Source organism: Trichosurus vulpecula, chromosome 5, assembly GCF_011100635.1.
Source record: "Trichosurus vulpecula isolate mTriVul1 chromosome 5, mTriVul1.pri, whole genome shotgun sequence".
NCBI lineage: Eukaryota > Metazoa > Chordata > Mammalia > Diprotodontia > Phalangeridae > Trichosurus > Trichosurus vulpecula.
In genome coordinates this window covers 38,071,611-38,281,942 of record NC_050577.1, presented here as the reverse complement: position 1 = coordinate 38,281,942, position 210,332 = coordinate 38,071,611, and the positions used below count along the sequence as shown (strand labels likewise).

At 45.1% G+C, this 210,332-nt stretch overlaps 1 protein-coding gene across 1 annotated transcript; it reads right to left on the bottom strand.

Annotated features, from left to right (window-relative positions):
* Positions 1-3,522: 3,522 nt before the first annotated feature.
* RFTN1 (raftlin, lipid raft linker 1) lies at positions 3,523-202,472 on the bottom strand. The gene is made up of 10 exons (XM_036761805.1): positions 201,908-202,472; positions 183,122-183,278; positions 122,016-122,202; positions 95,952-96,060; positions 66,086-66,479; positions 56,359-56,565; positions 46,029-46,144; positions 23,264-23,367; positions 17,716-17,797; positions 3,523-4,847 (listed from the first exon to the last, which is right to left on the bottom strand). The coding sequence occupies exons 2-10, from the start codon at positions 183,264-183,266 to the stop codon at positions 4,452-4,454; spliced, it is 1,740 nt and encodes a 579-aa protein (XP_036617700.1). The 5' UTR covers positions 183,267-183,278; positions 201,908-202,472; the 3' UTR covers positions 3,523-4,451.
* Positions 202,473-210,332: the final 7,860 nt, after the last annotated feature.

Genomic DNA, 210,332 nt, shown 5'->3' with positions numbered 1-210,332 from the left:
TGTTTCATCTTCCTGGGTTCAAATGTGGCCTCAGACAACTGACTAGCTGTGTGACCCTGGGCAAGTCACTTCACCTGTTTGCCTTAATCCACCGGGGAAATGGCAGACCACTCAGGTATCTATTTTGGGGGGCAGCTAGGTGACAGTGGATAGAGCACTGGACCTGGGAGACCTAAGTTCAAATCCGACCTCAGACACTTACTAGCTGTATAACCTTGGATGAGTCACTTTATCCTGTCTGCCTCAGTTTCCTCATCTGTAAAGTGAACTGGAGAAGGAAATGGCCAAGAAAACCCCAAATGGGGTCACAGAGAGTTGGGCACGATTGAAAAATGACCGAAGCACAGATGGCGTTTGCAAAGCGCTTTACGATGTACCTTCTTTGAGAAGCAGTGTGAGGTAATGGGCAGGACACTGGCCTCAGAGCAAGAAAGTTCTCAATTCAATTCTTACCCCAGATACAAGCTGGCTGTGGGACAAGTCACTGAAACTCTCAGCACCTCAGTTTCCTGAATTGCAAAATGACTCTACTCTCCCAACTGGGATCCTAATTTAATTATGAATTTAATATTATGATCTTATGATAGTAAGAGCTAGCATATATATGATATATACATATATATAAATAATTATATATATGTCTGTGTATTTTTCATTAAAGTTCCATGCTCCCCCTTTCCCTTCTTTACCCCCCCCCCAACTTCTGAGGCTTATTAGGCTGGTTCTAGCTACTCCACGGCCTTGAAAATGATAAAATTGCCTATCTCCAAGATATGATAAAGACATCTTATAATCCAGCTAATTAGTTGGATTCCATTTTTTTTTTTTGCCTGAAGGAATAATGCTCGATCAGGGAGTATGCGCACTAAACTCCAGAAGGTGGGTAATTTTCCATGATTTTCTGGAGAAAGGGTTAATGGTGCTGAAACCTGCTTCAATCACAGCTTCATAAAGGGAACAGAGATGCCAGGCCTTCTCTTTGTTCCTGGAAATGTCCTCTTCTGCCCCTACAACTCCCAACCCCGCCCCGCCCCCCAAAAAAACAACAAACCCTCCTTCTATTCACAGAAAGCAAATGCTGCTCTTTGCAACCAGGGCCAGTCAGTCCTATTTGTGCCTGCACTGCCCAGGCCCAGCCTCCTCTTATCTCTCTCAGGCAGGCTCCTGGAACACCCAGCTCAGCCTACAACAATCCCAGGAGCCCCAGGGCACCTAATGGAGTCACTTAGGTCCTGGCTGTCATCATCTGGTCAGCCACAGGCTTGCACTTCTGATTTCCAGGCCCTTTGTGGCTGCCAGCCCCAGCTCCAGAGCATCATTACCCACCTGGTCACAAAAGAGTGGGCACATCGTCTGCCCTGTAACACAGAGACAAGACACCTCAAATGTTGCAAATAGCCCTTTAGCTCTATTCTAGAAGCTTCGATTTTTCTCCTGGGTAGGGAGCACCTTGGAGAGGCGGCCTCAGTCAGGAAGAGCTGACATATACTGGATGTATGACCCTGGACAAGTCACTTGCATACCTCTCATGGCCCCAGGTCACTCTCTAAGACTCTTCTTGGGCAGGAGCTCACCTGTACCGGTGAAGGAGCCCCCAATGCAGATGAAATCACATCTGTCCAAGCATGAACCTATTTCACTTAGGATAAGAGACTCACAGGGTCATTTAACAAGTCATCAGGCTTCATAAGAACATTGACCTAGAGTTGGAAGAGACCAGCTAGTCCAACTCCATTTTACAGATGAAGAAACTGAGGCACAAGAAGGTTGTGCTTACCTTCAGACACACAAAGTCATCTAAACCAATCTGTTCTTTATTTAGCATTTACTATGTACCAGGCATTGTGGAAACAGTGGAAGTAAAAAAGTGAGGCCCCTACTGACTCAAGGAGCATGTTAATAGACGAGGAAACCGAGATTCTCAGAAAGTGTTTTGCTCCCTTCAAGTGGACTACAGGCTCCTTGAGGTGGCTTCGTCTATTTATTACAGTGCCTGGTATGCAGCAAGTGCTTAAATGCTCACTGCATTCATCCTATATCCTATCTACCCATCTCTCCATCCACCCATTCATTGATCCACCCATCCATCATCCATCCACCCACCCATCATCCATCCATCCATCCACTCATCCATCCTCCCATCCACCTATCCATGCATCGACCTATTCACCCATCTCTCATCTATCTATCTAAATTTTCCCCTCAATATCAATCATGTATCTATTTATCTCTAGGGCTAACCACAGTGCCTGGCATGTAGTAGGCATTTTAATATGTGTTTGTTGGGTCAATTGGGTTGTCCAAAGTCACAGAGACAGTGAGTGATCAGTGAGGGTTTGAATCCAATTCCTTCTGACTCAAAACTGGGGTTCTTTCTCCACTATGCTTGGCATACTGCCTGGCACGTAGTAGGTGCTGAACAAATGTTTGTTGACTGATGACCAGGCCACACTGCGCTGAGTTGGTGGCGACTGGCCTGAGGATGGGGACAAAGTGAGTGTGGGGGGAAGCCTCATTCAGGAATGATTTGGCAACTGAGATAAATTCCCAAGCCCTCTACCTAATTTAAATTAGTTACTGTTCTGGTGTGTCGTTGTTTTCTAAATGGCAGGTGGAACACCAAAGTAAATGTTATTTAATTACTGAAAAACGTTAGGCTCATTATTGTGCATGAAACGGAAAGATTTAAGGCAACTGACCCAGGGTACCATTATTCAGAATAGGCCGAGAACAGAAACGTCAGCCTTTTCTGAGCCCCCGTCCAGAGTAGCTGTGGTTTGGGAACCGTGACTGTTTATAAAGAGAGCCAGGACATAGAAGGTGTGCACCAAGAGTTAATGTTTTATTGAGCCAAGATACTGTACAGATACTAGACACAACAACATCCTTCTGGGAAAATGTCATGGAGTCCAAACAGCTTTCCCAAACCTTCTCTTTTTCATGAGAGGCCCGAAACCTCTTCCTGAGCTCCCCTGAATGAAAGGAGGCAGAGCTCACAATTCAAATGGAAAAAAAACAATCCACTAGCAACATGCAACATATTTAAGGGAGCTGAGCCTGCTCTATAAAACATATATTACAAATATGTACATTTTAATAAACTTGCAAACAGGAAAAAGCCTGACCTCAATAATGCACAGAGTGGCTGCCCTTTAAGAATTGGTAGCTCTCCCAGACTGGTTGCCCGCCACCTCTGCCTCTTACCTGGTATCTCCTTTGTCTTCCCTTTTTGGTCTTTGCTCCACGAATGCCTCCGAAGCCAACCGACGAGTGATGCAAGTCAGCAGTGCCTAGGCTTGTGTGAGATGGGGCAAACATTCCAGTCACTTCTCTGCTAGTCAGACCGGCCAAGGGCTGCTTTCCCCATGGGCCCATTTTCTTTTCTCACCTCCTCTCATAGCTGGGGGTATTAAGAGCCTTGTGGAAGGACCTATAGCCCATGGAAAGGGAGACCTGTGAGGTGGGGAGAGGGAGGGAGGCTTCCTTTGTGGCATGATAAATAACCAATACTCAACAGCACGCTAAACTCAAGGTGATTTATTGCTTTAAGTAACAAGCAGGAAAGAGAAAGGGCCGGTCATTGTTTTGGTAAATACAGTTTGAGTGTTCTTCCTAATGTTTACCAGTCTGAACAAAGCTTTCTAGACAACACGCATACTTCATAGACACAGCATCACAGAGCGCACCAACTCCGTCAATGATACACTGATTACAACTGTATGAAGCAAGGGTGCCCAACCAAATGTGGTTGCCCCAGAATGATGGCAAAGCAAATGTGTGCACTGGACATACTGGGTACAAAAACTCTTTTATTTGGGGGGGGGGGAACTGACACAAACAGAGAGCACTTAAATGAACTTCTCCAACAACAGGTGAGCAAACAGAATTAGCTTTTCATCCCCAGATGATTGTCTATGGGAATACTCTCAGGATCTCCATAGGGAAGTTGGTACCAATCCTTGCCTAGTAGTGAGTATCTAGGGACTTCAAAGGGTGGGGAAACATGGACCCCTGGGTATTGCTGACCCTGGGAAAGCACTAGGCAGTAGTGGCAGAGAGCCATGGGGGTTTGGAATTCTTTACGGGCTGGCTGAAACTTGGTTCTGGCCCAGGAAGGTCCACCTGAACTTTCCCCAAGCTCCCCAAAAGAGGAAATTTGCATTAGTTTGTTTAAACCCCAGGGAAAGAAAGCAAGTGAGGGGCTTTTGGGCTAGGGGCCTGGGTTCTGAGACACCAGGAGAAACTGCCCTTACACTTTAAGACCTTTCAAACATATGTGCAGAAATGAAATGTGGTAGAGTGAGGGAGTGTGGAGTTCGCTTTTGAAGAAGAGACCATGTCGGTGTGGACAGGGAACACATACTGCCAAGTCAAATGGCGGTCTGAGCCTAAGTCCTCCCGAGGATGGCTGTCAGCCAAACTCTTCTCAATTCGCAGAAAATGGTTTTGAGTCAGATTTCTTCTGCCACGGGAGGCTCTGCTCCAGCGGCCGCTGCGGACCCTTCCTCCTGGTCATCCTCTCCATTGCAGGTGACCACTGCCTCACAGGGGACGCTGTGGTCAGTAGTCCCGTTCAACTCCAAGCTAGGATTCGCCTCTTCTTCACCTTTTGCCCCCTGAAGAGCCCCATCAAGCTCCTCAGGAGCCCCCTCCCCCTCCTCACTTGTGAGCCCATCCACCTGATTTAAAGCAGGCAGGCAATTCCCCACATCTCCAGCTTTGGAAAACAGGTCTTCCTGATTTTTCTCGTTTTCTTCCGTTTTCTGTTTTTCTCGGGCACTTAGTTTAGACTTCGATTTTCTCATCTGCCGGGTGTGCATGTCCTCACGGGAGAAGCGCCATTGAAACTAGAAATGAAGGGGAAGAGAAGCGAGTTAAGAAGCCTCCATATAGATTCCCCCAACATTGCACAGGCCAGCACACTCAAACCGAGGTCTGTTTCTGGTTACCGTATTGGCGTAACTCAAACTAATTTTATTAAAGGAGAATCTATTTGCCGGAGGCCTGAACACCACTAACTCATGTTTACTGGGAGTTTTAAAGATCTCATAAAATCACAGATAGAGACTAAAGGAAGTCTCAGAGGCCTCTCTAGTCCAATTCTCTCATTTTACAGATCAGGGTACTGAGGCAGAAGTTAAATGACCGGCCCAAAGTCACAAAGGTGCTGAGTGGCCCAGTCGAGTTGAGAACCCAGGTCCTCTGACACTAGAAGAAATGGCTGTTTTCATTGTACCATCCTATAAATTGAGGCCTCCTGGCTCTGACCATTATACCACAAAAATCCCCATCCTAAGTCTTTGCTAAATGTCTTGCGTTGATCTTTTTTAATAGGGATGTGGCTTTCTGGATTTTATTTCTGAAATGGGCACCCCACAAAGCCACGAGGGGAGGGTGGTGGGGTGCATTCCTCCTCTGGTGCTTTGGGGGCTATACTTTCTTCACGGGGCATATTTCAGAATTGAGGTAATAACCCACAAAATCCTGGCAGACATTCCACCCTGGCTGAGAGCAAGAAAACTGAGCCCTCTATCAGCTCAGGCCAGCGTGAGGTGGGCCCCAGGGACTGTTTAACTTATCCAGCAAGTCAACAGCCTTCCCCACCGCGGCCGACCCATGCAGGTCTGTCTGGGGAGAAGCAAAGTTCAAGGCTGGGTCTGGTAAGACACAGTAACATGCTGAGAGGTGACGAGGACTCGGAGGGGACGCCTGCCTCTGAGATGGGAGACCCCATGCTGAGCTGACCCTGCACCAGGAGTGGGAGGAGGCTCTTGTTCACAGCCAGCAGCACCTAACCAAAGCCATTCCAGGGGAGGATGAAAAACAGACTGCCTCTGTCCACTGCCCCCCAAGGAGGAGGCTGAAGCTCTGAGCTCAGCCTGGTCATTTACACCACCAATGCGGGGAAGAAAAACAAGGAATCGATCCACAAACATTTATTAAGGACCTACTAAGTAACAAGTGCCTGCTGGGGACACAAAGAGAGGCAGAAGGCAGCTCCTCCCCTCCAGCAGCTTATAGCCATGTGCAAAGCTAGCTGTTTATAGGATAGAGAGGAGAAAGTTAACCAAGGGAAGCCACCAGAATGGAGAGGGGTTGGGAAAGTCTTCCTGGAAAAGATGGAATTTTAATTGGGACCTTAAAGGAAGCCAGTAACTGGTGGAGATGAGGACAAAGGGCATTCCAGTCACATATATGCATGTGCGTATACGTATACCTAAAAACGCACATCCATGTATTCATTCATTCCTGATCCTGTTTGGGAACAAATAATAAAATTAATAAACTCCATCTCCAGGCATTTTCTCTGGCTGTCCCCCATGACTGGAGTCCCCTGCCTCCTCATACATGTGTATATACACACGTGTGTACATACACACACACCCCTGATCTTGCTTATATCTATCTCCTGTATGTTATACACACGTATGTATACACATGTGCACACATATTCCTGAACACACACCTATAATCTTTTTATAACATGTATGTGTGTATACATACGTATCTACCTCCCCCTGCACCAATACATCAGAACACATCAATTCCTCCAATGTAATGATAATTAAAGGGGCCTGGGGTACAACGATCCCCAATGGTTCCAGAGAAGTGGTGATGATAGAGAAATGCAACACGCAGAATGGGACACACATTTTTGGACACAGCTAACGTGGGAATTTGTTTTGCTCAACGATGCGTATTTGTTACAAGGGTTTTGTTTTTCTTTGCTTTTTTTTTTCCCCTGGTGAGGGAGAGGGAGGAGAGAGAAAAAATAAATATTTTAACTGAAAAAAAATGTAATTAAAAAAACCAAAAAGGGGCTGAGCCTGCATGCTCTGGTGAGTCTACAAAAAAATGAAAAGAAAAACGCGGCTCTGTGGGAATAGCGGGGAAAGGAAATACTCTGAAAGACACTGAAGGATATAACTTGGGTCTGCTGGTTTATAAACAGGGAGAGATCCTGGGTCAGGGGCCAACTGCTATAGGCTGTGATGGAGCCTGATCCTTCTCTACTGGAAGAAATAAGAACTCCCCCCCCCGCCCAAGCAGCACCCCCATCACCCCCACTTATCCCCCTCTTAGAAAAGGCCCAGTGGAGTGCATATACTGGTGGCCTCCACAGATGGCGCTTCCGCCTCATCATCTTAGCCAGCGGACGTCATAGCGACATGGAGGGCTGGCCCCTAGGTCCCAAACCACAGCCCAGCTCCACTACTACAAGTCACCAAGCCTTTGTGAGCCTCATCTGGCAAAGGAGGGCTTTTCTCACCAGGAGATACCTGCACCAATGGAATCCCACGTCTGATTAAAAAAAAATTTTTTTCAAAAGAGGGGATTGGCTCAGATGATCTCAATGGCCCCTTCCGGCCTGGCTCTACTGTGTGTGACTCATGCAGTAATCCACAGATTAGGGCAGAGACTGCGGATACCCCGTGTAAAATAAGCCAGCGTCAGCCGATTCAACAAAGACATGTTAAAAATAGTTGTAGGCAGAGCCCTGTCCTGGGGACTGTGAAGTCAGGGACCAGGGCTGAGATTTGGAGAACCCCAAACCTCAGCACCTCGGTAACGTAAGGGCAGGCTGGCCATGAAATCACTGGGGTTATCCCCGTGTCAGGGCCAACAGGCTGACAGACCCCATCAAAGGGAAGCTCAGTTTCACCCCTTTCACGGGTGAGGGGCAGGTAGGGGCACCATAGTGCACAGAGCACCCGGCCTGGAGTTAAGACCCACGTTCAAATCTGACCTCAGACACGCACTAGCTGTGTGACCCTGGGCATGTCACTTAACCCGTCTGCCTCAGTTTCATCTGTAAAATGGGGGTGATAATGGCACCTACCCCACTGCCAGGTTGTCACAAGAATCAAATGAAGTTTTATAAAGTACGTGGGATACAGTAGGTGCTACATAAATGTTTTTATTATCATTATCACAAGCTGCTCCTTCCAAGGGAAAAGGAGGGGAAGCGGGGAGAAAAGAGCTCTTCTATTGACTAGCTGGGTGACTTTGGACAGGTCGTTTCTCTCAGCATTCAATAAAAACGAGGGTTGGAAGAGATTTAACCGACTCTTGAGCACAGAGACCCCTTTGAAACAACAAAAATGTCTGCAATGTGTCCACGACTGGGTGTCGCAAGATCGTAGATTCAGAGCCAGAAAACACTCCGAGGCCATGCAGGCTAATCTCTCATTTTCCCGGTGAGGAAGCAGGCCCCGGGAGTCGATGGACTCTCTGCAGCAATTCTGTGGGCTCCTGGGGCCCCACTGCCTACAGGCCCGGCAACCTCTCCATCCCCTTCTGCCTCCAAACAGCCTGTGCTAGCATTCCCCAATAAAATGCAAAGCCCTGGCAGGGGAGGGGGAGGGGGGAACTGTTGTTTGTTTGTCTCTGTATCCCCAGGATGACTGCAGCCTCCCTGGACGGTGCTATGGAACACAAGCCAGACTCGGAGTTGGATCACCGGGCTTCACGTCCCAGCCGTCCAAGGTCCTGGCCCAGAGTGGAGGCTTCATCAGTGCTGATTGATTCAGAGGTGACTTACCCAACGTCACACAACTAAGACTCAACAAATCAATCGATAAGCATTGACTGAATTTCTACCTACCAGAGGTACTTCCTAGCTGTGTGACCCTGGGCAAGTCACTTAACCCTGTTTGCCTCAGTTTCCTCATTTGTAGAATGAGCTGGAGAAGGAAATGGCAAACCACTCCAGAAAACCCCTAAAGGGGTCACAGAGAGTCAGACAAGACAAACAGCCAAACAATGAAAACCTAAAGAGAAAAATGGGTTGGATTTAGTGTCTGAGGGTCTTGGGTCTGAACACTGTCTCTGTCCCTTCCCAGCTGTGCAGCCCTGAGCCTTCATTTCCTTATATGTAAAATTGGGGGGGGGGGGGTTGGGACTAGAATAGATGGTCTCTGAAGTTCCTCCTAGCTCTAGACCTACATATGTGCCTGTGATCCTCCCTGGATGGGGCTTCTTAACTCTTTTTGTGCTGAGAACCCCTCGGGTGGTCTGGTAAAGCCGCTGGACCCTTTTCTCAGCATGATGTTTTTAAATGCATAAAACACACACGATTATAAAGGAAACCAATTATACTGAAATTGTTATCAAAATATTTTTTAGAAAACAAGTTCATGGACCCCGGGTGAGGATAGGCTGCTCTAAATGAAAACCCTCAATGCCTTGACTCAGAATCCCCAGACTGCTCCAGGTAGGGAAAGGGGACTTGCCCTTAGGAACTGGCCTTGGTGGTGACTCCTTCCAAAGGTCAGCTGGCCCTAATTGGGCTCCCCAGGAAAGGATCTAGAAGGCAGGATGGCTCCAGAGGCAAGAGGGAGGGCCCAGGGTGAATTAAGCCAGGACAGCAAACAGACAGGCACAAAGAGGGTTAAGAGTCAGGGCACATCTGCCCTCTCTCTGGCCGGGGCTTGGTCTGTCCAGGAAGCGGGCTCACACAACCGGGAATTCCTTTCCACGTGGCCACCTTGATGGTATAGCCCCAGCGACCACGATGTACACAGAGGGGTTTTAAATTTCCACCGTGGTCATTTCCTCTGAGTGTGGCCACAAAACGTTTGCTTCCTCCTATGCTTATTTAACTGAAAAGCTCAAAGGCACAGTGATTAAGAGGAAAATCGGAGCAGTCCCCACTTCCTGCATTGCCGGGCTGTGGCAGAGTCCAGGTGGGTCAAAGGAGACACGCTTAGCGGGAAGGAATTTATCTGAGGGACTTATCAGAGGCTTAGTGAGTCTGCAGAGTCTGGCCCCTCTCTCATTTTCTGTTCTGGGCCTGGCCTTCAAGGACTCCTGTGAACACAGCAATAAACACTTTGGGTAAACAAAGGCAGCCTGGGTTCTCACACAACTCGGCAAGGTGGGTACAAGATGCTACCTCTTTCTCGAAGGACTCAAGGAAGAAGATGTGAACACACTCCAGAGGACGCCAACAAGCAAAAACTGACCTCCCCGGGCCAGACCTTCTTTTTTAGAGGACTTCCCACAGGCTTGACCTAGGAAATGCCATTGTAGAGGCTTGGGGTTTTTTGGGTTTGTTTTAAATCCAGACTAGATTTTGGACCAAAGAGAGACAGCCCAGCCTGAAGTACGAAGGGCTTGAATCATCTACCTGGTGGAGAACCATCCCCTCTTCCCTCTCTAACCCTAGATCACTGGCTCTAGAATCCCATGGCCTGAGTTCAAAACCTGCCCCCATAACTTATTATTTGACCTTAAGTCACTTTACTTCTAAGTCTAGTTTTCCTATCTGTAAGATAAGGGGTCTCTGAGGTCCTCCAGCTCTGCCACTAGGATCCTGTGGCCTCTCTGGGCCTCAGCCTCCTCCTCTGTAAAACCAGAGGCCGGACTCCGTGGCCTCTGAGGTCATAGATGTATCTGTATAATTCAAATCTGCTCTATGACGGAAGAACGCTTTGCCACGTCTGAGGCAATCACAAAGGCAAATTCTCCCTGACATCTGGAAAAGAAATACATAAAGGTCCGACCTGTCTTCTGTGTCTGGGGAGTCTTGGAGATGACCCCTGCTCCTATCTCGCTAGCTTGTAGATTTTTTTTTTAAATTTTGGACTAGATGTGTCATTTCACCAGCCTCGGAAACCCTGATGACAACAGTCCCTCTGGCAACGTAGACTGTCTCCTCTCACAATCTGAGAGTTGCCTTGGGCAGGGAGAGGGTAAATGACTTGTCTAGGGACACACAGCCAGTTATATCAGAGACAGATCTCGAACCCGGCCATTCTGACTCCAAGTTGGCTTAGCCATCTCCTTCTCTGGCTGTCAATATTCATGACACATCCCTGAAAGGAAAGGCTCCATTCTAGCTAAGAAGCTTTGCCAAGGCCAGACAGAGCTGGGCTATACGCCAACGGGTCATGCCGTACATGAGCAAGGTCGGCACCATTCACAAGGTAAGCAGACAACCTGGAACGGGACAGGGAGCACTTTATCTCCTTTACGATTAAAACACCAGAGTCCAGAGAGGAGACCGAGAAGGAAGAGTCAGAAAGAGCATCCCAGAAGAGGGTACAGCGTAACTCAGGCAGAGAATGGAAGCCAACAAGTGACCGGCGCTGTTTGTTCCATGTTTACGTGTGCATGGACCCTGGGGAAGTGGACGGCACCTATCAGAGCACCACAGACTTCGATGGGACCCTCACCAGGCCCTCACGGACCACGTCAGTCTGGGAGCAGTGTGTTTTCTGAGCTTGGGAGGGGCATGTCACCCAGCCCCAGACACCCCAAAGCTATCCTTTTTCCAATGACAACCCTGCAGGGTGGAGGCCATCTCCCACGTCCCAGGGAGTTGGGGCTTCAGGGAAAATACTCAGGTCCTGTTTCTCCTGAGGATTGTGCTACCCAAGAATCCGGCATGTTTCAGGGCAATGCACTTCTCTCCCAACTGGATTCAATTCCACTTGAGCGAGAGGCAGAGTGGAGCACCGGACCTGGGTTTGAGTGCATTCTCCCCAGCGCTGACAAGCTGTGTGGTCACAGGCCTGTCGTTAACCTCCTCACGCCTCAGTCTTGTCACCTGTAAAATGAGGGTGATGCTCATACTACCCACACCTCACGGGGCTTGTTGCTGACAAGAGCAAGCTTTGGAAACCGTAAAGTGTGACAGAAACGTAAGCCATTTAAACTTTCACTTCAGACCCAAGGTAGTAAATACAGTATACTGCCGTGACACTTTCAGCCCAGATTATTAGACAGTCAGAGATCTGATTAGATAAGAGATTATTTAGTTATAACTAAAGTTCATCATGTTTTTTGTGTCTTGGACCCTGCTGGCACTGTGGACACCTATGGGCGCTCCCCCCACCCCCAAATAATGATCGTTAATGCACATGATAAAAGGTAGGATGGGACACTGGACTGAAGAGTCTGGAAAACCTGAGTTTGAACACCATCTCGGTCACTGTGTGATGCTGGGCAAGCTGCTTAATTCTTAATGGAGGTTATGAGACCTGTAGTACAGAGTACAAGCTACAGGGATGCTATAGGTTCAAATGAGATAATACACCTAAAACACTGTAAATTTTAAAGTACCACATGATAATAATAGTATTATTACTGCAGCTGTGGAGGCTGTCGGCTCTCACTGAAGCAAAGGACCATGTCCTTTGGACATGAAAAGCCAAGTTAAGCCTTAAGGAAGCCTTGGGCCAAGGCTAACCGATGCAGGAAGGAGTCGTCTGAAATACCTATTCAATGGTCTCTTACAGCAAAGACAAAACCAAAGCCACCCGTACAGCCCCCTCCAAACCCATCCTTCCTCGGCCTTCCTGACAGTGAACGGACACGCTTAGATCGGCCTCTTGCCAAGAGGAGGCAGCTCTCTCAGGCTGGGCCTGCCCACCTGCTCCCGGGGAAGAGATGGGAACAAAGGCCATTCTAAGACTACCCAGACCAAGAAACAGTGCACGGGCCTTTGGCGGACAGATCCAGCTATCTCCTCAGGGCCACATCTGGCTAAGTAAACAACGTGTCCTTCCCCCTTCCTCTTGACTCAAGAACATCTCAAATTGACTTTTCTGTTATATGGGTGTGGTGGTAGGAATGTTATCTGATTATGGAACCTTCACCCCAAGCACTGAGAACCACTTGGGATTCTTCACAATCACTGGGGCCGCTAACATGCCACTGAGCAAGGTACGAGCCTCACTGGCTAGAGAGTCAGCCTCTGCTGCGTCGACAAGACACAGTTTCAAATCCTGCCCTTGACACATACTGACTTGCGACAGCCTCTTGGGGCCCTAGGCTAATCTCCAAGCCTATTAAGACCAAAATTATCCAAGTTCAATTCCACCTAAGCCCTTCTGGCTCTTCCAAACAGTCTGGTGACAGGATTAAATGGCAATTTTTGTTCTTAATGAGGGTTGGAGATCCCCAAACACTTGTTTTAGTCAACAATAGGATGCTTTCCTGAGAAATCTTGCACCGAAGGGGCTGTCGTCTTCCAAAATGAATGCATAAACTCCCGGGCCTAGAACTGCCAACCCTCTGGAACAGTCAGGAAGACCTGGGTTCAAGTCCTGCTTCTGACCCTACTGTGTGACCCTGGACAAGTGAGATCACTCGATTGTCCCAGGCATGCTCCAAGCCCGTCGGTCACAGAGCAGTGACTACTGTATGCTTTTCCCTTCCAACAAAGAGATTGCGGAGGTTTGCAAGCTTGAGCCCAAACAAGACTTAGGAGAATAAACCTCCCTCCTTCCCACAGGGACACTGCGTACACTACTGACCTTAGCTGACGCGTAGGTCAGATTCTGCCAGGCTGATTTTCTACCTTTGTCTTTTCTTATTCAGTTACTTTTCAGTAGGATCCAACTCTTCGTGACCCCACTTGGGGTTTTCTTGGCAGAGATACTGGGGTGATTTGCCATTTTCTTCTCCAGCTCATCTTACAGATCAGGAAACTGACTTGCCCAGGGGCACACGACTAGTCTGGGACTGGATTTGAACTCAGGTCCTCCTGACTCCAGGGTCTGTGCCCTCGTGCTTGGCAGTCTTCAAACAGAGATTAGATGACCACTTGTCAGTTGTGTTACTGCTCATTTAAAGGTGGGGACTAGCTGGCCACAGGGTTTCCATCCAGTTCTCAAATTCTGTGATTCCCCAATTCCCCGTAAGACAAAACACCCGTGCCAGAAGTCTGGCTATTCCCTCGGAGTAGCCAAGTACTCTCTGATGGGACATTTCTTGTGCAGATTTGACGGTGCCTATGTTCTCAAGGCTTTTAAGTCAGAGTGATGGTCAGGCCTACGCCTTATTAGGTGGAGTGGTCAGTAAATTTAGGTCCAGAAAAGAGACACAAAAGCCTTTTGGTTCAGGTTCTTAAAAACATGGCTCTCAACTAAAGGCTTGTTGAAAAGCACCTTTTAAAAAAATTAATCACCATGAAATTTGAATGGCATGTACCCAGGTGAGCTTGGAAAGGGGCCATGAACCAATCAATGAGAAAGGTTGGCCCAGTGTTCGGCAACACCAAAAATGGCCCTTTCGCCAGCCCCAATTCTCAGCGTTGATGTCTTTATCTTCTTGCTTCCTTCTCTTTGACTTCCAATGGTCCACTTCACCAGGCAACCGATGCCTTCTTCATCCTTTAAACTCAAGAGTAATACCCCAGTACTTTGATGGAGCCATATCTCATCAATGAGGGAGTCTATCCACTGTGCCAGTGGCAACCTATCTGTGTGTTCCTCATCCTGCCCAGTCCTTGTCCACATCCTTCCATCAATCTCCAGAGAAGATTCCCACCACTGCCCCGCCCCCCCCCAACAAAGTGCTAAAAACTTTCCTCTGGTTCTTTTCATACCTGAAGATGTTGGTGTTTATGGAGGATACTGGGGCAACTGGCTCAAGTCCTCGTGTGGGGCGGGGGCGGGGGTGGTCTTGTCAATTGTATTTATGGTCTAATGATCAATACGGAAGAAGTAAAGTGAAGGATGAGTCTGGAGATGGCACGGTACAATGGAGTCAAAGGATTTAGGCTCAAATTCTCTCTTTTAATGCTCAGCAATCCAGCGACTTTAGCAAATTGTTAAATCCCCCTGGGCGTCACTCCCTCATCCATAAAATCAGGGGGTCACTGTACTAGATGGATTCTGCACTTCTCAATGATCTTAAGAAGGCACACTCTGACGTGAAGCTAGATGAACGATCCATTCAGTGAGTCCATCGGTATATGAAGATAAGGCAGTGCTAAAGGGAGGAATAAGCTAGATTTGGGGCCAGAAGACCTTGGTTTTGTACAGGCTCTTCCACGAACCACCTAGATGACTTTAGGCAAGTCAAGTAAGACTCCCTGAACTTCAGTTTCCTCTGTTTACAATTCTGCAAAATGAGGAAGCCAGACCAGACTCCTTCCAGCGCTAGATCCAAGATCTTAACACCCTATCTGTGCAACCTTGGACAAACCACAGCTTCTCAGTTCCCACACCTGAAAAAGGAGATGATCTCCAAGGCCCTCTCCAGCCTGAAATCAAAGATCCTACATATCCCAGACAGGCGCTGCAGGAAGACCAACCTAGCCATTCACTAAACATTCCTCCTATGTGTCCGGCACTGTGCTAAATGCTTCTTTAAAATCCTAATTGATCCTGAAATGGAAATTTACTGCTTTATATCAAATCCTCTCTTATGTTCTGTTGTGGACAAGGCAATGTTTTTTTGTTTTCTTATTTTGGACTCAAGCTTAAAATAAATTTAAAAACTTAAAAAAAGATTAATACCAAAAAACAAAATAAAATAAAACGCTACTTGACTCTTCTGAAAAGAAGGTTTCCCCAGAAGGGGGAAGAGGACCCAGCATTTTTTTTTTTACAGGTATAGGGCTTTGTAGTTTGCTACTGCTGATGCTGTTTTTCAAATCTAACTTAAAAGCAGATACTCCAAACCCAGAGGTTTTACTCTCTATCTTAAACAACACTAAAGGCTCTCTCAGAACTCCAGCAATTCACAGGTACCAGAGATTGCTGAGATCCAAGTAAGAACTTTTACTTGAGCCCCAAGGCACTCCGACTCATCTGTCGATATTGAAGGATCTGAGCTCTTTAATTCAAAAAGTAGGTAGGTTTTTTTTTCCTCTTTTTCTTCTTCTTTTACCTTTACTTGACAACACCGCCATGTGCTAGGAGTCTTCTATCAGGTAGGGGTTAATGGATTTTATTCACAGGTTTTCAAAACTGTCTAGGAATCTGTCTCCATGGAGAACAGTTTTGCCAGAGCAAGGACTTCTCAAGTGTCATGGAAGGCCCTGATTAATAGCAGAGGTGACTGAGTGTTTGCTTAAAAAACAGCCACCCTCCTTATCCCACCCCACACAAGGACCCCATATTTCTCTCCCCAATGAAAAGTCTTTATTCAGCCAAGAATTGAGACTTGACGGGCAGTAAAAGCGCAGCCCATTTTTGGCATTCCTCTTCACTTTAGGTGGTGGTGTAGAAATACCCCAAAGGCTGACCTCCAGGTCCAGCCACGCAGCTCAGGTCAGTGCTCCGTCAGCCTAGAGAGTGTGCTCACAGCAGAACTTCACTCCTTCTCTGTGCTGGTCACATTCCAACTGGCCTCATCCCTCCCCACGGTCTGGGAGCTCTTAGGAGAGTGGGTCAAGGGATAGAGGGTCAGGAAGAACCTCCTCAGGAGTCTTCCTGACTCCTCAGAGTCAGGAAGAACCAAGTTCTAATCCTGCTTCAGACACTTATTAGCTGTGGGAAGTTAACCAATCAACAAGTATTTATTAAGTGCCTACTGTATACGAGGCTCTGGGACTACAGGTACCCAGGACACAACATTTCCTACTAGTAATGAGCTCATATTCTAATGGGGGTGACAAGCATATATAAAACTATGTTCAGCAATAAATATATACACACCACGTAGGTGAATTTAAGTTTGAGAAGGAGGGCGCTAGCCATTGGGGGCAAGGAATCAAGAAAGACTTCATGCAGAAAATGGTGCTTGAGCTGCATCTTAAAGGAAGAGAACTCTGCGTTCTGGGAATAATAGATAGCTAAGTGGTGAAGTGCACAGACCACTGGACCTAGAGTCAGGAAGACTGAGTTCAAATCCGGCCTCAGACACTTACTTAGCTGTGTGACCCTGGGCAAGTCACTTAACCCTGTTTGCCTCAGTTTCCTCACCTGTAAAATGAGCTGGAGAAGGAAACGGCAAACCACCCACCCCAGTATCTTTTCAAGAAATCCCCAAGAAGGGGTGACAAAGAATCAAATATAACTGAAATGACTTGGCAACAATGTTCTTTAACCAAGAAAGTCAGTGGAATTTTGAGATAGTTCTTTTTCCGTTACATCCAGCATTTAGTACAGTGTCTTGCACAAAGCGGGTACTTAATAAATGCTAGTTGACTGACATCTGAGACCCTTGTTAAGAGAGGCTATCTGGAAAAGCAGAAGAAAAGCTGGATCTGGATTCTGTTGACCTGAGTTCACATCTTGGCTCTGCTACTGCTTGTGAGACTTTGGAATTAACTTCTCTGGGCCTCAGTTTCCTCAACTGTACAATGAGAGAGATGGAGATGACCTCGGACCTTGCCACAGGAGGCAGGGGGATGGCCCAGATGACCTCCTTCTTCCTGCCTTGGGATTCCAACCCCCATGGAGCTAACACTGTGGAAGACTGGCTAGGAAACTTTGCCCTGGAGCCCCTCAGAGGGACTTGGGTGGCAGGAAGGGCCCCCACAGAGGCCCCCCTAGTCCGAGGTCACCCCACATTCTTGAAACCTTACAATGTGCTGAAAATTCCCAACTGCACAGGCTACAACTCTAAGGAGGGGAGGAAGAAAAATCTGCAGGGAGAGAGAGCTGAGGGGAAACAGCCCCTCTCATAATGAGATTAAAATACACAGAGCCCTGGCACGGGTTCAAGCGTCCCCTCCCCTCATCTGACTCCAGCCGGATTTATTTCCTTATTTATAGCCGGGAAGAATATTTTGCGTGTTTGTCTAATTTCCAGCAGGGCTCTCCTCCAGCTCCTTAGGGCTGGCCAATGAGGACGGCTGGACCAGGCCCCCAGACGTCGTCGGGCCTCCCCTGGGCTGGGGCGGGGGAGACACAGGTCATCTCTTGGGCACTGGGCGCTTTAGGAATGCGGTTCAGGCGTCCCTCTCCACTGTGGGGAGGGGGAGGGGGAGTCACCTGGGAAGGGCCCCAGGAAGGAAGTCAAGGTCACACTCACCTTGGATTCTTTCTTCTTGGCTTTCTGAGGTAGAGAGGGTCTCTGAAGAAAGACGATCTGCTTGGTGGCCACATTTCCCTCCCTGTAACACATCCAAGCCTGGGTGAGTGCCGTGCATGGACACGGGAGGAGATCCCAAACCTCAGTTATGTTTTGCAATCAGCTACTTAATTAAGCTGGACCGTGCCACAAAGAAGGGCCTCATATTAAGGTCTCCAGGGAGCTTTCTGTTTTTTTGACAAACCCTCAGTCATGGCTCCCTGATTTCCGGTAGCAGCCCCCCAAGTCAGATGTAGTATTTTGGGCATCTTGGTGAAGTCAGTCCTAGAAATAAAAGCCTGCCACCCTGGTGTGACCTGGTACTGCCAAGGAGACCATTCAGAACCCCTGCAAGGGGGCACCAGCCAGCTCTAGGCTTAGTTATGCAGAAATACAAAAATCATCTAGGATTTCTTTAGGGTAGGGGACTCACAGTGTGGGAACTCCTTCCGCTGAGGCCCAGAGCATCCTGCTAAGGCCCTACTAGGATCATCGACTTAGAACCAGAAGGGACTTCTTTAGGTCGTCTGATCCAAGCCCTTCATTTTACAGATGGGGAAACAGAGACCCAGAGAAGGGAAATGACTTGGCCAAGGTCACAAAGCTAATGAATAAGCAGATTTGTAGCTAGGTCTAAGGAACTGCCTTCAACACATAAGTCATAGCATGGAGCAGCGGGAAGACTGCATCGGAAGTTCTGAGGACCTGGGTTCAAATCCTGCCTCTGTGTGACTACCAGCATGACCCAAGTCATGTCACTTCCCTGGGTCTCAGTTTCTGTATCTCTTAAAAGAGGAAGTTAGACAAGAAGTCGGTTAATCAATAAACATTTTTAAGTGCCAACTATGCACCATGCAAAACGAAGGCAAAAGATAGTCCCTGCCCTCAAGGAACTCAATCATCTCAGCTGTATGGTAGTAACAATCAATCACCTGTCATGAGCACCTACTATGCGCCAGGCACAGTGCTAAGCACTGAGGATACAAAAAGAGACCAAAGACAGTCCCCTGCCCTCAAGGAGCTTGATCACCTCAGCTGTTTGGCAGTAGCAATCATTCAATATTTATTGAGCACCTACTATGTGCCAGGCACTGTGCTAAGTGCACAATCATCTCGGCTGTTTGGCAGTAGCAATCATTCAATATTTATTGAGCACCTACTATGTGCCAAGCACTGTGCTAAGAGCACAATCATCTCAGCTGTTTGGCAGTAGCAATCAATCAGTGTTTATTGAGCACTTACTACTATGTGCCAGGCACTGCGCTAAGTGTTGGGAATACACAGAGGCAAAAAGCAGTTCCTGCCCTTGAGAAGCTTACAACCTAATGGGGGAGACAACATGCAAATAAATATAATAAATAAGAAATAATGAACAGAGGAAGGCCCTGGAATTCCGGTGGCTGGGGAAGGCTTCCTCTGGAGGGTGGGATTTTTGTTGGGATTTGAAGAAGCCAGGAAGGTCAGCAGGCAAAGTGATGGCCCCTAAGGTGCCTTCCAGCCCTGCATTTCTGATCCCCTGATCAATGACTTACCCAGGGTCACACAGGAATAAATACCAGAGCTAGGATTCAAATCCAGATCGTCACGAACCTAAACCCAGCTTTCTCTTCTTTAGCCTCTACGTAATACACAGAAGAGCCTAAGGGCCTGAATGATGAGCCTGTGTCAGGAACACGGGTTCCAATCCCACCTCTGACATTCAGTGACTGCGTGACCCTGGGAAGGTCATTTTATCTCAGTTAAAATGCTTAGGTTTTATGAGTTTTGCCAGAAACATGATGGTGCAGGAAGGAACTGCGTCTTGGGCTCATCTCCTGGGCTCTTTAAGAAGAGGCCAAAGGGTTTCTAAAGATTGGAATCAGTCTCCCAGATGAGGCCCCCTCTCCTCTCCATCACCCAACATGGCTTTCCACTTTTGCCGTAGCTCATCCTGCAGCAGCGCTGATTAATGCTCAGACGTCAAGGGTGTAGCAAGGCAGCAACCAGCCCGGGTCCCTCCAGGGCTTCCATTAATCAAGCCCACCCCATGGTCCAATGGTTCTGACTCTCATTCAAATGGGGAAAAAAAGGAGGGTCTGGGGGTGGTTTAGCATCCCTAGCCCTCCCCCCTAAAAAATAAAAAGGCATCCTCCATATTCCTCCTTCATGTAAATCAGACTCTGCCCACAATGAGTCGCCTTGAAAGATGATAAAGAAGTGTTCCAGGGCTGGCTGCTTTGTTCTGCCCCCGGGAGGACTTTCTCCACATCCCTGCTCTGTAAACTTCTCTCATAAAGCACTTGGCCACTCCAGCTGTCTCCAAACGTGAGGGGGACAGAAGGACAGCTGAGTGGGGGGCACGCCCCAAGCCCCAGCTCAGAGAGGATGACAGCACGGCAGCCCAGCCAGGAGGCGCAGCCTGCAGTGGGGAGCTGATGGGAGCAGCCTGGAGGCCACATCCCACCCTGGGAAGGAGGACAAGGGCAGGACGGTCAGTGAGTCAATCAATCAGCAGGCTCTGTGTGGGAGAAGGGAATGTCCTGCTTCTAAGCAGCCATTTAGCCAGCGTTAGAGAGAGGACCTGGGTCCAAATCCTTGCTCCATCACCTGCCACTTCCTGAGGGAACCTGGGCAAGCTGCCGCCTCTGCGGGCCTCGGAGGTGCCCTGAGGTTCTGAATCCCCAGCCCAGGGTCCCTCCGACAAAAGGAAACATTCCCTTCCTGCCTCTAAGAAGCTCTGACTCTATCAGGACAGCCATGTGTATGTTATAAAAATAAAGTGTAATTTCGGGGGGGCGGGGGGGACCAGGGCCACCACAGTGGACAAACAATTCCTTAAATTTCAATTTTCCAAGTGTTCTCACGTCATCTTCATTTTACAAGAGATGAAACCAAGGCTGGGGGAAGTGAGTGTCAGCCCCCAAGCCTGAAGGCCAGGAAGCGCCTTCCCTCTGTCGATGAGCTCCAATTTATCCTGTGTGTGTGTGTGTGTGTGTGTGTGTGTGTATCGTGTTATTGTATGTATATGAATGTGTGCATACATGTGTTTATGTATGTGTTGTGTTATTGTGCATATGCATGTGTGTATGTGTTATGTATGTGTGTATATATACATATTTTATGCACACACACACACACACGTATATTTTGTTCGTATACAATCGCCTTCATGTGTTTCCTCATTAATCTGTGATCTCCTTGACATTGGGGACTGGCTTTTTCTCTCTTTTTTTCCCTTGTTTTATGTTCCCAACACTTAGCCCTGGACCCAGCAGACAGCAGAGTCCGTGTTTGCTGATTTCCTGGCCTAGAACCCAGGCGTTCTGATGCTGCTATTAAAGAGGGCACTGGGTTTGAAGCCTGAAGATCTGAGTTCAAATCTTGCCTCAGCCACCTGTGGCCTTGGGCTACTTTTTCTCTCCAGACCTCAGTTTCTCTATCTGATGGACCTGATGACCTCAAGTTCTTCTAGATCATCATAACGATTATAACAATAATAACCATAACAAACAGCTGGCCTTTACATGGCGCTTTGAAGTACAAAAAGCACTCTACAAACAACATTTCACTGCATCCTAACAGCACTATCATTACCTCCATTTTAAGGGGGGGCGGGGAGAGAATAAGCATTTATTAAGCATCTGCTATGTATGTCCAGCACAGGGCAGCTAGGTGGTGCAGTGGAGAGAGAACCGGGCCTGGGAGTCAAGAGGACCTGAGTTCAAATCCAGCCTCAGACACTTACTAGCCATGTGCAAGGGCAAGCAAAGTGGGACTTTTTAATTGTTTTTTCTTTTGGAGTGCTTCTCAGCACTAGGGCTATCAAGTGTCTTTGATGGAATCTTGCCTTTGTTTGTAGGAAGGCCCACACCCTTTTGCTAATTAGGTCACGAGAGGTGTGAAACTCCCAGCCCTGAAAAAGGGTGTATATACCCAGAGAATAGCCACTGAACTCAGACTCGAGAATCGAGAATCAAGAACTCTCAGAACTGCAGGAGGAGAGGTTTGGCTTTGGGCGCTCACTCGCTGAAAGAACAGTCCTGTGATTTGGCCAGATGAGACTCTGGGTAGCCATTAAGGAGCCCCCCAGCTTTGAAAACCCAGATGTTGGTGCTTCTCTCTCTCCCTCTCTCTCTCTGTCTGGTAACTACGTATGTATCGTTATGGTCAGAGAAGCCTGTCTGTTGATTTGTGTTATTTTCTCTGTTTGGGATTTCTCTGAAGTTCAGGGTGCTGTTTTTTTTTCCTCTGAACGAAGTGAATGATATATGTACATTTAATTACAGTGATATTGTAAACTCCTTAAAGTTGCTTTCCTCAGAAAAGTAGATCAAAGACCTGTGCTAGCAGCCCTCCTCTGTGCTGGTGTTGTTGGCCTTACGCCTCCACAGCAACTGCCAGTAACACTGTTCTTATGCTGTGTGACCGTGGACAAGTCACTTAACCCTGTTTGCCTCAGTTTCCTCATTTTTGAAATGAGCTAAAGAAGGAAATGGAAAACCATTCCAATAACTTGTCCAAAAAAAATCCAAACCCCAAATGAGATCACGAAGAATCAGATACGACTGAATGACCATAAAATGCCAGGCATTGTGCTTAAACACCTGACAAATATTATCTCCTTTGGTCCTCATAACACCCCTGGGAGCCAGGACTGTTATTATCCTCATTTTATAGATAATAAAACTGAGGCAAACAGAAGTTACATGACTTGCCCAGGGTCACACAGATAGTAAATGTCTGAGGCAGGATCTGAACTCAGATCTTCCTGACTCCAGGCCTGGTGCTCTGTCATCTGCACCACCTAGCTACATCATTGTACATTTGAGGAAACTGAGGCTAAGATGCATTTCTACTATACTCTCCTGCCCCTCAACCTAACACAGGGGATATCAAGATTCCTGGTCTTTCTTTAAACCTTCTTCCCAGGCTCTAAGAGCCAGAAGGGACCTCAGAGGCTGAAGCTGCTTCCAAAGTCCTCAGGGCAGTCTCGCGAGGGAGGTGGTTCCAGCATTGTGTGTTCCCTCTCTAAAGAGGGGCAACTAAGTGGCCCCCTTGGAGAGATTCCTTGCCCAGTCGTTTGGCTTACAATGGTAGAATTTGAACTCAGGACTCCTGACTCCAAGTTCAGCCATACTGCTTCTGCCCATCTGAACTAACCTGAATCTGCCCATAGCTGTCCAACTTCCACAAGGAAGTCCCAAATGGAGTCATGGACAGAAGGCAGGTCTTGCAGTAGCAGGGCTGAGGTTCAAATCCTGCCTCAGGCAGGGCCTGTAGCCAAGTCGTGCGATTCTTTAGAGCCTCAGTTCTTTACCTGCACGGTGGAGACACCTATAGCATGTACCTCATGGGTGCCTGAGAGGATCAGATGAGTTAATATTTGTAAAATGCTCAGCCCAGAGCCCAGCGCATAGTAGGTGCTTCATAAATGCTTGCTTCTCTTTGCTCATCACACTTTCAGAAGCCTCAAGACCATCTGCTGGGGCAAAGTCACACACTGAGAAAGAAAGAAATGCGCGCCCATTACCTGTTGGTCTTCACGATGGGCGTAGGGAGCACACAGGTGAGCTGCCAGCCGTAAGCGGCCAGCGAGTTCAGTAGTGGGATGTAATCGGTCTGCACTTCGACACCCTGGGGAAGAAAAAGGCCAGTCATTAGGGTCTTCCCCTCTGGGGCATCCTCTGACAGATGAGGGAGAGGATGGGGGTGGGGGCGGGGAAAGGTGGCTGGCTACGCGGCCAAATCATAGCCTGAGTGCCCGCAACGGTCCGTGAAGCCAGCCAGGGATTCGAGCCAAAGGCCCAACCCCGAGTCCTGTTTTCTTGGAGCTCGGACCAAGAGCCTCCTGGGAGTCCCATTAACAAAGTACAATTACCTCGCTTCACACAAAAAAGTATTCAAGCCGCACAGCCGCATGCTGGGGGGCTGCAAAGGGTTTCACGGGGAGTTAAATGACATTATGCCCATAATGAGTCTGAGTAATTTGCATCCAGCCAGAGCATGTGCGCGCACGCGCGCACACACACACACACACAGGATCTGTGGTTCATTCGTCTTATCACACAGGAGGGAATGAATGCTGGGTCCATCACCTCATGCCTGAAAAGACCAGCCTTGGCTCCCGTGTGCCTGGAGCCCTGGAGCGCTGCCGCATCATTCATTGTCACAGCACAGCCCTTCTCACTTGAAGGGACCCAATTTGTACCCTATGCCGGGTTTTGGAAAAAGACCATCGATATCCCCACGCCTGATCCTTGGCCGGGAAATGTGCCCTGCATCCCAGGGAGCCCGGCTGATGATGGTTCTTTCACACACACACCCCCGCCTTCACTTCATTTTCTTCCTCTGTAAAGTGAGGGAGATGGACACGACCCTTCCAGCTCTAACACAGAGCGAGGGATTCGGACGCTCTATGACCCGAGCAAAACCCTGTGCCTCAGTTTCCTCATTCTTCAAAATGAGGACAATGATGACCCCCACCTCACAGGGCGGGTGGGAGGGTCGAAGGAGATGACGTCCGCATGAAGCTCACAAACCTGGAAGGGCTGTATGTTCACGGAGCGATTATCCTCGTCACCATCATATCATCATTACTGTGACGGGCAGTTATTATGCCACCGGCGACTCGTCTGGACTTAGGATCGTGGAGGGTGGCCCGGGATGACTGAAGGGGCTCGTGTGTGGTCACGCTGGGGGATCACTGACCGCAAGGCCACCCTGGGGGTCCCTGCCTCCTCTCCCTGGGACAATCACACGCGTATTTGGACACACCCCGCTGAGCCCGTGCATGCCTGCCCATTCCGAGTAACTCTCGTCTATACCTTCTGTAAGTTCGCCACAAGGGGCCCACCCAACAGGCTCCTGGCAGAGTACGGATACCTGTGGAGCATAATCCTTACACACACACACATACACACACACACACACACACACACACACAAACACACACTCTCACGTACTAACAGGCACCAGTTTCTAGACAACAACACTGCATTTTCCCTTTCATTCTGAACACAAGCATCAGCCACCAAATCCAGAGAGAAATCGGACGACCCCATTCTGTCTTGGGAGCCCTGGCCACTCCGTAACACCCACAGCCGGGCACCACACGAGCCATATTTTCCCACCAGAACAAAAATCTCACACGCAGGTGCCTTCCTGCCCACAAGATGACCCTTTGCAGCTGGAAGCTGGGCCGGTCCAGCCAATGCCCCCTCCCCTTCCTAGGTCTACAGCCACCATCTCAAGAAAGAAAGAGTTTTTCATCCATTGTTAGTAATTTTTCCCTCCTCCCTTCCAGTACCACCTCCCCCTGCCCCTGGCATTTCTAATTTTTTTTCTTTAAATCACACACTCTCTCCCACTTCTTGAGGTTATGATTACTTGGGTCTATCAAGGATAACCTTCCCACTTTATCAAGAAATGTGACAAACCAGCCACAATCAGATAGTAGTCATGGCAACGAGGCCAAGCATCCCAGCGGCACAAAGCCCGCTGAGTGGCTGCTGGAGAGAGGGGCGAGGGAACCATTTGAGAAGGGCCGGGCTCGTCTGCCGCCTTGGCCGGATCTCTCAGCGGGCACTCGGGGCGCTCAGACAATGAATGAAACCCCCTGCGGAAGCCAGACCCGTCTGTTCAGCCAGGCTTAAGCCCTGCCCGCCCTCATGGGTGATTTGGCTGCAGGCAGCAGGTTCTTGGCAGATGTTTGTGCCAGGACACGGGACTGTGGCCAGAGGGGCCTGGGATCGTGAAGGCAAAAAAGATTGGTGAAGACGGTTGAGAAGGCAAACTCCAAAGGTTTGCATTTAGGGAGGTCCTGTGGGCACATTTAAAAGTAACACAGAAATGTCAGTGGGGGTCTTCCCAGCGCCAGACTCTCCCACCCTAATTATCTGAGCTGGCACTGAAGGAAAAGTCTTGATTTAACGCTCAATGTGTTTTTCTTTAAAGATCCATTAGAGGGCTGTTTTTCTGCACCAGGGACACAGGGACAAGAGGATGGAGGGGAGAGAAGATGAACCCCACGGCCGCCTGAAGGGGTCTTGAAACCCATTAGCTAAGAGCGTCTGTGGCACAAGAGTCAGTCTCGCACGTCCCCAGTTGGAAAAGCTTCTTTGATCTTCTCTCCGTGACACTTTGCTAAGGAAGAGAGAGCGCGCGAATAGCACTCAAAATGCCGGGGCGCTTATCAAACTCTGAGACACCTCTTTCCAGGAGAAGGAGCAAAAATTTTAATTAACTCTCCACTCTCCTGTGGGCTGATAGGTAATCTCTGATCACACCTTGAGTGTCAGGAAAAAAAAAAAACCCAACCCAGGAACCTGTCGATGGAGGTGGGATTTCAAATTATAGGAGATGATTTTTCTTTTGTTTTCTTTCTTACTTTCCTTCTTTTGATCTTCCTTCCTTTTTTCTTTTTAATTTACTTTCTTCTTATTCTTTCCTTCCTCCCTCCTTCCTCTCTTCTTTCTCTCTCCCTCCCTTTATTCTTTTCTTTGTCTTTCTTTTTTTCTTTTGTTCTTCCTTCCTTTCCTTTCTTTTCCTTACTTTTTCTTTTCTTTTTGTTCTTTCCTTCTTTCTTCCTTTCTTATTTTCTTTCTTCTTTATTTCTCTTTCCTCCCTCCCTTCTTCCTTTCTCTCCCTCCTTTTATTCTTCCTTTTTCTCTTTCCTTTTGTTCTTTCTTCCTTCTTTTCCTTACTTTTTCTTTTTTCTTTATTTCTCCCTTTCCTCCCTCCCTCCTTTTCTTTCTTCCTTCTTTTTCTCCCTCCCTTTATTCTGCCTTTTTCTTTTCTCTTTCCTTCTTTTGTTCTTTCTTTCTTGCTTTCCTTCCTTCTTTTCCTTACTTTTTTCTTCCTTTCCTCCCTCCCTCCTTCCTATCTTTTCCTCTCTGCCTTCCTTTATTCCTTTCTTTCTCTCTCCCCTCCTTCCTTCCTTCCCTTCTTATTTCTGGTCTTCTCTTCAATGCCCCAATACATTCTTCTGTAGGTTTAAACAAACCAACAATTGACAAGCATTTATCCATCAACTACTGTGTGCTAGGCACTGAGAATACAAACACAGAGAATGAAACAACCCTTCCATGTGAGGAGCTAACATTCTAAATGAGAAGCCCAAAAGTATATATAAGCATATACAGAATGAATATAAAGAGATTAAATACGAAGACATACAAGGAAGCTGGGAGGAAGGGGCCCAGCAATGGTGTGATGGAGAAGGTGGGGCTTGGGCGACATCTTGAAGGGAGAGAGGAAGTCAACCAGAGAGAAGAAGGTAGAGGTTATCAGAGAGGGTGCATTCCAAGCACCATCAATACCAACGCTGGTTTGGCTGGATTGCCGAGTGTAGGGGGGGGGGTCATATCCAAAGATGCTGGGGAAAAGCGGGGTAGAACAAGGTTGGGAAAGCATTTCAAAGCTACACCGAGGTGTTCATGCTTGATCCTGGAGGCAATGGGAAGCCTCTGCAGCTGACTGAGGAGAGAAGAAGCATGGTCAGGGAATCACCTGAATCCAAAGAACGGCAGCCCCCAAGAGGAAGCCTTGCTGTCCCCAAAAGCATGACTGGGAAACACACGCCGAGTCATGAAATACAACCCTTCTCTTGGACTGGTGGAAAAATGATCTTCCATAGAGGGTATTGATCAGTCAGGCAACATTCTGTTCCCTCAAAACACTCAGGAGGAAAAACAAAATCAGGGCAATTCATCTTCTGGAGTTGCATGAATATGTGTTTGCGGCTTGAATGTCTTCCGGAGGTATGACAATCAAACCAGTCAAAGGCAAAGGATGAGAGGCAGATTGGCGCATTTAGGGAGTTCTAATAAAGCATCTCTGGTGATGAATCGACTGTCTCCCGCACACGTTTCAAGCCTTGAAAACCCCATGACAGAAAAGTAGTTTGTAAGAAAATACCAGGTTCTTTAGACGCCATTACAATTAAGGAGATCTTGATTCTCCCATCCTCAAAAGATGGAAAAATCCAAGCCTAGAGATATATGGGTAAGGGGCTACAGGGAAGGGAGGGAGGTACAATCTCGGCCCCCAAACCCAAGGGCTGTTTGCAAGGGTGACCAGAGTGGGAGATGGGGAGATTCATCCTTGTATTCATGTAAGACTATTCTGTTATACAAGGTTGTGGTGGTGGCATCCTATCTTTGACATATGTTGGCTGTCTGACATCTCAGTGCCCCAGGCAACTCTATAAGACTATAAATGGTACAGTATGTACTGATCTGTACTGGGAAATGCAATTTCTTCACTAGGAATTCCTGCAAAATCACAGATCTGATGCCCCCTCGCCAAAAAACATTACTGTTACATATGAAGAGAATATGATTATCATAGGCCATAGGATTAGGGGGTGGTCATGGTTATCTAGATGAAGAAGCTAGTTTTGAATATACTTTGATAAAGAAGGCAAGGTTGGGTTTGGAGTATAATCACTTTTAGGAAGATTTCCATCTAAACTCCCAATCATTTGGTCAACAATCATTTATTAAACACCTATTATGTGCCAAGCACTGTGCTAATAACAGAAAAAATGAAAAACAGAAACAGTCTCTGCCCTCGAGGAGCTTCTATTCTAATGGGAGGGACAACATAGAACTAAAGCACGTGGGATATATACAGAGGCGCTGGCAGCCTCCTGCACATGGTGGGGATAGTGGAGGCAAGAAGAAAGCATTCTGGGCATCAGGGAAAGCCAGCACCAAGATAACAGGGCGTCACTTGTGAAGAAAGGCAAGAAGGCTGGAGGCCCTGGATCGCGGAGGACGAGGAAGGGAACAAAATATAGGACAAGAGAGATCGGAAGGGGCCAGACACAAAGCTTCATAATTGGTTCTGGAGGTAACGGGGAGCCACTGGGGTCTGTTGGGGGATGGAGGGGGACGTGACATGGTCAGTTTGGCAGGTGAGTGGAGAAGAGATGGCAGTGAGGCAAGGAGACCAAGGCCGTCTAAGTGGCCCAGAGGACAGGTGATGAAGGCCAAAGTGGCAGGTCGGGGAGATTTACGTGAGAGACACCACAAAGGTACAAAAGCCAAGAAGTGTCTTCTTGTTGTTCGGTTATTTGGGTCATATCTGCTTCTTGGTGACCCCATTTGGGCAGAGATACTGGAGTGGTTTGCCATTTCCTTTTCCAGCTCATCTAACAGATGAGGAAACGGAGGCAAACAGGGCTAAGTGACTTGCCCAAGGTCACGCAGCTAGGAAGTGTCTGAGGCTGGATTTAACTCAGGAAGAGGAGGGTTCTTGACTCCAGGCCCAGCGCTCTATGCTCTCTAGTAACCACCTAGCAGCCCCAAGAAATGGAGATGGATTGAAGATGAGGGAGCTGGAGGTGATACTGAGGATGCAAGCCTCAGTGACTTGGACGATGAAGGTCACATCAACAGTGATAAGGAAGTTCAGAAGAAGAGAGGGCTTAGGGAAGTATGAGCTCTGTTTTAGACACCCCTGAGACATGTAGCTCCAGATGTCCAGCAGGACGGAGGACAGAAACCAAGGCTGGACGGACAGATGTGAGAATCACAGATACAGAGGGATGAAAACTGAACCCACGGGAGCCGATGAGATCACCAAGTGATGTAGCAGAGAAGGGAGAAGAGAAGAGGGACAGGGGAGAACTTTGAAGGCACTCACAGTGGGTGTAACAGGGATGAAGATCTGGCAAAGGAGATGGAGAAGGGGCAGTCAGAGAGGTAGGAGGAGGCCCAAGAGAAGACACCTGCTCAGCAACTAGAGAGGAGGGAGTGTCGACAGTGTTAATGGCTTCGAAGAGGGCAAGGAGGAGGAGGATTAAGAAGAGCCCACTGTGGGGCAGCTAAGTGGTGCAGTGGGGAGAGTACCGGCCCTTGAATTCAAATATGACCTCAGAAACTTACTAGCTGTGTCACTTAACCCCACTGTCTAGGAAAAGAAAGAAAGAATGAAGGAAAAAAGGGAGGAAGACAGACAGGAAGGAAGGAATAGAAAGAGAAAGAAAGGAAGGAAGGAAAAAGACAGAAAGGAAGGAAGAAAGGAAAGAAGAAAGGAAGGAAGAAAGAAAGAGAGGAAGGAAGGAAGAAAGAAAGCGAGGAAGGAAAGAAAGAAGTAAGGAAGACAGACAGACAAGAAGGAAGAGAGGAAGGAAGGAAGAAATGAGGAAAGAGAGGAAGGAAGGAAGGAAAGAAAGAAAAGGCCACTGGTTTCAACAACTGAGAAATGACTAGTAACTCTGGAGAGGGCCAGTTTCATTGAAGGAGGGATGAGGTTGGAAGCCAGATTATTGAGGGTTTAGAAGAGAGTAGGAGGAGAGGAGGTGGAGATGCCTTTCTCAAGGACTTTAGCTGCGAATGGGAACAAAGACTTATCCACTGAAATTTAACTACAGAATTTCATCATGGCATGGAGGCAGTCCTGGGTCCTTGAGGCTCTGCCCGAGCAGCAAGGCTCTGGCATACCCTACAAAGCTGGTAGCAGCTCAGTGGTCGTCTGTGGGCCTGTCCTGCCAGGGCCGGCCTAGCTGAGTCCAGGCATCCTGCCACCAGACTGGCTGCGGTGCCACGCCTGGGGATGCAATCTGATGACCTAAGAACCTCTCAAAGACCATTTATAGTGGCAGAGATGTTCAGAGACCACAGATTTTGAGCTGGAAGGGGCTGTAGAGATCCCCCAGGAATTCTTAACCTGGGGTCAACTTGGGGTGCTTGTTTTTTAAAATATATTTGGATAACTGTATCTCAGCTTAATTAGTTTCTCTTTGTAATGTTACTTATTTCATTCTATGTATTTAAAAATATTCTTTTGAGAAGGGGTCCCTAGGCTTCCCCAGACTGCCAAAAGGGTCCATGACACACAAAAAGGTAAGGATCCACGATCTAATCCAACCCCTGCTCATCTTACAGACAAGGAAACTGAGTCCCAGAAAGTGTAAGAGACGTTTCCAAGGCTGGGGCAGGTACCTACACTGACAAAATCTTAAGAGTCTTTAAGTTTTGGCAGATACATTCCAAATTAATTCCCTGGCTAATTAGGGTGGCCTCTTGCTAGACACACACTGCACATATTAATTAGTCACACAAGACCTGTTAATAAATTAAGGGCCCCAGGAGGCACAAGGCCTTTAAGTAGTAAGTTTGCCACGCCTCCCCCCCCCCCAGGGCCTCTGGTTCCTTCATCTGATCCCCAAAGCAGCAAAGATACTGTGTCCTTGTTCCTGGGGAGAAAGGAGGAATAGGTGGGTGCATGACAACCCCGTCCTGACCACAGATTGCATGTGTGCCTTCCCAAATCACACTTCTGAGTATTCTGATGACTTCTGCTATTTGTCACAGGCCAGTGTTTGTCCCATGGCGCTGATAAGGAAGGAAGGCCAAGTGGAAAAAACAAGGGGTGCAGTGGAAAGGATGTGGAAATTAGAGCCAGAGGTCTTGGGTTCAAATCCTGCTTCTGCCACTTACTAACGGATGAGTTTGAGGAAGTCCCTCTCTGGGACTCAACTGTAAGATGGGTGGTTGACCTAGATGAACTTCCAGTTCTAAATCTATGACCCTAAAGAGGGACATTTCACCCCGAAGTACTTCTTATAGAACTTCTTTGGCTGCCTTTCATATTCTTCCCACATACTTTCTCTAGGTTGAAAAAGTTTCTATCAGGAGAGATGGGGAAGGCAGCCCCGTGCAGGTGGAACCTTGGTTCTGGAGTCAGAGGACAAGGCCAATCCCACCTCTAAAGACTTTATGCCCACGTGCCCATGGGAAGTCACCTACGCCCGGCCTCAAGTACAGAATGAGGGGGTTGGACCAGACGGTCTCTGAGGTCCTTTCCAGCTTTGGGTCTATGATTGGATACGTTTATCTCATGATATGGCGCATGCCGGAGGGCGGTGCTTCTTAAACTGTGGGGCGCAACCCCATGCGGGATCCTGAAAGATTTGGCGACAGTAAAGGGTTTTTGAACGCATAAAGACTAAAAATTAATTAAAAATCAAACGCATAATGAATCTGATGTGTTTCTGGAAGGGTTTGTGCATGTTGTATCATGCAACTTCACTGCAGCCCAATGGCAAAAGGGATCGGGAGCGGAAAAAATTTAAGACATCCTGCATGGACTAAGGACGGGCCCATGAGTTCAGAAGACCCAACTGCAAATTCAGCTTCTGACACATACCAACCATATAACCACAGGCAAGAATTTCTTCACTTTTCAAGGTGCTCAGGAAACTTTCTAAGATTCTAAGTTATAGATGAGCTACTAATCTGTGGAGGTAGAGAGCTTTCCCATACCCCAAGTTCCCTATATTAATGAAATCAAACATATGAATCCAAAAAAAGAAAAACAAAACCCAAACCCATTACACAAGTGTATTTAGAATTAATTGTTTTTAACCTTTGTCCATCAGTCCGCAAAATGGACATAACATCTGAAGCAGCCTTGCAGATAATCTCTGACTCTAATTCAGTTGTTGAACGGACAAGTGCACGCCTGGGTGCCAGCCGCCATCTATGCTTTCAGTTGGAGAAGCAGAGACGTCTGAGGGCTGGGTCAGCAAAATACTCCTATTTCTACCCTGTCCTTCCCACCCCAAGCTTTCTCCCTACCATCCCCTTCAAGCTCATATGAGACTGCACGGAAGAAGAGCATCCAATGTTGTGGCCATTGGGTGAGGGTTTTATTCCTCTTTGTTTTTTAATCACAATGCCCCTGGAAAAAAACCCCAGAGGATATGTAATTATGCCAACATAACAGATACTCAGGAAACAAAGAATCTGCCTTGTTTTTCAGCCCTGTTTTGCTTTAATTTAATGGTGATGTGGGATAGTGGAGGAAGAAGGCTCAGTTCTTGAAATCAACAAGAGTTTATTAAGTGCCTACTATGTGCTCCAGAAAACAGATGAACAGATTTGAGAATCTATTTGAGTATCAAACTCCGCAGGTGTTGTTTCTTTACTCAGTTCTGCCTGTAAATTATCTCTATCATTTATTACCTACAACGCTTATTAACTATTTTGAGCATCTTAAGCCTCGCTGAACAGACACCGTGCCCAGAGAGTGAGAATAAACTGTAGAACTTTCCTTATCATTACTATCATGATAACACTTCTGAGCAAGGCCAAGCGTCCACGCAGATCGCTAGCATGAAAACGTAAGTGAAAATTAAGTCACTGGACCACCCAGCCTCATCGGGACGAGGTAGAATAATCCAACAGCTATTTATTTACGGCAGTGGGTTTCATGCTATTAATTTTTACTGCGCTCAGGGCTGATGTGACCACCTCCTGTCTCAATTGTGCCAGACAAGTTGTGACCTCACCGTAGACCTGGGGCCCAGGAGTCTAATTTATGGCGGCATGCTGGGCGGTGGGCCACTGCTACTGGCACACACCAAAACCGAGAGATTAAAAAAAGAAATAAAATCCACACTGGGGTAAATGCCCCATCTTAGAAAAGTGTCCTGGGTCAAGTACATAGATAGCTTATCCCTCTCACTTTACAGATGAGGAACCTGAGGTTTAAAGGTGAGAAAGACCCTGCCCAATACCATGCAGATAAACAAGCTGCAGATCTGGGATTCAAACTCTATTCCTCTGACTGTATTCCTTCCCACTTACTATTAAATGTAATATGTAAAAAAACAATGAAACAAATTTTTAAATTTTGTTTTGTTTCTTTTTAGAATCGATTATGTTAGCATAATTATCTGCATTTATCTTACAGAGACACAACTCCTGGATTGTGCAGAAGGAAAGACAAAGGGGAAATACAGAAGAGGGCTCATTTGCCTCTTAATTTTCCTCCTTCCCCAAATCCTTTGGATGCTTTTTATAGTCTTCTCAAACACTTGCTACCTACTGAAAAACTGCAAATCTAAAGGTTCTTCCTACTGATGCTGCTGGGGTTTTTTTTTCCTTCCTATTCATTCATTCGTTTGCTCTCGTTCATTCATTCAGGACCATGCCAAGGGTTGGCGCTACATACAATCCCTGCCCTCAGGTAGTTTAACATTCTTGTATGTGAATGGCAGTCTCTGTCCATCACAGAACAACCTACTGACCTCTAAGAAAGGCCAATTATCTGAGGCGGGGGATGGGGAGGTGGTGGGTGCTGAGGGGGTGGATGGTAGAGAGGGAGCTGCCCAACGCCTTCCAGTTATCAGAGGTGCCCGCCCACAACCTCTCACCCAGGCAGAACGGGGGCCCTCCAGTGAAGTCTGCATGCCCAAACCCCCAGATTAAAGAGGAAATAATGTGACCTGACATCTTGAGTGTTGAGAAGGCAGGGAGAGGCATTTTTGGGTAGGAGAGGGAGAGATTTTGCTGTCCGTTTGCAAGGAGGATGCTGCTCCTGCTCTCCCCTGCATTAAAACCGTTAACCAACCTCCAGTGATTACATCCTGTCTGTTGTTTGGCAGGACCACATACCGTGATAGCTGCAAGGCTGACACCCTCTGCAAACTGACATTTTAGACACACACACACACACACACACACACACACACACACACACACCCCAAGCCCAGCAGCCGAGTCTGCTCACTCTGTCACTCTGTTAGGCTTTGGAAGCTGCTTTGTTTGATAACAATTAAACAAGCAACATTTTCTCTATCAAGTGCCAAGCCAAGTCCCTCTCATCTGCCTTGATAAGTAAGAGGAAAAAATACTTTGTGCAGATAGTTCTATTTTTTTCCAGTTACAAAACAATCTCTTGGCCTAGAATTAAAATGAGAGGAGGCACGTTTTCACTGGGCAATTATTTGTTCATTTTTAACCTTGCCTCCTCCTACTTGGAAAGAGAAAGAGCTGTTAAAGTATGCTTCCCACAGTAGGAACACTATGGCCTGGTGGCAACAGGGCTCAGATTGGGGTCAGGAAGACCTCAATTCAAATCCTGACTCTGACACTTAAAAGCTGAGCGACCATGAGCAAAGGCTTTCATCTCGATGGGCCTCCCTAGGAATTATCTATTAATCTATCTTATTTACCTACCCATCTATCCGTCTAGATTCTATCCATTTATCCAACCATTCATCTACCTATCTCTCCATCTATCTATCCATCCATTTATCTACCCATTCATCTATCCATCCATCCATTTATCTATCTATCCATCTATCTACCTATCCGTCTGTCTATCCATCTATCCATCTATCTATGTATTTTTTTATCCATCTGTCCATCTTTCTATCCATCCATCTATCCACCTCTCTCTCTCTCTCTAATCACAGATCGAGATTGTGTCGATGGTGCTCCCTCCACAAGGGAAGATCTCCCTGCCCGTGACGTCCCAGCGTCTTCACCGCCTGCGTATTCTCATAGTTAGAAGGAGGAAAAGGCAAGTCACGTGGAAATCAATAATGTAGAATAAGGTCACTGCTTAAGGTCATTTAGGACTTAAAAATCTGCCTCTAATTGCTTACTGGGCAGCTAGGAGGCCCAGTGGATAGAGTACTAGAAGAAAGAAATAAGCATTTATACAACACCTACTGTATGCCAGGCACTGTGCTAAGCACTCCACGAACAGAATCTCCTCACAACAGACCTGGCAGGTGAGTGCTGCCGCTGTTCCCATCTTACAGGTGAAGAAACCAGGGCAGACGGAGGTGAAGCGACTTACGCAGCTCGTGTCTCGGGCTCTATCCACTGGGCCGCCCTGCTGCCTCTGGTGCTAGACCTGGAGTAAGGAACACCTGAGTTCGAATCTCGCCTCATGCACTTAATAATTAAGCTGTGTGACCCCAGCCAACCTAACCTTCATATTCCTCAGTTTCCTCGTCTATAAAATGGGGATAAATAAGAGGGACTACTGCCCAGGATGGTTAGGATTAAATGACATAACATTTGTTAAGGACTTTGTGAATCTTCACTCCCTACAGAAACACTAGTTACCACCACTACTACCACCACCATCACCACTACCACCACTACTACTACCACTACTACTACCACCACCACAACCTATATGATTTCAATCATTCAGCCTTTTTGACTCAGTTTCTCACCCTTAAACTGAGGACACTGGGTTAGACGTACGTCTGCGCTCCACATTCTAGGCACTGGTCCGAACCGTGGCCGGCCCTGAATGCTGACCACACTCCTAAAATGAGATCCCATTGAAGGGTGGGGGTTGGTATACGCTAAAAAGTGGCACTTCTCACAGGCCAAATTAAAATGTAAACAGACGGAGTGGGGGGGGGGGGCGGGGAGCGGGGGACCGCCGGATGAAGACGTTTCTAGAGTTCTGGGCAGACCTCAAGGGAAGATGCTGTTTGACAATATACCAGACACGGCTGGACGCCGGGGATCCAAAAACAAAACCTGAACTATCCCCGGCCCTCAGGGAGATCATATTCTATAGGGGGAGGAGGAAGGGGGGAATCTACGTGGATAAGTAAAAGCCAGACCCTTTGAGCAGGGGGAGGATGCTAAGAACTAGGTCAGCGGAGAGCGTCAGCTGGAAGAGGAAGCAGATGTAAGAACTAACATTTCCTCGTTGCCAAGGAAGTCAGCGGCAGGAGCCCCTTTCAGGGCACACAGGGCCGGGGAGCGGGGGGTGGTCCTGCCCTCTATTTCTCTTCCTGGCAGGGAGGTGGGTAAGGCTCGTGGTCTAGTGTTAAGGTTTTTCCGTCTCTGAACTTCCACCACGTCAGACACCATCCCCTCCTTGGGTGCTTTGGGATCCACATTGGGGAAATACTCTCTTAGCCCTAATGACATTTGAAATATTCGGGTGCCAGAGTTACGCCCACGATTTTGTTCTCAACCACAGCCCTCCCCTCCCAAATCCCCCAACCAACTCTGCTGCTCTCGGTCCGGCCCATCCTATCGAACAAGTGCACGGAACTCTCGGGTGAGCCAATTCCTTCCACAAATGCAGGTTGGCATCTCCTTTCTGACTTGTTCTCCGAGAGTCAGGACCGGAGTGGAGCCCATCCTCTGGCACAAGAGCAGGGCTTCCCTCGCCATCCAACACCCCCAGGACAACATTATTAGGAAAGGGCACGACAAACACTTGGCACAGTGCTTGGCACATAGTAGGTGCTTCAAAAATGCTGACTGATTGACAACAGGTTAGCTGCTGCCCAGAGAGCTCCAGAGGGGGTGGCTAGAAGCCAGGAGGAACAAAGAAACGGCCTGAGGGCTCATGGAAGGACCCATCTGAAAGAAGCTGTGGGAGACTGGGAAATGACACAGCCAGCAGACTGTGGGTGGCGACCATGGGGTCACACTGAAGATGCTAAAATACCCAGTTACAATGCAGCAAAGAGCCCTAGCACAGAATTCTGTCCACAGACCCTTTCTATTGATTTGGCTCTTCTCTTTTGTGCGTGGTCTTCCCTGTTAGAACGTGAGCTCCTTGAGGGCAGAGATTGACTACCTCTGCTTTTTGTATCTGTATCTTCAGCATTTAGCACAGCGGTTGGCATGGAGTAAATCCCTAGTAAACGATTTTTCCTTCATTCATTATGAAAGTTTTACCCAATATGCTCAATTTATGAAATCCTCAAATGTTGGCTGTGGATAAATACTTAACTAAAAAGGCATCTTCAACCCTTCTGAATATATTTCCTTTACTCTCCTCTCCACTTCACAGAATTACTCTCCACTTTCTATACATTCAAAAACATTCTGCCACATCATTTTCAGTGACTTTTTTTTTAAGTTAAGGAAGTCTGGGAACAGAGTTCAGAATGTTCACTGTAGAGAATATCCTCCCTCTGAAATATAATGGAAAACCAGCCACACTCCTTGGAATGGATGCCACCAGGATCACGGACCCAGGAAAGTTCATCACGCGTGAGATGGCATCAGCTTTGATACTTCAGCCTCATCAATACCCTGATAACCTCTCTATGGAGGGCGGTGCTGGGGAGACCTCCCAAAGCTACCAATTAAACAGGGCTCCCGGGCAGCCAACTCTTCATTTGCCACCATCTGTACCACTTAGACTAGACTCCATCGTGTGCCACCTCTCCCCCAGCACCTTCTTCTGCAATATTTCCCCCTACCACCACCACCACCACACCACATCCAGCTTCCTTTTCTGTGCTCTCTTTATTAGATGGTGAGCTCCATGAGGGCAGGGACTCTTTCTTTTTCTTGTTTGTGCACTTGGCATAATTCCTGGAACACAGCAGGTGCTTAATAAATGTTTACTAACTAAAATGTAAAATTAAAGCTCTATGATAGTCATTAGGCTTTTAAGAAAATCTCTTACCTATCGTATATATTCTCAATTTCACTGGACATATTTATATGTATTACTTTTATTAAAAGGAAGGAAAGGAAACTTTCTGGAGGTCCAGAGGACTAAATTCCTAGCCCCATCTCTCCTCAGGCAAGGTTATTTTCACACTCCTCTTGGTAGAGCAGAAGCAGCACCAGCTCTTGAGTCAGAGGACCTGAGTTCAAATCTTGCCTCTGAAGTTACTTAACTACCCTGGGTTTCAGGTGCCTTACGGATAAAATGAGGGGATTGGATTAGACAGTCTGTATCTGTGAAGACACGCTCGACTTCGATATAGACTGGGCCATACAACAGTAACAGGGCGCCTTTAATGGCCTCATTCTACTCATCCCCCTTAAAATCTCTCTCTTGATTTGTAGCCTTTCATCACCCCTCGGGAAGCCTGAAAACAAAATAAAATCATTGATGGGTGCCAGAAGGATCTGGGGAGGGCATTCATTTTTAATGCCTACGCTCTTTCCCTCGAGTCAAAAGAGAATTAATGCCTCCTGTCCGACTTTGTTTTATTAATCAGGTTTGTCCAGGGTCTCCGACGTAGCGGGGACTCTATAAATATTTCCCTAACCGGTGACTTTTCAGAAGTTGCCCCAATTTGTGGCTGTAACTCATCCAGGGCACGTGCGGGTATAAAGGGGTCCACTGTGGCCATGCTGACAGCGGCAGAGTGAAGCCAATGCTAATGGGTTTATTCTGGTAATCCCCCCTCCCCGAATCTGTCATCCCCTCTAGCTAATCTGTTTAAACATCCCTCTGGTTTTCCCCTTCCTTTCCATTCCTGCCTTCTCTGCCCCCAGGGAGGCCCTCATCACTTCACACCAGGATTACTATACCAGCCTCTCAGCTGGTCTCCTCGACTCCACTCTCTGCCTGGGTCCTATGTACATGCCACGATCAGACATATTTTCCCCAAACACTATAATCTCCAACTTATTCCCCTCCTTAAAAACCTACTGGACTCTCCAATGCCTACTGAACCCATATCCAAATTCTCCTGCCTGGCTTTCGAGGTCCGCCATTAACTAGCTTTGTAAACTTTGGCACAACATCTTATTATTTTGTGCCTCATCTATATAATGGGGGGGGGGATATATACCCTACCTCACAAAGCAGTTAAGATGAAATGAGAGAATGGATGTGGAAAAACACTTGGGAAAAGTTAGAGGCATAAGATGTCTGGGAAGGTGAGAAATCTGCAAAGTACCCTGTCTCTTCATGAATCCTCTCCAAAAAAAAAAATCATCAAAGAAATGCTGAAAAGACAGAAAACTGTCCAGAATTCTTGTGAGAGACGGAAAAGTTACCAGAAAGCAATGGGAAACCCAAAGAAAAACCACGATATTACGAAAAGATGTTAGGGACTAAAGAGACAGACAGAAACAGAACCAACAAAAAAAATCAGAAGGGAGCCAAAATGAAAAAACAGCAACAGCTGTACTGAAAACAATTCCTTAAGAAGTAACTAATGGATAAGATACACACTCGAATAATGAAAGAAAAAAAAGAAGTCAGGAAAAAAAAAACAAAAGGAGTTATGAGACCTGGGTTCAGCTAGGACAGTCTCTGCCTCAGTCCAGAAAATATAAATGTATCAGTGGAAAGCAAGATTTATACAGTGGGTGAAGGCACTCCCTGACGCACTGACGAATGTTACCCCAACAATAAACATTTTCAGGACAATCATGGGACCCTTGTTGCTTTTATTTAACTAATTAGAGACTCCAAATAAGTCACGAATTCACATCTCGCATAAACAAGAAAAGAAAAACAATCTCTGGATACATTTTTCCGTTCCCAATGGTTTATCCTTAATGTTCTCCCTCTGGTCTATAAACTCAAGGAAAACATATAAAAAAAAGAAAAATCCTGTGACCCTGCCAGGGTTTAAATGACATCACGAATGACCTATTGATAAACACTTCATTCCATTTACCAATCCCAAACAGCCCCTTCTAAACCTTCTATCATTTGCTTTCCTGCCTGGCCACTGAGAAAAACCCGATGCTGTCCTCACCCCATCCCAATAATAATTAATAATAATATTAATAATAAATAATACAGGGCTGGATTTGGAGTTGGGAAAAGCTAGTTTCACATCCTACCTGATCCTTACTCTCTTCTCTATGGTATGTGAGGCAAGTCATAAACTTGGCTAGAGTTTCCTGATGAATACAATGAAGGGGTCAGACCAAAGAGTTCTCAGGACCCTGGACCTCTACAGCGATGACTTTGGGGTCCTGCAACAAGTCACTTAAATCTCCCCAGGGTCTGACCAGAGGCCCCAGATCTAGGAGTCCACAAGCTTATGTCTTGGGATGATACTGTGAAGACCACAGAATGGTGTGTGCCTCAGGAAGGAAGAGATGCCGGCAGAGAAAAGATGGCGTTTGGGGGGGGGGGGAGGTTAGTGGCACTGCAGTCAGAGGACAAAGAGACCATGCAGGGAGCCAGGATGGGTACTTCCAAAGGGTAAGGGTTGCCAGGAAAGCAGGAGGGATGAGGCAGAGAGGAAACAGGAAGGGCATTCTCGGGAGAAAGGTGAGTCAGGCACTTCCTATGGGCAGGGAGACAGGCTGAGTCAGGGAGGTCCGTGGTTGCTGGGAAAGCAGTTTCATCCAGAATGTAAAGGGGATGGACTTGGTGACCTCCCCGCTGACCCCCAGAGCACATGTATGCTGGGCTGCAGTAGGCAGAAGGCAAAGGGATGCTGCCAGAGAAGTCCCACCTTTTTTGTTGGGACAACAGAAAGTTAATCCAAGAGCGGGGGCCATCTGGTGAACCCAGCCAGCGGAGGCCTGTGTTCAGGGGATGTTCTCTCCTGGGTGGGGTCTCTGTTTTTACTCCTATTTTGATTCTGCAAGATTTGAGAACGTTCCAGTCTACTTAAGGGAAAGGGATAGGCTGAAGGTCTGTTCACTGACATCTTTATTGTCATCCCCCTGAAAATTAGAGAAATGCCACTGCCCCCTCCCCTGCTACAGATCACTGCTGGGCCACCCAACAGGCCGGATGATCTCTTGAGTTCCTTCCAACTCTGACACTCTATGAATCTAAGCAACAGCAAATACCACACCCAGCAGAGAATGAAATGTTAAATACCAAATATCAAGTATCAAATAAAACGCTAAAAGCAAGTGTTTCATAAAAGCAAATCCTATTAGAAGGTGTTTAACGCCTATTTTATTTCCAAGGTTTCCTGTGAAAAGTCAGACAAAGTAATAGTTTCCTGTGAGGTCACCCAAGACAAAAGGAATGTGTAAAAACTGAAAAGAGAAAGACAAGCATATTATGTAGTGACTATTAAGAGCGTATGGGGGCAGCTAGGTGGCGCAGTGAGTAGCGCGCCGGCCCTGGAGTCAGGAGGACCTGAGTTCAAATGTGGACTCAGACATTTGACACACTGACTAGCTGCGTGACCTTGGGCAAGTCACTTAACCCCAGTTGCCCTGCCTTCCCCCCTCCAAAACACAAAGACACAAAAAGAGTGTATGGGCAGCTAGGTAGCGCCATAGTGCACAGAGCACTGGGCGTGGAATCTGGAAAGACCCGAGTTCAAGTGTGACCTCAGATACTTACTAGGTGTGTGACCCTGGGCGAGCCCCTTAACCCTGTTTGCTTTAGTTTCCTCACGTGTAAAACAATCTGGGGAAGGAAGTGACAAACCACTTCAATATATTTGCCAAGGAAATCCCAAACGGGGTCATGATGAGTCAGACACAACTGAAACACTGAATAACAGGAATAAAGTTAGGAATGTGGGGAGAGAATTAAGACTGGAAGTGCTGGGTTCGAGTCCAATCTGGAACACTGCTTCTATCTGCACTACCCTTGACAAGCCACTCCCTCTCTCTGGGATTCGGTTTCCTCATCTGTTCAGTGACAGGGCTTGAAATCTTTGGGCTGGAGAAGAGAAGGCCTTCCGCGGGGCACGGAGCTGCCTTCAAGTATTTAAGGGGTTTGTCCAGGGTCCCCACAGAGAAGAGCCAAGGACAATGGGAGGAAACCGCAAAGACCCAGAATTAGGCTTGGGGTCAGGGTGAACTTCCCAAAAACCCAAGCCTTCCCAAAGTGCAGTGGCCCTCCTAGAGAGCCGGTGAGGTCCCTCCCTCCTAGGACGTCTTCAGGCAGAGTGTCCCTGCAAGGATGGCGAATGTCCCCCCCGCCCCGCCGCCTACCCCGGCTCTTTTCTAGCTCTGAACCTTCACAGGACAACAGTTTAAAACATGGGGAGGCCGCGCGGGTGTCTCTGCCAAAACCAGACTGCTTCATACAATCCCAAAGTTTCTGGGTTTTCAAAAGTTAAGTTTCCCTCCCCTTCCAGGCCAACGCCTTAACCACAAAACCTAGTGCCCAGCTACCACGTTCCTGCAACAACCAGATGCACATTTTAAATCCCTGACATATTTCCTCGCCCAATAAAAATCTAACTAGTGGACAGAATGAGAGTCTGATGAGATGCACAGGTGTCGGCAGTGTGCATCCTGCCTCAATCCTGAAGGAGGACCAAAGATCCCCAGCGGATACAGAGAATCCTCATCCCCATCAGGAGACCACAGCTGAGAGTCAGAGGCAGCTAGAGGCAGCCAGAGGAGGTGGAGGGCCAGGACTTTATTTAAAGACAAGAGGCCAAGGGAAGGACCAGAGCGGCCTGGAGAGAACAGTCCTGCACTCTACTTTTATGGGATTGCTGGCTGAGGTCATCAAGCCATCTTCCTTCGGCAAACTGCTGAACGTTCCCCCAATGGCTGCTAAGCAAAGCATTAGGTTTTACCCCCAGGCATCTCGGATTGTGCGTCCACAGGCCTGGCTGGGCCAAACGCTCTTGCACGTGGGCTCCCCACCTCGACCCCATGCACTCGGGCATCACTACGCTTACCTTAAGATGGCCCAGAGACAATGGGATAGGCCAGGCCAAGAAGAAGGCGAATGACTCACCGGCATCCTGAGAAATATCACAAGGGCAAGATGGCCTCCAGGTAGGGAGATTCTTGAGAGAATGAGAAGTGCACAGGAGGAGGAGGAGGAAGAAGAAGAAGAAGAGGAGGAGGAAGAGGAGGAAAAGGAGGAGGAGGAAGGAGGAGGAGAAGGAAGGAAGAAACAGCTGCCATGGGGAATAAAGGAAGGAATGGCCTCCTCTAGTGGGATCCCAGGACAACTGACAAGGCTCAAGAGTAGGTTTGGCTTTGCTTTAATAGATGACATCAGTTGGCACAAATGATTTTAATGGGGTCCTCAAAGCCAAGAACCCTTCACCCACCCTTTCCTTCACCTCCCCGATTTCTCAGCTTGCCATTGGGCCCAGGCATCTCCCTTGCGTGACACTGAACAAGGCTTTGGAGCAGACAAAAGGGTCACTGGGCATCCACATTCAACATGTTGGCCGAGCCTCAAAAGCTAAGACCCGCTGATTCTAGGATTCATTGGATCATACATTTATTAAGTACCTACAGTATGCTGTCTTAGATTCTAGGGAAGAGAAAGTTTCAGTAAGACACGACCCCGTCTTCACGAAGCAGGCAATCTAGTAAGAGAACTCATTCAGTAATAACTAACATTTCCGTAGGCTTACTGCGTGCCAGGCACATGCTGAGTGCTTTATAATTATCATCTCATCAGATCCTCACCACAGCCCTGGAGGGAGGGGCTGCTCACCCCCATTTTACAGATAATAACAAAAGCCAACGTTTGTGCGTCACTCGCTGTGTGCCGGGCGCAGCACTTTTCAGTCACTGCCCCTTCGACCTTCACAGCAGCTACGGGAGGCAGGTGCTAGTGCTGTGGTTCAGCAGTTTCTATCATGTCAGGTTCTCCATGACCACACCTGGAGTTTTCTTGGCAAAGATGCTGGAGAGCTTTGCCATTTCCTTCTCCAGCTCATTTTACAGATGAGGAAACTGAGGCAAACGGGGTGAAGTGACCTGCCCAGGGTCCCACAATAAGCCAGTGTCTGAGGCTGGATTCAAACTCAGGCCTTCCTGCTCCATCCGTTGCGCCATCTAGTTCCCATTTTAAAGAAGAGGAACCTGAAGCAAACAGGGTTAAGTGGTTTGCCCAGGATTACACTGCTAGTAAATGTCTGAGGCTGGATTTGAACTCAGGCCTTCCCGGCTCCAGGCCCAGCGCTCCACCCAGCTGCCCTCATTTTTATAGCGCCTTAAGGTTTACATAGCATTTTCCCCAAAACAGCCCAGTAAGGCTAGGATTGCCCAGAGCTATAGCTTTTGGAAAAATGCCATTAATTATAAAGTGAATATTAAACATCAATCAATTAAACCTGCTTTGCAGCTATTTATAATTACACAAATTCCAATTACCAACGCACAAAGCTCTGGGCCCGGAGTCGGGAAGGCACGAATTTAAAACTGGTCTCGGACACTGTGCGACTTGGGGCACATCGCTGCCACCTGCCTCAGTTTCCACAACTATAAAATGGAGATCATTATAGCACTGACCTCCTAGCATTGTTTTGAGGCTCAAATGAGAAAATATCTGTAAAGTACTTTGCCACCTTAAATTGCTGTATCAGTAAATGTGAGCTATTGGTGTGACCACCATCATTTTCTCCCTTGTGCTCATTTTGCAGACAAGGAAGCTCAAGTGCGGGTTAAGTGACCGACAGGACAGCCCAAGCCATTGGCACTGGTCCAAGCCTCTAGGTACCACTGCCTGTATCTGCCCCTCATTTCAAGGGGACAGGCAAGAAACCTGAGCTCTCACTGTTCTGAATTGTTATGACGGATGCCTGGGCCTTCCTCATTGGGTGGTGCCCGCTCGGCTCCTTCGGTGGACTCGCCGGCGCACTCTGGTACAGTGGTCCCCGGCCGCTGGCCGGGTGCCTGCTTTTATGCCTTTCCTAGGACAGGCGTCTCTGTCTAGATGACTTCTCCTTTCACATGGAAACATACCAGATGCTGGGTTTTTCACTATTTTATCACTTTTTTGGTCTTAAAAACGTTCGTGTGTTTCTAAAATTAGAGAGGCTTCCTTACGGTGCAGCAGGGATGTTTATACGTACATCCTCCACTTTCAAACTCACAGGGAACGGGGCTTTGTGTGATTTCTCTGCCGGCTGCCACCAAAACGGGAAAAAACTTCTAACGCCCATCTTCCACATGTCTACATGTCTGGCGTGTCTACCACCATGAAATCATTCATCCGGTGGATGCTAAGACTCTGGACCAGGTACATTACGGGGCACGAGAAGAATCTGACATCATCCTCACCCTCTTCTGACCCTTACTAGGTGTATGACCCTGCTATCTACTTTGCCTTTCCAAGCATCAGTTTCTTCATCTGTAAAATGGACATGAATTGCTTGGGAGTCCTGACTGATGATCACAGACCCTGGATGTGTCGCAGAAAGAACTTCATGACTCTGGCTGGCTCTCTGTCCACTCGTCCTCCTGCCTTTCATGGGATAAATTTATCTATCAATTAAAACTTCTTAAATGTTTAGGAAGTGTAAAGGAAGAAATTGAAAAGCAGACTCATAGCCCCTTGAGGGCAGGGGTTTATTTTTGTCTTTGTCACTTCAGAGCCCAGTACAGTGCCTGGCACAGAAAGCCTGGGATTTCACTGGTATAGGTAACTCCTGGGTGAGGAAATTCTCTCTACCTACGCAGATCAACTACTTTTCTGCAATCTATCGTCTTGCAGAGTTGTCTGGAGCCCTAAAAAGTTGTCCAGGGTCACACAACCCGTACATATTGAAGGTCAAGACTCAAACCCAGGCCTTCTTGGTTTCTAGGCTGTCTCTTTCTACTGTGCTACTCTCCCCAGCACATAACTGGAGCTTAACAGATGCTTTCTGATTGACTGATGTAATCATATACAGCTTTCTTATACAGAAAGGGTAAATTCAGGACCATCAACATCAAAGGGGTAGGTGGGAAGGAAGAGAGTAGATGGGTGGAAGAGGTGGTCTGGCGGTCCACCAACACCCAAGCTTTTTCACATGAATAAAACAGCTGAAAAACAGCTAGAGAACTAGCTTCTAAAAGAGCTTTAGGAAAATTCAGAATCCAGGGACAAACAAACAAAGGAAGAGACATCATAAATGACACACTCACTTCCAGGACGGTCCATTGTTCAACAACAATGGCGTCGTAGCCCTGTACGGTTTTGTTCTCCTCTGTGGAAACATCTTCAAAGATGAATACTCCATCTGTCAAGCCATGTAAGGAATCTGCGCAGAGGAAAAAAAAAAAGAAAAGTATTTCTGTAAACTGCGTGGCAGAAGCCGTGTAAGCAGCAGAAATTTCACTGCATCCATTAATAATCTCAATCAGACCATCTTTTCAGCGTGTTAATTAAGGAAAGCACACACTGCCATAGAGTCTAGCCCCATCAGAATGAATGAGCCTAATTTATCTTGCAGTTTTGAATAATATCCTTGATTTTATGAGCCAAAATTTCATTGTTAGCAATCACCACTTGATTTCATGCGCTTACCTCCCTACTCAGAGTACAACCTCAGGATGTGGGGGGGTGGGGTTGGGAATCTCAACCAGGGAAAAACTCAAGTTGCTTAAAGACAACATTTTTAAAAAATGTGGTTTGGGTAAGAGGGATTCCACCCACTCTCCTGTACGGAGGTACATGTAATAAAATAGGCCTACACTTTTCAGAAACAGGCCCCCCACCCATGTGCCAATACTCGGGAAAGGAAGTACAGGGAGGGGACAGGCTAATGTAGCCATGGAAGCAAACAGACAAAGCTTCCCTATGCCAAGATCTTAAGTTGGTTGTATTCCATGAATGTTATTACTACATGGTCATACAACAATGAAGCCCAAAAGCCCCCTGTGCAAATGCTTTCTGCAGTCCGAAGCATCTGTTAATGGAGTTTTCAATTTAACCCCTACTTCCAAATGAGCCTGCTTGGGTAATCCCATGGATCCCCGAGCACTCTGTAGGATGAAGGGAAGAATTAAGATATTTTCAACCTCTGACCACATCATTCCCCCGCCCCAAAATCTTCAACAGCACCCCACTATCTTAAGAAGAGGAGCCGAACCAAAGATGAGACAAAATGATAAATGTTGGTGGGGCTATGGGCCAGCAGGCATATTAATTCTCTATTTGTGGGTGGAGCTATGAATTAGTACAGTCATTCTGGGAAGCAATTTGGGAGTAGATTCCCCAAAGTAACTACACTGTGCAGACCCTTTAATCCAATGATACCACTAACATCAAAGATCAAAGAAGGCGGGACAGGACTTATTGGTACCCATAGGGTATTTATAGTACTACAGACATCTATGGTATCACAGACACCTATATGTATTGATAGTACCACATGTACTTAGAGTACTATTGGTATTTCTAGGACTACAGATATCCATAGTATTACACGTACCTACAGGTACTGACAGTGCCACGGGTACCTACAGTGCTACAGGGATCTGTAGGTATTTCTAGGACTACAAATACCTATGGTATCACAGGTACCCACAGGTACAAAAATATTTATAGTAGTTCTTGTTTCAAAGTACTGGAGAACATAACGTTCTTCTCTGCCTCCTGGCTTTCTTTGAGACAATTCAAATCCCATGTCCTTCAGAAGCCTTTCTGGGAGTTGTTCCCCTCCCCCTCCAATTCTTCCCTCTGAAATGACCTTCTATTTCCATGGTCTATATCCTCTATATACCTCTAAAACACACACACACACATATCCTATATATCCTCTAATTTATCTTGTAGTTTTGAATAATATCCTTGATTTTATGAGCCAAAATTTTCACACACCATCTGTCTTCCCCATTAAAATGCTCGCTTGCTGTGAGCAGGCTCATCCCCAGTCCCTCACACAGTGGTCAGCGTACAGTGTGTAAGACATGCTTGCTGATCCGGGTGTTCTCAGCTGTATTTCGCACTGTCCCCCAGCAGACACTACGTACGCTCCTCTAAGCAGGCGGTTCGTCATTCCCCACACATTCCTCATGCTTTCTCGCCTCTGTTCACGCTATTCTTTCTTCCTAGAGCATCCTTGCTTCATTTCCATCAATCAAATTTCAGACATCCTCTGAGGCCCAAATAAAAGGTGTTTCCTTCCATTTTTCACCCTCTCAATGCTCTTTCTCTCTTGTTCCTTCCATAAATACTTCTCACTCTTATCGGACTCAGCACCTTCTGCCATGGCTTGGTTATCTGAGTACAAATTTTATAGAACCACATATAGTGTGCTGAAAGGGGCCAGCTTTTTCAGCCTCTCCTTTCTATAGCTAAGGACCCGTAATTTCACCGATGTAAGGAGTCCCAGAGAGAAAACTCCCTCTGCCAATGCAGATCCATACCTACTCTGCAGATGAGTCTTAGAAATTGCCCGAGGCACTGACTGGTTCGAAATGATTCATCCAGGGTCAAACCACTTCTCTATGCCACAGGCAGGGCTTGCAATTAGGTTTTCCTGACTCTGAGGCCAGCCCTCTTTCTGTCTGCTCCTCTACACTGCCTCTCATTTTATCTCTAGAAACAAAAATCCGGTTTGTTTTCTCACCATAATTTCTTTTTCCACTGAAGCCCCACTCTGCTGCTTCATATCCAGAAAACTTCCTAATAGTTAGAGTTATAAACAAGTAGAATGAGTGGCCTCCAATGGGGATGGGTTTCCCAGCCTAGGGGACCTTCTGGGAGAGTCTGGACAACCACTTCTTGGATACGTCAGAGGGAGGATTCCTTTGGTGGGTGGGTCAGGCTGGATGGTCTCCGGGGTCCTTTCTAGTTCTCAAAGTCTGTGCCTCTGGGAGGGTCGTCTCAGGATACTCTCTCGAAATGCTGTCAGGTACTCGGCAGATATTTAATAAACATTTAATTGGGATAATGAGCTAAACTCAGGAGAAAACGGGCCTATCCTGGATTTAGGAATTTGGTACTAAATCAGTCATGCACCACTCTCCGCAATAGACCAAAATGGTGGAGAGAGAGGGCTGATTAGCGGTCTCAGAATCTGGGGATCTGAAAGAAAGCAAGGTAAATCTTGGGGAATATTTATCTTAGTCTGACACTGCCTTAAATATAAGGTCTCCAGAGATGAATCTATGCCATATTCCATTCTGATTAACACACCCATCAGAGACATAGGGGCCAGGGAGGGTAAGGTTCTTCGTCAGCCTCACCACATCACAAAGGTTTTCTGACCTGGGAAAACCAGGTCCCTCTTCTGGGTAGCAGAAGTGTAACTATGAGGTGTGCTAATATGAGTACAATGCCAAGGATCTTTCTAAAGAAATGGGGGAAGCAGCCTTCACGTGCCACAATGGCTGTGGTGATAAATAGCACAGGAGGCCACTTCGCATGATTCCCTTGGAAAAGACACTGACAGTAAGTACGAACTCCTTCAGCGCTTTTGATGGAACATACCGGTTTTATAACACATACTGGTTAGATAGGTGTGAGTGAATGTGTTTGCAAGAGACTCCATTAGAAGGAAACTATTAATTGTTTGAAAAATCACAGAAACACTGAAGGTTGGGGTGGTTCAATCTGCTTCAATTTCTGATGCCAACCTGAAATTTCAAATGATGTCCCGTAGAGGCATTTCAAAGTCAACCCATCGTAGACTGCTCCCCTGCAGACACACTCAGCTGTGCTTTCCCATTTTTGTCAAGGGTACCACCATTCTTCTACAAACCTTGTCTCCTAGGTTTCAATCCTGACTGTCTTGGCCTCTTTGTTCTCCTTCACCTCATATACCCTCCACAACGTCACTGGCATTGGACCCGGTCTCCATGCACACAGCCCCCACTGTAATTCAGACCTTGGTCACTTTTCACTTAGACTACTATCATAGCCTCCTAACTGAATTCTCTACCTCAGTCTCTCCCCTCCAGTGCATCTTTTACACAGTTGCCAAAATGATTTCCCTTAAGTGGAGGTCCAACCATATCACTCTTCTACTCATTAAATTTGGGTGGCTCCCTACTGCTTCTAGGATCAAAGAGGAATTCCTCTTTCAGGCTTTTAGATCCAAGAACAACCTGGTTCCAACCTAGCTTTTCAGCTTCCCTATACATGGACCTCTTTTCCACTCTCCATTCTGGCCAAACTGGCCTTCACTCACATGGCCTTCCATCCCCTATTTCCATCTTTTTGGGATGATCATTCCCCCATTCCTAGAAGGGACTCCCTCCTCAAGATAAAACGGTTTTCAGGGTTGAAGGGGCACGGTCAGGGGTCAGAATAAAGCCATCTAGTTCCTCCCATCACTGAATCCCCCCTCCCCAAAAAAAGCCAGTCCTAAGGGATTGGAAGGCTGCTAGGTGGAACAGCAGATAAAGCACTAGGCCTGGAGTCAGGAAGACTCATCTTGGTGAGTTCCAATCTGGCCTCAGGCATTTATTAGATGTATGACCCGAGGCAAGTCACTTCACCCAGTTTGCCTCAGTTTCCTCATTTGTCAAACAAGCTGGAGAAAGAAAATGACAAACCAGTCCAGTGTCTGTGCCAAGAAAACCCCAAATGGGGTCACGAAGAGTCGGACACGCACAACCGTACAAGAGACTGGAAGGAAAGGAAGGGTGGGGTGTGTTTTCCTTCTACTCCCTTCAGAACATACATTCCAATTCTGAATCCAGAGTGCTGATTCACCTATTCAATTCCTGACTACTGAGGAAGTTCAGAACAGCTCTCAAAACCTGCCAAGGAACCACAGAGAGAGGCTGGCTGGGCTTTAGAGGAGGCCTTTGCGGTGACTGTCCTCCATCTTGTTTCCTCCTTACCTTCACAACTGAGACAACCTCATCATAATGAACCTCCATTTATAGTTCTACACAAACGGGCATATCTTTAAGAGGGAAAGCTCAAAGCAGAGAAGGTTCAATCATCCTCCATCTACAGAAAACGTTCCATTATCACTGCATTTTTTATTAAGGTAAAGATGCTTCCCTACTGGGTACCAAAAGCCATTTGCCCCGTTACTGTATAAATATTTGATAGCCTTCTTTTTGGCAAAATGCCACCTGGCCTTTCTGAGCTAAGGATTTACAAGAAGGGTGTTGGGAAAGGAGATTTCCCTTTTTATCCTGAGAGACGCGGTCTTCAAGGGAAAGGCTCTCCCCTTTCCATCTACAACGCTAATCTTGGGGCAAATCTCTGTGCTGTTGTTCTATGGTATGTGGTCGATGCATTGAGGCTTTTGTAGATATAAATGTGTTCTGGTTTTTTATGTTGTTTTTTAACTATTACTCCCTCTTTAACAAATTCATTTCACCAGAAATGCTTACAACAGGGGCTCAAGATGGAATGAATTTCCCTCAATTCTCTGGAAGCCTCCATATCGCCCTGCTCCTCCATCCTTCGTGATTGAGCTGATGGCAAGGAGGAGCTGTAATCCGGCTGCACCCTTGATTACAGGGATGACACAGACCCAACCAACTGCAAAATAGTCCTTGCGTTTGTTGTCATATCAACTCGTAATTTCCTTGCAAATGTAATCACCGTTCAACTGATTCCTGAGAATGGGACCAGGTTGCCTGCCAATTTACTCTGCTAACAGCTAACAGCTCAGGCATTACCAAATGAGTTGAAAACAAAAAAAAAATCCTATGTACTTCTCTCTCTCTCTATTTCTTGGTACCTGTTCTTCTTTACCTTACTTTCTAATTCCAGAATCTTTAGTCTCCAACATTAAGATCCTTGAGGGCAGGGGAAGTGTTTTTTTTTTTCTTCCTTTTCTTCCTTCTTTCTTTCTTTTCTTTTTTCTCTTTCCTTCCTTCCTTCTCTCTCCCTCCTATTTTCTTTCCCTCCCTTTTCCCCTTTTTCTTTCATCTTTCTTTCCTATCTCCCTCCCCTCTCTTCTTTCTCTTCCTTTTCTTTTTTTCTTTCTCTTTCCCTTCCTTCCTTCCTACCCCAGTTCCATCTATTCCAATCAAGACAACAAGAATTTATTAAGGACCTACTATGTGCCAACACTGTGTTACTGCAGGGGGTACAAAGAAAGGCAAAAAATCACCCCTCCTCTCAAGGAGCTCATTGCCCTAATGGAGGAGACAACATGAATACAATTATGTATAAACAAGATACGAATAGGGTAAATTGGAGATGATCACAGAGGGAAACCACCAGCACTATGGGGGATTGGGAAAGGCTTCATATTTATGTAAGTTACAGTTCTGGCTAAAACTCAAAGGAAGTCAAATGAAAACACTGAGGCTGAGGAAGGTCTAAAGAATTGTTGACTCCAGCACCAGAAGAGACCTTAGAAGGGAGGAAATTGAGGGAACTGAGGGGACAAGTGGTGAATTGTGGGAACTGAATGAACCATACTGACTCCATCTTGTGACTTAATTCTGGAGCTAGTTCAGCTACCTTTCTATTCAATCATGGGTCCAGCACCATTTCTGTTTTTTGAGAAAAATCTATTCAATTGTGGGAACTGGGAGAAAACTTTGTTGCATTGTTTGAATCTGGCCTTACAGGGACTGGGAAGCTGGGCTACTTCTACCAGTTGCTTAGAGACCCTTAACCAAGGACCTTGGTTATGCTGACCACCAGAGACCCAGTCAGATCCTAAGAGCGATCGATGCAAAGAGTTTTCTCACAATTTACATCTCAGGCAACTCATGTGTTTTATCTGAAAACTGGCCTCATGCTGGTTAGTCAGCCACTGTCGCCATGTTCCTTTGATTGTTCGCAGACACCTGGGGGGAGTGGGACGCCTCTTTTTCTGAATTCAGGAAATTGCCCGTTTGCTCTCCCCCTCCCAATTTGGAAAGCCCCTAATATTTCCTCAAGTAGAAATCAGATTACCTAATGCATTGTTTTCTTTTAATCAGTCAGTCTTATTTGGTTGATTGTTTTAATGTATAAAAATCTGTCTATAAAAAACCGCCTTTGGGTTCAAGTCTAAGCTAAGGAGGCCTGGTCCCGGTTAGTTGGGCAATCATCACTCATTGCTCAATAATCGATAGGCTTGAAAGCTCAAACCTTCACTTCCTCAAGTCATTTCATCTTTCAACTGCCTCAGAGTCCAACCTCCTCATTTATAAATGAGGAAACTGGACCACACAGTTTCCCATCCCAACATACTGAGGGAGAGAAACGCAATAAACCTGGGAGTGTCAGAACAACTCCAGCATTCAGTAGTACTGATACAAATGTAAATTCATGACCCGAGAACTGTATAATCCTTTCTGAATTATTGAGAAACTCCAGGATTTGGTCTGGGTCTACATCCCTACCAACTTAAGGAGAACTCTGAAGTCACTATCTGGGGAATTCAGACTCTTAAAAACCTGTCCCATTCTCACCTGCTGTGCCCCTCCCATGCCTGCAATCCTCTCCCTTCCCATCTCTGTCTCCTACTTATCTTGGCTCCCTTTAAATCTCAGCTAAAATTCCACGTCTTCTTGAAAGAAGCCTTTCCCAGTCCCTCCCCCACTGCTGGTGTTTTCCTACTGATTACGATCTAATATCCTCTATCACCCATCCATTTTCTACTTATTATCATCCATCCATCCATCTATTCATCTATCTACCCTATTACGATCAGCTATTACCTACTTATCTATTATCATCCGTCCATCTATATATTTATCTACCCTGTTATCATCCGTCCATCCATCTACCTATCTGTTCTATATCCTCTACCATCCATCCATCCATCCATCCATCCATTTACTCTATCTGTTCTATATCCTGTCACCCATCCATCCACCCATCTATCTAGTCCATCTCTTCCATCCTGTATCCATCCACGTATCTACATATGTATGTAAATCTACGTCTACATGTTGCATGCGCATTGTTTTCATGTTACGTCCCCCATTGGAATACGAGCCCCTTGAAGGCAGGGACGATGTTGTTGGCCTTTCTTTGCATCCCCAGCACTTGCATGGTACCTGGTACACAGTGAGCCCTTATCCAAAGCTTGTTGACTGACTGACTGCTCTTTGGGGCATACAATGATTCTCACAGGTTTTATTTTGGGGAGGATGAATGTGAAATAAAGACAGTGTTTCTCTGGACTGCCAAGAGCTTTCAGATACATTTTTAGCTGTACCAGGTTGATTCACGAGGACACTAATTATCTCATTAGGAATCATCTCACAACTGGAGTGTGAGTTACATGAACATTTTATAATTAACTTATTTCTTCTTTTTTTTTTTTCAAATTCCGGGAAAGGACATTCTGTACATGATTGTTCTTGCCCTGGTCAGCTGAAGTCTCTAGGTGGCTGCTCCAGCAGGTCTGGGAAAGTGAGAATGAGGAAATCTGGGTCAGAATCCAGATTCCATCATTTACGAGTCTTGTGACATTGGTGGGTCTGTTTCCTCTTCTGTAAAATGAGGGGGTTCGTAAGCTGCAATTATGAAGGTTCCTTCTTGCTCTGACATACCTAAAACCTTTGGGGCTTGGGGTGTGTGTGTCTGTGTGTAAGAAAAAGAGACAGGCAGGCAGGGAGGATCCCTGAATGTGTGTGTGTGTGTGTGTGTAAGAAAAAGAGACAGGCAGGCAGGGAGGATCCCTGAGTGAGTGTGTGTGTGTGTAAGAAAAAGAGACAGGCAGGCAGGGAGGATCCCTGAATGTGTGTGTGTGTGTGTAAGAAAAAGAGACAGGCTGGCAGGGAGGATCCGTGTGTGTGTGTGTGTGTGTGTGTGTGTAAGAAAAAGAGACAGCCAGGCAGGGAGGATCCCTGTTCCAAATACAGCAATGGTAGGAATGACAACAAATATTTATATAGCACTTTGGGGTCTGCAAAATGCTTTATAAGTGTCATATAATTGTGGGTGTTATTATTATCCCCATTTTACAGCCAGGGAAACTGAGGCAGAAAGAGGTTAAATGACTTGCTCAGAGTCACATAGATGAGTAAGTGCTGGAGGCTGGATCTGAACTCAGGTCTCTCTGACTCCAGGTCTATCACTGTAGCCACAGTCATATATTTATTTTAAAATCAAAATACTTAAGTTGGGTATATGATGCCATCCATTCAGGAATTCCCTCCAACGATACAGACTGAGATCCCCGTATACCTGCCTATCCTGTACGACTCTGGTAAATGTTCCGCCCAAAACTAGAACCTGACTCCACAGGTACCAGCCCAAACAGCAGGAGTGGCAGCAGCTGGCATGTGTATATGGTGCTTTCCTCCCTTCTAAGATGGGGATGACAGCACATCGCAGGACTGCCATGATGACTCCATGAGACGATGTCTGTAAAGTCTCTGCAGATCTTCAGAGCACTGACTGACTACCAGTTATGGATGCTGCCTTACTGATCAGAACTGTTTTGATTAGACACGGACCATCGGTAGCGCTTCAGACTGGGCTCCTCCACATAGTCAGCACCAACGTGGTACCATGGACTTTCTACGAGTGGTCCCTCTGAGCTCAGGCTTTGTGTGAACCAAGGGAAACATTGAAAGTAAGAGGACCATAAAAAGTTAGAGTTATCAGGGACGTCACAGGGACACCTACGGCGCCTGCCTAAGAGACAGAGGCCCATAGTGATAAAGCTAAGAGACACCTGAGAGGTCATTTAGTCCATCTTTCTTTCTACAGATGAGTAAACTAAGACAAAAATGATTACCTTAAGGTCACAGAAATGGGAGTGTGGGGTGTGAACACCCAGACCCCAAAGTGCTATATAAATACTTGTTGTCATTCCTACCATTGCTGTATTTGGAACAGGGATCCTCCCTGCCTGGCTGTCTCTTTTTCTTACACACACACACACACACACACACCCTGCGCTGGTGTTCACACCCACCTGGAATGGTGCCCGCTGGGTTCACACCCCACCATGAACTGATAGAACAATTCAGCTGCAACTGGGCACCTCATCAGTGAGTGACCTTGGGCCATTTTCCTGGCCTTGCCCATTTCCCTACCAGCCCTGTTCCTGTTTCCTTTGCCTCCTGAACACTCAAGCCACCACACTTTACAAAAAGCAGGTAGAAAAGGGCACTCTGTGGTAGATTTAAAAAGCACTGGGTTCAATCAGATCCAGGCTCCGGGGTGTACACACATGCCAGTCGAACCCCAAGAACCTGGGCCGTTCAATTTCTTTCTCTGCTTTTCATTCCAGGGTGCTGCCATCGCTACCACAAGCTGTAATAGTGTCTACAAACAATTTGCGCTTCCAGAACTGCATGATCCCAGGGGGTAATTAACAAGCACAGGGAATAATCTTCCTTAAAAGCCTTTCAAAGCAACCCGGGGCCCACGCTGCCATCAACGCAATCTAGTCGCTCATGCGTCGCTGTCATTTTGGAGACACCTGTGCAGCTCTGGGAGGAGTTCACACTGAGCGGGGTCTTGGGCTTCAAGGGAAGTTGCCTGGAACGTGTTAATTAGAAATAAAACTCGGGCGCATTTGCTGACTGCAAAGGTATTTGTTCAGCAAGCACGCTGAGAACTAAAAGAAAGGCTGTGTCGCCAAATGGGGAGATTCCATACCATTGACCATTCCGAGATAAAAGATGGCATTCACCAGCACGCCCCCCTTCCGGAAGTGGTCGCTCATGTGCTCCAGCCAGTTCGCGTCCAGGCTGTTGACCGTACGTCCATTTTTGGAGACCCTGAGCGGGATGGTGACCGTGTAGTACTGTCGGCATCGCTGCTGCTGGCTCTTCGGCTTGTTGAAAATGGTGAAGATCTCCATTTCTGTTCACGTTTAGAAAATAAGGGAGGAGAGAGGGGAAGAGTGGAGAAGATTAAAATGGAAAAGGAAAAGACTTCTGAAGTCTTTAGAGATGCGTGCATCATGCTTCTGAATTATATTAATAGTTCATACTCCATTTTTTTCATCTGTAAATTAGGGATAATAGCACAGATGAGTAAACTGAGGCAGACAGTCCCGTTTTCTATTCACTGAGCCACCTAGCCGCCTCCATCGTACATCTATCTCCAGTGCCTCATCCGTAGAGTGGGGAGGATGGTCTCGGAGATCCCTTTTGGCGCTAGATCTGTGGTCTTATGACCTGGCTCAGAAGCTCAGATCTGCTCCTCAGCACTTGGGTGACCTGGATCAAGCTGCCTCCCTGCTCCTCAGCTTCATCATTTGTAAGATGAAGGAGTCAGATACTCTCTAAAGGTCCCTTTCCAACTATAAAAGTCTTATAATCTTTAATAAACAAACAAATAAATAAATAAAGGTCAATATTCAGAGCTGGGGTGGGGGTGGGGAGAATGCTGTTCCAATTCCAGGAAGTCTCAACACTTTTGAACTTTGTATTTATAAACTGTACCAGCGTTTCCTGGGGCCCAACCATCACTGATACATCATCGATAAGTAAAAATAAGTACGTTCCCGTAAATGAATGTGCTGGATCAGGGGGCAGGTCAATTCAGATGATCAAGACGGGGGGTGGGGAAGAGCTGAGCTGTTTTAATTATAATTTAATTTATAACTCCGTTTTTCCTTCTTTCCCCTCCCAAGAATCAATAATCATAACGGACGGCCGACATTCTCTCCAGTTTGAAATACGTGCTGCAGGACATGGGTTAGCAATAACAGTCTCTCGTGAAAAATACCTGGAATTATAATCGAAGTCCCAGGCTCTATTTTTATAATGGGTACTGAGCCAAGCTCTGGAAGTTAACCCAGTCCTAGAAGCCTTCATTGTACAAGCAAGTCTGGAATGCACTTTGGATTCCAAAAATATCTCGTGGAATAATGACAAAATCCCCACCCTTCTTTTTCAAATAAACTTTTCTTTTTTAAAGTCCTAAGCAGGATCTGAGAGTAGTAAAGGGAGGCAGAACACACCCTCACGCAGAGTCCCCAGGTACTACACATCTGGAAATGGGCTTCAGGTGTGTGCTAAATGGAAGAGGTCAGAAAAAAAAAAAGCTGACCCACTGCGGCACTACCAGCTAATCGAATAAATGCTTGTTGGATGTGCGATACATTGCCCTCCTGTATTGGGGCAGCTCCCGTTTTTTTCTTTGTTGGGACTCCTCCAACATCTATCACAAGGCTTTGTCCACAGTAGATGTTTTACAGAATGCTTGCTGCATTGGTTTAGGTCAGATAGGAAGAAGTGCAGATAACAAAGGAATACCCTCAAGTGATTCAAGTCCTATAATCAATGGGGCAAGGTGTTATGCCTTAGAAAGGGACCATTAAGAGTCTTTAAAAAAAACAGCCCCTAAACTTCATGATTTGAGAGCTGGTGCTTTCCTTGGTAATACAGCTTCAATCAGTGTGAATCTGTAAAGGGTTAACATTAATAAAGGCAGCAGGGCCTCCAGGTGGAGCTTAGGTGGCACCATAGTGCACAGACTGCAGGGCCTGGAGTCAGGAAGACTCATCTTCCTGAGTTCAAATCTGGCCTCGGACATTTACTAGCTGTGGGACCCTGGGCAAGTCACTTAACCCTGTCTGCCTCAGTTTCCTCATCTGTCAAATGAGCTGGAGAAGGAAATGGTAAACCACTCTGGTATCTTTGCTAACAAAACCCAGAGTGGGGTCAGGAAGCACTGGACATGACTGAAAAACAGCTGAACAGCAGAGGGCCAGCTTGGAGTTGGAAGGACCCAAGTTCAAATCCCACTTCAGATAGAGGAGTGGTCCAAGCAAATCAGTTAATGCCTCTGTTTCCTCATCTATAAAATGAGGGGATTGGATTTGAAGCCTCTCAGACCCTTTGCAGCTTTATGTCTAAGACCTTACGAATGTGTGTGTGTGTGTGTGTGTGTGTGTGTACACACACACACACACACACACACACACACACACACGTATATCTATTTTAAATCAGGCATCAGGCTAAAGACCTAACAAGTTATTGTTACCCTAAGAAACCACCTAGATAAACAGAGCCAAGAGTAATTTTTTTTTAAAGGCATCACAAAGAAAGGTTAAAAGCAATCATCTCTTAACAACGGTGGGAAGGCCATCAGTGACGACCGTATGAAAACAGAGACCATCGAAGCCCACTAAAGAAACAACTGTCCACATGACAATACAAACACCACCCACTGGAAAGGAAGGCAGCCCCCAAAGAGCAGCGAGGACAATGCTGGGTGGCGAGAGTCACAAGAGAAGACATAAATCCAGCACAGCACACTCAAATGGTTTCTCTGCCTGATTCCTCACCAGGGAGGATGGATGATTGAAGCCAGAGACAAAAATAAATTTTTCAGGAAGGAAAAGGAAATACTGAAGGACTTTCATGTCTCACAAGCACGAGGGGGAATGAAATGTCTGGAGAAACCCAGTTTCAGGTGCATGATTCTTTTACAAATCCCTCCACTCTGTGGCCTCCTCGGTCCCTCCTTCCTCTGAAAATGGAAATTTGCCAGGAGGAATTTATCCTGAAGGAGGCCTTCCTTCCACATCTGTCAGTGGACTCTTTGAGCTGCTGGGAATTTTCCAGGATAGTCCTGGGTTTTACTTTCCTGACCCAAGTGCCCCTTGGGTGTGTAAAAGACCTGCCCATCGGCCAACTTCAATTCGATCCAGCATGTAAGGGGGTTGAACAGGGAGGGCTCACTTTTCATTTTTGAAGAGCTTACAGGGAAAGGAGCAACTGTTTGGAGACTGACCATCCCATCTCTGTCCCTAATGAATATGGGCTCTGCCTATTGGCACTTTGTTAAGAGAGGAAAAGATGACTCCTGATTTGGGGATGCCCGAAGATAACCTGGTTGCTCTGGAATCGTCCCTAGGTAAGAACTCCTCAGGGAAAGTGTTTCAATAACTGAGGGTTCCCCCATCCCTTTTTTTTTTTTTTGGCAGGGCAATTGGGGTTAAGTGACTTGCCCAAGGTCACACAGCTAGTAAGTGTGTCAAGTGTCTGAGGCTGGATTTGAACTCAGGTCCTCCTGACTCCAGGGCCAACGCTCTACTCACTGCGCCACCTAGCTGCCCCCCCCATCCCTTTTTAGTTATCTCAGACACTTGGAAGACCTTACCCGCATTTTGCTAGACTATAGAAGTGAGCCAAGAGATCCACTTGGTCCCTTTTTTTTTTTTAGGAGTGGGGCTCCTTCCTCTTTTTCCCTTGAATCATTTTTTTCTAGAGTGCAGGTGTTAATGGTTCAAAACCGGTTAATGGCCACCCAGGGGATGAAGCTACATGTGTTTATATACATGGCCAAAGGATCTATGCAGTATCAGGGTATCACCCCATTGGCAAGCCCAAGTTCAGCTCCCATCTTAGAAGAGCCCAAACCATGGAGCAGTATTGAATCAGAAAGGCTCAGAGACCTTGATGGAAAAGCGAGACCCATCAGGTGGGAAAGAGAAGTGTGTTAATTACGCACTACTGGGAAGGTTTGATTCAGCTGGGTTTTGGGGCATCTATTTATGGATTTCTAGGAATCTTTTGTGCTTTTTGCAATTTTGTGGGGTAAAATACAGTATTTTCTACGTACATTTGTTACTCGGAGTAGTTTACAGGAGCTGGCACCCACGTTTATGGCAATCTAGACATGAGTATACTTGGAGATTCCCAAATCGATCTCCGGAGGGGATCATAAGAGATGCCCAAAGGCAAAATTAACAGGTATTGACCACTAGCTAGTTGAGTGGGGAGGAGGAGACAAAAGCATTAAGAACGACCCAAAGGTTTCAAGTCTGAGAGACTGAGATAACTAATTAAATCATCAGAAAGAATTTTGAAAGAACAACAGATTTTTTTTTTTGGTGGTGGTGAGGGGGACTATAGAGATTATAAATTCAACGTTGTGTCTGAAAGAGCCTAAGGGACCTTAGAAGTCATTTCATCCAACCTCCTGCTTTGACAGGTAAGGAAAATGAGGCCAGGAATGATGCCTTAGAAGGAGCCAGCCTGAGAGTAAAAGATTTAGCAGTGGGCAGAAAAGAATGAATGAATGAATGAATGAATGAAGCAGAACTAGGATTTTAACTGTAGCAGATCCACTGACTCCATATCCATTGGGTGTTGTTTCTCTCTCTTGGATTTCAGAGTTCACACACAGGATCGGGGTCTCAGTCATGGATTAGGAATGCTTTATGGAAATTATCTTACAAAAAGCAGGATATGTAAGGATTTTTTATCTGCTCATCAATGTTTTGGCTTAAAAAAAAAAGCCTTGTGCCCATGAAAAACCTGTCTCATTTCCCTATTCCTCAAATTAATATTATAATAACAAAGCATCTGCCCACATGACAGGGAGCCTGAAGGTGGTTGTAGCTGGCAGGGGGAGACTGCAGAGGAAGATGATGGGCTGCTGTCTCCCAGTAGATTCCCCTGGGAATGACACCTTCCTCCCTCTCCCCACCTCCTACTGTATGACCCCATGAGGACCTTTCCAAAGCCCCTCACTTCACAATAAATCAAGAAGGCATCATATGGGACTTGCTGAAACATCCCCAGCCAATGAAGTGAAAGCAGAGCTAGGTTTGGAGAATCTGGAAAAGGGGAACCAAGAGGGAGGAAGCAGCCACTCAGGGCCATCTGAAAGCAATGAGACAGCTGTGTGTTCCAAACAAGCCCCAGCGAAAGGCCTGGGGGAAGGGAGCGCAGGGCTCAGAGGGGGCGACACCTCCCCACCCCCCCAAACATTCTAGGGAACTCTTCCATTAAGCGAAATGAGGAAACTCCCCCCAGTGAGGAAATGAAAATTAATGAGCAGGACCAGAAGTACTTTTGTGAGATGGGGTGAAATTCTGGAGAAAACCCAAGCAAGGCACGAGCGCTCAACCAAAGCCTCAGTCAGTGAGGCAGCCCCCAGAGGCGGGCGGGAGGGAGAAGCAGGTGCTGTTTGGGGATGGGACCTCTGGATCTTAAACAGCTCTGCTCCTGAGCACTGTCTCCTCCATCCCGAGCCAGAATGATGTTTGCCTTATGCTCCTCCATCCACCCCATAAAGCGCATAGATTAGATGAGGAGGGGAAGGAGGCAGGGGCATTCCCCATGGAGGTTTGGGTTTTTTTGGAGAGGCCTGATGTGATTTCTGATTTAGCCTCCATAAGGCACACCTGGCAGAAACGGATGATAACACTTAAAACCTCCTTGGGGGAAGACCTTAACGGAAAACCTGAATGCTCCGCAAACAGAGCAGGCAGAAGAGGAGAAAAATCTGGGTAGGGGTGGAAGGGAGGCAGAAAACTTTCCCAGGAAGAGCCTTCCCAGGAATAAGTTTAGGTGAGAAAGCCAGCTGAGGGGGTAGATTTGTGGAGCCAGAGGCCAGAAACTCTAAGATCATGGGCTCAGCACTGGGCAGAAATGAATGAATGAGCATTTACTATGGGCTTACTGTGTTCCAAGCACCATGCTAAGTGCTGGGTATATAAACAGAAAAGAAGGCAGACTCTGATCTCAAGAAGGTCACTTCTAATTAGGGGAGACAACACATAGAGGGGGCAGGTAGGTGGTGCAGTGGATAGAGAGGCCTGAAGTTAGGAAGATTCATCTTTGTGAGTTCAAATCTGACCTCTGACTCTTATTAGCTGTGTGACCGTGAGCAAGTCACTTAACCATTTTTGCCTCCGTTTCCTCATCTGTAAAATGAGCCAGAGAAGGAAACGGCCAGCCACGCCAGTATATTTGCCAAGATAACGCCAAATGGGGTCATGAAGAGTTGAACATGACTGAACAACCACCATAAAAGCCCAGGAGGGGTGACATTTTATCTCAAGTAGCTAACTATACAATGCAGAGCAGAAAATGGTGCTATGCCTCTCGGTCTCCACTCCCCACCCCCACCCCCCCAAATCTAAGCAATGCCTAGCCCATAAAGGGTCCTTGGTAAATGTCTAATAAAAGGATACCTTAAAAAACAAAAACTGAAGTGTTAATATGGCTTCCCTACAACTGGGAAAATGGACTCAGTGGTCTCTAAATCTATGATTCTAGGACAAGGGGCAGGTAACTTGCCCCTCCCCCCATTAGAGTGTAAGCTCCCTGATGACAAGGACTGTCTCTTTGCACTCTTTATATCCTCAGCGCTTAGTGTAGCGCCTAGCACACAGTAGGTGCTCAAAAAAAGTTTAATGAATTGAATACAGGTGGCATGTCCAGAAAGGCCCAGCTTATGAAAGCCAGCCTCAGGTGTGGGCACCTGGAGGAGGTGTGTAAGCAGTGCACAAGGCTCTCTACTTCCCAATCTTCTCTTAGAGCCGCCTGTCTCTAAGTGTAGTCTGAAAGGAGTCCAGAACCCAGAGAAGCAAATGTCAGCCCAGAGGGAGAAGGTCTCCAGGGCTCGCCTAAGCAAGAATCTGGACTAGGGAGAAGAGCCCAGGAGAAAGAGTTAATTTCAATCAAGTTAATTCAATAAGCTCTTTTTGAGCCTCTAGGCAAGGCTCTAGAGATAGGAAAGCCAAGACAAAGAGTCGGCCCTTTCCCTAAGGAGGACCCAATGTAGACACAGAGCACATGAAGGGAATGATGTGGAGTCACTCCCGATGGTTCAGCTGCAGGCAGTCTGTGTAGGTCTTTGTTGGCCAAACTGAGGACTGGGCAGTTTTTTTTCTAATGGCCAGGGTGAGCCATCCAGGATTCTTGAGCAAGGGAGTGACCATCCCATAGTTTAGAAAGATCAAATTGGTGGTTTCATGGAGCCAATTAGAATTCTACCTCAGATACTTCCTAGCTGCGCCACTCTGGGCAGGTTGCTACCCCTCTGCCTCCGTTTCCTCATCTGTGACATGCAGATGGAAATAACGGGGACCACCTCCCACAGCTGTTGTGGGGATCGAATCAGATTTTTGTAACGTGCTTTGCCAACCTCATGATGCCCTCTAGATGCTGACTATTTACTGTCATTATCACTGAACGCAGCAGTTCAAAGGGACCTTTGAGACTATTCTAGCCTGACCCTCTCATTTTATGGATGAAGAAATTAAGGGCCTCAGAAATAAAGCGATTTTCCCCAAGGATGCTCAGCCAGGAAGCGGCTAGTCCAGGGTTTCAAGTCCAGACTCCTCTACCTCCATTCCTAACAAATCTCTGCCTATACCGTACTGACCTTTCTAACAAGGCAGTCCCTTCTAGCTCAAAATCTGTGTTCTTTCCAGATCTAAATCTGTTTTAAATCTAGGATGAACCATTATAAACAGCTACGAACAAATGAATAAATAAATGAATAAACCATTGGTGAGAAGATATTTGCCAGGTCTATTCTCAAGCAGGAGTTCTTAACCTGGAGCCTAGGAACTTATTTTAAAAATATTCTGATCATCAGATGGCATGCCATCTTGGTGTGTGTGTGGGGTGGGTAGAGATGGGGAGAAAATTTGTAACTCAAAATCTTGTGGAAATGAATGTTGAAAACTAAAAATAAATAAATTAATCTTTTAAAAAAAGAAGGAAATATTCTGATACCTGTTTTTCAATACAATTGGTCACCTTGGTAACTCTATAGATCTTATTTTATACATTTAGAAACATTCTTTTGGGAAGGGAGTATGGTTCAGCAGGCTTCCAAAGGGATCCATGACACAAATGTGGATAAGAACCCCGGTTCTAAATAAATGAATAACAGTAATTTCTTCTGGGCCACCCCACATAGCACAGCCAAGAACTAAAGGAAACAGGCTCCCCAGGCTTGGGTCTCGGCCCCCTTCTCTCACACTTGCTTACTCACAGTAATGCTGAAACACCCTGGCACACTACAGATGCAGCCAATATGTGTAAGGGTGCCAGTCAAAGCACTCGTTCCTACTGTGAAGTCAGGCAAAGCTACGTTAGGGAGTGGGAGTCGAGAGAGATTTAAGAGATTTAGAGCTGGAAAGAGCACAGATTTTGAGCTAGAAGGGACTGCTAGGCTGACCTTCCAATTTTACAGATGAAGAAATTTGGTGACTTACCCAAGGTCATATGAAAGATCTAACATTTGAACCCAGGTTCTCTGTCTATTAGATTATGAACTCCTGGAGAGCTGGGTCTGTTTTTGGCCTCTTTTTGTATCCCCAGCACTTGGCACAGGGCCTGGCACACAGCAGACACTTAATAAATGTTTACAGACTGACTCTGTCTCCAAATCCATCTTTCTTTCTACTGCATTACCCTGCTGCCCTACAAATAAGCACTGTATATAGGAAGAAGAAGGACCCAGGTTCAAATCTCACCCCTGGTACTTACTTCCTAGCTGAGTGAAACTGAGTTCTTTTGTAAAATCAGGATAATAAAAGCACCTCTCTCAAAGGGCTGTTGTAAGGATCAAATGAGACAGTATATGGATGGGGTTTTGCAGATCCTAAGGGACTATATGAACATTTGTTATTATTAGTAATAAACAGGACACGGCGAAACCTGGCATAAACAATAGCTGTGTGGCCCTGGGCAAGTTGCTTAACCCTGATTGCCTCAGTTTCCTCATCTGTAAAATGCGCTGGAGAAGGAAATGGCAAACTAGTCCAGTATCTTTGCCAAGAAAACCCCAAATGGGGTCACAAAGAATGGAATACTACTGAAATGACTGAACAACAGCATCACAAAAACGCAGAGATAACTATTCTGCAACTTAGATAGTCTTACAGAGTTGCCTGGAGCACAGAAAAGGTAAGTGACTAGCCCAGGGTCATATAATCAGCAATATATCAGAGCATATCCTGATAACAGACAGGATGCTCCCTGCCTTTAAATTCTTAGTGAAAAGGATGGAGTTTTGTAAACTAAACAACGCTGGTAAAACGACTCCTAAGTTTGGCTCACAGCATACACGCACAAGGCAGATTCTCCGCAGGGCAAACGAGCAGAAGATACAAACTTACAGAAATGGGGCTGCGTACTTGGAAGCAGTCACATCACCTCTTTTCCTGCAACAAATTGTCCTTCTGGGGCTTTCTTTATGTCTGGCTTTGAGCAAACATCCCCGATCCACCCACCAACGGCAAGCGCCAGGCACATTCTGTCAGGATGCCCAACACATTAGCACTTCCTGTGCTGTGCGCAGAGTAAGCCGATATTGATGCAACAGCTAGAGTGATAAAAGAATTCACTTTCTTAACTCCCCTTCAAAGGCAGTCAGGCAGGGGCGGGGGTGGGGGTAGGGGGACCACCTGATTTTCTTCTTAATGCGGAGGCTCCAAAGTGTTTCAAGTTGGGCAACTGAGTCAAACATGTCAGTTTCCCATATAAGGATGATGCAGCTTTCCCCCACTCTCGTATATATTTTTTCTTTTACTTTAGGTTGCTGTGGAAGTTACCAAAAAAGAAAAACCCAAACACTAGTTATATCTTAAACCCAGTCCCAGCAGTGACCGACTTACTTCCAGCCAGTGGGTCTGAACCTCCCAGTTTGTCTGCTGTGATTGTCTGTCCTGGTGAGGATCCATCTACATTCTCTGGTGAATCTGCTCCATTTCCCCCTATGGAGGATAAGTTCGGTTGTTCAGCCACCTGCCTATCGCCTGCCCCGTGTTCCTGGGGCTCTGGGTTGCCCTGAGACCCCACTGGTGTGCTGCACATATCCGCCGACCCTGGGGTCTCCCTATCCAAGGATGAGAGGTCTTCGGATTGGTCTGACGTGTTTTTCCCATCTCTCGACTCCCCTGATCCGTTGGCAGTGGGGGTCAGCGGGCTGCTCCCTGCAGAGTTCCCGGGGCAATGGTACTGAGGGACGACGCCCACAAATTCTAGGCCTCGACTTGCGGCATCTTGGATCTGGGAAGTGAACAAAGAGAATGAAAATAAATCATTACGTAGGAGAGAAGAAACTTTGGGGGTGGAGCCAGGGCATCATGTTGGACAATTACCAATTATTCTGATAACTGAGTCCAATCTTTCATTTTAAGATTTTCTTTCTTTTTTTTTTTTGGAGGGGGGGAAGGTAGGGCAATTGTGGTTAAGTGACTTGCCCAAGGTCACACAGCTAGTAAGTGTGTCAAGTGTCTGAGGGCAGATTTGAACTCAGGTCCTCCTGACTCCAGGGCCAATGTTCTACTCACTGTTCCACCTAGCTGCCCCACTGGAAGATTTTCAAGTTGGCAAATTGGCCTTTTCAATGAGCGGCCCCCAAGTCCATGCCCTCCCTCACCCCAAACTCTCCACAATACCCCCCTTCATTATATCAAGAGGGGGCTGTGGGCCTTCATTTTCAATCACTCTGTCTTACAGGAAGCAGCCTCGAAGGCTCTTCTTTGTTGGGGGGCAGAAATGCACAGAGTAGGGTTACAAAGAATGGGAACAACGTCTTCTTGAAGCAGGGCCCAAATCTCTATCATCTGCTGGAGGGTGGTCAAGGACTCCCAATGCGCGAATCGGTATAAGCACAACACGACACTATTTTGAGAGAGGAAGTTAATTTCTGGAGAAGTTTTACCTTTGTCCCCCCCGCTCTTTTTAAACAAATCATCTACTTCCTGCCAATCAAGTCACTGTATAAACACAGTATGTCTATATAAACATATACCAACTACCAGGTGGTATTTTATAACCTCAAAGAATTTCCTCTTAATTGTTTTTGCAGTGGGAGGTGGGGGTGGGGAAAGGAATCTGGGGAAGAAAAGGACTAGCCATAAGAAGTAATGAAACACAATAGGTATGAAAGACCCCCTGCGTCTGAGAGTTCTGTGACGAGCCCAAGGCCCGTCCCTGTCGCCATCCGACGGACCCTGCACTTACAGGCTCGTCAGAGCAAGTGCTGACCTCAGGATGCCCACCCTAAGCTCGGCCAGTGCACTCGGCTTGGGATGCCCTTCCCTGACTTTTCCCCAGGATGAGAGATGACACCCAAGCATAGGCATGGATTTGCAATTGTGCACCTTTTTCCTTCCAAAAAAAGCATATGATTGTCTCTCTCAGCAAGAAGATGATAGGAGAGACGGGAACAGACAAAAGCAATATCCTACTCAGACTCAGCAAGAAGCCGAACGCCAAAGGTGGAGACAACGTACATTCTAGGAAATGCAACTATTGTCAATTCCTAGAACAAACAAGGAAGGCACCAGTTTGGTCCCAATCAACAGCTCCTACATGACAATGCTGAAAAAAGATTTTTGCACTGAGACAGAATCCCGGTGGAGAATTTACCAATTATGGATAAGAATCACAGGGCCATGGAACAAGAGTTGGAACGGACCTCCAAGGCCACCCAATCCAAATTCCTCATTTTACAGAAGACGAAAGTGAGACATTACGACTGCCCCTCGGTCACTAAGGAATTAAGGGACAGGCCTGGGATGGGAGCCCAGGTCCTCGGATGACAAATCCATTTGCGTCACACTCTGGGGGAAGGTTGGGGGGTAAGATGAGGAGGCACAGATGGGCTGCAATCTGCAGCCAGGGAGAGAATAAACATGGGGACAAGATCACAGAAAAATGGGAGCATTCATGTAGGAATGCAACACGGTGCCTACAGTGGAATGACGGCTGCTTTTGGACCGGGAGGACATGAGTTTGAATCCTGACTTCACCTCTTCGTTATCTACGTAACCTTAAAAGTTACAACTCTGGGTCATATCTCTGGGTCTCAGTTTCTTCCACCTATAAAGTGAGGAAGGTCCACTAGATGTCCTCTGAGGTCTCTTCCAACTTCAAACCTAAGACTGTTAGAGATATTCCCCTACATTTCACAAATCCCACTAATTACTGAGCAAGGTGTGAGTTGGCCTTGAATACTTGTGTGTATAATTCTTTATGCCCACATCTGCTTGGATTATCTTGTAAAACACCAAAAACCTGTACTCCCACTCTAAAAAAATAGAAACACACTTCTTTCTGATGGAGAGTTTCAAAGGCTGAAGTTTCTCTCTGAAGTCTGAAGCTCCATACCTCCATTGCTCAGCATTTTTAATGGGTCACCTATCCTGTTACTTCTTGGGCCCTAAGACAAGCTGGTCTCCCTACACCTATCATGAGATTGAAGAGCGACCTAAAGGCCCTCTGTCTGACCCTGCTCATCCACTTTGGCAGGCCACCAGAGGAAGGGCATCGGCCAGAGCAAGGGTTCCTCACACGGTGCCAGCACACAGTAGGTGAGGACTGACTGACCTCTGTACACCTTGGGACCTTCATGTCATCAGAATAATAGTAATGATGATTACAACAACTAGCCTTTATTTGATGCTTTAAATTCTGCAGAGGGCTTTCCACAGATTTTCTCACTTGGTCCTCACAGCAGCCCTGTAAGGTGGGGGCTGTTATTATTAATTACTCCCATTTTACAGGTGAAAGGTTAAGTACAGGACTAGTCACACAGCTAAGGCAGTGTCTGAGGCAGGATTCAAACTCAGGCCTTCCTGACCCCAAGTCCAGTCTTCTGACCCCCGGGCCACCCAGCTGCCTCGGGAACTCTAGTGGATCAAGCATTGAAGGAAGCGAGAAACAAAGTACCTCATCTGTAAAATCAAGGGCCTGGACCAGATGGTCCCTTCCAGGTCTCTCACCTTCCGGAGGGCCAGACCTCTCAGCTCTAGTCTAAGAATTAGGGGGAATTAGTTACACCGAAGGCAATTTTCTGCAGCTAGAAAAGTCACTGAGTTGCGAATACCCTTTGATCCATCAATCCTGCTCTCTAATGATATATACTCCAAGACAGTCAAAGACAGGAAGAAAGTCCTCATGTACACCAGAATATTTATAGCAGCTCTTTGGTGGCAGCAAAAGAAAAAAAAAACGACCAAGAAGCGGGTGCTCATTGCCTGGGGAATGACTAACCGAACCATGGTGTATGAATGTCATCAGTTATTACGAAACGAGAAACAACAGATACAAAGAATTCAGAGAAGTTTGGGAAGACTTGTTTGACATGATGCGGAATGAAGTAAAACCAAGACGACAATACAGACAACGGCCTTGACGACATAAAGAAAACAACACTTAACGGACAACGGAATTCAGCTCGATGAAAGAATAATTCACTCTAACATCCAAAACATGCATCCCTTCTGCCCAGAGAAAAAAAGGCAGACAACTATGTGTATTTATTCCAAAGCTTTGGTTTGGTTTTCCAAAGGAGGTGGGGGAGATGTGGGAGAGAGAGAGGAGACATTTATGTTCATTGGAAAGAAACAGTAGAACGCAGGTACCGAATGATGTTCACATACATACATATGCTTATATGTTCAACCAGGCCAATGTTTCAGTTGACTTAACTGGATATACATGCACATACATATAGAGAGATAGATAGATAGATATATGTGTGTGTGTGTGTGTGTGTGCGAGCATACATATATATACATATATAAAGATCTATCTATGTATCTACAGATCTGTGTATCTCTAGATATAGACATTTATAGATATCTCTCAAGAGATCTATCAATATCTATCTAGATACACAAACCTACATAGAGAGAGGGATCTAGATAGATATCTAGAGATCTGTGTATCTCTAGATATACACAGCTACAGACATCTCTAAAGAGATCTATCAATATCTATATAGATATACAAACCTACATACATACATACGTATAAAGATCCAGCTATATATCCACAGATCAGTGTATCTCTAGATAAAGACATCTATAGATATCTCTTAAGAGATCTATCAATATCTATGTAGATATACAAACCTGCATATATATATATGTATATATATATATATATATAAAAAGATCTAGCTAGATATCTAAAGATATGTGTATCTCTAGATATAGACATCTATAGATATCTCTACAGATATATAAACATAATACATATACATATATACTTAATACAAACATGTATGTGTGTGCATATTTACAAGGGAGGGGTCTATATTTCACTGGTTAATGGAAAGCGAGAGCATTATTCAAACCACAAAAAGCATCGAGAAAACAGCACGAAAAAGAAAGTGGGAGCTACAAACTGGATTGTGCAGTATGAGAGGGGAAGCACACTAAAACCAGGGAAGCTTATTCTAAATCATCCAGCAATTGGTCAGTCAACAAATACCTACTGAATGAACCTAGGCCACACGGCAACGTCCGAGGGATAAAGGGAGAGCGTGGGTGGAAACAAAAACCAGGCCCCAGAAGACGCCAGTGCAGCCAGCTAGCCAAGCTGATGGAAGAGCAGAATGGGAAGTCTGGAGAGAGGACAGACAGACAGACTGACTGATGGGAAAGTCACATGCGCATTTGTACACACACAGGCCAAGGACACAGCCTACAGTTACCTTCCTCTAGCTCTCTCTTGTGACTCATGCACCCGAGTTCTCAGAAAGCTGACATTTAGGATGCCTTTCTCAAATGTCTTTAAGGGTGCCGAAGGGAGTGAGCGGGCAGACATAAACAGGAAGACACAAAATCACGAGTCAGATTTCAAGTTCAAAATGGCACCAAGATGCTGGCATGGAGGACAAGAGAACTCAGTCTGTGACCAGAGGACCTACTAATGGTATGGCCGTGGGCCTTGTCATCAGTTTCCTCTTCTGCACGATGGGAGAGTTGGCCCGGAGGGACTCTAAAATCCCTTATGATCCCATGAACGATGGTTGGCCTTGGACAAATCACATAATTACTCAGTTATGTCATCTGTGATGAGAAGGCTGGACAAAATGACCTCTAATGACCTTCCCAGCTTAGAGGCCTACAGTTCATCTGATGAAGGGAAGGGGAAGGAAATAAATATTTGTCAAATCCAGCCTCAGACACTTGACACACTTACTCGCTGTGTGACCTTGGGCAAGTTACTCAACCCCAACTGCCCTGCCTTCCCCCTTGAAAAAAGAAAAAGGAACTAAGTATTCGTTAAGTAGCTTCTATGGACGCAAGCTTCACAAAGATGACCTCATTTGACCTGATGATGATACAAGTGAAGGGTGGAGACAACCTCATCTTGGGAAAGTCAGCGATGGGACGTGAGTGACAAATAGAGATCATTATGTCTTCCACCGGAAAGGTCTTGAAATGAGGTCAGCGGCTGGGGGCGGGGTCTGACAGAGGGGCCGCTGCTGCCTAAATGTCACCAGCAGATGAAGAGATGAGGTAACCATCTCGATGGGAAAGAGGGATGTAAACAAATATTGTTTAACAGTAGCCGGCAACCGCGTTTCTACCACTCATACACATCCCCTTGGGCTTGTGATAATTTCACTCTTTGGCACTTTTAACTGGGATAGCAGGCAATATGAAGTGAGGAGGAACTTGTTAACCTAACCGATTAATTCTTATCAGAACTAAGAAAATAAGAAACCATCTTATACAATGTCTTGGAAATAGCCCTTTCCAATATGGACTTTAAGAAAGCTCAAAAGGCAGCTGTAACATAATGGACAGAGACGGGATTTGAAAGTTAAGAAGATCTGAGTTCAAATCCCACTTCAAGAAATAAGTATTTATTAAGTGCCTTCTATGTGCCGGGCAGGAATAGCTAGGTGATGCTGTGTTAGGCTTGGAGTCAGGGAGATTCATCTTCCTGAGTTCCAATCCAGCCTCAGACACTTATTAGCTGTGTGACCCTGGGCGAGACACTAAACCCTGATCGCCTCAGTTTCCTCATCTGTCACATGAGCTGGAGAAGGAAATGGCAAACAACTCTTTGCCAAGAAAACCCCAAATGGGGTCTACAAAGAGTCAGATATGACTGAAGCAGCAACAGATCTCAATATAAATTCAAATTAGGCAAAGGGCCAAACTTTTACCTATATTTTAGGAATTTTCCTAACTGGGGGCTTTGAGTTATTATTATTGTGCTACCAACTTTTTGTCTGATAAAAAAACCATGAAACAGTCCATTATGCTGCCCCTAGGCTAAAAAAGAAAGCTGATTGTTAAATCTCTAGGAAGCAAGGTGTTAAGGAGGAAGAAATATCACCCCCTAAGCCAACCCCAAAGGAGGAGACAGGAAAGGCTCTGCCCCTCTCCAGCAGAGATGAGGGAGCAGGAAGCATCGGGCACTGTCAGGCTCACTGTACTCCCCAGAGGAATTCCCAAAGCCACTGGTGCGAGATATAAAATAAAAGGACTACACTTCCTGGCCTCCAAAGCCCTTCCAATTCAACATCAATGGGCCCATGGTCCTCTCTCAGCTACCTCAGCAGAGAGCTGAAGCCCGAACAGCCTGGCTACGAGCTCACTTCTGATAACATACCAGCAAAGCAAGTCACTTTAACCTCTAAGTTAGTCCAAATAGAAATGGGGTCGCTAAACTGTACATAAAGACTGTACAGGCCACATACTGACTTAGAAAACCACGTATCCACATTATCTATGTTTTATTGCAGTCTTATTAATTTTGTCAAATATTTCCCCATCATAGTTTGATCTGGTTCAGGATGCACTTGGCAGAGTTTGTGGGTGGCACAGGGCCCATGACCATGTGTTTAACCACTTAGTTCCAGACATCTATGGCTATTAATTGCAGAAAAGGTTCATTCCCGCATTGGTTCCATAAACCAGTGACACCCCAAGCCCAGCTTTACCCCCGCCCACTTGTAGAAACAACCTCCCAGGATTGTGATGACACACAAAGAATTTTTAAAGCATCATTGGTGTGCCAGGCCCTGGGAGGGTCCTGCTCTCAGAGTGCTTAACATTCTAGAGAGGGAGGCAGATGAGACTGTGAGTGAGGCATTTGACAAAGCTTTAAAGAAATATATAAATGTCGTTATTATCATGTGTTTGTGCTCATGCAGACGCCTCTGTGCCCTTGGGACACAGAACAAGTGCCCCCTCCCCAGCTCTCCAGCAACTCCATGCCCCTGTGACCCAGGGGAAAGACAGCAAGCGGACCCCAAACGTGCTTTTAAAGGTCTGAGGGCTGGCATGAGGATGAAGACAGAAGTGTGTACTTGTACGTGGGAAACTGCTGCAAAAAACGCTGCCCTGGGTCGCACCCCAACACAGGAGTCTTTAGCTGTGAATATTTTATCAGATACATCACCCTGCCGCCATCTTGTTGTCACCTAAGCTCTCGGGCTCCTCCTTCCAGAAAAGGGAGGTTCAGAAAGCACTGGAGCCTTGAGTTCATGTTTGAAGTCGCCTCCAACTCCCGGCACCCGAACCCTCCACTTCAGGAAATCAAACATTTGCCAGACGTTTGACAACAGCTCTTTGGAGGGGCCTCAAGGAAGGAGCTGACTTCATGCTTCCATGAATCTCGAAAGCCCATGTTTTATGGTTCTCTCTCTCTCCCTCCCCCCTTCCCTCTCCTTTTTCCCCTTCTTTCTTTCCTTCTTTATTTCTCTTTCCATCCTTTTCTGTCTTCCTTTCTTCCTCCTCCATTCTTTCTTTCCTTCTTTCTTTTTCCCTTCCCTTCTCCTTTCCTCTCTCTCCTTCCTTTCCTTCTTTCTCTTTTCTTCTTCTTTGTTTCTCTCTCTCACTTTCCTTCTCTCTCCTTCCCTTTTGCAACTGAACAGGAGATTTCTGATGGGGATGAAGAACTCCACAAACAATTGGTAGATCAGGTCAATATAGACAGAAAATTGAGAATATATGGGAAGGGAGAAAGAGAGGGAGAGAGAGAACGAATGAATTCATCACCTCCAGTAAGTTAATTCTTCTGAATTATTTCAGCAAATTGTTTTTGTTTCTTGACTTTCCTCACGGAGATAGACTATAATAACTCACAATATACTGACACTGGAACCACTGTGTCCTATTAACTGGCTAAACCCAATTCAATTCAATAAAATCTTTATTAAATGCCTCTATAGGGACTAGGTAAAGTGTGCTAAACAGTGGGGATTACAAAGACAAATGCAGGAAATAGTTCCTGCCCTCAAGGAGCTTATATTTTACTGGGATAAATATCATGCACGCAGATTACACAGAGCAATTTCAAGACATAGAAAGTGAAGCTTTCCAACAACTACTGTTCTCCATCAATAGAAGGGGCTACTTCACAAAGCAGTGAGTCCCTAGGACTGGCTATAAAGAGGTGCAAACTCTGGGGAAACTTCCTAACATGGCAGTCCAAAAGCTGAAGGAGCTGCCTCCAGAGGGGAAAGATTTCCCCTCCTTGGAGGTCTTCAGGCTAGAGGAGCCTCTGGTGGGTGTGTAACACGAAGTCCTTTCATTCACGGGTAGGACCCTGTGGCCGCTCAGGATGGTCCTTTCCGACTGTAATTCTGGGATATTTAAGCAGAGGCTGTAAGACCAGCTGTTGAGGGTGGTCTCCCACTACATGGCAGTATTGAAGGTAATGCACCTCAGGCCACTGCTCCTTCAGCACTATAACGATGTCCAGAGAAGATCCCTGCTTTGGGTGGGAGGTCAGACTTCCAAAGTCCCTTCCAACTCAAAATTGTCTAATTTCAAGAGGAATCTGTCCGCGGTCTTACATCTAATTTCAGCTAGCTCGAGAACCCCTGAGTGACTTTGCTCAGGCCAGGAGGGGTGAGGCAATTGGCCCTGCGTTGTGCAACCGACATAGCAGAAACACTGTCAGACTCAATCGATCGTTCTATTTTTAGAAGTATTTATAAAGCGCCTAATGTGTGCCAGGCACTGGGCTAGATGCTGGGAACACAAGGACAAAGAATGAAACGATCCCAACTTGCAAAGAGCATTCGCTCCAATGGGGGAGAAAACATGTATGTACATGTATGTGTGTGCATGTATGTATGTGCACAAATGTGCACTGTGTCTTTGTATGTGTACACACATAAATAAATATACAATATACATGTATATGTGTGTGCCTATATATTTATTTATATTTATATACACACACACATATATTTCTCCACAAATAGATTATTTATACAAATAGCTATATAATTATGTATTATTTATACATAATATCTATGTAATATACAATGGCTATACAATTATATATTATTTATATATATATTACATATATATATATACACATACACACATATACATATCTATATATAGTTGTTATTGTTCAGTCATTCAGTCATGTCTAACTCTTTGTGACTCCCTGGACCACACTGTCCATGGGGTTTTCCTGGAAAAGATACTGAAGTGGATCGCCATTTCTTCGTCCAGTAGATGAAGGCAAACAGAGGGTAAGTGATTTGCCCAGGGTCACAAAACTAATAAGTGTCTGAGTTCATATTTGAATTCAGGTTTTCTTGATTCCAGGCCCGGAGTGTGTGTGTGTGTGTGTGTGTGTGTGTGTGTGTGTGTAGAGCAAGGTTGACAGACACACACACACCTATTAAAGCTTAAATCCCTTTTAGGACACCCTGTATATACAGCTGAAATATAAGGCAAATAAATGCAAATATCGAAAACAAAACCATCCCCCTCTCCCATGCCTCCTCTGGAGCCCCACTAACTCTGGTTGCAGAAGGTGGGACATGTCAAGAGCTTCTCCCCAGTTCCTTCCCACCACCCCCACCACCACCACCATTTAAGGATGGCGCCAGAGATTTAACTCGTCACCTCCCACCCAGGCCATGTTCTTGGACTTCATCCTCTTCAGAAACCCATCATCCTGCAGGATAAAATCAGCTTGGCAACACGAACCTCTTCAGCCCATTTCCCAGCCTGGCTGCATGATTCATCATGCCCCCCCCCAAAGGGTAATCTTTCCCCTGCTCCCTCATCCCTTCTCCCATTAGACTGTGAGCTCCCTGAGGCCAGGCACTGTCTTATGCCTCACTTTGTATCCCCAGCGCTCAGCGAGGTGCCTGGCACATACAGCTGAAGCTTAATAAATGTTTGTTAACTTAATGACAAACACATACGAAACAGCTTTGGAGGGAGGGCACTAGCATTTGGGGAGATCAGGTAAGGGTTCATACAGAAAGTGGGCCATGAGATTCATCTGTGTCTTAAAGGAAAAGCGGGGGGGGGGGGAGGTCTATGAAGCAGAGATAAGGAAAGAGTGCATCACTGGCAGCACATGGAATGGCTAGTTCAAAAGCATGGAGGCCAGAGATGGAATATCATGTGGGAGGCCAAAAAAAAAACCCAGAAAAGGCCAAAGGTTAAAACTTGGACCCCTTGAGTTTCTAGGTGGGGTCTTAATCTCCTGCTTCTCAACAAGAAGGAAAGAGATCAAAGAACAATGAACAAAACTCGACTGGTACCAATCTCAGAAACACCCAGTAGTGACAGCATCATCAGGGTTGAACCTTCTACTCCAAGACATTCCAGATGTCAGGCAGATGTCATCTCACCAGACTTCTTTCTCTCCTCTGACAACGGGTTTGAATCCTCTCCATATAGTTCTTAGATACTGGCCCTGAGCCTGAAGCACACAACTCACCCAAGGTCCCTAGGGGTGTTACAAAAAATAGCTTTGCCATATTCATGGGACTTAGACCTACACACCTTAGCGAGTAACAGCTGAGTCAAGGAGGCAGATTGAATGAACTTTAACTAGGAAGAGATGTTTTTATTCACACCCATGGCTACTAAACGTACAGACTATGATTTTCTCCGCATTCCTCAATTAACATATGCTTCTAAAACATTAATAAAATACATCGGAACAAAATAGCACTCAACCAGGAGACTGGGACATTACTCTCCCTTCCAGTCCTCCATTCCCAAATTATCTAGGCTACCGCTACCCACTAAAGCAACCACACTGTAACAGCCAAGATTGTAAATCACAATAGAAACAAATCAGCCCAACAGAATGCCTGGAGATGGTTTTCATTACAACGTGTGAAAGAAATAAATGTTGTATTGTTCTTTTTTCTAAGGACCCTGGAGAGAATTCAGGGGAGTGTTTCTGAAAGATGGAAATAATTAGAAAAAGTTGCACATCTCCTCCCGTAGGTATGCAGAAGCAGGGAGCGGATTATTCAAATTTCTACCAAATTCTGAGCTATTCACCTGGAAAAAAAAATTCCTCTGTAGCCAATGCCTAAAGTCTCAATTTCTTTTGTCTTTGTTTTTTATCTTTGCCTTAGAGTCAGCTTCTGAGATTCTGAACCAAGATGGGAACATTCCAATTGGTATAGCCCGGTTGCTGTTCTCCTGTGAAGATTTCACTAATTCACACTAACAGGGGGAAGACTGGGTTGTGATATTAAGAAATCTAGATTAGGCATTTTAAAAAAGATGTAGTTTTGATTACTTTCAAGTATATAAATCATGATAAATTTAGATTAAATGAGATAATCTATGTAAAGTACTTTGTAAATTAGATAATCTATGTAAAATGTGCTCTTTGCAAATCTTAAAGGACTATATAAATGCTACATATATAGATGATATAAATAATGATGGTGATTATTATAAAGAGACTAACACTAGGGTAACAAAAAGCAGAGCTCTTTAAGGTCCTCTTTTAATAAAGAGATAGGAGTGATTTATAATTAGCATAGCAACAAGGCTCAGGATGTGCTAAGAAATGGTCTCTTCTCCCAAGAAAGATAACTATTCTCCTTCTAATACGGTCTCTGCAGTATTAATCTCCCTCACAAACCCAAAGGTATAGACTTTAGCTCAGCCCCTGTCCACATTCCAAATGGCGAGTGTGAGTGAATGAGACCTAACTGTACAAACGTCACATTCCCAGGCTGCAGGGAGATTGGCAGGATAGGTCACAGAACGGCAAGCTCTAAAACAGAAGGAAAACCGTCGGCATTGTTCTCAGGGCACCTGTCCCCACGATACAGCTTGAGAAGCATGCCACACTCTTTCCCAAGTGCCTAGCACACAGCGGGTGCCTAATAAATGCTTGCAGACTGCTCCTGCCAATCATCATTTCAAAACTGTCTATGCTGGCTGGAAGATTAAACTGCCTGGAAGCACCTTTATTTCCTTGGGGTTATTTATTTACAGTCTCCTTGTTTTTCATTCTCTCTGTTGCCTCCAAATGTCCATATAGTTTCCTCAGTTTCTCTCTGTCCACCCTTCCCTTTCTCTCTCTCCCCCCTCTATTCTTTCTCCTCTCCCCCTCTCTCCTCTATCTCTCTTTCCTCTCCCCCCCACCATCCTCTGCACCCATATTCTTTTGTTACCTAATCATTTGAGAGCTGGAGGGGATCATGTCTGCTTTAGAATGATCTGTGTTGTAACGGATAGAGTTGGTATCAAGGTCAGAAAGTCCTGGGTTCAAGTCTTGCCTCTCAAATATACTTGCACGAGTCACTTAATTGCTCAGTGCCTCAGGCAGCTAAGACTACACATTGTTGCATATGTACATATGTAGACATATATTATGTGTATTTACATGTATTACATGCATAATCCAACATGGATGTGTATAGAGTCATAATACACAATAAACAATGGTTGTTTACATGTTTACACGTGTCTGCACAGATAACACATACGTATGTAATACATTAATATAAGTTAACGTGGGTGCATGGATAATACACACACATATATGAATGCACTCTATATGTACATATGTTTATATATAGTACGTATATATAAAAATATAATATGTATTTATACACGCACACACTTACTTTTACGGCATCCCACAGGACTCAGCTATCTCCCCTCCTCTCTAAAGACTCAGCACGTGAGGAAGGGCCCAGCCCAGGAAGGTTTTCAAGCACAGCCACGCCTCATAATGAATTTCTTTCATGTTGTGTCACTAAATACTTTTGATCTTTTGAAAAACTTTCTGTAAAAACACGAATCCTCCTCCTGAGCAAGGCCTTATTCCTTCAGCCTTTGATGGATTCGCGATCCCGTCAACGCGGGCATTATCTCTCTCTTTTTAAAAGTAATGCCTTCTGAATGCACCGCCGCCCCCCTCCCTCGCCCTCCCAGCTCTTCAACGCTTCCTTGGAACAAGGAAAATCAATCCATCAAGATCAAGCCACAAGCATTTATCATGCACCTACTATGCACTAAGTGGGATGGGGACAAGTCTAACTCACACGGAGTTCAAACCCCAGTGACCGTCCTATGGGGATGGGTATGCGACATTCTGATCTGTAGTGCACCACCTAACTACCAACAGCGAGGAAGAGTGTGTCTTGACTGTAGATCGTAGACCGAGAGCTGAAAGGTAGACCGAGAGCTGAAAGGGAGCTCAGATGCCATTTCAGGATCCTTGTCCCATCACTGTACAGCTGAGCAAAGACAGGCCCAGAGAGGGAAGTGACTTGTCCAGGGTCATACAACGAGTAAGTGTCTGAGGCTGGATTTGAACTCACAAAGATGAGTCTTCCTGACTCCAGGCCCAGCGCTCTGTCCAGTGCATCACCTACTAGGCGAACAGAGGTTAACGGGCTGCCCAGGGTGACCCAGCTAACAAGTATCTGAGGCTGGATGTGAATTCAGGCCTTCCTTACTCCAGGCCCAGCACTCTGTGTACTATGGCACCCCAAAGCTGTAAGCATCAAATGCAGAATTGGAACCCGGGCCCTGTGACTCTCGAGCTAGACTTCTTCCTATGGTTCCATGCTGCCTCTGGACCCAAGGGGCATCATCATATTTAATCTCATTTCTGATGTCTTCTAGGATTATTTCTACTTGTGTTACTGTCATCACTGTGTCTGTGAATTACTCTGGAGATTCTGCTTTCTTCGGTCTACACCGATTCATGCAAGCCCAGTCAAGAAGTATGCATAAAGCCCCTACTATGTGCCAGGCGTGTGTGTGTGTGTGTGTACACACACACACACACACAGAGGGAGGGGGCGGTGCTTGCATTTTAGAATGGACCTGTGATATCCTCTAGGTGGGCTCCTGCTGTAGGCTGGTACAGGCTCGGAGGCGCTGGTGAGAAGGTGCCAGCCAGCCAGTATCACCAGAGGCAAGGCCTGAAGCCAGATCTCCACCCACAAAGCCAAGCTGTGTCTTTGCCACAACTCACACAAATTAATCAAAGTGCTCCACAGCTGCCCTCATGGAGTACCTGGCGATAAGGCACCCCTGGGAAAGCCTCCAAAGTCCTTACAATGCAGTTAATTCCCATGAGACATAAGATGGAAGACATTAGCCCCTAGGTTCTGCCATTTTGAAACTCAATTAAACTTGCCTCTGACTCTGTGAGAAGTCATGGTTTAGGCTTTCAAAAGACCTAATTAAATCCACACCTTTTGCAGAGTGGGAGAAGATCAGGCCTGTGATTTCAGGGTTCTAGGGAAATCTCAACATGGGAAACTCCCTTTCCCAATACAATTAGCAACTCCTCTGTAACTTCTGTACATAAAAGAGTTGTCTGGGACACTGAGCGATCAAGTTACTCACCCAGGTTCACACAGCCAGCATGCATCCAAGGTAGAATTTGAACCCAAGTCCTTCTGATTCCCAGACCAGCTAACTACTGTGCAACACTGACTAGCAAATTCCTACTCTAGGAGACCAAGCAAAGTCAGCAATCTGAAAGCTCTACACAGCAGTCTTCTCTCTGAGGCATTATTAGTAAAGGAGGTTCAGTCCTGAGGGGGCTCTGGTTTTTTAATGGAAAAATCTTCTAAAACAAAAATGGCGGGGGGAAATCCCACACAGGACACATAGTCCAATAGGCATAATTAAGGGCCTAATATGGGGAAGGTATCGTGCTAGGAGGGAAAAAAGGGAAAAAAAATTCCTCTATAAGCTTTTATTGTTACTAAATGGGATATAATATGTAAATAGAAAAGTAATTATGAGATAATTTGAGACAGGAGAGTAAGGAAATAACAACTAACATTTACGCATGTGAAGCAGTTTATATAGACTATCTTATTTGATAAGATTTCCCAAAGAAGGGACAACCAGAGCTGAGCCTTAAAGGAAACTAAGCATTCCAAGAGTGGATGCAATCTGGCACAGGAAGAAAGCCTGGTCCAAGGCACACAGGCCAGAGATGGGATCCTGAGTATGGGTAACAGCAACCCACAGCTGCACAGCCCATCTGGCAGCAATGGGGCGCTCGCAATTGGCAGTGGCATGAAATAAAGGTGGCTAAGTGGGACAGAACCCAGCTCATTAGGGTATTCAGAAAGGATGAGGTGTTTCTACTGCATCCTCATGGTAATGAGGAGCCAATGAAGAGTCTTGAGCAAGAGCACGGCCATGTGTGCTTTAGGAAGAAAGTCTTGCCCATTGTGTAGAGGGCGCAGTAGAGAAGAGAGTGTCTGGAAGCAGAGGGACCAATCAGGAAGCTTCTGAACAATTCCAGTTGATAGGTGAAGAGGGCCTGAACTGGAGAGGGTTAGCATACAAGTATCAAGACAGGACTGAGGCAAGAGAAATCATGCAAATAAGGTGGAGAAGATCTGACAAATGACAGCAGATGGAGGAATATGGGGGATAAGAGGGAGTGGAGAGTTGAAAGAGGGTCTACCTTCACAGAATTGTTGTTCAGCCTTCATTTTTGAAGTGGACCAATGACATCACAGGTGATAGCTTGACTTGTATGTGAATTGGATTTAAGTAAGGCAGTGTTACGTCACACAGAAATTTAATGACTAAGCATTGATAGTGTCCCTCCTCCCCAGCTAAAAAAAAAAAAAAAGACCACAATTATTTTGTAGATATCCTACATTTATTTATCTACAAATATGTACATCCCAATGACGGTGTAAGTTTCCTGAAGGCAAGGACTCTCACCTTCGTCTCTGTATCCCCAGAGCCCAGTACAGTGCCTGGCACATAGTAGGTGCTTAATAAATGCTTGTTGCTTAACTGGCCAATGAATCATAGCACATCCTGTCTCACCTCAGCCAATAAAAGAGTAATCTTTCAATATTTAAGGAAGAAAATGTAGAGATTGTTGATGTACTAACAAGATTAGACTCTATCTCTGTCTTTCCCCATCTCTCTGCCTCCCTCAGCCCCTTCACACACACAAACACACACACACCCCTTACACTACTAGGGGAGCCCAAGTTCATACATTCATTATCTCTGCTGGATCGAGGACAAATCAAGCAGAGTGATCATTGCTGAGAGGTGAATATCCGCACCTTTCAAAGACACAGATGGGACAGTTCAACCTGTGTTGTAAAGTCATCAGTGCCAACATGTATTAATTTGCAATGCATAATTAACACTCCAAGACATGTTCCATCTCATGCAAAAACTTCGAAATCAATATGGCACTTGGGAAACTTTTCTGGTGATAAGTTAATTCCATATTTGTAAAAATGTCTCCTGGGAAGTATTAAGGAGGAATGAGGGACATCTGACCCCCACGAGCCATTTACAGGATGGGTTTACATGGTGTCTGTCATTGGACATGTTTCAACAAGCTCAAATGCGGAAGGGCCTTTTTTTACCAGTATCAGAAAAAAGAAAGTACATGAAAGTGAGATATAACCAAGAGTATCCTTCATAGGACAAAGCTACTATGGATGAAGGTTCATAGCATCACAGGCTCAGAGTCTAGAAGGGCCCTTGGAGACAAAATTGAGACCCTACAGAAGGCTAAGAGACTTGCCCAAGGTCACACGTAATAAGGGTCGGAGCTTCCAAATCCATCTCTCTTACATGGAGTCACATCGCTACCCAACGTGAAGGGAATACACTCTGTTTTTTGTTGTTGAGTCGTTTCAGTCATGTCTGACTCTCCATGACCCTATTTGGGGTTTTCTTGGCAAAGATTCAGGAGTGGTTTGCCATTTCCTTCTCCAGCTCCTCTTGCAGATGAAGAAACTAAGGCAAACAGGGTTAAGTGACTTGCCCAGGGTCACACAGATAGTGTTTCTATTTCTACCCTAAGTCTTAGGATTTGGATGACTGCCCCACCTCCATCAGGTCCCATCAGTTCAGGGATGAGTGAGGTACTGACAGCTGAGACCATCATGGCCCTATTGATAGAGTGCTCAAAGAGCGGCATGCAGAAATCCCAATGATGATGACCACAGATCACAGTTGTAGTGTGCCTTCAAGGTCCACAAAGTGTGTTCTTCCTAATGGGGAGGGGAGGGGAGGGGAGGAGCTCTATTCAGAGCAGCTCTTTTTGGGGCTGAAAAAAACTGGAAACTAAGGGGCTGTCCATCAACTGGCTGAACTTCAAAAGCATAAGATGGGGAGGCAGGGTAGGGGTAGCCAATAGCTGCTCTGAAAAAGATCTGGAGGTCTTAGGAGGGAATGGGCATTATACAGCACCTACTATGTGCCAGGCATTTTAAAGAGAAAAGTCGCATAAAACTGTTCTTCAGTTTCTCCAGCTCATCCCATGGGGCTGGTTAGACAGAACTGCCTTTGAAGCACGCTGCTATTAGGAGAATGTAAGTTCCACAAGGCCAGGGCTATGTCTTTGTGTTCCCCAAACCTAGCACAGAGTCTAGAGCATAGTAGGCCTTTATGCATGCTTGGTGACTCAGAATGAAACGTCAGGGAATAATAATAAAATATGCTGAGACAGCATTCTCTAAAGAGAACACTCCCTCAGAGGCTGTGTGCCTTCAGCCCCCTCTGTCGTGTCCCATTGGGCTATGTCAGGTTCTGTCACCACTTCAATTTTCCTGGCTTCAGGGCTGAGTTGTTCTCAGAGAGGACCATGACATCAGGGAGGTGATGCCATCACTTGCAAGTGGACTGGATTTAAGTGAGGAAGGGCTGTGCAAAGTCACCAGCCTCACTTTCTCCTCCTGAGCCATCTGGGCCCAGTGGCCTGATACAGATTAGGATAACTGGAGATGGCCCTGGATACAGTAGGGACCCTGGCCTTTTTAAGCTAAGATCTTTAACGGGTCTCAGTTTGTCTGTGGCAACACCCTTTCACTATTTAAGGCTAGGTAAGAAATGAGGTGAAAAATGGCCTCTTTACTTAGTCAAAAAAAAAAGTGGGAGGGAAAAACCCTCAGGTTTTCTGGCCAAAACAGAAACAACTGCTGTTTACACTCCCTCTGAGCCATCAAGCCATGAACAATGACCCAGTGAGGCTTAGGCTGGGACCTGTTGTTGGCCAATCAATGAGCGCCAGAGTGAAACTGTTCAATGAAGGCCCCATTGGAAACCACCCATGATAACCCAAAGACTTCCCAAGGACCCAAATAATGGGGGCTCTTCTGTTGTTCTGCAGGCATCTACATGGCATTTTAAGGGCCTCAAGAGTTTGTGTGTTGTTAGTGGGTGGGTTTTTTCCTATTGCGCCCCTAAACTATTTTTATTATTATTTCGTGGGATATGTGCACTGCAGGCCAGGCACCCAAAAGAAAATAAAAACCCACCCAGAATCTTATGAAGCCATAAAATCCTAATACTTTACATGGTCAAGTTCCATTTCCCTGGAAGGGAATTAAAATGCAGTCACATCATTAACAAGTACATCAAGGAAGGCCAAGGAAGGTGGTGAGACAAGCTGAGCTGATCTACAGAAAGGTCTCTGTCTCAAAAACGAAAATGTCCAGAGGGGTCTCAGTGATCTAGTGGGGAAGCACAGAGGGTCTACAAGATCGGGGCATGATTTTTAAGTGAAAGCCAGCCTATGTTGTTCTGTTCCTCCATGACCAATCTTAGGGTCTGGATCCAAGTTGGAAAGGTGGAGAGAAATGTATGCCAATGAAGCTAACAGAGGGGGGACTAAAAAAGCTTTTATTTAGACCTTGCAGCGTGCCAAGCCTTGTGCTGAGCACTGGAGACGTAATGGGTTAAAACATTCTCACTCTGGAATCAAAGGACCTCAGTTCAATGTCAGCTCATCCCCTTGTGACCTTGTACAAGTCATTTAACTTTTTTAAGCCTCTGTTTTTTCATCTGTAAATGAAGGATTTGGATGACATGACCTCTGAGTCCCCTAACAATTCTAAATCCAAGATCCAGAGGCTACAACTACAAAAGAAACACAAGATGCATTTTAACATAGATTTGAGAGGTTTAGAGGGAGAATCAGACGTACTAGGAAAACCACCCAACAGAAAAGCTGCTGATTTGATTTTGGACTCTATCAGCAGCCACTGCAGACACCAGAGGTGATCCGAAGAGACTGTACAGAAGTCAGCTGTTAAAGCTTAAAACCAGATGAGAAAGGAAGGGGGGATGGAGGGATGGGGAGAGACAGACAGAGAGAGATACACAGAGAAAGAGACAGGGAGAGAGAGAAGGAGGGAGGGAGGGAAGGGAGAGAGGGGGAGAGAGAGAGAGGGAGGGAGGGAGAGGGAGGAAGGGAAAGAAAAAGAAATAGAGTATGGTTGAATTCATCTATTATAATAATCCAATGACCTTTTCCTCCATCCTCATTCTCTATGCCCTCCTCCCAAAGCAAGGAAAATTAGTGACCATCTCTCTCTTCTCCTAGTTTCAATTCACCCATCCATCAAGAATTTACTAAGCTCCTAGTATGTGCCAGGCGCTGCACTTGTTGGTGAGAATGCAACGGAAAGTGAAATCAGTCCCTGTCCTCCAGGAGCTCCCATTCTAGAGGGGCAAACGACACGTACATGGGCAGGCATACGCAAAACACATGCTGCTCCCCTCCTGGGTTCTCCTCTCTCCCCTGATTACTTCTCCTCTGGCTCTGAATGGTCTCTTCTTCTTCCCTTTCTCTACACTGCCCCCCATAACCTCTAGAGATGTAGTCCATAATCCCCTTCCCCCTCCCCAGCCCCTGCCCCTTCTCTCTACCACCTGGTACTATTTCAATGACTCCCACTTCTACGTGTTCAATCTTGACTTCTCTCAGGGTGTCCAGACCCATGTGACCGGCTGTTTACTTCTCCATGGCTCTGCCTTGAATGTCCAAAAGCTTATCCTTGCCTTTACCAAAAAGTGCTGCTCGTAATGATTCCTAACTTCTCTCATTCTGTTCATGGTGCCATCATTCTCCTGGAATGGAGATTTAAAAGCCATGTTGGTCTCTTCCCTCTCCCTCCCCCTGCAAGAGCCAAGGGCTGATTGTTGAGGATTTTTATCACCAGAGAGCCCCATGTACTCTGTATTCCCTCCTCTCCCTTACCTATCTCCTGTTACGTCTTCTTCTCACTACTGCACCACACAAGGTTTGCCAAACACTATATGAATGTCATCTCATTTGGTCCTCACAATAACCCTGGAAGGCAGGTGCTTTTGTTACCCTCATTTTACAGATAGGGAAACTGAGGCAGACAGAGGTTAAATGACTTAGCCAGGGTCACACAGCCAGTAAGTGTCTGAGGCAGGATCTGAACTCAGGTCTTCCTCATTCCAGGCCCACCACTCTGTGCTATCTACTTGTTCATGAACCTCTGATTTAGGGGAAAAAAAGCTGCTGTCCCGATGCCAGCCCCAAACCTACAGGGCCCACACTTCAAGAAACTTCAAGCGTCAAAGACATAACAAGGAAACCTCCCGGCGAAAGGAGAGAACGTAACTCAATGAACTCCCTTTTCAGCTTGAGGATTCTATTCCTCAATGTCTCCTGCGGTTCCTCCCTACTCTAATGACCCAGGTTAGGCTAGAGAGGCCTCTGGGTTCTCATTGTGCAGATGAGAACTCTGAATCCTGGAGAGATAGAGTGATCTGGCCAAGGTCGCCCAGCTTACCGTCAGAACAAGACCAAACTTGCTCTTTCCCCCCAAGATTCTCCTTTTCTAAATACTGTTTATCACTGAGCAGTTTATAGAAGGGGTGGGAGAAAGGGAAGGAGGAAAATGAGGAGGAGGAGAAGGGAGGGTTACAAGTCATCTTTCTTTGATCCTGAATTAACGCCTTGCCTTAATTAAAATTAGGCATCTGTGGTGAATCTGTAGAAATTAGGTTCCAAATCACCAACTATCGGGCAGAAAGCTAATGATTCAAGTACAATGTGCAAAGTGTGACAATCCTGGGAATTTCAAGTGTTGCTTCTCAATGCCAGTAGGTGTTTAGAGGATAAATCCTCTGGGCTTCCTCTCTTGGGTGAAGACCTCCCTCAGCATCATCATTGGGCTTTCTGAGGGTCATGCTTCCTCAACCGTGAGACAAATGGCTTCCTTTGTTATCTGGGTAACTCGGTTAATGGGATAACTAATTCTCTCCCACAAGACATTACCTGATTCTTCCCACTGCTTCCCAGGGAATACTTTCATTTTAAAGGGTTGAATTTTTTATGTTCTTAGACAGTGTAGGGACTATCCCCCCTCCCAGGCCAACTAAGGGCAAACTCCCTCCCAAAAAAATGAGGTGGGGGATTATATCTAACAGAGACCAGCCATGAGACTGATGAGGTCCTGACCCAAAGTCTCCACTCTGACAACAACTGTGAACTTTAGCTTCCCCCTCCAAGTCTTCAGTAAAGCATATGCTAGTGCCCACTCCAGCTCGGGTAATAAGAGCATTGCCCCCAGGAAAACCAGAAGAAATCTTGGGAATTATGTAGTCTAATCTTCTCGCGTCTGCATTCAGAGTCCAATCAAGACACCAAGGACTGGTTTTAGGAAACAAAGCGGTTAATTAGAAATTAGAAGCCCTGAGTTGCACTCATTATTTCTGACAAGCTGTGTGATTTATGGTCGGTCAATAAGCATCAACTGAGTCCCTACTATGTGCCTGGCACTTTCTTAAGTGCAGGGGATACAAAGAAAGACCCTCTACCCCCTGCTCCAAAGGAGCCCACCATTTAATGGTGGAAACAAAGTAAATCTAACTACGTACAAACAAGATACGTATGGGGGAAATTGGAGATAATCACAGAGGGAAAGGGTGAAGGTTAAGGAGAGCTGGAGAAGGTTTCTTGTAGGAGGCTGGGATTTCTGTTGAGACTTGAAGGAAGCCACAGAAGCCAGGAGCAGAGAGGAGAAGAGAGAGAGGGCATGGGGGTCAGCCAGTAAAAATGCAGAAAGTCAAGAGACAGAGAGTCGAATGTGAGGAATCACAGGGAGGTCAGTGTCACTGGATCACAGAGTATGGGGGGAGGGTATCAGCAGAGGGGAAGAATAAGGTGTTAGAAGACTGGCAAGGTAGGGAGGGGTCAGCCAAAAAGAGGGCTTTATACTTGATCCTGGGGGGAACAGAAAGCTAGTAACATCAGCTGAACTGGGGGGTGAGGGTGGGTAATGTGGTCAGACTTGTACTTTAGGAAGATCAATTTGACAGATGAGTGGAGGATAGACTGGAAGGGGTAGAGATTTGAAGGCAGGCAGATCCACCTGTTGTTGCACTAGTCCAGGTGGGAGGTAATGAGGGCCTGCAACAAGGTGGGAGCAACGTCAGAGGAGAGAAGGGGGTATACGTGAGAGATGCCACAAAGGTAGAAACTAGAGAACTTGACAGGTGATTGGATATGGGGGTGGGTGGGGTGGGAAGGAAGGAATGGAGGGAGAAGAAAGGGAGGGAGGAAGAATAAGGAAATAATTCAGGACCAAAAAGGGGTAGAGAACATCACTATATGTAAAATAGATAATTTTGATTACATTAAACTAAAAAGGTTTTGCACAAACAAAACCAATGCAACCAAAATTAGGAGGGAAGCAGAAAGCTAGAAAGCAATTTTTACAGCCAGTGTCTCTAGTAAAGGGCTAAAGTATATAGAGAACTGAGTCAAATGTATAAGAATAGAAGTCATTCCCCAATTGAGAAGTGGTTAAAGGATATGAACAGGCAGTTTTCAGATGAAGAAATTAAAGCTATCTATAAAGAAATACAAATTAAAACAACTCTTAGGTTACCACATCACACCTATCCGATTGGCTAACATGACAAAACAGGAAAATGATGAAATGTTGGAGATGTGGGAAAACTGGAACACTAATGCATTGTTGGTGGAGTTGTGAACTGATCCAACCATGTTGGAGAGCAATTTGGAACTATGACCAAAGGGCTAGAAAATTGTGCATACTCTTTGACCCAGCAATACCACTGCTAGGTCTGAATCCCAAAGAGATCTTTTTAAAAAGGAAAAGAACCTTTATATACAAAAATATTTATGGCAGCTCTTTTTGTGGTGTCAAAGAATTGGAAATTGAGAGAAAGCCCATGAATGTGGGAATGGTTGAACAAGTTGTGGTACATGATTGTAATGGAATACTATTGTGCTATAAGAAATGAAAAAAGGATGACTTCAGAAAAACCTGGAAAGACTCACATGAACTGATGCAAAGTGAAATAAGCAGAACCAGGAGAACACTGTACCCAGTAACTACATTATTGCATGGTGATCAACCGTGAATGACTTAGCTCTTCTCAGCAATACAGAGATCCAAGACAACTCCAAAGGACTCATGATGAAACACGTAATCCACCTCCAGAGAGAGAACTGATGGAGTCCATGCAGATCAAAGCATACTTATTTTTACTTTCTTCATTTTTCTTGGGGGGTTTTTTGATCTGTTTTTTCTTTCACAACGTGGCTAATATGGAAATGTTTTGTATGACTGCACATGTATAACATATATCAAATTGCCTGCCTTCTCGAGGAGGGGGGAAGGAAGGGAGGGAGAGAATTTGGAACTCAAAATTCCAAAAAACAAATATTAAAAATTCGGTTTTTTACAGGCAATTGGAAAATAAAATGTTTTAGAACAGCAAAAAAGGAAATGACAAATATGATGAATGCACAGAAGCATGAAAGGACTTGAATTAGGGCATACTGGGTTAAGCATTTCCAAAAAACAATATACAAATGAGCACAAAACAAGGTAACTGGAAACAACCACAACAAACCTACCACAGGTGGGTGCTGCAAAATTACAATGAATAAGTATGCCCCCGAAAGAGCAGATGCTGGAAGATACCTCTACCCCCCACCCCCCACCACACACACACACACACACACACACACACACACACACACACACACGACACACTCCTCTGCAGAGATGGTGTCGGGGGAGGGGGTCTGCTCCATGGTGAGGGAACATGGCTTATAATTTTAGGTATTTTGATTTGATTGATTTTGTTGACTTTTTTCTTTACAAAAATCTGTTTCACAAGATTGCTCGCTCAGAGGGAATAAGGGAGGAGATAGAGGGCAAAACGTGGGTGAAATAAGCAACAAAATATATCAATAAAATCTATTTTAAAAATTAAAGAAGAAGCTGCAGTAGTTCCCTGTTGGTACCAGAATAAAATGCAAAATCTCTTTGGCCTTTAAAGCCCCTCTATGATGTGGTCCAATCAGCCTTTCCTGGATGATTTCACATTGTTCCCCCCTGAAGTACTCATACTCCAGCCTAACTGGCCTACTGTCTGTTTTCATTATTTGCCATTTTCCCCCCTCCACCTCCACCTCCCCATCCCTACCCCCTTGACGGCCTCCCTCCTCACCTCCACTTCTGGAAATCCCCAGCTCCCTTCCTTCAAGGCTCAGCTCCAAAGCCACCTCCTACAAGGAGATCCTTTCTGATTCCCATGCTCCCCAACACCTCCACTACCCTCACTCAAATTTACTGTGTCTTTTTGGGTGTGTCTTTTGCATTTAGTTGTCTGTGGACATAACTGCTTCTTCCTGGCAGCATGGAAGCTTCTTGAGGGCAGGGACTGGTTCATTTGTTTCTTTGTAGCCCTCAGTAGCTAGAGCAGGGCCTGGTACAATTACAAGTGGCAAGTACATGCTACTTACATAGCTAAATTGAACTGAATGAAATCCAGATTAAATTCTGTTCCCAAGCCTTCATTAAGCAGGAATTCATTCTGCAGTTTCTGCCTCCAAAACCTTCCCAGCTTCATCCCAGGAGGATTCTTCTCCAGGACTTGGAAGGATCCCTACACATCTGTGCCCAGCCCTGGGACTGAAACATTTGGTGGCCCCCTGAAGACATGGGCATAAAGAGCCATTAGAATGGAACACAACGGGGTGGGAAAGATAAAAACCCTGAGGCAGCTACCCAGATTTAATTTGACCCGCTTCCTCTGGAGTGAAATATTGTGTTGTCCCTAACAGCTAAACACAATGGCTGGACCACATTTAAAGGAATACCATCATCTTTCCATAATCCCCTTCATCAATCTGTGAAAACCCATTCTAGGGGGCAGGGGGGTGGTATTAGAATAAGGGTAAGGAGGGGCTAGGAAATTATCAAGCATTGTGCTAATTTTATATGACACAGAAATTAGTTTTTCTCATTGTGGGAAACACTGACCCCACCCCCACCCTCCACTACCACCACCACCACCCCCTTTCTTCCTCTCCCTCCCTCTGCTATCCAAGTGCTCAGCTAATTTAAACCATTTGCTTAGAAAAATAATACTATGGCATTGTTCTCTCAAGGAAGAAAAAAATAAAGCCCAATGGTTTCTAGCTTCTATCTGATGTGCAGAGAACAGGAGATGCATAGACGAACCGTACAGTGACAAAATGAGTTAATTACCATCTCATCCAGAGAGGCCTCTTTGTCAGAGCTACAAGTCATAATTTCACACAAAATAATGACCCAGATAAAGAGTAATGACTTCCAGCTACAGCAGCCGCTAACTTGGGATCATTTTCTCATAACGGAATGGCAATTAACCAGTGTCACCGCTATATAGAAATAGGGACCGAGCTATTCATTAAGCAATTAAAATGAAAATATGAATCCTTTTGGGTACATTTAATTTCTGTAAATGTGCCCATCACTGGGGGCTACAAGCTCAGATGTCTGCCTAGGTCTATTCACAAGTGCACAGAATTCTCTACAATGGAGGAGAGTTGCTGACTTTGGAGAGGGAGAGAGCGCGGTGGGCTCCCCTCTCCTCCCAGTTGCTGCACCCTCTTTAAGTCCCTTCGGACAACAGAGAAAAGGAGAAAGGAGATGAGGGTCCAATTAGAACCCCCTTTTCCCCTTTGAGCCCTGAAATGGGCGTCCAAATGTCCTGAAATGGACAAATGCACAAGCTGGAAGATCTCGGTCCATTAACCTCAACCCCATGTCCATCAAGCAGAGAAAGGGAGGGAAGGAACTCTACCATAGCCCAGGGGATAGAGGCAGCACATTCTCTCTACTTTTGACCATCCACCATGAAATGAACTCTTTACAGGCACCGGCCACCATCTCTACTTAACTCCTACTGAAAACAGCAGAGAATCTCAAATTCGAGGGTCCCAGCCAACTTCCCTCTCAACGTCTAGGGCAAATTGATTAGCAGGTCTGCACCTTAGTATCGGCCATATTTTCTAGTGGAAACTATCTACCTAACACCTATCTTCCTATCACCTATCTCCCAAGAGTGTGGAAGGGCTTTAATGAGCCAATTAGTTAAATCAAATTCATGAAGGAGAAAACCAAGGTGATGACAAAGGCAGTATTAAGTCAAAACATTTTGTAAATAAATGTAATATGAGCTCCTTATGAAAACAACTTAGGAGTTGTTTTATAATGATTTGTTCACAGGTCCATCTGCATTGTGTTCAAATAATGCCCCCCAGATTCTCAGTGAAGCATGGGCCATCTCCCATTCTATAACATGATATACCCACAGCACAGGGGGTTTCCTCACATCTGCATGATGCTGTTTAATAAAGTTCTAAAAAGCAATCTCTTACTCAAAAGACTCCTGGCTAAACCCAGATGCAGAAGGGTGAGCCATCATAAAAACATCCTGAAATTTTCTGATGACAGGTGGAAGGTGGCTTTGGCTGGGAAGGGAGGCTTGTCCACGTGGGATGTGTACCGAAGCCCAGACAGATTGAAATCTGGACCACATGCCATGGAAAAAGGTCACAGCTGCAGGCAGAAAGAAGTCGACCATGGTACACCTTGCCCCAACTTGCCTGTCCACCTCCTACATAGCAGGTAAATCCTCTTTAAGGGGAGAGTTCCAATAAATCCAAAGGGACTACAATTTCCTCTGCCCTGATTACTAATCCAATGTAACGCAGCAACAAATAAGGCAGGTGGCAGAGATTCCCAGAATTGAGGGGTGCTCAGAGGCTACCGTTTTTGTCCAGTCGTGTCCAACTCTTTGGGACTTTCTTGGCTAAAATACCGGAGGGGTTTGCCATTTCCTTCTCCAGTTTGTTTTACAAATGAGGAAACTGAGGCAAACAGGGTAAAGTGACTTGCCCAGGGTCACGCAGCTAGTGTCTCAGGCTAGATTTGAACTCAGGAAGATGAGTCTTTCTGATTCTAAGCTAAGTGCTCTCTCCTCTGTGCCGCCTGGCTAGCTGCCCTTAGAGGCTTCTTAGACTGACCCACACTTGACTTGGAATTCTTTCTCCGACACGTCCATTGAGTGGCCATCCAGCCTTTGCCCAAAGATGTCCAGTAAAAAGAACCCTGCTACCTCCTCAGGAAGCCTGTGCCACTTGTTAATTTTTCTAATTATTAGAGAGTTTTTCCTTACATCAAACCCAAGCTTATCCACTGTTCAAATTATGAAATGGGACAGGCGGGCTGAAGCAAAGGCCTAAGTGTGGAGCAGGCAGGGTTTGTCTTCCTTTAAGTCCACACAGTGGAATGGTTAGTGCCCCTCCAATCCTATCTAACAAGCATTTATTAAGGGCCTAACAGGCATAAGGTGTCATGCTAGGCTAACCACAAATGGGGAAAAAAAACCAGCTGCAGGCATAAAGATCACCCCACTGGAGTGTAACCTCCTTGAGGGTACAAACTGTCTTTTTCCTCTTTTTGTATCCCCAGCACTTAGCACAGTGCCTAGCACACAGCTGACACTTATAAATGCTTGTTGGATAGGACTGGAAGGTCACTAAGCATTTTTCTGTGTAGATTTAAGAGAAGACTTAGATCTGACATTTAAGTCAGAGTAAATGGCTGATCGACATTTGTATGGGCTCGGGGACTCATACTGTCGAATGCCTTGAGCATCTCATTGAAAAAGACCTCACCATCTTTTTCAACAAACCACCGTGGAACCATGACTTCCCCAGTCAGCACTTCTGAAATGGACTGTTTGAACCCAAGTAGAAGACTTTACATTTAATCCCACTGAATTTCTTGTCAGACTCGGCTTAATGCTCCAGCCTGCCAAGATCCTTTTGGATCTTCATTCTGTCCTCTTGTGTGTTTGCCAGCCCCTCTCCTACCCCAACCCTAGCTTTGACTCCAGTGAATCAAGGAGGATGAGGCAGGAAACTGAGTTTAACATACTGGACTCAGACCCTGCAAAAATATAAAACTTTCCCATGGAGTGAACTGCTTTTGTCTATCTTATCAATTAACATCCATCCTATTAGATAGGGGGCCAGCCAGGCAATGTTCCAATCTGGCTAAGACAAAAATTAACAACAACAAAACCCAAAACATTTTTCAAGTAGCGTATTTACTAATTTAGGCATAGCCTTAATCGCTCGATTCTATCCACTGCTTCTCCACAAAAACACAGGAGGCCTATGACCTTTTCAGATGATCATTTTCTAGAATATTCCCCTATTACTCAGGTCATAGACCAAACTCCATTCTCAGGATGAGTAAACACTGGAAAATTAAAGTACCTGATTTCCAAAAATTCCAGAGAGCAGCGTGCTCGACAAACAGAAAAATGATTTGTAGAAACAGTAGATGAGCGCTCAGCTTTCTGGCTGGTGGCATCTATATATGAAAGCAGGATCATAATCTTCCCTTTTACAAATAATAGTCTTGGTCCTCGGCTCTCCTGGTGTACCTGCCAACGACTCCTATGTGAGTGATTACCAACTCCTATAGCACACTGCTGAAGTGTGAAATTAGATAGTGCAGAGGGTAAAATCCAGCGTCAGCATCCTCCAGAGGGAGTGGAGCCCTTATGGGAGGGAAAGTTCATAAAGAGGGAGCTAAGAAAACACTATGAGAATCTACCGAAAACAAAAGAAATGGCCACCAACATCTTAGCACTCATAGCCCCATCTAAATTATACCACGGAGCCTTTATGGCCTTAGGAAAGTCTACGTTTAGGAGAATTTAAGCCTTTTGAGGGCAAAGACCTTCTGACTTGTATATCTGTATTCCTCAGGATCAAGCATGGTGCCTGAAACATAGGTGCTTAATAAATGCTTATTGATATAGCGAGGTCCTGACTAATGTGAAAAATGAATCCCATGAAGCAAACGAATTTGCACTATTTGACGTTATAATTAAGTGAAATATAGTTATCTGTTCCAGCCCAATGGAAATATTTGGTGCAAATTCAAATTGAACTCAGGTGTTCCTAACTTCAGGTCCAGTATTCAGTGTACTGCACTGCCTAGATGGCCCCAGCAATCTGCTGGACTGCTTGATTCAACGTTTATTAAGTGCCTACTGCATGTCAGGTACCGAGCTAAGTACTGGGTATATAAGACATAAACTAAATAATCCCTGACCTCAGAGACTTCACATTCCACTAATCTTGAGACACTGACAGCCTTGGCCTCCAAGGAGGGGGCAGGATCAGCTGTCATTCTACAAATAGAGCTGTTTCCACGGATCTATCTTGAACCCAACATCCTCAGATTTATCTAGGGCAGATGTGGCCTCTAGAGAGGAGAGGGGGAAAATTCCAGGACCTTCTCCTAAGGCCATCCGGCATTAGGTCAATCCCAATTTACTCAGTCACAGGTAACAATTGTTCACTGGTCGCGGTACTTACTTTCTTAATGAAATTTGGGATGATTTTTTGGTCTGTCAGGTGGTCCAAGGAGGAACAGCAATCTAATTCCAAGATGTAACCTTCATTATGAAAATCATTTTTCTGGGATCTGATGAGAGAAGGAAAACAGACAAAAATTGAGATCATATGCGAAGGGGGGAGGAAGGGGGAGAGAGAGAGGGAGCAGGAGAGGGAAAAGGAGAGAGAGGGAAAGAGGGGGAGAGGAGAAGGAGAGGAAAAGGGGGAGGGGGAGAGGGAGAGAGAAGGATAATCTGAATCGTAGGGTCACTGAAGCTATTACCTTCTTAAAAGTCATTGTCCACAAATGCCCCGTTCAAGAAAACAACGACTGACGGGCAGAAACGTGAAACCCATTGATAAGTGATATTTATACCAGGTGTCCCCAAAGTCTTAGTGCAGATGTTAAAACAATTAAAACTTTAAGTTTTAAGAGATTAAAAGCTAAGTGTGTCAAGCTATTAAAACTTAAACTGGTACTAAGACTTTGGGGATACCCCGTATCTCTTTATATCCATCATCTGGTTTGAATCTCCTAGCAACCCTACGAAGCATGCATGATAGGTGTTATCCCCTGTCTATAGGTGAAGAAACCAAGTCTCAGAGGTGAAGGGACTTACCTGCTGTCATCCAGCCAGTAAATATCCAAGGCAGGATTTGAACCTGGATCTTCCTGGCTCCAAGCCTAGCACCCTATCTATCATACCACACTGTCTGCCGTGAATAAATATCTCTATGTACACAGTCTTGGATAAATGAAATTGAGAGTGAGGAAAAACAAGTGGGAGAATACCGTTCAAGCCTTCAAGGCCAATTTTTGAGAGAGAGAGAGAGAGAGAGAAAGAGAGAGTGTGTGTGTGTAAATCAGTGTAAGGTTCTCCCTGGAATGTAATAAATGCCTCCACCCTGGGGGAGAACTGGCCCCTACACTCCCTGCATAGCAGTGCTATCCACATGCTCTAAGTGGCCTACCATCAAAGGTGGCCCTAGAGTGGCCTGAAAAGCTGGGTAAGAACCAGTGCCCAGGGCCAGAAGGGACATGCTGCTATCCACACCTCGACATCTCTGGCTTCCCAACTAAATCCCCGCCTTCTACAGGAAGCCTTCCCCAATCTCTCTTAATTCCAGTGCTTCCTTCTGTTAATTATTTCCTATTTATCCTGTATACAGCTTACTTTGAATACATTTTCATGTTGTAGCCCCCTTTTGGACTGTAAGTTCCATGAGGGCATAGACTTTCTTTTGCTTCTTTTTTTTTTTTATCCCCAGTGCTTAGGACAGTGGCGGGCACATAGTAGGCACTTAATAAATTGTTCACTGTTACACTATTACTTAAAAGGAATAGCAAGTTGTACATAATAGATTTACAGTTTCATGTACAATCATCTTTTTTTTATTATACTATGTCACTGAAATGCTTGTTTAGTTCCATTAATTTAAAATAAATTTTAAAAAATATTTATTGGATTGATTTGTTGGCAATTCCCTACATTCCACATGGAGATACATGGATATGGGAAGCTGTCTAGAAAGAGGGACAGAGGGAAGGCAATAAGAAAGCACCCACTATGTGCCAGGCACAAATATCACCTCGTTTGATAAATCACAGAGCACCAACTGCTAGCTATTTGGAGTTTCTCAGCTCTAGCTCGACAGAAGCCCAAAGAAGGGGAGAAGAATAAGAAAGAGGAAACTGGTCACTGGTGCTTCCCACCCCCATCCCCACCCCACCTTTACCTATACATGTACGCACGTAATCTCCCCGAACAGAACGGAAGCTTTTTCAAGGTGGGGACAATTCCCTATTTGTCTCGGTAGCCTCATCATTTAGTGCGGCATGTGGCACATGATAGGTGCTTATAATAAATGCTCATTGACTGACTAATTCTATAACCAAGGAAGTTGGGCTGCTAGCCTCTTTTCCTAGACTTTCAGTCTGATTGATGAATATTTTATAAATCCATACTCCCATACATATTTTTCAAATATCAACTCTGGAAGCCCCTATAGAATAAAGGCAGGCTACATGAATAAGTGCCTAATTCAGCACGTGAAAACTCTATTTCTAAGGATCTTCAATGATTAAGAGCAACTGATGCATCATGTGAACCTCAGCTCGTTGGCAGGGAGCTTGTGATTTACATGAGATCTGAAATGAAAATTAAGAGGGTGGAGAGAGAGAATGAATGAGCAAGAAGGGGACAGAAAACTCAGAAGGGGTTGGGAGGCCTCTCAATGGAGAATGCATGGAAAACCAGGAGCAAGAAACACAAGAGATGAGATGGTGGGAATGGGCAGTGAGAAGGGACGTCATTCACCTGGGGTCACCCGGCCAGTATGTGTCAAAGGCAGATCTTGAACCCAGGTGGTCTTGACTCTGAGAATAACTCACTATCAGGTCCACCACACTGAGTTAGGTACATTTGGGATACATTCCCAAGGAGTATGTCACTTTTAAAATGACCAGGGAACTTATTTAAAATCACATTTGACCTAAAAGATAAAAGTCTTTCCAAGTCAAATTGTAACCTCACAGGAGTACGATTGGGATTTCTCTGTTTTCTGGTGACAAAATCCAGAGCCTTGGGACACTCATTTCAACCCTCTCCTGATTTTCATGGTTTAAATCTACAATCTGAATGGGAAAGGTCTAGAAGAAGAGGTAAGCTAAAGGAAAAGTAGGGAAAGAGCACAGACATCTGTATGGAAAAGAAAAATCCTAGAAACAAAAAACCTATTTGCAAAAAGATAGCTTTTAAAAAACAGCAGAAGGAGAAAGAGAGATATAATTTTCTGTGTCCTTTATTTATTAGGTTTCTTTTGGCCCAGATCTGCGATTACACTGATGTTGGGAACTCCCAGATGAGAAAACTCCCTCCACCAATGCAGACAGAAATCTTCTTTGCAACTTAAAGTCTTGAGAAAGCTGCATGGAGTACTGAGAGATGAAGTGAAGCCCAGGGTCATACGTATCTGGGGCAGGATTTGAATGGAGGTTTTCCAGACTCTCAGGCCAGCTTTCTATTCCCTCCCTAGCACTGCCTCTCTACTTGGTTTCTTTTTAAAATGCTAAGGAAGAGAGGGTAACTGACCAATAGATCAATGTCCACAGGGAGAGAGGTTTCCAGGGCTCCAGGGCTTTGTCCTTCACGGCTTTCTATTAAAAATGTTAACCAGCGGCTTGACCAGAGGCAGACGTGGAACAGCTATCGCATTTACGGGTGAGAGGTAGCTAACAGGTTAAGAAATCTGGGGGGCTTGGAGATGCGCACAATGAAGTGAGGATTTCCTCCCAACCCACCCTCCCCTCAATGCCTGAGGATCTCAAGGGGCAGCAGATGTACCCTGCCAATAGGCCATTTGTTATTGCACTCACAGGAATGCTGCTTGCCTCTCCATTATAGTGACAGAATCAGGGCTGCTATCTAGGCCTCCCGACCACCTCTGGGCTCTCCTACATGAGGCTGGATGTGCCAGCCCCCAAACCAGCAGGGAGCTCTTGAGGGCTGCAGTCTTTTGTCCCTGGAGCTCCTAGTTGGCAAAGAAGCTTTGGGGGACCTTGGGAAGGGACTCACACCTTTCCTGGAAGAGACAAAACTTAGGGGAACAAGGCCCTGTGCCTCTCACTGACCTTATCTGGAGGTGCCTTAGTCTCTCTGCTGCGTGACCCTGGGCAAGGCACTTAACCTGCCTGCCTCAGTTTCCTCACCTATAAAATGAGAATGATAATAGCACTTATCTCACAGGATTATTGTGAGGATCAAATGACATAATGTTTGTGAAGTGCTTAGCACGGCACTTGGCATGTAGAAGTAGGTGCTTTATAAATGCTCATTCCTTTTCCTCCCCCTTTCTTTGCATCCTCAGTGCTTAGCACAGTGCCTGACAAACAGTGGTGCTTAATATGTGGTAGCTGACTCAAATGACATAATATTTGTAATGTGCTAGCGGTACCTGGCACATAGTAGGTGCTTTATAAATGTTCATTCCTTTCCCTCCCCCTTTCTTTGCATCCTCAGTGCTTAGCACAGTGTCTGACAAATAGTGGTGCTTAATATGTGGTAGCTGACTCAAATGACATATTTGTAATGTGCTAGCACAGTACCTGGCACATAGTAGGTGCTTTATAAATGTTCATTCCTTTCCCTCCCCTTTCTTTGTATCTTCAGTGCTTTGCACAGTGCCTGACATACAGCAGGTGCTTAATATGTGGTAGCTGACTCAAATGACATAATATTTGTAATGTGGTAGCACAGTACCTGGCACATAGTAGGTGATTAATAAATGCTCATTCCTTTCCTTCCCCCTTTCTTTGTATCTTCAGTGCTTAGCACAGTGCCTGACATATAGTCGGTGCTTCATACATGGTAGCTGACCGCCTGAGGGAGGCAGGAGGGCCACCAGTAGCGGATGAGAGAGCCAATGAGCCTTGGGTGGAGGCCACAAGGGACAGGACTGCCCACACAGGGTGAGAAATCCATGCTCCAGGCCCTCCTAGGTCATTTCCATCTTTGCTTAGGAAGTATCTGACAACGAGGGTGACATTAGGACACATCCTCTTCATAAATCAATGCATTACTACCATGTCAGCACATGACCTCTTCCTAAGAGACATCTGCTGTGACTCCTGCAGGGGAGGAGGTCAATCCAAGAGAGTTTCCAGGAAAATGGTTTCCATTAATCGATAAACATTCATATGAATTCCTACTATGGGAAACATCGGTTGCAGAGTTTCTCAAAATGTGGGCTGGAGACCCTTTCAGGGGGTCTTGGAAGTCAAAACCATTTTCCTAATAATCACAAGACATTTTAATTTTTAATATGGTAAATAATGCTAGCACCAACTCACATAAACAAAGTTCTTTCGGGAGGGAGGGGTCCTCAATTATTTTTAAGAGACCAAACGTTTGAGAACCTCTGGCACAGTGAACAAAGAAAAGTGGCCTGAAAGCTAGGTCAGCCTGGTTATGTCCTGCCTCTGATACATCTCGGCTGGGGGACCTGGGCAAAAGGCTTAAACCTCCCAGGACTCCAGCAAACCCCCTAAGACTTTCAACTCTAGACAGCATTTGCTTCGGGAGAAACACAGTGAAGTCACAGACCCAGCCCCATCCTTATGCTGTAAGCCAGGCATGGAGCTGGATACTGGGGAGACAGAAGCAAAACGATCCTTACCTTCAAGGAACTCACATTCTATGGAGGAGCCAACATATAGACATATGTAAACACAAAATACATATATGAAATAAGTGCACAGTGATGGGGAAGAGGCTGGGTTTCTTGAAAAAACTCCAGTTCACAGAAGCTACTGACCTACCAATGGAATGAGGCTGAGATAATTTCTACTCAAAGTAAGGACAACAAAAATTCCATTAAGGCAATAAAGAATAGGATTTCCATGCACAAAATGTAATTTCTAGAGACAGGGGAGATTCATCAGAAGCCAAACTATCTTCTCACTTCATTGATAGTTGAAGACTGCAGAGATGGCCTTTAATACAATAAAGATGGCATCTCAACAGATGCTTATGATACTGTTCCTGACGGAAAATATTCCCTCTGAAGGCAGATGGCAATGTTTCCCTCCCCAGCCCCTCAAAAAAGGGATTCCTAAAAATCCATAGTCCTCTCTTTCGTCTCACTAGCTTTCTGAAGTCTCTGAACAGAGACTCAACTTAATTTAATTTCAACCACCCTATCTGGGGAAGCAGGTGCGAAGAAACCTGTTCCTGTTTAATGAATACCTGTTGTGTTAAATGGTTTAACTTTAATTAATTAATCCATGCCCTGTTGTATTTGGAAATCATTAGGGTCCCTTTAAAAAGCCAAGTTTTTGAGTCATGATGAGTCATCGACTTGGGGTGGGGATTGAGAAATAGCTGAGGCACACAAAACAACCGTTAACATTGGTCATTCCGTCAATCAACAAGCATTTATTAAGTGCTATGTTCCAGGCACTGTGCTAAGCTCTGGGAATTCAAGGTTCAGAACACAAGGAAACCCAGAATACACAATCAGAAAGCAAAGCTAGCCAGCCTTATGGAGAGATTGGACTTAAAATAAAGAAGGGAAGGCAGGGAAAATATAAAAGAGGTTGGGTCCACTGGGTGGGATTGGGCACCCCAAATCACCAAAGTCTGGTGGGTGTTGCGGGGAGGGCCTTTCATTTGGAAACAGGACCAGGCATTGGAGACAGGGAGCTCGGACCCTGGTGCTAACTCTTGCTAGCTGCGGGAGGGAAGATTCCTGGGGAAAATGGATTTCAGCTGTTACTGCTGGCCTTAATCTGATAGGGTGACTCAGGGGGATGTAGGCTTCTTCCCATTGGGGGCGGAGAGGCTCCTACAGAGTCTCAGAGTTACCTCCTCAAGAATCCAAATTCTCTGGCACTATTCTTAAATTTTATTTTTGTCTGATAAATGAATTAATTATTATAGATTTCTTTTTACCTAAGCATTGGCAAGGCCTTTCCCAACTTGGATTCTATTGTTTTTATCTTGAGTAGGGCACACTGATTGACAAGTGTTCTGTGTCTAAGGCTGTCATGACCCCTGAGAAAGAGGCACCAATCACTCACTAACTGATGGCAGGGGCATCTCCTAAAATAACATGCACCTAAACTTTGACCAATAACAGGGATGTCATAACTTCTTAAATAGTATCCCCTAAGATTTTATAAGTGACTCAAAGCCTCCCCAGCATGAGACTATTGGCCCTGGCCTTTTCTCAGCACTGTCTAGCAAAATTACTTCAGCTAAACTGGACAAGTTAGCATTTATGAAGCACCTACTAAGTGCTGGTCAGAAGTTAAGGTGTTTTTTAAGGGGAGGAGGTCCTCCAAAGGCTTGTGATATCTACTGAAGAAGGGAAACATAAGCTGGAACTTTCTATTTAAAAAGTACATTTAAATGGGGGGCATTTATCTACAAATCACTATTAACAAGGATTTATTAGGCACCTACTATATGCCAGCCACTATCCTGAATGCTAAGAACACAATTCAAAAATGAACCAATACCAGAATTCATGAAGTTTACATTCCATCCACTGGAATACGTGTAGAAATATGTAGGGAACAAACACAAAATTAGTACAAGGTAGTTAGGGAGATGTGCGGTAACAGTCGAGGGGATCAAGATGGGCTTCATACAGAAGGTAGTGTTTCAATTGACTTTTGAAGAAAGTAAGGGATTCTACAAGGAAGAGATGAGGAGAGAGGGAATTCCAGGCAGGAGGGAAGCCCCATGAAAAAAAGTATGGAGACAGGAGACAGCGCGCCATATCTGAAGAAGAGAGAGAAAGCCACTTTGGCTGAACCATAGATCAATCAATCAAGAAGCATTTATTAACAACCTACTATGTGTCAGACACTGTGCCAAGTGCTGAGGATACAAAAGGAGGTCAAAGGCAGTCCCTGCCCTCAAAGAGCTTCCAATCTAATAGAGTGTGGAAAGGGGAGTAATAGGCAATGAGGATGTTTCTATAAAACACAAAGGGTGCTCCCCTCCTTTTTTCCCTATTCCTTTTATATCTTGTAACTTATGTAAAAGCAGATGAGTTAGAGATAACCTATGCTCATATACATTTATGTAATGTATATACAACGTGTATGTATGTGTACATAACTTATGTTTAGCCAGATGAGTGAGAGTTTAGCTCTATACTCTGTGTGTGTGTGTACGCATACATATATATATACACACACACAGAGAAATTATACATATGTATGTGCGTATATGTATATATAAATAATTTTTAAAATAAATTGGGACTCAAGAAGCTTGAAAAGACCTCTCCTAATCGAAGTATGTGACAGAGAAGGGAAGCCACAACGCTGGAGGTCATCTAGTATATTGGTTAGGGCCACTCAGACCTGTGTGGCCCTAAGCGAGACACTTAACCTCTAAAGGCTTCTGTTTCCTTCCCTATAAAATGAGGGAGTCAGACACGAGGACTTCTAGGGTACTTCTTCATCTAAACCTATGATTCTGTCAATGTGAAAATACCACAGTTGTCAAAGTACCTATGTATGGAAGAGGGGTCATCTCCAGTCGTCCTGATGAGTATCAGGCCACTGGACGCAGATGGCTCTGGAGGAGACAGTGAGGCTGGTGACCTTGCACAGTCCTCCCTCACTCAAATCAAAGTCAACTGCAAGTCATTTCCTGGATGTCATGGGCCTCTTCGAGAATGAAGGACAAACACACAATGTATGGAAGAGGCTGTAGAAACCAAAGTTACTAAAAAGTGAAATACAAGACCTCTCAATGCAAGACTTGCACAACGATGTCACCAAAGTGCTCTTATCATCCCCAAATTAACAGGAGAGGGCAGATGTTAGACACACACACACAAAACCCAATACTGACCCAACTGGCCAGTTGGGTCCTGAGCAACGGATGTGACAGTCCTTCATGTCCTCCCACCTTATAGACTCCCTTCCTATAAAGCTCATGGGATCTCTTACAGGACACCTCTCCCCACTTGTTGGTACTCTGCCCTTCCCACTCCCCAAATTACCCTGGCTATGATTTGTATTTACTTATCTACACAAATGTTTTCTCCTACTAGAATGTAAGCTACTCGAGGACAAGAACTATCCTGGGTTTTGTCTTAGACTCCCATTCTTGAATGGCATCAGAATTTGGAAGACCCCAAAGATACTGAAGTCTCTACATCTGTCTCCTTACTTCTTCCTCTGACCCAGAGTTATGCCCAAACAAAGTGGCTACCACGTAGTCAGCACCTACCACTGCTTTTTGTATTAAATGAAAGGGAAGGTGGTCCTTAAAACGAGAAAAAGAAAATCCACCACACGACAAAACTGTTTGTTAAGATCATACTCACAGAATCTGAACGCCAGAAGGTATCTGGGAGATCATCCATCTGCTCTAATCCCCTCGCTTTGCAGATGGGAAATGGAGGTCTGCCGAGGATTTTTTCTGCCATTATATGATCCCACCTACCTCTCAGCACTTGGCTATTAGGGTGGTCCAAAAAAAGCTTACTTGGCTGTTATGAGGACTACCCAGTGTTGACACAGTCTATGTGTTTGTGTTGTTGCTGGGGACATAATCTTTGTTATGCTATTTGACCATGGCTATTTTCCAAGAAGCCACAAGGAAAGAGTAAGCTCTTCTCCCTCGCACTTGAAATTTTTCAAATTATCAGTTGGCTCGACGGTTTTCAAGAATCTCGAGAGTGGCATTCTTTATTCCCAAATAGGGTCCTGATAAAACTAACCTTAGAGACGGCGAGACGTTGGGGGCTTGCTCTGGATGCCTTGAGCAGATCTGGGAAGAGCCGAATGGACCCACAGCAAGGCTTCTGAACAGCAATTATTCTTACAAAAGACATTAAAGGGTCTATTTTTAAATAATAAACATGTAACAGATCTCATGCAAGCCCATAAATCCCTCAGACACCAGTCAAAGCACCCAGTTTAAACAACTGTCCTCGTTTTCCCATGCCTTCAACTACAAGTCAGAATGTGTGTATGTGGGAAAGACGAGGCAAGAATGTGTGGGTGGATCAATAGACTTGTTTGGGGTTTTATTTTTGGCCTCATTTGTGAATAATTAGAAATTGATGGAGGCAAACAAAAGTCTAAATTGCCCAGCAATTTTCTAAGTAGGAAAAAAAATGGCAGGATGCAGATGATGGGTCAAGTTCTCAATCTCTTGGAAGCAAAGAGGAAAACTAATTAGCTCTTCAAAGGAATTTCACAATCGACCACAGAAGGTGCTCTTATAGAGTCCATAAACTTGTTTTTGTTTTTAGTATTCTGATAGCAGTAATCCAATGATTGATTTTTTTTGTAATCCGATGTGTTTTATTGTATACATTTATAAACATTACCCTGAGAAGGAGACCATAGGCTTGATCAGACTTCCAAAGAGGTCCCTGACACAGAAACACACCCTGGCCTAGAAAACAAGGAAAAGGAGACAGGGCACAGATTCTAAAGGACTGGGTGGTCATTCAGCACTAACTCATAAGGATGCCATCATAGAAATTACATGGCTATGGGTCATGGAGTGCCACAACCTCAAGAGAATCAAAATGATGGGTCAACAGCCAGACAACGGAGAAGAGACAATTATGTACAGTGGGTGTAAACAGGTCATGGCACAATCTTTAGACCCACCACGAAGTAGGTCTAAAAGGTAGAGGACAAGGGATAGGGGATGGACCATCCCATCTGTTACAATGGTACCCATGCAACATCAGGAGATTTAGAGGAAGACACCCAGCACATTCAGTGTGCCCCCAGGAATAACTGATAGACAAGGGTCACCCAGGATGAAAAGGCGAGATTATTACAACAATTGTAGAGGCAGCTACCCTACCTCATGCCAAATAACTGTACTCAGTGGGTTTAGGGTGTTTCAACCCAAGATCCACTTATAGGAGGCAGCAGAAAACCCCCCCAAAGTGACTAACTGCATAAAGGATGTCATAAGACTTAAATAGTATGAGGTGGAAATCAGAAAAAGTCCATACAAAGTTTCACTACCCTTTATTCCCCACCCTGTCCCCAACACCCCCAACTCCTTCCTCTTCTATCAGCACACAGTGACAACATTTTGGAATATCCACAACACTCCATAAATAAAGGATGACTTGGATGATGTCACCACCAAGGGGGCTCACAAACAGTATAATGTGGGTTGTGGGTGATACCACCGTGGGTATCCAACCGTCTCTCGAACTCTGGCACTGATTCTAGATAAACCAGTGGCCAAAGCCATATTCTAACCGAAGCTATTTGGGCCATTTGTCATTTCCTGTCCAGATGTTTGCAGTTAGGCCTTCTTTCATGGTAGATAAACCATTAGCAGCTGTGTAGTCTGAGGATTTATATATTAAGAAGCCAAAAAAAAGGAAAAAATCATCATCTTTAATGTCTCCTACATGCTGTAGCCACTAAGGGTTTTCCATTCCCACAGAATTGTGAAATGGAAGGAAAGGGGAGGGGGCAGAAAAGGGGAGGTGGAAATCTAGTGACCAAGAACAGGTTTCTGGCAAAGTTCTATTTCCTTGGAACCCTGCATAAGGCTATCCACATTCAGTCCCTTTGAAATGTATTGTTGAGAAGTAAAGCATGTCTGCTGATGGGATTCCTCATACAGTTCCATTTACCTTAAAATTTTCTCTTGAATAATAGGGTATTCCTGGCTCACAACAGTGAGAGGAGATACCATCTTCAGGCACTCCTGACTTACAACAGTGGTGGGGGGTGCCACCTTTGGGCATCCCTGGATCAAAACTAGGAAAGGGGGCACGACTTTGTGTATTCCTACCTCCTAACAGTGAGAGGGGGCTCTATCTTTAGATATTCCTGGCTCACAACAGTGAGGGAGGCTCCATCTTCAATCATCACACAGACTAGTCATTTTTAGAACAATCTAAAGAGGCAGAATGGTCTCGCCTCAGGTGTCCCAGTGGACCAAGTCCAGGTATGTGAAATCCACAGGCACCTGGGAGGAAGCCACCTGTCTACCCGTAAATAAAACTTATAAGAGCCAACTTTTCTAATCATCTCTAAGGTTCATTTTCTTCAAGTTATTTTTTCCTTCTCTAATTCTCACACAGTTGCTCTACCCCAGATCCCCTACATAAATTTCCATCAGACATGAATCTATTATAAATTCCTTTAAGAAGGAAAAGGACCCATTGATACAAAAATATCTAGAGCAGCTCTTTCTGTGGTGGCTAAGAATTAGAAATCAAAGGGATGCCCATCAATTGAAAAATGGTTGAACAAGTTGTGGTATATGAATATAATGGAATATTATTGTGCTATAAGAAATTACAAGCAGGATGATTTCAGAAAAACCTGCACAGACTTACATGAACTGATGCAGAGCGAAGTGAGCAGAACCAGGAAAACACTGTACACAGGAATAGCAATATTGCTCAATGAACGACTGTGAATGACTTAGCTATTTTTAGCAATACAATGATCCAAGACAATCCCAAAAGACTAATGACGAAACATACTACCTGCCTTCGGAGAAAGAACTGATATTGATTGAATAGACTGAAGCATGCTATTTCTCACTTTCTTTCATTCTTTTTCTTTTATCTGAGTGTTCTTATACAAAATGACTAATATGGAAATGTTTTGCATGATTGCATGCATATAACCTATATCTGATTGTTTACCATCTCAGGGATGGGGGAAGAGGGGGGATGGGGGAGGGGAGGGAGGGAGAGACAGAATTTGGATCAAAACTTTAAAATCAACCAAAACTTTAAAAAAAATGTTTAAAATTGTGTTAACATGTAACTGGTGAAAAAATAAAATTTATTTTAAAAAATAAAAGCATTGTCCATACATGGAGTGCATCAACTTAAAAAAAATTCCTTTAAGGCAAGAAAAAGTATCTTAAGGTAATAGATTTAGAGCTGAAAGGGACCTTAAATCAAATTCAACTCTTTTCATTTTACAGATAAAGAAACTGAGGCCTATTTGTCCATAGGCAGTAAATTGCAAAGGTGGGGTTCAAATTCAGACCCTCTGACTATAAATTCAGTGTTCTTTCCAATGCAACACAACTCCATCTAAATCAGCAATTCTGAAATTTGGGAGGATCAGGGACCCCAACCCCTTGGGCAGTCTTTTAAAGCCTATATATCCTTTTTTTCAGAATAATGGTTTTAAATGAATAAAATAAAATACATAGGATTATAAAAAGAACCAATTACGCTAAAGTACAGTTATCAAAATATAAAAAAAAATTCATGGATTCCAGGTTAAGAACTGTTGGTTAAGTCATTCTAAGTAGCACAAAGCACATGAAGGACGTTTAAAAAAAAACTCTGAAAATGAATGCTGCACTGTTACTTTCCAACAAACTCTAATGGAATACCATCCTTTTTCATTTTTGTATTTTGATAATTTGGCTTTTCTCTTTCCTTTTTTTTTTTTAAATCAAGCTAGCTAATTATTTTTCTATTTTATTAATCTTTTCAAAAACAGTTCTTAGTTTTATCAACTCGATGCACTTTTTGGGTTTAATTTTATTTCCTTTGATTTTCAGAATTTCTACTTCTTGGGTTTATTTTGAACTTTTGAATTTCTAAGGTTTCTTTGTCAGTTGCAAACAGAATTCATTACTCTCTTTACACAAAATTACTTACTTAATGTTTTTTTGATTTAGATATTCTGAGTTGCTAAAAAGTCCCAGGGCCACAATTGGAGGAACTACCCCAAGATTGGTACCCTATGTTCTACAGGCTGAATCCAACCCCTTTAGAAATGACAAAATGGCTAAATGATGAATTCGGCACATGGGCTGCAGTAACGGCATCTGGAAAGCCATAGCGAAAAAAAGAAACACTAGATTTGGAGCCAGAGTACTCGTGTTCAAATTCCCAACTCTGCCATTTGCCCCCAGTATGGACTTGGAAAAATCACCTTAGCTCTTTGAAATTTGCATTCCTGATGAGTAAAATGAGAGGGCTGTGTATAAGGTCATCACTAATTTTCCTTCCAACTCTAAAAGCCTATGTTCTTGGATCCATCTTGTGGGCACAACTATGTCTCTTAATCTGACCCCAATCAGAGACTCCAGCAAGAGAAGTCAATGAGTTGGGGCCTTGGCCAAGCCCAAGGTGCTGCCTGCCTTTGAGAGAGGACTGGAAATTTTGGCCAAACATCTGAATGAACTAAGGTGCTGCCTGGTGAGCTGAGGGATATCATTCTATTCCCACCGTGTGCTTCAATTCAAGTATGTGCCTGCTATGTATGGAGCCTCATGATTCTACAGTTTATGGGCCTCTGCTTTCTGGTTTGCTAACAAGTAGCAATAACAGGAGCAGTTGGAGAAAATGGAAAACACTGTGTACCCTGAGTAAGAGGACCCATGTCCATTCGGCCTCTCTCACCAGCTTGGCAGATGGTGCTCAATTGTCTCCTCTGTAAAATGAATGGTCTCTCCAATTTTTAAAAAATCAAACTCAGAGACTCATTTGTCTTTATCATATTTTTCCTTGTTTCACGTCTATTTTCTTTGAATATTCCATCCATTGAGGCCACCTGACATAGCAGATCAACTGTTCTTGGAGTCAAGGAAATCTATGTTAAAGTCTTGTCTCTGATCCATGCTGGCTGGGTGACCCTGGGCAAGTCACTGGGAAACTCTCAAAGACTCTCAGTGACAGATGAGTTATCAATGGAAGGAATTTCCACCCTACAAGTACCCTTCTCAACACCAGGGATGTCAAAACACATAGTCGGAGGGTTAAGCTGCCAGCAAAAATCCCCAGTGGGGCCTGAACCAGATTAAAATGTAACGGGGAAATATTTAATAAAATAAACAAAATATAATACAATATAGATAATGTTCATTTGTGGTATTCTTAATCACTATGTGGCAGAAGTGATCCATTTCTATTCTAAGTTTGACACTACCAGCCTATAGGGATGAAGTAAGCCCACCCAGTGCAAAAAAAGGGGGGGAGACCTAGATTAGATGGCTCCAAGATCCCTTCTGACTCTAAAATTCTCTAAGATCACTATCAAACTAACAAGTATTTATTAATTTTCTCCTATGTGCTGGGGGCAGCTAGGAGGCACAGTGGTTAGAGCACAGAGCCTGAAGTCAGGAGGACCTGAGTTCAAATCTGACCTCAGACACTAGCTGTGTGACCCTGAGTAAGTCACTTAACCCTGTCTGCCTCAGCTTCCTCATCTATAAATTAAGCTGGAGAAGGAAACAGCAAACAACGTCAGTGTCTTTGCCAAGAAAACCCCAAATGGAGTCACAAAGAGTCAGACACAACTGAAAATGACTGGACAACAAAATATAAAGAATGTTAGCTCTCAGGGAGCTAACATTCTAAGAAGCAAGTAAACACACAGTAGTTAGGGAGAGAGGGCACCAGCAACTGAGGGGGGGTGTGGATAAAAAAAGTTTCCTCTATTCTATGTTAAAAAATATGTTCCATAAGTATTAAGCAAAAAATATTACAGAGACATCACAAAGACTGTTTATATCACTATATGGGTGTAAAGCTATAAACTATGGTGTTTTCAGACCCTTGGAAGCTGGCATTATAAAAATCATAAAATTATATTATAAAATTATAAAATACAAGTAATTAATTTTTTCTTATCTTTGAAGTCACTTTAGACTCGATGCTGTGACTCATGAATGAGCTCATGAGATTATTCACAAAACTAAATCACACTTGCAGGACTTAGTCATTCCTTGTAAAATGTATCCAACTTTCAGCATTTTGTTAAGAGATCATTCAGCCAGAAGATAACCCAGACAAATTATGGAGGTGGTCATTCTATCAAAAGCAAGCAAGCAGTCCCTTAGAGAGTTCTTTGCCTGAGATATAAAACAGACCCTGATGATTTGGCCCCAACCTACCTTTCCAACCTCATCTCTCTCTATTCCCCACTGGAGTCCTCTACACCCAGCCAAATCCTTTACTCTCATTTTTCCCAAATTATGCCTCAACATCTCCCATTTCTGTACTTTTTTTTTAAGTAAAGAAAAGTATGCTTCAATCTGTATTCAGACATCCCCAGTTCTTTCCCTGGGGATGGATAGCATAACAATGACGGGTTTTTCTTCCCCCATAATAGTCATGTTGCGAAAGAAAACATAGCAAAAAAAAAACCTCAAGAAAAATAGATAGTGAAAAAAATGTGCTTCAATCTGTATTCAGACACCATCAGTTCGTTCTCTGGGGATGGATAGCACTTTTCATCCCAAGTCTTTCAGAGTTGTCATGGACTGTTGTACTGCTGAGAACAGCTAAATCATTCATAGCTGATCATCTTACAATATTTCTATTCACTTTGTACCCATTACATTTCACTCTGAATCAGCCCATACAAATCTTTCTAGGTTTTTCTGGTAGCATCCTACTCATCATTTCTTATAGTACTTTAGTATTCCATCAGAATTACATACCACAACTTCTTCAGCCAGGCTTTCTCAACTTGATGGGCATCCCCTCAATTTCTAATTCTTTACCTCCATAAAAGATCTGCAATAAATATTTTTGTACATATAAGTCCTTTTCCTTTTTGTTTTTTATATCTTTTGGGCTACAGACCTAGTAGTGGCATTGCTTGGCCAAAGGGTATACCTGGTTTTATAGGCCTTTGCACATAGTTCCAAACTGCTCTACAGACTGTTTAATCAATTCACAACTCTGACAACAGTACATTAATGTCTCATCTTTCTCACAACCCTTCCAACATTCCAAATTTGTCATTTCTCTTTTCTATCCTATTATCTAATCTAATAGGTACGAGGTTGTACTTCAGAATTGCTTTTACTTGCATTCCTCCAATCAACAGTGAGTTAGAATATTTTTTCATATGGCTATAGATAGTGTTAATTATTTTATCAAAAAACTGAATACATCTTTTGATTATTTATCAGTTGGGGAATGGCTCTTATTTTTATACCATTTCTACACCTAATTCTGCTCTGCCTGTCCCACTGCTCCCCACTCTGTAAAGTCTAACTCAGATGCCATCTCTCCCCCTTGCTCTCCCTCTCTCAGAAACTGTTATCTGACCAGCTAGTTTGCCCTAAAGACCTAGGATCTTTCCACCTGTCCTGCAGCAGCACTACCCTCTTGTCTGCCACTTACTAAATGTGTGACTTTCGGTAAGTCGCAGAACTTGCTGTGGCTTCAATGTCTCTCATGTGAAAAACGAGGGGAGGGGGAATGCACTAGATGACCTCTGGGTCTTCTAGTTCTAAATATGCAATCCTAAATTTAATGAGATCAGGGAAGGTGTCTAAATCTTCTCCATATCCTTCACAGGACCTAACACATAGAAAACACTCAATAAATATTTGCTGAATTGAATTTACACTTGGAGGCAAATATAAAAAATGCATTTAAGGGTAAACCAGTCCAATGAGCCACAACAAGCTTTAGTTATTATAGATCCTTCTGTCGGAAAACTATTTCCTCCAGCTGGAATTATAGCTGCTTGGCAGTGGAGGAGGGGGAAGAGAAAACTGCGAGACTTGGAATAAAACAACCTTAGCTCCTGAATTACAGGACCACAGAGAAAAAGAAAATAGCATATTAGTAAAGCTGCTTGAGAAGAACCATTGACCAAGAATACTCTGTTCTGAGAAGTTACCACCAAATGTGCATCCCCGACTCTCTGTGCCAATTCTTTTCTTGAAAATAGAGAGACACTCCAGGAAGTAGATAGGAAATCACAGACAACTATAAAGACCCGAAGAGACTTAGCGCTGAGGTGTATAATCTGTGTCTATCTGGTTCTGTCCATTAAGGTAAAGAATGAAGCTTCGCACAGGACACCACTACCTCGGCACATCACTTGGGGGTGGGGGGGGCACGGGTTGGAAAAACTCACTTAACCTGAGAGAATATGGCTTCGCTCTGGCACATTAGACCAAGAAGTGCAAACACAGTAATTAACAGTGAATTCTGAAATTTCAACACACTAGAAAAGGGTGTCACACTAGAGGGAAACAGGAAAAATAGAAGGAATAAATTAAGAGAACCGAGTGCCATGGAATTGGCACAGAGGAGCCAATGATGTGTGATGCTGGACAGCTCCGTGGCTGAGAATGTGGAAAGGCTTGGGGGGTGGGGTTAGTATTGATATATGCCCAACACCCAAAGAAGCTGGATAAAACAAAAATTTTTTTAAAAATAGAATGGTCAAATACCAGAAGGAGGCAGCTGACATGAAGAAATGGGGGAGAGGACCAGAAGGAGCAAAAATTCCTCTCTGTACTACTACTACTACCAACCACTCCAGTCTTCTTTTTCTGCTCTCTGGGAATGGACCAATACCCCACTTTCAGGCTGTTAGGAGAAGCTGTTGTTAATCTCCCCAGTACACTAACACATGCCAATCACTGTAAAACCCAGCGCTATTTTCTCCCCCGAGTGTGATCCACCTAATCAGCACACTCCCAGGCTGAGCCGCAGCCTCCCCGCAGGAGCAATTCTAGGCCATAGCCTGATAGGGCCTGTCAGCCCCTGTGTATTTTGTTTAATTATGAAACCTCTTCTTGGAAGGCCTATAATTCTCAGAAGAGGCCAAGTAATTGTTAAAATTAGACTTGAAAAGACAGAGAACAGCTTAAAGAGGACACTCTCAACTACAGTTTTCAAAGCATCCCTTCTTTTCTCCCTAGTTCAGAACTTAGGATTCAATTTCTTACTTTGTCAATTCTGCCCTTCTCAAATGCCAAATAAAATATCTGCCCCTGCCCTATGTGCTGCTAAAGACGAATTTTTTGCCCAAATTCAAGTCCCTAATAATTTCTTTTCATCTGAAAAATCATCTCTGGGATTAATCTGTTAAGTCACAAGCACAGATAAGGGACCGACGCACATAACCATAATATACCTGTCCCGGTACGCACATATTACATAGTAATCATTCAATGAGTACTTACTAAGTACCTATTCTGCAAGGCCCTGTGCTAGGTACCGGGAATACAAATACAAAATCAAAACAAGGGTCTGTTCTCAAGAAGGGAGAGAAAATGTAGATATGAAGCAAGGACCAACTCAGTGGCTTTTCCAGGTTCCAGTTATCCCTGTGGGAGTTTAGGACCTGCTCCCAGCCACGTGCTGAAAGGATTTGGCATTGAAGTATGACGTAGTACATCCCGAATGCCTTTCCCCACTATCTGACAATGGCAAAGGGCAAGGCGTGGTCTAAGCAGAGACGCTTCTGTCTCTGCTTCTCTTACTGAGACTCTTCAGGTGGCCTCGCAATAAGTGAAGGGCGGAGAAGCACTGGCCTTTCTCCACATCAACAACATGGCAACCATTTCCACAGGGCAGCTAGTACAGGGGCTCCCACCTCGATGAATCAGAGTCTGGACCCCTGATGACTCTTCCTCTTTTGTGTCTGTTCCTTCCTGATCTTAAGTGAGTAAATGCCTATCCCAAGATGGACACATTCAGGCTTGGAGGTGAGTTCAAGAGTTCCAGAGATCCTGGGTCAAGCTGAATGGTGGCCGAGGAGGAGCCCCGAGAGAGAATGGCCACCAACAAGAAAATCAGCCCAAGACTGGCCATTTTATGAGGCAACATGTGCCTGGAAGTGTTTGGACAGTGCAGAGCCCAGGTGAAATGCAGGCTGCCTAATGAGCAAGCCTGAAAACTGCTTTATGTTCCAATGAAGTCTGAGTATCAGCCTCCAAACAAATTGTAATCATAGTTACAAGGCCAAGTTACTGAATCTTGTTTTAAGTTATTCTGTTAATGCTCGCTGTGTAGAGTGTTTCTTTTGTGTGTTGGAATAAATTACCCTTCCCATAACTGATTTGTACTGTACAAGGACTATCTTTTAACCTCCTCCTTTTTGGAGAAACCCTAGATGTGAGCTGTAATTTAAACTTTTACTCTGGAGCACTCTAGTGAGAGGGTTTAACAAGTTAAAGAGTGGGAAAAAGGGACCCTAACCCCTCTGATTAGAGGCCAGGCTGCCCCCAAACCAAACCAGGTCAGAACAGGGAGCATCACTGTAGTCTTGGGGGCTCAGCAGTGGCTCTTTAATGATAACATAAGGTATAATAAACCTGGAAAAAGAGATTGGGGAAAGGTCATGAAGGGCTTTAAATAACAAACAAAAGGAGTTAATATTGGATCCCAGAAGCAATAGAGATCCAATGAGGAAGACAATGAAGTTTGTTGAGTAGGGAAGGGACATGATGAGATTTGAGTTTTAGGAAAATCAACTGGGCAGCTGTATGAAGGATGACTAGAAGGGAGAAACCTGAGCCCGGGAGACCTGGTAGGAGTCTATCCAATGGTCTAAATTGGAGGGGATGAGGACCTTAACCAGAGTTTACAGTTATCCCTTCCACATCATGACTTTCCCCATCACAGATTTGCTATATCATGTATCAACGTAAGAATTAAATGGGAATTTGGGGTGAGTTTTGTAGAAGCCGCAAAGAACACATGAAGGCCAGCACATGACATAAAAAGTTTAGAAACTCAGAAATCTGCAAAATACATGTATTAGTATTACATAATATCAACATATTTTATCTTTTAATACCCTTATAATTCAGACTTCCTCTCTGGCATGAAGGTAAAGCTGAAAAATTTTACACAGATTTTCCACATTGCAGGGGCACTGTGCCCCGAACCCCTTCGGTGTTGAAGGGATAACTGTAACTGACATTGTGGCAGTAATAAGCACACTACGGAGGTATGGTATATCTATGTGAGGTTTTCCTGGTACCACAGTAAGGTAACTAAATGGTCTCTTTGGAAGTTGGGCTTCTAATGAATTCTGTTCTACCGCAACAAAAAATTTTGAAAATATTTTTAATTAATATCTTGGGTTTTTTTGCATCACAAAATTTTCCCTAGCATCTGTCTCCTCTCAGCAAGCCATCCCATATAACAAATAATATTTTAAAGAAAAGAAAAAAAATCAGCAAAATTGATCAATACATAAAAAAGTCTAAAAATATGTGCCACGAACTCCTCCCATGGACCCTCCACCTCTGCAAATGGGTGTTTCTCAACAAATTTTTTTTAAATGAGGTTGCAGCCTATTTTCTCCTTAGATTGGATTTAGGTTTGAAATAAGGGAGAATGGCACAAAATCTGACTGCCTAGCCAAAGCACACAACAATCTAGTGGAAGAGGGCTCCCTGGGGTCTGCCCACTGCCAGACCCATCTGTAATCCAGAAAACAACACTGCTTTTAATTCCATGACGATCACCACATTATCTGACATGAAGTGCCACCAAGGGAGAGGCCATCAGCAACAGCGTGGGGCCCATGAGATCTTTGGAGGAGTGCTTGCTGACCCAAGGTTGTTGCAGGAGGCTCAGGTTTCAAGCAGACGGTCAATCTCTAATGGAACAACTGACCGGGTCCAACTGGCTGCAGGCCACTATGGATATTTGTACTTAAAAAATGTTTTTAAATAAATATATGCTACCCAAGAGTATCTTGGTCAGATGAGTTAACCTCACTGAAACTCAGTTTCCTTGCTGGCAAAACAAGAGGGCTTCTGAGGTCCTAGAGATAGGAACCTAGGGTCCTTTCCCTCTGGTTTTCTCCATGGTCCTGCTAGGCCTTGCTTTGTACTCCCCATATACTCCCACCACAACACTGATGCCATTAGGGAACCTCACAGCTCCCCCCCCAAGTGTGGGGCCTCTTCTAAATGCTGATGGCACTGTTCCCCAAAACTGTGGGCTGAGGAGATGAAAAGTCCCAGCCCTTCCACGATTCTAAGTCTTCAGACAGCCTAACACCCTGGAACAGGGCGGAAGCCACAACTAATTATGCAAACAACTAGACGTGGTCTCGGTTGCTACTCGTCTAACTGCTGAAAATTAGCACCTTTCTATCAAACTTGACCACAATTCAGGGCAGACCCATTGCTCTCTTCAAAGTCTGGGCTTTGATCAAATCCACAAACTCCCCAAGAGCTGATTCCTGGAGAGAGAAAAAAAAAAGATGCTGGCATCATCAAGGCCTTTTTAAAAGTTAATTTTTGGAAAATTGGTTGGTGACACATCTGGGTTTGGGGGGGTTTTGTTTTTGGGGGGTTTTTGCACAGTCAGTCCCCAACAAGGCCCTCCCTCAGCAGCCAATAGTACTTTTCTTTATATTACAGCAAAGGATCCAAAAAAGAAAGTGAAACAAATCCATTAGATCTATCAGCCGAGAACGGAATAATCTCCCTCATAGGGGACTATTTCTTAGCAGAGAAGAGAGAAGCCACCTGGATGGCCACTGGATCGGAGCTGAGTTCTGCTGCCCCAAGATCACAGACTGGGGCTGGAAGATCTCCCCGAAGCCGTCTATTCCTTCGTTTTACAGATGAGGAAACTGAGGCCCAGAGAGGGAAGTGATGTGCCCAAAATCACATGTGTAAGTGGCAGAGTCAGGATTTGAATCTGGGTCTTTTGACTACAAAATCAGTCCTGTTTCTACAACGCCATGCCGGCCTCTGAACGTTCCATTACATCCATTTACCGTAAGTCGGTCAGCCGTTCTCCAATCGATGGGTGCATACTTTGTTTATAGCTTTTTACTACTAGAAGAAGCGTGTGAGTTATTTTTGAAAGTAGTAAGGGAAGGAAGCTATTTCTAGGAAGGCTTATCCAGCCCCAGGAGGAACTCTGGCCAGAGGAGCACTTAAGGAGCTAATCCGTACACGAGATGAGGCTGCTTGGTCCTCCTACTCCCTAAAGAAGCAGCAAGGCACTGGTTCTGGGTTCAAATCCAGTCTCTGATGATTACTATCAAGACAACCTTCAGGTCCTCAGTTTCTTAAAATGTAAGATAAGGGGGTCAGACCTGTATATTTCTACCAACCATACTGGATTCGATACCCTAAGTTATAGTAAGCTGCTTATTACTGTGCTGGGGGAGTTTGCAAATGACCCAGCAGCAGCCGGACCGGTCACAAATCAGGATTTATCTTTCACAAAACATAACTTCTCATCAGCTGTAGTCTACGCAGCAAATGCTACGACCAGCCGCCCATTCCCTCTTGAGACCTAACTGAAATTATTTACCTCTCAAAAGAAAGTCCGTATATGGTGAGAATCTGTAGCCATCAGACTTTTGGCAGATTTCACCAAAAAATATGATTTTGAATGCGTCTACTAAGGATTTATTGCATAAGAACACTTCTCTTGTTTTTGAATTGGGGTGGGAGGGTTATATACTCCCAACTGATAAAGAAAAAATCCAAGCATGCCCTTTGGGAATTTGTTAACTTTTTTGGTGGTGGTTTTTTGTTTAAATGTATTTTATCTTTTCATGATATAAAACATATGGCTTTCACATTTACAAGGAAAGAATGTATTTGTACTTTTTGTTACCATACAAATACCTCTCTACTATGACGTCCATAGTAACCAGCAAAGAAAACTCCCCTAGTCATTTCTCATCATGCGTGGGGTGACCTATACACATTTTGATTCCTTCCCACTTTAGGAGGGAAGTCCTCAAACAATCAGCTTGCAGAAGGCCACGGGATCTTTTTTTTTTTTGCTCTGAGTCTGTGTCTCAAGCAATTACAGAGTTATAGGAAGTAGCCTCAAGAAGTCATTTGGTCAACTCTAGGTCAAGGATTTTTCATTTTTTTGTGCTATGGTCCCCTTGGGCAGACCAGTGAATGCTACGGATGCCTTCCCTGAACGTTGGTGACCTATGCTTGTAAGTGAAGGAAATGCTAAGTTTCAATTAATCAGAAGTTAGTGACAATAAAGATGTCATGTTTTTCCCGTCCAAGTTCATGAACTCCCTGAAATCTATCCACGGACTGCTCATCCATGGATTCAAGTTAAGAATCCCTTCTTCTTAGGCGGAAGGGCATCCAAATACAGGTAGAAGTCACCAGCCCCTTTCCTTAAAACCTTCCCAAGAAGAAATATGACAGTACCAGTTCCAAATTTCAGAGCATCCCAACTGGAACGTCCAGTGCCAAAAGTCTTGATCGTGTCTAAACTAAGATTGCTTCTTCTGGTCATCATCACTTCCCTCTCATGTTATCCTCAATGGGAAGGAGAAACAGCTGTTCACCCACCCCTAGAACCCATGAAAGGACCTGAGAGACAGGCATCTTAAGGAAAATTTGAGGGAGAAAACGTATTTAGCTGAGGCAACAGAAGAGATCTTCAGAAAACTGGGTAATTCGTCATCAAGCACTGGGAAGGAGACTCTGCAAGGCAGATACTAGGAGGTGGTACAACTCAGGCCTGAGAAAAAGCATGGAGGTGGGAGATATCGATCCAAGATTAGGGAAGATTAGGTCTACTGTGGAACAGGCAGTGCATGAAGGTAAGGCATGTGAAATGAGGCTAGAAAGGTGGGCTGGAACCAGATCATGAAGGGTCTTGTTGGAGGCAGCAAGGGGTGGAAGAAAGAGGGCTAGATGTGAAGTCAGAGGATCTGGGTTTAAACCATAGCACTGCTACTCTACCAGTGTGACTGGATAAGTCTCTTGAGTTCTCTGGGTCTCAGTTCCCCCCTCTGTACAATGAGGGAATGAAGAGGGTAGATTAGAGAGCCTCTGTGATCTCTCCCAGCTCTATATCGAAGAACCCAAAATTTTATGGCAAGTCAATCTCCATGGGCCTCAGTTTCCTAATCTGTAAAATGGAAGAATTGGACTACATAGACTCTGAAAGAGTTCTAGGTCAGAGATATCAAATTGGGGGCCACAGGGCACCTGAAGGCAAAACTGGCCCAACCAGATTAAAATATAATTGGAAAATGTTTAGCAGAATGGATAAAAATACAACATAGCAATACTAATTTGTGGTTTTCTAAGTCACTATGCGGCCTGCAGGGATCCATTTCTATTTGGATTTGACGTCACTTTTCTAGGTCTATGGTTATATGACAAGTTACAACCTACTTGGACCTCAGTTTTCTCATCCATAAAATGAAAAGGCTAGAAAACAAGGCCTCAAGGTCCCTTCCAGGTCTAAATCAGAACACAATAATAGAGGCTTTAGTGTTGGTAAAGAATTTCTATTTTTTTTCAAGCATCTATTTAAAAATCTTTTTGAGTTCCCAATTCTCTCCCTCCCTCCAGCCCTTCATCCAACCACTGAGAAGGCAAGCAACATGATACCCCAAAAAGAAAAACAAAGAAAGTTTTAAAAATACATCTGCATCAATCTGTAGTGAGAGCTCATCAGTTATTAGAGAGTACATTTCACTTCAATTTCTAGCTCAAGCTGGCAGTACCCAAAGGAGCAGTGCCTGAGGAGTCTGAGTAGTAAGAATCTAGAATGCTCTTTGTGTTCCTGTCAGGTTTACCTAATGGGTGCTCATGGGATAACAAAACAGCCAAATCTTTGTTATCTAGCCCACCCTCATGCAGCTCTGCAACCACCCAAGGAGTCAATAATATCTCTCTTCTTCCTCCCTCCTCCTCTTCTTCTTACCTTCCCTCTTGTCTTTCTCCATCTTCCCCCTCTCCTCTCCCCTCTTTTCCTCCAATTTCTAACTTTATTTCTCTTCTCTCTCCTTCCCCATCCCTTTCTCCCTCCCTTTTTCTCTCTCCCCTTCTCTTTCCCTCCCTTTTCTTTCTCTCTCTCTTTCTCTCTCTCTCTCCTCCCCCCCAATCCCTCCTTCTCTTTGTCTCTGTTTTCCTTCTCCCTAAGAGCATGTACCTGGATTTCTCCTCTGCTCCCATTACATGCTATAAGGTATCAGATCCTCATCTGAATTCCTGTTACCTGTGTATTCCCCTTCTCTCCTCTGTCTTCCCCCACCTTAGGAATAAGCTCCTTGTGGTCAGAGATCCTGGCTTGTGGATGCTCAGACAAACCACTTAAGCTTGTCAAGCCTTCAGTTTCACAGTGTCATGTTGTGGAAAGAGAACTGAATTTACTCAGATCCTGGCTGCATCACCCTGGTCAAATTACTTTAAACTCCCTGGACCCTCATGGGTTAGACAAGATGACCTCAAAGGTCTGATACTTTCTCCCTCTAAATCTATGATCCTTTCAGCTCAAAATCTGTGACCCTCTGATTATGGGATTAAAAAATCTTTTTATCCCCAGTGCCTGACACATAGTAGGTGCTTAATGAATTTTAATCAAAAGGAATAAATCCCTTCTCGATTGTTTTGTAGAACCTCTGGAAATTTAAACATCCTGATATAATGTGGGAAGACTGTTAGGTTTATGGGAATGCTAGGGAATACATTTTTTTGTTTTCCCTTTTCAGATTAATAGCCTTCTCCCCCAGCTCCATCCTTCTGGGAGGATGTCTCTTCAAAGTAAACATTTTTCTAGCTGAGCTTAATCCAATAAATTACAAAAGGAAAGGGACACCGAAGGGACCTCTACTCGAACTGTCAGGCGGGGAATTTGGTTTTCATTACAGAACATTCAAAAATGGGCTGCAAGCCAAGAGATAGAGGCACACAGAATAAGGTCTCCAGGCTCCCACACCTGGCCCAGCCAACACCAGCAACAACCACAAGGCAAAGCTATCCTTCCCAAGGTCCCAGGAAACCCAACTCCTCGGGGTGAGCTCCCTACCCCCGGTTACCACAGACCCACCTCTCGGTTTTCTTGATCAGCACGGCCCGGAATATTTGCTCCTGGGGAGTTTTCTCTCGCTCGTCGGTGGGCTGTACGAAGGGGTGGAGGGCGACCAGGGTGAAGCCCTGCTGGTACAGCTCCTGAAGCTGAGTGGGGAGATCCCGCAAGGAGGAGAGCCTGACCGCAGAGGACCGTGGGAGTTCCACTAGAGAACAGAACAGAAGAGATATTGATCAAAATCCCAGCTACCATCTAGGGGGCTTCCTCCCATCAAAGTCGTAGCCTCCTGGCTTCTTCAGCATTAACTAGTTTTCTTTCCTGATAACCAAGGAATCTGAGGCTATTTTAACAAATTATCTTCAAAAAGTGGTTTATAAATGGACTGTCCAATTCTTCCACTTTCCATCTCACAGGAAGGTAAGAAATTCCTCTAACTTTTAAATATCCCTCTTCCATTTGAGGGGAGGGGGTCCAACTTTAAAACAAAATGACTCAAACCCAGCTGCATTCTTGAAGGATCATATCTCCTATCAGTCCCCCATCCCCACCACCCCCACTCCATATCCACAAACAACAGAAGGGCTTTATGGAAAGAATCTAGGGTCATGATTCACTCCAAGGAAGAGCTGGACATCCTGGACCTGACCTCGATGAACAATAGCTGCAAATAAAGCCAGAGGAGTGATCTTTTAACGTGCAAGAAAAACCCTGGGAGCTTTAATGATGCGCTTCTGGATGAAAATTCCCTGGCCGAGACAAGGCAGGAATGCGGATCCCTCAGAATCCCACGTCCCTGGCAATGCGTCAAGAGCGGATCCTCTTCCAATTACGGTATGGAGGCTGTGTGGGGGAGAGCAGGCCTGCGTTCCTGCCGCGGTCAGGAGATGACCAGGCTACCGCAGGCTGCTCAAGTGGGGCACGGACACGGGCTCGTTTATGGGAATCTTGGGAACGGATGCAGAGGGGTCCCCCGTCTGTCCATGGAGCTGTACGTTCCATGTTCTTGATAAGAAATACGGCTGTGTAAAGAGCATCTGTGAGACATTAAGCATCGGGCCTCCAGCTCGCTCCCAATTAGAAGGTCGTGTCAACCAGTTTCCACAGCTTAATCTTTTCTTAAACTTTGGATGTTTTGCAACCATTTTTCCTCCACTTTCCATTCCCCCTTCACCTCTTCCCCTCCCCCAACCACCTCCCAAAGATTTTTCACTTTTCTACGCAGCCCTGTGGGTTCAAATCTTGCCTCTGCTTTGGCTACTGATGTGACTCAGTTTCCTCACTTGTAAAATTACACTTGTGTGTAATAACAGCACCTGCTTTACAGGACTGCCGTGAGGATTACCATGTGCCCGGGCATACAGTAGGCACTGTATAAATGCTTATTCTCCTCCCTTCCTTCCCTGGGTTTCAGCTTCCTCCTCCGTAAAGACGAAGCTGGGCTAGCTGGCTTCCAAGGTCCTTCCCAGCGCTAGAGCCACCACCCCAGAGTCCTCGTCATCATGCCTTCAAACAGAAGGGAAGCTCATTGCAAGGAGGGCTTGTTTTATTCTTTACTCTCGTACCCCTGTGCTTGGCCCAGGCCCTGGCACAGAGCAAGCGCCGAGGGGGCCCTGCTTCTACAGCCCTCTCCTCAATCAGGGCCCCTATGAGGCCGGTCAGGAATCACGATACAAAGGAGAAAATCAACCAGTTCACTGCTCTGCTGTTGGAGGCCTCTTCAATCTCCAATGGCAAAGGGCCGGCTGCGGGCCAAGGCTCTGGAGAGCCAACGCCCCCTCCCCCACAGGGTCTGCGCTCCAGCTGGGGTCACTGCCACCAAGTCGATAAGTGTGAGGAGGAAAGCGGGCGCCGAGGGCAAGTGTCAGGGGAATGTCGCCTGTGGTCAGCCCTGGAGGACGGAGGGACTGCTAAGAGGCTGAGGTGGAGAGCTGGTATAGACTGTGTGTGTGTGTGTGTGCCCGCTCCGGGCAGGGGGGATGAGAGGTAAGCCTGGAAAGGTCAGCGAGAGCCAGGTTACAGACAGCCTGAGACGCCGGATGGGGAGTCTGTATTTTCTGATTTATCCTAGAGATGTTTAAACATTTTCTGACCTGGTCAGCCTTGTGGCCATGGGAAAATATTTCAGCAATTGTGCAGAGGATGGAATGGGGAGGGGAAAGATAGGAAGCGTCCTGTCATCCTGATAATAAAACAAAGGGCGGTGGTCATGAGGACGGAGGGAAGGGGGATGTCACAAGGACAGAGGGAAGGGGGACGTCATGAGAATGGAGGAGGGAAGGGGGATGTCATGAGAATGGAGGAGGGAAGGGAAAAATTTTATGAGTAATACGGGGAAGTTAGAATCAAAACAAGTTGGCAACAATAAAACAGGACTGTCAGAAAACATTTTGCAATCCCAAAGCTTGCGCCTTGGTCAGGGCTGTTGTAACTTTATGGCTCCAGATTGGTACACATACGCCTTTGGCGCCAGCCCAATGTGGTGATTAAGATACAATGACAAATAAATCCTTAAATGAAATCCTGACCCTCTATCTCCCTCCCACAAAGAGAAACCCCTTGGTAGCACATATGATATAAGGCCTCTGACTGCCAAGGCTTCTTGGGTTCAGCTACTGAGACCATGGCCTTAAATAACCTAAGTGGCTGCAAATGGACAAATTCCCTGGTTTCACTGTTATTGCTAATAAAAAAAATCAAGCACAGAATGAATCTGCTGTTTTCTGGTGGGCCCATCAATTTTAACCTTCTGACCTTCTCCTCCACCCCCACCCCCTCACTGCCCTGCAAGTCCATACCCAGATACTAGCTTCTTACACAGGGTTTTCTACCAACACAGGACAAACACTGTGGAACACAGACTGTTGAGGGAAAGCACAGGCTGTGTGAATAACTGTCATTGGCCCTGCTGAACCAGGCCAAATGATAACAACTGATTCCAACGTAGTTCAATACATATTGTTCAAGAGGGAAGATACTAGTTGTTGAGGGCATCATTACACAGCACCTAAGTCTTCAAGGAAGAGGGGAATTCTGGGGAGGGGAGGGAGGGAATGACTTCCAAGCATGGAAGACAGCCTCCGACAAAAGCACAAGGACGGGAAATTGGATGTCCAGAGAGGCGGCTTGTCTGGCTGGATTGCAGAGTATGGGAGGGGCTGCAGGCCACTATGGATATTTGTACTTAAAAAATGTTTTTAAATAAATATATGCTACCCAAGAGTATCTTGGTCAGATGAGTTATATGCATACATTAAGGCTAGACAGAGATAGATCAGGCCCATTCGTGACATGGGATGCTCATAAAGTCAGAAAATCTGACTGCAAGTCATCAGCACACACCCTCATCTCTCTCCTCCCTGCCTCCCTTTACAATCCTCATCCACCCCACACAACAGGGTGCTCCATGATACACTGTCTTAATAACTACCTGTTCCACAGGCGAATTTTCTCACCTGCCCAACCAGATGGCCACTTCCTTCCTGGGTTTTCTGCTTCTTTTATAGCCCTAGTGCCTTACCCAGTGTTGGGTAAAACATGTTCAATGAAAAGCCCAATGAGCTTTGGTGAAAAACTAAATGACCTTTAAGAAAGAATGCCTTCCTGCTTAAAGCCCCATGCCCAGTAAAGTCCAAGGCAACATTCGCATGTATTTGAAACAAGGCCCAGAAACCCGGTTTGTGCCACTTCCACGCTTGTATAAAAGTCAACAGACATAAAATAAATAGTTCCGAGTTATGTGGACATGGTTATATTCTGAGTTGCTTAAAAATATTATTCTATCTCTGTGGCTCAACCACCAGCAATTTCCTCTTTGCATTCTATTTCTGAGAAGTGACTGCTGAAAGACATTTTTGGGGGGGACACAATCCTAAAAGGTCTCTGGAAATGCATGATTTTTAAAATCATATCACACAAGTAAAGAAACAAAGCACTATGGGGCATCTAGGTGGCGCAGTGAGTAGCGCACCGGCCCTGGAGTCAGGATGACCTGAGTTCATCCGGTCCCAGACACCTGACACACTTACTAGCTGTGTGACCTTGGGCAAGTCACTTAACCCCAACTGCCCTGCCTTCCCCCCCTCAAAAAAATAAAAAAAAAAAAAAACAAATCACTGTGCCCAAGAACTGGAGCCATGGCAGAAGGCCGGAGAGGGTGAAGACCAGAATTCCGCAGGCTCCCAAATTTCTAAACACTGCTAGGGAAAAGTTGGCTTTTCTCTTTTCCCTCACCTTTCCTACGATTATATTTTGCTTCTCAAAAACAGACTCCAGTACTGTTCATTGTCTCAATTAAGCCTTTCTCAAGTCCGCCGGACAGCCCACTCTGTCTTGCTGGGCCCCAGAACGTCAGGATTCCGAGAGTTCTGACTCTGGACACAAGAAAGCCACCAGGGTCAGCTGTAATTGCCTATTTTCAGCCAACATTACAAAGGCCCCAAAACGGTCCTGCTGGTCCTGCAGCTCCTTGTAGCATCCTGCCAAGCAACCGTCTACAACTGCAATCTAATCCCTCAAAAGCGTTCCTTGATTGGCCTAATTATGTTTGTCGTCTACGCCAAACGTGGCAGCACAAGAGAGATCCCCTATTCTATCCATGTAATTCCCCTCCCATGTGTGCCTCAGGATTAACAATGCAGTGAGCCCGAGAAGGAAATCATGAACCACTCCATTATCTCTGCCAACAAAACCCCACATGGGCTCAAGAAGAGTCAGACACACCTGGGAAGCAACTCAACCGGTAGGCTAGAGTTCTTTGAAGTATCCAAGGCCATTGTTCAAAAGAACGTTCTTGAGCTCCCGTCAAAATGGTCCTATTTTCATAAAATCGATCCAACTTTTACCAGGTACCTAGAGTGTGCACAGCTCTGTGCTAGGCACAGAGAGGGGTACGAGGTTTAGGTAAAGCACCAGTCCTGCCCTCGTGGAACTTTCAATCTAGTAAAAGGTTAACGTACATGCGGGTAACATACCAAAATACAGAATACCAAAGAAAGCACTAGGTGAAGTCTCAGGGAGCAGGAGAATCAAGAGTTTGTCTTACAGGGTTGGCAAAAACATTCAAATCAACTGGTTTTCAGTGTTTTGTTTTTCATCACTGAGCAATGTCCAGCTCTGACCACACTGTTGAAAGTTATTCTTAAGAACATAAACACAGGACTGCTACGCATGTTTTCTTCTCCAGCCCATTGAAAGTAAACGTTCTCCACTCCCCTCCTTTCTACCTCCAAAATCCCTAGATCTTCACGATTCTGCCTTTCTCTCGTATCGCCAAGGAAGACTTGCTCCTTCTCCATTTCGTGGCTGATCCTGCCCCCTGGACCCTTGGATCCCCAACCCCCTCCATCTTTTCCAGGTCCTTGTTCCATCAACTGGTCCACGATTTACTGAAAGCGTATCCCACAGACCCTCGCTCACACTCACTCCTCAACCGCTTCCTATATCTTCCGTCCCATCCCCCATCCCCACGCTCTACTGACCCGAGTGGTCATCAGTGACTTCCTAATCAACAAATCTAACGGTCTCCTTTGGAGCAGCTAGCTAGCACAGTGGATAGAGTGTCAGGCCTGGAGTCAGGACGACTCATCTCCTTGAGTTCAAATCTAGCCTCGGACGCGCGCTATCTGCGTGACCCTGGGTGAGTCACTTCACCCTGTTTGCCTCAGTTTCATCATCTATAAAATGAGCCGGAGAAGGAAACGGCAGAACCACTTCAGTCTCTTTGCCAAGAAAACCCCAAACGGGGTCACGAACAGCCGGACACGACGGATATGACCGAACGACAAAAGCGGTCTTCTTTGGGTCTCCGTCCCCTAACGTTTCTGCAGCATTCAAAACCGCTGACCAACCTCATTTATTAAGCCGCTATGAGGTGCCAGGCACTGTGCTGGTCTGGAGAATAAAAAGGCCAAAGGCTACAGTGCCTGCCTGCCCTCAAGGAGTTTACATTCTGTCTGAGAAGACAGCCCACACAAGCAGAAGACATACAGAAGATAAGCTTGGGAACAGAGACTGTGACTTTTGTTTGCATCTGTACCTTTAATCCCAGCACAGAGCCTGGCACACAGCAGGCACTTAATAAATGCTCATCTCAATGTAAGTTCCTCACACCTGACAATCCTGTTTTTCACCTTCACCACTCTGCCCAGTATGTGATGCCTGGAATGTACCTCCCCCTCCTCATCTTGGCCTCTTAAAGCCCCTGGTTTCCTTCAAAACTCAGATTTAGCACCACCCTCTGCAGGAGGCCCTTCCTAAGTCCCGCAGCAACACGGCCTCTCCCTGAAAATGGCACCTCAAGAGCACAAAAACTGCACTAAGACTTTTGGGACACCCCATACATTTATTTAAACACACAGCACCGCCCCACATAGAATGGAAACTCCTCGAGCACAGACTAATCGTATTTCTGTGCTTGCACCCCATGTGCTAGCACATCCGGCACAGAGCAGGTACTTAATAAATGCTTAATAATAATAGCTAATCTACAGTAGCCCCCTGAGGTTAGCAAAGCTTGATTATCTCACCTGATCCTCACAACAGCACGGGGGCGTAGGTGCTGTTACCTCCATTTCACGGATGGGAAGACCATGGCCCACAGTCATAAGACAGTTAAAGACAAAGACAGAAACAACTGACCCCAAGCCTACACCGTCCTTCCTCCCAATCATTATTTACTGAAAGAAGAAAGGAAAAATGCTACAACCATTTCTGTTGTGCTTTAGAAAATCAAATGCTCTGCAGATTAACCTGAGACTCATGGATAGAGATCGTGATACAGCTAATCAGACACAGCAGTTAACACCTTTAAAAAAAGGATTACCAATAATAACAATTATAATCATAATAGCTAGCATTTATATAGTACCTACTGTGTGCCAGGCATTGTGCTAAGCATTCTGCAAATAGTATCTCATCTGATCCTCACAACAACCCTAGAAGGCAGGCACCGTCATCATCCTCCCTTTACTACTGTGGAAACTGAGGTAGACAAAGCAACTTGTCCAAAGTCGCATAGCTGGTGAATGTCTGAGACTGGATTTGAAATGAATGAAGGAAGAAGGGAACAAGCATTTATTAAGCACCAACTATATTCCACCAACTATACATATCTTATATATACACATATATATACATACATACGTATATATACATAAACACACACACACACATATATGTAACTTGCTAAATTACTCAGGATTCTCTGAGCGTCATGGTGGTTGTTGGTGGAAACCAATTAATCAATCAACAAGAACTTTTTTGTTGTTCAGTCTTGTCTGACTTTTCATGACCCCATCTGGGATTTTCTTGGCAGAGATAGTAGAGTGGTTTGCCATTTACTTCTCCAGCTCATTTGACAGAGGGGTAAACTGAGGCAAACAGGGTGAAATGACTTGCCCAGAGTCACACAGCTAGTAAGTACATAAGGCTGGATTTGAACTCGGGTCTTCCTGACTCCAGGTCCAGCACTATCCACAGCAGCATCACGTAGCTGCCCTCATAGAAGCCAGGCACTGTCCTAGGTACTGGAGAAACCAAGCACAAAGAATTGAAACAATAAGATTGCATTCTATTGAGGAAAACAGTGAGTACATGTAAGAATACGTACAGCATAAAATAAAGTTTATATCCTTATATATAGTGTTTATAGGTATTTATGTATATATACATATGTATGTACACATATAAATGAATCATAAAATTGTAAACATAGAGTAGGAAAGGGAAGTTAGGTGTCTTCTAGCCAAAGCCCCTCATTTTACAGGTAAGGAGATCAAGAACCAGGGAGTGAAGGGATTTGCCCAATATCACCCAGGTTATAAAAAAAAAATCCAAGCTAAGCTGTAAACTCTGCGCTCTGACTCCAGAACCACTGGATTCCTCCGCTTTCCAAATCAATTCGTCTGAGTCTGATTAATCCAAAGAATCCTAGGGGATTATTTAGCAAAGTATGCTCAACCACGGTAGAGAAAAAGAAGGTTAGTTTGGGTGGGTGCTGAGTGCTCCCCTCAGCTGTGAACACTGATCAAAGCTATAATCATGTCCCAGTTCTGCAGTCAACTTCCACTGAGAAAACATAACCAGGATTCATAAAATAATACTTTTTAATGATATATTAAAGACCACGCTGTCTAGAAAAAGCAACCTGATAATACATGAATATTAAAAAAAAAACAACAACTCGCTAGGAACTGAGCCCAGGATCTTGACAGAATCCTTCATTAACTTAAAAGACTTGATGGGGGAATGAGGCGGGGAAGATATTCTGAGAACCCCAATTCTTTAGAACTCCTGGCCAAACTGGCTCAAAAGAAAACCAAGGAACAACTTGGAATGAGTCAGACGAAAGGCTAGTTATTAATATTTTATGTCATTTTTTCCTTAATTGATTATGGTAACTGACACTCTCAATAGTTTTCTTTTGACTTTGAAAGAGAGCATAATAAACTGTTTCCATCAAAGAGTAGTCACTGATGAATATGTAAGAATAATATGGAAATTAAGCCATTTAGACGGTTTGGCAAGACCCCCATATGTATTTTTATGACAAGTTCTAATAAGCTTTAATAAAAGTACTCAAAATTGAAAATAGAGCACCGAACAGGGTAATTAGGGGAGGCATTGAAGCAGTAGATGAGAAGAAAGTCTGCTTTCATAATAGGTACCTTTGTTGAACATTTCTATCTCACCTAAGTGTATAATTTCTCTCTGTTATCTTTCCAGAGGGAGAGAAGGATCATGTGTGAGTGTGTGTGTGTGAAAGAGAGAGAGAGAGAGAGAGAGAGAGAGAGAGAGAGAGAGAGTGTGTGTGTGTGTGTGTGTGTGTGTGTGTGTGTGTGAGAAAGAGAGAGAGAGAGAGAGTGTGTGTGTATGTTTGGTGGATACAAAATCCTACTAAAAGCATCCTTCAAACCTTCTTCCAGCATACATTTTAATCATTCAATTAAATTGTGCCCCAATCTGGGCATCGTGTTTAAAATGGGGCAGCTAGAGGGGTACAACCAAAGTGGCATAGGCCTCAGAAAATATACGGCAAGAGGCTCAGATAGAAAAACTGAGAACTTCTCCTGGAAAAGAGAAAACAGGAACTGGGAAGGCAATACAACTGTTCTAAGTAGGCAAAGGGTTGTCACGTAGAACGATTTTGGTAACTCAGCTGGCTTAGCGGGTCTCAACATCCAACGTCATGTACCTCTAATTGTTTTTTGGGTGTTCTGGAAGCAATACTATTGTTTAAGCATAAGTTTGCCAACCTTCTCTAGATTTTGTTGCAAATGGGCCTGTTTTTAAAACTGGAGTCACATTCTAAAAGGGACATGGCCAGCGAGGGTAAGATCTGGAAGAGTAGGGATCATTTTTTTTCTTTGTATTTGCCTCCCCAACTCTAACACAGTTCCTGGCACACAGTAGTCACCTGATTAATGCCTACTGATTGACCTTTCTGGTAGGCAAGCAGAGCCTGTGTTTGTTGGCTAAAAGAGTTTCTGGTCTCTTTTGGCCTCCTCATTATGGCGGTTTCTTATATCAGTTGAGCTTTTCTAAGAAAGAGTGATTTTCAAAGCTAACCCACATCACCCTAGGTGCTTCTGAAGGTGGAACTCCTAGGAGAACAACAAATGCATGTGAAATAGAACAGATCTGCCAGCATTTTTACAGTAAATTACCATGTCTCGACCCCAGCACCTCAGTATTTCAGAAGCTGTAAGTGTGCCTAAGAAAACAAAACTGGCTAGAGTAGTTGGATCTAACCAACTGATTTTTTAAGCTATCTCAAAGACAGAAAAATTCCAAAAGAATATAAGAGTGTTCTTTCACCCAAAAGAGAAAACTGACAAGGTAACACCAAGTAGTACATGAAGCTTATTTTCTGTTCTCTATAACCTCCAAAATTCTACCCTAATGCTTCATAGGCAAGTCTGGGTTCTCGAAGGCTCACTAGTGGAGTAAGTTATGGACAATTCTACTAATCTGGAGAGGCTTTGAGTAGGATTCTCAGCAAGAGACTGAATCAGTCTGAAGACCAACCAAGCCAAGCAGAGAAAGACTCAGCAGCAGCAAGTTACCATCAGGGGATGAAGTTCTGTGGCCATGGTGACACATGAAAGAAATAATACAAAATGTGACTCCTTTCCATTAGGGGATGATGAGTTCTACAGTCATGGTGATCCAAGAAACAAATAATACAAAATGTGGCCCCCTTCCATTAGTGGATGATGAGTTCTATGGCCATGGCGACCCAAGAAACAAATGATACAAAGTGTGACCCCTTTCCGCTTATTCAGTGAGGGCAGTAAAATGGCAGAAAAAGAGGGGGAGATGATGTTAAGAATCACACAATTTTCCGACTGTCTACAAACATGAACTGAAATAGGAGCATTCTAAATGTAAGAAAAGGCAGTGTTGTAGAGTAGAAAGCATGCTGGATGTGTAGCAGAGGGTCTGAGTTCAAATCCAGTCTCTGTCACTTTTGACATAAAGAATGCTGGGCAGGTTCTCAGTCTCCTTGCATGTCAAATAAAGGAGTTAGACTAGATGCCCCCTTCCAGATGTAAAACTATGATCCTAAGAACCTCATGAAAAGCGTACCCATTGCTGGAAGAAGTGAACCACACCAAAGTTGATGTTCTCAGTATAAAAGAAACAAGAAGACTGGAGAAGTTACCGCTCACAGGTTCTCCTCAGAAAGACAGCTACAGGCATCGGCAGAGATGGTTTCTTCAGGTCACTTAAAGGCATCGAGGAATATCCCTCTAAGTGTTGCTTCATCATCTTTCCTTCTCGTATCCAAGATGAAACACCAACTGAGTTTAGGGTGTGGGCTTATGACAAGTTTCATATTCTTACTGGTTCATGTGATATTCCTATTTTTGTAATAGGTTTTAGAACTGCTCATACTCATGTGCCTTTCCATCATCACCCTGTGGGTGAAATTAATTCTCAATTATTCAACAACTGGCATTTGTGTTGGTAAGCAAAATGGGCTCTTAGCACTCAGTTCAACCAAGTGCCCTTGAAGAGTTTGGCTTTTGTTTCCTTTGATTAATTCAGTGTATTTCATTGAGTCTTACTAGGTGCTAAGCCCCAGGCCCAAACCCCTATTAGGTGCTAAGCCTATGTGGGTGTGAAGCTCCCAGGGTACTAAGGGGAGCTTATCATAGCAGCCTAAGTTCTGGTCATTCAGATGAAGTTTGATGATGTCTGAAGAAGAGAAGACAGAGCTATTTGCTCAGGGCTCTTGCTCTTGGTGGCTCGAGACTTTCGGCAGCTGTAGTTAAGAGCCCTCCAGCTTGCCCCGATGTCCGTACTTGGTTTTCTTGGTAACTATGAATTATATTTGGTCTGTCTGTCAACGTTTGTAATTTGTTTGTACTTGCTCTGAAGTTCAGGGTGCTGGCTTTTTCCCCTGAACTAAGTGACTGATGTCTATATGTTGGATTGAAATAAGACTGTTAACCCCTTAACGTTGCTTTCCTTAGTAAAGCAGATCAAAAGAACCTGGGCTTTGGCAGCATTCTTCTTGTTGGGCTTGTGTTGGTCTTTCACCCCCACAACAGCTGCTAGCCAGATTGTTGAAACACATGTGCTACAGATATCTCATGGCCATAAACCAACATGGCGGAGTGGATGTATAGAGAGCCAACTTGAAGTCAGGAAAATACAGGTTGAAACTCTGCCTTGGACACTTATCAGCACTGTATGCCCCTAAGCGAACTCACTTAACCTCTCTTGACCTCAGCTCCTAATCTGTAAAACCGCAAGCACTGAAATTATGGATACCTATGGTCTCTTCCAGCTATTTAAATCTAACACACTATGGTCCCAAGACCAGCATATCACTGGTATTAAAAATACGGTCTTTGTTTTTGGGAGAGATCTGAGATTATTAAGAGGACTTTGCAAATTTCCCAAATCGGTCCTTGTCCTATTCAAATCTAGGTCCTACTCACTGTCCATCTTCAGTGTCTTTACAAGATTTTTACTTAATGGCAGCCGTGATTACAGGTCGTCCATCTAAATGCACATAATGATCTTTACAGTAGACAAAGGATCATAGGTTCTGGAAATAAATTCAGACACCATCCAGTCCAAATTCTTCAATTTACATATAAGGAAACTAAGGGCAGCCATGGAAGTTAACTGCCTCATCCAGCTGGGATTTGAACTGAGTCCTCTCACTCCACATTCATTGCTCTCTCCATTGTAATGTACTGCCTTCTTCATCCACTTGGTTTTTCCTGCATGGATAGTTAAACCAAACTCTTCTGCATGGTTCTGGGACTAATTCTAGAGGTTCTATAAGATTCCGGAGCTTGGTACAACCAGCACAACGTCATCCACCAATGGGAGCCATTCTGAGAGACATCATTTAACCCTTACCCACAGGGAAAGCATACTCATTTGTTCAAAGACTCTCTCTTGCCTCGGCTACACAGATAAATTCAACTGAGTGATGCCTCTGTAACTTGCCATCCTAGAGATATACACTATGCTAAGTACCATTATCACATGAACTATTCATGAGACTTAACAAAAAAGCTTCCCAGCTCTTAAGTGTATTTTAATGCCATGAACATTATTCCTTTATACGGGACATAACAAAAGACTCGACAAAACAACATGCCCAAGAACAACAGGACCACGTAGTCGTGGTTTCTTTTCTCTTTTTCTTCCTTCTTTATGCTCTAAAAATGGCTTCCACACCTGCATTCTCAGCTTTGCATGAACAATTACCCATGCCCATGCACACACTCCCAAATTGGTGCATGAAAATAGAATATTGTGCATACAAATAGAAGAGCTTCATGTTTCGCTCACCAATTTGCATGTAAAATTGTCATCAGCAGTATCAGATTTATTTTCTCCACATGCAAGAAATAAGACATATGGAGCCCCGAGGGGCAGAGTCTAAAGCCAGTTTGGTTCCTAAGACTTCCTGAGACCTTATGGAAATGTGGCCCCTGGGGCTGTTTTGGCCTTCTGTGTATATGTGGGCTTCGCAAATAGGCCTGACCATTTTATTCCAGTGGGAGAAAAGACTTGGACAATGAGTTCAAGAAAGAGTAAGTGACCCAAGGAAGGTTCCTTTGTACATGTCAATAAAGCACAATGAAAATCATCTCCCAGCCCACAGGGTCAGGGAAGGATGGTCCAGCAGGAGGGAAGCAAGGGTAAGAAACTTTCCTTCCTAACATGCTCTCTTTATAATGGTGCCAATAAATGACAGTGGGTTTCCAAGGACTTGAAGGTCTGTCGTGTAGAAGAACACTTGGCCTCAGAGGATGGAACCAAAAGCAAGAGGTGAAAATCGAACAGAGGATTTTTTTTAATTGATGTCAAGAAAAACTTTTTAACAACTAGAGTTGCCCAAAAGCCCACTAGCCTGCCTGGGGCAGTACCGGATCCTCCCTCACCCACCGGGGGTCTTCGAACAAAGACAGGGTTATTATTGAGGGGATTCCTGGTGAAATACAAGTTCGATCACGTGACTCCAGAGGCCCCTTCTAATTCTGAGGTTTTATGACTCTTCAAGGTATTGTGTGCAAGCACAAAAAGCGGGGAGTAGAAATTCTGGTAACCAGGTCAAGTGGGTGGAAGAAGTCCACTGGAATGTGGCTCTTGGAGGGGAATAAAGTGAATCTTGGGATACCACAGTCTTTCCTGGCCACCGAAGGCATAGGACACATGCCCAGGAGAGGACTTTGCCACTGCTGCCCCCAAAGTGGAGCAGGTAGGTAAGGAAACAGTGCCCTTTAAATTATCCATCTTTGGATAAAGCCCCAGAGGCTCCGCCCTAGTTACAGCACTGTGCAGACACTTTGGCTGGACCCATAAAGTATTCCTTAAATTGGGGGTGACAGACCACTGAAATGGACTCCCCAGGAAAATGTTCTTGGGGATTCCTTTGAGAGAATAAACAGCCACTTATTCCTAGTTGGGAGACATTCGGGTGCCTGCAGAATTGGACCAGAACCTCTACCATGATGAGGAATCTGACCACTGTAATTATAAGAAGTAAAATCTAATCAACTCAATGGTCATTTACCTAAGATGCCAGGCACTTCAAAGCATCTGCTATTACCCACCCAAGTGAATGCCCTTAAATAAAAATAAAAACTTGAATCTGGCCAATTTAATGACCACTTTGCCCTGGGGTTTTACCTCTATGAGGTTTTACTATTATCACCAACATCATCACTTGCATTCATACAAATATTATCTCATTTTACCTCCACATCAACCCTAGGGATGTAGATGCTATTATCAACCCCATTTGACAGATGGGGAAAATGAGGCAACCCAAAGCGTGATTCCCTCTGGGCAGAGCCTTTTTAAATATCTTGTATTAAATGTGCTGTGTCAACCCCTTCCTACTAAGTTTTCTTCAGGATGATCTCAGTCAGCTGGCTCCTTTCCCCCTGCATATACATGTGGTTATCTGCCAACAAACCGCCCTCTCAGAGTGGAGCACAGGAGCCTTGCCAGTATTTACAGTGTACATTCCGATAAGAATTGCAACCTTGCTTGATGGATATTAAATCTTTACTCTTGTTAAAACTGGCTGCTCCAAAGTGGAGCAAAAACAAAGAGCTTCCCAACATTCACATTAAATGTTTCTTAGCCCCAGTGACCCCACAAAGTTGTTTTCCATGAATCTCTCCCTAGTGAGATTACACGGCGGACTCGTGGGGCCCCTAGAGAAACCCCCCAAAACGGCCACGTAGAGCCTATCCATCACAGCTGCGATGAGCTGGATTAAAAAAAATTATCATTACTTATTAAATTGACAGCCATTGGCTCCTCCCGGCTCGTTTCCCCCATTCCCCCGGCGCCACTTGGGCTCGATTATCCGGGTGATTTATATTACATTCCAGAGATGCAATTTCTGCCTCACACACTTACTAATACATTAGCAGCATTTGCAGGTTTGGATTTAATGTGGATTGACTTTTTTCCCTTCCTACTTTCCAATGCCCGGGTCCTTGGCTCTCCCGTTTATTATTACTACCATTTATAAATGAGCTGAATCTTGTATTAAGTCACACAGATCAAGGATCACTTAGTAAGCAGAAAGTCAAAAATGGCACAATTCCTGCCCCCAAGAAGCTTATATTCCTCCAGAAAGGTACAGGACGTAAAGAGTAATAAATACGAGATATATACAAGATAAACACAAATACTTTTAAGAGAGGGCAAGGCGATCAGGCTGGGACCCTAACAATGAAGAAAGCGGCCTTTGAGTTGGGCCTTGGAGGGAGCTAGGGATTCCAAGTGGAGGGAATGCCTTCCAAGCATGGAGGAAGGAGGATGGAGTGTACATAGCCGCCATTTTGTCCAGAAAGGAGATTTTATGGGCAAGCATAAAGTCATTACTCTTCCTGGACATTCTATTTCCAGTGAAGAAAGCACACATTTATATTGCTTACTACAAAAGCAATTTTTCTCCCAAAAATGCAGAAAGTACAAATATCATTACTCCCATTCCGCTAATGTGGAAAATGACCCTCAGAGAGCATACATGACTTGCCTGTGACCCATACAAGAGCTGATACTAGAACCCAGGTCCGCTAATTCTAGGGCTCCTGTCACCATATAACACTATTATTGATGGCGGAACGCAGTTCCAAATGGCCCCAATGTTTGCAAACCCATCCCTGGAGCTGTCAACTTTACCTGACTTTATCTTGATAATCTCATCCCTCTTGTGCCCCATTCTTCCAGCAATTGATTTTTTTCATGTCTCCTTAAAGGCTCTGCGTTAAATACGATTCTGAGAAAATCCCTCCCTCTAAAAAGACTACTTTTCAGACTTGAAAACATTATAAGTGTCATAGCTGGAAGGGACCTCAGCCACCATATACAGTCCAAGTCACGCCTGAACAAAAATCTCCTCTATGTGCCACATGGTCAACCAGCCTCCACTTGAAGACCTCTGGTGATGGGGATCTCACTACCACCCAAAGCAATCCCTCTCTCTCTTTAAGACAGTTTAAATCTCTGGTGATGGGAATCTCACTACCTCTCAAAGGTCTGCCTTACTTAAACCCAATTCATCCACAAGACAAGACATCACTCTACTGAGGTCATTGACCCTCTTGGAGAATGAAGGATGGACAACAACAACAAGAAAGCTTTAATTCTTAGGAAGCATTTTCTTAGATGGAGCTGAAACTTTCCCCTCTGTTACTACTACCTCCCAGTTCTATTTCTGCTCTCTGGGAGCAAGAAAGTGAAATCCTTTGCTAATCCCTCATGACAACCTCTCAAACAATTTGAAGACAGCTACCACAAGCCTTTCTAAATAAACCCCATGCAAGTTTCCTCTTCTACAAACCAATATCTAAGATATGGATTTGAATACTTTTACCGTCCTGATCGCCCTTCTCTGGATATAACGCCCTTTTCTAAAGGGTGGTGCCTGGAACCAAACCTGATGGGCAAATAAATGTATCAAACATCGTATCAAGGGACTCTCCTCTCCATTCTTATAGTAATTTAGTCTAAGAGGGCTTTAACTTTTTGTCTGGCAAGTTACACTGTTGAATCATACTGAAATAACCCTGGGCTTCAAAAGCCTGGCTAGAATTTGCCACACATTGTTTTCAAAGATCAAAGTTCTGGAGATCCTGGAGTTGTGTGACATTTTGACTCTGTGGTTTCTGCTTTTATGGCATAAATGGAGTTTCTCAAAAAAAAACCCAATAATTTGTTTAGGTTGATTTGCCATTCTGAACCTCAGTTTTCTCACTTAAAGAAGGAGGTGGGGGGGGGGGGTGTGGAGGTTAGACTCAGCACTTTTAATGCTCCTAACTCCAGGTCTGGGATCCCAGGATCTACCAAGGAATGGCTGAAACATTAAGAAGCATATTTTTTGCTTAGAGTTCCATTCTCTTGGAGTTTCACTCCAGCCTAATTTAATTAAGAAATTTTATGTGTTCTCCATTAAAAAAAAAACCAACAAATTGGGTATTAAAACAGGTTAACTCTAAATAACATTAAAGGAAAATGTATCAGTAGTTATTAAAAGAAATCGATCCTATGTACAATTTGATACTTTTCTACTAATCCTAAACATTTAATCAAACACGGTTTGATCTAACTCTTATAAGCAAGTTACAAAATCCAAGATGATAGCAAAAATGTAACCTTTAAATGGAAAGGGGAAGTTTTCCAATGGTTTCACTCACTGAGATCAAATTCTTCAAATGACAATCCCAGAGCTCCCTCCCTACCCATTGCCATCCCTTGGCAACATTAAAAAAAACCCTAGTTGCTAAATAGTTATGGCAGAGGGGCAGCTAGGCCCTGGAGTCAGGAGGACCTAAGTTCAAATCTGGCCTCAAATACTTACTAGCTATGTGACCCTGGGCAAGTTGCTTAACCCTGACTGCCTCAAAAAAAAATCAGTTATGGCAGAAAATATGACTTGAAATGCTTGAAATATACAATGTATGCATGTATGCATGTATATGTGTGCACAAGCCAGCTATCATCCCGGTGAAAGATGATGACTGTGTGGGAAAGATGCTACGAAGGTAGAAAAGAGAAGCCTGGGCAATGGGCTGTATGTGTAGGGTAAGAGAGGGAACGTGGATCTCACCAAGCCAGGTAATATAGAGGGAAAGGAGGGTAGGGGAGAGCCTTGGGGGACATCCAAGGTGAGTGAGTGTGAACCAGATGAAGACCCAGCAAAGGAGACAGAGTGGTGGTCAGACAGGCAGGAGAGAACCCAGTAGAAAGCAGTCATGAAAATGCAGAGAGGAGAGGATTTCCATGGGAAGAAGGAATCGACGGTATCCCAGGCAGCAGAAAGGTCAGGAAGGAAGAGGACTTTATAAAGGCCTTTCGATTCCACAATCAAAAGATTAATGATAACTTTGGGGAAAGCAAAGGCAGCTAAATGATGAGGTCAAAGCCAGACCACAAACAATCTATAAGAGGACAGGAGAGCATGTGGAGGCATCGACTGTAGACGTCTTCCTCAAGGAACTGGGCCACCAGGTGGAGAAGAGATACAGGATGAGAGTCAGCAGGGTTGGTTTGATGAAGTGGGATTTTTTTAAGTATAAGTTATAAGGTTTTTTAAGTTATTAAGGTTTTTTTTGTAATTTTTTTATTTTAAACTTAAATACAAAATAAGAAAAGAAAAAAAAAGCATTGCCATGTGCACAGTAAAATGTGAGAGAGGATTCAAAATAGACAGCAATAAATTTCCATTTCAAGAAAGCCTTTACAATAAATACTATGGATTATGTTGAGAGATATCTATGTTTGTCTGGTTTTTCTGAAGGATAAGGGGAGTTATGCACATGTTTGTAGGCAACAGGGAAGCAGGTGGTAGGGAGCCATTAAAGATTAGAGTGTGGGGATCACAGAAAAGGCAATCTACTGGGAAAAACAGGATAGAATGGGATCATGGGTGCACACAGAGGGGTTTCCCTCTGCAAGGAGAAAGATGGCGTCTTCACAAGCAGCAGAGACGAAGGAGAAGAGCGGGGAAGACAACCAAGGGGTATAAAGCAATATCCTTGGTAGTATCATGGTAGAGCTGAGAAGAGTCACTGTGGTAAGCAGGGGGTATAAAAGGATTGCCTGGCTGCGGTGAGAGCCCGACGGAGATCACGTCATGTATGGGACCGGTCCACACATTTTCATCATCCTGTCAAGCTCCATATCCGAGCATCTGAATGAGCAAACATGGAAGACAGTGAGAGCAATCCAAGGTTAGGATTTTAGCAACAGGACAAGGGATTTGAGTGTCTCAAAATGATATTGGTGGCTCCACCGTTCCAAAGCCTACTTTCCCAACAGATGCCAGAGTATAGCATGGTGCATAGTACAGCATAGGGACAGTGTATTATACTGTTAGACTGGTTCAGCAAAAAGTAGAAATCAAGAAGAGAGGAGAGGCCAGTGAGTAAAGCAGTGATGGCCTGGGGAGAAAGTATAGGGAAGAGGCATTAGAGGAGTGACAAAGAACAGGGTTAGGGGTGTTAAGAACAAGGGAAAGACCGAATGATAAAAGATTACGACTAGATAAAGGAATTCTGGAATTTGTGAACACAGAAGTGGATGCCTGTGAGCAATGATAAGGTCAAGGGTGTGGCCATTTCTTTTCTGTGTGTTGCTGGAGTAGAGAAGTGGCTCGTGGTAATTAAGTCACTAACTGAGAATTAGATCATGGCAAGGAAATCATTTTACAGATGAGGAAACTGAGTCCGAAGGTCACACAGGGAGTAAGTGGTACAGCCAGGATTTAATCCCAAATATACCAACTTTAAATCTGGGTCCGCTGACTCCAATCCGATATTTATTAAGCGCCTACTATGTTCATGACAATGTTCTTTCCAGCACACTGAGGCTGCTTCCTGGGTTAGCCCTCGGCCTTGCACAGAGATATTTTGCATTTTGTCTTCTACGTTATATATTTTTTAAATGGTATAAGGGAAATATTCGTGAAAGAAAGCATACAAAACAAAGTTGGACTGGCCCCGTGCTGAGTCTGGGCTATGTCTGCATCCTCAACCACAATTCCACTGTTCCTCATTTCCAGATGGGAGGAGACGGAGATTGAGTCGGCTTGCATTTGGGAAACCAAAATCACAGAAAGCCCCCGGCAAGCGGGCAGAAGCCCATTTCACTGACGCTTATATTCTCCTACTCACTCAAATCACAGAATACCACAATCTCAGTATAATAGCTAATAAGAGCTAACATTTATAAAGCGCCTACTGTGCGCCAGGCACGGGGCTACAAGTGATACAAGAATAAAGAACCAAAAAATCCCCAAGTAGAAGAATCCCAGAGGATGAGACAGCATGGAGGGGGGATAATTGTGGCATCAGCAGGGAAAGCAGCCTTTGGAACCACGGAGCTGCTGACATCCGTCGGAGACACTGCTTTCCCATGTTCATAGGACCACACTGCCTACTAAGTTTTTAACTTATCATTTCTGACCTGGTTTCTAAATAAACCAGTGTGTTTGGTATGCTAGGGACGTCCCAGAGCTCTGCACTGAGTATTTGCCAGAGAAAAATAGCCAGTCAAAGAGACTGATGAACAAACAGCCTTTAGATAAATTAACCACTATTTCGTGCATATTTTCTCCTTTGTATTACCTAACTCCATCTTCTAGCATTTTTTTAAAGGTATTCACAATAAGTTGCTTTAAATTTTTTTTTAAAAGGCTATTCTTTCTCTTTCAAACTGAACCACTATTCAGGCATAATCCTCTTTGAGATGTTCTCATTTCTTGATTGCATGAGCCGATAACATTTTTCATCTGTTCTCTGCTTACGCACAAGTGATATTACTGGCCGAGCCTTTAATCAGTTAATTCAATTGAATAAAGCCAGGTATGCCCTTCCATTTGTTCATCTGGGATGGGCTGAGTTCATTTTAGTTTAAACAGCCTTCACCCCTTGGCTTCCAGACTTAAACATTTTTTCCGTAGTATTTGACCCATTTTCTTTTAAGGGTTGCTGGGAGGGGCACAGATAATGGCTTTTGTTTTCTCTCCAATCTGCCGACCCATGGTGAATCCATACTCCCTGCAGAGCTAAGAGTCAAGTATCCCTCATCCTTGCCAAAAACTCAATCGTTTACCCGTCGTCTCTTGCTAGACTACTGCAATCAGCATTTTTTGTGTGAATCCATCGCCCGGGCACTTGGAACCCGAGGCAGTGGGGTATATTGGAAATCCTGACCCAGAGTCAAAAAACCAGATTTGGAGCTAAAAGGGACCTCTCTCCCCTCTCTGAAGTCTTCTTAAATGCTACTCCCATCTACAGCCTCTAGGATACTTCTAGATCTGTGGACACTCCATTGCCCAGCTTCCCCACTAGGTGGTACTGTGGACACAGTGCTGAGTCTGTAGGCAGGAAGACCTGAGTTCAAATCCAACCTCAGACGCTTCCTAGCTGGGTGACCTTGAGCAAATCATCTAACTTCTGCCTGTCTCAGTTTCCTCATCTGTAAAGTGGAGATGGTAAGTAACAACACCTACCTCGAAGGGTTGTTGTAAGAATCGAATGAGATATTTGTAAAACACGTGGCACACAGTAGGCACTCTATAAATGCTTCTTCCTTTCTTTGGCTTCCCTCAAACCTCCGCTCAAATGCCACCTTACGCAAGAGGTCTTTTCCCATTCCCCTTCCCTCACTCTAGCCATCCCCCAAGAGATCACCATCTATTTACACTGTATATACCTTGAAGATACATAAGGTACCTGTGTGCTGTCTCCTTTATTCAAATGTGAGATTCTTTGTAACCCCAGTGCTTAGCATGTACATAGTAGGTATTTAATAAATGCACATTTACTGACTGACCATTTCCTTATCAGGAATTCCCAATACCAATCATAGGGCCAAAACCAAAACAAAAAAGTTATGCACCTATATTTAATCTCTAGAGGCATGGAAGGTGCTTTCCTTTACATTCTGAAAGGTGGTAGATACAGCGATGAACCGCAGGTCAGGAAAACCTCCATCTGAATTCTGTCTCTGACATTCAAAGGCTGGGTAAAGCTGACCAAGTCAGGGCCTCTCTCAGCCTCAGTCCGTAAAATGGGAATGATAGCACCCCCCCATAGAGTCGTTCTGAGGCCCCAATGAGTTCGTGCACATGAACTGCTTTGCAGACCAGTACACGCTGTTCAAAGGTCAGCTATGCTTCTGTTGAGGACAGGCTTCAGTCAACCACACAAGCGTGAGACGGTGATGGGAAGGGGAGAGGAAATGCCAGCAGGCCGGCTTCGTGACTGCTCCTGGTGACACAGTCACAAGAGGGAAAAACAAAACCTTAACGTGTACGCCACGACCGTCATCTTACGGCCGGCCCACCGGGGGAAAATCGCGGCAAACTGACAATAAATTTCTGTAATAAACCGGCAAAGCTTAATTTCTGGGGAGAACACTAAGAAATTCAACCCGATAAATGTTTTTTTAAAGGCCCATCACGTTTTAAAAGGTGAGTATTGTTCTAAACACGCTTTCAGCGGATGACGCTATTTTCAGGCACACACATACAAATCTAACACTTTGCCCTCTACTGCCTTTCAGACTTCCTGCCCAAAGCAGAAGTGGGAGGCCGTGGGTAGAAATGTAAAGTTGGAGGGTAACCAGGCTTTCCGGAGAAGAGATCTCAGATAAAGGGTAAAAGAAACCGAAGCTCTCCCTGGGAGGGGTTTTGGGGGGCTGGGGGAGGGGGGTGCTTCTCTGATATTTCAAGTTACTTGTGGCCTCGGTTTCATCCTCTGTGAAATGGGGAAAATAATACATGGAGGATTCCCTTTACGGCGATGCAAGGATAAAATACAATGATCCAAGTCAACTTTCACATACATGACCATTATTAATAGTACGATGGTGATTCTTTAAAAAAATGCCCCATTGAATTTATTCACTCAAGATTAACTGATGCTAGATGTCCCAAGGAGTCATCTTCCACACCGGACTATACTTTAACCTCTTCTTGAAGATCCCAGACCTTCCCCAAAATTCACTCCAATATGTGACAATCTAAACATAAGCTTTATGAGGGGAGGGAGCGTGCCTTATCTAGGCCCCATATGTGTGTAGCTCCTGCCAAGCATATCAGCTTTTATTCAGAAGTGTCCCGGCCCTTAATTTCTGCACAAATCCAAACACCTTACTTGGCTGATTTCTCAAGACTAGAAGAGATTGGAAGCAGAAGATTAGATGGCAAAAGGCCTACACAAGAAAAAGACATTCATTGGCTGGAGATAGTTAACACTCTGTCTACAAGGCAGGAAACAGAAAAAACCACTGAATTTATCACCAAACAGAGTAACTGTCAGTCATAATTATGATCCTGCCTGCTTAAGAGGAAGATTGCTTATGTTTACTACATTTGGTTTAAGAAAAACAGTACAGAAGAAAGGAGACCTAACTGGAAGCCAGGGACCCTGGGGTCTCAAGCTTGCTCTATAGACCTTGGGCAAGTCATTGTAAAATGAGAAGGGTGAGACCAGATGATCTCTAAGCTGATCCCCTCCAGATCTACATTCTAGGGATCTAAGCATGAATTCATTAAGGAAACAGCTCTATTAAAAATGGAAAGAAAAAATGTTAGATATTTAAAGGGGTGAAGGGATAAATGAATGGAAAAGCATTTATTAAGTGCTTACTGTATGCCAGGCACTGGGCTGAAGATACAAATGCAAGTAAGCAAGATAGCCCCTGCCCTCAAGGAGCTTACATTCTAATTGGGGGGAGTGCGAGGGGAGGAGGAGGTAACCGGTAAAGGACTGCACGATTTGGAAATAACCAGGAAATGACACTCTCAGCAACAGAAGGCAAAAGCTCACCTAGGAGAGCCCAGAGTTTGGGAGGCAGAGTCCAAAAACTGGTGGGAAGCCGACGGGGAGGATGACGGGAGGACAGACAATTGGAAACGGCCGGAATATTAAAGCCTAGCTCTGGGGATAACAACAGTTAACATGTACGTAGGTGTTAAGAGTTGCAAAGCAGTTTATGTGCATTTTACATAAATGGATATGTGCATGTAGCAAGCCTTCGCACCTATGGGAGATTACATATGTATATATTCTATATTCTCTCTATATAAACACAGCATAATCTTTAATTCCAAATGATTTTATAGCTGTATCTATAAAATGTCTACACCTTACACCTATGACTTTATCAATACCTACGCTATAGTTATGATAGCTACATCTATACTTGTATCTATAGCTATACCAATACATATAATCTATAAGTTATATTTGTACCTACAGCCATGCCTGTACTAGCCAGACCTATTGCTATAGTATACAGATATATGAATTTATAAATAGATATTTATATTTGATCTGATCATTATAACCACCCCGTGAGATAGGTCCCATTATCACTGACATTTTACAGGCGGGGGAACGGAAGGTGAGAAAGGTTAAATGACTTACCCCAGGGTCACACAGTACATGGGTAACTAAGGTGGGGCTCCATGAAGGGAGGTCTTCTGATTTATATCTTGGCTCCCAAGGAGGCCCCAAACCCCTAGCTACTAGGTGCTAAGTCTATGTGGGCGTGAAGTGCCCAGGGTCCTAAGGGGAGTTGCTAAGAGCTTAAGTTCTGGTCGCTCAGATGATGCTTGATAACGGCTAAAGAGTGCATAAAAAGAGAGGGCAGAGCTCTTTGCTTAGGGCTCTCACTCTTGGCAGTGCGCTGATGTGGAGACTCCGGGCAGCTGTAGTTAAGAGCCCTCCAGCTTGTAAACCCGGATGACCGGACTTTGTTAAACTCTGGTAACTATGCATTGAGATTTGAATCAGACAAGGTCTGTCTGTTGATGTTTGTAATTTGTTTGTATCTGCTCTGAAGCTCAGGGTGCTGGCTTTTCCCCCTGAACTAGGTGAATGACGTTTGTATGCTGGATTAAAGTAAGATTGTTAACCCCTTAACGTTGCTTTCCTTAGTAAAGCAGCATTCTGTGTGCTGGTTGTTTGTTGTTGGTTTTACATCCCCACAGCAGCTGCTAGCCAGATTGTTGAAACATGCATCCAGTAAGTAACTGAGGTAGGATCTGAATTCGGGTCTTCCTGATTCCACATCTAGCATTCAGCTGACCATAAAAATCACCTATGTCAAACACCTGATCCTCCAATGACACCTGCTACATCAAACCCATCAAACAAAGTGTTGCCATCAGAAGAATGTTTTCTTTAACTGAACAGCTATCATCGGTCACTGGGCATTTATTTAGCACCTAACATGTACAGGTTGTGCTAAGGGGCTGAGAAACAAAGACCCTCAATGAAATAGTTCTTCCTTCGAGGAGCTTAATTAGAGCCCGCACCTCACTTGGGGTCTTTTCTCTTTCCATGGGATGTGCAGGTGGAAGGTACCTCTCTGAAGACCCACTGCGGCAGAGCCTTACATGTGTTTTTAGGCAGAGAGGATGAAGTTTATGGTGAGTGCCTGAAGATTATATTATTTTTATTATTATTATTGTTGTTCATGGTAAGCGCCTTTGTTTTGTAGTCCAAGACACTGGGACTGAGCAAGGGCCAGGAAGCGCCTCTGAGAGGTCCAGAGGGAGCCAGCGGGCAGCCTCGGCTGGCCCAGGGCTACTCTGGGCAGCTCTCCCTGACTCCACGGGGGAATGAGCTAAGCACCCCCGTCCCCCCAACTCCAAACTCTCTGGTGTGACAGCACCTTCTCTATCATTCTCGTCCACTTGTCCCCTTCAAACTCACAGCATCATTAAAACCACAAAAGTGGCTGACAGGAAGACCTTCTGCCCTTCAAAGATTAAAAAATCAAAAGATATCCACAGAGACTAAGGATTTTGGACTAGAAGGAGAAGCAAAAACACTGAGCCATCTACAAGATGAGGCACGTGGACTCGAGGACCGCTAAGACCCCTTCTACCTCACCGTATGACTGAGGAAACCTCAGGCCCAGAGAGGAAGAGATCTGCCCAAAGTCACACTATTGGGAGAGGCAGAGCTGGAGTTTTAACCACAGATGATAAACTAAGGCAGCTGGGTCGGATGCTAAGGGCCGAGGGCACGCAGGACTTCTGGGTTAAGGTGAGAAAGTGGGAGTGAGTGAGCCCTACCTCAGGTGATGCTGAAGTAGCAACAGGCAGAAAGAGCCACAGACCATGGGTCCAGTGTGGGGGGGGGGTCTAAACAATGAGCTGGCTACAGGTTTGGGGGCCTTTTGTTTGTTTGTTCAAACTGGCAGTTAGTTGGCCCAGTGTTTTTTTAAGCCTATGGAAAGAGAGGCCCCAAAGGTAGGAGAAGGAGGAGAAGAGAGAGGGGGGGGGGAGAGAGAGAAGAGAGAGGAGAAAGAGAGAATGAATGACATGAGCTCCAAAAGCCAAGTTCCTTGCTGGCTCAGCACAGCCCCATAATCTGGGCCAGGAAGGAGGGAGAAAATCCTCACCCTCTCTGGACAGGCCTTTGAGCAAACCTCCTGGCTGAGGACTCCCTAAATCCGGGTCACCAGGACAGGTTAATGAAACACCCCCCCCCAAACACACCCAAAGGGAATGTAAATTACTCCCAGAAAGGAAGGGTCCCGGTGTTAACAGTTCAGAGACCAGAGGCCGGCCAACATTAATAGTCAAGCCTTCTCCTCAAACATTCTACCAGAAGAGGAAATCCCGTCTTCTATAACCCCCAAAGGACAACAGGGCAGCAGAGTGGGTGGGCACAACACTGGACATGGGACACAGGAAGTCCTGGGTTAAAATCTCACCTTTGACACTTCCTCCAGACCAAGGGTCTTTTAACATTTTCACGTCACAGGCCCCTCTGACTTTCTGGGAAGCTGATGGACCCCTTCCAGAATATTTTTAAATAAGCTAAGGAAATGCTAAATTTCCCTTAGAGGTTAGTAAAATAAAGATGTCGGGTTTTTTTAAATTCTAATTCACTAACTCCCTGAACTCCTAAGCCCAGGATAAGAGCCCCTACTTTAGAGCCAGAAGAGATGAGAAAGGCCATCTAGTGAACCCCCTCATCTTATAAATCCCAGGATGTTAGTTAGGCTCATGGTAAGGGGATCATCCATGTAGAGATGGAAGGGCCTGGGGGGGCACTTAGAGCTAGAAGGGACTTCGAGGCCCCCTCATTTTATTGGTCATAGGACAACAAACTGGCAGGATTACGATATCATAGATTAAAAGCCAAAAGGGACATCAGGTCAAACCACCTTGTCTTACAGGTAAGAAACTGAGACCCAGACAGGTTATACAGGTCATATAGGCAATTAACTCAGGTCCTCAGTCCAAATCCAGAGCTTTTTCTACTCCACATGGGACTACACCCATCACCCCATTTTTACAGCTGGAGAAACTGAGACTCAGAGGGGTTATCAGAGACAGGAGCAGGATTTGAAGCCAGATCCCTCGTCTCCACCATCCATCGGCTTTCCCACCGTACCAGCATTGCCTCCGAGGACTGCAGGGAAGGATCAAATAAGATAATTAACACACGTCAAGCAAATGCGCTTCCTCCGTGTCAGTTATTGTTATTAATGCAGAGAGGCTGGTCCTCCGGGGATGGGGGAGGAGTAGCCAACGAGGAGGCGAGAACCACGATGCGCTCTTCCTCCAAGTCCTCATATAATCAACTAATACGAGTTGAAATAATCTAATCAGCCTATAATAAATGCACATTGCAGAAACATAACGGATAGCCTATTCAACAGAATTCTAAATCTGCCGTACCGCGAGGATGATAATGAAACATTATACAGTCTGGGTGAATGTCATGCCAAGAGGCAGCCCGGGTCTGGCTCTGCCATCCCTCATGGAAATGAGACCCTTCTGAACTCATCATTTAGTGGAAAGCCTCCCAGCCCCACCCCCAAGCCCCTTCCCGGGCCGTCATCCCTCTTCCCTACACTTACCGCTCCATGATCAGAGATAGCAAATGAGAACCCAAGTTGGGTCTCCCGGGAATATAAGTGAAACTTTACATTGTAATGTGAAATGGACTGATTAAGAGCACTTAATCTATAAAGAGCTAATTAAAAAAAAAAAGCTGGAGACTGAACGGAGGACATGTCAGTGGGGAGAAGAATGTGGCTTAGTTTGGATCTCCCAGAAAATAATAGATTCTGATACTTGGCAGACTCCTTTATTAGCAATTATATTAAGTAGGGCTGTCTTTTCAAAATACAATCCAATCCTGAGGTTGGAACAAGGGCCCAATCACACGTGGCAGCTTAAGGTGAACAGAATATGCTTCTTTGGGGAGGAACTCTCCAATTCTTCAGCTCCCTGGATGTGACTTAGCTGTTTACTTAATGTCATAATAATACCCCCAATTTGTCGCCGTTGTTCAGTTGTGCCCAACTCTCCACGACCCCATTTGGGGGTTTTCTCGGCCAAGATACTGAAGCAGTTTGCCATTTCCTTCTCTGGCTCATTTTACAGATGAGGAAACTGAGGCAGACAGGGTTAAGTGACTTGCCCGGGCTCACACAGCTAATTAAGTGTCTGAGGCCAGATTTGAACCCAGGAAGAGGAGTCTTCGTGATTCCAAGCCCAGCGCTCTATCCATCGTCCCACCTAGCTGCCCCAGTGACCCCAAAGGGATGAACTATTTACTTATTTTTGTAATAATAACAACCCTCAAGGGGAAGAACTGTTTACTTATCATAATAATAATAATAATAATCCTCAAAGGGATGAAGTGTTCACTTATTGTAGTTCTATTAATAGTAGTAACAACAGCCCCCAAAGGGAGGGACTACTTACTTACTCTAATAATAACGGTGATAATGACCCTGACAACAGCATTTACGTAGCGCTTCAAGGTTTACAAAGGGCCTTACATGCTTTGTGTCCTGGTCACACCAGAGGCCCTGTGATGTAACAGCAAGAGTGCTGGGCTCAGAAAGAACTGGGTTCAAATCCAACCTCTAAATCGTCGCTGTGTGACCAGAGGCAGGTGACTCTCTAAGTCTGTTTTTCCATCTGTGAAATAGGGGTGAGAATGCCTTTCATATTTTTCACCCCGGCTTTTGTAAGGCTGAAATGAGATAATATATGTATAAAGAACTACCATAGCACCCAGGTGCCATAACAGAAGGACGGGAGGCCAGGTGGGTCAAACCACTTTAACTGCCACCTTCCCTCGGTAGACCCTGGTGAGATAGATAAGAACCCTGAACCCAAGAGCTGTGGCAGGAGCACTTCCCCCAGACCGCCAGCCCTGGCTCCAGCCCAGACCCCAAAGTCATCATCATCGGAGGCAGAAGCCCGTACGGAGAAGGGGCTCAGCGAGCCTGCCACCAACAAGACCAACTGCTGACCAGCTGCCACTGACAGGCACGTAAGCCCCTGGGATTAACGGTTACCCCTCTGCCTAATTCCCTCTCAAGAGCTCGGATGACTATCCTCTCCCTGGCTCACCAAGGGAATCTCCTAGGCTCTGAAATACTCTGCTGGTTTATCCAAAACCCAGCCAATCCAAATTCACCTCTTGTAGAGCATCAATCCACGTCATCCAATGGCCTTCAAGGTGGGCTTGAACCTAGTCTAATGCCCATGAGTGTTCAATAAAGATGCCTCTGCCTAGTTCATCTCTGCTGACCGACTCAATGGAGGCATTCTCCCCGGACAAAGGTGGCTGGCAGGTGGGGTGACTGGCTGATGATAATGGAGCCCCCACCCCTCCACCAGGCAGAAATCCCCACTATGCCCTACCTACTTTTCCAGCGTCCTTATACATTATCCAGCAAAATGCCCGGCACACAGTAAGGGCTTCATCAATATTGAATGACTGACCACATCACTCCCCTTCCAACACTCTATAATGCGGCCAGACCGGCCTTCTTTGCTGTTCCTCCCACAAAGGGCACCCTCTGCAGTCGCTGGATCCTTGAATACGCTCTAGAACCCCTCCCTCCCTTCAAGACTCAAAGACCACCATCTCCATGAAACCCATCCTGATTCCCCCAGCTCCCGACATCCTCCTTCCAAAACCACTTCTGTTTATTCTGTAAATGTCTGCACAAGTATATGGTGCTTCTGTGTTCACTCCTCACCCACCTCCAGATAAACTCCTCAGGGGAAGAGACTACATTTAATCTTTGCATTTCTATCCCCAGCACCTGGGACAGTACCTGGCACACCTGGTGCTTAATTAGTGCTTGTCGATTGGTTAGAACATAAACCCGCCACCACTGCTGCCACGTTCTCGCCCTTCAAGCAATAGCCCGCTGAAGAACTGGGCAAAATCAGGATCAAAGCCAATCTAGTACCCATCTGGCCCTTTCCCTAAGGACAATGGAAGAGGCCCATGGCCCTCAGGAACACACAGTCTTTGGACACCCCCTTTGAAAAGCCAGGCTGGAGAGAGGCAAATTGGCACATTCCACAGTAATATCATTTCAGCTCTAACCAAGCAGAGCACTTAAAGACCCCAAAGACTGTCTGAGTAAATTTTCTGTGACATTAAAAGAAAAAAAACCCCACGAAGAATACTGTTTATTTTTTCTTAGGACCATTGAAAAAAAGGAAAGAATCTCTGGAAATCAGCTTTTTAGCATCCTGAGCTCTGAAACAAATGCTCCTTTAAAATTACTAAACTGTTCTTCAATGTCTAGAAGGAAATCAGCAAACTTAAAATGTCACTGTATCACTAACTCACTCATCGCTAAATTTCAAGTTCAAAAATGGCATTTTTATTTTTTTTGAGAGGGAGGGGGAAGGCAGGGCAATTGGGGTTAAGTGACTTGTCCAAGGTCACACAGCTAGTAAGTGTGTCAAGTATTTGAGGCCCTATTTGAACTCAGGTCCTCCTGACTCCAAGGCCGGTGCTCTACTCCCTGCGCCACCTAGCTGCCCCCCAAAATTGCTTTTTTTTATGTCTGATTTTCAACTTGCCTGAGAAATCTCAAGTACACGAGATAGCATACTTCTATATTAGGCATATCTCCTCTCCAGGGAGAAATCCAGGAGGAGAGTCAAATTCCAGGAAGTCACTTAATTATTTATAAATACTATGGCGTATTACAGGGCAGCTAGGTGGCAAAGCAGAGACAGCGCAGGACCTGGAGTCAGGAAAACATGAGTTCAAATCTGGCCTCGGACACTTACTAGCTGTGTGACCCTGGGCAAGTCACTTAGCCCTGTTTGCCTCAGTTTCCTCACCTGTAAAATGAGCTGGACAAGGAAATGGCAAACGGCTCTAGTGTCTTTGCCAAGAAAACCCCAAGTGGAGTCATGAAGAGTCAAACATGATTAAAAAGATTAAACAACACAGTATAGTACATGTGTGACCACATGTATCTTTTTTACATGAGCAAAGGAAAATAGACTATTATTGGGATGCTGTGGATGAAATAACCACACTCAATTATCTGCTGTCTTCCTAATCTGGTTAATTGCCTGAGTTCTCCACTGAGAATTTCTTTTCTCCTGGGCCTATCAATCTAAAAAGTTACATTTTCCTTCCAGAAGTCCTTTGGCCACCAACAAATAGGCAAGAACACAACACCGTACGACACTTCCTATCTTTATATATGACAAATATAGCAAATGCTTATATTAATCACCCAAATTCCTCCTCTGTCTTTCAAGGTAGAAATTCATCATTTATTTCCAGGCAGAACTATATATAAATAACAAACATATTTATGTACACACATGTATGACAGGCAGCACAGAAACCACGGAGGCAGGCGGGTCATGTGTGTGCATTATGTATGTAAATATGTATAGTGTATATATGTATCGTATACACATCTGTGTCTATGTATATCTACATGAATACACACGCATATACAACCTGACCCTGACATCTGATAAATATATTTTAAATAATGTTACATATTTAAATGTTACATATATAAATTAACCAATAAACGTATATTTGATGAGTTATTTTTATTGATGTACTTTGTGTGTATCTTTATACAAGGTGTCCCAAAATCCTTAGTGCAATTTTAACTATGTGCGTATGTAGGTCTGTATGTATATCCTCCTTTTTGCTACCCAGAATGTCATCACAAAGAATTTAAAAAGATGGGAGAAAAAAGCCATTCAGCAATACCAGCTAACTCAGCAATGTAGCTTCACAGCTCATGCCATGACCCACATCCACTCCAGAGAAGAGGGAGCCATGTATTTTTTCATCTCTTCTTTGGGGTCAAGCTTGATCACAATAATCACTTGGTATTCAGTTTCATTTTGTTGTTTTGTCCCTCGTTTCCGCTGTTGCTGTCACTGCATGTATTGTTCTCCTGGTTCTTCTTGTTTCACTTTGCATCAGTTCACAGGAAGTCTTCTAATGCTTCCCTACAGTCATTATTCCTTACTGTACAGCAATATTCCATTTTATTCACATATAACAAATTGTTTAGCCAGTCCCCAACTGATAGGCAGCTAATTCTTTGGCCACTATGAAAAGGGCTTCCATCAATACTGTGATGTATATAGGACCATTCTTCCTATCGCTGACCTCCTTGGTTAATATACTTGCTGTCAAAGATCTATGGGTCAAAGAGTACGGCCATTTTCATCACTTTCTTAGTCTAATTCCTGGGCAAGTCATTTTGATTCAATTTAAAAATACTTATTAAATGCCTACTATGTGCCAGAATACATGGAAACAACATGCACTTAGACAAGAGATCTCAAAAGCGTAGCATCAACAGTTACAAATGTGGAGTTAAAGGAGTTGGGTTCAAGTCAGTCTCTGCTACAAAAACACTTCTGTGACAGTGGGCTAGTCATCTGGCCTCACTGGGTCTCAGTTTCCTTATTTGTAAAATGAGTGGGTTGAAACAGATGGCCTTCTAGCTCTAAGATCTCCTTCTTATTAGCAATTCTGAACAAACGTCTGTCTGGAGATGGCAAGTACGCCAGTCTGTGAGAGCAGAGGACTCAGGAAGTTGGAAATCCAACCGGAAAGGAGGTTGGGGTCAGCTTGTGGAAGGAGGCTGGGCTTCAGAGACAGACAACATTGGCTTCTTCTAGTTGCTTTAAAATAGTAACTTCCTTTTGCAGAAACCTTTGGGCCTTTCCCAGCCTTTTCAAATCCATCATTCCATTCGGTCCTTGTGACTCCCGTTTTAGAGATGGCTAGACAGTGGTGAAATCAATCAACCAACCGGCACCTACTGAGCACTTACTTTCTATGTGCCCAGGTATACTGTACCTGGGATACAACAAAAAGGCAAAAAACCAGTCCCTGCCCTCAAGGGGCTTACATTCTAACGAGGGAGATCATATGTCCATAGATCAGGACATGCAAGATATTGCATAGAGTGGATGGAAGGTAACTTTAGCTGGGGACACCTGGAAAGGCCACTGTCAGGAAAGAAGAGCTTGGACTGAGCCCTGGTGACTTAGCCCAGGCTATACTTGGGGCAGGGCGACGAATAACTCCCAGGGCATTTACTCTCACCATCAGGATCTTCTCCACTGAATCATTCTGCCCTCATGAAACAAAGAGCTATTCAACAGCAGAACACGGGGAGAGAGGCCTAGATCTGGATGGACCAGTCAGTCTCGCCACTGAATGGGGCGCTCTTCAGCTGAAGCAACGATGGGTTTCTATCTTGGGAATACTCGGGGGAGAGGAAGGGTGTCCGGCAGTCACTTCAGTACCTGAGATTTGCTAGATACTAGAGTGAAGGATTCTGCTAGATTGTAGGAGTAGGAGATTAAAAAAAAATCTTAATATTTCACAGAGTTGTTTTTTTTTTTTATTCAGCCAGCGTGTGAGAAACAATGAGAACAACCCAGAAGAATGGGTTCAATTTGGAATCTATTTGATTACTGAAAGGCTTCATCAAGACAGTCAACCCAGCTGGGCAAGAAAGTCGACAAGAGGAGGACTTGGAGAGAAAAACAGATGCTGCATCCGAAGGGAGCGCTCTCCGAGTAAACAAACACCCCCCCACAAAAAAATCTTGACAGCGATCCAACCTTCCCACAACAATGACTTAACAGAAAGGCCATTTACGCTTTCTGTCTTCTTTTCCTCCCCCGTCCCCCCAATACAAGGGCATGCTAATTGGCTGCTTTTTAATAAAATTGTACAATCTTTGGGAGGTAATTTAACACACAGGATTTGGCGCCGCGTGTCAGTTACGGTCGTTACCATCACAGCATTGTCAAATCACCAAAATTACAAGGAAATCAGGGCATCCTGATCTGAACAGGACAGACAGATTTACACTGGACCAGCCCCACCGGTTTTGCATCTCCCGGGGAACCTGCCCCGCACCGATGAGGACAAAAAAATTAACAATTTCCAGAAAGGAAAAGACTAGTTTTATATGCATGTTTCCACCCAACATCTGCTTTAAAGGTATCTATTAAGGGGAAGGATTCTGCTTGAAAGAATTAATTAATGGATAATCCAGATTTCTGAAATAATGTACCAGCCCCAAAAGGGCTCTCCCCTGTGACCTTGAGTATGCCTCATAATCAGTCACAGCACCCCTAGGAGATACTTCCGGCAGCTGGCCGCCAGCTACCCCTGAGATTTATGGGATCGTCGGCCGTTCTTCCCATCATATCCAGCAGAAGAGCCTCCTAAAAGAGAAGGGACATAATAACCTCCTTCCCCGAGCTTTAAGAAATTGCATGGCTGCCCCTAGCCTCCCCCCACAGCAGCCGGGCCTGGATAAACAACACTACTAACTAAGATGACCTGAGGAGCCCCCCAGAATCACCTTGACCAGCCCCGGCTAGAAGTGCCCCATGTTCTGTCCTCCTAACAAAGCCCGCTCTAAGAGCCTTCCTTCGCTCATCTGAGCCGGACCTGTGATTTCATCGCCAAGGCGAGTAGGGAGCGCCCACTGAGGAAATCCTGTCAATGGAGATTCTCTGTAACTTACAGCATTAAAGAGTTCTCTGGGCCATTGAGACGCTGCCCAACGTCACACGGTCAATGTGCTGGAGGCAGGACTTGAACCCAGGCCTTTCTGCCCCTGGGACTGGCTCTCTACCCATTCTGCCCAGCTGAGTCTTCACACCCTAAACCAGGGGTTAATCTTGTCATGGACCTCTTTGATATTCTGTTGAAACCTAAAGTTCCCTTCTTAAAATAATGCTTTTATACACATAAACTACATGGGATTACAAAGGAAAATAAGCATATTGAAAATCAGTTATGAAAAAAAATTTTAAAGCAAGTTCATGGACTCTGGGTTAAGAACCCCTGCCCTAGCACGGTCTGGTGGAGTGGAATGAGCACTAGCTCTGGAGTCAGAGAATCTGAATTCAATTCTACCTCTGCTTCCCTGGGCCTCGGAGGTCTGCATCTGTAAGGGGAAGATGTTGGACAAGGTGACCTCTTAAATCCCTTGAGGCTTTAAGTCTATGATGCCATTATGTTTATGTACAGGGGCAGACGCGGACAGGCTGTAACCTTAATCGGTGGATGGAGCACCCCCACCAAGGACATCATATACCCCTCAACACTTCTTAAACTGCCCGAATCAACGCTGGCAAACCCACTGCCGCTGTTGGCTTCTGTCAAGACTGATAGCGGAAGGAGAGAGCCTTAAATAACGGCGGACACCCAGGACTAAAGTAGGTTAATGCTTTTACCCTTTCGAGGACTGTTCACATGACGGTAATTTCTGCATCTGTCTCTGAAATGAATTTATATGTATACACACATACACACATATATATGTATATATTATATATATTTGCATATGTTATATGTATATTATATATATATAATATATATATTCTGTATTTACTTATCTATCTACATGTTGTTTCCTCCCAGTAGAGTCAAAATTCCTTGAGGACAGGGATTGTTTTTTCTTCTATGTACCCAGCATGACATTTAGTAGGCACTTAATAAATGCTGGCTGAATGGAACTGAATTAAATAGGAGGAAGTCAGTCAGCCACCAAGCATTTATTAAGCATTTACCATGTGCCAGGCATATGCTAAGCTGCAATGAGTCAAAATGAGGCTACGTGTCGAAATTTCCCCATGATCAAAGCAATCCTATAGTGGGATGGATGTAATGGAATATAATCATGCCATGAGAAATGATGAAAGGGAAGATTCTAGAGCAACCTGGGAAGACTTGTATGAACTGATGCAGAGTGAAGGAAGGAAGAGAACGAGCACTGACATAGCACCTACTGCGCGCCAAGCGCCATGCTCAATACTTTTTACAAATATTATCTCATGTGATCGCCACGGATGAGAAAACTGAGGCAAACTGAGGTCAAGTGATTTGCCCACGGTGACAAAGCTAGGAAGTAGCAGCTTGACTTGAGTTCAAATTCTATTTCAGATACTTACTAGCTGTGTGACCCTAGGCAAGTCACAGCATTCCTGTCTGCCTCAGTTTGCTTATCTGTAAAAAGGGGATCATTACAGCATCTACATCCCAGGGTGGTTGTGAAGACCAAATGAGATGATAATCGTAAAGTAGTTAGCACACTATCTGGCACGCAGTAAGCACCAAATAAACTTTAGTTATTTTAATTATTGTCTGAGGCCAAATGTGAACTCAGGTCTTCCTGACTACAGGCCCAGCATTCTATCCGCTGGGCCATGTAGCTGCCTCTTAAGTAAGAAAAGCCAGGAGAATGATTTATACAACAGCAACGCTGTAGAGCTTTGAAAAACTCTGATCAGCACAACAGCCAGCCACAATTTCAGGGTACCAACGATGACGCATCCTACTCACCTCCTGACCCAGAAAGGACGGCCTCAGAATGCGGAATAAGACCTTTTTCTGGACATGGCTAATGTAGGAACTTGTTCCGCTTGACTATGCATGTCTGTTAAAGGGGTTTTGTTTCTCTCCCCCTCTCCCCTCATGGGTGTGGGGCAGGTAGAAAGGAAAGAAACCAGACTTTTGCCCGTTGAAAAAAAACTTAATTTCTTAAAAAGTGCAGTGAGTCACCTGAAGTGGCAGCAGGTTTCCCTTCACTGCAGACCTTTCAGCAAAGCTGCCTGACCACATCTGTCAGGGATGCTGGAACCTCCAATAAAGGAATTTGAAAACTCAAGAGTCTCTGGCTGCTTCTCCCTAATGTCTGCCTCAGCCAAATTCTTCCCATTAATTATCTTAATCTCTTCTCTTAAATCAATTCTCTCAGTCTCCAAGCCTACAAAATTCAGGAAGTTGACTGCTCAAAACATAAAAAAACATCGATAAGCAGTCTGCATCCCGAGGATGGAGAGAGAAGAGACTGAAATATATTCCTACCGTGCAGCCTGGTGATGCCTCAGCTCACTTTTCCCTTTCTTAAAATTCTGTCCACTTAATTTCTATGCCTCATACCTCATTCCCTTTCAGACGATGGGCTTTTATCTTTTCATTCGGAAATGTATCTTCAGGATTTTCCAGATCCTTGATGTCATTAATTTTTGATGTCTAAGCTCTGTTGGAAGGCTTGAAGTTTCTCACTGCTACAGAATAATACTTTGCATGTTATCCATTCAAGGGAAGCATATGTACCTGGACGTCAGTCAGAGCTGGACCAGCATGAAGAGCAAGCCCCCGTGTGTGTGTCTCTCTCTCCCTCTCTCTCTCTCTCTCTGAGATAGCTTGAAATACTTACTCTGGAAACTGGAACTCTTAGCTGGTCCATCAAGTCCTCTCCCCATCCCCAAATAACGCCTTCATCCTTGGACCTCGTGGATCCCTTGGTTTTATACCTCTCTAGTACACTTATCATGGAAAGCTGCAAATTATAGTCATCCTCATTTGCATCTTAAACCCCAGTTGGAGTGTAAGCTCCATGAAGGCAAGGACCATATCTCATTTCTACATTCGATCTTCTCCAGGACCTAACACTGAACACTAGGCAAAGGTGCTTCATACCTTCACTGAATGAAAGAAAGGTGGTAGATGAGGAATATGTTACTTTTTTCCCACACGATCTTGCATTTGGGAAAAAACATAAGGGAGAAACACTAGGGCCTCAAAACCGGAGTCAGAAGTTGAACAAACAACCAAATTCATCATGGAACCACACACTTAAGCAGACTCCTTCAAAGTTGTTTTTCTGCCCTCAGTAACATCACCTTCCACTGCCTTTATCAGTGCTGAAGATGAGAGGGCTTAAATATAAACTCAGAAATGTAAGGGTGGGGGATTCAGAATGGCTGCAGCAACTCTGGTTTCCACCTGAGCCAACCAGAAGCATACATCAAGGAAGCCAGGAAAAAGACCATGACAAGACCTAAGGTGATGCTCTAAGGCATGTCTCCTAACCAGGCTGCAAAGATCAATCCTATCATCAGCCACACTCCAATTCCCACAAGCCAGACCACCAAAACAGTGTTTCCTAGGACAGTCGACCACAAATACTGCCTTTTTTTTCTTCTCTACCACCCAAGGACTGGGTTACCTTACAAACTCATAGGAACATGCCAGATTGTCATCTTCAAAAACCCAATGCCAGACCTCCATGGCACATTTTTAATGTGCTACCACTCATTTCATCACATTAGAATGGGTCATACTCCATCCTCTGCTTTGGGCACTGGTGTCAAACAACCTAGAGCTCAAGGAAATCAATCAGCCCCCCTAACTCAGTGGTGGCAAAGTCAACAACATCAGCTCCATTCGACTCAATTCCATCCAACAAGCCTTTACTAAGCATCGGATGAGACAACAACCAGAAGGCATTTAGCAAAGTGCCCAGCACACAGCAGGTGTTACATAAATGTTTGTTCCCTTGTCCCTCTTTCCTTCGCCACCTATTAGGAGTCAGCTACTGTGCCCAACCTGGGGTACAGCCTTCCGAGATCGTGTTGGCCTGATCAGCCACGGTGCCTTGACCGCAACACGGTGACGTCATTTTGGTCCTCTTCAAGAACAAAGGACAACAACCAACCAACTAACCAACAGGCACAGGCCACTGGGGATGGAACCATACACACATCACATCCCTCTCTTAATAGGCTTACATTCTGTTGGGGAGAAGGGCAGTGAGAGAGAACATTACATACACAGTTAAGTAAAAACAAATGGATGGAGGTACTAATGGGGGAGGGAGGTTAGGAAAGGTCTCTGCTAAGGAACTGGTGGGAACACTGCGCTGGAGCCCAAAGTATTCTATTGACAATTTAGGTGGGAAACGAGAATAATTAATTAATTTTAAAAGTACAGTTGACTAGCCTATAGAAGGACATTCAAAGTGAAAGGCAGGATGATCCCAGTCTTTCTTAACCAACTCAGTTCAAATGCACTTCTCCTCCCCCATACAAAACCTTCTCTTATCTCTCTTCCTTTATTTTTAGCATCTAGGTGTTGACAGAGCTCTAGAGTTAGGAAGACATGAGTTCAAATCCTGACTCAGACACTTATTAACGGTGTGACCCTGGGTAAGACCCCTAACAGCTGTTTGCTCTATTTTCTTCACCTGTTAAACGGGAATAGCATCTGCCCCTCAGGATTGTTGTCAGGATCAATGTAAAGTGCTTAGCACAGTATCCGGCACACAGTAGGTGCTACATAAATGTTAGCTCTTGTCAGGATGGTCAGAAATACTTCCCCTGCTCCCAGATTAAATAAGCATGGTAGCCCTTTCACCTTGTACACTTTCATTCCCCTTATTTGTGTATTTGTCTCATCTCTTCTACTCAAGGATAAATTCCTGGAAGCCGAGGACAGTGGCTCATTCATCATTCCTACAGAAACATTCAATAAATATTTGTTGAATAAAGTGAATTAAAGGATCACGGAGGTCCACTGGGAAGGGATGGTAGAGGTAATCTAGCCTAATCCCCTTGATTTACAAATGAGAGACCAGAGAGATTAAGAGATTTGCCCCAAACCAGACAAAGTCAGGATCTGAAGCCAGGTTAGCCCTCTCCAATGTGCCATGTTGCTTCTCAAATATCTCCAGTATCTACAGCGCCATTTAAAGACTTTCTTGGCAAAATGTGCAGATAACAGTTCTATAAAATTTATTCACTGAACAAACTATTTGGTAATGATATTTGAAGAGTAAAAATATTCATTTTCCTGCACTCAGATGCCAGAGACCCTCAAGTATCCAAACCACAAGGCATCCAGATAACACCTGTAATTGTGAAATTACCATGAATCCTGAAACGAGAGCCCATTTTGAATGTTGCTCCAAAAGTCAAAAGCTATCAATGAAGGCAGACAGCGGAGATGATTTTATTGAGGGCAAGAAAACAACTCAGGAGAAATCTGTTCTTCAATAATTAATCTTGCAGGAAGGCAGCCATGTTAACACTTGTCCAGGCGGTCATGAAGCTGCAAATTCTATATTTAACTTTTAAAAGACAGAGGAAAAAGTCCCCCCTACCAAACAAAAAAGGCAAGAGAATATCATGAAGAGTCTAGAAAACAAGGTCCAGGATATGTCTGGGAGTCAGAATAAATTCAGGCAACTTCCCAAACCATCTATATCTGCAGGTTAGTCCAATCCAAGAAACGCTTATTAAAAACCTGCTATGTGGCAGGCTCTCAGCCTACTAGGACGATGACAAAGTTTCTGTCTTCAGGAAGCTTATTGTTACTGGCCTATCTGGCAGTTAAAAGCTCGTCTGCTTAGTCAGGATACAGCAGACATGATGATGGGTATCACCAACCCATCAACGGAGGGGGCCAACAGAACCATTCTTGGCCAGACTCGAGTTAACAAGTGACACCGGGTTACCCTCTAGCTGTTTAGAATTGAGGATATCAGAACAGAACACCCTGCCTCCCCACTATTCAAGCCAAGACAATTATGTCAGGAAGCTAAGGCTCCCAATGGGTTACACTGGATGGCACAGTTGACTATTGTGAACAGGGCAGGACTCCCACGATTAAAGACTATGATTCCTGAATGACTCATGTGGATTCACTTGACAGCATGGCTTTCTATCAACAGTACAAGTGAAATGACTTGCTCAGTGTCACACAGCTAGTAAGCGGCTGACCTAAGATTTGAATTCAGGTCTTCCTGACTCCAAGTCCAATGTCCCATCCACTATTCCCACACTGCTTCTTTGGCTGAACTGTTTTTTTTCCTTTTATTTCTTTTTTTCTTCTTCATTTCTTTTTTATTCTTTGTTCCTCTCTGGGAAGGAGATGAATGATACATCAGCAAACATAAGTAATATAAAAACAAAAGATGCCAATAAAATTTAACTTAAAAACAAACGAAACAATGAGCCCTAAAGGTTCTCTTCCAATAAGGTGGCCTATCAGAATTAGGCAAGATTTCTCTCAACTGCCAGGCCACTAAAAGCAGGTGAGGCACAAACCAAGACGTATCTTTGAAAAAGTGTTTGGATTGTCACTGCAGAAGCTCATAGAGCCTAAGTTGTAATGGATGTCTCTATGGAGATGGCGAGATGCTCCAGGTACTCCTGTTGGCAGATGACACTGTACTGGTTCCAGTAAGCTCAGTACAAGGAACAGCTCCTGAAGAGGAGCCAAAACCCTTCAAGAAAGCTCAGCCTAACGATAGGCATGGGAAAAACAAAGTGGATGAAGAATGTCTATCTACTATCCAGACTCTGCAAGGCAATGAATGAAATGGACGGCCAGCAGAACTGGGCACCAGCATTTATACCTTTAGCAGACACGAAAAAGGGACAATGAATTGACCTTTGGGAACCTGGAAAGCTCCTTTGGTAACCTCCAAACTTCTCCCAGAAAGGGGAAAGGAAGAGAGTTAAGTATTTATTATGCATCTACTATGTGCGGGCACCATGCTAAGTGCTTTACAAATACCATCTCATTTGATCCTCTTTGGTATTAACTCATCTTTTAGGCTCATCTTCGGTATTAACAATATTTTTCAACCTCTACCATATTCTAACAATATTGGTATTAACAATATTCTAATGTTATTGAATAGTTATGTCTCAAGACACTCCAGCTAAAAACTTAAGAGAAGCTGCAGAGAGAGTCAGAGAGAGAACAAATAATGATGGAAAGGGCATCCTTCAATCAATCAACAATTTATTAACCCCTACTATGTGCTAGGCACTGGAGATACAAACACCACAAATAAAGCAATTCATATTCCCAAAGATCTGTGCGATGGCAGGAGAAACAGAGAAAGCCCCCCCCCCCCGCCCCCCTCCAAGACACAGCACAATGGCTATATCTCTGGGCCTGGAATCAGGAAGACCAGAGTTCAAATCCATCAAGAGACACTAGCTGTGTGACCCTGGGAAAGTCATTTAACCCATTTGCCTCAGTTTCTTCAACTTTAAAATAGGGGCCGTAATAGCCCCTACCTCCCAGGATTGTTGTGAGGATCAAATAAGGTAATATTTGTAAAGTGTTTATCATAGTGCCTGCATGTAGTAGGGGCTACATAAATGCTTATTCCCTTCTCTGAGGTGATCTTATAGAAGGGCATGAGTAGCAGAGGATGAGAAGACACGAAGAAGACCATAGATCTATCCGTGTATCCAAGAGTTGAATCTTTGAATCCAAAAAGGCTTTGGATCCCTAAAGCTGGCCAAAGAAATTTAAAATCCCCTTTAGCCATAAAAGCCCTGAGTTCAAATTCCACTTTGGATACTTACTTGTGTGACCCTAGGCTAATCACTGACTCCCTCCTGAGTCTTAGTTCCCTCATCTGTAAAAAAGACAGCGGTTGACCCGCTGGCCTCCAAGATGCTTTCCAGCCCCAAATCTGCCATCCTAGGAAACCTCCCTGTGGCTCGTTCTCCTCCACAGTAGCCAACAAGAAAGCTTACAATTGGGGGGGCAGGGTGTGAGATGGGGGAGGGGGCTGATGGCCATGGAGAGAAGACCACAAAAGGGAAGGGAGGGCAAGGGAAGAAATGGAAGAGACAGGTGTGGAAGGGGGCGAGGAAAGGGTGGCCACGCTCTTTCCCTTGGGTGAAGAGAAGGGGTTCTCACAGGCTGATGGGAAATCAGCCTCAGGAATCTTTTTGTAACACCCCCTCCTCTTCCTTCTGCCCCTGACTTGGCTTTCCTGCTGTCACTGCTCACGTGGGGCCCTGCTCCAGAGACCCTGGAAGGCGTGAGCATCGGCCTTGAGAAGTGTTAATTAGAGAGTGTGGAATGGGCTTGGACCCCGAAGAGCAAAGGGGCGGGGCAGGGGTGGGGGGCACAGGCTGTCTTCAATCCTTCTGGGAGAGGTTGAATCTAGAGTTCTAAGAGGAGAGGGATTGATTAAAAAAAACAAAGGAATCACAATGTGATGGCAGAGGGGGCTCCTGGACCTTAAGAAAATGAAAAAAAAAAAAAAGACAAGTATGTATGGAAAGAGGGGAAGGGGGATTCTGAAATGGTAACAAGTTACCTTAGACTCCGGCCTCTGGAAAACACCAGGTATGATGGCACTGATCAAAATGGCAGGAGCAGGAGAAAATTCTCCATCGAGTGTCAACCTATTATTTTCATGTTATTTCCTATTTGTGAGGGCAGTACAGCCCGTACTGGCCTCGGGAGATGATCTCTGCAGGCCAGAGCGAAGTCTGTTCTTGCAATTACGGGGGCAGTGGCCTACGTGGCCCTCCCTAGGTAGTGCTGTGAGAAGAGGGAAGTGACGGGGCAGGGAATCTTCACCTTGGATCTGTAAATCTGAGGGTTTTCCTCAACATTCTGTAGCAAGTGACCAATATAAGGGATTTCCTTTATAACCTAAGCCTGTGTGTTTCATTTTACACATTTGAAAACATTATCCCGAGAATGGGTCCCTAGGTTCCACCAGACTCACAAAGGGCTCCGTGATACAAACAAACAAAAACAAAAGGTTAAGACCTCCTAAGAAAGAGTCCAGGACCTCGATTCTAGTCCTGCTTCTGCCGAGGACTGTGTGATCCCTGGGGAAGTCAACTGATCTCTGGGGGCCTCAATTTCCTCATTTGTGGGAGCCCACGTGGTCAAAGTTCCTTCCACTTTTAACAGCCCGTGTCCGTGTGAAAATGTTGTCCATTCACTCTTCTCTCCCCCCCACCCCAACCCCTTCCGTATTTTCTAGAGAAGGAAGTCCAACCCCAAATTACAGCATTATTTAAAACTACAAGCTTCAGACTGTTTCTTCCTCCCCACACCTTGTGGGTCCCAGTGGGCCAAGCCTGACCTGGCCCTGCCCCAAAGGCTGGACCAATTCCCATCATGACCATTATTAGGTGGGGCTCGAAGGGCAGGGATTTCAATAGATGGCTCTTGGCCATAATCTGACCCCACCCTCCCTATTCAACCTTATTCCCCAATAGAGGCCCAGTCCTACTCAGGCCAAGTTTCCTTATCTTATGATCAATGAGATAATTTGGGAGGTGAAAAAAACTCTATGAGGCATTATAAAAACATAAAGTATTAAGATAGTTCCAGACATAGACCAGGCTTACTCCCAATTCCCTGGACTGCAATACCTCCACAGCCCATCCTTCAAGGTCAAGTGCAGCACCCCTCCTAACTTTCTTGGTTAACTCACTCCGATCTCTAATAACCAAGTGCCTCATGCTTCTTATATATTAAAAAAAAAACAAAACCCTGAGCCTTAGAATTCAGAGGGATTAATTTATATTCCTTATACGCAAGGTGGCTCAGTGGCTAGGGGGCTGGGCCTGGAGTTAGGAAGACCTGAGTTCAAATCCAGTCTCAGATAGCTATGTGACCCTGGGCAAGTCAATTAGTCCTATTTGCCTCTGTTTCCTCATCTGTAAAATGAACCCAAGAACCAAAAAAAAAAAAAAAAATCTCAAAATGTGGTTACAAAGAAGTCAGACAACTGAAAAATTATTAAACAACAACAAAATGCCTCTTTAAAAATGTAGATTGAAGCTTTAAAAAAATTTTTATTTTTCTTGGGTTTTTTATGTTTTCTTTTGCAACACGGTTAACATGGAAAGATGTTTTGCATGACTTCACATGTTTAATCGGTATCATATTACTTGCCCTCTCAAGAGATGGGGGAGGGGAAGGAGGGAGGGAGAGAATTTAGAACTCAGATTTTTAAAAATGAATGTTAAAATATTTTTTTACATGTGACTGGGAAATATTTAACCAAATAAATAAATATGTGTCTCTGTGTGTGTGCATACAGCAGTCCCAAAAAACCCTAAACTGCCATCTTTTCCTGTCTTGATAAATGCCTTCTAACACTAGAAGACCTGAGTTCAAATCCCATCTCAGTTACTCAGTAGCTGTATGATGCCATACAAGCCATTTAATTACTCTGTGACTCAGTTTCCTCATGTGTAAAATGACACGGTTGGACTCAGCCTCTAACGTACTGTACAAAAGCAAAAATTTAAATTACTGTCCTCTAGGCCTTTCCATTCTATCAGGGGAGCCAACATGTATGTGTGTGTATGCACATATGCATACACAAATAAACATAATTGTATTTAAAAATGAGGTAACAGGAGTGGCTAAATTACAGGGTTGGACTCCACCTCTAAGGAAAACGCTGCACACAAACAGAAATTTAAGGTTCTCTTCTCTAGGGGCTTACATTCTATCAAGGGAGCCTATATGCATATCTGCATGTATTTGCACGCACACACACACGTCTGCGTTAAAAATATGAGATAAAGGACACGGTACTCTACAGACCCATACTTACAAATTTCTGATTACCAAACATGGCATTCCAGACCACCAAGAGATTCATTCCCTCCTTTTAAATCCTTCTACTGCCTCAGCTAATTGCACGGGAAAGGTCTGAACAGGATTACCGTACTCCAGCTCTGGGGCCAAGGTCTGATGGCCGAGGATAACGGCCCTGAGCCGCATCCATCCCAGCCTAGACCGCTGGCCCACATCAGTGGAGACTCTGGATGAGAGGAGCCCCTGCAGGTTCCTGGGCTGGGCGATCAGCTAACCTCCGACCCCAGCGTACAGGCAGGCTCTATTCTAAATCGCCATCTTACCCCACCTGTTTGTTCCAGGTGAGCATGGCCAGTTCGACGGCTACTCTTTGGGTCTGTGGCCTTCCTTCCTTGGTTTTATCTTTACTTTCGATTTCCCCCCCACAAGCTTAAGAAAAATGAATTACCTCCCCGGGAGTTTCTCCGTTCTGTACGATTAAGAAAAGCAATTTCTTGGTCACAAGGCAGGTGACGACACCACTTCCCCTTTCCTCTCTATGGGGAGTTTGTCATCACTCGACAGAACCGATCTCACTTTTCATCCACAGTCTCCAGCTGTACAAATTTTGGGGCACAAAAGCGGCAACTACTACACTATTCAATTATTAATGGCTTCTCCATTAAGCCACCTTCATATCCCATGCGGCGCGAGCAACCTGCCAGTCAACCTCCACTCTAGGGGCAAAGGAGGCTGGTGTCTGAGAGAGGGAGGACGTGTAAGTGGCTGGATTCTCCTCCACGAGCTGGGAGAGAGTTCACCATCATTCCTTCACAAACAAAAACACACAAGAAGCATGAGGCAGGTTTTGGCTCCTCTCTGAGAAGAGGATGCCAGCCAAATAAATAGTGGGAAAATGTGTCAGCTGCAGGCCAGGGCACACGGCAGACCGGGAACCAGAGGATGGAGAGGACCTCGGGCTTCTCCTATGCCCCCATCCACCCACCCCCCAGACTCACCTAGGCAGCTGAGTGTTCCAGGGAAGGTGTGAAATTCAACAGCTTAGCGTAAAGGGAAAAAATGAATTCCAGCAGCAACATAGAGAGAAGAGGAAGCTAGAAACAGGTTACCTGTGGATTGAGGGGGCCAGGGAGAAGCAATAAGCAAAGCCGAGAAACAAAGTCCAACCCAACGTAAGCCCCCCGAGGGCAAAGAGAGCCCGATTTTTTTTCATCTTTGACTCCCGTAGTAAGCATTTAAATGTTTGATAAATGGAGGAATAATTCTGTTTACAGTCTCTCTGGAGGCAGCGGGGTGGTTCAAATCCAACCTCAGATACTTCCTAGCTGGGTAACCCTGGGCAAGTCACTGTACCTTGTCTGCCTGTTTGTTCTACTGTAAAAAGGAGAGACTAGCACCTCCTTCCCAGGAATGTCCAGAAGATCGAGTGAGATAGTATTTGTAAAGCACTTAACAGTGACCAGCACACAGTAGGCACTTAATAAATGCTTATTCCCTCCTTCCCTCTGCGTAATCTGAATTTATTGTTAGCTGACTTAAAAACTTCTGCTTTATTTGTGCCTAGCAAAGGAAGACCCGTTCATATTCCACTAGTACCTCTGAAATTCACAAGCGCTGCTGTCACAGGGTTTTCACATCTGTTGGAAGCCAGGCCTTACTTAAGTCCATAAGCCTTGAGAACAGCAGTGTAAACACAAGCATGGTTCAGACTGATTCATGAATAAAAGTGATTTACAGCCAAGATATTTGCAATGTCCTCTCTCTACTACTGGACTATCTCCATCTCACCTTCAAGGTCAAGCTCCAAGCCTACCACCCTCCATGACACCCCCAAACACCTCGATCTGAGATGCTCTCTTCCTTCTCCACACTCCCATAAAGCATGTTAGAAGCCAGGCCTTACTGAAGTTCATAAGCCTTGAGAAAAGCAATGTAAACACAAGCATAGTTCAGATTGAATCTTGAATAAAGATATTTGCAATGTCCTCTCTACTACTGGATTATCTCAATCTCACCTTCAAGGTCAAGCTCCAAGCCTACCACCTCCATGACCCCCCAAACACCCCAATCTGAGATGCTCTCTTCCTTCTCCACACTCGCATAAAGCTCAGTTTGCATGGACAGCTAGGTGATACCGGGTAGAGAGCCTGAGTCTGAAATCAGGAAGACCTGATTGACTAGCTGTGTGACCCTGAACAAGTCACCTAACATCTATTTCCCTCAGTTTCTTCATTTGTGAAATGGGAATGGTAGCACCTGGCTCCCAGGATTGTTCTGAGGACCAAACAAGCTAAGAATTGTAACGTCCTGATCCCAGCACCTGGCACATGGGAAACCCCATATAAATGCTGGCTATTATAATCATCGTTATTATTACCAATTCAACTCGATAAGCATTTATTAAGCACTTACTTTGTGCCGGCCACAAAATTCAAAAATCCCTGCCTTCGAGAGGCTCATATTTTACTGTAACTGACCTTGTATTTCTGGTGATTTTTAACTAAGTCTTCTGTCTCTCCTCTAGCTCTTATAAGACAAGTTATCGTAATATCAGAGGATTTGGGGCCTTAAAAAAAGTAGTGCAACCCTTCATTTCACAGATAAAGAAAATGATGTTCAGAAAAGTAATTTGTCTAACGTCACCCAGGTGATCCGGTGGCCACACTGGGATCTGAACCAGTATGTTCCGTCTTCATAGTGGACCCCCATCTCCTCCTTCCCCACTCCATCTTCTCCTCACCTTGAATATATTAACTTCTAGGTGTAAATATCAGCTGCTTTATCGACTGAACAATATTATTTTTATAAGCAGGATTTGTGATGTCAAAAAACCAGAAACGACTCCTACGTCTACAGTTAGTGAATGACTGAGGAAGAGTTGAAGAACCGTGGAATGTTGTTGGTGCACGTGGAAGGACACACGAAGACCACCAGAAAACATGGGAAGCCTTAGAGGAAGTGGTACGGAGTGAAGAAGGAAGAATGGGGCCTTTCTACCCTGTGAAAGTGAACATACACTTTCAAAAACAGTGCAGAAAGCAGGAGTGTGGGCTTTCTTGTTCTCTTTGTATTCTGAAAGGTTCAGGATCAAATTCCTACGTAGAACACTTTGCAAAGTGTAAAGCGTTGAAGAAATGAGCACTATTATTATAGTATTTGTTATTACTGGTTGATGATTTTTAAGTCCGTGAGAGGTACAGGGGCCGGATCTGTTTTCACTGGTTTAGGTGGGCATCTTCCGGGTGAAGATTTATCGATGGAAGTCAGCACCATCTCTGTGACTCAGGGATCTCGACGAGCTGCCCACCAAAGTCAGTTACCCCAGGGGGACCGTGTAACACAGAGATGAACAGAGAGGGCATTCCACAAATGGGAAATGGGAAGTAAAAAACACAGAGATGGAGTGTCTTGTATGAGAACAGACAGGTTTGGCTGGCTTACAGAATACAGAAGGTGAGTCCCGTATAATGAGTTTGGAAAGTTAGGGTAAGGGCTTTAAAAACCAAACACAGGAATTTATATTTGAGCCCAGAGGCAAATACGGAGCAGCCACCGGGGTTTAGTGAGTAGAGAGGTAACCCCGTCAGATCTCTGCTTAAGAAAAATCACTTCGGAAATTCTGGATGGAGGAGAGTGCGGGAGACCGAGGCCCCCACAACAATCTAGGCCCCTCTAGCTAAGGTGGTGGATGTGTGAGTAGAGAGAAGAAGAGGGGAGATTCAAGAGACGTTGTACAAACAGATTTGGGAACCAAATGGCCGCGTGGGAGGAGGAAAGAGAGGGCAATGCTGGTGTTTCAAACCTGGGTAGCAGTAAGAATGGTGGGGCCATTTCTTAATAGAAAGCAAGAAGTCTAGAAGAGGGGAGGGATGGAGGAGAAAGGTGATGAGGTCGGTTTGGGACAGATTGGGTTTGAGACGCCTGCAGAGCGTCCAGTTTGAGCAGTTCTACAGCAGACTCGGGGGTCTGTGTCTAGAAGAGGTCAGACCTAGGGACATGGTTTGGTCAGGGGCCTGGGGCAGACCCAAACCACTAGCATCTGGGGGTTGGGCCAGATCAGAAGGGAAATGATGGCAGGCTGGCCAGCCCAGAGTCTCCGGCCAGCAGGACAAGGGCTGCCCAGCTCCCAAGCCTAAACTCTCAGAGGCACAGAAGTGACCTGGCTTTCGGGGACAGACATGGGGTTGGTGCCTCACTGTGCTTTGCCAAATCCATTAAGAAACTCTACCTACAGCCACAAACACTGTCTTAATCCTCCTTAAGTAATGGCCTTAGGGCACCACACAGATGGACTTCTAACCATCCTGTTCCCTGTGTTATTTTGGTCTATCATTTGTAAATATAGTCTCTGCAAGCTAATTCAAATAATTTACAGGAAGGAAACATTTCTGAAATTAGTCTCCCTTCTTTATAATCTAATATGATTATCAAACTCATCTGATACGAAGGAATATCATACTGGTTATGGGGCAGCTTGGTGGCAAAGTGTAGAGAGCACCGGGTTTGGAGTCAGGAAGACCTGAGTTCAAATCCTGCCTCAGACATTTACTAGCTGTGTGACCCTGGGCAAGTCACTTAAACTCCATCTTCAGTTTCTTCATGTGTAAAATGCAGTTAATCGTAGCACCAGCCTCCGAGAATGGTTGTGAGGATTGAATGGGATATCTGCATCTAGGAGGCGCCTAATAAATGTTTACTTAATGAAAGTCATTTAACTGCTGTCTGTCTCAGTTTTCTCAACTTCAAAATGGGGAGTATAACAGCAACGACCTCCCAGGGTTGTTGTAAGGATCAAATGAGATAATGTTTGTAAAGCACTTACTCAGCATAGTGCCTGGTACACAGTAGGTGCTATATAAATGCTTATTCCCTTCCCTAAACTCTCTTGACTTCATTTTCCTCATCTAAAAAGGGGCATGTTACCGCCTATTTCACAGAGTTGTTGTGAGGCTCAAACGTCATTTTGCAAACCTTAAAGCGCAACATAAAAGCCAGTTATTATTATTTTGACAGGTAAGACTTCACTGATGGATTTCATGGTCCTGCAGGCTGTATTTAAGTGGCTAAAATTTACCGCCTGGGCCACAAGAAACCAGACCAATGAGTCTGCACAGATGGGCCAAACCATGTGTTTCCTGGCCCATTGACTGGGGTCTGTGGCCACAAGAAAAACGAAGTGCCAGATTTATGTCCCCCTCACATCCGAAAGCCAAGCCCAAGAGGTCTGTCCAGCCCCTCCCCCTCCTGCTCTCCCATCCCCTCCGTGGAAGGAAGCCCTAAGAAGAGAGCGTGGTTGGGACACTGACAACACGTGTCACAGACCAGATTTCCCCCGCAGCATTTCTGGTCTCTGCCCAGGACAGCCCAGCACTGATCCTCATTTGTCTTCAAAGAGTCCCCATCAAGTCCACAGGCAGAAGCCACAGTTGATGAGGACCGCTTCCCTTCCTCTCCTGTATCTCCTCCAGGACAGCAGAGTCTGTTTTTAGCTCACCACCCACCAGTGAACTTCTGGGCTCATAACTCATATCTCCCCCTCACCCCCCCCCCACTTCCTCTAGTCAATCTTGTTTAAAAAAATAAAAATCAAAAGGATGTCCAACTTTGTGGTAACAGAATAATGAGTGAAAAAGCCAAATTCCAGAAAGTTCCCTCCCTCCTGCCTCGCCCCCTGCTCACCTCCCCCAAGCTTGTGAAACACAGGCCGGAAATTAAATAACTTCATCATGGAAAACAATTGCTTTTACCCAAAGCAGGATCAAATCATAGCACGCATGTAACGCCACTCCCCGAGAGAGGCCGCGACTTTTTAATGAGTGGTTAGGGAAACCAGGAGCCACAGTTTAACCTAACGCTATCGAAATCACACGGGGTCTGTGAAGTCAATATGAAATGGAACCTTGAGCAGCAAGGAGACTGTCTAAGGGAAACACGCACTAAGTCCCCAAGGCTCTTAGCTCAGGGTCATGCATCCCTGAGTGGAGTGAGGCGGAGGAGAGCAAAGGCCAGTCCAGAGGCCTGCAAGGCCAAGTACTCCGACTGGTCCAGGGACCCTGGGCAACTCACATCACTCCCCTCTGTCCCCAGGCAACTCCCCAAGTCTCTGAGCTATACAACAACTGACAAATCGGCTGAGCCCGAGCCCCCCTCGCCCACCTCCAAGGGTTGTTAGGAAGACCAAATCAGGCTGTGCATGTCAAAGGGTTTATAAACTTAAAACGCTCAAGAAATACTTGTTTTATCTTTACCATCATCAGCAGCAGCAAAATCACAGGTCTGGACAAAATAATAGGCCGCAAAGAACACTTACCAGACTGGGACCTGGGGTAAGAAACTAGGGACATAGCTCAGGTCTGGAACCTGCATGACCCTGGACAAGTTCTATGACCCCTTAGAATCAAGGCTAAGAATAATTAATATGCTACAATCCATTATGTAATTGATTTAAGTCATAGAATTAATTCTAGTATATAGTCATTATCTTATGGGAAAGTATGACAGTAATGATTAATTATGTCACAGAATCAATTCGATTCTGTTATATAACTAATATACCAGTTACATGATATATTCATTATGTGTCATATAGTATATAATTATGTGTCATAATTATTTCTCTGTTATAATAATATCATTGGTTATATTAATTCATATTGTCTTCAAATCAAGGATGGTCAGAGTAACTCCTACGATATAATTATATTACAAATTAATATAATTCTATTACCTAAGTAGTCATTGATCATACTATAACAATCATATCTTAATTATCTTAGGATCCAGGACAGTCGGAATAATTCATATGACACAGTTATATAATACAATTCTGTTACATACTAACGATATTAATTATCTTAGGATCAAGGAAGTAATTCATACAATATAACAAATTATATTTTATATAATTAATACTATTCAGTTATATAAATAATCATATATTAAAGACATTATCTCAGGATCAAGGATAGTAATTCACACAATGTAACAAATTATATTTTATATAATTAATACTATTCAGTTATATAAATAATCCTATATTAACCATGTTAATTTTCTTAGGATCAAGGGTGGCAATTATTGTTATGATTATTAACAACAACAGCTAGCATTTATGCATCACTTTAAGTTTTACAAGGCGTTTTAGATATGTTAACTCATTTAATCTTTACAACCACCCTGTGAGGTCCATGCATTATATCATTCCCATTTCACAGGTGAGGAAACCAAGGCAGACAGAGGTGAAGTGACTTGGCCAGGGTCACCCAGCGAGGGAGCGTCTGTGGGAATAAGCCACAGGACGTGCTCAGACCTTCCCGACTCTTATCTGCCTGAGGATCTATAAATCTGGAGGGAGACCTTAGAGACCACCTATTTTAGAGATGGAGAAGCTGAGGCTGGCCACTGAGTAGTAAGTAACAGAGGCCCACCCTCTGACCGAAGTCCGATACTGTCTTCATTATAACAAGGCCATCTTTGCTCTAGGACTCATTTTCATCAGTAGTAAAATGAAGGTGTAGGATGAGATCTAGAGACCCTTCCAGACCTAAATCCTATGATATTCTAGGCATGGGATAAGCTCCCTGCTTGGTCAGACCCAGGCCAGAAATTAGAGGGGTTTGGTTTCGTTTGGCTGTCGTTCTTTTCTTGCCCGGACCTGTAATTTTGCTGGTGTATGAAGCAATCTCATCTATGAAATGGGGGGGGGAGAGGGGCAGGATTCGAACCGAGGTCCCATGCCTCTAAACTGGCCAGCGGCTCAAAAAAACCAAAGGCAGCCTCACTACCCCCCACACGACCCACTGCCCTGGGTGGCAGAGGCGTCTCCCAGGTGCTGACTCATCCTTTCTGATGGCCTGCCTCGGACAGCATGACTCTCCAGATTTCTCTAAGGAAATCCTTAAAGAGCTGGCCCCCCAGGCTGGGCCAAAGAACCATCATGGCCTAATGGGCACTTTCTAAGTATTCAATTTAGAAATGCCTCATTAGGCCTAAATGCCTGCTCGGTTCAGGAGTGAGAGTGTTCCAAACCAATGCTTAAGTACAGTAATAATGGGGCTCTGGATTCCTAGGAACTCAGGCTAAATTTCTGGATAAAGGCGGGATCGGTTTGTAATTTGGATTATTCTCCCTCCCTCCCTCCCCCCACCCAAATCTGTCCTGTTTAGGAAATTCAGGTATTCCACCGGATGGCATTCTTTGGGGGACATCAACTCGAGCTGGGGCCTGGGGGAGTAATGGCTGGGGTCTGTTGACTCATCTTCCCCAGTGACCAGTGCTAAGTCCCTCCCGGAGAGCCTGGGTCAGACCTCTCAAGAGAAAGGCCAAAAGAGCAGGGTGGAAAGAACCGGACGCGGGTGTGAGCAAGCCAGATGGACCAAGTGGCAAGCAGGACGGGCGGATGATGCTGAAGGCCCAACCACAATCTACTATATACTTTGAAAGGAAAACAAGATGCTCGTGATACTCATTTGTAACTTTGTGGTCAACAGTCTCTATTAATCTTTCTGTACGTAAACCGCAGCTAGGTGGTGCAGTGGATGGAGTGCAGGGCCTGGAGTCGGGAAGACTCCTCTTCCTGAGTTCAAATCCAGCCTCAGACATTTACTACCTGTGTGACCCTGGGCAAGTCACTTCACCCTGTTTGCCTCAGTTTCCTCATCTGTAAAAGGAGCTGGAAAAGGAAAAGGCAAACCGTTCCGGTATCTCTGCACCAAAAAATCCCAAATAGGGTCATGAAGAGTTAGACACAACCGAAAAGCAACTGAAATGTGTAAATGTACATCTTATTGGGCGTTAAGTTCAGAATTTTAAAAAAAAAAACGGAAGCCTTCCGGGCTCCCCACTGCAGAGTCCTCAGGAACCCCTCCCCCAAGCACAGCCAGGGCAGAAGGTGACATTTAACAACAAGACCCTAGAACGCTCGGCCTACAGTGGCCCCAACACAGGGACAATGCTCCAGCTGGATCATGGTGGTCACTGAATCCTACGTCCCTAAAGAGATGCGGTGTGTGTAGGGCAAAGAACGATGGATTCCAAATCACGGGATTCCAGAGACCCAGATCCCCAGGACTGCTAGCGAAGAAACCTTGAAAGGCTAAGTCTGCTGCCAGAGCCCGGGTTTCCTCATCTGTACAACCTCAGCACCTAAGCCACAGGACGCGCTGTTAAGGATCAGACGAGAAGCGCTTTGCAAACCTTAAAGCAATACGTCATTGATTAGCTCTGACGACTACAACTGCCGTTATTCACAGGACGTTAGGATCGCAGGTTCAGGATCTTTCTGGATGAGGTCAGAAGAGAGGGAAGCCATCTACCCAGGGTCAAACAGATAGTCAGCTACCAGAGCTGGGATTCCAACCTCTTATTCTTTTATTATTATTTATTATTCTGCCCCTTGCCAAAAAGGATAGAAGGCGTCCTCCTCCTTTTCAGAGCTAAGCCCTCTGTCTATACTGTTGATTCCACCCTCCTTCCATGCTTTTAGCCTGTGTGAGCTTGGGCAAGTCAAGACTCAGTTTCCCCATTTGTAAAACAGAGGTTCAGACTAGAAGGCTTCTGAGGGGCCTTCCCACTCTAGATGTAAGATCCCATGATCCTCTGGGCCTCTTCCCCTCTCCCAACTGGCTCTCTCTCAAGCATCTCCAAATTTTAAAGGAAAAAAGGCCCGATTCTGCACCCTCTTCCCTTGAGCTACCATCATAGGCTCACATGAAAAGGGCCTTAGAGATCATCCATCCCAGACCCCTCATTGTACAAACGTGGAGACTGAGGCCCAAAGCCACTGTGTCTGACCCAAGGTCACAAGTGTAGTAAGGAGAAGAGGCAGGCTTGAGGCCTCTGGCTCCAAAGCCAGGTATCTTTCCACCCCACATCTAACACTCCCCCTCTGGCTGCACCTTCTGTCTGTTTCTCGGGTGCCATCTGCTCCCTCCCCCACGTTGGCGAAGCACCTCAAGGCTCAGGTCTTGGCCCTCCACTTGTCTCTCAGCATTCTCTCTCAAAGATCTCATCCATCACGCAGCTTTGCTCATCCCCTCTCCACCGATGACTGCCAAAATCTCCAACCCAACCCCTCTCCTGAGCGTCGCTGTCCCATCTCCAACGCTGAGCACCTCCACCCAGCACCCGCCAACACCGCAAACGAGAGGCATCAAAGCCGGAGCCGTTGTTTACTTCCCCATTTCAGTGAATGGTGCCATCGTCTTCCCAGAGTTGAAACCTTGGAGTCATCTTGACACTGATGCATGGCGCCATTCTGTCACGAGTTTTTTTTTTTTGGACCAGAATTGTGATTTCGTGGGTACAAAGAACTCCCAGGGAGGAAATTCCCTAGACCAATGCAGATCAGTATCTGCTATTAGACTTATGAGTCCCAGAAAGTTGCTTTTTTTTCCTTTTAAATTTGAAGAGTCAGTTAGAAGAAAGATGCAAGAAAGGGTAGGGATAATTGAAGGAACAGAGTCCCAGAGGATCATGGGATCTTAGATCTAGAGCTATAAGGGATCTGAGAGGCCATCAAGTCATTTTTACCGAAAAGGAAACTGAGGCCTAAGCTTGCTTCACAGGTGAAAAGACAAGTCAGAGGCGAACATACTCGCCAATGGTCACAGAACCAGCTTGTGTCAGAGGCAGGATTTGATCCTGGGTCTCCCTGACCATGAAGCCAGCTGTCTACACACAATGCCACATTTGAAAGAGTGGGTTCTGGACCTTCTGGGGGTCATGGGCCTCTCTGACAGACTGATGAAGCTACAGACCCCTTCTCAGAAGGATGTTCAAAATGCATGACAAAATTCAAAGGAAACCAGTTATACTGAAATACAGTTCCCTAAATAAATTAAAAACAAAAAATGGGGCAGCTCAGTGGCACGGTGGAAAGAATGCCAGGCCTGGAGTCAGGAGGACCCAAGTTCGAATCTGGCCTCAGACACATCATCTGTATGACCCTGGGCAAGTCACTTAACTTCGATTGCCTTCTAAATAAATACAGTTACCAAAATATTTTAAAAATCAGTGTATGGAGGCCAGGTTAAAAAGCTTCATCCCCCTCCTAAGATGTGGTGGCACAAAAGAGGTATGTCCCAGGCAGGATCTAAGCCAAAGTCTTCCTGATCCCAAGTTCAGTTCCTAACCCACAGACTCTACCCAAGATGCCAAGCTCTTCTCTCATTTCTGGGCAATCCTCATGCTTCTTCCTTCAGATCACCTCCCCCCTCCGTATTTCCCCTCCGTCTCATGGCCATTCCCCCAGGGTCCAAGCCTTCACCACCTTTCCCCTGCACGACCACAGGAATCTCCTATCTGGGTTCCCTGCATTCAGCCTCCTTCTCCACCCAATCCATCCTAGGCACCAATGCCACAGTTGTCAGCGGCAGTGGAGTGAAGAAAGCATTAGGGCTGTAGTCAAGGAGACTTGCGTTCAAATCCTGCCGTAGACGCTCAGACGCTGTATGACCCTGGATGGGTCACTTAAACCTCTTGGATCCTCAGTTTTTCTCATGTGTAATATGGGGGTGGTGGTAATGATACTTCTCTCACGGGCCTTGTGTGCGAATCAGAGGAGATAACCCATCTAAAGCATTTTTGCAAACCTCAAAGGGCTATATAAATCTCAGCAATTATTCCTAAAATGCCACATTGGGCACCTCCTTCCCCATGCTAAAAATCCTTCCCTGGCTCCTTCCTTCCCACATGGCACAAAGTGCAAACTCCTTCCTCAGCCCTACCTTTCCCTTGGCTCACATGGCCTCCCCTAGGCTCCTCCTGACTGTCTGAGCCCCGTCCTGAGTCCAGGCTGGCCTTCCGTAGCCCTTCTGAAATACCCTATCATTTCCTGCTCCTACCAGTCATCCCAGGTAATGCCACACACTGTTACTTGTTTTATGCCTCGGACCCGTTGTCCCAACCAGATAGGGTACATCAAATTAAGCTTTGGAAAATGCCTTCCATTCACGGTCTCCTTTTGGCCTCACCACAACCATACTGGGCAAGCCCTGTGGGTATTATTACCACGTACCCATTTCACAGACGAGGAAACTAAGGCTGGAAGGGCCTTAGCCTAAGTGACTTACACAGCCACACCCAGATGATGATCTAAGACAGGATGTGAAGGAATCTCTTCAGACTCTAAGCCTAGCACCCCACCCTGATGGCCCTCCTCAGAGACAGTAAGCCTCCTGAGGGCAGGTTCCGTCTTATACTCCGCCTGCAAACAGCAGACACTGCACACACCTATTACTGATGACACCTCAGAGGGAGCTGGTACAGAACCCAACAGAAGTTGTTCTTGGTGGGGCAAAAGAGACTGCAGGAACCTTTTCGTAAAAGCTAACGACCATCTCTGCAGACTCAGGGCCCTTCCCCCCACAGGTTATGGGTACCTCTGTGGTTACCGTGGAAACCGCAGGGCCAAGATGAGCAGTTCTCCAGCAACGAGGCACCGAGCCCGCTTCACAGAGGTCCCCAGACTCAGGACCCCCTCCCCACCCTGGCCAAGCCAAGCTTTAGCTCCCCGGCCTTGAGGTCACAAGGTAAAAGACAATCGACCTTCTCAATCTCATCTTTTTTCTCTCCTGGCAAGGATGAGGTCTCTGGGGAGAGGAGGGCATGGGGCTTTTCTTTTGCTTCTGAAAAACTACACTAAAGGGTCTCAGCCTGATGTCTCCTGTGCACGAAGTAAAAAGCAGAATCACCTTTTTAATGATCCGTCATGCTATGTGCAAAGTTTCGATAAAGGAGGGTTACTCTGGTTATTAGAATGACCTCTCCTCCCCCCCAAAAATTCACAAGCACAGCATAAGGGCAGGCTTTAAAAGGGGGGGCCCCAAGCACTCTACATTTTGCTGTTTAAGAAGGAAGGAGGGAGGGAGAGAGAGAAGGAAGAAAGAAAGAGAAAGAAAGGAAAAAAGAAAGAGAAAGAAAGGAAAGAAGAAAGAGGAAGGAAAGAAGAAAGAGGAAGGAAAGAAGAAAGAGGAAGGAAAGAAGAAAGAGGAAGGAAAGAAGAAAGAGGAAGGAAAGAAGAAAGAGGAAGGAAAGAAGAAAGAGGAAGGAAAGAAGAAAGAGGAAGGAAGGAAGAAGGAAGATTGATTCTGAGGGCCAGCTTTAAAAACTTCTTAACCAGGAAAATTCTAAGAGGAGGAGGCAGTGTGATCCAATGGAAATAATACCAGCTCAGTAGCCTGAGATGCCCAACTCTGATGTATATTACCTATGCTACTTTGGACAAGTCACTTAAGCTTACCTGGGGCACCCTGAATAAGGATCTTAAGTTCCCTGGGCCTCAGTTAACTAGTCTCTAAAATGGGGGAGGGTTTCACTACATGGCCTCTGAGGTCCCTCCAACCACCAGATCCTATTATAATAAGGAATTTGAAATGAGCAGAGAGATGTTTCACTATCATCCTGAAGAGTCACATTAAAAAACAAAAAAAAGATCAGGTAAATGGCCCCTACCTTAGAATCTTAATAAAGTACATGAGGAAGCCTGTCATACATTTGTTACAGTGCATGATGGGAGAAGAAAGGCAGGGTTCCTTCTTTCTTATGATTATTTTAATGGAGCACAAGTTACGAATGTTCTGCTTGTCAACTGAAATATTTCGATTTAGTTCAGACATCACAAACCCACATACATGGCGTCAAAGACTAGACCGATCCAAGAAAACAAGCATGCAATCGACCTACAAAAATAACTCCCCTGGCCCGCCATCTACTGGGGGTGTCAGGCTGACAGTGAGTTAGCATCCATGTTTCATCCAGCCCCCCAAGGGAAGTAGGGGGCACATCTGTCAGGCATCTAGGAGAATTTAAGGATACAATGGATATTGTCAGCATAATTGTTTTCCCACACACACAAAGCGAGCCACACCATGCAGGGATCAAACCCTCCACGTTGGCCTCATCAGCACCATCTTGTAAGTGCGCCAACTGGCAGCCACACAGGATGGGGAACGCAAATCGGCTCTGGGGAAGCTCAGGTGGCTTTCGGGAGGCTCTGGAGCGACTCGGTATGGAAAAACCGGAACGAGCCACGGCTTTACAGAAATTAACATGCCTTGGGTGCATTCGGCTGTGGGGAAACTCATCAGAGGGCAAGGTTCATCCCTCAGCGGCCAAAGTTAATTGAAAATTTAAGACACAGTCCAATCCCACGGAGTTATGTTTTTTGGCAGGCTGCTCTCTTCACACACGAGACGCCCACCACTTTCTACCCTGGCAACCACAGAAACGAAGGCCACTCTCCAAAGACATCGACAGGGAAGCAGGGCCAGAGCCGAATCCCAATGATCTAAAACAGGGGCTCTTAACCTAGGTCCTTAGGTCCCATGGGCCTGTTTCTTTTGAATATTTTGCTACCTGTCCATCTCACTGGTTTCTTTTGTTACCCTATGTGCATTTACACATGATTCTGAGAAGAGGTCACGGGCTTCCCAAGACCATCAAAGGGGTCTGAGCCTCACACAAAAAACGGCCGTGCACTGTGGTCTCCACAGGTGACAACGTTCACTAATGGAACAGTCCCCACTTAAATCATCTCATTTATCAACAGAGCTTTGCAATAAGCTGGAGAGTCCTGTATCTTGGAAGCAGGGGTCAAGATTCACACTGCCAGCCCGTCAAGGCCCCTGCTCAAAGCCCACCTCCTCCAGGAAGTCTCCTCTGATCAATGCATTCAAAAGTCCTGTTTGACTCCTTTGAATTCTTTGCTCTACTGCCTCTGGCCTGACACTCATCACTTGTTTGGAGATATTTGTATAGAACAAAATCTGGAGCCCTGGGCACCGCACCTGGCTCACGCTGGAGCTTAAGAAAGGTTAGTTACCTGACTACAGGAGCAAAGGTCCTTAAGTCACCTGAGACCTTAGAAATGTTACACTCTTATCTGTATGGGAGAGAGAACGTGGCTGGCTGGATAGAGGGCCCAATCGGAATCACGAAGACGTGGGCTCTAATACTGCCTAGACATACCTTGGCTGTGAGACCTGGAACTAACCATTCAACCCTTTGACGTCCCAAAACTCTCTGACTACTGGGTGGCGCCACAGCACCAGGTCTGGAGTCAGGAAGATTCTTCTTCAAGAGTTCAAATCCAGTCTCAGACCCTTCCTCGCTGTGTGACCTTGGGCAAGTCATTTAACCCTATTTGTCTCAGTTTCCTCCTCTGTAAAATGAGCTGGAGAAGGAAATGGCCAGCCGCTCCAGTGTCTCTGCCAAGAAAACCCCAAACAGGGGTCGTGGAGAATTGGACATGACTGAAACAACTGAACAACACTCTCTAACTAAAAATTCCAGAGGAAGCGCCAATCACCAGGAACTGCCTTCACTGGAAAAGGAATCCACTCCAGAGCGAGATGATCTGGACTCGAGTCCCTCTATGTGACTTTGGTCAAGTCTTTTAACCCCCTTGGCCTCAGCTTCCACATGTGAAACATGAAGGCATTGTACCTCTCAGATTTCAATCTATAATCTTATACTCCTGCATGCGTCTGCGCACACATGCACGCACATGCACACACACACTCCTAAATTATAAACTCCTAGAGAGCAGGAATCTTTATTATCTATCTGCCTACTACAATGCAGGCACACACTTAAATCCTTGTTGCTGATAATACTGACAGGGAAATCACCCCCAAGCAGCATCAGTCAGGGTTCTTGGCTTCGAGGCCCCAAGCTGAAAGTTCAAAGTCAGCCTGTGACACTTATCTCTGTTACCACAAGCAACACCCTTGGACTTAGATGGGCTGCGATCTGCATTGGTGATGGAGCCCTCACACAGGAACAGAGAAGCTCCAATGTGCTTTGATGACGGAGTTGTCAACACTGAAAGGTGACGGAAAAACCCCTGATTCTTCCAGAAATCTCCCTTGAAAGCCTCTAACGCACTCTTGAGCCCTTTGCCCACAGTGGTGGTCACTCTGGAAAGACCCTATTGCAGGAAAGACAAAACCAGGTCGCTTCTCTGTACACATGCCATGGGAGGGGAAACAGAAGCCGAATTTCTGGGGAGAGGACCCCCTCTCATTTATTAATGCATGAGAATATCTGCCACGAAGGGCTCCCATCCACTGACAGGTTACCATGGCGTGCCCGGTTCCCAGTTCACATCCACGGCCAGGGAAGACGTATGGAAACACTTACCGTCACTCAGCGTGGTAAACTCCAGGAAGCGGTATTCGTAGGCCACATCGATCTTGGTTTCTACCTGAGGCCTCTTCAGAGTTGAATAAATATTACCAGGCCGCTTTTCATCACGCTTCTCTAGCTTATTTAATCCACAACCCATTTCAACAGCTGCCTAAAAGAGAGGGAAAGGAAACACAGGAGGGGGGGGAGGGAGGAAGAGAGAAAAATAGCCATGAATGCCTTTTTTTCCGAGACTTTGTTTTTAAAAGATATAGAAGTCTATGTGATTTCCGTGAAGAAAATATAAACTGCCCTCTGGCATTTATGAAACGCAGGGCATAATTGAATAAATGACTCAGGGACCAAATGGGCCATATTCATCACGAGAATTTGACTTTCTGTTAAGAGACAATTACCAGCTGTCGGAGGCCTTTCCACGGCCGCACAAAGCCCGCCTCTATCCTACCTGCGTCTAGGTTGGGGAGAGTCCCGTGCGTTGGAGGGGACACGTTTCACAGTCATCTGTGTGCCCGACACAAATGTGATTCAAGATGAAATTGACTACATTATGTTGTCAACATATCGGGGGAAAAGGGAAAAAAACCTAATAGATCCGTCACAGGCCCAGAATAATACGTCGCTGTTACAATCTTCAGACCCCAAAGTTCCTTCTGCCTTCAACAGCAATTATCAGACCAGTATTTACATTCAGAAAACATTTTTAAAATGAGACAGTAGCACTTTTATGGCCCTTGAGCTAAAAGTCCCCTCCCCCTCCCCCCTTTTCCTTCCCTAGATTGAACCATGAGAACTAATAGTACGTTTCCAGAGCTCTTAGGTAGTCATTTTAGACCGAAATGAAGGCGGGCTGAACGGTAATAGCACGGCACCAGAAATTGAAAAGCAGAAAATCAACATGTGCTTGAAAAGAGATTTGTAGCCACAGAATGGAAAGGGGGAAAAAAAACCCAGGAAAATGTTAAAATAACGTGCATCTCATGGCGTGCTGGGCACCGAGTCTTTAGGGGTTTAAAAACAATGAGGTCTCTCTGTTTATTTAGGCACACTAATACAGAAGCCGAATGACTTTTCATCCCTCCTCTAGACTTCAGAGTGAGATATTTTCCTTTTGTGCATGAAAGTCTAAGAATGCCCAATATCCTCCAACTCTCTGGAGAACAGGCCCTGCTATCAAAGATAATAATTCACAAAAATATTAAGTAACCAAGAATATCTCCAACAGAAACACACAGACTGCTTCCTTTCAGAGATAACGGTTTCCCTTGGCTAAATCCATTCTCGGGGCAACAAGCTTCCTAAGGCAATTTGGCAAACACAGGGAAAACAAAAGTGGGGGTGGGGATGGGGGTGGAGGGCCAGGGGGAGAAGGTGGGGAGGACAACAGGCCTGTGCTTTTCACTAATAAAAAGTTAAGAGAGTAAACCGGCTCAGGAGACAGCCTGAATACCCCTTAGTAACCTGACTGTGTGCGTCGGGGTGGGGGGGGGGGGGAGTGATTTATCGCAAGAATTGATTATAGAAAATACTCTGCCCAGTGCACAGACTGAAAAGCCTAGTGTGCATACGTAACTACGTATGTAACTTCCACACGTCTGTTTGTGAGGCTATCTGCTCCCGCGGAGTCCCAAACGAGCCGCTGGAAGGAGAAACCTCTGTACTATGGCGTAACAGTTAACTTTAGTAGTCATGAGAAACAGAGCTGTCTCGCGCACCACCTCCCAGTCACCTCCATCCCCGGGGGCTCAGAGGGAAGCATCCTTTGGTGGTGACTAGCGCTGGACTCAAATGGTCCAGGGCTGACCACAAGGCTTGGGAAGAGAAAGTAGTAGTCGGTCCTCTGCGGCCAGAGAGTGGGAAGAATGTGTATCCCTAAGTAACTCTAATACCTTTACTGTAATAATTGTGAGTTTCTTAAGAGTTCTGTATCTCCAGAGCCTGGCGCATAGTAGGCATTTTGTGAATGTTCGCTGACTTATTATCATACACATAAGAGGATGGAAATGAGTATTTTCCATACAGCACCTACTATGTGCAAGACACTGCGCTGGGTGATTTACAAATATTATCTCATTTGTTCATGGGATCGAATGGGGCTTAGCCTCAGGCGATGTCTGCCTCCATGACCATAACATAACTACACCAGCACCCAGCTAGGACTAAAGAAAGACCTCGGGGGCAGGAAGCTTTCCAGAAGGGTGGTGACTGACAAACTTGGGGCGCTGCCGGCGTACAGACAGAAGCAGGAGAAATGGTTACTGTCAGTGAGGACCTTGGGTGTGTGTGATTTCACAGTCCGGGGCAGAGAGCCCTGGATTTGGAGGCGGTTCAAATCCCAACTCAGCCGTCTACCTTGGGGTGACCGGGGGTGAGTCATTTCTGAAATTTATCCGATTTTCTCATCTGTAAACCAGAGGGGCCGGGCCTGGATGCCCTCCACGGACCCCTCTAGAGTTACAGTGCCATCGCCAGGGCAGGAGTCATGACCTGAGAGGGACTGGGAAGGGGTTTCCGGGTTCCTAATCTATCCCAACCCAAGAACAAATGGGTCTGAAATCCCACCATTAGTGAGCCATTCCTTAAGCACTGACCTTTTAAAACACAAATGGGTTTGTTGTCTGCTACTAACCCTTTAGCATGAATTAGTTGATCGTTGGTCATGATTTCAGACTTAGAAGTCAATGAGTTACAGAGTCGGAAGGGAAAATTTGAAGGTCATCTAACCCATCTTACAGATGAGCAAAGAGACCTAGAGGTAAAGTGTCTTGCCTAAAGTCATGACACTGGTAAGGGGCAGAGTCAAGATTTGAATCCAGGTCCTCTGGCAGCAAACGAAGCACTCTTACTACCGTACTAGCAAGCATCAAGCGGCTATGACTCCTGGGTATCTGGGGGCACTGGGCATTTAGGGAAAAGGTACAGAAAAGAGAGGTGAGAGGCTACGGAAGAAATTTAAAAAAAAAAAGCTTTGCTCCCTTTGCAGTCTTGTCTAGGACACGCTCTGGTTGCCAATGTCTGGTTTTAATGAATCATTCAAACCATTACCCCCAAACCGAGGCTGAGCACCTGTGGCCACACAAGAACATGACCGGCTCCATCTGATCTCCTACTCATGGGTATAAAGCCAGACAAACCCCTTGTGAAGCCTCCCTTCCCTCCTCCTCTGAGATGACCAGACCCTGGATCGGAAGCTCCCAGAGGGGAGGGAGAGGTCGTCTTATCTCATCTTCCCATCCTAAGCAATCAGGTCCCAGTGCCTTCTGAGAGCTGGTGGCTTCACAGGCATTGGCTAGGGCAATCTTTCCATCAGTTCTTCAATTCCAAAGCTGATCACCTACTTCAGGAAGGCAGTGCAAACCTCTGGGGGGAAAATGGATAAAAAAGCCTCCTCTCCAAGGTTCCACTTAAAATAAAATAGGGAAGAGAAGCTATAAACACAAATCATTTTGATATAAGAAAATATGTGCCATAAGAGACATACAAAGGTGGAAGAGATAGGGACGGGAGAGGAACGGCGAGATGGCGGGCATGGGCATGAGCAGGGCACCAAGAACCTCGGCTCTGAGGAAAGAGAGTGATGCCACCTTGCCCTCAGGAGAAGGGGAGCCCAGCTCACTGCTTTCACTGCTACATATTAGAGATCTGCATTTTCAGCTGTAATAATGGAACAAAGTGCTTTAACCCCTAACCAAATAATTTCAGAAAATTAGGGGAAAGGGGAGTGATCTCTCAGGGAGAAACAGTAGAAGCGTGTTTTTTTGCCTCTGAAATCCAACTGTGACTAGGGTTAACCCTCACATTTGGATTCTATCCATTGAGGATGCTTATGGAAACAGTCAGAAGGGGCAGTGAGATGCCTAGCTAGCTTAATGCTAGACGCTGGCCCCACCCCAACAAGATTTCCCCGCATTGCACAGCCCATCCCCACGTGGACACTACACCCAGTCACTGGCCAGATGTTGGGTCTCTCCACCCCTGCCCTCAAAATGGTGTCCCATATGGGCCTCTCCTACCCCCTCTTAATTCTAGAGCCTTCTCTCTGAGATCATCTCCAACTTATCCTTATTAAATATCCGTGTTTTCTTGCCTATCAGAAGGTGAGCTCCTTGAGAAGGGACTGTCTTCTGCCTTTAACTCCAGCCCTCAGGACAGTGCCTGGCACACAGTAAGCGCTTAATAAATGCTCACTGCCTGAATGACTGACATGGACCCCTTTGCCGATGCAGCGAAGTCTATGGTCCCCTCAGAAAAATGTTATGCATAAAATAGAGCACACAGGATCACAAGGCAAGTCAATTATATTGAAATACAGTTATCGAAATGTTTTTAAAAACACATTCACAGATCCCAGGTTAAGAATTCTTGAAGCAGACAGTGACGCTACCAGAAGAAACACTTCATGGCCCCATAAAGTCAAGGAGATGACAGTATGACATGAACAATGTTAAATATCGTCAAGTTACACTGCAAAGAGGAAAGGAGAAAATCCTCTAGAAAATCAGAGGAGGGAGGAAGCACTTTCCGATGGAGATGGGAAGGCGGGGGCCATGGGATTCCAAGGCAGCAGGGATCTCAAAGCTCGTCCTTTAGCCACATGCTTCGACTCATGGGTGTTTGGTAATTGCTGATGGCAGGGCATAACACCTCCATAAATGTCCTCCACAATGGCTTCCTGTGGCCAGGGAGTGAGCCCGTGTTCTCAGGGGCTAGGCGGGTGGAGTACAAGTTCTATTAGGGCTTACCTAACCTCAAAGGCTTAGGGCACAGTCTCAGGGACAAGGTGTCTGCTGCTCAAAGACCGGCTCCACTGAGCACAGAGAGGCTCCTCCCCAGTAGGACAGCCCCCTGAGGAGGGATTCTTTGGCCACAGCAACTCATAGAACAAAGACACAAACAAAATGGCCCCAGACACTTATCCAGCCCCTTCCGCTTTTGAAAATCACACAATTTTCAGGCCATGTATAGATATTAATTTAACTGTTACAGTAAATGTAAGCTCTCTGTCCAAGGACCAACAAGTCAACCCACTACTAGAGGAAACGAATTGATAGAGTCAGGAAAAATCTGGGATCGAATCCCAGCTCAGACACTTACAAGCTGCATGAACGACCCTGATCAAGTCACTTAACTGTCCTCATTCTCAGGTTCCTCACCTGTAAAAGGAGAGGGTTGAACTTGATGCTAAGAACTGTCCGAACTCTCCATCTATGATTCTATGACCCCAATATCAACGTTGACATTCTTGTGGTAAGTGAAACCAGAAGAAGTAAGCAAACGGAGGCCAAGTGGGAGGATCACAGACTCTCTCACTCGAAAAGGCAAACAAAGAGATTACTGGAGGTAGTTTCACTGTGTACCAAGAGGCAGCAAGAAGCATCATTTCATGGACCACTACACTTGGTCACGTCTCTGTGCTACAGTCATTAAATCATAAGGGGAAAGGCCACAAATGAAGGTCCCACGTCACAGAGCTAGGGCTGGAAATGAAATAATAGTAATGATGATGGTGATGGTGGTGGTGATGATGGTGATACTAATAACAGCTTACATTTATAGAGTGCCTACTCTGTGCCAGGTGATGGGGATGATGATACTAATAATAGCTACCTTTTATAGAGTGCCTACTATGTACCAGGTGATGATGATGATACTAACAGCTAATATTTACAGAGTGCCTACTCTGTGCCAGGTGATGGGGATGATTGATAGACAGACGGGGATGATAGACAGACGGGGATGATAGACAGACGGGGATGATAGACAGACGGGGATGATAGACAGACGGGGATGATAGACAGACGGGGATGATAGACAGACGGGGATGATAGACAGACGGGGATGATAGACAGACGGGGATGATAGACAGACGGGGATGATAGACAGACGGGGATGATAGACAGACGGGGATGATAGACAGACGGGGATGATAGACAGACGGGGATGATACTAATAATAACTACCTTTTATAGAGTGCCTATGTACCAGGTGATGATAATGATACTAATAGCTAATATTTACAGAGTGCCTACTCTGTGCCAGGTGATGGGGATGACTGATAGACGGGGATGACTGATAGACGGGGATGACTGATAGACGGGGATGACTGATAGACGGGGATGACTGATAGACGGGGATGACTGATAGACGGGGATGACTGATAGACGGGGATGACTGATAGACGGGGATGATGGGGATGATACTAATAATAACTACCTTTTATAGAGTGCCTATGTACCAGGTGATGATAATGATACTAATAGCTAATATTTACAGAGTGCCTACTCTGTGCCAGGTGATGATGACAACACTAAAAACAGCTAACATTTATAGTGCCTACTACGTGCCAGGTGATGGGGATGATGGGGATGATGATGACGATACTAATAATAACTACCTTTTATAGAGTGCCTACTGTGTGCCAGGTGATGATGATGGTACTAATAGCTAACATTTACAGAGTGCCTACTCTGTGCCAGGTGATGGGGATGATGATGACGATACTAATAATAGCTACCTTTTATAGAGTGCCTATGTGCCAGGTGATGATGATGATACTACTCATTTTTTTTTTTTTAAAAAAGGATGAAACTGAGGTCCAGAGAAATTAACAGATTTATACAAGGTCACACAGGAAGTTCAGTGGAAGACTCAGAATTTGAACTCAGGTCTCCATGACCCCAAGTTCAGGATTACAAGGACAGTTTTTCTACCATGCTGCAGCTGATGCACGAAGGATGAGGTGCCAAAGAAATCTCACAAAGAGATAATTTAACACCTGCACATCGAACCAACAGACTCTTTACTCTTTTGTTGTCAAGTCATTTTTCTGTCATGTCCGAGTCTTTGTGACCCCATTTGGGGTTTTCTTGGCAGAGACTCCGGAGTCGTTTTGTTATTTCCTTCTCCAGCTCATTTCACAGATGGGAAAACGGAGGCAAACAGGATTAAGTGACTTGCCCAGGGTTGCACAGCTAGTAAGTCTCTGAGCCCAGATTTGAACTCACAAAGAGGAGTTCAGGCCTGGAGCTATGGGTACCATGGCACCACCTAGCTGTTCCACACTCTTTAATATTTTGATGCAAAAAGGTCATCACGGAGAGGGCAACAAAATGTTGAAAGATAGGGCTGAACTTTAAGAAACCAAACAGGTCAAAAGTTCATGGATTACACAGAGGCCTCACTCCAGTGCTGAACCCTAGGAATACAAATATAAGCAGAGAGAAGGGCAATCGGCAGACGTTTGATCTCCTAGTCTAGTGAAAAGACATATTGGCTAAAGGGGACACTGGCTTAAAATACAGGCCTATTTGCAAAATGCCTAGGAGGAGGATGGTCCAAGATTATGAGCGGCATCATCACATACAGAGCAAGAAGCAAAGGAAAACTGGAGAGCTTGGCATTAGATCCAGCTAAAACAGAAAATCTCAGAGCATTTAAAGATGAAGTCGGGAGGAGGAAAGAGTGAAAAAGATGTCAGTGCATTAATAACAAAATATGTTCTTGTGTTTTTATACGAACAAAATTAATGTGGCTACGATAAGAAGGGAAGCTATGCTCTCGAAGAAGTCTAGGGAACAAAGACACACAGAGAAGACCAGGGTCACGCCCCAATGGCAGGGAGGGAAAGTCTACGAACGAAGACTCCATCTGTACATGGGTCAACACTACAAATGGACAATGGCCTCAGGGCAGCACCGAACGTCAGAAAGAAAGCAGGCTGGGTCACGTGGGGGGGGAAACGTGCATTACGTTAAGTAACCTCTAGCGTCAGCCCGAAATAAAAACTCATCTTTTTAACACCAAGAAATCAACAAGCATCTACTAAGCACCTACTATGTGCTCAGGAAACAGGGACAAATGTAATCGCCCTGCCCTGAAGGAGCTTGCCCTCTCTCACCACTATGCTCTTCTTCTGGAGAGGCAACAGGTCTGAAAAACACAGAATGCCACACTCGGCAAAGAATTTAAAGTATAGATCACCCAGAGGGCACTGCAGCATTAGGCTGGTGTAAAATATCAGCAAGGATAGATGTATAAGAAGAGACATAAAAAATGTCATCTAAGGGATACATGGGACCAGAAATGAGAGTGGGCCAGTTATGCATCAAGGATGAGGTGTAACCCATGGACTGGCCTGGGCACACACCTGCACCCCATGATATTAAAGACTTGGAAGAAAGTCCCTGAACCAGTGAAAAGACAATCCCTCCAGAATATCTATGGGAAGATTCACAAGAGAATAACAGGTACAATCTTCATGAGACAGTGGATACACTGAATTATTTAAGTATAATGTGCATTAAGAGGCAGAGTGTTGGTCCTGGAGTCAGGAAAACTTCCAGAGTTCAAATCTGGCCTCGGACACTTAATAGCTGTGTGACTCTGGGCAAGTCATTTAACTCTGTTTGCCTCAGTTTCCTCAACTGTAAAGTGAGCTGAAGAAGGAAATGGTAAACCACTCCAATATCTCTGCCAAAAAAAGCCCCAAATAGGGTCAGAAAGAGTCAGAAACAACTGAAAATTACTACACAACAACAGTACTTGATTTCAATTCAACTCACTCTAAGCCAGGGACTATCCTATACACTAGAGATATAAAGGCAAAAATGAAAACCGTCCCAGCCCTTAAGGAGATTCCATTCTATTGGGTGGAAACAACATGCACAATAAACCCAAATTATGTGCAAAGTGAAAGGCTGGAGGAGGCCTCTAACATCCATTTCTATGATTTATTTTCTAAGATGACTCTAAACATGGAGAAATACATTTAAAAGGATATTCTCATTAAAAGGATATTTTTGTTTAACCTAAATGTCAAAAACATTTTTTGCAAAACAACGTTAGTTCCTTGATTCATTATAGTGACAACTTGTATTTTTTCCTGAGTAAGCCTAATAAAATGCAGGTGGTAAATACTTTATATTAGCTCTAAGTTTTCAAGCACAAAACCTATTTGTGTTTGGAACTAATTTGTTTTATAATTTATAGCAAATTATAAAAATTAATTTTAACAAGTGCCAATAGCTAGGAAAGACCACAAAACCACCTAACAGAGACAACTCACCCTCGATTTACTGCACTAAGCAATTAGGTGTGATTACCCTGAATCCTTTGGCAAACCTGACTTTTAATTTCCATATTTAATTCCATATAAAAACCATAACCTGCCTTATTATATCACTCAGTCATCCAGGAAAAATAAGCCATGGCAAGCTCCAGCTAGCTAACGTGAGCAAACTCTGTGAGATCAGGAGTCAGTTCTCTATACCTATATCCCTAGTGCCTAGTACAGTGCCTAGCACATAGTAGGTGCTTAATCAATGCTTGTTAATTAACTGATTGAGGAAAGATTTGTATCACATTAAAATTTGGATGCAAATGTGAAAAATCCCATCAAGCATGTGGACGTTTTCAAAGAACTGGATTTGGGGTATTTTTGAGGCTACATTCCAAAGTCACCGTGAAAATGAGAAGACAGACCTTGAACACGCACTGGTATCTCTCGGGAGAGATAAAAATAAACATGAAACGCCATGATGTCATCATTCCTCCGAAGCATCAGGCAGGTGGGTTCTGCCCAAGGTCAAGCTAGGAGGTCCCCAGAATTTGTGGGGAGGGAGAGGCAAGCCCCTGGCTGCTGGGCATGAAGTAGGAAGGGGCGTCCTCACTACCAGAGGGCCCACTAAAGCCTATGGCTCCTGAGTAATCGCCTCACACAGTGACCACCACATTCATCCACCCACCAGAAGCTCTTAATACTCATGCCTTTCACCATGGGGACACCAGGACCCAGTTTTAAATTCTCCTAGGTCCCAAGCACTTTTCTTCAATTCAGTAAACATTTAGTAACCACCTACTACGCGCCAGGCATGTTTGTTTCTGATACCTCATGTTGCTGTGCCTGGAGCACAGGAGGCACTTAATAAATGCTTACCGACTGATCGATACTGATTTCTTTGAGTGGATGGGTGATCAAAATTATTTTCGATACATGTATTTGTCTCTACCTGGGGCACTCATGGAATTGGGGGGTGGGGTGGAAAGAAAGCACTTTTCAAGGCATATGTGTGAGCATGGGTCTACGCCCCGGCCCCTTCAACTACCTTCAGAGACAGCTAGGTGGTGCAGTGAACCTGGAGTCAGGAGGACCTGGGTTTGAGTCCTGCTTCTCTCCAAACTTAGCTGTTGAACTAAGCTACTTAACCATTCTCAGCCTCAGTTTTCTCAACTATAAAATGGGGATAAAAAGAACACCCACTTCCCAGGGCTGCGGTATGGACCAAGCAGGGCAACACACGTAAAGCATGATATAGCGTCCCAAAAGTCTTAGCGCTGCCTCAAGCCAGGAAAGCTTAAAAATACATTAAGACTTTGGGATGCCCTGTATAAATGCCAGGTATTAGTATCCCTGTACCGCTCTCATAGCTAGCTACACAGGCTCCAATACACACACAAAGAAAGATCATCGGCACAGCTGGTGTTTTTAAGCATCCAAATTTCCCTTTTCATGTACTGGAGGCTCCCCACCTTTGCACGGGCCAGAGGTACGGTGCCTTCTGTGCCAAGGGGACAACATGGCCCCAATCTACCTGGCCTTCTTCTATACTGCAAGATCCCAAAGGGCTCTCTGAATCAAAGAAAAATTAAATTACATTCAGTACGGTTTGGGGACTTGTTTCACATTCTTTTCCAACTGGGGCTGTGTTGTAGGGTTTCTATGGTAACGTTCCATTAACCAAAATGTTTGATGAAAGGGACCCGCTGCCACGCTCCCCAGTTCTAGGATGTCCTAGCTGGAAGGGACCCTGGAGAGGATCCCATCAGACCCCCGACTTGTCCGAGGGCAGCCATCCTCAGAGGAAAGCCTCCCTTCAGCTAAGGTCCAGGGGACCTGGGAGGTTGTCCATGGTGCTTGAGTGAGCTCCTCAGGACAAGAGGCAGGAATTTACTACAGCAGAGATTCCATGGAACTTTAATATTTGAAACCAAAGGAACAGAAACTGGCATTGTACAGGGAAAGAATAAAGGGACTGATTCTGACCACCAAGAGCTTTTACTATGGGGCTCTTCCTGCCACCCCCATTCCTGAGGTGCACCCCCACCCCCACCTCAGCCTCTGGGGATCGTGGCCTCCTTTCAACCTCAGCTCAGGTGGGACATCCTCCCTGAGCTCCGCCCAACTGCCTTGTGTTCATTTACATCTATATTATATATGTATATACATACACACACACACATATATTTCTTTATATATGATGAATCACTTTGCACTAAATAGAAAGTCATCTGTTTGAGGGCGGAGACTGTTTGATCTAATCTTTTTATGACAAGCACGTTACATAATCAATTAATACAGATTTATTAAGCTAATTAGGGCATTTTTATTCTGAGGCCCAACACAGTGTTTGGCACATAATAGGGGCTTTTACCAATTTACTATTAAGGGCCAGGCATTGTGCTAGGCACTGGAAGGGAATGTAACAATCTCTACAGTGAGGAGCTTATATTCTAATAGGGAAACAAGTGTCAATGCTTAGAACACAGCAGGTGTTTAATATATGCTTGCTGACCAATTTATTATTACAGGCCTACCATGTACCAGGCATGATGCAGGACACTGGGAATAAAAATACAAAGAATATAACAACCCCCTACAGTGAGGGGCTTATATTCTAATGAGGGAAACAAGTGTCAATGCCTAATCTACATAGTAGATGCTTAAGAAATATTTGCTGACCAATTCATTATTAAAGGCCTACTATGTGCTAGGCACTGGGAACAAAAATATAAGTGTAACTATCCCTACATGAGGAGCTTATATTCTAATGGCAAGACAAGTGTCAATACTAAACACACAGTAGGTGCTTAACAAATACTTGCTGAGTGATTATAAAGGGCCTACTATGTGCTTGGCACTAAGAATAAAACTATGAAAAATGTAACAATCTCTGGAGTAAGGAGCTTATATTCTAATAGGGGAGGCCAGTCTCAATACTGAGCACATAGTAGGTGCTTAATAAGTAAATGCTTATTGACTGTCAGTTAACTGTCGGTTTAGTTTCGCAAGATCCAAAAAGAATCCTTCGCTGGGTGGTGGGGGGGGGGGAGGGGAAGTTTAGAAGCTGCTGAAGAGAGAGTGGGTTGAGGATGCATCAGTAAGGTAACTAACCGCCTTTCAATCTCTCCTCTCATGCATGAATGTTAATGAGTTAAATAAAGGCCTCACAGTCTAACTCGTGATTAGATTTTCCTACCTCTTCCTGACCAAAGTGACTCAAAGCTACTGTCTCTGTCTAATCAAGTGTAGCCGTCACCCAAATATGCCGGCTTCAACTCTCCTGGAAATGAGGAGGAAACACCGAGGACCCCGAGGGGTATGCTGGGCAGACGGGCCCGCCATAGATAATGGTTGGGAGTCCTACGATGGCCTTGAAGCACACCAGCCTGGGCTGAAGGAGGTGAAGACTAGACTGTCCCTTACCGGGCCAGGGGAGACACACTGTAGAAAAGAAGCCCCCAGAGTTCTAGCAAAGGACCATCACACATGAGATCTGACCCCATATTCTAGGCCCTTCTCTATGGCGGCCGAGATGGGTTTTCTTTCTTAACCCCAACAGTGGTTGTTGAGGCGTGTGAAAACAGCTTCAAGGGCTGAATAGAGTCCTTACTTTGAGATGATGAAGGAGTTCTCAAGGTCGTAATGTCAGAAATCCCTTTCCCACAGTACTAAGGACACTAATACAGCTAATATGTCCTCTGGAAACTTCAGAGCCATTGGGCTGTAGGAGGGGAACCTGGTACAACTGAAAAACTACTAGACTGAACTCACACTTTAAAGAACTAAAGCAAGACTTTAAATAATTGGAGAGAGATTAATTGCTTATAGTCAGGCTGTGCCAACATAATAAAAAATTATAATACTATCTAAATTAATTTACTTAGGCCCATACCAAACTACCAAGGACCACTTTATACCCATAAAGAAAAACAGTAAAATTCTCTGGAGGAACAAAAGGTCAAGAACCTCAAGGAAAATAATGAAAAAGAGTGAGAAGGACGGGGACCGAGCAGAGGGAGATCTCCAATGGTACTATCATAAAAACGATGTTAACGATCAAAAAAAAAAAAGCTGACTGGCCTAGCAACTTAGGTACAAAAGGTGCAGAAATTAATGAATGTGGAAGGCGGCGTTTCGATGTACCAAGACTCCCAATCAATTTGGTAAAAACTCACTACTGAAACAAAAATGGCTGGGAAAATTGGAAAGCAGTCTGGCAGAAATTAGGCGCAGACCCAACATCTATCTCGCTAATAAATTTAAATGGATCTAAGACACAGTTATCAAAGTCTGAATCATAAACAAACTAGAGGGGGAAGGGAAGGAGACGCCTTTCACAATTATGGAGAGGGGGAAGGGTCCTGGAAGGGAAGGGTCCTTGACCAAAGAAGGGGCAGATATGATCACAGGACATAAAAATGGACAATTCTGATTACAGTCCATAAAAGTGAAAAGCTTTTTTTTGCACACACAAAATCAATTCAGTTAAAATTAGAAGGGAGGTGTTAACTGGGGGCACAGGCACAGGAATCCTTGCATTAAGTTTCTCCAATAAAGGTCTATTAGCCAAGCTATGCAGGGAGCTGATACAAATGTTTAAGAACAAAAGACAAGCCACAATAGATAGATGGTCAAAGGGGCATACACAAACAATTCCCAAGGGAAGAAATCCAAGTTATCAAGAACCACAGGAAAAAAATTTCCAAAATCACAATTGTGATCAATGCATTGACTAAAAGAATCCCAAGGACCAATGACGAGGCAGGTCCTGACAGAGAGTAACGGACTCTAGACAAATAACGAGATGTACATTTGATCATGACCAATGGGTAGATTTTTATTTGACTATGTTTACTTGTTACAAGGGAGGATTTGGTTTTTTTAATCTTAGTTAGGAAACTGGGGGGAGGGACTAATAATTGCAATCATCTAAAGGCGGGGGGAGTATCTTTGAAGCCTCTAAAAACACACAGAAAAGAACAGAAGGAAATTCAGAGGGAGATACAGACCAACAGGACAGCTTTGAAACTGACAGGATGAATTTACTACATACTTTTTAAAATGCAAAATGACCGTAATAGAGATTCACCATTTCACATACAATCAGGATTTTTTTTCCTCCTTTTCTTTGCATATGGAAATGTTCATGCTTGTTGGAATCGCTCAGATTTAGAATTTTAAAAATCAAAATGTAAAGGAAGAAAAAAAAGAAATGTGTTGGATATGGGAGTTAGAGAATATGGGCTTGAATCTCAACTTTAGTACTTATCACCTGTGTGACCTTAGGCAAATCCTTTGGCTTCTATGGACCTCAGTTTCCTCAGCCATAAATGGGGTGGGAGGCTGGACTGGATGACCTGGGGGTTCCCCTCAAGCTTTATAATTCTACAAAGTGTGTATATTTAAGGGGACCGAGGAGAGGAATGAAATCATGAACCTCAGAATAAAAATCATTTTATGTCAAAAAAAAACCCATCCGGGATCTGAGAGACTGGAGAAAATATCACACAGAGAAAACGAAGAAACGATAAATATCAAAAGGAATGTTTGGCTACATCTTCCCCTTGTACATGCAAATTGGAGCCAAGTTTCCTTTTTTCTTTTAAGCCGAAGAAAGAAAACATGACTACCGAACACTCTAAGAACTGAGACTGGACAGCTGGCGATGCTTTTCTTTTGAAGAGACAAGACTTCCTAATCAATAATACTTTTTAAAAAGTCCTGGAGATTAGCATTTCCACAAATGCCCAGCCGGCCCTTAACAGATCTCCAACAGGGAGCGTTTAGAAAAACCTGGCAGCGGCTCCAGAAGGAAACACAGAGAACGGATTAGCAGCTTTGGGAGTCCGGAAGGCCTGGGTTCAAATCCTTACTCTGACACATACTGACTGTTGCTGTTCACCTTCACCCCCAGGTTACTTTCCAAGATAATATGGCGGAGGGTGTTCCCCACAGGTCTAGACCCCCCTCCACGAATACGTAACAAAAAAAGTCCTTCTTGCTGTTTACTTTGGGTGAAGAGATGGAATTTTCTATTATGCTTTTCTAGAATGCGCATGCTGCTAGCGGATAGAACACACAGGCCTGGAGTCAGGAAGACCTGAGTTCAAATCCTGCCTCAGACGCTTGCTAGCTACGTGCTAGCCTTGATTGCTCCATCTATAAAAACGAAGATAAATAGTATCTAATTGAGCCGCTGTGCTCTACAAACCTTAAAGGATCTTGTAAAATGTGAGGTTTATTATCATTTGTTGCCAGTTAAAAAAAACAAACGGGTAGGGGGGTTACCAAGATCACCAGATCATGGATCACTTCCTTCCTAAGCTGAATTATCTCTTCCCTCTCCCCACCCCTGAGATCTCCAGATCCAGAGCCTCCACGAATGAAAATCTACCCCAGGAGAAGTCTACAGATTACACGATTGTAGAACCTAAGAAGCCATCTGAGGTCCATGGAGACTGTCACCCATCAATCAGTCAAGTCAATAAACATTTATTAAGCACCTACTATATGCCATGCACAGAGTCTCTACAGTCATCTTGATTTTGGTCCAGGCCAGGCTTGCACACTCCACTGTTAAGTGGGGCTAAGGACAAATGGGGAGTTTCCAAACTGTCAGCCCTGGCCCCATGAGTTTAAAATAACCTGGTTGGGGAACCTGGTACGGTGGCAGCACTAAGAACCCTGGTTCCTTATATGGAAGTTTTAAGGTTCACCGATCAATTAAATAAGGACCCCAGAGAACAGGCCAGCAAAGGTTAGTCACCCCTGAAACATGAAATACCCTTTTGCCAAACTGCCCTGGCTAGTGGTGTCCAAAGGGAATCCCAGATGAGGCCTCCACTAACCAAACTAAGGTGGAAAAGTACACAGATGTTTCCAAGCAGAAATGTGCCTGGGGGTGGAGTTCCCCCAAAACATAAGATTAATCTATTTCAAGTCTAGGGTACTTTCCCTTGCAGAATCCCCTCTGTGGAGGCCCTTTAAAATAGAATAGGTTCATTTTCACCAGTTTAAAAGAGCTTAAAGGGGTGCCTGTCCCAAATCTGTAAGCTGGCCCAGAGCAAAGATCATGCCTTACTTAGCTCTGTCCCTCCCTCCAGTGACTCCCACGGTGCATGGGACACAGTCAGCAGCTAATAAGCAGCGAAGGAAGGCAGGGAAATCAATTTCCCAAGTTTCACTTGGGCTCTTTCATGATTCTCCTCAGGCCTACCAAGGAGAGAGCTAGTTTGGAGCCCGAGCCCAGGTTCACTGCTATCACAAACTGAAGTTTGGAAGGAAACTGGAAATGCACAGACTTCCCCTACTCGTTCCTCTACAAAGCTTTCTACACCCCTACGGCAATGAGCCCCATTTAACTAACCCCATCTTATTAATCAAAAAGGATGAATGAGGCAAAGGTAATTTGGCAATCTGGCCTGAATTCACTAAGTAAAGTCTGAGTTTGTCCTAATGATGTTATTTATCAGCGCTTGCAACGTCAATATAGGCTCTCACTTGAAAAAAAGAGAGAGTAGAAAAAAAGAATGCAGTATGAGTCCAGCTGTGTGAGTCCAGACTAGCTTCTCTGAATGATCCTAAGGACTCTTCATCTGTAAAATACTTAAACTTGGGAGGCAGCAGCACTGGATAAAGAAATAAAATAGAACAGAGGAATGAACTTGGAACCAGAAAACCGTGATTTCAGAACCTGTCTCTGATTGTTTGTGGCTCTCCATTACTAAATGTATGGCTCTGGGCAAAACACCAAACCCGAGTCTTCCTTTCCCTATCAGCAAAATGGACATGATAATAAGCACCTGCCTCACAGGAGTGTCCAGAGGTTCAAATGAGATAAGGTCAGTAAGGTGTTTTTGTTCAGTCCCGTCTGACTCTTCCTGACCCCGTTTTGGGTTTTCTGGAATGGTCTGCTATCTCCTTCTCCAGCTCATTTTACAAATAAGGACACTGAGGCAAACAGGGTTAAGTGACTTGCCCAGGGTCACTCAGCTAGTAAGTGTCTGAGGCCAGATTTGAGATCAGGAAGGTAAGACTCCCTGACTCCAGGCCTGGTGTTCTATCCACCGCACCATGTAGCTGCCCATGGTGCTTTGCAAACTTTAAAAGTGTTATATAAACTAATATTATCACAATCATTAATACTTGCCTCAGTATGGTGAGGCAAACTTTTTAATCCTTAAAGGACTATATAAATGCGAGTTATATTTAGTACTACTAATAAAAATCATACCTATCTCACAGTGTTGCTGTGAGCAAAGTTATTTTTTAACCCTTAAAGCCCTGCCTAAATGTGAGTTCTTTAAGCCTTCAATGCCTCTGTAGTTCCACGGCTCAGAATTAGTCAAGGAGGGGCTGCAAAGGTCATATTCCAAATATTAAAGTAATTTCCCTAAGGTTAAATCAGTGCCTTGCAAGGCTGCTTCCCTTAACCCTTCAGTGGAACTTGGGGGAAACCCCTTCAACTTTTTCCAAGTTCCCCAGTCCCTGGGATGGCCTTGGGCCATAAGTCAATGTCACCTAGCTAGGCAGGAGCATCCTGGGGCTGGCTGGCCCGGCTCTGGGCACCAGCTGGGGGCTGCTCGTGTTACCCTCTGGCTTCCTTCCTGCCGGGCTCCAAGTTATCCAGGGGTGACCCGGCCGGGCTGCTCTGCGCCCAGAAGCCTAACACAGCTGTAACCTTTGCAGTACTCGTGCTTCTGCTCGCCAGACTCATCCCACAAATATGGGGCTTTGAGCCATTCCTGGAAGATCTTTATGTTTTAAAAGTTAAAAAAAAAAAAAAACAACCCAAACAGTCTGACATCACCCCGGCCCCCTCGACCCCGCCCGCCTACAGCCCCTCGGGCCAGCACTCAAAGAAATGACCCCGCTGGCCCGTGGTCCCCCTGGGCCGCAGTAAAGCAGGTTTTGGTTTGATTGGGTAGTTTTTTTTTGGGGGGGGGGCGGGAAATACAACCGCTCCTTAGCCTGGGTCAGGTTCTTCTCCCGCCCTACAAGACCCCCTGAGTGACCCACGCGAAGGGCAGGCGGGGAGGAGAGGAGGGTGCTCGGGAAAGGTGGGCGTGGGATGGACCCGCAAGGGATCCTTGGGCAGAGGCTGCAACAGGCTGGGCGCGGGTCGGTGGAGGCTTTCTTTTTAAAGGAAAGGAAGGCTTGCAGGGTTTGTATTTTGGGTTTTTCTTTTTAACAATGCTACGGACTCCACCCCGGCCCAGCCGGTGGGGCGCAGAGGTCGCTCTCCGAGCCCAAGGCAGTGGCTGGTTCTCCTCCCCGTACAAACGGAGGGACCTGGGCGCCCCTTCCCCCATACGCCGCCCCCCAAACCCTCCTCCTCCTCCCCAAGGGGGCAGAGGTGAGGTTCTAGAGAGCTGAAACGCGCATTTAGAGGCGGCATCTCTCGCGACTTCCTCGCCTCCCACCGCCCGGCTCCCGGCCGCTGCCCCAGGGCTCGGACGCGCAATAGGGCTGTGCCCGGGGTCCCGCTGCCCCAGCCCGGGCAGCTCAGGTGAGCGCGGGACCCGGAGACACGGGGGCAAAAGTTGGCCCGGGCACGGGCGGGGCTGGGCAGGGGGTCTACGTCCCCTGCCCCCTGCCGCGCGCTCCGCTCCCAGGGTCCCGCGTGGGGCGGACACCGGCAAGGTCGGCGCGGGGGCGGGCAATAGGGAGAGGGTCCAGTCCAAGCGCCCCGCCCTGCCCTCCCGCTCCCCCGGGGTCCCCCCTACCTCTTAGAGCCGGCCGGCAGAAGAGGTGCAGGAGTCGGCTCCGGTCGCTGCCCCGATCTGTCCCGGGAGGAAAGTTTGTGCCATGAAGAGGAGGGGTTGCGTGGGAGGGAATTTGCGTATCCGCGGCCGGGGGTGGAGAGAAGGGGCGCGCAAAGTGCGCGGTGGGAGGGGGGGAGGGCGGCGCGCGGGGTTCCCCCGCCGAGCTGGGCTGGGCACAGCCGGACTGTCCTCGGGGTGATGCGCCGGCCGCGCGCTCCTCCGTGCGCCCCGGGCGCCGGGCACCCCGCTCCGCCGCCGCCGCTTACACTTCCTTTTCCTCTGAACTCATGTGCAAAATATGCGGGTCTGCGCGCTCGTGGGGGACCGCGGCCGGAGCCCAGCCCCAGCTCCGCGCGATGCCTCCGGGCCACCGGCGCGACCACTCCCGTCTGGCACTGCCCGGCCGCCCCCGGAGCCGGCTGACCCCCTGCCTGCAGCCGCCGGGGCTGAGGCTGCTGCAGCTGAAGCCGCTACTCCTCTGCCTGCTGCTGCTGCTGAGGCTCCTCCTCCTGCTGCTGCTACTACTACTACTCTGCCTTCTGCTGCCGCCGCCTCTGCTGCTGCGGCTCCTCCTCCTGCTGCTGCTACTGCTCCTCCTGCTGCTAACTACTACTCTGCCTGCTGCTGCTGCTGCTGCTACTGACGAGCCAGAGTTTGCTGCTGCTGCTCCTCCTGCTCCTCATCTGACTTTCATTTCACAGACATTTCACGTGTTGCACTTATCTCAGCCCTGAATGCCCGGCACGGCACCTGGCACATTACTGTTGTTTTGTTGATTTCAAGAGGGGACTGAATAATACAGTTTCCGGGGTTCCTTCCAGTTAGAAATCTTATGAGTCAGAATCCATGGTCCTTTCTCCGAAAACTTTGGTGATAGAAGAACGGGGGCTGCTGGGTGACAGATGTGGAGCAGTGGGAGCGGACCCCCTTCTGAAAGACCAAGGAATCTCAGATCCTGGAAGGGCAGCAGCTGAGGCTGGTGAGGATCTCAGGTCTGGGATCCGATCCCCTGAATCCACAGGTGTTTTCCAACTGCTCTCCTTGGAGGTGGGGTGGCACCAAGCTAGGTTGGCCCCTCCCCCACCACAAGTATTCCAAAGGACAGGAAAGTGTATGGAAACATGTCACTCCTGCAATATAATTTTGATCTTTTAGCCAGCAGTCTGGCCAAGGAAGGCAGGGGAAAACCAGGCCCAAGGAGATGAAGAGCCTAGATTTGCATTAACAGAATGGAGATGTGTGGCAGTTCTCCAGGAATTGGAGCCAGAACAACCTGAAATAAACCTTTCTTAAAATATTCAGAAAATCACAAGTGTATAGGGAAGGCCCTGGGAGGAGGAAGGGAGGGGAGGCGGGTGTTTCAGTAGTCTGGTTAGTAACAGTGTCAGTTGCTTTCCCTCCCTGTGGCCAGAAAGTAGGAGAGAAGAGATGGCCAGCGGTTAATAAAGGTTGACCCACCTTTTGGACATACCCAAAGAGGACATTTACACAGGTCATTCCCCCATAAAGTGTTCTCCTGGTTCAGGCCCTCTAAAGGACCTTGTTAATGCTGACACACGTCCCTCTGATCCTTTCAGAAATTAATCTGGAAGTCAGCCAATAAGTGCCTACTATGTGCCAGGCACTGTGCTAAGTGCTGGGGATACAAAGGAAGACAGTCCTGGCCCTCAGGGAGGATACATTTCTAAAGTGGAAGACTCCATATAAATAATTAGGTCCAGTGTATGCAAGACAGGACCACTAGGTGGTGCCATAGTGCCCAGAGCACCAGGCCTGGAGTCCAGAAGACTCATCTCTCTGAGTTCAAACCCCACCTCAGACACTGGGCGTGACCCTGGGCAAGTCACTCAACCCTATTTGCCTCAGTTTCCTCATCTGTAAAATGAGCTGGAGAAGAAAATGGCAAACCATTCCAGTAACTCCAAATGGGGGCAGGATGAGTCAGACATGCTTGAAACAACTCGACAACAGTATGCAAGATACATACAGACTAAGGGAAAGGTCGGCTGATACCTTGTGCCAGCCTTCCAGAGTGAGAACACGTAATAATTTTCTGACTTCTCATTCGGGGGAGTCAGTTGCCCTCTATACCTTCTTGGGTTGATTTTCACTATCATTCTTTTTTTCTCTCCACTCGGATTCTCTCTGACGTCACAGTCCGATGGTAGCACCACCTCTCACCCCACCTTGCATGTTTCAGACCTTGCCGTAACTTCTGATACTTTCCGCTTTCACACCGTGTTGTCTTCCCATGTCCCGTCAGTTACCACCCCATCTTTCCTCCTCTGTGGTTCCTACCTTCAGTCCTTCCCCGGAGATATATTCACCAACCTGGCTCCTTCCCAACCCTTGAACAGCTCCTGAAATCCGCCTTCCAACGGTACTCAGTCATTTGGGGTTTCTGTTTGTTTTTTTCAGTCGTATCTGACTCTTCGTGGCCCCATTTGTGGTTTTCTTGGCAAAGACGCTGGAGTGGTTCTCGGTGAGCCTGACTCCTGTCCCGTCCAAAGATGGATCTTCCAAGGTGACTTAGCCCCACTCCTGGCTCCAACTGGAAGTGCTGCTGTTCCTTTTTCTTAAAATGAAAAGAATTGTTCCATTCCTCCCATCAGTTTTGATTCATGACTTTGGTGACAAACATCCCCCGGTGACTAGATCATAGATTGACAGATGGAAGAGGCCTTAGAGGTGACCCATCCCAACACTCTCATTTTCAGTTGAGGAACCTGAGGCCCAGAGAGGTGCTGTGATCTGTCCAAGATCATCCATGAGGACAGAGCTCTAAGTCTGGAAAGGACCCACACCAACTCCCTCTTTTTGCAGGTGACTCGCCAAGGTCACACAGATAGGAAGGATCTGAGGCAGGGCTCCTGATTACAGAACCAGGGCTCTTCCTGAGGCACCAAGCTGCCTCCCTTTTCCATTCCCTCATCTCCCTCCTTACCACCCATATAGACTGTTGTAACTGTCAGAATGTCCAGAATGGAACTCATTATAGTTTCCCCTAAATGCATCTTTCCTCTGCTTTGTCTTCTACCAAAGCCAACACCATCTTTCCAGAACAACTTTGGAATTACCCTTGACTCTTCCCTCATCCCTCGCCTCCCCCTTCATCGATACTTGCCAATGTTCAGTCGATGATACCCTCACAACATCTGCATGTATTCCATTCTCTACATTCGTGGGGCCACCATCTTGGTTCCAGCTTTCTTTACCTCTCACTGGAACAATTACATGGTTTCACTCCTTCCATTCTCTCCATAGACATACAGCGACCAAAGAGATATAACCATGTCACTGCCCTGCTAAGGTGTCTATCTTTAGGCTCTCTGTTGCCTGTAAGATAAAAACCCCAAATCCTCAGAGTATTTAAAGCCACTCAGACACTCAGTCAGCAAGCAGTTATTAAGCTATTACCACATGCCAGGCACTATTCTATGCTCTGGGGTTGTTTATTTCTTTTCTAACAGAAAATTTAAAAAAGATCCTCCAGAAGCCCCCAGTCTGATGGAGGAGACGTTATGCAAATAACTATGTCCGTATATGGTATGGGAGGTGATCTCAGAGGGAAGATGTTACCACAGGGCAACTCTCATCCTCCTTTCTTGTCTATGTGTGCAATACTATAACCAGTCTCCGCTCCTATTAAGTGAAGCCTGCTGGCAGTTCTCCATATACAACAAACCATCTCCTGTCTCCTTGTCCATGCATAGGTGGAGTCCCACATCTGAAATGTCCTTTCTCCTCATTTTCCCATCCTAGAGTCCCCTCACTTCCTTTAAAGCACAGCTCAGGGTATCATCTACAGGAAGCCTTTCCTTATCCCCACCTGACTTGTTCATTTGAAATTGGCCTCATTTGAAATTACTTAGTCTTTACTTACATAACAGTCACATTCTCCCTATCCCCCACCCTATGCCCTATGCTGGAAGAGAGGGACCACTTTATGTTTGTCTTTTTTTTTTATCTCTATCATCCAGAACATTGCCTTTGAATATAACGGGCATTAAATAAATATGTATTTAATTCGGTTGTAATGGCCTCCTAGTAGGTCTTCCCTTCTCCACTCTGCTGTCAGAGTAACAATATAACTAGCTGACGAATCTGCCTCTATCACTCCTCTGTGTTCTCATCTCCCTATTCCGATGAAATCACAGGTCACTCTCTCCCCATGCCCCCCAAAAAGAACAGTGCGGTATGGAAGGAGCGTTGGAATACAGGCTCTAATGGTGGTATGGCGGAGCCAAAGGCTACGGATGATTTAGCGACTTGGGGAGGGTCATAATTCCCACCATTTCTTCTCACCATCTCCCCCAACCCAGTCTCATTGGGCTCAAATCGACTTTTCCTCGGCTATTTTTTTTCTGGCAAGATGAAGCCCCTTTCCATAAGAAACCTTCCCCAACCAAACCTTAAGGCAATTATTATGTCAGCAATTAATAATGCACTTTTTGGTTGATCTTTTGGGCTTCAGTCAATTTCATTGGCGATTTGATTGATGGTGAGGAAACTCCTGTACTGGAAACTCTGAGGTGGGAGGAAATTGCAGGTTAAGTGACCAGCTCAGGGTCATGCAATTGATCTGGGTCAGTGGAAAGACTCCCACTTGAGTCTTCCTGACTCCCAGGCCAGCCGGCCCTCACTCAACTGCTCCCTGCAGCTTCCAGTTGTAATGTATTGTTATGTGCATAGCTCATACCCCACCGCATTACCAGGTGGGGACCTTGATTTTTGTATTTTCCTCAGTGCTCTGCAAACAGATTGTTGTGTTTGTCCTTCGTTTCCGAAGAGGGCCATGGCATCAGGAAAATGATGAAATGACTTGCAATTGACTTTGATTTGAGCGACGGAGGGCTGTGAAAGGTCACCAGCCTCACTTTCTTCTCCAGAGCCATCTGGGTCCAGTGACCAGATATTCATCAGGATGACTGGAGTTGGCCCAGGATGCAATGAGAAAGCACTTCCTAGATACCTTTCTCCATCTTTTGTTTTAATTGACCATTTTTCTGCCTCAATCTGTTTTCCTATAGTCTGGCTTGCCTATGATGTCAGGCCTACAGTATCAACCAGAAAGTCTTTAGGTGTCTCGGTAAAAGTTTACAGAGCACCCACTTTTCCCCCAGATATTTTCAGGGAATTGTTGGCACAGACCAAGTGGCTGGCTCTCTGTTTTTCTTAACACCTTGAGTTACTGGAACACCAAGCCATCTGAGCTTCATTGGCTGTTACTCCTGAAGGAGAAAATGAAACTTTTCATGTGGGCAGAAACAATTTTTCCTTAAGAAATATAATGTACCAATGTATAAATGTCTCTACTATAATGGATAAGTGCCTATTTAAAAAAAAAATTTTTCCTTAAGAAAATGCCACCAAAATCATGTACAAATATATAAATGCCTCTAATATAATGTATGTGCCCATTTTTTTAAAAAATTATTTTCCTGAAGAAAATGACACCAGTACAATATATAAATGCCTTCAATATAATTTATAAAATGCCCCATTTAAAAAATACTATTTTTCCTGATGAAAATGCCACTAATATAATCTATAAATGCCTCCAATATAATGTATAAATGCCCCATTTTTGGAAAACAATTTTTTCCTTAAGAAAATACCAATATAATATATAAATGCCTCTAATAAATACATAAAATGCCCCATTTTTGGAAGACAATTTTTCCTTAAGAAAATACCAATGTAATATATAAATGCCTCTAATAAATACATAAAATGCCCCATTTTTGGAAGACAATTTTTCCTTAAGAAAATACCAATATAATATATAAATGCCTCTAATAAATACATAAAATGCCCCATTTTTGGAAGACAATTTTTCTTTAGGAAAATGCCACCAATATAATATATAAATGCCCCATTTTTGGAAAGCAATTTATCCTTAAGAAAATATGCATATAATATATAAATACCTCCAATATAATACATAAAATTTCCCCTTTATGGAAAATAGTTTTTCTTTAAGAAAGTGCCACCAGCATACATGCATATATGTATGTATGTATATATATATATATAAGCCTCCAATATTATCCATAAAATGTCCTATTTTTGAAAAACAATTTTTCCTTAAGAAAATGACACCAACATAGTATAAAAATGCCTCCAATATTATCCATAAAATGCCCTGTTTTTGGAAAACAATTTTTCCTTAATGCCACCAACATAATATATACATAAAATGGCCCATTTTTGAAAAACAATTTTTCCTTAAGAAATTCCACCAAAATAATGTTTAAAATGCCGCATTTTTGACCACGCCCAAGTTCACTGCCCTTTTAGGGTATGTGGGTCCTGTTAAAACTCATCATCTTCTCCAGACAAGTGCACCAGACACTCAAGTTCAAGACAGAAGCATTTGGTAAAATAGGAAGCAGGGTAAATATCAAGGAACTAGACCAGATATTAAGAATCCTGACACTGGTCCCCACACAGCTACCACCCCTTGTATGTCTCCAGGGAGCTCTAGCCTCAACTCCCAACTAATCACTGTCTTCCCAACACAGCAGGAGGGTGATAGATCAGCCGATGCTGGAAAGTTGCTAAGGAAACTCACTTGGGCGCCCTGGGCTCCTCATTCAGCCTGCACTTCAGACCAAGGCAGAACTGGGCTGCTTTGGACCAAGCACCTCACTCTGTAACAGCTGCTCCCTGGGGCTGGCTCTGCAGGATGCTGTCTCTTGGCTACCTTTCTTCTTCCGTGTGTGTGTGTGTGTGTGTGTGTGTGTGTGTGTGTGTGTGTGTGTCTTCTTTAGTTGCTAATGCCCTTGTACTATATATTACTGCCATCCTCATCATCTTCAGAGAATTTCAGACAGCTCTCAGCCTTTTCAAAACTTCTTAGAGCATCCTCACATACAGCTTTTTGGGGGATATAATTTCAATATGAAATATGGTAAAGATGGAATATGAAGAACGTGGGGTCTAGGTCCCAGACATACCCCCTTACATTAAAAATGGGAGCAGTGAGAATAAGAGAAAATAGAAACCGAAGTGGGATCTTTAAATCAGGCGTACTATTTTTTTTTTTAATTCTAACTGTACTTACCCTGGGACTAAGTTCCATGTGTAAATCAGATTGGCTGATGTTTTCAGTATTCTTCCTCGCAGACCTCTTTGGAACTTATCTTTGGGTAAATGTCATTTTTCCACGTATCAAGAATTTTGAAGGTTTTCTAAAATTCTCTACCACTCCCCCAAGTATTCAGTGACTGATATAACTGTGCAAAACCTATATCTATCATGCTGCAATCTATGCTATTTTGGTCAACTGTGGCAATTACCCAGATTATTAAAAACTCTCCCAGAAAAAAATGTACTCATTTCACTTAAATATCCAGATAAGAAGCAAATTTAGGGAGTTTGTTTTTGCTTGAGTGACTGGGGTAATTGTTCCCTTTCATCACTTGGCCCACACAGTTGTGACCCTGGGCTAGCTGGCCCTCACCTCTAACTGACCTTGCCTTGCCAGCTTAAACCCCAAAGATGCTCAAACTGCATCCTGGTGGGTTACCTTGGCAACCTCACAATGTCATCTGTTAGAATGTCCTAGGGCGGCAGCTTTTAATTCTATCACAGCAGTCCCATCAGGGGTCATGTAATAGTACTGTGTTCCTATGGTCCCACTTCCTCCCCTCTATGATTTAACACTAAGTTTATAGGGAGGGGAGCTGAGCACGAGGGAAACCAGGCTGTTAGAGCCTGGTGGGTCACAGATGGCTGCAGAGCTGGTGCCTCACGGTATCAGCCATAGTTTACAAAGCAATCCCCAAGTTAAGGATGACGACTGATTCCCTCTCCCCCGATCTGCTCCCTTCTTGGCTGCCATCTTCTCCCGACTCCATACAGTTAGCCTGCTTGCCCACCAACAAATTAAAAGATCCCCACTACCCCTATGCAGCCAAAACCTCAGCCACTTTTCCCATTTCCACAGCTGGGTTTTCTGTCTCAAGGGCTCCACAGCTGGATGCTCTGGTGGAAGCAGGCCACAGCAGCCTGGCTACAATGGGCCACATATGTCCCCTTCCAGCTGTCCCCCAGGGAAGTGCATTGCTTATACCAGTTTAGACTCTGATGGAATCAATGATCCAGCTTTTAAAAATGCACCCCTATTTTCTCCATCACTTTCTCAAATCTAATCTTTCAAGATTCAAATCTCACCTTCTACAGGAGACTTTTCCCATCTCCTCCTCCACTTCTAGTGCCTTCTCCTCTGAGACCACTTTCCATCTCCTTTCTCTCTCTCTCTCTCTGTATGTGTGTATATATATTTATATATATTCTCTTTTGACTAGGAACCCCGAGGGTCTTCCCCTCCCAGTTTGATTTTTTTTGAATTTTGATTAAAGGGGCCATCCCTTGATTAACT

What these genes read in the sequence shown, in the direction of transcription:
- RFTN1 (XM_036761805.1), bottom strand. Translation starts at nt 183,266, where the DNA reads ATGGGTTGTGGATTAAATAAGCTAGAGAAGCGTGATGAAAAGCGGCCT. An exon ending in TTATCTCGGAATGGTCAATG is followed by an intron (nt 46,145 to 56,358) that starts GTATGGAATCTC and finishes TCCTCTGCGCAG; the next exon opens with ATTCCTTACATGGCTTGACA. An exon ending in CCCATCGTGAAGACCAACAG is followed by an intron (nt 17,798 to 23,263) that starts GTAATGGGCGCG and finishes GATGTGTTACAG; the next exon opens with GGAGGGAAATGTGGCCACCA.